The sequence below is a fragment of the Eutrigla gurnardus genome (genome assembly GCF_963514095.1).
Source record: "Eutrigla gurnardus genome assembly, chromosome: 10".
In the NCBI taxonomy this organism is placed as follows: domain Eukaryota; kingdom Metazoa; phylum Chordata; class Actinopteri; order Perciformes; family Triglidae; genus Eutrigla; species Eutrigla gurnardus.
This window is the reverse complement of record NC_139924.1, coordinates 16,343,958-16,632,315: the sequence shown is the minus strand read 5'-3', so window position 1 is coordinate 16,632,315 and position 288,358 is coordinate 16,343,958. Positions and strand designations below refer to the sequence as shown.

Sequence of the window (288,358 nt, the reverse complement as noted above, 5' to 3'; positions counted from 1 at the left end):
TATTAGGCATTCATTTTTCTAGATTAGTCAGGTTAATGTCAAGCTCTGATAAAAAAAAAATACACACACACACACAAGTAAAGACAATTTATGAATTTGCTTTCGTCAGCATGAATTTGTATTCATACATAATTAATTTGTGGTAAATTATGTTTTAACCTCAGTCTTTGTTCACCCAACATAACTTTGTTTCAAACAAGAGACATATTATACGACCATTTACAAATAGTGACAGCAGTAATATGGTCTACAGCAGAGGTTCCCAAACGTTTTTGTGCCAAGAACCAGCATATTCTTAAAAAAAATTCCAGGTTGATGAAGAGAAATTAGCTAAAAATTGATGAAAGTCCAGAAAGTGGCTCTGTGGCACAATGGACAGCGCATTGGACTTCTAGACTGGCATTTGATAAGTCATTGAAAATGAATTAAAAGCTCAAAGAGTCGACCTCTAAAGGATGAGTAGGTGCTAATTCACCCTCATATTTGGAAAACATATCCACCTCGTGACATATCTGGGTTATGAAGTTGCATGTCCTCATGCAACCAAAGACAACTACATTGGTCGTACTAAAACCAAGAACCTTCCAAACAACAAACCTGAACTGCTATCAAATGGGACAACAATCCACCTATTGCTTGTTCCTGACTTGATCGTTTTCACGAGCAAACTTGATTTGGAGAAATGATGTCAAAGAAAAAGACGAGTCTGCTGTCCAACAAAAGTCACAGGAATAATAATAAAAGGGAAACATAAATCTGAAAAAAGAAAATTTGCACTCTGTTTCAAAAAGGCCTAAATAATATGTAATAATTTTGTTTATGTTTCAAGGTATTTTGCAGCACGTTGTAGTTTCTTTTTTAAAATGCCTCTGTATGAATCTGTTTTTTTTTTCTACTGTGTCACACACACTTTGTCACAAATGTGGATATTACCGAATAGAATAGAAAATAATGAAAAATAAAATAGAGATTCCAACTATTATCGATATATACTTTATACTCAAATCATATTTTTACCAACATGCTGCCATTCCATACCACACTCATACACACGTACACACATACACACATGCACACACACACACACACACACACACACACACACACACACACACACACACATGCACTGACCCCTCACCTTTCCACCTCAATGCCCAAACAGCCTTTTGTTCTCTGAACTGACCAATGACAGAGCCATTGTCTGCCTGTCAGCCAATCTCAGCTCCTATTGTGATGCAAACTGGCCAATCAAAGCGTCGTATGTACACCCAAACGGACCAATCAGCATGCAGTAATGCTTACTATATTTTGACCACACCCACATCTTTCTTTATCACATAGACAGAAACACATACAGAAACACGCACGCACACACACACACGTAGCAGTAAAGGTCAGGTTATGCAGACATACACACACACACACACACACACACACACTGCATCACTGAAATCAATCACTCCTCCTTTCACTCTTCATTTGTTAAAATGTACACTTGTACATGAGCTGCATGCTGTGTAAGCTGTGTGTGTGTGTGTGTGTGTGTGTGTGTGTGTGTGTGTGTGTGTGTGTGTGTGTGTGTGTGTGTGTGTGTGCGCATGTCTGCATAACCTGACCTTTACTGTACATCAGTTCTGACCTTTTTAACGGCAGCGAGTGGGAGCGTTAGCCACTTTTATCCGACACACTTAAAAGAGAGAAATGACAAAACAGTGGCACCTAACTAGTGGTGGTAAGAGGAACTGCATCTTCAAAGCTCTTTCATAATCTATGTTATCTATCAAGCAAAAGCTGCATGGTGGTGTAGTGGGTAGCGCTGTCGCCTCACAGCGAGCGAGAGTGTCCCGGGTTCGATTCCCATTTCAGGTTCCTTCTGTGTGGAGTTTGCATGTTCTCCCCATGTAAGCGTGGGTTCTCGCCGGGTTCTCCGGCTTCCTCCCACAGTCCAAAGACATGCAGGATGGGGATAGGTTCATTGAGGACTCTAGGTCCCGTAGGTGTGAATGTGAGCGTGAATGGTTGTCTGTCTCTACATGTCAGCCCTGTGATAGACCGGCGACCTGTCCAGGGTGAACCCCGCCTTCACCCAATGTTAGCTGGGATCCAGCCTGAGACTCTGTAGCAGTTTGAGTCCAACCAGAGTCAACGTTTATAGTGTTCACCTTTACTGTGCATGTATCATGTTATAATGTGACAGCTTGTGATTGTTTGCACTGTTAGCTGCTAGCTTCTGGCTCAGGCCATCACCATGTTGAGAGTCATGTAGAGGTAACAGATATGATCTAAATTCCGTATACTGTATAACCTTGAAAAAAAAAAAATGTCTTTATTTCCAACAAAGGGATGTTGACTAGTGTGATAAACAATGATTAACAGCAAAATCACAAGCTGTTGCAGTTGTGTGTACTGTAAGGTGACTTAATAGTGTTATTTGTTCCTCCACAGCGGACCATAATCGCTCTACTATAAAATATGTAACTACATATTTGTGAGGTCATCTCACATCTTCAGTAGGAACCAATGGGATTGGAGCTGAAAGCTGCAGACAGGAAGTCAGGAAGTGAGGACCGATTATGTTGATTTTTGACCATTTATGGGATTAGTAAACAACAATACAACATACAATAACACCAGCCTTTTAAAAGATCAACAAATAACTAAAAACATATACATGCAATAAAAGCAGGTCTGTATCTGCTGTTGAATACTGATTGAAAAGACAGAAGTAATAGAAGAGTTGAGCATCCTCCCCTGTAAACCCGGGGGCGTGTTTCATTCATCAGGTGATGTAAAGGCAGGGGATCGATGTGCGGGAGGTAGAAAACCTGCAGAATTGAGTTAAATCAAGCGCGCCTGAAGTGATATCACATTATTCAGAGAGAGACTTCTGTTCCGCCTCAGGTGATGAGCAGCATGGCAGGAGGGAGACTGTGTGTGTGTGTGTGTGTGTGTGTGTGTGTGTGTGTGTGTGTGTGTGTGTGTGTGTGTGTGTGTGTGTGTGTGTGTGTGTGTGTGTGTGTGCGTGCGTGTGTGTGTCCTATGGGTATGTGGAGCATTGAAGGTCAGACAGTAGTCTAATGACCGTCTGGAGTGTGTATGTGTGTGTCAGACAAAGAGCCAGTTGCATGTGTTCACGTTGTACTCTATATTTATTTTATGAAGATATTACATGTTGAAACAGATGTGAAGAGTGAGAGGAAGGAAATGGGAGAGAGAGAGAGAGAGGCTGAATGAAAGATGTGTGGATGAAACAATAAAAGATAGCACACAGAGGACTGGGAGGACAGAGGTGTTACATAATGGTTTTACCCGCCGTCTGTCTGCCCTGCTGTCTGCAGCGCCTCTTGTTGCACAGACAGAGGAACTGCAGCTTAACCCCACAGCCGTGACTATCCAATCAGGCTCATTGTTAGGTAAATAGACTATCAAATAAGACACAAATATTGTTTCTGTGATTTTTTGGTATGAGAGGAATAAAGTCTATTTTCTCTCAGTACATATACATAAATATTCTGGAGGAAGGGTGCCAGGTTTCTAAAAAAACAACTCCATATTATAATAAATTGGCTATGAACCAAGCCAGCTTCCCTGTATTAAATTAATGAATTTAAACAATAACAGCACTTGTTACCTTATGTTAAACACAAAAAGCCTGTAAGTTATTAAATGCATATAATATGATGAAAATAAAACAAACCTTTTCTTAACTGCATGTTGACTATCCAGTTGTTTACTCCATAAAAGGAATCTCAGCGTGTTCACCTCATTTTAATACGAAGAGGTCTCGCTGCTGATGCATTTGTCTGCATCCCAAATATGATTTATTATCCTGAACCAGAGCAGGTTGTTAACTGGAGAATGTTGAGCTTTAAATCTGCACATAATTACATTTGAAAACCATTCAGCTCCATAAGAGTCAATATTTCCAACTCTCCTGATTTGTGACTGCAGGCTGCGAGATGAGTCATCCACCGAGCAGTTTTCAGTTGGATGCCAGCAGGCGTCTCATCAGACTGGAGGCGAGTCATTCACTAACTAAAATCCCAATAGGTTGAGAAGGCCAGACCAGAATAATCTAAAGTGTGTGTGCTGTTCTCTCTTTTCATTGACTGATCTTTATCAATAAATAATCATTATCACTCTTCATAGTATTTCCTCTGTCTGCTGTCCTCAGAGAGTCCATGTCACCGTTGGGTTACATCAGTCTGGATGAGACTCAAACCTCCAGCTCTTCCCGTTTCTCTCTTTTATTTATGCCTCATCACAACTACCATCCAACATTTCAACTTGTGCACATACACAACTTTGTGTTTATTCATGTATTTGTATTGTAATCGTGCCGCACACAAAAAAACGGCAGATTGTTTCAGTTGTTTCATACGCCTGCTTCACCACCAACCCATGTTCATGGGTCGACCTCGACGCTGAAGTCCTGGCGTTCCTTGATGATTCCGTTTCCCTGCAGTCAGCAGTCAACAAGGATGAAGAGTCTCATTTACGAGGTCGAGAAGCAACACATCAAATCGCAAAACATGTTTCTGGCTGAAACTCTGAATGATTAAAACATAAAGCCCAAATGAAACAGAAGTTAGAGCATCTTGTGTAATTATTCAAAAACATTAGAGAGGTTAACAGTGACAAGGGGGATTTAAAACAATTCCTTCACATTTGATTGGACCGCTAAAAAGTAGGTGGGCTCAGTGTTTAGCATGGCTCCACACACCTCTCTCACCTGTTGTTAGATCAGGAGGAGGACGACATGAAAGGGAAATGCCACCGCCCAATCTCCCCATTAACCTAGCCAAAACTCCCACCCAGCAGACATTAATCTGATGAATCTGAATGCACTTTAGTCAAACAGAAAATCAATTGACACCACCTTTCCTTCAGGGCTCAAGACAGGGGGACAACTGAACAGCCAGAGGCTCTCCTTTGACTTAATTTTGAGCGTTGTAAAACCAGCTGGAGTGAATTAAATAGAACAGCTTTCCACGTTATTCCTGCAACGGTTTGTGCTGCCAACCAACAACCAGCAGGATTTATTTAGTCATTTAGTTTATTTGCTTATTTTTATTGGAATCGTCTTTGGACACATTTCCTTAATATCCAAGTATTTGATTATTATTGAAGGGAGATTTTATTTCATTTTTTCATCATTATTAAAAATAATATTGTAAAGGCACTCGTGAGATTTGTTTCTCTGAGTAAATATGTCTGTATTATTTGGCTGGGAACAGGCTGAGATGTACCGCCACAGTTTCAATCACATTTGTGTGCCATAAAAGTCTTTTAATCTCTAATACTCTTGTCCAGGAGAATAAATGTGTATTTTATTGTGCAGTACAATTACCCATAAATATGTGGTCCAAAGACTTTAACTATCAATCGGTGTCGTTTAGGCCACGTGTCCACTTTGGGTGTCAAAGCTTATATGACATGATGATGTAATCTGACAAATTTGGAGAAAGATAATCAATAAAATATGACTTTGATCTTTCCAAACTCTCACACTGGCATTGCTTTCTGAAGCACCAGACATCATTCGTCTTGTGGAAGTTGACTGGAGCTCTGACACTACGTATTGAAACAGCACGCTTCACCGTCTGAAGGTTATCCAGAACAGTAATAAAACTACAGCAAAGGAAACTAAGGCTGCAACAGAAGGAAAACTCTTTGTCAGTGTATACAATATACACAAATACAATATGAAGGCGCCATTATTAGACGTTCAGAGCAACTTATGTCACATATAAAGAGCGAGAAAGACCCTGAGCCCTAGACGTCTTATCACCCTCTCCTCTGTGCTTTAGCTCTCACAGAGAACGATTCATCAGGCTACATAAAGCCTGGATTTATTCATTTTTTAAAACATCAATAAAAATGCATCGACGTCTACTAAACTTTCACTTTTCAACCCGAATAACCCAAATGTAATCTAGATGTCTACACACAGATATAAATCTAATATACAACTTGTGTCTAATTGCTCAGTGGGAATACAGGACTTTAACCCAGGAGACTGCTGTTCATGACCCATGTGAAACCAAGTCAACATTGACTTATTTTATTTTCCTTTTGTTATGTAACTTACGCCAGTTGCCTAAATATAACCAAGTCGTTGCCTAAACCGAGCCAAGTCAACCTGAAAACGACTTATGTTAGAAGTTTATTTTGAAAAGAGATTGTACGCATGTTGTTGTTATAACAAGCAGAAATAGACACGCCATCCCTGATGTCCACATTCACAATAGAGGGGAAACTAGAGCATCATAGTTTGACTGAGGCTTCGGTATTTGAAGAGTTGGGAGGGAGGACATGTCGACACCCAGCCAGTACGCTTGCAGAGTATTGAGACCCAGCCAGAAGCCAGTGAAACGTCTGGTGCAGATTAGACACATACTGGGATCCAGCCGACACAGTGAAAGGACCCGGAAAGTGAGAAAGTGAGATGACGGTCGCCAAAAGTCAGAGTGAAAGGAGGAGCAAGGCGGCCTGCGAGTGAACTCCTGTCGACAGGACAGAGAGAGACAGGGCTGATGTGTGAACACTCTGGAGATTCATTCTGGACATTCTGCTGATTCATGCTGAGAGAGACCAACTGAACGTCTGACAGAGACACATAGAGAGGGAATGTCAACAGCACAGCAAGACAAACAAGATGAACGCTGCTGCCTTGTGTCAAACAATCCTTCACTGGGATTGGCTGAACCAAATATTAAGGTCCAGTCAACCTATTTACGTCCCCATTAATTTCAGTGACAAACCCTTTTTTTAGGGTTTTTCCACCAAATGTTTTCTGAACTCATCACATTATTATTGTGTTGTTTAAAAATAATAAGTAACCAGTTGTCATTTTCTGAACATAAATGATGACAATATTTGTATTCTGATTTTGGAAGAATTGTTGTCAGTAGTTTATATAATGAAGCAAAATGGTTCATTTTACTTGAACAAATAGTAAAACCACAGAAAGTGATCATTTTGCAGTGAACTCTTAATTTTTTCCAGAGCTGTATATTAAATATAATTAGTAAAATTACTTCTGATCATCTAAGTAAAAATAATTCCTCAGATGAACGTATTGTATTTTAACTGTAATCTTATTGTTTAATGTTTGTATATTGTGAAGTTGTGTTCATTTTGATCCTCCCAGAAAAATAAAGTTGTAATATTTACATTCTCTTTGATCTTCAATCTGAGGATGATTGATAATCTACTGTCCTTTCCCTATGATTCCTTTCAAGGCTGTTAACAGTCGTTCAGATCATAGAGACTTCAAAGAAGGGACTCTGATTGATCTGCTATTGATCACTGATTGATCTCCCCTCAGAAGTCAGATTCAGTTAACATCCCATCTCACTCAAGAGAAGTGAGGGGAAACTGACTCAACACAAGATCACATTCATATAGAATGCCTTTGATTTTCACATTTAAATGTATTTAATAGTTTACATGTTAATGTTGAAGGATCAAACATAAGACTGTCCATGGGGCAAGTGGGGAATGTGTGTGGGTATATATATATATATATAGATATAACTTATCCTACTAAGAACTGCTGCAGATACTTAAATATCACTACAATCCCGTACTGTACTATTGCTATAATGGAGCCTTAAATACAACGTAGCTCCGTCTTCGTTTGTCTCATCATTAAATCAAGTTTCAAGCCTAGAACACTGACTTCTGTCATTCACAGCTCTGATCCTCTTCTGCAGATCAAAGCTGCTCCAGTGGACAAACACTTTGATTTCACTGCGTGCACTACCACCAGCGACATCTGCAGGCCACCCCAACTCATAGCAGAGTATATTTCTTCATGCCAGAAAGATTTCGAATGATCCCGAAGACAAACCTCAGGAGTATAAAGTTTAAAGTATAAAGTATAAAGTTTAAAGTATAAAGTATAAAGTTTAAAGTATAAAGTTTGTGTTTCACAGCACGAATCAAACAAAACGTCTGTTTATTTAGTCTATGGGTAATTGTTCCAACACTTTTCAAAGAAAGTTTCCATTTGCACTCCTTGTATTGTATTATGTAGTAAGTAAGTAACAGTACTGAAGACTTTTTTTTTTTTACAAACATTCAACAATACGCTTGAACTCTGTTAACAAGAATGACAAAAACTGGACATGTATTTCCGTGTTACTATATGTATTCTATGCATCCCATCTTATTTTTTATTTTATTTTATCGAGTGCTTTTTATTATCCCATATTTTATATTAACTAACACACTCTATCCCTATTTTATGTTGAGTTGTATCTCTATTTACCTTAACCTAAGTGGAACAAAATAACCGTGTTTTAAATAAATAACATCCACGTGCCCGTCGTGTAATCTTGAATCCTGCTCAGTTGTTTGAAGGAAAAGTGAAAGACAGGTGATTTGGAGATTAAATGAACTGATTTCAGTCTCAGTATCACATCATCCTTCACTTCAAATAATCAAAGAGTTCAGGAGCTCAAATCAAAGGCCAGATTTCTTCTAATGTTTGATAGAACTTCGGCTCTCAAAGGCTCATTATTAAGGGCTCATTAACATATTAAAGAGGCGTTCAGGTGTTTGGTGGACTTGATTTTCTGTTAAAACTGGACCATGGAGCCCTTCAGAGCTCAGAGGTCATGCAGCAACTTGTCGTTATGGACGGAAGCAGAGTGTCGGACTTCAGCATCGAGCGCATCCTCTCCCCGGAGCTTGGACACAAGCCGTCGGTGATGGACTTTTCATCGGATGGATATCTCCCGGGGATCCCCGCTGGATTCAGTCTGGACTCCGGGAACCTGAGGCCTCCTGCGCCGGTCCCGGTCCCGGTGCCAGGCTGGCTGCAGTACCGAGCGATGAGATCTGGAGAGGCATTTTACCCGAATGAAGCCGGTTTCCACCACACAGACTTCATCATTTATCCAAAACCCGGACTTTACGTGCGCTACAGCAGCCAGGACTCTGCAGGTATTTTCACGTTAAACTTGACCAAAACTTGACTTCAATGTGGAGTGTTTTAGTTTAAAAGGCTGACTTGTTGACCAATTCCTTGAGTTCAGAGATAACAGTGTTGTTTGTCGAATTCAATGTTTTTTTTCTCCCTTGTTTCACTTGACAAACTCGCAATGTTACTTTTTTTTTTACCAGATGCTCAGCAGTTGGCAGGTTACCCTGGTTACCATCGGCCTGCGGTTTCCGCGCAGTCGCAGCCTCGTCAGAAGGCCCGGATGAGGACGGTGTTCACCGACGCTCAGACCAAACGGCTCGAGGCGCTGTTCGAGCTCACTGATTACCCGGCGGTGGAGGCGCGCGCTGAGGTGGCGAGGAGCACCGGGCTGAGTGAGGAGACAGTCAGGGTGAGTCCCACGTGATGATGGGTAAAACCCCTCCAGGGCATGTTGCCCAAAATGTGTCCGAGTTCCCTTTACGGGTCAAATTTACCAATATGTTTTTTGTAATTGTATGTGGAAAATTATTGGACATGATATAATACATGCTAGTATACATATGCAACCCACTACGCACCGTCAGCCTGAGAAGTTACTTCCTGCTTTAATGTAAATGTATTTACCATCACGTAGCGTTTTCTTTAAATAAAGCTACAATCATCACCATTTCATTTGCTATCCCTAAAAAAGTACAAACTCAATTTGCAAGAAAAAAAACCCTCTTTCCTGGCTTTCATATGCAGTCCCACTGTCCCACTGAGACAAAAGTAGAGATCATGCATTTACAACTCTCCCCTCTCTCTCTTGTGTTTCCAGGTGTGGTTTAAGAACCGCAGAGCCAGGAGGAAGCGGCAGCGCAGCGGCTCAAAGATCAAATCTCCCTCCTCTTCCCCCAACACTGCGGCAGAGAAGTTCTTCACCTCTTTTCTCTAAACGCCATCGATTGTCCACCTGCTGCTCAGAGGTTAAAGGTCGTCTGGCTGCATCCTGCATCTCAGCAGTTGGATGCTTGACTTCAAAACAAACATTTGCTCTGATGTGACTGTTAGTGATCCAACGCAACATCTTAACTGAGTGAATGCATCATGCATTCAGAAGCTGCTGGGAAAGTCAGATACCAGAGAAGTCAAACCAGGGGGACAGTTAACCCTGGAATTATTGTTTGGTCTCAAAAGCAGTTTAGTTTGTATTTTTAAATTATTTTGTATTTTTATGTAATTTATTGAAAGATACCATGGGGAGGTTTTTTAAATACAATCGTCATCTGTAACCACGGGTGGTTTCATTGAAAAATAAATTGAGTTGAAATGAATTAAGTCTTGTGTTTTTATTTGGAGCTCTATAAATCAAGGCCGTAATTAAAATATTTTCTTTAAAAAGTCACATCATGTATCATATATATATACCGATATGCAGATGATGCAACGTTATCATCTAACGTTATTTTTTTCTGTGGTTGGAGGTATGTTTGAATAGTGAGGAAGAACTTCTAGATATGAATGAATGAATGAATGAATGAAGATATTTGGTTTAGTTTAAAGATTAATTGAGCTGAAGTGAAACAAATGATACATTCACACAGCAAACATATTAGACATTGATTTGTGTCTGAAATTAAATGTTTGGATTTTCTGAAATAATACACAATAACTGATGCTGGGAATCACATATAAATTATGTCAAAGGATAGAAAAGATCACACTATTGTACAGAATGATACCTGACTGACTGTGTCATTACTTATCAAACTAAATTGTTTTCTGTGAGTAAAAGCAATGGACAGGAGAGGTAGAAAAACAACATCAAATTCTTTATTATATTCATAGAGTCGTCACTGTTATTATTAGAAGCATTTCCATGCTGATGAGAAGAAGATACACATATTGAAAAAACTAAATGAGAAAATACACAGAGAGAGAGAGCATGCAGTGAGTATCTGTTCGGTTGAGGATGTCTGATGCTCCTTCTCCCCCGTTTCCCCTTTTACGTCTGTCAGCCTCACTCACTTTTAAAACAGGCTGTAACTGAGTACAAAGTAACACACACATACACTACAAAAAAACAAAAAAGTACACTTAGTGAAGTTATCAAAATATAGGCTATATACTGTATATATTAAGACATAATATTAATGTTAAAACAACCAGTGCTGAGTTAGTTTCTATGAGAATGAATTCAACATTATATTCTCTGACACATACACCGACCGATTAGAGGACAAAATTCTGAATATTTTAACCCTGCAACTACAAATCACAAATACTTTACATTCCTGCTGAACATATTTCAAAATCATCCTTCTTGGAATTTTAATGAATGTGACTTTATTTTGATAAAGATGCAAAATTTCTGCAGCAGGTTTCATATGGATTTATGTATAAATGAACAGGAATCAAACACGGAAATAAAGGCTTTGGAAGGCTTTGGAAATGAGTCAGCAGAAACTAAGTATATGTACAGTAGGTTGTGGTTAAAGCGCAAAAACAGGCAAAACCAGCATAGTCCTTTAAATGGAACAAATCTGTGACGGTGTATTAGGGCCATCATAAGCTAAAAAAAATAATAATCATGGAGCCATGGGAGGGGGGTAATATTCTAATTGAAAAAAATGTATATTACAAAAACTTGGATATACCATGTGATTATAAAATATGAGAAACAAATGTCTGAAAACTTAAATGCTAAGACATTGTTTATTTCTCAACTGATACCGTAAAAATAAGTGGACACAGGTGACATGTTTTTACTTCTTGTGAATATAATCCAAGTAAACTTATTTCGATATATGTATTCTGTGTATTTACCCTTCAATACCTTGTTTTGAAAAACGGATTTAGTTACGCATTTATCCTTCTGATAACTTTTTTAAGTTAGTCATTAGCTGTTGCCCCAGCTCGATCGACTGTTTGATTGCATTTACCATAAATGTCTGTACTATATAGTCAGTATATATGGGTGCAATCTTAGTGTCATCTGATCTGACCGCAGTGAAGCTATGTGGTTCCTTTCATAAAAATTCTAACTTTATAATCTCAGAGGATATTGAAGATTTTTGCTTGGACATTTGAGTTATTTCTCATATATTTTTTACATTTTTGAAGTTTTCTTCTTGAAATAACCCCCTCCCCATCTCTCTAATAATTATGATTATTATTTTTTACCCACAGTGGCCCTCGAACGCTGTCATACACATCAAATAGAGAAAATGTAATGAGTAAAGCTAGTGTATCTATTTGTCTTGAAATGATTAACCAGAGACTCATTAGTGAGACTTAGTGGCCAAACCAGAGAAAGCTCCACATTTACACAGCAGTAAGAACACTATGTTCAAACCAACAGAGGCTTCACTGTGACATATCGACTGTACTGCACGTTTACTGTACAAAAAAAACCTCACCATTACTGTGCTCCACTGACGTCTATGTTCACCTGTAATGACGTAGTAAAAACATCCCGCCTCTGTGGTGCTATAGCATTGAACTGTGTGCTGCAGCAGCGCATTCGTAGCAAAGCCGAAATTATAAAGAGACCTAAACTATGACACGTGGAGTTAGTTCATTGGGCTTTTTTGTTCAAGTTTGGACGGGGTGGCAGAGGCAAGCAACCAACGGGCATGAATGTAGGAAGGTAAAACTGTGAGTCATCTGCATATTGTGTTAACGGACATCAAGATTTTCACATTTTCAAGAACTTCAACATGTTAAGGAGTTTCAACAACCTGGGTTGATATTGTTCAGACTACACGCTATCAGTTCTAGCCTCGTCTGGCACACCTTCCACGACATGTTTCATCACAGCCGTCACTTTGACCAATAGGAGCACAGAGCGATCTGTAAAGACCTGCAAAAATTGGCAAAGCGAGAGAGGAACGGTATTGTTGTGAAACGGAGGAAACATTTATGTTGCTATGGCAACAACAGCCCTGCCTCTTGAAGAGAGACAACAGATGGAGAGAAATAGCTGTGGTACTACAGCAAGCCGGTGAGCATGACATCACACACCTGGTGGAAGACGACCTTCCATGATTGGTTGGGGACGGACGCGTAGTCTGTTATGCCTCTGAGCCAAGTCACGACAAGACTTGATGACTCTATAATCGCCTAATCTGACATAGTGACCATCGTACCGAGACTGATATCCTGTAGTCTGAACCAGGTTTGTCATTTACAGATTTAGATGGCAAACCGTTGGTTTAACATGCCATTCGGTTTGGTGTAAAGTTAACTGCTGCTGTCACTTTAGTGACATAAAATAAAAGGTGTTGATGAATTTCTTTTACGCATCTGTATGATGATTTGTAGTTTGAGCAGCCTCGGTCATCGGATCATGTGAGCGTGTTCACCTCTCTGGATTTGTGCGCTGACAGAGTGTAAAGAGACATTAACACAGGAACCATTTCCACACAGAGATAGGTACACTGTTTACATATTGCTGTTTTTAGTTACGCACACACTTTTAGAGAGATTTTAACATTAAGCAAACACACACAAGTTTAGATCAAGTGGTATTTTGGTCTTTTGGCAGACGCTCACGTTCACGAATGTAAGCAAAGTCTTATTTAGATCAAGAGAAATAGGGATGAGAGTAGAGGAGAGGAATAAATGTACAAATATTATGGCCTCTCTGGAGAGATTATCATGGGTTTGAATCTCTGTGTTGCAGAGTGATTGTTTTAAAGCTAACTTTAACTTTAAATGGAGCTTATTTTCAGACAGCAGCAACACAAACGTCGTTAATATCACATGAAGCAGGGCAGAAATTTGACTTTTAAGTTGCATCGAAGGAAGTCATCGTTTTGGGTCAGTTAGCACTTTTGGTTAATGACTGATTATGATTGTGGCTCCTTATAAGATTTCTATAATAAACTGTATTACCTCTAACTAGATGGCAACATACTGATTAATAATGGCAGTAGTTCTAAGATGTCTCACTACAGCTACGACTAAATTAACATTTTATTCTTTTTCCAAGTGATGAAGCAAAATTCAGCTGCTCAGATGCGAAAAGCAACATCAAATTCAACTTGCTGTAATACAATGTTGGCATCCACATTAACTACAGAGCAGGAGATGTTTTACAGAGACCAAGAACCACGGTTTAATTATGCCTGTTGCATACGTCTGAAAGATTTAAAAAAAATAGAACCGACTGTAACACTATGATGAAATACAATAAAGTCAGTAGCTGACTAACCCTGTTTTCAGTTTGACATCTGAGATTAAAGCATGCAGGTGATAACACACACACACACAGAGTCTAGAGTTAGAACGGTGTCTAGCGTTGAGTTCTTGGTCTCAGGTGAGGACTGAGGAAGCAGCAGCCAGATCTGGATCCAACATACCAACAACTGGATTTCCGACGCTTTGCAGAACCAATTTCACACATTGTTTGGAAACTGAAATTCTTCGTGTGACACACATGTGAGAAGCAGTTTCAAGCATCGCATATAAGAAGAAGATTAATGCTTCCAGTCGGAGGAGTCTCAGGACTCCGAATAAAAAGCGATCGTTTCACGAATGTCATTGTTCTTTGTGTTATGCAGAGTATATAACTGGATTTAGATGTGCGAGCTCCAAACCTTGGGTCAAATCATCAGCATTAATTCCTAACTTTAAGCTGAAGCTAGTGCCAACCTGTAAATCTGTTGAGATCCAAATGGAGCAGCAGCATAACCAAAGCATGCAGCAGCACAAGCTGATGTCATGTGGTTTCTGCTATTTCAAATAAAGACGTGGACAAAGCTGGGATAATGTGACGCGGACATGTTGAAACAAAACGATAGAAGAGAATATTTTCGGGGGATTGCTTTAGCTCTGTTTCATTAAAGGAATGCAGGACATTTTGATCAAATACAAGGCACTATAGATTTTGCTATAGAACGGCTAAATCAGAAGGATTTGGGTCGAGAGTGAGAGAGAAGAGGGATGGGGTTTCACTACGAGTTTGACTGTGAATGTCTAAAGAGACCAAGAGAGAGGAAATAAAAAGTAAGAGATGAAGACCGGAGGAGATCGGAGAGATCGGTCTGGTGGAGGAGCAGAGGAGGAAGAAGGAGAGCGTGGTTAGGACTGCATCTCAGCACGCAGCATCCACGGAAACCAACAGCAGAACAGCAACCTGGAGGAGAAGGAGAGGAGGAGGAGGAGCAGGAGGAGGAGGAGTTTGCTGTTAAAACACCTGATCTCACATGTGGGATGCTTCTCAGTCTCATTTAAACAGGGAAATGTAGCATTCATGTCACATTGAACTTACCGTAAATATTAATTTCTGTAATTACATTCGTGTGTCATGGTGTTGGGTTTTGGTTCAGTTCATTTCCTGTTTTGTTTTGAAGTTCCCTGCCTCTTGTGTCTGTTTGGCTTCCTGTCTCTTTTTTTCTGTGTATCACCTGTGTTGTATTAGCCTTTATTTCCACCAATCAGATGGATATAATACTGCAATAAATACTTCTACTACTGCTACTTAATCGAAAGTTAATATCAAAAGTACTCAGTAGAATTGTGTGTTGTGTTGTGAATGCAGCCTGACAGGTTTCTCATCAGCAGCGTGTGTGCGTTGTCACCTGGATATGGAGCTCTCAGACGTCAGGTCTTTAGGAGAACGCATCGTGTTGAAGTTTCGTTTTGGCTGTGACACTGCAAGACACGAACAAACACACAATTAGAGAATGATCGACATAAGGAGGACATCGCCGTTAATGGGGATTTTAGGGGTCACTATACAAGTCAGGAAGTGATGCTATGTCTATCTCCATGAATGTAAACCTCTGATGCTTATGTATTATTGTTCAAGGTGTGATTGTCCTATAATACAGAGCTTTAGCCGCCTTCATGCTACACACATATAATTACAATAGAATATGAGTCGCCAAGTCTGAGTAGCCCTCTTTATCTCTGCCTGCATCTTTCAACTAAAGACTTGTTTTTCACCTTATCTGCTAATGTAAATGCTAGTCCAGCCATGAAATGTGACAAAATGTTAGAATGTCTGACAGCTAAAAAGTTACTAAATATGTTTGTGAAAAAACTCTTCACTGCCGGTCAGTGTGAGCTACTTACTGGTGACTTGGTGGACCTTCTTCACCATGGAGGTGTCGTTCTGTGAGCCTTCTTTAGGGCCTCCGATTCTGACAGAACAACAATAAAAACAGTCAGTTAAACATTTATAGGGCCGTTACGCAGCACCAGAGACCGCACACATGGTTTTGACACAGCACAATAAGACAGTGAGAAACGTCCAGGTTTTGTGGCGTCCTACCTCTGGACCCGGGAGGGCGGAGCAAACACTCCATATTTGGGCAGACAGCTGAAGTAGCGGACTCCAAACACGGAGCCGTCGTGTTTTCCTGTCGCCTCATCCAGCTCGACACCGAACCAGTAACCTGCACAGAGGCACACAGAGGACGGTCACACGTCTAAGGTGCCAGAGGAAGGGAAGGATATATTTTTATACATAGTTTATACATATGTTACTTAGTTAGTTTTCATTTCTTCTTTGTGTTTTGTTACTTCAAACTCACCGAAACAACTGTTTTTCTGTGTATGTATTGAAAAAGTTCATAAAAACTTGAGTTTGACAATGATTGTACTCATCTAACAACATGGGCACTGTTAAATCACCATGAAAAACACAACGTGTGATGGTTTGTTTTCTGTGCGCGTCTATTGCCGCTTAGTTCACATACATACAGTTTATAAGGCTAAAGAAGTGTTCTAAAAATAAATATTTAAATTAAAAACAGAAACAGTAATAACAACACAAACAATAATCCAATAATAGCTTCAATATTCTCTTCTTTTTTTGTGTATTTTTCATGAATAATTCATGAATATTGTGTTAAAATTTCCATCGTGTATATATTTTAAATCAGACCAGCGTTGAATGATTAGTAAAATATCTGGTTATTGATTATAGACATAATGTCAGACCAAAGTATAGAATGTTGAATCTTTTGTGTTGTTAATCGACTAAAACAAACAAAAGTGCAGTGTTGAGTTCAGGGACTCATTTGAAGTCCGGCACACAGACCTGGAGCGAAGTCCGTCTTGCCGTAGAAGCGGACGATGCCGTGTTTCTGTCCGGCCACCAGAACCTGATCTCCAACTTCCACATTCATTCCCTCCGGATCCAGACTGGCTACAGACGACTTCTTCTTCTGGGCTGAGAACGCACAACAGACAGACATACTGGGCCAAAGAGACTCACACCTCATTCGTCACGAAACCATTAATTGAATGTTCCATGATCAAATCCTTCCTTCAGAGGATCACAGATCCTAAAACACCCAGAATCCTATGCACATGATGCATTTCCTGTCCCCCCATTTTGGAAACAGGTGTTAATTTCAGCACAGCAGGCAGCCCAAATCGGTTTCTGAACAAATTTGAGTCAAGAAGTTGCCGATCAGGTTGCTAATCTTCGCTTAAATTAGATCTACAAGGCGTAATTTAAAAGTTTGTTCCAGCGACAGACATGTTCAGTGAGCTGTAAATAGCACTGATGCAGAGAGAGGCCACATTTTTTACATCTAAGTTGGTGAATTAAGAGTTTATTTCAACAGAACTAGAGTTGGTGATTGTTGGAACAATGTAAAGAGGAAACCTAGACAGTTTTGATGAGTTGTATTTTGTTTCCCTCCAGTTTGTGAAAAGAGCGTATTAAATGTTCCTGTTTATTTGATTTATATTTTACGACGGCGTATCAGGGCTACTGTAGGAAAAAAAAAAGGAGCCGAGAGAGGTGGGCAATATTCTCAGAAAAAAAAGTTGCAAATTTGCTAGTTTAAAGTGGCAAATTTTCTAGTTTTAAAGATGAGAATTCGGCCTATATAAAATTAACCAACAATAACGATTAACAGCCATCACCCTAAGGACCTTAGCAAAGCGTTGTCACACGTTGTGATGTATTTATTAGAAAGATAAAAGCGACATTCATGGGAAGTTAGCTAGCATAAATGCCGGTTGTTAGCATCATGATAAACTAGCAAATTTGTGACTTTTAAACTAGCAAATTTGCCACTTTAAACTAGCAAATTTGTAACTTTTTTCTCAGAATATTTCCCACCTCTCTCTGCTCCTTTTCTTTTAATACGCCATCGTAATATTTTAATAGGCATTTATGTTTTGAGTAATGTAAAATCCTTATTGTACTGAATTATTTTAAATAAATCCATTTCTTCTGCACACCGTCACACTTGCTAGTGTGTCCTCTGAATGCTAGGAAGGAGTCTGTCCTCTGTAGGACCTGGAAGGACACATCCGCACTTTGAGAAACGCCTGCTGAGTCCAGTTTGAAGAACTTTGATATTTGACATCCACAGACAACATTTGAACTATTTTACCTTTCTCCCTCTCCTTCTCCTTCTTCTCTTTCTCCTTCTTGGTCTTCCCGGTGAGGCGGGAGGCCAGGTCCATGCGGGGGGTTCTTGGGGTGGAGGTGACGGAGGAGGGTGCCTGTTCCACGGCTTTGGAGATCTTTGACACTGGAGCAAAAATACCTGGAGGGCAGAAAAGGTCAAACCCGGTGAAACCTCAAAGCCAGAGGTGAATACTTGCTCACGGGCACCATGGCAGAAGCTGCTACCTAGTTTCGGAGGACAGATGAAGTATCGGACGCCGCCAACGCTGCCGTCGTTCTTTCCCTCTGGCTCGTCCAGCTCCACGCCGACCCACTGGCCGCTGGCGAACTCTGTCGTACCACAAAACCTCAGCGTGCCGGACTGTGAAGACACACAGAGACGAAGACCGGAATTTAGAGGTGGAGTCTCCCGGCTTGGAGACATGACTGCAGGGATCAATTGAGGCAGAGTCTGAGAGTTTGCTGCCGTATTTCATGAAGGGGAGAGGGAGGAGACATAACATCGGCGCTACAGTTGAAGTGGAGGTGGGAAGGAAGAGTTAGTCTACTTTCCAGACGGCGCCCAACCAACCAACCAACCTGTCTGAGGTTTGCAGCCGGGCTGTCGTCTCTGCTCTGGTCTCTCTGGAGCTACAGAGCGAGAACACATGGTTCAGACCTCATACAGCGTGAAGGACATACTGGACAGCCATCACACAAAACAACCCCGACTGCTGGAATGCATTCACTAGCAAGCGCAAAGAGATGTCATAGTGTGTCATCGATCTATTTTAGCAGCTAGGGGCTAAACCAGATTAGAGTCATTTAGAAGCAGTTCCACCAGAGAGCATTGACAAGTTGATGTCCCAGCTGTAAATAGTATGTAAATAAATACAAATCAAGCTTAAAGGATCCGAATCGAGATACTTGTTTGTGTCATGTGTTTCCCCAAATGTCGACACATTCAACTCATCAAATAGCGATGCTTGGTTGTTAGCCCTCGGCCCACGACACACCAAGCCACCCTTTATGGTCTTTGTGATTCATGGTCTAACAGTCCAAGAGACATCACACCATCGCACATGCCCCTTTGTGAGGGTTTGGTGCATCAGGTTTCTGTGGAAAGTATAACTGAGACTTTAGACACAGCAGACTTCATTCTAACTCAAATGCAAACCCATCCGTACCATTATTAGACACTCGGAGCAACTGATATAATATTAAGAGCGAGGGGGGAAGTCAGCCTGGACAGCCAGAGACAACACGTGTTGATCTTAAAAGGCCTTTTTACTTCTTACTGACTGGTTGCCCCTGAACAGCAAAGATTGCTGTTATTTAAACAATTAGTTCATCATAAAATTGAAAGAAGAATTTTTATATTTTCAACCCTTTCAGATCACATCCACCATCATATTGAGCAGATATTTAACAATACATTCAGAAAAAAAAATACAAGAAGTCAATTTCCTCATATTTTTATATCCATATCCAATATTTTTCTAACTAATTTCAACCAATAATATCATGACATCCATCCATCTGCACAGAGCTAGAGAAGGTCGTGAGCTAATTGCTTGAATAATCAAATCAAATTCGGAAATACGGAAGATATTCATGTATACTACGGACATTCTGTCTCAGCTTGACTTTAAGTGTGGCTCGATCCATGATGCACAAACTGGTTTGATCCGAGGAAGTCCAGTTAGCTTTGACTCAGCATATTGCTTTCCTTGTGGGAGCAGGGAGTCTTGGTTTTAACATCATTAGGCCTGATGATGGATGGTCCTGCTGCCACCTTGTACAGTAAACATTTCCTGTTCTTTTCCCAGTGGCACATTTAAACTTATAGTACATGTGGCTGTGAAGAATAGACATATTTGGAGGTTCTGCAACAAGCTCCATGTGCTGAGGCTCATGTGTTAGTCAGAATTTTTTTTTAAACATACATTATTGAGATTTGTATTCATTGTAGACATGAACTTAAAGTGTGATTTTTAATGTTCATGTCTTAGAACCACAGGGGAAACCTGATACTCTACTAATTTACTGCTGTGAGCCGAACATCAGTGACTGAAGGAGCAGCCAGTCCAGCTCTCCAGTCCAGTACGAGCACTTAAACCATGCAAAACTGACCTTCATGTCGTCCAGCATCACGCGCTCCCCCAGCTTCAGCCCCAGCGAGGTCAGCATCAGGTTTCCCGGGATGTTGTCATAGTTGGGCAGCGTGGCTCTGGGAAGGTTGCAGCTCAGGGGGACGGCGTCCAGCAGCAGCTGCGTCAGCTCTTTGGCCACCATGGCGGCCTCCGCCTTGTCCAGACTCATGTCCATCGGGTCAGGAACCACCTCACCTGGAACCTGGCCCTTATCATTCTGCAGAGAGACGGGTAGAAAAGAAGACAGTGGTGGACAGTATAAGGATTGACAAGAGCAAAACAAGTGAGCAAGAACAGAATCATGAGCAGAGCTGAGGGAAATATAGATAAAATTATGCACAGGGTTTATAGAAAATTATCTTCCCATACAATGAAACTGCATTGTGAATTACGATTCGTATCACAAATCAGTTTCAAATGAGTATATTAACTATATATATATATATCATTATTTGGATATATATTTTTATAATGATACCAATAAAATAAATCAAATATAAACTAAAATAAAATGCTCCTTGCAGCTTCTACCAGAGCCTCTGGGAAGACTGAAGATGGATACGTCATTCATAACCTCCTCTCCCAAACAGAAACCTGCTACAGGTTAAAAATGAAACCGAATATGTTTATTTTTACCCTGACGATGGGGTTGGCTCCGTGCTCCAGCAGACATTTGACTGCACCCAGACAGAGGTTGGAGGCAGCGATGTGGAGAGCTGTGCCATAGTGGAAATCACTGCAGGTGGAGTTCAACACTGTGGAGAACAGAAGAAGAAGAAGAAGAAGAAGAAGAGGTCTGGATGAACCTCCATTGCTGAGCATCAAACACTGTGTGTGTGTGTGTGTGTGTGTGTGTGTGTGTGTGTGTGTGTGTACCTCTAGGTTTAGTGGCTTTAAGCAGAACTCGGATCAGCTCTGGGACGTCGAAGTAAGCAGCGTAGTGCAAAGCGTTCATGTTGGTCCAGCGGCTCCTCAGACTCACGTCGGCGCCCAGAGCAATCAGCTGGCTGCTGAGACGCAACGCCGCTGCCGGGTCACCTGGACACGTAACGAGGACAAAGCTGAGAGGAGCAGAAATCTCCAGAAAACACCTTAGACTCCCTGAAATCACAGACTCAACTGATCTTGGCTCATTGGAGGCATTTCACTAAACCCTTTCTGGGATGAGATGTACTTCTACACTGCATTTATCCGACAGCTTTAGTTACTTTATATGCAGATGTTTGCATAAAAAACATGAAAATCGGCAATTACATTGAAGGTTTCAGTGGTTGTATCAGTAATCCGGCTTTTACATTCATGCTGACTTGCAGTTTTTTACGATTGCTAATCGACAGTGGGAAAAGTACAAAAACTCGAACACAGTCTGCACAGCAGCAGTTCATGTGGACCGAACTCTAGTTTGTCTTTCATTGTTTGAACACAGTTTTCAAAACTCTACACACTTCTCCCCTGACTTTAACCACAACCTGCACAACACTGTGGATTTACAGCACTTTGTTCAAATGTTAAACACACCGTTGCCAAAACTGTAAACCTCACATTCAACACAGGATGATTTGAGCCTGGTGACTTTCAGACACTGATGATTGCAATATTAGCTGAAAGCCTCAGCAGGTGTCTGTTTTAAACTTGTTAGTGAACACATGTAGAAATTTTACAATTGAACCCAAAAGCTGGAGGAAGAGGAAGGATATGTTCAGATGCAGGGAAATACTATTGTTGACATGGTTGTTGTCAACAATAGCATTAGTAAATGACTACAGACAGGAGCTTTTCTACTGTGTGGGATTACTTTTACTGGAACAAAACAATTGAAGTATCTTACCAACTCCATGTGCTCCAGCCTTACAGCTGTAGTGAAGCAGAGTCATGTCGGTCAAACCATCGCGGTCGTTCACATGGCAACCACGCTTCAGGATCTGAGACAGGAAAACAGAAAAGACAGAGACACCGGATAGTTCAAGTCATGTGTCTCTTCACCTCAGTGTTGGGTGCAGTGTTTATATGTTAGCTGCCATGTCAGTCCTGCACCTGTCCCAACAATAATACACTAAATTAAAAGCAATATTACATTGTTTTAAGGCTTTTCGAACTTCTGGAATAAAACCTCCAGCACTTCTCTACAGTGTAATTAACAACCTGCCAAATTCAAATATGATGCTTTAAAACAAATTTGTGGAGATTGTTGTTGCATGAGGTGAAACTCTGAATGGGACGGTTTCTGAGTCATGTCACTGTTCAGTTCCTCCAGGCTGAGTCAGCTTCGTGCTGAGTCATGGTAGAGCCTCAATGACTTTCCCTCTTGTCTCTCTCCCTCTCTGCACCACTTTCTCTCTCTCCTCAGGCCTGGAAGCCATTTTAACTGGGTCAGCATCACCCTGTTTGTGCTTCTACTTGTATTATTGACACTGTGGGGACTCAAATCCCATTTTGGACAAAATTATGGTACAAAATAGGGTTAAAATTGTAGCTTTTGGTAAAGGGTACATGGGGCCGGTATTAAGCAGGCTTTTAGGTAAAGTTAGTGTCTGTCTCCAGAGAAGAAATACGTTTTTTCTGTCAGTCAGGATGACATTACGCTCCAAAACAAAAGACAGGTTTAGACAACCTCTTAGGTAGTTTTGGGGAAACCGTCATGAACATGTCACTTCGCAACACTTTGGGACACGCTGTGTCACAGTGATACAACCTCACAGGCCTGACACAGAGAGACACAGGGAGAGCAGGCAGGCCACAGCAGGATGCTTTCATTCAAAATCCAGCACCTGAGAATGATCCCTAAATATCGATAGGGAGTGGATCCTCTTCGGGGAGTTGCACCACCATGTTCCTACAATAGCCCTGAACGCACAAACCAAACACTGGCTTAAAAGAGGGTGACTGTAAAGAGAGAGACTCTGCTGTCAGTGTATGTAGTGTAAAGTGCCTTGAGTAGTCGAAAAGTCTAGAAAAACGCTGTAGAAATGAAGGTTAATTATCGTTGTTGTTGTTATATTTATGCAACGCATTAAAGAGTTGCATGTTAAGTCCAGTATTCAGGCTGCACAGTGGTTTCATTGTTTTGTGTGTGTGTGTGTGTGTGTGTGTGTGTGTGTGTGTGTGTGTGTGTGTGTGTGTGTGTGTGTGTGTGTGTGTGTGTGTGTGTGTGTGTGTGAAATCTGGGTCAATGTAACAATGACTACTGAGTGTGTCTTCATGCTTCTTGCAGGAAGAAGGAAGAGATGCATTTAAACACAGCTGGTTAAAGATAGAGGTTAGCTGCTTAACTTTATCTTGTTATATATTGACTCAGGAATCAAATCAGCATTAATAGTGTGAATAGTGACAGAGACTTTTTATTTGTTGTGTGCTTTAGCCTCCAGTTAATAATCTTGTATTTGTGCTGTAACACACTTTGCACTCACCTGTATACAGAAGGTGCTGTACTGTACAAATAAAGTTAGATTAATTTGGCCAGATGCTGAAGAAGCTTAACCGAAGCATTCTTACAACATGTAAACATATAAATGAATTGTCTGGCTGTTTCAGGCTCCATTCTCATTTTAAGAAGTTGAAGAACAAACTGTCTCGTTTGTGTGTTCTCACCTCGTTGCCGATGATGTCAATCTTGTGCTGCACCTGGGGAACCCACTGACGCACGATGGCAAACAGCTCCGGGATGGTGGTCCGAGGATCCATGAGGATCTCCAAACACTCGGGGTCATTGGGGTCGAAAAAGGTGAAAGCTGAAAAATGTCAATAAAACCAGAAAATGAATAGTGTAGAGAATGCCAGGGAAATAATACATTGTGCTGATTCATTTTTAAGTTTGATCCAAATAGTTTTCTCTCCTGTGTTTATGAGAAGAACAAGTAAAAACAATGTATAATCTTTCTTCCTTATGTATTTGTTTTTCAATCTGTAAAAACAGGTGAAAAAAATAAGAAATTGATATCAGCTTGCAATGAAAAATCATCTCCAATTCAGCCAATCTAAACTGGGCATCTCTGGTCCAGTGGGCGTACTTCACAGGGTGATCGTTCTACCCAACACCACAGGGACACGTGCTCCTCTTCTCATTTCTTTAAGGTGAGACCGTACAGACAAAAACACTGCTTCAATCGGGAGATTCTGGGCACTTTAACTTCCATAACGTGTCTTCTTTCAGACTCGTGGGAAGAAAACATCCTAAAGTCTAACTTCATACAACTGCACTAAGTCTCAATTGTTTCTTATTGATGTGTTGTTAACTGGATTTCACCTTTTTCACTTTGGAAAAAATAATGTTAAATTAATAGATGTGGATGACTGTATAGTGTAGCGGACATAGAGACTGTATAATGGAGAGGACATGAAGACTTAATGGAGAGGACATGAAGACTTAATGGAGAGGACATGCAGACTTAATGGAGAGGACATGTAGACTGTATAATGGAGAGGACCTCATCTGATGAATACCAATGAGCTGATCATCATTCCAGAGATTTTGAAAGCTATTTATCGATCAACACTGTGAGTAATATAGACTCTGTGCTCTGACAGTCCATTGCGGTCTCTGATTCTGATAGTGTGTGGTGTGTAGCTTTGCGAAGCCACATGGATACTGCTGAAGTTTATTTCCTGGGGTTGTTTCCTTGTTGTTGTTGTTGTTGTTGTTGTTTGATGGGACTGCATCGACCCTGGTCTATTTATACATAACATACCTTTAACAAAACTCTGGACAACAGCACAGGAGTTAAAATTGCTTGGTTAGGGGTATGAGCATGTATTTAAGGTGGTATGACATACCGTAGTCTTTGGGTAGGGATTTGATTTAAGGTGGTATGATGTATCATGGCCCACGGGGCAGTAGTGCCTGGGTTGAGACTACGTAATTAAGGTGGTATAAACTACCATCACCTTTAGGTAAAGGGAGTATATTTCAGGTGGTATGACAGTGTACATTTAAGGTGGTAAGACCTACAGTCTCTAGTATGAGAGTATGTATTTCAGGTGGTATGACAGTGTATTTTTAAGGTAGTATGACAGTATATATTTAAGGTGGTATGACAGTATGGATCTGAGGTGGGAAGACAGTGTGTTTTTAAGGTATGTATTTAAGGCGATATCACAATATGAGAGTGGTATGATAGTATGTTTTTAAGGTGGTGTGACGTACTGTAGTCCTTGGGGAGCGGTGCCTGGGCGGACAGGTGCACCATGGGCCGGCGGCGCAGCTCATGAACTGGACTCTGGTACTCGGACACTGACAGCGGCTCTGGCTCAGCATCACGCTCCTGGTCGGCCAGAGGTTCTTCGTCTTCTCCCCTCTCCTCTCTCTCCTCCCGCTCCTCCTCCTCCTGCTCGTCCTCGTCCTCATCCTCTGCCCTTTCCTCCCCTTTCTTCGCATCTTCTAGCTCATATTCCTCCTCTTCTTCCTCTTCCTCCTCCTCGGTCAGTGCCTCCTCCTCTTTCTGGACCTTCCCCTCCTCTTGCTCCTCCCGGTCATGCCTGTCCTTTTCCTGCACTTCCAGGTTCTCCTCTTTAGTCATGGTGAGGGACGCTGCAGCTGGGCCTGTCAGAGAAGAGAGAGGAAAGTTTGACTAATGCAAACTATTTCATTTTTTTTTACGGATATAGTTTTTTTCCCACTTAGTCTCACCAACAAACAGGAGTATATATATTTATAAGGTCAACACATCTGTGCTGCTTGCATGTAACGCATCACAGGTCAGGTTTGTTGTCACAGCCTGTTGGTATGCGGTAGGCTAACACATTTTCATGAAAAGTATACGCATTTTTTGAAAGTGCTTATTTTATTGTAATGGCTTACTCTAGCTGAAGTGTACACAGTGCCAATGTATTGTGTTGAAACACATATATATAGGCTAATAACAATTTTAAAAAATAATTAAAAAAATAGTTTGTTGTCAGTAAAATATCACTTCACTCATGCAGCACTGTGTCGCCTCATCAGCCATCCAATCACAAAGCAACTCAGGTTGGGTCCAGTCCAGAAACCATGAACCGAGACCCAGTAATGGTGTGTTGAGGATTCATGGTGACTGGGTTCAGGATCTGGTCTGTGTTCTAGCCTCTATATATCTACTGAAGATATAACGTTTAGTGTCTGCTTTTGTGTGTGAGAGGAAACAAGGAGAAAGTCGGTTAATTGGCCCGATAAGGGCGGTAGCTTAAAAGGCTAATGCTAACGCTTGCTGTCCGTCATTAGCTGTTGACAGGCCTGACTGGATTAAATCTACTCTGCACTTAGCAAATGGAGGCTGAAATCCATCCAGCAGCCACTCCCTCCATCATCGAACCTCCATCACCACACATCCAAGGGAAGAGGAAGCAGAACAAATACAGATGAAGTTATAGACAGGATGCTGTGGTTAAGGGGTCTGGAACCATGTTGAGTCACTGTGCGTTATGGCATTGTGATGTGTGGGGAGCTAGGTCTTCGGGACAGCTGACGGCTGTCTTAGCTACATGCTAAGCTAACAGTCTATCGGTATCGGTTGCATCAGAGGGGGATTCTGTTTTGTAGAAAACAGTTGATCAAGATTAAATTTCATTTCATGCCTGCATCTTAAACATCTGTTTGCATTTCACTGAGTAAAAATCTTTTATCCTGATCTCAGTGCAGATATTTTGTGTTTCGTATCACAGGAAACTAAATGAATAGTAGGCTAACAGTGATCACATGAGAATAACACGTGTCTCTCTTCAGCTTCCTGCACACACCGTGGCGATGTTGGCTGATTTAGTACTTTGTCTCCGTATCTGTAATATGCTTTATGTGTTTGGCTCAGCTGGTTGATTCCTGTCTGAACACAACAATCATCGTCTGAAACAGCTGATGCCACAACGAAGGTTACGCAACACCAACGCCAACACGGACACACGGCAGCCTGAACACAGAGATGAGCATGACTACAGTCTGAGATGCAGGATTTCATGGCCAATACTCATATTTGACAGTTTGGATGTGTCCACTGATTTCCTGGTAACGAGGTTCCTAAAAAAGGACAGCATGTCGGCATCCCCACCATTGTAGTTGATGTGAATGGAAACACATCCAACATGCCAAATGGATTCTAATGCATTAGTTGCTTTTTTCCCCTGCTGTACCAAACTGTGACTCCTAAACCTGGTTATGAACCAAACTGTGATTCCTGTGTGACGTTACACTCCTAGTAGACTGGGGTGACATATGACACTGGTCCCTGGTCAGACTCAAATCCTGACACAGAGAAGTTGTGTCCCCAGATTTCAAGTCACACCTATTAATATCAACTTTGTGAGTTTTACACGTGTTCACCAGTTTTCTGTGAAATAAATGAGAACCTGCTGCTGTACATACGTTAAATATAAAGCTTATTGAAATTTGGATTGTTTACATCACAAAATTTGGGTCTCAGTTACTTTGATCATGTTTTTATAGTACAGCACTTTCTAATATTGCACTTGTATATGATTTATTTTATTTTAAAATGTGATATATAATTCAAGTTAGTATTATTTCCTCATTTCTTGTCATTATTTGACAATATGTGGTTACAGATGAGTTACTATTATTATTATTTTGAGTAGAAGAAAATAAAATAATGCGATGCTCATTGAACAAAACAACAAAACAAACCAGAGTATTAAAATAAGCATTATAAGAACATATAATATTATCGCCAAATTATAGGGTAGTAATATTACCGTTCTATTCAAATGTTGTATTAAATGTCTACACTATTATTATTATTATTATTATTATTATTATTATTATTATTATTATTGCATCAGTTGTTTTAAACGTTGTAATAAGATAGATAAATGTGCTTTGAATAAAATACATCAAAGAAGAGGGTGCAGATTTATACAATTATATTATCATATCCTGGGAGTTTATAATGACCTTGTACTAAATCAGTCCTGTGATTATAGAGACTGGAGCAGCGCCTCGGTCTTATAGTGGGCATACTGGCCGAGATGGAAACCACCGTAATAACCAACAAAACGCTCCTCTTAAACCCTGAGCCCCGCTGACACACCACACCGTATACAGTTACACAGTGGCATCAGAAACACGGTCGTTTAAAGGCTCTATCGGTTGTTTTGGGATGATATGAAGGAATCGCATGTGTTGTGTACCAGCAGGTTGCGAGAGGCGGAGGGAGGGAAGGAGGCCATGGCAGCATCCTCCTCCTCCTCCTCCTCCTCCTCCTCCAGCCTCCATTTTACAACAAACCCAACCGAAGGCACCAAATATCAAACAGAAACAGACGAGCAGGTGCAGCAGACAGCGTTTCCTGTAGGAGCCCGAAGCTATGGCGACGATTGGGATTCCCACGTATCCAAAACACGAGATACAACCCGGTTTGCGGGGTTTGTGCCAATGTGCGTAGTGAAGGGCAGGATGGGGAAAAACGCCCCACTGACAGACAATGAAAACACGCACACGCACAAAAAAAAAAAAAAATTTTAGAGTCAACTAAATACACAAGACACGCGTTTGGTTCAAAATGTCAGTGAACGTAACAGATGAAAGGCGGGTTTGTTTGTTCCAGTCGTGTTGTTATGAACACGTCCTCTCTCTTCAGCATCTCCGCCATCCAAGAAATAACACGAGACCCGGCAGACTGATAATAACCGATAATAATAATAATCATCCTCAACATTAAACACGTGACAGGCTGTACAAGCTGCAGCTGTGGGTGTTTTACCTGAAAACAAGCCGCTGGTTGTTGGTGATGAAGAGCTCCTCTCCTCTCTGATCCACAGCACAAACAACACTGATGCTCTGCTCTCTCTCTCTCTCTCTCTCTCTCTCTCTCTCTCTCTCTCTCTCTCTCTCTCTCTCTCTCTCTTTCTAGTCGTGTCACTGAAAATGTACTTTATTTACTGGCGTCACGTATTGATTTAAAAACAAACGGACCAGCAGCACTTTCTAAAATTAAATTCATTGATGTCTTACAAAATAATGATTAGCTACATGTAATAAAACAATGACAATTTTCCCGAACATATTTCTTGAAAATGAAATTGATTTATTAATGTGTTGTCCTGAATATTTTTTTTAATGTTACATTGTTTTTAATTTTCTACCTTTCCAAAAAAAAAAATAGAAATTGCTCTGAATGTGCCCCCCCCCCCAAAAAAAGACCTCCCTTTCAAAACAAAAAAACAAAAAAAAATTATATATAAATATATCACCGATCACTGTCCTCACTTTCCAAAAATCCCCTGTTTTTTTCTAAATAACCTCTCTTTCTACAATGTCTTCACTTTTCTGTGTTCTCATTATCAAAAGTGTCTGGATGAGGTGAATGCAGATGAGGCAGGCAGAAAGGATCAATTCTGTGATTTATTGAATGAAAACAGGCTGACTGGTAGGTACAGACTGACAGGTCCAGATCCAGGTCCAGATCCAGGTCCAGGTGCCAAAACCACACAGTGAGAAAGCAGCATAGCAACATTGATGGTCTGACAGAAAGTCAAGGAACTGGTGAGGCTAATGAGGGAGTAAAATGCATTTGGGACAGTCAGGTAATGTAAAATAATGTGTTAAAATGTCAAAAATGTCCTCACGCAAGCTCAAGGTCTAAAGGTCAAGTTAGACATCATGATAAACAAAGCAGGACAGGTGTGTCCTCTCTGCTGTCAGGAAATGATACTGAGACAGAAGATAAAACAATCCAAGAGTGTAACATGATCAATACTAAATGTCTTCCATTGTTCAGCGGTCAGAAATGATCCAGTCCATGTTTTCCTCTATGCCTTTACAAGTATGACTCTGCAGGTTCAGTAGCTTCTCTCAACTGAACAGATTTTAAGAGTGTGCCACAAACTTTAGAGTGTTTGTGTTTACTTGACCTTTATGAAGGGGAGCGTGTCGGCTGTTAGATATGAGACAGATGAGAGTCTCTGTTTGTTAGATTGTCCTAAAATATTTTAGCATCCCAAAAACAGCACATGTTAGATTCCTATGAACCCCTAGCCTGATGTATAACTGTCAGACACGTCTTCGCAGGGTGTGTCTTTAACGCAAGTGTACAATTTCTGACAAATTTATTAGCGTTCAGGGTTTCACCTGAGCAAAGACTGCGAGAGGAGGGTCATCCCCCCTGTCAGATGCACAAAAGCAGAGTACTCATCTATTAACTTTAGCTGGGTGTTAATCCTGATATTTGTTATAATAGCAGAAGTTGTACGTGCTTGAAGGCTTGACTTATATTTAGTAAGAACATATTTCTGTTGTCACAGTTATAATGTCAAGTTCTTGACCGTCAGAGTCAGAGTCTGCTGCTTTACATCGTAGATGTAATTTAATCATTACAGAAAATAAAAGTTGCAGTAGTTACTACAACCTTGAAAGTGTTCACTGGACCTGTTAGTGTGCTGCTCTAACACAGCGTTTTGACATATGAGCCTTGAGAATAGGGCGATTAATTGACTACAGAGTATACTGTCCTCTGTTGGTCACAAAGGGTAACTACACTACTGTATATTTTTAAACTTATGTTGTGTATATTGTCTCTGACTTGCCTTTACCGGTTGAACTTTGCACATTTGCACACAGTATTATTCTTTTTTTAAGAGCATACATCATGTAATTTTCATTCAAAATGGGGATATTGATATATCACATCCCCATTTTAAATAGGGATGTGATATATCAGCATCAAATCGAAAATTGTATTGAAATTTGCAAAAATATTCAGATAAATAGTCAACAAGTTGTCAAAATGTAGGCTTGTACACAAATAACGTAGGGGTGATGTAGATTGTAGATCCTTTTAACATGCTTGGCCATTAAAGCTGACTCTTGATTATTTGAAACATATGCTATTGCATTTTACAGTGTATTACTACAGAGTTTCAGTTGTTTTATTGATGCATGGGAAATGCAGTTGTTACAGCAGTGCAAGGGCAGCAAAACTGCAGAGAAATAAAGAAAAGTAAAGTGTATAGTGAAGTTTTTGATATATTTCTTGTAATACAAGTGATGTAATTGAGCAAACTTTGGGCATTTTCCATCAACCATCATGGAGTTTTGAGACGCAATCGAAGGTCAGACTCAAACTTGCTTCTGATTGGTTAGGACGCTGTACCGCCCGCCCTCCTCGCGCTCCACGTGGCCTATCGCTGCTGTGAGCGTTCCTCCTGCCTATCACTCAAATCCGCCCCAGCCAATCGGGTGCTTTTGTCCTTTTCACATTACGTTCGCCGGGCAGCGAGTGCTACTAACCAACATGTCGGCTACGTCTGTGTTCCCCATGTGTGTGCGAGCGAGCCGGGGCCTCCTCAGGTTCAGGTCCGCTACGATGGGTGTCTCCTCCCCGGCTGTGGTGGACATAGTCCGGACTCTCTCCACGGACAAGCCGCCGGGCGGAACGAGCAGTGCGACGGGCGGACTGGCTCAGGCTATCCTTCAGGAGAGACTCCAGCAACAGCAGCAGAGTCAGGTGGGACAGCTAGCCTGCTTATTTGCGCTCGATTTGTTTAACGTCCCAGCAGTGTTGGGCGGGAGAGCGTATGCAATGCAACTAGCGAACGTGAAAACCCCACCCACACGAATTGCCCGTGTAAAACAAATCGAAGCCACTCCTCTGACATTTCCAGCCTCAGGTTAAACTGAGAGCTAGTTTACGCCTAAATATTTAACTGTCAAACAGATAATGGCAGACTGTGTTGATTATATGTATTGTGTTGTTTGTCACGATAAATGTCAACTTAATACATATTAGATTTCAGCTCCACTTTGCGTGTCTGCTGAATGAATGGACCTGAGATTAGGGAAGCTAACAGGTTAGCTGGCTAATGTTAGCATGCGTTTTACTGTTGCTGGTAGACTGACTGTCTCTCTGTAATGCCTGGAAGAAACGCATTCGTTTAACAGTCATTGCCTGAGCTCAGTCGCTACCTTTCCTAACAAAATACTCATTTAAATCAGGTCTCACTCTGGTTAGTTGTGGCGGTTAGCACGTTGTTAGCATCAGTTTAAACTGTGCTTCATCTTTCTGGCTCGCTGATGTAATGTTGAGCTTTCTGCTCCTCGCAGACACCAACACTGAACTAGCGTTAACCGTCTCTGGCAAATCTCTAGTTTGATCTGTAGCAGCTGTTAGATAAACGGTTTGCGTTGACTAGCCAAGGTTTGTTTGGTTTGAAGGTCAGAACACACGCACGCACGCACGCACGCACACACACACACACACACACACACACACACACACACCATGTGTTACTGACATGTTGTTAAAACACATGCTTTTAAATAACTATTAAAACAGGAATGGAAACAATATTAAATGTATTTACATATGCAATAATGTTGTTGTGTACTAACTGATATCAGGAGTTCTATTCAATTAGGTACATCCCTAGTTATTACCAGTAATGACAATGTGATGATCTGATCTGTAATATTACTCATCTGCTCCTGTTCAGTCTTAGGTCTGTGATCTATATTTATCTTTGTTACAGATAGTCAAATTTTTATTTTTATATCTATGCAGGGGCAGCCTCCTCCTGAAGGAGGTGACGGCGAGAAGGAGGGAGAGCACACAGAGGACAAGAAGCAAAAGGATAACACTGCCTACGCTAAGAAGATAGTGCTACGGCTGGCAGGAGTCATGGGAGTTGGCGGAGCTGTTGGCATGGTCTACCTATTTGGTGAGTGTGGAAATTTAAACCAGTAATATATATCATTTATTTATTCAGGCAGGCCAGGGCTCTGACCAAAAATCTGTGAAGTGCAACTAAAAATTGTCCTCCTTCGCACCGTTGTACCTAACATATAGCAGATGTTTTTTCCCCACCAGCATGCAGCGAAGAAGAAATACCACGGTCTGAGCCAATCAGAGGCAGAGTAGGGGCGGGCCTTTGTCTCTTATTGGCTCTGACCCTGGTATTCTTCTTGCTGAATGTTGGTGGGAAAAAGAGGACCAGTCCTTCATAGTTTTAAGAACCAGTCGTTCTATTTGGTCTCTGGTTCACCTCAGGCGGAGCAACATTAAGCATTGCATTTACTGCAAGAGTATGGCCAGAGCATGTCATTCAGAATTGAAACATTAAAAAAAGCACAAGAAACACAACCAGTACCATGATAGGTGTGTGGTCGGCCCTGGTAGTCGGCCCTGGTGGCCCCCCCTCCCTGCAGCCTCTCAGCACCAGGCAGCCACAAACTGAAGCAGTGAGGAGTCAGAAGTGATAATAACATTCAACACTGCTTATAATATCACAAAAGAAGATCACTTTAAGTACATTTTTAAACGATTCAGGTTATTGGGATTTCTTGTTTGTGTTGACATGTATCAGCACCTTTTATTCCTGTTTATAGTGATTTACATAATGTGTTAAGAAATCAACAGTGTATATGGGAACTGTAAAGAAAAAGTATATTAATGTGATGCCATAAGGCACAGTGAAACATTTGGGGTGCATCTAAATTCTGTGCTTAGGCCTAAATGAAAAAGTTAGTCTGGAGCCCTGCAGGCTAATGTCAGGTGTACTCATTTTGTCCAGAGCCTAATGAGCTGTTTTACCCCAAAACATGCCGACTCTGAGACCATGAGGTTGTGTAAACAAAGGAGGCATTGGAGGTCAATGAAGTGCTTCACAATCACGCTGTCAGTTTATCTGTCCAGTCACTGCTGTGATACAGCATTTCTTGTGACCCTAGAGTGAAGCCACAAAAAAGTGAAACTGGTATTCTTTCTCATCCCGCACCATTCCAACAACGCATCATCACCTCATCACTTGATTTCATTTGGGACAGATCTTGAAATAATGTATTATCCAGTGTGAATACTAATGTTCACAAACTTAGGTTCATGTGTAGTTTCAGGCTCTGCCGAAGTTCTGAAATTATTTGTTAACTAATTGGCCAGACAACATACACAAATGTAAACTGTTATCCATTCTGTTAGTATGTTGTCAATGGTTTTTTTGTCAATCGCTCTGTTATAGTTCGCATTTTCCACATTTAGTGTAAAGGTAGTTGATCAGCAGGTTTATACTAATATAAAAAATGGAGAACCAGTGTCTTGTGTTGGGATTAAATGTGATTTTGGCTGAGCTGCCACCCTCTCCTTCAGTTAGGGGAAAGACTATGTTGTAAAAATGGGGTGTGATTGGTTTATCGCCCTCAGCTTCCTGTTTAGAGGGACAGCCTCCAGAGGGGTGGAGCTAGCAGCTGTCAGTCAGAGGCGGGGCAGCTTGTCTTCAGAGAAGAGTCAGACAGAGAAGAATAAAGAGGCTTAATTCATTGTTTCATCATTCATTCATTTGTCAGGTAGAAAATACACAAGTGAAGTATAAAGTCAGCGGTAAAAGTAGCAGCAAAGATTGTGGTCAAGAGGAAGCACATTTAGATGGGAACTTCCTGTTGAGGCAGAGCAGCTTCTAACTCAGATACTTGGAGTGAAGATGACTTGAAGGAGCTTTCTTGACGAGTCAGCAGTCAGTAAGTGATCAGCTTCTCTCAATTCACAGCACCGGAGTACTGCTGACAAACCCAACAGGGAATGAGTGCCTGACCGTTTCATTGGTCAAGTCACAGGAGCTTTTTTGATCATCAAGCTTTTTGGTGACCCTGATGTTTCTTTTTTTTTTTTTTTTTTTTTTCCTTCTGGGACAAACCACGTTTGGATCATGGAATAATTCTGTTGTGCATGTGGAATACTGAATCGGAATATGCTCTTTCATAATTTGGGATTTACTTGCGTCTCTGCTATGTGGATTAGCCCTTTGAGATTTTCTGGATTGTAACTGGAAAAACCTTTCTGTGTGGTCTCCCTGCGGTTAGGTTTGTGACATACTTTGTTTGTTTTACTGTCGACACAAGATTTAAGTGACATGCAGATCATTTTTACAAGTATAAGTGCTGACAATACCGTGATTAAAGTGCAGAAATTAAACCTGCAACTAAAACGGCTGCAAATATTTTGGTGATTTAATGTAAACGCATCCATTGTCTCCTGTGACTGCATATTTTTCTTGTTTTGTGAGGTTTGCAACTGACAATTAATTCATGAAACATTTGGATTATAAGATTTAAAAAAATAGTGAGAAATCTTATAGGTCATTAAATCTGGACCTATAAGATTGAATATTAATCAAGTAATTTAGCCTGATCAGAAAATTGATGACAGCTGTCGGTGCTTCACAGTTTGCGTAGACACTTTGATTGGTACCAAAAAGTATTGACCTTCAATACCCGTGAGATCTATCTGCTGTCTGACAAATTCAGTGAAAACAAATAAAAATGTGTTTCACCCTCAAGGCTGTATAATCATATGGCTCCAATATTTGCTCTACAGATAAATGTTCAGGTTTGAACGTACGTGTGTAAAACCTCAACATAACTTGAGATGATAAACTGTTGTTCTTTAAATTTTAGGCACCAATTCAACGGACGAACAAGGAAACCAGGTATGTCTCTCACACACACACACACACACACACACACACACACACACACACACACACACACACACACACACACACACACACACATTCCTCCAAGTGTGATTCTGCTAACATCACCACCAGTACCTGTCAGTGCCTGTGTTTAAGGCCCCGTCCATACGGAACGTTTTTTGGGGGTAAACGCACAACTCTTGTGCGTTTCGGCCGGCCGTCCATACGGATCCGGCGTTTTCGCTGCCTGAAAACGCACGTTTTTGAAACCAGCTCTCAGGGTGAAAAAGAAAAAAACGGCCCCCCATTTTTGTAGCAGAAACAGCGCCACATATAGGCCTGTACTACAGCGCACTGAGTCGTTTTCAGTGGATCCGTCTGGATGCAGATTTTCTTGAAATGACGCCAAGGCCAAACGGAGAAAAAAGGTTTGTTTTGCTACATGTGTTGACAGTACCTAAAGGTGATGGTGATTGAAAAGCTTGTGTCCACACAGTGAAGACACATTTAGCCATCTGTTCAGGCTCAAATGGGACGTTCATATGCACGTTGACCAGAGCCGAGCTGATGTGCTGGGTCGGCACACTTCTTCCCCCACTGCTTCCCTTTTTGATGTGTGGTGGTGATTTGCTCACCTCACAGGTAGGAGATCCTCTTCCTTTTGTGGACACACTTCACAGGCAGCTGTGATGTGTGTCCTGTCTGTCCAGAGGTGTAAATGTGGACTGACGACTGAGGGAGCCGTCGGTGTGGGAAAGGAAGGAGCACACTTATGTCACCTTTTGGTCATTGTTGCACTGTAATATGAGCACACTCGGCAGCTCACTGACACATTGTGTTCGTCTCGGCTGTGAGTGCAGAAAACATCAAACAGCCCAATTATCCCACTTCCACACACACTAATGACCATCACTTCCAGTCCTCTCATGTCTCACTGACTGATATCCCAGTGATGACCATCCAAACGCTGAATGATCATTTTAAAGACATCAAATCTAAGACTGAAATATTTATCAGTTGTCAGCTCTGCTCCATACGCAGTTTGATCCCAGTCGTCTAAACTAGTTTTGAAAACTCGAGGAATGGCTACAAAGATGTTGTTTGCGAAACTATCCCAATGGTTTCAATAGCCCCTTTTAGACTGCCTTTTCATTGCGGAGTATTCCGCCAATATTCCGCCTCGTTGTCAGTCTAAACGCCCCCCGTGGCGGAAAGGTGTAACAGATTATTACGCCTCTCAGACGGCAACGGAGGTAGTTACAGAGCCGCATCGGAGGCGAGACAGTTGATCTAAATGTCCGAGTACCCGAATCAGAGCCGCCAATGCTTTCGACAATCTTTTAAACTGAATGTTGTCAATCAAAAATAAAGACAGATTCAGCAACTGCATTGCTTATTTCTCACATAAAATGTTTTCAGAAACACCTTTCGGAGAACTATTTTCTATGAAATAAGAAATTTTGCGAGTGTTGGTGAGGCGGCGAGTAAAGCCGGGCGCCTCTGATTAGCATACAGTAGATTCAACTTCAACTTTATGCAAATGAGGAGCGGCCAACTCGGCGCGCCGTCTCTCGAAATTCGCCACAACGCTACCGGAATGCATTGCACTGCTTTTCAGATAGACGATGAATGGGAAGCGTGGAAACAACGCTGCCTGTGGACACGTACCTTGATTGTATGAAGGAGAGCACCTGTCAATCACCTCTAGTGGCAGCCCACCAAGCGTGCAATACTGGCAAGCGGCGCGTCAACTAGCGTTTAAAAACACCCCTGTGGACACGTGGCATTACGCTGCAAACAAAGTTTTATCTAAAGGCTCCGGTTTGAGGCATATTTTGACTTGTCTTTCTGCCATTATGGTGGAATCGTCTGTCTTAAAGGGACTATAGCGTTATTTTTTAATTAATTCAAGTAGCAGGAATAAATGCTACATACAATAACATGAAATATATTCATACTGGAGCACTCCGAGTTAAGAAGGCAAGTCAGTTTTATTTGTATGGCATGTTTCAGCAACAAGGCAATTGAAAGTGCTTTACATAAAACATCAAAGGACAATGAAACGCGTTATAAAAAAGACAATGAAATGCAATTTAAAGAAAGTAATTTAAGACCACAGAGAATAGAAAATTAAAACAAGCTAAAATAATATAAGACGGGTATAAAATACAAGTATAAAAGTTACAGTGAAATTATTTAATACAGGCAGAAGCAAACACTTGGAAGTTTCTGCTTGAACTTTGTTACACGTAAGGAAAAAAATCATCTTTAAGGTCACTCACAAGCCTTTTGAAGCTTTCATGCTAATCAATTATTATAATTAATATCAAACTCAATATTATATAATTTAATTTGTAATATCAACTACAAATTAAATCTGCTTATATCCAGATGACTTGAGGTCTCTGGTTTTCTATGGTCTGCTGTTGGAAGTGTTTTCCTGGGAACAAGGACCACTTCAAAGGGCACACTTCTCTCACATTAGGAACCTTTTGTTGGTACCAAAGAGCCAGAACGTGTCAGGATGGCTTCCTGCTAAGTGCTCTTTGTCATTGACTTTGAAGCTGTCGGCAGAGAAAAGTGGTTTACATTTTCTTTACTTGAACTCCTTCCGCAAAAAGCAAGAAGGATTAAACTTGACAGTCTTTTGCTGATCATAAAATACATGAAAAGGAGTGCTGTCCGCTTAGTTTTCTTATCCAGCTTAATCATATCGCGACACCAGAAAATGAGTCTCAGTATTCTTGATTGGCTGCAGAGGTCTCTGGGAAAATAACCCCACATGCAAAAAGCATAATGGGCACAAAGATCCAGATTTTAACATTTTACAGCACCCACTTCTTTGTAACTTGTCAGTTTTACATTTTTGTTAGTCTGTTGTTTTCCCACAAAGTTTGGGGCCAAACGAATCCAGCTGTGATGTGTGACGAGGTGTGGATGCGGGAACTATGGACTCTCTGCTCCGTTCACTTCCTTACAGCTCGGGAGGATTGCTTCCTTCTTCAAAGAGCACACTTATCTCACCTGGACATCCTGTTAGGAGCATCCAGCTCAGACGACACACTTCTTCATGTCGTGTTGGCCGTCCTTTGCACACTTATCTCACCTCCTCACCCTGAGAGACTCGTTCCCGTCTTCACAGAGGACATTTGCTAAACGGGGCTGAGACATGTGCCGTGTGCCTGTGCTGCTTGTGAAATTGAGTTGAGGGTGTGTTGGGTGTATGGATGGATGTGGGTGGATATGGGTGGGTGTATGGATGGGTGGGTGGTCTCGGGCATGTTGTCAAGCATCTGCTTTGGTAATTAAGTAAATCCACTTTTTATTTAGTATTTTTTTCCACAGTGAATTGGCATTTAATAGTTATTTTTGAATGCATCTTGAGAAGTAATGCACAACCAATGGTTACTAACCGAGTACTATATCCCATCATGCATTGCACTGAAGGAAAAATGACAGATAGATGAGAGTAGAGAGAGCACTGCGATTGAGACAAATCCATGAAAATAATTCCCTCGCAGCATTTAGATGAGATGCAGCTCAACGAAATCTCTTACAATATCCCTTTCCTACATGAAATGATGTCTGTATTTGTTATGGATGTGCCACCAACCACCGTTCATCCGGCACATTTTAATTGTGCAACAGCAGTGACATTAGACCCTTTCAGCTGAGTTATGGCTCTTAGGACTTGAATGGAGGCCACCAGGTGGCGACAGACAGCAACAAGTGTGATATCATTATCACATTTTCCTCATTCAGATGAATGTAATTCTGTTTGAGCCCTGTGAGCCATTGCATTCTCCATTTTTCAGTTTTAGAGCATGGAGCCCTTCTGCCATATATGAATATTTAACAATATTCATTGTGTTTATTACTATTACAATTGGGAGTTTGATGCTATTTGAAAAAACACATTTAAGGAAAATAATTCCCTGATGGGGACATGGCATTATGGAAATACATTTTGTAAAATACAACAGGAAACATCGCCAAAATATGCATATTGCCTCAGTTTAAAAATTGTCATCATTGTTGTATTTTACAGTCCCAGATGATAAAACAAATTCAGTTTCATAATTTTTTTAAATTCTTGGTTAAAATGGTGATGTTGCTGTTGAAATTTTTTTCTCCATTTACTCTGAAATGATAATATACCCTACTAACAATGAGCCTCATTGTTGAGAAGCTATTTCTCAATTAACAGTTAAATTTATTTGTTAATTAACTTGTTGATTAGGGCTGCAACTAATGATTGATTTCGCAAAATATCTAATGCCTCCGCAAGGCTCTCAACATGGTGACAGCTGAGCTGGGAGCTCACAGCTAATGGTGCTAACAGCTAAAAGGAACTGCAAAGTTGTTGACCAAACTAACAATGTTAACCTGAGGGCTGACTGGAGGTGGCGTTCTGTGGATAAAAGCAGAAGTGTTTCCGTACAGAGTGTCTTAAGAAAACCTGTCATTTTACTACAGCAGGTTCTGAAAGAATCCGCATGCTTTACATGCTTGAATTATTTACATGTTTACACAACCTCACCCCTGTTCAACAACCTGCAGATCAGTTGAAATTCCCCTGGTGGAGCTCAGAATTTGATGGGGTTTTTTTTTTTTTTTACATCTGGTAACTGCAAATTGTTTTATTTTTGAATGGTCATTTTAACATCAGACATGTAGAATAAATGATGAAATATCACAATTTTAAGCTTCGATTAGCTGGGTAGAAATTCTGGCTATGATAAATTGTGTGTTTTTGGCAATTGACCAATCAGTTAATCAAAATTTCACCATGAAAATAATTGAGCATGTGCTTGATCTACAGGGATAATGTCCTCCTTCTCAAACCCACTGACATACCTAGAGGTCAGAGGTCACTCTCAGCTACATAACAATAATACTCCCTTGTCAAGTTGCCTTGTGAAGTTTTGTGAAGATGCGGGAACCAGGACCCATCCCTCTCCTCCAAGCTGTGTTGTAAAGGTCTTTGGTTCCCGGTCTCACACATTATAAAGCTCTCTGGCTGTATCCTGTCTGGCCAACAGGCAGACTGGATCACTTCAAAGCCGATGAGGCACACTTCGTCCCCCCAACCCCACCCCCACCACCCCCCTCCGTCCCGTCCCGCTCATAGGGCACATGTCAGAGGGGACTCTATGGGAGGACATTCTTCAAAAGGACACACTTCTCATCAGCTTTGTCTTCAGACGTCTGATAGCATGAGGCAACGTCTCGGCCTCAGTACGGCCTTGACGCCATCGGAAGAGATTGAATTTCTTTGTTAGATTCTTTCATCGTTCGACATTATGCAACTTGAGATGGTTTCCAACAGCCTTTATGCTTACATGTGAATTATTCTGCTTATAATTGCCTTAATTGACAAGTCTGCTGCACGGTGGTGTAGTGGGTAGCACTGTCGCCTCACAGCGAGAGAGTCCTGGGTTTGATTCCCGGTTTGGGTTCGGGTTCTTTGTGTGTGGAGTTTGCATGTTCTCCCTGTGTGAGCGTGGGTTCTCTCCGGGTTCTCCGGCTTCCTCCCACAGTCCAAAGACATGCAGGATGGGGATGTCCCATAGGTGTGAATGTCTGTCTCTACATGTTGGCGACCTGTCCAGGTTGTACCCTGCCTTCGCCTAATATCAGCTGGGATGGATGGATGGATAAATTGTTTGCTCACCCCCAAAGTATTTCACTTACTGTAATGAGGAAAAGCAGCCAATCCTCTCGTTTGAGATGCTGGAATTGATTATCAAAATAGTTGCGGATGCACCTTTAAATGTGATTTACATGTGGAAATGGCCAATTTCATCCTGTCACAGTGTATTAGTATTTTATATTGTGACCATTGATATATTAAGTATCATAATATTGTACATTTCTGGAAAGTTATTTGACTATTTATATATAAAATAAGCAGATATGGTGCTCCTCTTTAGACTTGGATTAGTTTTAGTCATTGATCGGAAACATTGATCACAATGGGATAAAAAAAAAAAAATACAGAGATATATTAAAGCCACTGATGGAAAACTAGAAGCAAAAACAGCATCCGAAAACTCAAATCTGTGCAAAAATGTTTTTTCTAAAAAAAAAAAAAAAAAGAAGATTTTGGTCAGAGACGTTCTTCAAGGCAAGAACAGGTATCAATACCAGTATCACAAATACCTCTGATACAGCCTGAAATGCAGGATCAGGGTCATTTGTCATGCAATAAAAGCAAAGAATGCTTTTTCAGCCTGTCAAACATGCAGATGTCCAGCTTCTCTCTGTATTTATTACACATATTTATAATACATATCACTACTACTTTAGTCACAAGACTCCCTTTTAAGGGCATTGTTGAAACGGCACACTTATCTCACCTTCCTGTCCAAACATGGAGCCTTCTTTTTGATGTTAGTTTATGTGTGATGTTAGGGTCCCATAGGCTCTGAGTATTATATTGTAACATATTAAATAATGCAACTTGGCACAAAAGTGTCTTCTTCACTGCAGGCTTTATATTAGATGCTTTGGTTTTTAATATTCTATGAAATCAAATCGGTGAAATATGGTTCAGATTCTTTCCTGACTTAAAAGATATCTTATTCTAACAGTTTATCTTTCTTTGTCAGGGACATATATAATGACGATGATTATGGTTAGTCACGCATGTCAGAATGATTTGTCGTAGCTAACTTATTGTTGTGTGTCGGTGTATGGGAACCGGCTCCCCTCCTGCTCTCCCAGGCTGCAGCTCTGCAGTCGTTCCGAGGTGTCAACGAGGTCTAAGGGCCGGTTTCACACCTCCGTCCACACATCCCCTGACATCAATTCACCCCCATATGTTAGCATCTGGTTTAATGACTTCTGTTCACCGCTCTGTCAAGTTTCCCGAGAAGATGTTCATACAGCGCTCTCGCAGCTTCAACCTGCTGCATCTTTCTGTCCTGATACTTGCCGTTTTAAATTAATTTGGTTTGTTTGTGTTATTATGTGACTTTTGTGAATCTGTAATAACCATTGAAAACACCAAAGTCGCACAATAACACAAACTAACTAACTGATGGACGCTGCAGTAGACCAGTAACAATAGTTCCTTGAGGTAAAATGACTGGTTTTGTCAAAGGAGTCTTGTGCAGAGAGCATATAATCCATCTAGATGCACTGACCATGGAGAAGCATACAACCCCACTACTAACACCCTAACTATCCCTTTAAGACTGCAGATGTTAGTGCGCACCGTTCACTCACACAGCAGCAATGTTGTATAATCGGGATTTGAACTTGAGGTGTTATTTTTGTGGAAATATTCAATGATCACCATGTTGAGTCAGTCTGAGTCTCTGGCCACTAGGTGGAGTTGTACACTGGAGCTGTGAGCATTGCATAAGTTGTCTCCTCCTCCCTCTTTTCCGTCTCACCTCCCTGCATCATCTACTTATCTTACATTTTCTTCTTCTCCTCCTCTTCCTCCATCCATGTTTCTTCCTTTCAGTCACCTCCTCCCTCTTTTCCCCTCTTTATCTTGCTTCCGCTTCCTATTCTTACTCCTTCATACGTTCCTTTTACTACGTCTCATCCTCCTTGTTCATTTTATTTCTTCCTTATTCTCCAAATCTTCTCCCTTTTTGTTTTCTTCTCCTTCACTTTCTTCTTTTTGTCTTTTTGTCACCCCCTGATGTGATTATTATCTGATTAGTTTGTAGTAGAAATTAGCACCACGTGTCTGTCTAACACACAGATGCTGCAACATGCCGCCTCCCGCTGACAATTGATTTCTCTCGTCTGTCTGTTTCACCATCAATGGAAAAGTGATTGATTTTCTAGTTGTTTTTTTGTCGCCACAAACATAAACCCCGAGTCGCCACATCTCACGCACTGATCGTTCCTGTTGTGATGTCAACACCAAACACTGATTTATTCATGTCATTGATTATTGGCCAGCTGTTGTGTGTTCAGATATTTAATAACTTTTCTCCCCTCTCTGCCTTCCTGACAGATTCCAGATGAGTTCGACAGAGGTAAGTGTTGTCACAACTTTATCACAGCTGAATGAAACAGAATACTGACTAATGTGGATGTGTTGCTTTAGATTAATAGCCTAATTTTACGATTTTGTTTAGTTTATTTTCCATCTCAATATGGCCTTTCCTGGGTGAATTAAGTAAATAAATATAGCACTGGTTTTTATACTGCATAAAAGAGAAACTTTTTGTTTTTTCCTTTGTTTCTCCAAAAAAAAGGAGCTAAAACAACTAGAAAAATAATTCATAATTTGCATTTTCCACTGTTTATTTACATTCTGTTTACCAAACAACTGTCTGAAAACACCCGAACAAACAGCAGCAGCAGACAGACTGATAGATGCTTTTCTTCAGTCTGTGTTCTTTTTGTGGGTTGTTGTTGTCGTATTCAGTCTGCCTCAGTCCAGCTGAGTCCTCCTTCATCTTTGGGTGAACATGTGTGTTTTTATTGACACCCTGGCAGATTAAGGGGTGTGGGTGGGTGTGTGTGTCTGTGTCTCGGGGTTTGTTTGAATGATGGATCACTCCATAGATCCTCGATGGCAGTGCCAACGTGTGTGCGTGTGTGTGTGTGTGCCTGTGTGTGTGTGTGCGTGCGTGCGCGCCAACCATCCATATGTCCCATCAGTCATCCCCCCCAAAAGCACAAAACGCACACATGCATATTTACATCCCGGTTATTTATCCAGAGAAAAGAGACTTGGCAGCAGAATGAAGACGCCGATCAGAGGTCACTCTTAATAGAATGATTTATTTATTCTTTTTTTTTTCTTTTTTTAAATTATTTTACAATATCAAACGAAACTACCCAAAATATGTGACCAAATATCCATATTATATCGCTGATGGAAAAATAATGACAATAAAATGGAATTGGAAAATTAAAATGTTAACAATGTCTCCGTTTTCAGTGACGAAAAAAACAGTGCACTTTTCATAAACCCACACCAACAAAGCAGGTTAATGAGACAGGCCCCATGTTTTAAGATGGGTCGAGTGGGTTCAGGCCCCTCCCGCTTTTCATCAGAAATACTGGATTAGTCAAGGAAAATGAGAATCATGGGAGTTTTCCTTCGTATCGATCAGCAAAATGTTGATGCTGAAACAATCCTGTGGGCCTACTTCCTGTCAGTTGAAGGCTGCACAAGCTGCATTGTCGCACCTATAGCAACCTGTCGTTTTGTTGCAGCAGATGTTTTAGCCAAAAAATGGAATGTTAACCAGGAAGCAGTTTGCTAAAGTTGGATGAAAATGCTCATTCTTGGGCTTGGCTGAAACCTCTGTATGTCTGGAGTTTGTCAACTAAAGAAGTGTTAAGCTGATTAATATGACTTAAAGTCAAGTACATGTTTACTTTTGATTATTCTAGCCTACTCACAAACCACATATTTGCCTCAAAGGCTTTACAATGTGTACAAAGTAGGACCATCTCAATTCAGACGGGCGGGAAAAGGGAAGAAAGTTCAGGAAGGGCAGCTGAGGAGAGATTCCACCTCCTGGATAGACAGTCTGGAAATAGAAGTTTGTCTAAAATAGACTAAAAATGTGTGACAAAATTTGAACATCTACACAGATCATTGTGATGACGATAAGTTCAGATGATGTTAAACTGATGCTTCTGATCACCTGCTGCTACTAATAATAACTTTATCAATAACTATGTCTCCCAGAGGTCCAGTCTCTGTCTCCATTACCTTCCTCCTGACTCCTTCCTCCATCTAGCATAAAAGGCTCCCTGAGGTCCATTTTGTCCTCTTATGGCAACAAAACTCCATCTCGTCTTCCCTCCCACTGTGTCTGTAACTTTATTACTGTCTGTCCTCTCTGTTCCTGTCTGTCTCTATCCGTCTGTCCATCTGTCTCCATCTCTGTCCTGGTTTCTTGCTCCCTCGAGGTCCTCCGCTCATAAAGCTAATGTGTTGTGTGCAGCCAGCGAAGAAATCAGCGGTGTCGTGACCATTCAGGTTTCCGGGGCTATAGCCTGGAACATTTTTATTCTCACCCCGACTCTTTGTTTGAGGAAAAATCGAACCATAAAATGTAATAATTGAATTACCAAACACGCCAACCCTTGCTGCTGCCTGTATGTGGCTGTAGAGGGAGAGAGAGAGCTCACTGAGCAATTGGACATTTGGAAAAAAGTGAGATGGTCAAAAACACCGGATATTCCCGAAACAGTTTTTTTTATTTGTACAATACAAAGGTCCAAATATTACAGCAGTAAAATAAAACTAGGACTAAAAGAATAAACTGTGGTGCCGTAGGTTTGAAAATTGCTCACCTGCAATGTAATGTTTGCACTATTCATATAATGCAGTAACATTAAATGGGCAGAACAGCAGGGAACCACCCAAAAACCTACACACATACTGACCCCACCACACGACACGGTGAACATCGAGAAGCACCATTAAAACAATTGAAAGAGTCTCGTCAATACAGACAGACTTACAGGAGGAGAGGATGGGTGGATGTGTAGACGGACCAATTGATTTATGAACAGAAGGAGGGATGTGGGCGTGGGCAGGACTCGGCCTCCGGGAACACCGAGGTATTGGCGAAGCAATTATTGGTATCAGCAGGCGATCAGAATTCGTTTAACAGCAGAGAACTGTTCCGGCAGATCAACCTGATGTAAATCTCACAGCTGTCGCTCCCACACTGGAGTTTAGTTCAACTCATCCTCGCCAATACACACTAGAGCACCAAATGTGGATAAATCCACCGTTGAAAATAGTCCCCAGCAAATGCATGATTTCCTGTTTCAGTGAGTAGCTGGGAAATTACTGATGAAACTATTGTCTTTTCAATGGTATTCTTTTACGAGAAATGCAGAGGAACTCCTTTAAAAGGGCTTCCCAAGTACATTTTCTACGTTTCCTAAATAAAAGATTATTGTGACTTGTATTGTGAATTTACTAAAATATTGAGTTGGTTATATTTATAAGATTAATACTTTAAATCTGAGTTTTGATGATTATCTGATGACCGTTCCATCATCACATATTGATTTTACTAAAAGATTTTATTGATATATGATTATTACCTGCTGACTTGTACGTAGTTCAGCTCTAAATACCCCTCTGACATTTCCCATCAGCCCTCTTCAGAGGGCCAATCATGACCTCTGGGACCTCTTATGGACCTCAGGGGCCGGGGGCCAAATATCCTATGATGAGCTTAGGGACCAGGGTAAAAGTTTATGATCCCTCAGGGAGCAAAGATGAAGATAATCTCTTCTCCTTCATCCTCCTCTTATCTACAGCCCTCTCAATCCTCTCCTTTTTCATCTTCACCTATTAACACTTCTCCTCTATCTGGTCTTCTTCCACTCTCCTCCTCCACCCCCTCCATCCTCTCCTCCTCTGCCATTTCTTGCTTTCTTCTTCATTCCCCCCCATCGTCCTCCTCCCCTCTAACTTCTCTTCTTTTCATCCCCCTCTTCATCCCTAGTCTTCTCCTCCATCCTGTCTTCCTTCTCTCATCCTCATCCTCATCCTCTCCTCCATCCTGTCTTACTGCTCTCTCATCCTCTTCCTCCAGTATGCTTTCCTCCATCCTGTTTTACTCCTCTCTCATCCTCTTCCTCCAATATCCTGTCTTCCTCCTCTCTCACTCCAATATCCTCTCCTCCATCCTCCTCTCTCTTCCTCCAGTATTCCCTCTTCCATCCCACGCATCGTCCTGCTCCTCTGGGAGTAGCAGACGGTGGGCAGAGGGCTGGATGATGGAGGGATTGATGAATGAATGGGTCTAATGGGACGTGTTTGGCTAAGGACTCTGTTTGCATGCCAAGTGGCGGCATTCTGTGTGCGTGATGCAGAGAAGCGTCGGATACCATAGCAACCAGGCCATGTGACACCTCCTCCACACACAAAGCACTCCCCTTGGATTTCATGACATGTATACTGACCCTTGATCCACACAGGCCAACAGTTATCTAACCAGATCTGTGGCTGCTCTGTTTTGGATAAGTCCCCCCCCTACACATACAGCAAATACTGTTTTCAACATTTTCTATTTATTATATTATCTGTCCACAATATAATGCAAAAATAAAAGAGGCAAATCAATCTCCACACATTGTGCACTAATGGGTTTTCAGCACAGTGGACTTCCCCTGAAGTAAAAGACAATATCTTTTTTCTAACTGTTGTTTTTGTCGTGAGTACTTTCATACAGAACGTGAATGTTTTTTTTCTGGGAATTGGGTTGATTTTTCTGACCTTTCCACTGCGGATAAAGGTTTACTCCTTTTTAAACCTCGACAAGCCTAGACTATTTCATGTTTCATGTATCTACCTCGCCTCGGCCACCAGGTTGATGGTGTTCATCTCTTGCAAAGAATATTGTTTTAATTGATTTTCTTAAATATTGTACGGTTCTTGTGTCTTACTGCAACTTTGCATGCTACAGCTTAAGGAAATCGTTTTTTTTTTTTTTTTTGGATAAATAAGCCAGGAAAAGATGAACAATCTAACCTTTTCTGAGTTTTTTTTGTTTTTTTTATTCTGTGGAAATAGCCGCAACGTTTACAAATTCAAAACTAGAACAACACGATTAAGGGACATTCAGGTTTCCTTCTTATTAACGAAGCATTTATTCTGCATAAAAACAATTGATTGAAATCAATAATTTCTTGTCCATATTGAGCCCAAGAAGAACTTCTATGTGTCTTATAAATATCACTGGTCCGTCTGTTAAGAGTTTAGTCATTTTAAGTGTCTTTGCATGTGTTTATCATATTGTAATCTATATCAAAATGTAAATGTGGAACATGAAACCACACATGAAAAGCGCTGGGCCACGCTACTGTTTGTCACACGGAGAGAAAACAAACGATTGACGACATGGGGGGATGAGGAGGGGGAGGAGGGGGAGTTGTTGTGAAGCAGATGCTGAGCCTGACCACAGCTTTTGTTTGCGATGGAGGCCCCGCCATCCATCTCTCCACACCTCCATCTTTACCTCTTGATTTCATCCCTCATTTCTTCTACTTACCTCTCTCCTTTCATTACTTCCATCTCTTCATCCTCTTTATATTCCTTCTGCCCTGTTGTTGCTCAGCCTTCTTGTAATCTTAATGTTCTCCTCCTCCTTGCCTTTCATTTATACATTTTTCCCTTATATTTATACTTTCTTCTTTTCTCTTATTTTTGCTCAACCCCTCCCTCCCATTCTTTCTCTCTCCCTCCTTAACTGGCTTTTGTGAACTTGTTTATATCCAATCTCGTTTTCCCCCTCTCTTCTATACGGCTTTATTGCTGCTTTAAAAGGGAATATAATCCCACTTTTTTTCTTCACTTTTAAAGTATTTGGAGTTCCTTCCAAAAAGCTTCATAACAACTGTAAATGATTGAAGATTTAAAGACTGTAGCAGTTTCAGCATCTGCTTCTACTTCATTCTGAAATTTTATTTGATTCGCAGGAAAATTTTAATCCCTTATTCAAACTGTTTTTAGCTTTCTGGGCTCGTCTCTGTCAAAGCATTTCCCTTTGTGTTATTTTTAACTGTCAGTTTCAAAAGCTCTCTCTCTCTCTCTCTCTCTCTCTCTCTCTCTCTCTTTGATTCTGAAGGACTGACACCCAAATGACAAAACTGACAACAATGTCACCAAACACGTCGTAGAAATAGTCAGATGTGGTGAGAAAAGGCAACAGCAACAACAAATCTGTCACATTGGAGTCTTTTGGGGGACTGTCAGGCATCACATTTGAGCTTTTTTTATCCTCAATAAGCTCCTCATATTGGTTTTATGGCACATTTACTCTCTTATTCAGTGCCGGTGTTCCCAGCGGCAAAATAACAGATGTAGTTGGTGAAGAATGGGCAACATCCAGTTTATTATTCAGAGCTGAAGTGGGTATTTAACATCCGTATAGTTAAATCTGCACCTGCACTACCATACATAGCAGCCACCTCTGTATGATAACCTTATCGGGACACTTTTAGCTCAACTGGCCTCAGCATCACCCTGAGAGATCAGCTTCAGGCCAGGAGGGAAGTTGTTTTGGCCCGGATAGGCCCACCCAGGCCGGTTTTAGGAGGAAAACACCAACAGCCCTGATCTGACAGCTCGACGGAGCGAGGCCTCTCACACAAAGAGCCGACATTGACTATGAAAGGAAGACCGTTAGAGAGGGAGGGAAGTTGAAAGGAGAAAAACAAGAGAGGAGAAGAAAGAGGAGGTGGTGGTGGCCTCTCCTCCAAACTCCCAGAATATCATCAGGATGAAACGCACACACACACTCAGGAATCCCAGTCATTTTACATCCAAACAAACCGCATTTGATAAAGTAGCAGCTTAAAAAATAAAATTCTAAATATAACAAATTGAAGGTATTTTTGAATTGTGTAAAAGTTTATCTTCCATACTGGTACCAGAAAAATAATGTTTTTATTTCATATAACCTCAATGTTTGATTTTATTTTCCTTATTTAGAAAAGTGCAACCTACCTGACCAATCTTAATCGTTCACCTGCTTTGTGGATGTGGCATTTTTGCTGTCATCTTTACAAGCAATGATGTTTATGAATACATGAATTTACAATATATTTTGGATGTAAGCATGGAGTTAATGAGCGGGACGGACTATCAATTATATGTCATGTCCACGTTGGGTACCCGGGCTCATGCCTGAGTAACTGTACTGTGCTGATGCACACCTCACACCTTCCAACCGTGCCAGAGCCGAGGAAGTGTACCGTGTACGGTACGGAGCACTCACACTAGTCAAGCAAACTGGACTTTGGGGGGGTCGTGCGTGCGTGCGTGCGTGCGTGCGTGCGTGCGTGCGTGCGTGCGTGCGTGCGTGCGTGCGTGCGTGCGTGCGTGCGTGCGTGCGTGCGTGTGTGCGCGTGCCCCCGTCCGTCTGTCCGTCCGTCCAAGAGTATCACTAACTGGATCATATATTCCTGATCTGAATCCAAGCTGGTCCTACTTGAGACTATCTCGTCCATTCGATCTCATCGACTGATACCTGAACTTCTGCTGACTTTTTTCCAAGTCTGTCCAACGCTACACTCTTAGCTAGCACCTGCTCGATTGCTACTGAGCATAAGAAGATCTACCTTAAGTCATTTTCTAAGGGATAGTTGGTGAAACACAACTTAAAAGGTAAACAATTTACTAAAGCTCTACCTTAAAAGTCTTCGTAAAATGCTAAGAGAGACCATTATTGGGAACCCGACCCAATGTACTAGCCACGCTACACTACCATTCCTCTATTAATCATTTTCATGATCGGCATTACTGCAATGTAAACTTTCAGAGTGCGCAGAGATTCTCTCCAATCAAGGTCTCTTAGATTAATGATTTGTAATCCTCCATCCACTACAGGGAGTCACATAGGAAAAACCAGAATAAAACCCATTAGAAACCCTGGACAGGTTTCCTTCCTATTTAATGGCATTGTCAAAGTGATCAAAGGTGTGAAGTCATAAAGAGCATGCAAACAGTGCTGCTGTGTTAGACCTACGATACACGGAGATGAATTATTGTGTACCTTAATCATCATTCATCAACACTTATACCCACTGGTATGTATCCGGGTCGGGCTTAACTAGGTTTGCCTACTTCTTGTTTGAGTTTCAGTACATCCGTCTTCTCTGACCTTTGCTCCACCCCTGATCTTTAGGCACCTCCCCCATCTGCTAACACACACACACACATACATGGGCCTGTTTACACACAGACGCATCTACACACACGTGTGAATGCGTCAGCGCGTCATCACAGAAGGACTGTGGCAGATGGCTTCTGCTTCCTGCTTCAGCACGCTGCTATGAACTCTGGGGTATTGAGTCCCCTGGGACCAGAGTGTGCTAGCTTCAGTGTGTGTTTAGAGAGAGGTGGAAGGCTGGAGAGAAGCGTGTGAGTGTGAGTTGCTATTGTGCTCCTATTTGCAGTAATGATCCCGCTGCCCCATGGGAAACTGAGTCTTTATTATTATTAGTCATTAGCATGTTGACAGCTGGGGGTGTTATTAGCAGGACTCGGCTAGCTGGCTTATCCGTGTCGTCATCAGCAGGTCGTGTCTCAGCCTCATTGATCAGTTTGCAAGCCGCATGTCTGATCGCCACACTGATGATAAATCACTGATCAGCTGAGGGGCACTGGGAGGTTATTTGAAGGTGATTGTCCAACTTGTCCAAGAGGTCATGAACAATATCTTGAACTCTGCAGTTTTAAGTCCATAAGAATTTAGGTTTAGATCTTAAAAAGCTTCATTAGAAGGTTTTAATATTTGAGGAAGACATGAAATACAGGTTAAGTAAAAAGTCAGTGTGAATTATCAGCTGTCGGTCACATTAATGTTGATAATCAGTAGTTTCACCTTCAGTTCTGCTGCTCAGATGTTATGAGCTGGTAGTGACGGTGTCTCCTTAGGGAGGTGTAGTTTTTATTAAGACTACATCTGTGCTCATTCTGATTCACCTCCATCTGTCTTAACGGGGGATCTAACCACTTTTGTTGTTGAACTAGTCATCTTTGTATATGGTTTCTTAAATTCTCTTCAATTAAACCTGAAAATGCATCTGATTATTTTACTTAATGTATCGGTTTGATTTGTCCCAGATCGTCCATTTTCTGCTTTCTATCTTTTTGACTTGAACACTTTGTTTTATGTCTTTATGAATGAAGGACATTGAATAATCTAAAGCCTATTCCAAAGACTTCTAGACCTTTGTTGACCAGTTTTCTCCCTCTTGTTTTATTTTTTCTCCCAGATCCTCCTGTCGTCCAACAGTTGAAAAGAACCTTCAAATACTTCCAGGACTACAGACAGGTGAGTTAGACATCCTGACGTCCAACTTAGCTTAGTTAACTGGCGTTAACATCAAACATATCGATAAATATCAGGACTGTTGGGACCACTGAGAATACGTCTCCAAGATGGCCATCAGGGGGCGACTCCTCTTTGATTGTTCAGAAGTCTATGAGAAAATGTCCCTACTTCCCACTTGATTTATTGTCTCAGTAAACATTGTAATTATGGGTTTATGTTTCAATCTCTAGTTTCAATCTTCTTCAATACAGCCTGATGTCTATTTAGTATCATGCAAGTCAAAATATGTATACCTTGTTTTTATTGGAGTTACCAGTATGACTAAGGCATTACTGTCAAAACAAACAGACACTGAATGGGGGAAATGTAATTCCTAAGTAAAGCATACCCTCACACGCATCTCAGTCTGAAGGAGCTACATTTTGGAGTTTATAGTTTTGGGTTTTCCTGCCGCATGATAAAAACGTTCATGAATGTAAATTCTGATTGCACAACTTGATATGGGCATATACCAGCTTCCTGTTTTTCAGAGCAGTAATGTGATTGATGAACAGAAAATATCCACCATCGTCTGAATGATCTTGGAAAACACCCTTTTGAACAGTTGAATAAGAATAGAAGAAGGAAACCATAATCTTAGATTTATATAGGCTTCCTTTTTCAGTGTTAAGTGTTTGAAAATAATGCAGCCGTCTAGTGTTGAATTAACTCCCACAGAGTTTATATAGCTCACTAAATTAACACTTTCAAAATAGTTATTTATTTATACTTTTAACACCAAGCCAGAGTGACTTTTTTAACTCATAAAACAGAGTTAAAATAACACGACTCTGAGTTTGTTTATTTTACTATTTTGATGGTGTTAGTTTCACAGCATAAAGTGTTAAGCTATTAACACTGCTTATTAAAATTAACTTGTATAGTTAATAAAAAAAAATGCCAAAGTAATTTACAGAAACATGAATATTTAAACATCACAGGAACTGGCACCACACTCATCATCAGATCCACCTTTAAGAGACAGGGAATCAAACTACAGGAAACTTACCGATCATTTTGTATCCAAGAATCTTGGGGCGGTGATGAGGTCGCATCTTCCTGGGTCATTAACAAGTTTCTGAGAGTGCTGAAAGGTCTCTCATCTTCTGGAAAAGCAGGGCATTGTCTGAGCTATAGTTGAGCAAAGACCAGTATTTCACCTGGACTAGCATATTTACTGAGACATGGAAGGAATTTTGACAAAGTAAGCTTGGAGAGGAAAAAAGCGAATCCTGTTCAGTCCTGGCAACAAACAAGGCTTTGTGATCGTTTCCGATGTGTTTCATTGTACATGTTGTTTCAGTAAATTGGAATTAATTGAACTTACCCTGTGGAACTCCATAAGAGGAGAAAATGAAGCCACACATCTCGTCTTCAACCGTTAAGTGAAATGTGGGTGGAGTTTAATTACATCTCTGCAGAGTTGGTTTGACACTCAATTGATCTACTCTGTCAAATAACTCCAACATTGAACAACATTTACATAGGAAGGTGTTGAGTTACCCTTTGGGAGCTGAAATTAACTGTTTAATCCTGACATTTAAACACTGTTGAAACAGCTTTTGCTGAGTAGAACAAGCTGGAATTAACTTCAGCAAAGCTCTTCTTCAAAGTTCACAATACAAACGGAAGATCGGCACTATTAGAATATCAGATGGACATACTGTCACAGTTCAGTTTCTTTGCCACCAGATTGAACATTTTCCACCCTTCCATCTTTTCACATCTGTGACTGTGTCTTTGTTCTGTTTTTATCTATGTAAGAATAGTTTTTATTGAAGAAAAGTAGGTCAATCTAACAGCTTTTGAGCAGTATTGTAAATTCATGGTTAACGTTGATTCATGAAGGCACAGTGTGACCTGCTGTCTCTCCGTGTGTGTTGATGATGTCATGGTCAGATGATCATCGAGCCGACGAGCCCAAAGCTGCTTCCCGACCCTCTGAAGGAGCCGTACTACCAGCCTCCGTACACGCTGGTGCTGGAGCTCACCGACGTCCTGCTGCACCCGGAGTGGTCGGTACGTCACATTTTACAGCAGGAGATCCCACCATGTTTTATAAAGACATCATATGGTATTTTACATATTATTCTTAAAATTCCAGAATATGTGAATATGCTCCTTCTGCTCCTCTGGTAGCCCGATGAATAATTGGACCACGTCTACATGAAAGGACGAGGAAAAACTTTTCTCCTACCCCTAATATAAATAATACACCCCCAGTCAAGAAATATGATCAAGATGATCAGTTAAACTTAAGGTTATGTAGTGGCACGATTGTGTCATCATACAAAGGGAGGAAGAAGAAAACAGTTAAAGATGCAAAGAAGGAGAAAGGAGGTGGAGATGAAATTGGGGGTTAGTGGTTTCATGGGACAGGTGGGGGACATAGAGTGTGTCGGAGGTGTGTCCCACCACCTGTTGTGCACGCACACACACACACACACACACACACACCTACCTGACAGGTGTGCAGCAGCCGTAACTCGACACCTGCCGCCTGTTAAAACAGACAAACACACAAGTAGCTTCACCTGCCCCACCACTTACCAAACCTTCCTTCCTGACACACACACACACACACACACACACACACACACACACACACACACACACACACACAGTAATTGCCTCAACTGTCACCTATATTTTATAGCTGTAATCTCAGCTGCACATGATCAACCAGAGTCCTCAGTGTACGCTGTGTAATAGCATCAGTCCTGTGGTCCTGTAGTCCCCAGGTTGTCGTTAATGATGTGTGTGTTTAACGTGACCTGAGTGTAAAAGGTTATGACCCCTGAGCGACTGACCACAACTAAACAACGGCAGTCCTGCTGCTACAGACAGACAGACACACACACACACACACACACACACACACACACACAACTTGATTGCCGCTGTGATAACCTTCCAGATTTATAGAATATATCCTGAGTTAAATAAACCTCTGTAAGGTTTCTAACGTTTTGTTTTGCTACAGGGTTTTTTTTTTGCTAACGTCATTACTGCAGTGAGCTTTGACGGCTATAACTAACCTATGGTACAGTATTGTTTCTATCCAATACTGTACATGCTTAGCCCTTATTTGTGTTGCACCAACCAGCAGCATGTTCATATTCAATAGTAATTATCACAATTGGGGAGATCAACAGTTAACTGTTAATTAACCACAGAGGACATTTTTAACCAGTGACGCTAGTCGGTGTGTAGGATCAGTTATGTCTTTGTGAACCCACTGAGCTGGCTGACGTGGCTCAGAGCCCCACTGTGTCCAGCGACAGATTTGGAAACACACACACAAACAAATGCTCGGCGGCGCCGGGTGAACTACGGGGAGCTCCCTGACACAGAGCCTGGTGTGTGTGTGTGTAACGGTGCTGGTGTATGGCAACACTGAGCTCGCCATAGTGCGTCTGGCACTGCCAAGCATATGTAAGTGTCCATCTGTGTCGCTCTCAGAGCGAATTTAAGAGCAGGCTAGAAAGGAGCCAAATCAGAATTGATGCGTCATTCGATCGACAGTTCTGATATACGTAAACTTCACCTGTAACATGATCAAAATGCTGCAATGTACTTCAGCAAAGCCAACAGAAAATAAAATAGGCATTTCCAACACAAAACATGAAAACTATTTGGATGTAGCAGTAAAGCTCATTGAGTCAATGGAGCAAAGAAAGTGCCATTTACTATTATTTACATTTTTTCTTAGAAATTAACCAGTTAATTACCGGTTAATTTTATCAAAACTGAAATCCCTAATCACAATGCTGTGGTTCAGTTTGTATGTAATGTGCCACTCAAGTTGAAGAGAGAGTCGTCATCAGAAAGAATAGATTGTTCCTCCCATCTGTGTTTCCTCTGAGTCACTGACTTTTATGTTTGCAGTTGTCGACAGGCTGGCGGTTTAAGAAACGTCCAGGCATCGACTACCTGTTCCAGCAGCTCGCACCACTTTACGAGATCGTCATCTTCACTGCAGAGACTGGCATGGTGAGGCACACTAAAACGCACACTCGTCTGTCTATCATTGAGCTGTGTTTATCACTAAATAAAGCCTGAGAGGTTTCACTGTCATGCTGATGTGAGCTGATGGCTTGTTTGCTGTGTACATCAGCAGCGGATTCCCTGTCGTTTACTGTCCTCAGGAGCAGAAAGCTGCCCGAATAAACGTACCGTCTGTGTTCTCATTTAGTTTTCATTTAGAAAAGTTTGTGGAGTCTGATTTAAGTCCTAAAAAGGTCATTTTCATTACCGATTTCTAAAGGAATGAATCCCCCAGAGTTGTAATGTCTGTTATTAACATTAACACAGTCATAAAAGCAATAGCTCTCTCTACCACTCATGTCTGTTCATTCAATATGAAGCTGCAACCAGTTAGCTTAGCATAAACACTGGAAAGTGGGAGAAACAGCTAGCCAAACCAACATTTACCAGCACCCCTAAAACTTTTGGGGGTAGTTTCATTCCTACAAAGTGTCAGATTATCTGTAATGAGTGTAGTTAATCATTACTGTTTACATGTGAGTCACTTATATATACTTTTATTATATACTGGTTCTGCTCTGGTCTTTGAGATGCTAACGGGGTCGTCAGGCAGCTCTCTGCTCTGTTTGTGTGTCTACTTGTTGACAGTCGTCTGAAGGACACAAACACAAACAGACAGGCAGACACAGTCAGTAGCCCCTTTTACACTGACTTTTCATTGTTGGAGCATCACTCCTTTTTTTCGCTGCACTGTTGTTATTGTCAAAGGTACAGACGGAAAGGGGAGTCAGAGTCGTTCCGCTTTTGAGTCGGCAGTGAAAGTAAGCACAGAGCCATCACCGAGAAGAGAATAGAGCGAAACAAGGAGAGACAACCTCTTTGTGAAAGGACAGAGCCGGGAAGCCGGAACAGACACAAGACGTTTTGAAAAAGTGAAACGTGCCTGACCCGCCAGCGGGGGATTTAACAAGTTCAGAACGTTGATCCTGAGGGCGCACTCACACTAGGCCATCAGTTCAGTGCCTCGGCACGATTGAGCCTAAAGTCTGGTTTGTTTGACTAGTGTGAGTGCTCTGTTCGGTGCCACGGAACGGTAAGCTTCCTCGGCCCAGGCACGATTAGATGAGGCGGAATTCGGTACCGTGCTGTTCATGCCCGAGCACATGCATGGTATACACAACGTGGACATGACGTAGGCTTTAATCGATAGGCCGTCCCTCTCATTATCGCTAGGTGTTCAGCTCGGAACTGCAATCTCGAATTCTGCAACAAAAGGGCAGTGTAAAAGGGGTTACTGTCTCCCTTAGATGAAGGTGGCGTCTTAAAGACACACAAGCCCCTTTTAGACGGATGGCGAGTCAAAATATGCTGTGAACCGGAAGTTTAGTTTGCGCTGTAACACCAACGGTGTCTGCGTTTAGATAGCACTCCGGGTTTGCGGATCAAGTGAGGCGTCCCACAGCCGCGGTCTCTTCTATGGACTCGTCAGCCGTGTGACGTATTCAATGAGCGTCGGAAATCTGATTAGCTTGATGCATCAAAACAACTACGAGAGATGAACTTTTGCTCGTCTCGCATATTTACACGACTCTTCAATCGCAACTACTGGCGTTTTATCTTCTCCGGATCTACACTTTGAGTTCGATCCAATGGAGGCGTGTCGCCCTACGTCACGTCTTTTCCCCCTCGGGTGCTCGGAGCGTTTAGATAGAATGCCGTCTCGCCTCTGATGCGGCTCTGTGACGACCTCCGTTGCAGTCTCTGAGGTGTAATATTCTGTGCGTGTGTGTGTGTGTTTGTGTGTGTGTGTAGACGGCGTATCCTCTGATCGACAGCATCGATCCTCAAGGCTTCGTCATGTATCGTCTCTTCAGAGATGCAACACACTACATAGAGGGGCATCATGTTAAGGTACTGGCTTCATCTCAAAGTCGTCTTTAAAAATGTGTATTTGCTGTATGTTTGTTTGTTTACAATTCTGCACAGACACTTCTTCAGTGTGAAAGATTACACAGGTAAGTAGTGTCAGGTGAACATGCTTAAACATGAGTATAAAATTAAATAAATACCTATAATGTAGATTAGACCTGAGCACTCGACTCTGTCAGCATTGGCCTGCAAGGTTCAGGGCTGAATTCCAACACCAGCATGTCTGTCATCACAGTACAGTTGTATCATTTAGTTTACAGCTCAAAAAACATGTTTAAGTGCGATGTACCCCTTTAATAATAATAATATAAAAAGTGCATTAACATCTGATGAAAACAAACAGTTTAAGGTCAACTCTCGTTTCTACCCAACTCTGAGTTTAGAACAAAAAGTTCTTCATTACTAAACTTTTTCTGACTAAAGAATCATGTTTTGTTGTCTACATTTTTATAAATCATAAATACACTTTGATACAACACCTGTAAACACCAACAGGCTGCATTAACTGTTCTCCACTGCTGCCTTCTGCTGCTGCTGCCATTGATTTCTCCTCCTCACCACAATAGACCTCCCTCCTCCCCTCTGTCTCCCTCTCAGGCCTCATTAACCCTCCAGCCTCCTCCCCTCTTCCTCTTATCTCACCTCCCTCTCACCCTCCTTCCTTCCTTTCCTTACCTCCTCTCCCATTTCCTTTGCTCCATTTCTTTTACTCCCTCCTTCATGCTTCCCCTCCCTCCCTCTTCTCCCCCCTTCCTCCTTTCTTCCTCCCCCCCTCCTCCCGATCCTTCTGTCTCCCTCCAACTGTCATCTCTGGGTTTTTATTGACGAACAGTCTGGAGGCTCTAAGGAGCTGTTTAACCTACTTCCCAGTAAGAAGACACACTTATCAACTCATCTCCATAATGCCAAGACAGAGCCGAATGCAACAGATGCTAAGAGAGAGTTATTAATGCCCCATATGCCGAGGGAGAGTTAGAGATGCTACATATGTCAAGAGAAAGTCAGTAAATATTTGTTGGATGAGCATTTCCTGCCATCTACGATTATACAAACAAATACACTTTAACCTAAAGTCCATGGCATTCACACTCAAGCACACCGTTTGGGGGGTTTACTCTTGAGCAAAACGTCACAAATGTGATTTGTACACCCAGGAACATTTATTTTGAGTATTACATTGTACACCATATCCTATTCATAGTATAATACTATACTGTCTCTTATTGTATCTTACTGTACCGTATTGTATCAGATCGTACGTGTCATACTGTATTGTATTGTGCTGTAACATATATGATACTGTGTCGTAATGTATTATATCTGACCCTGCAATAACAATATTTTCTGCAGATTCCCACATTTATTCTTATATTCTCTCCACCTGTGGACTAAAAACTGTGAAGACACAATGCAACTCTCCCTGTGACCGTTTGGTTCAGAGATTGCCGTGTGCTGGCTATTTAGCAGCTAACGCAGCCGCCTCGAGCCTGCAGTAGAGATGAGCAGAAAACTCACTTCTTTTAACTCTGCAGAGACTGACTCAAGTGACATCACTTGAGTCAAGTGAGCTCCCTCTGACTAAAGGCTTTATACTATCAAAACATGTGCAGTATATCTACCTACACCTAGAAAGTCGACCATGTGTGTAGCATTTTGATTTGTTCTGTTGTCTGCTGTTTGGTATCGTTTAATGTTGTAATAACTGTGAACAGCTGGAATATTCCTTCCCTGTTCCTGAGCCACAGTGTGTTGACCCTTCCTCACCCTTTATATAAACCTGACCAACATGCAGCTATTGTTTGCTGCCCTGCATCTGAGCATCAGACATCTTATTGTTTGTTGGCTGTTGCACATAACAGTTGGATTAACTGTTTTACGTCTAACTTTGTGGTTTTTATTATTCCAGCATGCTGTCCATGCAGATAGTGAATGGTGACTTCATGCCTCTAAAACTGTGTTCATCATGACTAAAACATCACTTTTTATTAATTTATATATTTATTAATTGGGCTCAGCCCAAACAACACATGCAGCCTTTATATCAGGGCTATATTCATATTGTAGCTGCTTCATCAACACTCAACAATGTCATGTAATTAATGAATAGGGCCGTATTTTTATTTTCATTTAATATTGATACGATCTCCTCTATACAATCTCTGTATTGTAATTATGTACAGTGAGGCGTTATCGTAGAGCTGGCTGCCATTTCTCTTCCTTTTCTGATTCAACAACGTCTGTGATGTCCGGAGAATCTCTCAATTGAGTTGAAAAATGTGCCTCATTTGCATCGCACGCAAAAATGAGCTCTGCTTTTGAGCAGCAGTGATTTTCCTCTGGTGGTTGTGGATGAAGCGTCTGCTCCTCACAGCAGTAGACGTCATTTCCATTTCTAGCCTTGGAGCGGAGGCTGCAGCCACAGATGTCTCCTGCCAATAACATCATAGAGCAGATTTGATGAGTTGTTCTTTCATACAAAGTGCAGTTGTCAGGGCGCGACCTTTTATTGATGGTGTTTGTCCTGCAACAAAACTCCTGTTGTAATTTTTATTATTGATATAGAAATAATAATTATAATAATAATGAATGAATTAAAAAAAAAAGTGTCTGAAAGTTTGTGACAAACTTTTATTCTAAAGTTGTGTCAACATACCTTCACTGACACAATGTGGATGTTTTGACGGGAGTCATGTTGTGTTGGTCCATTTAGTCTGGTCTGATAATTTCCACTTTTCTTTTTAATTATGAAAACATCACTGATTAAAGGCCTTTAAGGCCATTTTTCATTGAATGTTCCCGGTTTACGTAAAGTTAAAGGCACATCTGAATGTTTCTTAGATGTTTTTATTGGAGAGCACTGTTGCCAGACATGCAAGTCACATGGCTTGTTGTGATTGGCTGAATCTTCATCAATTCCAAATGATGGGTGAAAATCTACCTCAGCTGGAATGAAGTGATTGAGAGTGAAATTTCACCTCGTCAACTCCGTTTACTCTCCAACAGTAAACACACAAAACACCTCCACTGATTCAATACAAATGCAGTATATTGTGTATTTGTGTTTGATGTCTAAACCAGCAATCTAAACTCCCTCCCTGCAGGTTGATTATATGTCCCCACCGGTCCAAACCAATTGAAGTGTTAAATACAGTGTGCTGATACGCGAGTTTAGTTTTACCCGACACACACACACACACACACACACACACACACACACACACACACACACACACACACACACACACACACGTGCGCTGAAGGAAGAAAGATGCCTTTTATTCATTGGCTGTGAAGAGGATGGACGAATGTGTCCACTGGGGTTTATAAACACACACACAGCAGTTTTGGGGGGCTGGGCACCAGATGAGCGTGGTGATGGAGACAGAGAAGCGTCCCTCTCCATCTGTCTCTCTCTCTCTCTCTCTCTCGCTCTCTCTCACACACACACACACACACACACACACACACACACACACACACACACACACTAATAGTCACCAGCTGGAGCTACTAGAGAGAGTGTGTTTTGTGGGTTTTAATTTGAATATTAAGGATCATCAAGATGATAAAGTTGCCTCTTGATTAGGTCTTTAAAGGGTCAACAGGATCTGACAGCTTGTGTTTAAGTGGAGGAGGGAGGAGTGCACAAAGAGTCCTTTTATTTATTCATTTTCTGTGATTTTCAAGAAGAATAAAGATGCATTTAAATCTGTGAATCATGACCATGTGTCACTTGTGTGTGCAGGACGTTTCATGTCTGAACCGGGACACCAGCAAAGTGATTGTGGTGGATTGTAAGCGGGAGGCCTTCAGCCTGCAGCCCTTCAACGGCATGGCTCTGAAGAAATGGGACGGAAACTCTGAGGACCGGACGCTTTACGACCTCGCCAACTTCCTCAAGAGTAAGACACCACAATAGATGTCTCCATCTGCTCTGTCTTTTCTCTCCTTTTGTAGTACTTGTGGCATTTTAGTTTAGTTTATTTTTTGTGATGCTGATTGAACAGATGCATGTTTAAGATACACAGACTATTTGTTCTTCTGTTTGACCTCCTCTTTCTTCCCCTTCTTTGCATCCTCCTCCTCTGTCAGCCATCGCTCTGAGCGGAGTGGACGACGTGCGCTCGGTGTTGGAGAACTACGCTCTGGAGGACGACCCCATCGACGCCTTCAAACGCAGACAGGCTCAGCTGGCACTGGTAAGAGGAGAAATGGAATGCACCTGTGGTTGGTTGTGTCTGGATGATGTTGGTTTTGATTGGCTGTCTGTTCTGTCTGTCAGGAGGAGGAGCAGCGTCTGGCCGAGCTCTCCCAGCAGAAGAAACAGGGACTTTCTCTCGGCTCCATCGCCTCGCGGTTCTGGCGCTCCAAACCGCAGTGAGCCCTGCGCCCGTCTCACACTTCCACCAATCACAGCCCAGCTTGCCATCTGGGTCGTGGGGAGGGACATGAGGATGGGAAGGGGGGAGGGGAGACCTGCATACTCTACCTGAGCGGTCTCTGCAGCCAATCTTGTCCAAGTGGGCGGGAACATTTGCCGTCCTCTGCACCAATGAGAGAGGCACTTCCTGCTCATATGGAGGCGGGGCGTCGCTGGCCCCCTCCCTTTGGTCATCTTGATGTCACCTGATGCGAACAAAGCTGCTGATTGGTTTAAAAAGAAAAAAAAACAAAGGGACCCAGGTCAGGATAAACTCTTGTTGTTGGCGGTTTGGAGGCTGGTCTGAGATCAGCGCTGCTATCGCCACTCCAGCTCTGGTCGGCCCCGCCGCTCACAGGATCTGACCTGAGATCACTCGGTCCCGTACCACACCTTCAGAATGTGTATTTAATTGTATTTTCTATTCCTCTGTGTGTGTCAGACTGTGCTGGCGGGCTGTTGGAGACGATGTTTATATAATGAATATGGTTTATAAGAAATAAAGAGGAACAGGTAATGGTCTTCTTAAGAGTTTATTCAGTATGTCAGACTGTCAGCGTTTCTGGTGCCGGTGGTGTGGACGGTAGTCGCCTCGGCTCGGGGCACAGTAAAGACTGGAATGGCAGCTGAGCCATTTAAAGTAAAGGAGCAGTGGGTTCTTAGTTTTTCCTGTTGTCAAGTGTGTGTATGTGTGTGAGAGAATGTGTCTCTCTCTGTCTCTCGCTCTCTCTCTCCTCGGAGAGAACAACCAATCCTGAACGAGAACATAAAGAAAGGAAGTGCTCAGCTGCCGTTCTTCTTCAGGTGCTTGTTAACAGATTGTATGACTCGTGTTGATGTGAATTCGCCATCGACATCCTCAATAAAGGAAAGAAACCAACATCTTCTTATTGCATATTTAATGTCAAACCGTGTTCAAATAACCACTTCACTCCTCTTTTTCAGAGAAACTGACTTGAACTTGTTTAACTTGGAAGATATACATAATATTTAACTAGTTTAATTATTATAATAATACAATAACCTGTGTATGGAGCAGAAGACAAAAGCTAAAGTTGATTTAAATGATTTTGTTTCGTTCAAACCACAGGTGTTAAAGACACTGAAATGTGTTCTGTATATTTCAGCAAAATTGACAGGAGAACAAAAGTTGAAACCCGACCACACCTCAGGAATCTTTAGAGTAGGAACCCTGCGGAGCCTTGAAACCTGTAAATCTGTTTTTCTCTCTCTGCTGGACTCCAGCTTCAACACCATCCATCTGTGAAGTTGTCAGGACAGTTATCACCTCCCTGAAATGCAGCGAAAGTCCCACCTGGCCTCATTAGCCCGGTACGGACACAAGTCTGTGTCCACAGTAATGAAGGGAAACGATGAATCTCCTGTTGGCACAAATATCTTTTCAACACAGCCACCTGCAACTCAGGATCAAAGTTTCTAAAGCACATTTCTGCCTGGTATTTTTTTATTTAAATAATTTCCACCTTTATCTCTTTTGTAGTTGCTGACTAAAGCTTCCCTATTAAAACTGTTTAGTTAAAGCAAACAGATTAAAGGCTTCTCACACAGTAAATCGTCTGCTTTTATTTATCCAAAGTGTCTGAAGAGAAGCAGCTCAGGAAGGTTTCCAGCTGTTTCTGTGGGATTCTCTGCGAACTGATCAGGATTAACAATGCAATGATGCTGTTTGCAGAAGATTCAGTGCTTTCACAGATGGGAAGACTCCAGGAGACCTCTAAACCCTCACATCTTTAAACTGCTTTAAACCTTTTACTGAACAAAATGTTTTTGATGGTTGTGAAACGTATTATGATGTCATTATGAATGTTTGTGATTGGAGAGTTAGATGACATCTAAATGCAGTAAAAACAATATTTGGGTTTAAGTCAAATTTGCTCTACAAACGAGACATGAAAATAAAATAATCCCATTAAAATAGGACATAAATACATGTAAATATATTAATATCACAGCTGGTGGATGAGGGTGTGAGACAAGTTTTACATGTTTAAAAAGTATGCTGAAGGACAAAAATGTAGCCTATACTCAATGTGAAAAGTTGAAAACTGGCTGTTGTTTCTTTTGTGCAAAGCTAACTGAATATCACATATTAAACTAAAGTAACGGGCCTTTTCCTGAAATGTAAGGAGTAGGCTTACTTACTTCTTAAGTAGAGTAACAAAGTATTTGTACTTCGTTACTTCCCACCTCGTATTATGATCCTAAATACAATGTTACCTTGAGGTTGTCTCTATGATTATATTGCCGGCTCGCTATTGTAGGGTTTTAGTTAGTGGTTTGGAATGGTACTTATTAATGAAGAGGACCCTCCACGTGAACGCGCAAACGAAGTGGAAGTGGGTAGGGAGAGGGTGAATCCGGATTCGGGTGTAGGAGCTGGTCTGGAAGAGGCCCGAGATGTTTGAGGGGAACAACACGTGTGGATTTGTAACCATGAAGCCACAGAGTCGCTCTTTGATGTGAACAGATGTTAATGTGCCTCCAGCGCGCATGCACATGTTAATACGGCGTGTATGCATGCGCGCGCGTGTCCTCGCGCCTTTTTCAGTCTTGTTAATGACACGGTTTGACAGCAGCGCGTGAAATGAGAGAACAAGGAGCGCGAGGAGGGGGGCGGGGCCTCATATCCACCTGCACCCCCCCAACAGACAGACGACCACGTGCCAAAATCCCTAACGATGCCTGCGGCTGTGTGTGTGTGTGTGTGTGTGTGTGTGTGTGTGTGTGTGTGTGTGTGTGTGTGTGTGTGTGTGTGTGTGTGTGTGTGTGTGTGTGTTTGAAGCCGTTTGGGAATTAACAAGAATTAAAAACATTATAATCTGAAATCCTTAACTGTTTATTATTTATAATCTATGTTGGCTGTTAAACTGCATGTTAACGGTTCTTGCAGAGCATGTGCTCTTTGTTCTATATTTGGTTTTATCACTAATTAAAAATGATGCCGCGAATGAGTGCTGCGTGAAATGTTTTAATAAAATAACCGTGGCTTCATGGCTTATATCAGCCTTCCCATTATTCTTATAATTGTTTTATATTTATTTCAGATGTGTTGGATTTCTAATTTTTGTAGATGGTTCGAGGTCGCAGCAAAATGTGGATCCCACATCTCAATGTGGTCTCCGTTGTGGTCCCAGTGAAGGTGTGAACCTGGGAACCGTGCGGTGGACTGGAGGTTTATGAGCCGGACCATTTGTCCTGCAGCAGCCCGGGTTGTTTAGGGATGCTGACAGACTGCGGGGACAGAAAACTGGCACCTTCATGACGCTGCTGCTGCAGATGGGCAACACAGCGGTGTCTTTAAAACCCAGATGGATCTAAATGCATGTTGATTTATAAAAACACGTGTCAAATCTGTCGTTTCTACGTGATGCGAAATCACTATTCAGCAATAAAAAAACAATAATTTATTTCTGTGAATCAACCTGAGCAGCCAATCATCTTCTTCCCTCGCGAGGGGGCGTGGTCGAGACAAGCAACGATTGACAGCTTCTACGTACGTTTGTGTTATTATGACATGATTATTATGTATCGATTGGCTACCGTCAGTCGGGAGTGCGACGACCCGTTTGTTTCGCAGCGGTCTGCGCATGTCCGCGGAGGTGTCGGGCTTGACACCGCGCGCACATGGATTGAGCTCTCACCTCCGGAGACTTTCCCACGAGTCCGTCTGTCTCACCTCCCTCCTCCTCCTCCTCCTCCATCCCAGGCACGCGCCGTGTGTTCTCTCACCTCAACAAAAGCTCGTGCGGCCCCTTTCCCGACCATTTGCACACGTGCGGAAGGACAAAAGGTGCTATAACACGGATCGATGGGAAACGTGAAAAACATGACCGTAAACTTAAAAACGTTGGTCGTTCTTAGTGAAGAGAATCAATCACATCTGCTTTCATCTCCAAACTTCTTCTTCTTCTTCTTCTTCTCGTGCCGGCGGTTTGACGCAGAGGAGCGCGTGACGGACCAAAGTGACGGAGTCCTTTGTGGAGCTGATAAAAATCTCGGTAGAGGGGCACGCGCACCTGCCCATCGGGAGAGGGGGGCGCGTGGCGTGTCTGCCTTTTGTGGAATGTGACGATCGGAGAGAGAGGGGATCGATGAGCAGATGGCACGCGATCGAATATGTGCATATTGTCGGCTGATGGCGACGATGCTTCCTGGTGTTGTATGCACGCGCCCCCCGTGCTCTCCGGGGACGAGCTGACGCAGGTAGCTTCTGCAGAGCTGTTTTTATTATTAGCAGTAGTATTAGTGACGCTCATTATTATAAAGCAGTGAGATTTATCTGAGAGTGGAAAGAGCAGACGAAGGGAAACATATCCGAGACACTCGTTTCTTACCTTTATGTCCATGAACACGTCACTTTCTACACATGTCGAGTCAGAGGAAAATACAATCTGTGGCTAATTTCTCTTGGACGGAGTATCGATCAGATAAATGCCTTTATTGATCTCAAGAGGGATCAATAAATGCATTTACATACATTAATAAATAATGAGTGTATGTTGAGCAATATGAGCAAAATAGTGAAATACAATATGAGGTGAATGTATTGATTTAGTACGTGTAGAGCGATTGAGAGAGTTTGTGTTGTCACGGCTGCTGTAATATTCTGACTCTTTAGAGCTTCCAAGTAAAGTCCTAATGAGGTTATTCATTCGTCTCCGGTTTATTGGAATTGGGACGGGATGTCTTGTGTGAGTCTCTTCTATCATTGTGAGGTCCGTATATGGCAGAAGGTAGTTGTTGTTGTTTAGATGCGCGGATGAGAAGGCGACTTAGATTCATTGTGTAAATCATTGTTTACACTCCGCTTCTATCGTATTATTCATCTGTGTGCTGCTGTTGTCTCGAGCCGCCACACACACACACACACACACACACACACACACACACACACACACGCGTCTGGATACATACACGGTGACAATAGGAGGCTTGTGTGTGTGTGTGTGTGTGTGTGTGTGTGTGTGTGTGTGTGTGTGTGTGTGTGTGAAGCGTGCCGTGGGTGGGGTTTTTTTTGGCGGGGGGGTTAAAGTCAGGGACAACGGAGGCACGCGCTGCCCTCATTAGAATGACAATGGAGGGCGAGGTGGGTCGCGAGCGCCAAAAGGAAGAAATAAAAAGAAAGGCAACAGTTTGTTGCATGTACACACACACACACGTACCTGTCTCACCTGTGTCCTTAAACACTGAGTGTGTCACGTGAAAGTTATTGGCTTTATTTAATCAGGAAACTACATTATTAGTTGTTATGGTATTATTATTGTTGTTAATATTATTATTCCATGTATTCCTCATTTGTTTTTATTGCTTTTACAACCTTACCAAGTGTTTTTGTTTTGTTCTCAGCCATCCAATATTCACACAGTGAAATCAAACTGAATAGAAACAAGTTCTATCAACTGCAGCTCCACCAATAAATCAGCTGAGATTACAGATATAAATGCATGTCAGCTGATACTGGCAACTTGGTTTCGTAATCAATAGGATCATAACATGATTGTTTGTGTATGATTTAAAACAGTTTATGGGACGATGTGCAGCTCAACCATCTACGTCCATAAACTCTGACCAGCCTCTTTTAATAGCCAATGTCTCAAGTAATTTTTTTTGTGTTATGATAGGCATCATTTTCACACCGTGGACTTATTAGATGATCAGGGAAAATGCTTCAGCTGTCAGGTGGTGTAAAGAGCAAAGTAGGAAGGAGGAGGAGTCCAACAAACACAGGACTTTCACCCAGGAGATGTTGCCCCGGAACCAGTGGCGGTTCTACACGGGGGCCTACAGGGGCCAGTGCCCCTGTAAAAATGTCCCAGGCCCCCCCTGTGGCCCCCCCAGAGCTGACTGAATAAGCTGACTGAATGATAAAATGAAAATGAAATAAATTGATCAAGTTATTACGATTTTATGCGCTAGCGCCAAAAGCGGAACTAATGTGACTCAGCGCTCTACACGGAATAATTAGAGCGACGCACCCAAACACTGCCTTGCCGGATGCGAGATGAGAGTGAGAACGGCAGCCACAAGTTTTGAAGAGAGGAGCTAATGTCTTGTTGCAAGAGGCGAAGGTAAGCAAAACGATTTCATCTCGTAAAGTGATTTATTGCACGTAACCGTGTTACTGTTGTTCCTCACTACGATAAGAAAATCAAGTTTGTAAATGTCTGATCTCGCTATGTTTAAATATCATTTGTTTCCATTTTTTAATGTGCCCCTCTGATCAAACATTGGCCCCACCTTGGCCCCCCCAGTAAAATTTGTCTAGAACCGCCACTGCCCGGAACCAAACGTCAGTGTTGTCTTCTTTATGTAAGAAATATCCTCAACATAACACAAACCCCGAAATGTTCCTGACCAATTACCAAGTAGTTTTGTTTGGATTCATAAATCTGTAAAACTGCGAGTGTGTGACGAGTTAAACGAAAAGCCTAAAATGAATATGACACATGATGGGAATTTAAACGTTGCCCTGTGAGATCGAGTTGGTTTTATCTACAGTTGGGAGGTTAGAGCACTTTTATTGATAAAGTGTGACTTTTACTTTTAGCATTCACTCTGTTTAATCTGAATTGTCTCATCTGTTTAGACGATACATTGAACTCAATAGTCGACGCACTTGGAGGGAGATGATAAAAAACAGTTAACAGTGATGACAAGCTGGAATGTGGTTTAGACAGGAGCCGTCCGTCTTCATAGTTCTACTGGATATTTTACATATTTGACTTTTGACTTGAGGAAAATGAAACGGGACTTTTCTCCATTATTACTGTTAGCACATGTATTACTGTAAATACATGTGTTACTGTAAGTAAATGTATGACTGTATCACTGTAAGTACATCACAGAGTCAAAAGTCTCACTCACGACTAAATACAACTGTAAATGTGGTGCAGCCATGATGTAATCTGATAAATCAATACACATTGTGCCCATGATGTTATTATGTGTTTCGTCAACCATCCCATTTAATAAATGCAGTGCAGCAAAAAAGTACGATATGCATGTCTGAAATGGCTAAATATGGTAAAAGTACAGTACAAATACCTCACAATTGTACTTACAATACATGAGGAGGTTGGTGGCAGTAACTTCATTAATGTGTTCACACTGAACAGTTTGAAAATGAGCTTCATGTTAATGACATGGGGGGGTGGGGTCTATTATCATACAGCTGGGACCTACTTAAAAATGTATCTGAAGTCTCCAGATCCAGATCCTGATCCTCCTCTCAGGCCCCCCCCCCCCCCCCTCTGCACGGCACGCGACACGAGGAGAAAAGTAGTTGGCTGACAGACTGTAGTTTCGTTTCGTTTCGTTTTTTTTATTGACTTAACAGTTGCTCAACCTTTAACATCTAGTAAACGTATCATGTTCCTTTTATATTCTGACTCACAATGTCTGACGCACGTTTATTATAAACTTTTCAATGATGTTTACAAGCAGTCAGCGACCTGTCTGCACTTTATTTGGGTCTTTATGGGACTTTATAGACTACTATAAATTATTATCCTCTTTAATATTTTATGTGTGTGTGTGTGTGTATGTGTGTGAGAGAGAGAGAGAGAGAGAGAGAGAGAGAGAGAGAGAGAGAGAGAGAGAGAGAGAGAGAGAGAGACCGGGGAAAGCAGTAAAAGGAGCGTTTGTCCCTCGCCTGACAGTTTGTTCTATTGCCCCCCGCTGTAATTGCAGCGCCCCCCCCCCCCCCCCCCACACACACACACACACACACGCACGCACACACACACACGCACACACTCCCTGCGTGCATACGCGAGACTCGGCCCTCCACACTGCAAGAAACACGCTGCATAGTTGCTTCAAACTGGCTCCAAAGTCACATATATTTTGGCGCGGTTCATGTCTGCGGAGAGTCAACCAACCGACGTGTCAACGAGAAGCTTTCCAGTCAGCGGAGGTGGGAATAGTACACGCTCAGGTGTAACCTGTGGCCGTACAAGTCGCTCCTCCCGTTCGACAGGAAGCTCTGTGACTGACTAAACTGAGGGAAAGTTCCAGTTTGAGTTCAGTCACCTCGCGGCGGAGGATTTGTTCTTCAGGTGGATATTTTTTGCAGCGCCCCCTTCCTCGCTCCCCCCTCCTCCTCCTCCTCGCCCCCGTTTCCCTCGGCGCTATAAAGCGGAGGTGTAACCGCAGCTGCCAGTCTTGAGTTCAGCAGCCGAGCGGATCTTTACCTTCGTCACTCCTCTTTCTCTCCATCCAGCCCGCTGAGAAACACACCGACTGCTCCTCTCACGTTTACCCTCATCTTCATTTTCTCCCCGGAGCGTTCTTTGGCTTGTTGTTTCTTCCGCTCTGTTTCATTTGGACCCGTGTGGATTTTACGCACTTCTTCACCGGGCTTGGACCTCCGGAGCTTTCTGCCCTGGACGCTCCGCACCAACACGCCATGGCGCGTTTGTTACTATCGTGTCTCCTGCTGTTTGTATCAGCGCAGACGGTGAGTATCCCCCGACAGCACACTCACGGGAAGTCAGATTCGGTGGTTTCTGGTGATGTCTGCACTTTTACGCGCCGAGTTGCTTTTACAGTTTTATTTCATTTCTGCGGGACCTGAACAACTTCCATTTTAATATCATATATTTGCAGATGTGTGACTCTTAAATGATGCATCACAGACAGTGTGAAGTCACAAGCATCGATGCCTGCAGAATTAAAACGACAGGAACATCAGTTTAATGCAGAAGCATGTGTGCGCGCATCTTTGTATTCTACGTTATCTTTGACATATGCTCGACATTAAATCCTTGTATGGGGAGATATTTAATCTGAACCTCCTCTCCCCCCCTCTGCCCGCCTCAGGCGCTGTCCTCCGGGGTCTTCGAGCTGAAGGTCGACTCCTTCAGCAGCGCCCGCGGCATCTGTCGCTACCAGTCCCGGGATTGCCAGATATTTTTCCGCGTGTGCCTCAAACACTCTCAGGACGTTATCAACCCGGAGCCGCCGTGCACGTACGGCACCGCGCTCACAGAGATCCTCGGCGCCGACTCCAACTCCATCTCCGGGAGCGCGCCCATCAGGGTGCCCTTTCACTTCAAGTGGCCGGTAGGTGACGAAAATCACACGGCTTGTCTTTAGAATTCGGAATGTTTAGTCCTCCAGTGACCGGCGTGTTTCACAGTATTCATCATAAAGCACATCTATATTCAACTATTTACATTCAGAGAGCGCAGAGCTCTTCTGAACTTTATTTTTTACATGATTTAGAAGAACGAAGTTGAACCACAGAAGCAATGAATGGATTTTCCAGCAGGACTTAACATGTGCAGTCAGTGATTCCAGGATGGATCATTAACGGATCCTCTCTCTCATTTCAGGGGACTTTCTCTCTGATCATTGAAGCCTGGAATGCGGAGTCTTCAGGACTCGAGTCTACAGGTAAACGACCACTGCAGCTTCACAGCCAGGCGGCGCTGTTTCCCGCTGAAAACACACACAGTAGCCTGTAGAGACAGGAGAGAGTTGATGTGGGGAGAAATACTGTTATATGTCTGATTTGATTTTATATCACAGAATATGTTAAATATATGTAAATATTGTAGAAAATTAAAGGTCTACCGGGTGACTTTGAACCCCATTACAGATTATTTTAACACATTCTCAGGTTGTTATTTCTTTTAGAATAAATCCTCAGTTATTAAATCTCTCTCCATCGTTTCCCTCCTTCCTCCAGAGAACCAGAACAACCTCATCAGCCGAATGGCGACCCGCCGCAGGCTGACTGTCGGGGAGGAATGGTCACAGGATGTTCACTTTGGCAACCAGAGTGAGCTGCGTTACTCCTACCACGTGATATGCAACGAGCACTACCACGGCGAGGCCTGCTCCGCCTACTGCCGGCCCCGCAATGACACCTTCGGCCACTACACCTGCGACACCGAGGGGAGCCGCCAGTGCCTGGAGGGCTGGGGGGGCGAGTACTGCTCTGATCGTAAGTCTTCATCTCCACAACAGCTTTAAGTTGGGCTTGTCTCAACATCTAACATCTCATGAAAGAGAGTAAAGAGAATAACGTCTTTTAATAAATGAGCTTTAAAGCATGATCATCGTGATCGTGAATATTATGTCAGTGGTTTCGATTTGTGTCATTCCTACTTATAAGTGAATTTAAAATTAAATATTTTATCTGCTACAGCATTTCTTTAATATTCTTAAACGGTCCTATAACATTCCTAGAGGAGTGTACAGTTTGCCTGCAGAGCTCAGCAATGAGTTTGTCGAGACTTTAACATGGATTATGGTGTTTTTAATTCTACTCTAGAGGAAGGTGTGATATTTGTACAGTATAACGTTTTTAGAAAGTGCATTTTAAATGTGTAAATAAAAAGTTCTGACCACAACCACATAAGTTATAGGATGAGTTCAGCGTTGCTTTAATACAGCACCAAAGTGTGACGCCCCCTCCTCCCCTCTCTCCATTTTTATCCTAACGTTTCTTTAGATTGGGGGGGGGGTTAAGAATAGGAGCCTTGGCGCTTAATTTTTTTGTCCAGCAGCCTTGAAATTGTTAAGTCAAGCAGTTGTCAATGCCGTCGCTGCTCCTGGTGGTTGTGGAGGACAAAAAAGATCTTAGAGCTTCTGTTGTTTCCAGTGTGTGTGTGTGTGTGTGTGTGTGTGTGTGAGAGTGTGTGTTGGCTCTGAGGTCTGCTCCTTTTGTCTTGAACAACAGTCGGCCCCTGGCCTGCCTGCCCGCTTTAACAGGGACACGCGCTGCAGCTTAATGTGCGCTGCCTTGCGTGAAAAGAGACAGCATGTGTTGCTTTTGTTGTGTGGGCCAGCTGCTTCGCTCAGTACTTAACAAGCCCTTGTAGGTGTGTGTGTGTGTGTGTGAGTGAGGCCCTGAGAGAGGAGGGAGGGTCGTTTTGTGAGTCGAACGAAGAACATGAGACACACATGCATTCACAGTAATATTCTCTCCTTCTTCCTCCCCCTTTCTCCCTTTCCCTCTCTTCCCTCGCTCCCTCCCTGCGTTCCCTCTCCTCCTCCCATAAGCCATCTGTGCGGCGGGGTGCAGCGAGGACCGCGGCTTCTGCGATTCTCCCGGGGAGTGTGTGTGCCGGCAGGGCTGGCAGGGCGAGCGCTGCGATGAGTGCGCCCGACACCCTGGCTGCCTCCATGGGACCTGCCAGCAGCCATGGCAGTGTAACTGCAAGGAGGGATGGGGAGGCCTGTACTGTGACCAAGGTGGGTTTCTGGCTCATCCAAAAACACATGCATGCTTTTGTCCATTTTAGGACACAAGAGAAGTATTTTGGTATGTAAGTGTCTGGTGAAAAACATATAGATAAGGACTAAAGATTGCAGTTAACTAAGCAGTCTTCAAAATACATGATGTTGTGTCTGTTTTTATAACTGGGCTTTGATTGACTTACAGTTGCAGATGGCATTAATGAAGATTCGTAACACTGTCAATCAGAAGGTTGATGACGGACTAAATGCTTCTGAGCATTATTCAAATAACGCCCATCATATTTTATAATCTTTGCCTGGTTATTTTCTGTTTATTTCTATGGCAGATGGATTCTCCATCATGTCTTCAGAGATATTTTGTATTATGACAATGTTGATGAACTGGTAGACTGTAGAGATGTAAAAGCTGTGTGGGAAAAGCTTTGTCAGACTTTTGTTATTCAAAAGTGATCCCAAATTCACATTGTCATTTTAACGCAGGTTTTTCTTGAATATAAAATTGTTAATCGTCTGCATACAGGCATTAAAAGGTTTCTCTAAATTAATATAATCTTCATTTGTTCATTAAGTTTGTATCACTTAGGGTCTGCTGCCTGTTAAATGTATAATTCTAGAATATCTTCATAGCAATATCTATCCTCAAAAGTAATAAAAATATACAAACTAATCCCCAGCTATACCTTTCTTGACATTCCAGTTCCAAATTTGTGAATGTGAGTTTGGCATCACATTCTGCAGCACCATATTCACACTTCAGAATGTTTGAATCTGTGATAATCTATCTAGAAACTTCTATCAATATGAGATGTTAAAATGCTACTAAAAATAGCCAAGAGCCATCACAGATACAACTTTTATTTAGCAATAAGCTTCCAACTAGACTCCACTGGAGGTGGGAGAAGAAAACACTAAAGAATTATTTTAAAAGTTGCTTTGGGTCCCCTTATTAGTTTGAGCTGGTGTGAAGCTGTCAACAGTGCAGATGTTATGTAATGTTTAAGGACATCTTGGAAACAAGAGCATCAAACTCACATCCTTTTCACACCAACATGTGTCCATCTAAGCAGTGGAAGTATAGTAGAACTTTGCATATTTGGATATTGTCAGAGTCTGAGCAGATAGGAACACGTAGCACAATATATGTGCAAAGTGTAAAGGTCAAAAGCTTTAGTAGTGGTCACCTGTCTGCTATTTAGCAGCTTTTATTTGGCAGTTCCTCACAAATCAATCTTATTTGACACTTTGTCAGGAAGGTTTTAATATTTAGATTATTCAAATCAGAGACGTCCATGCAAAAACACATAAACTCTTAATTCAACTTATTAAACGTTTACAAAAGCTGCAAACTATCGCCATTTAGGGATTAATGATCTACTGTTTGACCACCTGCTTTATTGACAAACAAAAGTCTTAATTCAGAGAGAATTTAAAAGGGGAATGAAGTCTCTCTGAAGTAGGTAGACTACAGAGGAATCCATATGCAGGTTTATCTTCACGAATGTCTTCAAAACATACAACCATAATGAAATATAAAAAGTCAGAGATTTGTGTCTCATGTTTCCAGAAACTTTATTAACCAAACCTTTCTGTTCCTCTGATCCTGTTTCTAAACTAAAAAAAACAGACCTGAACTACTGCACCAACCACAAGCCGTGCCAGAACGACGCTTCATGCACCAACACCGGCCAGGGAAGCTACACCTGCACCTGCCGGCCCGGGTTCACCGGCAAGAACTGCGAGATTGAGACCAACGAGTGCGACAGCAACCCATGCAAGAACGGCGGCAGCTGCAAAGTAAGTCAAAATGCCAGATCTGATGCCGTGGTCACTTTACACTCATCTTTACTGACTTCTAGATTGGCTCTTTTACAAATTCTTATAATTTAGCAAATAGCATTTTTTCCTAAAATCTTTGAAAAAAGATGAGCATCATGAGTTAAAGACTATCTGCGCAATACAGAAACATTAGGAAACAAAATAAAAGCAGTATACAAGAAAGCATAGAAATATTCTCCTCCTCACCGTGTCTTCCCACTTTCCTCCAGGATTTGGAGAACAATTATTCATGCGAGTGTCCTCAGGGATTCTACGGGAAGAACTGCGAGATCAGCGCTATGAAGTGCGCAGACGGGCCGTGTTTTCATGGAGGAACCTGTGTCGAGAACGTCGCTGGTGGGTACAGTTGCCACTGCCCACTCGGGTTCACAGGCTCCAACTGTGAGAAGAGGATCGACCGCTGCAGCAGCAACCCCTGCGCTAATGGTACGATCCATCTGTAAACTGCTTCATTTACTTTTCCTCACTGTGCATTGACTTTACAACCAAAACCGGCCAATAGCTCTCCATTAACACACTCAAATTCACAGTGGAATGAGCTTGATTTAGGTGATGCTTTGTTGCGTCTTTGTAGGTTTTTTTGTCTAGTCAAAGCATTTGCTGCAGCCATGTTGGTGGATTCAACATCTGTTTACCCTTTAACACCCCTTTCCCTCCCAGGATTTGCTGCGGTTTATTATTACAGTGATGGCAGAAAAATGTGGGTGTTTGTCAGTGAGGCCCTCATACAGTATCTGTTTGTGGGACTGATCCTGTGTGTTCTCAACTAACCTGTTCCTACTAAATGCTTAAGAAAAGAATATCAACATGGAGCAAATAATGTCTGAGGGATGTGATTTCAAAAACACCCAGATATTCATGTCAGTACTTGTCAGCTAAGTAAAGAAAAAAAAGTTTTAAAAAAATAAATAAAAAAAACAGCCACAAAATAAGCCAAACCTTTGATTGATGAGTGTTGAAATTAGAAAAGAAAGAAGCACAATGGAGACAACTGATCCAACTCGATGATAGTTAGGGATTTTCTAGAAGTTCGGACTTGCAAGCAGCCAGCTTTCATCAACTTCCTGTCTTCAGTTTCTGCTCAATTTCATGCGTGACAGCTCCAGATATTCATGCATACTAAGAATTCAAGCTGTTTTGACTTGAAGTTTTTGGTCCAAGGGCATGCTAAATAGATGTTTGAATTGTGTTTAAAGGTTCATGTACAACAGCAGGTAGAATTACAGCCCACAGGAGCAAGATATGAAGGTGATTCATTGTCTAGTCTGGCATGATTTTTTAGAAGCTGCAAGCTAATGATCTAATCATTAACCTGCTTGAACTACAACTGACAGTTTATTGTGCAGTTAAGTTAATGTTAATCAGTCAAGGCAAAAGCAAAAGATAGGCAGCAGCCTTTTTGGTGTTTGACTGCAGTCAATACACAAATGTTTCCAGGTGTTGAGACCTGCACAGCTTTCGTCTTTGTTTGTAGATCTTAACTGACCAAATCCACCTGCTGCAGGTTCAGGGACATTGTTTTCAGTTTGCCATGCGATCCAGTGTGTACACATCATGAGCATACATAATTGGCTTTCTTACTATCCGAAACTGCCCGATGCTTCAAAAACTCTTCAGTGCCGCATTATTGTTTTTGTTCTTCTTTATTTTTTTGCAGCTGTGTGATGTCCTTGGCTGAACGCCTGTATATCGTAGGAGGGTGGATTATCATTCAGTTAATCATCTATTTATATGCAGCAGTTCATCTGATAATAATCACTATCGAAGTATTTACAAGAAGAGGCTGGTTTTTGGATTTCATTGGGTTATATTCAAAGGGAACAGACAGGAGATACATATTTAAGGATCTAAATCTTCACAAACAACTTAATTACACTAAAACTTAACCTGTCATCTGGAGAAGTAAAGATGCACAGCTGTGTGTCATCTGCATAAAGATATATATATATATATATATATATATATATATATATATATATATATCCTGGTGACGTTATACAAGAGAAGTGGCTCAAGAATTGAGCCCTGTGGAACACCAGTGTTGGTACTGCAGGGACAGTAAACACAGGCGATAAGATGAGTTCAGGGCTGCCTTTGAAAAACTAACCCAGGTCTAAAAGTCAAAAATTGCTTGCATTAGTATAGAAGCTCTGAATGCAGAGTAATTTCAGTACTAACTTTAAGCTCTGGAAGCAAACTGAAACAACATCACACCAAAAATCTATTCTGATATGTTACTTTAAAAAAGTAGGTCATATGAAGAAATGTTCATATTTCAACTTCAACTTTTTTTTCCACCTGTTATTTTATAATTACCTCAGAGTACCTAACTTATGAACCACAAATCATCAAAATTATCTCCTGAAGGAGTTTCACTTAAGAATCGATTAAGGACATTTCTGTGTAAATTTCTTATTGCAGATTGCTGTCACAGCTAATAGGCACATCCCCTGTTGTATTAACTTGAAGCAGTATTCCATTTAATACCAGTAATGATCTGATAATAATATAAAAGGAGAGTAATTATCTCGGTTTAAAGGCCACTTGTAATAACAAGGACTAGTAAATTGGCACTAATCCATGTTAAATGACTCATTCGAGTCGATGACCTTTGTGTCAGTGTGAACACTCTGCTCCATAGATGTGTTATCTGCAAAACTGTGTGGCTTCCACCAATAATTTATGTGCATAAACTCAAACAGGCCTTTTAGTACATTTTCATTGCATGTTTCACGTGACTATAGATTTAGTTTTTTTTTTCTAGAGTGTGCTGCTTTTTGCTCACTTCTTTGCAATTCCTCAATAGTAACTTTGCAGTATGTCTGTATTGCTGAAGGCAGTATCGCTCATCCCAAACTTACAAAAACTGTAAATAGAATCGTTTCAAATGGTAATTCATACATTCATGAGAAAGTTTCTGAGCACAAACATTGACAGTGAGCATGCTGCAATATGATTAAGTGATTCACCATTTAATGTTCTGTGTTGCCAGATTTGAACTCAAAATGTGTTTAAGCTGATGAAGGATGGTGGACATTAATTATAGATGAGACAGGGCACAGACAGATCAGCTACATAAAATTGTAACTTTAATTCAGATTCAGATTCATCTTATTCAATTCTGATAGATGTGGTACTTATTTCAAATTTATACTACTAAATAAAGCACTGGATGTTTGGGTTTAAAGCTCACATCAGATATGTTTGTGTGTGTGTGTGTGTGTGTGTGTTTGTGTCAGAGGGCAGATAAACAACTCGATTGTCACGTAGGAGCCTCTCAACATGTCTTATCTCCTTCTGTCTGACTACAAAAACATGTTGGTCCTCACTGTTGGCATAAACAAGCCTGTTTTAGCAGTAGCCCTGGAGATTTTCAGACCTCTCACGTCTGTCTCCCTCTACCTGGATGCACTCGCCTCAGGCAGGAAGCCAACGCTGGCAGCGGTTCTCAGCCTGATATAGCTGTCAGCACCAGGTCGATCCTCGGCTCATTTCTCTCTGGAAATTCCTTTTTTGTGCCAAAAAAAGTTTTAGAAGATCACTTAAGCTCATTCCAACTCACTGTCGCGTGCAAAATGCAGGTCTGTTTCTGCACATTTATCTAATTTACTTCAACTTACATTCTCTATGTCATCGTTGAACATTTTCACATCGTTTTTAGATTGAGCTTCCTTCTTTGTGTTTAATCAACTTGCAAAGACATGAAGCTTTTGTCAGAGTAAGAATCTTTCACAGTCAACACAACATACCTAATGAACGCTCCTAGTTGTGTAGGGTGTCTGATTTTCTTACCAGCTCACAAATGCACCGCATAGATGGTATTTCAGATCAGTCCTATTGATTTTGGTCAAAAATAAAAATGTTTATTGTGATGAATTAGCAATCAGCAGCAAGCTTTGAGTCTCTGCAAGTTGATTTTCATAGCGTTGTGAAAGAGTTGTGGTCAACAGGACGTAAATTAGCAGAAGGTCATTGTAACAAAAAAACAAAACAGCCACATTCAGTTTTAGTAAAGAAAAAGGATACAGATTCTCAGACTTTGTTCAGCCACCTGTTGTTGTCAAACCGACAGATAGTCTGGTTCAGGCAGCTCCACTGACAGAACACATTACAAAATAAAACGTTATCACTGAATATCACAGTTAACATTGACTTATCATGTCCAAGGGTTCCAGTTCAGCTTCTGTCCTCCCTCAGGTCCTCGTTAGCATGTAGAAACTGCCGCCTGCTTATCTTGGATCTGCAATCATTCCTGGCTCTCAGCCTGACAGAGAGAGAGAAAAATGCCCTCATAACTGCTGAGTGGCTGGTTGTAGCTGCGCTCTGCACTGTTGCAACTCATCAGCTGCACAGAGCATCCAAATATGGAGCTGATTCAAGACAGACTTTTGACCCCACTGTGTCCTCAGGTCCATGCCTTTCCTCTCTCAGTAAATGTCAAACTGATTTGTTTGCAATGTTTAAGTAACTAACTCGTTAACATCATATAAAACCATAACAAAATAATCAGAACAATGAAAAAGAGTCAGTAAATCCACTGACGGTGGAAAACATTTTTGTTGTTTTTTCTAATCACTCACACATTTCTCTCCCATTTCTTCTTCTTCTTCTTCTTCTTCTTCTTCTTCTTCTTCTTCTTCTTCTTCTTCTTCTTCTTCTTCTTCTTCTTCTTTTTCTTCTTCTTGTGTATGAAAATGTGTAGAGGATTAAACGGTTTGGGAATCATATCATGGAAAAGTACAGAAGGAAAAGTAAAGTTGTAATACAACATTGCTTAGTTTAAGTCTTGTGTTAAGCTCATGAAACTTTGGTTTGTTTTGATGCAGTTGATTACAATATTCAGGACTACTGGCATAGTATTAAGTAGGTTCAGGTTGGCAGAGACCCACTGGCGTCCCACAAAGCTCCATTCTTGGTCCCCTGTTTTTTTTCTTCTTTAGTTTACATGCTGCTATGGTATAATCAGATTCAATTTACCACATAAACACTATTCTCCCTTTAAATGTTTCTGTCACTCAATAATGACACAATATTTCAACACCGCTAACAATTACATTACATCTTTTTGCTCTTTTTTTACTGCCTTCTCTGATCTTATTTATTTTATTCAACCTGTTGTTTAATTTTAATACAGTCTGTCAATTTATTTGGTGGATGTTGTCTTGTTTTCATTATTGTGTCTAGAATATTCTTGTGAAATGCTTGTATTGCACAATAAGCACTAAACAGATAATTTGTCTTGATTTGAATCTCCTGAACCAGATCAATGATAGATTATAACATAAAACATAAGCCATACATCTTTGTGTAATGTGATCAGATCTGTCCTTCTCATCCTGTATTTTGGCATCTCTCTGCACAATTCTGTGTAACAGCTGTGTGTTTTCAACTAAAACCTTCTGTTGTCTTTCTCTCTTCAGGTGCTCATTGTTTAGACCTTGGCAAGCGCATCATGTGCCGCTGTCAACCCGGCTTCACCGGCTCTCGCTGCGAGACAAACATTGACGACTGCGCTGGCAACCCCTGCCGCAATGCCGGCACCTGCGTTGATGGCATCAATGACTTCAGCTGCACGTGCACACTCGGCTTCACCAGTAAGGACTGCTCCATGCGCACCAGCCCCTGCGACCAGTTCCCCTGTGACAATGGCGGCACATGTTACACCCACTTCACCGGCCCCGTGTGCCAGTGTCCACCAGGCTTCATGGGTGCACGCTGCAAGTACACTGTCACCAAGCCCCCGACAAAACCGCTAGGGAATGACAGCGTCCCTCCTGTGCTTATTGCTGCCATTGCCTTCGGCCTGGTGACACTGACACTGTTGGTCTTGGCCGCCTTCCATATTCTGCGTCAGCTGCGCCGAGGCAGGGAACTAATGGCCATTACCACATCGGTGAAGAACGACCTGGAGGCGGTGAACAACCGTAATGCAGTGATTGGTGGGGGTGGACCCTATAACGGGAGCTTACCAGGAGCACCACTGGGCAGCCTGAGAGAGAAGGAAGCCTTCCTAATCCCGGGAGGACAGCTTAAAGTGTCCAATAAGGATGCAGCGCTGGTGGAGAACGGCGGTGACAACATGGCCATTTTTAAAAACAAAATGGCAGACTGTAACCTGGCGAAGGATGAGCAGCACCTGGCCAGGAACAAGTTTGACCTGTAAGGCCCTGATGATGGTTTGATGACTTTTTGTGTGTCTGTTGATGTTTTTTTTACTTTTCCTTCTCTGAAATCTCGTTATGTGAAGGCAGGTCGCAGCATGCTTGTCTTATGTTATCTGATCAGCCGAGCATTCACACACCTTCACAAAGTATTCCTGTTTAAATATGCGTTGTTGCCACAGTACCAACCCCTCCTCTCTCTCTTTCTCTTTCTCTCTCTTTCTCCCCCCTCTCTCTCTCTCTCTCTCTCTTTCTTACTCCCTAACAGTAAGAAGTGTGACTCATCCATCATCGTCCCTCCTCTCAGTTATGCGAAGGACAGTCTCTATCACCCAGTGTTCATTATCCCAGAGCAGATGGAGCAGTGTGTGTTTGCTACAGAGGTGAGGACACGCCTACCAATACCACCATGCAAATGTATTTCATATTTGATACATAAGAGACAAATCAAGTGTGACACAGTCTCCAGATTGTCTACAAACAAAACTGATTCAATAACAAATAATCACTATAATAATAAGAATATATTGAATTAAATAACTCACAATCTGCACACTGATTTATTATAATTTATGATCAAGTCAAGACTCCAGTGGTCTGATAATATTGCTAATACAGATTAATCTGATGATTAATTAATTCACTCACATTTTCTAATGTATCTTATGGATACTAAATAAATATTGTGTAAATATTTACACATTTGCTTGAAAGACAGATAGATTTCACATGGCGAGGAGTGACACTTTATCCGCAAAAAGTCTTACTGCAAATGCATAATCCTGTTTCATAAATAATAGCAATTTAAGAATCAAAGAAGTCCTCCCATACACCAATGACTAACTGCTGTTCTTCTGTTTCTTTCTCAGGTATAACCTCCAGTTTTCAGACCACCAGCGGAGGAACTTTTACGCTGAAGGCCTGAAATATTTTCACCAAGAGGATCTTTTCTACACACGTTATATTATTTAATATTTATTTCTGCTGCTCAACGGAAAGAAACAAAGAGAAAGGACTTGTTTTTTATTCCTTTCTGCTTCAATATTTACAAATTTCGGATGACAATGAATTCTGTAAAGAAAGAACAAACAGTGGGGGAGAGAAAAGAGGAAAGAGTGAATGTCTGGCATCGTTTGCACTATTTATCTTTTTTATACTTTAAATCTTAATATAATATTTCTGTCTGTATATAAGAATTTTCTTTGGATCAAACGTGAACCAGAGGCTGTAAAAAAATTTGAATTCTCTGCCAATCGGTGTCTCCCTAATCACCATGGCAACTGTTTACCTTACAATCTCACAATATATGTCAATCAGATCGTCAGAGAACCTGCTCATAGGAAGTGTTTTGCTCGAACAACCATAACTGATTCTGTCTGAAAGCTGAGCTGGACAGTTTGTGACCCTGTCCATTTTATTTTGTTTTTTGTCGAAGAATCAAATTGCGGCCTTTTAGAAGAACTCCAGCAGCCTTACAATCACATCCAAACTCTGAAGTGCCTCTTCTTATGAAAAACTGTAACAGGACTTAAACCCAGGACTTATAAAAGGGTTTTTATTAGTGCCTCATATTCAAATCATGTCTTATTCAAATCCACTGGAGACATTCATGCTGGTGATGTGTTGTTAAACTCATCACGTGTACTATTCCAGGCAGATCCCCACTCCCTGATTCTAATCCCAGTCCAAATAATATTTCAGGTGAATCAGGGAAGGTTTGTACCTAAGAACCAGCTACATGTTCCCTCATGTATGGATAATCTACCTTTGACAAAATATTAAGGAAACGTCAGCTCATCGTGGGCTGGATGAAGGTTCAGTCGAGCTGGATTCATCTTACAATTTAAATCAGTTTTTCCGTTTGTCTAACTGTTATAAATATTTGTTTTTTCCCCACTGTTGTAGGTTATTATAATATTTTTTTTTCTATGAATCAAAAAGAAAAAAACTAAACTTGTAAAACTGCCTTCATCAACCACTGCTGTCACAGCAAGGAAAACAAGAAAGACACCAGCTGTTCTCCAACATTTCCAGGACTCAGCCTATCATCAAACCTCCGGCTGTTTTGCTTTTATATTTTAAAGAAAGAAACTGTTACAACAGTGAAGGACTCCAAAGAGATTTCTTTTAATTCCTTTTTTTTAAATAATTTTGATACCAAAAATCTGTGTTGTTCCTGTGTAGTCATGTCTTTGTGCTATCTTCGTTAATTTAAGAAAACAATGCAATGTGTACATATCCTCCAGAAGATAGTTTTCCTATTTAATTTTACCTTTTGTAAACAATTTTGTATTTATGAAAGAGAATTGTATATATGTCTATGTAAATGTGGCTAATGTCTCAGTCAGAATCAAGAAATATATTTTTTCATAAATAAATTAGAAAAGTAACCTGTTATTCTGTGTTTGTCCTTCATGTTTAGTGTCTGTAAGGTCTTGTGGCATACAGTATATGGTGATTTTTGAATGCACCACATATGCAGCAGATAATAAACAATTGTATGTCCTGATATAAGAAAGTAGGAAATGAGCACCACAATGCTGTTATTTCCTATATCAGGACATGTAGAAATCCATTATTTCAATTAAATCCCTGGAACAAAATTTGGGTACCAGGTAGTACCAGGTAACTCATGTGTTGGTAGCAGTGCTGTCACTCGTGATTGGTCAAGCAAATATGACATCACATCACAGCAAGAATGACTACAACAAGCTTGTAGCGTCTGGCAGAAACAGAGATACAAAACACGGACTTAGGGAGTGGATAAAACATTTTCATAGAAGATACAAAATGAAAACAATGGGGTGGAGAACAAAAAAAATAAGATGTTTGGCACTGAGTGGAGGCAGGCTAATTATTTCCCTGTATCAAGTCTTTGTGCTAAGCTATGCTAACTGACTGCTTAATATCTAATATATGGACATGAGAGTCTGAACATCCACTTCACTCTTTGGTTTGTAGGCTACCGTTTTGAAGTTTGGCACCTTGGCCGTCAAAATATTGTTTTTTGGGCCTCACCTTCCTGGTTTTTGGCAGTTCCCATCTTGGTTTTGACCATGGCCATCTTATTATTTTGGCCATTGCCATCTTGTCTTTCTGGCCGTTGCTATCTTTGTTTTATGTTGTTGTCATCTTGGTGTTTTTGTTCATCGCCATCTTGGTTTTCGCCTGTCACAGTCTTGCTTTTTTGTCGTCACCATCTTTTGTTTCTGCAACCAGAAGTGACAGGAGAGGGTGGAGCAACCAAACGCTGAATTAACTTTTATGAAGTAAAAACACATTGTGCAAGCGTGAAAGTTGTAAGACGAAAACACGGACAATCCTCAGACCAGATAACGCTGTGGTAGCGACCTGTCTTATCACAACTCCCTAAAGCATACTCTGCTTTGTGGTCTACCAAGGGCACACTCACAAGACACCAGCCGTATCGCTATCAAGCCGATTTATGACTGAAAATACTGTTGATGACTGTAAGACACAGCGGGATTCTGGGTCGGGCTTGGGGCTTCAGACTCGTGGTGTGAGCGGTACCAGAGCGGAACCGGACCGGTACTTTTATAATAAAAATGTGTCTCCATCCAAAATCCGCTGCCTGCTCACGGCCGCTCGCTCAAATGCGCCGATTCTGGCCGAGTGTTTACTAGACATATATGCAGATGGGACTTGTCAGTCGCAGTCGTGTTCTCTGTGTTGTTCTCTCTTGTAATGGCTTGAGGCGGCGGTCCTTGAAAACATCAAGTCATGCGTGTCGTATTACGAGGTGATGACTTATGTACAAGAGGCAATTGAGCCTCGGCCCATTTTGGCTGAACAGTGTGAGTGCAAGCCTGCTGTGTGTACGGGTACGGCTTGAATGGCCCTGAGTGGGCCCTAAATGAACATCATGCTGTAGTGAATTTGAAGAAGACTTCAAACTAGAAATTGAGATAATATAAATTTAAACTCATGTTTACAATGTTTACCGAGATAATAAATCAAGTGAGAAATAGGGTCATTTTCTCATAGACTTCTCTGCAATAAGACTATTCATTATGCAACCAGAAGAGTCACCCCCTGATGGCCATTAGAAAGAGTGCAGGTTTAAGGCATTTTAACATTGGCTTCACTTTTCAGACCTGGAGGTTGAAGCCTGCTTTATTTCTTTTCTTTTCTGCTCTAACTTTGTGTCTTTTCTTTTACTAACCTAAGTTCCCATGTTTGTTAATTGATAGTCTCCTGGTTAATGAGTAGCTGCTGCCACGTGTCACATGGGCAAACAAACAGCAGGCGACTGGAGAGAACTTCAGACTCTGGCTCACCTTCTGTTCACCTGGTTGGCTTTGTTTCTGACACACACACACACACACACACACACACACACACACACACACACACACACACACACACACACACACTAATTTGTCCTCAGGTTAAACTGTGAACTCCTCTAAGTGTCACCTGAAAACGGTGAAACCAACGGACTTCGAAGTAGGAGGTCAAAGGTCCTGCTCTGCCAACAGCAGCCTGTTATTGAAGTCCTGATGCTGAGCAGGCAGAGCAAGGCACCAACGTTGCTGGGGTTGGTGGTTCAACCACCGCTGTAGTGCACATGAATAGAGGACATCAGTTACGTCCATGTGTCATGTTTCAGAGTCTTGAAGTCTGCATGGGAGGTGTCACAAAGAGCCTGATTAACGCAGATGTCCACCACATGTGTTCCAGAGCTTTTTCTCCTTCTCCTTCTTTTTCATCTTTCTCCTTTGTCTTCTTTTTCTCCTTCCTCTTGTTCTCCCTTTTCTTCTTTTTCTTCTTCTTCCTCTTCATTTTCCTTCTCTAATTACCAGCAGTTGCATTTATTTAGACCTGAATCTCTCACTTCAGAGACTCAAGCTTCTCCAGCCAAACTAGACCTTTTAGCCAGACAAACTTCACCACAGGGGTAACGTTACATTATGTATGTGATGTAAATTAAGTTCCTTACATTCCTTCCATTACTACATGGTTAGGTTTAGGAACACATCGTGGTTTGGGGATGAAATAGGTATGGCAGTTACATATATATGTTATGTGATTGAAAATACTGCACACAATACGTTGGACAAGGGACAGCAAAATTGGTCTCCTGGGTGAATGTCACCCATCCCTCCACCCTGACCTCCTCCCTATGTTGACATTGCCGGGCTTTATCACCTCCTTTAGTAAGTAAGTAAGTAAAATGAAATTATAAAGCACATTTATAAACAGTTCACACTGACTTAAGTGCCGTACATAGAGCTCCAATTAATTAAACATTTTAAATAAAAATAAAGATGTTAAAATAAAAAGAGACACATAAACACAAACATCCACATTCTAGAGTTGAGAGGCAGCAGGGTCAAACATATATGTGCAGAGGACGATTAAGGAGGAGAAAAGGCCAGGGTGTAAAGATGGGTTTTGAGCCTTGATTTAAAGGCAGCAATATCACATATATTTGGTGGCAGTTGGTTCCACAAGCGCAGACCAGCTACTGCAAAGGCCCTGTCGCCTTTCTGCTTCAGTCTGGAGTAGAGGATATGGAGAAGACCTTTATTTTAGAGATTATTCTTAGCTGGTAAAAGCTGTTCTTTACTACAGAGGAGATTTGCTTATTAAAGCAGAGCTCACGATCAAAGGTGACACCCAAATTGGAAAAGGTTTTGTGACTGGGGTTAGATTACCCAGGTCAGTTATGATGGGGTTTGTGAATTTGGAGGACCTAAAGATAATCACTTCTGTTATGTCGTTGTTAAGGTGGAGGAAGTGATTCCCCATCCAGACATTAATCTCCTTGAGGCACTCTAGGAGAGTCTGAAGGGAGTCCCCAGATCTCAGTGGGAGATACAGTTGAGAGTCATTAGCATAAAAGTGGAAGGAGATCTTATATATTCTGATTATATTGCCTAAAGGGGGAGGAGGTCATTAGACACACGTTAAGAAATGGCAGTATTTGAGAGAGGACTGCTTTTTCCAGAATCTTTTAGATAAATGGTCATTTGGATATGTGACGGTAATTTTTTGGACATTAAGCATCAAAGTTATGTTTTTTAAGCAACGGCTGGACGACTGCATGCTTAAAACATGAGGGAAAAGTGTTAACAATGAGCAAGTGTTAACAATGAACAGAATGCTTGGGCCAATAGTGTCAATGACATCTCTGCTGCCATCTTCAAGATGCATTTTAAGATCTGGAGGAGAGAGGAAACTTGCCAGAGGAGTCTTTTTTTTGTATACTTTAAGTACATTTGCTGATAATACAAGGACTTTCACTTGGAATGGACGCTAATATTACATGGAGTTCTACATGGAGTATATGTATGACTGGGTATTGCCTCCACATGGCGACCACTGAGAAGGATGCTATCTGATAACGGTACTAACAGCAGGAACAGCAGGAACCAGAGTGTGGGTGCTACACATTCACAATACGCAGTCAGTCCGGACGGCATTAGCAGAAGTAACAAAGTACAAATACTGTGTGTACATAGAATGTTCAGGTATCTGTACTTTCTTTTTTTTTGGACAAATTTTCCTTCATGCTCATACTTTTTACTTTTCATTTATGCTTTGAGTAAATGTTTGTCCCCCAAAGTGATACTTTTTAACTTTGAGTACATCCGAGAGCCTGTACTTTTTCACTTTTACTAATGTAAAGAATGTGAATCAGTACTTCTACTTTTACCCAAGTCTTTTTGAACACAAGTAAATGTACGTCTACTTAAGTATAGATTGTCTGTACTTTTGAGAGCAGTGCAGAGCTAGTCAGTGGGGCCTCGCCACATCAACAAGGCACAACAAAGCTCTAATAACAACACACACGGAGGGAGAGTGACTTCATTCTCTTCATTGTGTTCAAGTGTAATATGCCTCTAAGTACTAGGATGTGTTTTGGTACAAGCCAGATGGCCACAGCCAATTTAAGTTTATGCCGTCACAGATGTTGCTGACCCAAAAAAACGGTGTACTTCTTCCACAGCTAAACCTAATTAAAACTGATTCTGATTAAAATAAAAGTAAAGTACTATTGAAACCAAAGGTTAGTGTGAGAAATACAGTCTGAAAGCTGTTGTGAGAGTGAAGAATTCCAAGAGAGAATAACAGAGGGACAGACAGGTTTAACTGAGAGACACATGAAAGAAGACGGAGAGAGTGAACACACACCTGTCATCACTCCATCACCGTCCTCGACCCCCGACCTGTCTGCCTCCCCCTCTCTTTCCCAGCTTGTTTTGGGTACACACAGTCTGTCTGCCCTCAATCCTGCATGAAATGCACAGAGAGAGTGTGTGTGTGTGTGTGTGTGTGTGTGTGTGTGTGTGTGTGTGTGTGTGTGTGTGTGTGTGTGTGTGTGTGTGTGTGTGTGTGAGAAAGTTGTGAAGAGGAAGCAGGAACAGGAAGGATCAAGACGAGGACATGAATCAAGTCTTTTCGGTCGATTTCCTGCTCGTCCTCCACCTCTTTCTGTCACAATGAATATTTCACACACACACAAACACACACACACACACACACACACACACACACACACACACACACACACACACAATATATAACAGTTACACATAACGGCTCATGAACAACAGGTTTCTCTCCCTGTAGCTGTTTAAAATGTTCCCAGTAGGTCAAAACTTTGAGCAGGAAGTGGGACTGCAAAACTACCAAAATAAAGCCCAAGTTGTAGAAAAGAAAGTCGTGGCACAAAGAGAGAAAACTCCAGATACCACAGCACAGCAGGAGTGTGTCGTGATGGGGCTGCTGAAGAGGTTCAAAAGTCAGCTGCTGTGACCCTCAGAGGTCAGAGGTCGTCCAGGGAGGAAGTGATTAAGGCTCCAGAAATAGACAGACAGACAAACTTTTTAATTTAATAATACTTTAAATAAAAAAACCCCACTGAAAATCAAAAAGATAAAATACTTGTTGTAGTTGTGCACACACGTAAAATGAGAAGTAACATACTCCAAAATACCCCAGGTAAAAGTCCTGCAGAGTTATATTATTATATTTTATTGTGTTATTCTGTTTTTATCAACAACAATTACCTTTATGATCTAACTATAACCGCCAGATTAACGTAAAAAGTACAATGTTTCAAGTCGCAACCTCAAATGTATAATTAAATCAGCTGCAACTCTCACTTCTCTGCACCCAAACATTTGTCAGTTTTAGTTTGTTTTTATTTTCTATTCTCTCTGCTCTTGGCTGTTTTAAATTGCATTTACTTATTATTTTAAAATGTGTTTCATCTGTATTTGGCTTTTGATGTTTTATGTGAAGATATTTTATTAAAGTATAACTTGGAGTGAATACACTTCCAGATCAGCTCTATAAATAGAATGTAAATGATCTGAATATGAGCTGTGAGAGTGTGACTCTACTGTCTTTCTCTCTCCTCCTTCACTTCCTCCTCCTCTTCCTCACTTCCTGCAGCGTGGACAGTTTTACCTGCTGCTCTGAAGAACCTCTCAGCTTCCTCTTCACAGGATGGAAAGTGATTTTTGCTGCAGCGTGACACAGGAACTGCTTCTGAGAGCAGACGCCATATGTGGTCAGACAGACAGACACACACACACACACACACACACACACACACACACACACACACACACACACTACTTCTACTCCCCATATGACCCTGGTTTGTCTCAGCTGGATGTTTTAAGTGGCATAAATCTCGGAGGGCCACCCAGTCCTCTGCAGGTCACTGCCCGGGAAGCAGAGGCCACAGGAGAGTAAAAATACTGTTTATCCTTTGGAGTGTGTGTGTGTGTGTGTGTGTGTGTGTGTGTGTGTGTGTGTGTGTGTGTGTGTGTGTGTGTGTGTGTGTTTAGAAAAGCTAGGCTCCCGGTGTAGCTGGAACTCGTATTTCCTGCATTCCTAATATAAATGACGAATGAGTCCCACTGTATCAAGATGAAGACTTTGAACATTTGATCACAAAATAAAGTACAGCAGGATCCAGATCCAGATTTTTTATTTGTAAATACAACATATAATAAAAATGATATGTTCCTCTACAAGAACTAGTGCTGTGCAACCTTAATATTAATATTAGTAGATAAGATAAACATTATTCATCCACAGGGAATTGTCGAGCAGTGGGAAAGAGTGCAAATATATAGAATGCAAATCAAATATATATATTGTAATATATAGATTTAGCAAAATAAAATGCATTTGTATCATCTGACATTTAGACATGGCAAACAATAAGGCATGAAGGTGCAGAAGTCTAAAGAAACCTACAGTAGCGACAGTAACATCAGTGTTTTATGTTTCTCTCTCCTCCTCCTCCTCCTCCTTTTCCCTACATCCGTCTAGGAGCCGACCTTTGACCGCGCCCATCGTGGGAACTTCTTCAGGAGGATGAGTTGGCGTGACGACCGGGAGGACATTACCTCGGCGATGATGAGTCTAACAGAACCACAACACCTGTCTGAGCCCACTCCACACCCCACCCCCACTCCACACACACACACACACACACACACACACACACACACACACACACACACACACACACACACACACACACACACACACTAATGATGATGTTGTTTCCTGAACCTTTCAGAATAAAAGCCCACAGATCCAGTAAAAGGGGCCTCAGTTCTCCAACAAGGAGAGAACAAGTTAGGAACTGTCTGTACAAGATAAACAAGAGTTATTTAAAGTAATCAAACATGTGTGCTCCCACTTTCAGACGATAAACAACAGTGTGTATTTCATGTGACGTCACCAAACCAAATTTCTGCTGGCTGTAGTCCTCACTGTTGAAAGAAGCTCAGAGCGAGACGTAAAACATAGTATGTCACAGTTCAAATATGCTTTATTGATATTTTCATTTGCCAGAACATAGCTTTGCACATAGAGGCTGATGTAAATAATGGAAGTTAACATAAAATGAATGCAAACAAATAACAAGCACACTTTAGATGAGTTGGGGGGAATGTAGTAATAAAAAAAATATTAGAAATAGATATAACATTGAATAGTTCTCTTGAAAACAAATTAATTCAGTCCAATAACCTCATGTGTTGCGAAAGCAAAATTACAATGATAAAATACATTGAATAAAATGAAATAAACATGAACAAAACGACACAAAATGAAAAAAATACAGTGAATAAAAATATTGTAGTAAATCAAATGAAATATATCCTACTGCTTCCTCTCTGTCGCTGAGACTGTAACTCGACTCCTTCACTCCAGCAGGAGATGATGACGAGGAAAATTTACAAGCTGCAATCAATCACAACCTGTGGGAACTGAGCAGAGAGAGAGAGAGAGAGAGAGAGAGAGAGAGAGAGAGAGAGAGAGAGAGAGAGAGAGAGATGTAAGACATGCACTGTATAATACATGTTTTAGATATATACAAATATGTAGGATATATTAATTAAAATTAAAACTAAGAAAAAGTACGACAAAAATGTACAATATTTCTAAATTAAAAGGAAAGAGCTGTGTAAGTTGTAGTTTTGTGTCGTGTTGTGTGTTTATGTGAAGTATATTGAAAATGTTCACAGTATGATGTGTAACATCATAAAGATGTGTGTTAATGTATACTATTACAGAGGGATGGAAGTTATGGCATCAAATTCCAATGTTGTTGTGTTTTTAATCACAGATTGGCCTTAAGGAGTTTTTAATCCTTAGAAGGAGTTTCCATAAAACACACAACAGCCTCGAACTTTGTTGATGTAAAAAAATGAAAGCTTTAACAGGCCTTTCTGTGTCTTTACGAGCTGTCTGAGTTAATCACTTTAAGTGGTGGTCTTCTATAAATTACATCTTTGCGGTGTGAAATTCCTTCTTTGTTTCCCTGTTGAGCTGCAGAGACATGAAAATGTAAAACACTCAGAATCTCTGCTTTTCTACTAAACTTGAAGTTGGGATTTTAAGAGTTTCGTTTGTGTGGAATTCCTTGTTTCAGTGTGACTGTGGAGTCATTGCGCTGATTTGATTTGTTGTTTGTCCCTTCTTTTAAGACAGACAGTCACATGGTGCTTCACAACTTCAGGTCACACATCAATAAGTTCAGTAACGAGTCTGTTCAGTGCGACCGGTCGGCAGCTTTCGCCTTCTTTTAAAGCAGAAGTAATTCTAATGTTGTAAAGGTTTGTTGAACGTCTCTACAGTAGGCCGCTGCATGACTGACAGCTAATTCGTCAGCGATCGCATTAAGTCAGTCAGCTGTGAGGTGAGGATCTGATTTATGCATGTTTGTTTATCGTTTGGTGAGGAATGCCATGGGAAAGTGGCCGTTTACAGAGCAGGAAACAGCTGTTTCACGCTACCTGCCTGTCTGTCTCTCATTTACCCACACTCTGGTCTCCCACACTCTGGTGTCATCTCCCAGACTCAAACGCAGGAGGTTTGAGGTGGTGACCGCTCGGGTCTGTTAACTGTAGATGTCAGTGTTAAATTCAGCCATCAACTGTACGTTTCCAGGAATGTGAGCTCAGCAGAACGCCTGCCAGAGGAAGCCGCTCCTCCCTCGACTCGGCAGATAACCTCTCACCTGAACGCCGCCGTCATCACATTCGGACAAACCAGTAGCTGACACATGCACACGATGAATTTGGAAGCATGGCAAAGGTGTCTGGGAGAGAATTCAGAGGAAGTTTGTGCGGATGGAATTAGATAAGACGATGAGAGAGTGTATCAAAGAAGTTAAATGGTGGTTTCATTGTTGGAAATATGTGTTGTGCAATCTTGACTTTCTCAATTTGGCGTCTTATTGCATGCTGGTTGTGTAAAAGCGAACAACATTGAGAGTGTGCAAAAGTGACAAGTCCGTTTCAAAGAAAAAAACAATCAAAATTGATGCAGCAGAAGCAGAGATATTGTCTTTTTTATTCCAGATATTCCTTCTTCTTCCGTGTGTCTCCTACATTACCCACTGTGCACCTCTCTTGTTATGCTAGTTAGTAGCTAAGTCTGCAGCTAGAGACTTCTCACTTCTAACTCCACAGCTCCACAATTCATCTTTACTTGGACATTTATCCTCAGTTGATTGCTTAATTAATTAATTCCTTTTACTTTTTAAACAAAACACCAACAAATGAATCAGTTCCAGCTTCTCCAAGAGTGAATATTTCCTGGTTTACCTTTCAGCCAATGTGGCCGTACTGTGTGAGTTCATTCATGAAACATGATGTCATCATGATGTCATCCTGATGTTGTCCACCTCTTCCTTCACCAGTTCTTCTAAAGAATAAAGACTCAGGAAGACGACTGCTTCGATAAGATACCTATTAAGTATTCTGGAAGCTCAAAGCAGCGTCGTTTGTCAAGCGAGTCGTTTTGGAGCGAGTGACAGGCGAGCTACGAGCACAATGGCCGAAGTGCTGGGAGAAAAGAGGAAGAGGAAGAGGAAGAGAGCTGTTGTTGTGTTGAGGGCCGATAAAGATCGGTTGCGACCAATCAGGGGCTTTTCCCAGGAGGAGTGTGTGTGTGTGTGTGTGTGTGTGTGTGTGTATTTGTACTTCACGAGTTGGACTTTAACAAATAAACCCAAAGTAGAATGTTTCCCTCTGAAGCGTCTGCACCAACTTATACGATGATGACGATGATGAGGATAATAATGATAATAAAAATAATGCAAATAATAGCTAAGCTATGGAACTAAAGTGCATCATTGTGACTGGGGATCCATCCACATTTTTGGAGTGACTTTAGATCTAGATCCTCACAGTAGTTGATGAAATTGTCACAAAATTAAAATCAATTAATTTCTGTAGAAACAAATGATTCCATTTTTTTGTGTGAAGCTCAGCATGACTTTCAAACTAACGTTTTTACGTTGGAAGTATCATTTATACCTGCACCATCAGTCGGGAAGACGTGCCACAAAAACGAAAGTTAGGTTGCTGTGCCTGACTTTAAGAATAACATACAATAAACATGCTACAACAAAGGAAATATAAACAACAAATACTCTAAATAATCTAACCTCATACGTTCAAATATTAAATATTGGATCATCATTGTATCATAACATTCTTTATTTATATATTTTAAATAACATATTGTGTATTTTTATATATGTATTCTCATTTCCTTGTTTTGTGACACCACACAGCAGTAAATAATAATAAATTAGTCCTCATGTCTGGTTCCTGTTCGTCTTTACTGGTTTTGACACCAGGAAGTTTCAGGAAAAATTCCAAACCAGAAACAGTTTGCGGTTTCCCAGCAGGGCACAGTGGTTTCCCAGTCTCTACTGCATTTGAATGCAGCACCAGTTTTGAACCCTAATTGGCTGCCTGTGGTCAGGTGTGTGTCTGTTAAAGCTGATCAGTGCAGCCATGTTGGATTGTAGGTGTTTTGCAGCTGCTGAATGAAAACAGAAGATCAGTCAACTTTCTATGACTTTAACAGAATCAGGTATGAATGAAGAAACACCTGAACAGTCATGGTAATTCTGTAATTCAACCGTTTCCCAGAATGCCTTTTAGGATGATTGTTTTATAGTTATTTTTCCAGTTCAACAAACAATCTCAACAAAGAGATGAAGACAGTCAGAGTAAAGGAACAATGTGATTGATTAGAACATCATGTCTTCAGTCTTCTGCATACATATAGCCTAAATTAACACACTGGGTAACATCCAAAACCGTTTCAACATGTTGTATTGCTGATTTTGAAAGAGCTTTTTATTATTATTATTATTGTGCAGGTGACATTCTTCTTTCACACGTTATTGGCCTCTAAGAAGATTTCCTACCAGGTGAGTTTGTAGCTTCAACTTTCTAACAAACAACAGTGAGAAGCCGTTTTGGGAAAACCTTTTTTTAAAAAGTGAAAGAGTATTTAGGTTTAGATGAACATCTTCAGTTGGAACCAATCAGCAACAAACAGGAAGTCAGACAGAAAAATATAAACCGCCTTAAAGGAGTCATCACCTGGTTTTATACGTATCCAGCCCCCCTTGGATCGCTTTGGATCAATTCGTAAAACTTATTAGAAAAAAAAAAAAAAATTTAATCAAACATTGAGCTTGTTCTGACCCTTTTTCGTACCGCGATTTTATCACGCGAGATTACGCGCGAGGTTTTGACTGGTCCGGATGTGCATTGTATAATATGTAATGAGGCGCGCGTTGATTCGCCGCAGGAAGGACAGAGCCGGGGGGGCTTGCCTGCATGCAGACTCCAAAACATAATGGCGGCGCTTCGGCGATTTCAGGTAGCGGACGGGGCGGGGTTGGGTGGTGAAAGAGGGGTGGGCTTATGCAAGTAGCCGCCACGGTGACGTCACCGAAGGCGCAGAATCAAAATCTCGTGCTTTAGGAATGCACACCCTTGTGTGCTATTCCTGTTCGGAAAAAGAGCAGAAGCGAAAAAAACGGCGCCACTTTCAAACTCCAGCCTTTCAGGCAAGTTTCAACTGAGGTCAAACACAGATATGCATGTTTTAACAAGAGAAATTGCGATTTCCAGGTGATGACTCCTTTAAGTATCTTTTAATGTATTCATGATCATTACATTAATATAAATATATCAACACAATGGTTGGTATAAATGTACCAGTCAGCCAACCAGACTCATTTTCATCCTTCACTGACTTCAGTTGTTTCTGTGGACGATTTCTTCTGTGTGATTGTCGAACTCCAAAACAAGTCACCTGAGCCAGTTGGTCTGAATCAGTTTAAGTGTTTCCTGTTTGAATCCTGCACATAGGCCATGTGACAGGAAGTAGAAATAATAGTGTGTTGAAGATTGGCTGACCTCTTTGTATCCTCTATGTGTGCGTCCTGTCAAACAGCAGCTTTCTCTTCCTCAGACTTTAACCTTTTGTTCTGCAGCGTCATACTTTGTTATGAATACTTTCTTTCTGCCTCTGCTGCATTCCAGGGATAACATTATTGCTTTCTATTAATGAACTTCCAGAGAAACTACTAGAAACCTGCCAGAGTTTGATCTGTCAAAGTGAAACTTTTATTTAGTTGAAATCATAAAAAAGAGCCTTTTTTCCGTTTGCATTCATGCTGCCAAAAGGAACTTTGTGTTATCAACCTTCAGACAAGCTTCAATGTCTGTCTTGTTATCTATATAAAACATCACACCAGGGCAATTCGATCCATACCGTGCCTCAGCACGATTGCCCCCCCACAGGGTGACCCCAGCCAGTTTGCACGCACACTGCTCCAGCCCAAACGGGCCTCGTTTGGGCTGATGTTGTTTTCAAGAAGCGCCGTCTCAAGTCATTGCAAGAGAGAACAACACAGAGAACATGAGGAAGCGTACCGTTCTTAAGAATGGAGCGCTCACACTGGCCAAACAATCCGGACTTTCGCCTCAAGCGTGCCTGCGCGGTACGGTTGGTGTAGCGTGAGTGTGCCATTAGTCATCCAGGTGTTGTGGCGCCTCACTAACATGCCTGGGTGGGCTGTTAGTGGACTGTTGCCCAACACACAGGCAGCGTAGCCTCCAGAGAGAGACCCCACTTACACACTGTTGGGTGTGAAGTTTTTCTAATTAATTAATTATTTAATCTAAAAATATTCGGATACTGATTTGTTGACACATATTTTGCACTTCAGAAAATATAAATGAACAATTAAAAGAGATATGTGTTAAAAACGGAGAAAAAATATTTTTCAGGCTTTACAGGTTGAAATATTCTTATAAAACTTTATTTGCTTCTTTATAAATTAAATATGCTTTTAAATGCTCATTCATGAGCATGACACTGTGTAAACGCAGACTACAGGAAATCTGAACCAGAAAGAGCTTGCTGTTAATCAGAATCCAGCTGTTTGTTGTCTGAAGTATTTTCCAACTACGTTGAACTCTGACCTTTATGTTTTTCTAATAAGGATTTTCCCCAGAACCCCCTGCGCGCTCACTGCCAATGTTTCTAACCTCCGGTTAAAGGCAGCACCTTGACATCACCACAGGTTCATTTCTGTAATTTAGGGTATCATTGTAATGAGGTGTTGCTTTGCTTCCGTATTGACACGGCCGGACCTTCTGAAGGGTTTGTGAGGCTTTATAAATACCAGCAAGAGTGCAGGTTGTTCCAAGTGGACGTTCAGAGTGGAAGTAATGCTCGTAATGTTTCATGTTACTTAATGTTCTGTTTCACTGAACATCCAACATGCTGCCACCAGTTTTACTTGAATGCTTAATCTGCAGACTTTGTTTGCATGCAAGTACAATAATAATGCTAAACCTTTTCTGTATAGCCTTTTAAAACATAGGTTCAAACGTGTTTTGTATTAATATTAGCAGAGATAACAAGAAAACGCATGAAGAAAAAATGAAATACAGTGTCCGAAGACTTGTTGATTTCATTCTTCTATCTTGAGCACAGCACTTTCACCAGGTTCTAGTGTCCTGTGTGAACCAAATACTAGTGGAGATAGTGTTGGTAAAAAGTGAACTGAAGTGACTGAACCAGGTTGTCTATTTTGGGATGGTCAAGTCACCGACGTGCACATTATCTTACATTTACCATTTATCATTTATCCAAAGCAACTTACAATAAGTACATTTGTTGGAAGAAAGTGCAACAGTATATCGCTATCATCATTATCTGCTGTCATGTCATGTTACGGTGTCAAACGTTTTGGTCTCAAGTCCAGTTGTTATTTTTTAGTCTTCCTGCTGTCAGAAGTTGTGCAGGTCAAAGCAAGGAGGCTATGTTTGTCTGACATTCTGTTCACCGAATTGCAGTAAAATACCACTCCAAGTTTCATGACATTTGGTGGAAGGTTGTAGCATGTGCCAAGAAAGAATCCATGAAGTTTTGGAGCAGATCTGAATCACACATCGCTTTTTACTTGTGTGCTATCTGAGTGCCCTTCTTGATGAATCATGTAGTTTTATGCAGAAATATGTGGAAAGATAAGAAACTTTCATTCAACTTAAATTGCAACACTGTGCAAGAAGATGTTATCTATAATATACATCTTTCTCTGTGTTGGAATCACGACCGCAAATGATGCATTTTGGCAGATTTCCATAATTGCCTGTTCCGACTGATTCATCACAGCTGACTCACTTTAAACATGTATTCCTAGCAATAATGAATGGAAACATTGATGGTCTCCGTATTTTCTCAATCTACAAACACTGTGGACTCAGACTGGACTTTATTGTCTTCAGCCCTGATGTTTATTATTCACATTAATATTTTTGTATCACAAGTTTTCCGAAAACATTTTTTAAATGCAAATGAAGCATAATCGTGCCAGTAGGTGCTAATTTTAATATATTTTCAGAACATAAGTCTGAACATTGTATAAAGCCAGGTCAAAAATTATAGTTCCACTTTGTGGAGTCAAAGGTTTCTACAGGTGAAGATTTGGATATCTCGATACATAAAAAAATATAGATGAAAGAAAAAAATTAGAACACATCCAATAATAACTTTTATGGGAATGCATTTTATGGGAAAGCATTTTATGTTTTATGTTGTTAGCAACAAAAAGCATTCCCATAAAAGTGCTGTCAATGTTAAAACTACTGAACTTTATGCGCTGGTGTGCTTTCCTGTCGATGACTGTTATAACGAGATAATCAATATTCATCTACTTGGGTTTGGCGACTTTGATATCTAAAAAGAATTACTTTTACAGACACCAGTCAGTCTACAAGGCCACAGTCAGGGTCACGGCAATCTTCACAGTGTGCCACCCACATGCTGTCTTTGTGTATATGCTGTGTCGGTGTATAAAACAAATTAGAGGAGAAAGGACAAACCCCTTTGGTATCGTCTGTGGTCGTGGATGCTCTTTAAACTTTGTGCTAAATTATGCTGCTGGATACGGTTAAACACAGAGGGGGGAACATGTTGGTGCCAGAATCAAATTCATTAAGGTGCCCATGACATCGTCAACACCCCGATATGACCTACAGGCAAACTGGAGTGGGTCCCAATTAGTGTTCAGAAGCCCATCCTGGAGTCGTTTAGCAGCTTAGGAGCGTTCATTTTCAACACAGGGTCAATTATAGTGTTACTCCAGAGGCAAAGGGACCCTGTGGAGTTAGTGACCACTTACAGAATATGCCAGCCAGCTGTGCGGCAGCCATACATCAGGCTGTTTGATCTATGAACAAAACTTTAGAACATAGATAGGAATGAAACTGGAAAGTTTGCTGTATTTTGGTGAAAAACTGATGTGAATTGCATGAGGGAAATGAATAAGTTCATACAAAACAGGTTGGAATACTGAATTAAAAGAAGAGTGTACTAAAGGTGTAATGCCTTACATTGTATTAAAAGGACTACAGTTCTTATAACATGCCTTTCTAACAACAATGCCTTTGCGGTGATAGTTTAGCGACGGTGTTGGTTAGCTCTTCTTGTTGTTAGCAGCTTAGTGGATTAACCTTCAATATCAGAAGCTTATAACTGCATTATTTAATTTACAAGAGGACACGTCTCACTGAGTTTCCTCTTGCCATTTTAAAATCTGAGAAAAAACAAATTTAGAGATAACAACCTTCAAAGATATGGAATGTTAGTGATGGGGTAAAAAAAATACTTGCAGATATCACCATGAAACTTCCAGTTGATTAATCATAGTTTTCTGAAATGTTTAATATGCAAATAACGCATCATCTAATGGTACTTTTTGGTGAATTTACAAGAAACCTACAGACACAAATAGACAAAGTAGCAAAATAAACAACTACATGTGCACTTTGCATGTTTTCTTTCCACTAGTCTGAAAGAAGATGTGTTACTAATAGCACAAGATCTGTAAATTAACCAGAACGTGAATGTTTCTTGTTGAATCTCAGTAAAGGGAGAGGAATTCCTGCTCCATCACCTCAGTTTACAGTAAAAGATGATTCCAATTTGAATCGAATGTGTTTCACACATTTTTTTTTGCGAACTGGTGATCCAATCCACATTAAATGTAGTTTCGGTGTTTCTGCTATTACATCATGCTGTGTATGATGTTGGAAGCTCTGACCACAGACAGTAAATCGAGGTTATACACTAAACCACACGAAACGAAGCAGCTGCTGTGGGTGAAACTCGAAAGAAAAACTGTGGCTTATAGAAACCTCGTGTCTGAAATGACAAATAAAAAGTTTGTGTTTTTTTCATTCATATCTTCTTCAGCTTCAGAGCTTGGCACTCTCTGTTTCCTTCTAGAGAAATGAGTAACGCTGCGTTGCAGGTGGGAAGAAGGGCAGGGCTTTGACAAAGGCCGTGTGTGTGTGTGTGTGTGTGTGCATGTGGATACCTTTCATCAGTTTGCAGCCTGCAGCATGTGTCCTGCGGGTGTTGCTCAATCAGAGGTTGAGCAACTGCATCTTTTCCAAGCGTTCCTACACTGTTATCCAGAGTTACAATACACATTTCTCGTGAGTTTACACACACGAGAAATGGATCTGCAGCAGTGCAGACTTTATTCCATAAACTGATATTTCTGCAGGGAGATAGATGTTTGGATCAATGATTGATTTGTAGTTATGGATTAACGGACAAAAAAGAAAAAAGAAAAAGTGAACTCATATTTCCAACATTCCCAAGACATTGAACATTAAACAAAAATGTAAAAATAAATAATAGTAAATTAACTCATAGCACAGAATGAGGGCAGCTAAAATTACAATATCATTGAGAAAATCATTGTACAATCACTACAAATCAGTTGTTTCATATAATGCCATAACCTGACTTCCATAAACCCATTTCACATTTAAAGACTAAGGGCGGGCTCACACTAGGGCCAGGTGATCGGTACTGAAGCACGATGCCCGACCTCCCCTGTCCTACGCTGGCCTGCTCTCACGTTGCTCAAGGCCCAACTGGGCCTGTGCACCATTATGTCTTGTACGTCATCACGCCGTAATACAACGCGCATGGTTTTGCTTAGTTTCCAAGTAACGCCGTCTCAGCGGTGAACAACAAAGAGAACATGACTGCAACTTTACTCACAAGTTGTGTCTGCACATATTTCTAGTAAACACAGATGTTGGACAGATCACAGGATGGAGCATCACAGGACAGAGCATCCCACTACGTCCCGGTCCAGTTTGATTGCCTTGTGTGAGTGTGCCCTTAATGTGTGGAACTATTTGCTATCAACCACTGTCTTGATTCTGTTGTAACTCTTCTCTCAGATTAACTAACATTAAAAAACTGTTCCATGACATGCGCATTAGAAAAGCTTGTCTTTGTGGTATTTTATTGTATTTACTGATTAATATGTTATTGTTCTAAGATTTTCTATTAAAATAAAGTCAGTAATGACATTTTTTGCGTTCTCTTTTTATTTGAAAGAGTATCGAAAAGTATCGAAAAGTACCGAAACACATGTTGGTACCGGTACCGTTACCAAAATGTTGGTATCGTGACAACACTAGTTGAGGGAACATAGGGCTGAGTGGACATAGGGCTGAGGGAACAAAGAGCTGAGGGAACATAGGACTGAGGGAATATAGGGATGGCCCTGTTATGCGTTAGATACAGGTTGTCCTACATCCTGACAGCAGTCTGCTTCTCTCTTTTTTGCTGTGTTGCTGACTTTTCGATTAACTTGACCTCCTTGAATAGAGTTAAACAACTAACTGTCAACAAGGAACACAGAGGAATCAACGTATCACCTCAAGAAACAAAGAGCATTTATATATAGTTATAGTAATTATAACACTATCTGGATCATTGTATGTGGTTATGGAATGTCAAAATGTCAAATACAATGTGAATTAAATAGGAAAGAGAAAGAAAGAACTCTTTGAATCTGAGAAAATATCTGGCTAACAGATGTAGTGATGATGTAAAACAAAGCAGAACAACAGCTTAAAGTGATTTGTCTCCTGATGAAGAGACTTTTCCTCATCTTCAAATCTTTTAACTTCTAAATGTAAATTATTCTCGTAATAACCCAGTCTTTATACATTGTCCATGAACAACACACTCTCACATCAGTTAATGAGATTGTAGTCGACTGATTCATGTCCATGGACGAGAATTTTCCATTTTCAGTTGTATCAATTCCACAAAAGGAGCAAAAGCAAAAGCAACCCCATGCAATATCCTACAACAAACAGCTTTATTGAAATGTATCAATCTCTATGAATTTTTGTTTGACTTTATGAGTATGAATATGATCAAGAAAGAAATGTGTGTGAGTCACAATAGTAGTGACAACTATACTCTAAGTGTTACAACCCACCCCTGTCAGCTATTGTTTAGTTAGCTGTAGCAGCATAGTGGTTTGAAATTAGCAGGGGAAAAATGCATCACATTTTGCCTGAGAAACTACTTTAATCTAATATAAGTCATATTATTTTATCTACAATAGTATAAGTATGAACAAAATATAGTCTTCGTCAAAAATGTTTCCTCAAAATCAGTTTTTTTCTCAATAAATTCCGTATGGAGCCATTAAACAGCCACCATGTGGGATCGAAGAAAGATCTGTCAGTCGTGGTGAGAAATACTGGTCTCATGGTTGAAAGTGTCCCTGTTGCAGCCCGCATCCAATTCAAGACGAGGGCACTGGCCTTCAGGGCCATCAATGGAACGGCACCCATCTACCTTCAAACTGGTCAAACCACACGCCCCGACGCGAGCACTTCGCTCCTCTACTTCAGCTGGCCGGCTGCCGCTGGTACCACCATCGCTGAAATCAAACAAATGTTGCTCAGCAAAGTCCAAACTCTTCTCTGTTCTGGTCCTCAGTGGTGGAACGAACTCCCGACCAATGTCAGGACAGCAGAGTCACTTGCCATCTTCCGAAAAAGACTCACCTGTTCAGACTTCACCTCGACTCTGCATAGCATGACCCACTAACACCCCCCCCCCCACCCCCCCCCCCCCCCAAAAAAAGCACTTCTATGTTCTTACCTATAGCACTTTGATCATAGCACTGTTGTACTTAAGGTATCCTTGCTGAACAGCCACTACTTTACTCAGACGAGGATCTAACACTTGTCTCTATTTTTTAGCTCTTAATTTATCAGCAATGATATGTTGTGGTTTCTTTCTTTTGACAAATGTACTTATTGTAAGTCGCTTTGGACAAAAGCTAAATGCCCTAAATATAAATGTCAAAGTAAAGTCCTGTTGAAGTTCCTCAAACACCTCCCAAATTAAATTTTCAAGTTGAAAGAAAAAAATTGATTAACAAGTGCATCAACTGGAATGTTTTCACTGAAGACTGTTGATTGATACAACATGCCCGTGAATCTCAGCTGGTCCTGAGGGGATTCAACCAGGAAAAGATGCTTTTTATTGTTGTCTTTTTCTGTCATGTTACTCCCCAACTCTCCTACTTCCTCTCACCCGTGATGTCCTGTTGTAATGATTGCAAGCCTCGCAGATAGTTCCATTATTTTGTATGGTGTAATTTGTCTGTTGATCTGTTGTAGCTTTAATCTTTGGACCAGATTCCAACCCTCCAGCAGGAACAATAAATATTTCAATTCCAACTTTCAGAAAACACAGTCAAGCTCGTTTTGAGTGCTGTCGGTATAGTGTGTGTGAAAACTGTCCTTTCTCTGGCATGATGTAATTAGTTACTGTCAAGCGGTGCTTTTCAATGTTTTTACTGACATTTGTAAAATGTTAAATGAGACTAAATACTCCCAGAATGTACTGCCCAACAGTTATATTTTCTAAAAAGTACATAAGTTGAGAGTATTCACATCCGTATGTAAGAAGTCAACCCTGAAAAATATGTAACATTGAAAGTGTAATGCTGTGGTTTTATTGGCTACATTATATATATTATATATTTCATGCATAAATTGGTTGCAAGAATGCATAAAAACAATGTGCATCTTCAGGGTCATAATGCAACAATATTGTAGGAATAAAATAGAAACATTATTCTCTGTTGTCGTTTTGTCCTGACCAGAGTCAGACAAGTGTGGAGGCAGGTGAGAATCTTAAAGTGACTCACAAGTAGGGGTGTAACGGTTCACCAAAACCACGATTCGGTTCGACTTCGGTTTTTGACTCAAGGTTCGGTTCAAACCTCGGTTTTTAAAAACATACTGAAAAACCTTTTGGAAAACTTCCAGAAAAAAATGTCTGGATTTTATTAAAGGATATATCAAGAACATGAACATTAATTATATTAACAAGTATAACACTTCTCTTTAAACAAGTCCACAACAAAATTTTTTTTTTTTAAAAACACTTCTATTAATCTCTTAAGGAATACAAAAAATAAACATTTGTCTTAAGACCAGTCTACATTGTCTAAATAAAGTTATTATATAGTAGTAATTATAGTAATTATAATAGTTAAGTTATTGTGATGAAGCTCTCCGTTGCGTCGGGGTGATGTCTCCGCATATGCGCGTGCATATTTGAAGTGTTGCCGGCCCCTCCGACAACAAGTTTCAGAAAGCACAGACGACAAATTACGTGCGTTTTGATAACTACGCGACTGCCATCCTCATTAATATCCACTGGATATCCAAAATGTTTCCACACGGCTGACCGTAATGTGGCCGGGGGATCTGCTAGCTCAGGTTTATTAGCCATCTTGCAGAAATGAAACTAACCTGAGTGACCTGACACACGTGTGCGGTCGGGGCGGGGATGAACCGAGGTTCGGGAAGATAGAATGAGTTTCTGAACCTAAGTCCTCTGAACCAAGGTTTTCCGTTTCGGTTCAGAACCGTTACACCCCTACTCACAAGAGGAAGCTGAAGCTGCAGCTTCACCTGAACCTGCATTCAACTGTGTGATGAAGCAGCTCAGACTGATTATCTTTTATTATCAGCTCAGACTGATTGTCTTTTATTATCAGCTCAGGCAGATTTATGTGATCGTCCACCATCAACATGACTTACAAATGAAAAAAAAACCATGAAAAACATTCTTTATCAATCTTATGCATCCTGTATGGATAATAATTTAACTGGGATTATTATTATTAAGTTATAATAATAATATGTATTTTTAGGTGGCTCGTCAAAGGCATCTCCCTGATGGGACGGTTCACTTTTAATGTGAAGAGCCTTCCGTTTGGTATTCATACTTGCTGCTGAGTTGCAAAGGTGGTTTCCTATTTGTGGCCTTGTTTAGCACTATTCACAGTTCCACTTAACATTTGAATTGAATGCAATGTTCACCGTATATGAGTTTTTCTGTGATTCTTGTGGTCATTCATAAAAAACCTACAGTGCAGCAATACATTTCAGAATGTTTTTTATGTTCACTTTGATATTCCTTCTATTCTTTAACCAGGAACATGTCCACATAAATAAATAAATGAAGCTGTTTATAGTCTTCCCAAAAGTAAATCAGATAATCTATGAGTCTGCAAGCAAAGTACTGTGATTGTTGTAAACAGTATGCACTTTGTATTTCCTCTACAGCTGTATTTGGTTTGATTAGATAGTAGTGTGTTTCCCCACATTCAAACGACTCCACTGTCTGTTCTTCCAGAAGGTGGCCGTTAGAGTTAAATTGCCTTTAATTTCTAGAGAATTGACCAACTTCTTACGGTTTTTTCCTGTGAAATCATTGAGACACTGAAACCAGAAAACTGAATGACTAGTAAAAAACATATTTGTAAAGTAGTGCATCATTAAGTATATTGTTGTCCAGTTTACAGATCTACTCTGATTTTATCACTTCATATTTCAGATTCAGGTATTTGTACAATGTGTAAAATGTCTGCATGAGTACCAAAAAGTTTACTTTCAGTCAAGTGCAGTGGTTAGATTGAGGAGGTTTGAAATGTGATGTGTCAAAACCAGATGGCAACCTCCCAGGTCTAAAGAGTGAAGATAAGGCTGAAGTGCCTAAAACCTGCATTCTCTAAACTGGCCATCAGGGGGCGACTCCTCTGTTTGCAAAAAGAAGTCTGAGTGTATAGAAGTCTATGAGAAAATTAGCCTTCTTGTCACATTTATAATCTAAGTAAACATTGTAAACATGGGTTTATGGTTTAGATCGCTAGTTTCAAGTCTTCTTCAATCCAGCATGATGTTCATTTAGTAAATCACGGTCTCATTTAGAGTAAAATAGACCATAAAGTAGGGTATGCTTTAGGGTGTGGCTACCTTGTGTTTTACATGTCGGTACTGCAGCGTTGTCCAGTCTGGGAGTTGTCTAACTTTTACCCTTTGACAGTGTTTTCACTTCATGAAAGTTACTTGTAACATTTTCCACCACCTAAAGATGCCTTATTCACTATTCGGTTGAACTCCCTCTCATGTCACTTCTCGTTGCAAAACACAAGATGGTGATGGCCACAAACCAAGATGGCGACGGCCACAAGCTCTCGAGGCTGACGGCCAAGAGATCAAGAAAGCTACAGTGAAATAAAAAAACAAAATTGAGATGGAATAAAATCTTTAAGTGTTGATTTTGCATCCAGTGGTGCTGACATAACTTAAACTTAGTTAAATTGTGCATTAGTCATTTTTTTATTTTAAATGATCACTGCCTGAAATTTCCTTTTTTTTTTTGTCAGTTGGGCTTTTTAATAAGGCTATTATTGATTACTTTTATAAGTCATTTTATATTGCAGACAAGGCATTTAAATTTCTAGTAAGATGAATAAAACAAAAACAAAACTCTCATGGCTTCTTACCGTCTGTGACAGGACACTAAAGCAAACATGCTGATGGTATTTGGATGTTTATTCTTCCCTCGATTCCTTTGTCTTCTCTGTTTATCTCATATCTTTACTTTCTCTCCTGTTGAGAAGAATTATTACATTTCTTCTCTCCATATCAGTGACCTCTGACTTTACATCCTGTTTGTGTGTTGCATTGTTATGAAACAACATAGCTGCATGTTTTTTCGAGGGTGACAGGAAGAAGGAGGGCGAAGTCTCTTTAGAAACCTGACCCTTTAGTTTCTCCTACTTTCTGTATCACATTAAAAAGTCTTTGTTTCCCAGCTCACTTTGGACAGACTGTGACGGATATAACATCTGCTGTGTGGGTGTGAATGCTATTACATGATAATTCGAGGTGAAGTATTTGTGACCACAAAGTACGAGACGGAAGTATGGTTGAACTCATTTACACAGTGTGAGTAATTATAAAACTGGATGATGTTTCAATAATCAAATCCTCATTAATGGAACCATCATGTGGGAACCAGATCTCTCCTACATGCTTGGTGACGTTACTAATACTGACTAATTCACATCTCTGTGAGACATCAGTGGTGTATGAATACTACTGAAGTAATAATCTTTTCAATCCAAATCTAATACTATTTATGAAACGTAAGAAACCAGTTTTCTCCAGTAAACTGACTTCATTTAACAAAACGAGGGGAACACTTCGTCATCCCAGTCTAACACCAAGTCAGTTAAACTTCAGGTTGGTCAATCTGTCCATTTAGGAAGCTCAAGTGATTGTGATGCAATTTAAGCTGCTTTGTTTCAAATTAAAGTGACAACAGGAGAAACGGAGGCAAAAGCAACACAACCTCTAAAAAGGGAATGGTTTTGATGTGGAGGCCACAGCCAGCTGCTCTCTCCTCCTTCCTGACTGGTTCTTCTCTAGTTCTGGGTTCTGCTCGTGTCCTTGTCACTACTTGTAGCATGAGGTGGAAGTAGGCTCAGCCTACGGAGGAAGCTCATTTCAGCTGATCAAAGCTCTTGGCCATAGGTGAGGTTTGGAACGTAGATAGACTGGTAAATCAAGTCGGCGTTGGCACGAACCTTGTCTCTGACAAAATAAAAGTGGCAGTCGGCAAAATCTGTTTGATCATATTCACTGAAGCCGACACTATGCTCCGATAGAACAACATAAATCATCTGGTTTTAGGACAAAAAAACGCGCCTCTACGTGATGCACCTTGTTTGTTTTGCAAAAAAACACTGCGCCCGTATCATCCTGTCCACTCAGTTCACAGTTTGTGCACACGCCACAGATCCCACCTCCACCCTCACGCATGTTACAATATCACAGGCACACGCCTCAAGCTAGGCATACGCTAAATGACGTTAGCAGTTGCTATCTATGAGTTAGTTAGCCAGCCTACCTCTGTGTAGCGTGTACTCTATGCCGTTTATCGATGAAAGAAGACACGGGCGCGTTCACAGGAATCTGGTGCACGCGCACTGACGAGCACTCGATGGGAGGGAGCGGAGGAGCTCGGTGGTAGAGGGGGAGGGGCTAACACTAACACACTAACTAACATGGAAGCCATGTGTTTTTTGACCCCTCCACCACACAGACACCTCCACATGTGGACTTCCACAGACTAATTTGAAATTAATTTGGGATACATTAAAACAAACATGATCCACAACAGAATACATTTCCCTTGAAACGTAATTCAGAAAGCAGTTTCGTTGTGTGAGAGCATCTTTTTTAGGAGACCAGGTTTCTGCTGCTGCGAGCTAAAGGCTACAGTAGCTGCTTATAGCATAACGCACCACAAGTGTCAGCAGTTGAGCTGCATCATGGATATTGTAGGCGACAGGTTTCGATGGAGAGGAATGCATGGCGTAACAATGATGAGCTCTCTGGTTCTACTGCAGATTGTCAGTAAACATTGGTTTCATTTTGTCTCTTTTTAAACTTTATATAAACAGATGATCTGCTGCTGCCTAAATATTTTCAGTCTTTCCCAGAAGTCATCCTCCCACTTCACATATGACTCTGTTATCAGCTGCACCATTTAATAGAGTACGAAAGACGTGGGAGGGAAGCTGGATGGGTCAAACAAACACAGGACTTTAGTACAATAAGTGAACATTGACATTTTGTCACATTAGCAGTTGGTGATGTGAATTGTTAGTGTCGATGGTCAGTTGCTAGTCATGTGAGTCATTAGTCAAGTTAACATCAGCCACAATCTTTTCCTGAACGTGTTCAGTGTTTTGTTTTTTTTTAGATTATTTTTCCGGCTAGAGCGCCGTTCAAGCCTTTTTTTTATTATTTTATACAGACAGTGTGGAAACGGGGAGAGAGAGGGAGAAGACATTGCGGGAAACTGATCCTGGGCCAGGAGTCAAACCCAGGATCGCCACGTCGAGGATGTTGAGCCTCTGTACATGGGGCGGCTGCCCTAACCACTGCGCCACCGGCCGCCCCACGTTGGCGTTTTTTGCCGAAACCTAAATTCTTGCTGAGATGGAAGTTTATTTTGAGAAGATACTACGCATCTATTGACTGTATATTGACAGAAGCAAGGCATAAGCAAACTACACGGCTGCTTAAGGCCTGTGTGGCCACTAGGGGGCCCCAAGAACGGTTGAAATGTAGCAATGTTTTTTTGCTTTTTTTTAAATAATATTTCATCAAGAGTATTGCTAATCATAGAACATTGTATGTGCTACTAAGAAATATTATATGTCTGATTTTAATAAGAGCAGAGAAGAGGAAAAGCAAGAAATCAGAAGATGAAAAAAAAGACTTGTGTCTGCATGACTACAGTATCAGTATAACTGACAAAATTTTCTGTCAGATATCTTACAGTGATGTCATGAAGAAATGTGCCTCCAGCCAAGAAACATGGATTCTGAGTGGAAAGTGTAAATGTGAGGTCATTTCTGAGTAGAAATAAGAAGTCATTATTTAAGTTTTAATTTAATGTTTTAATTGTTTTTTTTACTTTGTATGTATTGTTAAAGAATAAAGGGGTGGTACTGTCAAAAGTTATTTGATTTGAAACATTGATGTTGTTTTTATGAACCAAAAGCATTTCTTTTTACATTTGTATTTATTTCCATTGAAGAATAAGTGCCTGTTTCATTGACAATGGTCAATATTATTATCAAAGCTGAGTTGATGGGGAGGCCCCATGTTAAATCCTGCCTAGGGCCCCGTGAAGGCTTAGGCCGGCCCTGTATATTGACACGCTGCCACTGACTGTAGAGGGAAACGTAGAGCATCATCACGTGAAGCTTTGGAGCGCTGACCACGCTGCTGCGAGGCATCGGAGTGAGAATGTGTTGAGCTGACTCGACTAAACTAAACCATCTGATAACATGAAGTTTGAAGTTGGTTTGAATTTCTTTGCCGCGGCTCTGAGACTGTGTGTGTGTGTGTGTGTGTGCGTGTGTGAGTGTGGCAGCAAGGTGCAGATGAGGATGCAGATAGGTGAGGATGTTTTGACTGCCACTCTGACACACTGAGATATTGACCTCGTAGATTTACAGCCTGCTGATGTCTTTACCATGTGTTCTTCCTGTTATGACTGCAAACACACACACACACACACACACACACACACACTGTATAGGTGGCAGTAGTTATAATCTGATCTTGTACTGATTCTTCTGAATCCTCAATATTTAACTTTTACCTTCTTGGTAACAATGGACAAGACTTTCTGACCGCTAGGATGCGTTTTACAAGTTGCTGCTGATGCAAACGAGGGCGCACGTTTCCCTCATTAACGGGCAGAGTTCGTAACAAGTCATCTATGACTGGGTGGTTGCTCTGTAGCAGCCTGCTTTCATCTGCATGTGATTTAATGACGTTAAATACAGTGGACAGCTGTGTGTTATGGCACTGTGCTCTGAGGCTGCAGATTCATCAACTCCTGCTGCCTTCATGTGTCTGCAGGGACTCAATGAACTGGGGGAGAAGCTTTTCACGCAGTATGAAGCAGCCGAGGATGACAGATATAACGAGATACACATAAATACATGCTGATTTACAGACGCTCCTTAAAATGTAAATTTTTGGGCATCTCTTGCTTAATTAAAAAAGTTTCCTCACATTTTAAGCATTATTCTGTCTTTGTAACAGAAGTATTTGCTGATGTTGATGACATCATCAGACTGGTCCTACTTCTATTTACGTCATATTTGGCAAATATGGATATATATTTTCTATTATAAGTTGTACACCAGTTCATGTATATGTTGATCAGTGTATATTATTTGCTGTTTAGTACAGGTGATATTATCATAATGCCGTATGCAGATTGACCTGCTGTGATGTTGTAATCTATAAAAAAACCCACCAAACAAATATGAAGTTCATCTTAATTAAAAACCACTAATATCAGCCTTTAGTCTGCATTTGCCGCTGCACCTTTCTATCACATCTACAGGCATCAAACCAGAGCCGCTAAATAGTCAAGCCTGCCTCTTGATCGATGTGGTTGACTGCCTCGGCCAAGTAACAAATGATGGAAATGGTGCTGAAAAGTTGAGAATATCTTCACTTTAATGCTCATCTAAATAGGACAAGTGTAACGGGACACACGGTGCAAGAGAGGAGTGCACGCCATCACCACCAGCTCGGTGTTTTTGAGTGTCTTTTACCTTCAGTAGTTCTAAAATAGTTTCCCACTACACTAAAAACATACTCTATATCTACTTGCATACATAATGAAATTAAAGAAAATAGAAACAATTAGTGAAAGTGCAGGGAAGCGGTTATTATGTATGTCTGAAATATTTGTATAGGAATTAAAACATTGTGCAGACGCATGCTGGTGGAGCTTCCTGTTCCTGTAAGGTAAAGAGGAGCCTGGATGTGTGAGAGAGCGCTGGATGAATGTCAGTGTGAGTGTTTTATAGCGACACAGGAGGAGGTGATGATTGGACATGGTCACGCCGCTCAGCGCAGCAGCTTCCTCTGCACGAAGTAATGCGACTCACCTGTTCACCTGTCCGTCAAACCGCCAATAAACTGAGACGAATACAGTAGCGACACGGACGTCATTTCAGAAAGGTCAGAGGTCCAATCATGCTGATGGACACGTGTTGAGACATTCGGCCACTGGGTCCAGTATATAAGAGGCCACTCTACAGGAGCAAGACACCGAGGCTTCGTTCAGACTGCAGGAGAATCAGATTTGTTCCTCAGATCTTCAAAACCAGATTGAGACGATAAATCCGATTGGAATCTCATGTCAAACCTCCTCCAAATGGGGTTTGGATCCAATTATCATGTTCTTTCAAAATCAGTCTGGATACAATCTGGATATTCCACGAAAACAGATTTGAGCTGGCAGTGTGAACAAGGCCAAAACGACCACAAATGATGTGTCCTTCAGTGACATTTTCTTTGACAAACTGCAGCTGAACTTCAGTATGTACTTCACGCTGGTGGGGGGTAGAAGCTTCCTGCTGCAGCAGATCCACCCTGACATTATACTCAATCATCAACACACTATATAACACGTTATTGTAGAAAACTGTCAAAGAAAGAGATGCAGTTGACATGTTATTGAAGCAGAGCCGTTCTCTTTCTAAACATATTTGTAATAGGATTTTGTAACGAGTTGAAATCAGACTAGAGAGATGCACTACTTATACTTTACAGTTGGATCTGATACCAGTGTTACCAGTGTGTAATAAATATGCCTCACTGTGTAGAAGTTATGGGATCATTTACTTTCTTAACTTTGTAAAACAAAATTTAACACAAATCATGGCAGTTTGTGAAATAGTCACGGAAATGAAATTAGTGATTTGTCTTTCAAATGAATGTATTTCAATTGGAAGTATTGGCCGTGCCTTCACCACTTTTCTTGTTTTCCTATCAGCAGAAATAACATTGTGCTCATAATGAACGTTGTTTTTATGCTGAGTGAAAAAAACAGACAATTCATGTCCCTGCATGAACCCAAAAGAATGCAGGGACACAAAAAAGCGGTCATGTGACTGTCTCAAGACCTGCCACTGGTTGAATAAACACAGATATAGAAACTTACTGAATTATTAATATTAAAATAATAAATCATACAGCAGCAACTTGGTTTTTCAAAATTGATAGGAATTACAGTGTAAAACTTTTAATGCAGCAGCAATTAGTCAAAACTGGTAACATCGATACCAACTATTTGAGTTTGTATCGATGCATCTCTATATATTTTTAATACAGCTTTGCTCTTATTTATTTATGGAATTGTTTTTTTAATGCAATTTCAAAATAAAAAAGGCCGATTAATTTGATGATAAATAGATTTTTTCATTGTTTTTTAATGTTACCAAAAGAAAAAAAAAAAAAAAGAAAAAAATCAAACACAGAAAGACGAACAAAATCGTATTAAAACGGAACAAACAGAAAGTTGTTCTTAAGGTATGTTTGCTGAACAGCTACTACTTTACTCAGACGAGGACCTAAATCAAAATGATTTCTAAATATTTAATCAGCGCTGTGTCGCCAGGAGGAGGAGATGGCCTGACTGCTTGTAATACAGGATAGCAACACCCCATTAACCTCCCATTAGATAACTGCAGAACACAACGTGAATAACTAATATTCTCCTTAATTACTGTGTATATATCACCAACACAATTATAAATACAACCATTAAGCTAATAACAGGACGCAAGAATCCATGAGGGTGTTATGCGCCATTTGTTAGGTAGATTTAACTGAATCTTTTATTAATTGGGCAATTTCTTGCATTACTTCTCTTGTTCGCCGTAGGCCGTAGCTCATTTGCAACGTTGTTTATTTTGCTGATGGTGTCTCGCTAGAGTTGCAGGACGGCATCCGTGAGCACCCGACCGCTTCCTGGTGTGCCATGCTCGCCCGGCTTAGAGCCGGACGCTGTGCCGAGATTCTTCTTGAGTTCTGCCACTGTCCGCTCATGTTGGTCCGCTCTGTCCCACTGACAGCGTTGACTGCGGCAGCAATTTTCTTTATGTTGCCACTCGCACTGAATAAAATGGTTTTCTGGGCCTCCACTTCCCCAACAAGTGTCTCCATCTCATTTTTGGAGAAGTTTTTTTTTTTGCTCTTTTCATGACCGCACCGATGAAAATTGCATGCCGGCTCATTAATATAGGGATCAGCATGCATGAGGTGCTTTGCATTGACCATTGTGGTTAAAAATGGGCGTGTAGCCTACAGGGTGAGATAAGAGGCGAATTCAGGTACGCACTTGTAGGTGATCTGTGATTTATAAAGGGAAAATTGCGTACAGTTTGCGTACGCACGGTTTTATAAATCAGATTATTTTTGGCATACGCCAACTTTGGCTTTTGGCCGTACGTACACTTTTAGTAAGGATTCTACACACAGTTTTATAAATGAGGCCCCTGGTCTGTAAGAGGCCTTTAAGGATTTCTTCGCACTGTCAGATGAGGCAAACAATGAGAGGATTGTAGCGTTGGCAGAGAGGGCAACTTACATCTAAATATAAAGGTGAAAACTCAGACTCATGTTCTTCTTTGTGATCGGTTTGGGATTACCAACATGCTACAACAACCAGCCTGTACATTCAGTGTTTTCAGGGACACAGGAAGAGCTGGAGTAAAAATAGAGGGATGAAGAGGAGAACGGAGGCGCACACACATACATATACACACACACACACACACGCGCGTTTCCTCTTGTCTTGTTTGTGCGTCCAATCAAAGCAATACCAGGAAATGATGACGGACCAATCAGCAGTGTGTAAACACACACTTTGAGAGATGGTAAACAAAGCAACAGAGAGTGGAGGCGATGAGGAAAGGCCCTTAATGAGCCGACAAAAACAACCGGCAACACAAACACAGAAGAAGAGCTATTTCTCCATCTCGCCCTGGTTTCCTGTTGATTCCTCCGCTGTGTTCAGTAGTTTACTGGATAAACCTACAGATGAGGTCACTCACTACATATATAAATGCTCTCTTGTTTATATAAAAAAAAAATAAAAGCTGCTCCAACAAAGAAATCCATTTCCTGTCAGCTCATATCCTCTTCCTGTTGGTGAGAGGTCACATCCTGTCTCAGAGGGCCGCTGATCTGTATCCAACACACTGCTGCTGCATCTAAATCATTCATATGTTACCTTTCGTTTTTGGCCATTTTGGCTTTATAAGATCGCTGGGGCCCAGTGGAAAGGAAGGAGGGAGAGAGAGCCGTGGTGGATCTAATTGTTGTGGATGTGAAGACTGGTTCATGTGGATGTAGAAAGTACATGTTTTGTATATAGTGGAGAAATGAGCTGTCATTATAGAAACATAGTTGATCTACTTATTAAGCTATTGTCATGATATTTTTGTTAGTTTGCTTTCCCCTGTTTTGTAGTTTCTGTATCTTGTGATGTTGGTTCCCTGTTTCATTTTGTAGTCCTTCTGTCTTGTGTTGTCTTGGTTTACTTTCTGGGGTGTAATCCAGAAAGCAGGCTCAACCGACTCTGAACCTAACCCTGAACTCTGAGTTGACCAACTCTGAGTTTTCGGTTCCAGAAAAGCTGGGGCCCGTTTCAGAAAGCAGGTTTAGTTAGTTAACCCTGAGTGTTCTTCGGTTTCACAAAGCCCGTTCAGCAAAACTCTGAGTCAGTTACCTGGGCAACATACATCCCGACGTAAAGCTGGTAGAATCACTTTTACTTACATATCGATTAGGTTGACGAGAAAAGGACAGTACATTTTTCCAGAGTTGGTTCAGATTCAGGAAAAGGGCTGAGACAGATCGGGAGAAATTTAGGGTTACCATGGTGACTGACCTAAAGATTAAGTTCACTCTCATTACAGAAAACTCTTCTCAGGGTTAACAAACTCAGAGTTTAAGCAAAACCTGCTTTCTGGAATACACCCCGGTTCATTCCCCTCCCCCCAATCGGTCTCATTTCCTTATCTGCCAGTCCTGAATACTGTGGCCTCCCTAAGTTTGGACTGTGTTTTTATTAGTTTCCCCTTTTCTAACAAACCTTAAATCTGCACTTGGGTCTTGGGTACTTACTCTGCAAAACCGTGACAGCTATAAGGTTTTTATTCACGCAAAGTGTCAAATAAAAGATTGCCGTGGTATCGGTATTCAAGGTATCGAAATTGATACTGGAGATTTTTGAACGAAACCCAGCACTGGTAAGGACTCGGCCTTGGTGCACAGGACGCCCTCTCTAACAAAGTGTCAATTAGGGCTACTGGGGCAAAGGTCAAAGTTTTTGAAAATGAAAGCAGACGGCACTAATTTAATGCCATGTGGGGCCGATTGCCTGTTGCTCTGCTGCTGCTGTTTGCTTGGCTCTTTGCCACGACTGCTGTCATCATGGTTTCTTAGTTGTTCGTATCTAGTTAGTGTATAGATTGTAACTGCAGGGACTGTATTCAAGAACCTTGTGTGTGCAAGAATCAATAAAGACACTGAGAACTGGAAATATTTGTGTTGAGAACCCCTGGTGGCTGCAGCATATTTATTACTAATAATTACTTTTGTGAGCTTTATTTTCCTGTTTGTCTCTATAAATAGCCACAGCTGTGTGCAGGATGAACAACATTACTGGTGAACTTGTGAAACAGATGGTGAAATTGTCTGTTGCCTTTATGGGCCAAAATACGGGGGAATTTATCGACGTAAGTAGTTCACATATTCTCAGCCCAACCATGATGTTTTTCCTAATCAAATTAATACTTTTGTTCCTAATTATAGCCATGGCTGTTTGACAGTAACAATGTGGTGTAATTAACACGCACAAATTATTTCTATTACACACAGAATGTCCTTCAAAGTGGCTTGCAATTTATCGGCCTTCCATGAGATCATGTTGAGACAGGAGTATTGATATGAAACAGCATGGAGGCGAATGTGGAAGTGAAAAATCAGACTTGTGCTTGTTAGCATGTCTTCTACTAAACCGTGTTTGCATGTCTCTTACAGAAATGTGGTTGTAACTTCTTTGACAGTGTTTTGCATCAGACATCTTCGACAGAAGGAGATGGGTATTGAGGACATTTTTGCATTCCTGAATCATTAAGTTAATCCAGATTTGGTAACACTTTATATTAAGGTATTTATAATATGTTAGTTAATAGGCAATAAGGCCCTAATAAGTCTTTTAAAAGATGTGTATTAATATTATTATGTGTTACATTTACATTTAAAGGTCCCCTATTATACTGATTTTCATCAATTTCACACAGCTGTCAGAGGTCCAACAACACTGTATTCGATATGCATTGCCCCAAACCCATCCGTGGTCCTGAATTTCAGCTGTCTAAAAGTTGCTCAAATGAACTTTCAGGCTGTTTCTGTGCCTGCACCTTTAAATGCTAATGAGCTCCGTCTGTCAATGCCTACTTCGAGAGCCACGAAGACGATGCTGCTTACGCTAGCGGTACCATGCACCAGTTTACGGTGGATGTATCGCTATGGCTCGCCTATGTGGCTCAGGTGAAGTTGCTGGGTCCCGTATGGTTGGGAAAGATCTTTTTACGAGGGTCAGTGTCGAGGCAAAGCCAGCTTTGTACTGACCCACATTACTGAAGCAGTCCGATGTGAAGTAGTTAGCACACACATACAAGCTAACACGATATCATTGTTAAAGCTTTACTAATCTTTTTGTTGTTGTTTATTAGTACGATAAATACATACTTTATTGTACATTTATTAGCAGCGGTGTATTATTAACAGTTAACTATGCTTTTTTGCAGCTAATGGATGTAAAGCAAGAACAATGTCTCATTAAGGTTAATAAATCCTTGATTATACAGTTATTAACAGGTAACTGTGTTTGCCGATAACCACGGCTGTAGTGGTTAAATCAGAGGTGGGTAAACTATGAATTCTGTGATCGGATGGACCATGATGCAGTAAGGCGGACCTGGATATCCCGCGCGGCGTGCGTTTACGTACGTTTACGTACGTTTAGCCTCCACTACAGCCCTGCCGATAACGGATCAAACAGTATTGTGTTTGTAATCAAACATAAGAATAAAACACATAAGAGACACAAGGCTCATAAGAAACTACCTATAAACAGCTAACAACTGTTAATGTCTTATAACAATAAACATGTTTTCATGCTGTTATTAACACATATATTGTTATTAACACATAATAATAATAATAACTAGCTTGTAAGGATGTCTTCCCTACTAATTAATGCTTAGTAGAAGGGCCTTAATACAAAACCTGACCCCACACACTGAAGGAGGCTGTTTATTGAATATTGACGACAACATAACCGGGTGTATGTCCAGCAGAAGGCGTTGGGCAAGCTGAAGTCTGAAAATCAGTGCTGTTTCTGGGAGTCTGGAAGTGACCCAAATAAACCTGCGGTGTGTTCAGGTGCTGTGTGTCTCATCACGCCTCAGCTGATCTCAGCTATGTGGCCCTGTAGGCCTCCACCTGAGCCCTGCTGCAGTCACAGAACCTGAATGACTGCAGACCAGCAGCTTGTGTTTCCTGAAGCTCAGCATTGTTTTCAGAAGTGTGTGTTAGAAGTTGTGCCTGCGGGTGACAGCAGCGATTGAAATGTTAAATCCAAACATGATGAATTCATCTTCGCTCTTTAGAAAGAAATCAAACCAATAATTCATGACAGAAAAAAATGTAAAACACAAGATGTGTAGTGAATTGATGATCTAAACACTGAAAGAAGTTTCTAAAATGTGGGATTTTGAGAAAACTGTTAGATTTGCTGTTAGACGTATAGTTTTATTGAGTTAAGTATGTGGTATATTGATATGTGTTGATATGGTTGTCACATTTGTTACATCGGACGTTCACATTTCTCTACATGCTTCATATTCAGCATTAGGGAAATATTAACACTGCACTGAAATGTATGATGTTTTGAACAGCAGTTACTCCGTGTCAATAATCTAAATTACTCGGTAACTTCACAAACAACAGCAGCTGTAGAAAAACAAGCATCATAACAACTGTTCAAACCTCACCTGCAGCATAATTCAGTTCATCTGTTCATTTGAAGGTCTGGTTGTTCCAAACTTGGATTTGTTTCCCCAGTTTTTGCCTAAACATGTTCACATTGGTCACATTTGAACTTGATAAGAATGCAGAAAAGTCAAATGAGAAAGTATTTTTTTTTCTTTCAAAATATAATGAGGATTATTGAAATGTAATGGACTATCGTAACAAATCGTACTAGTAAATTGTTGCATTTTTGTTTTGTTTCAATTTTAATTTTAAGCCAAACCATGATTAGGACCCCTAACCAAGTAGGTTTGTTGCCTACACTGAACTATTTTGTAGGATGTTTTGTTTATTAACCACATGTTTCAAACTGATTAATACTGTGACCGCTTAGTTCAGCAAAAAATGTCCCCGGAAAGGTAATTGACGGTGCTAGTTGTGTTTAGTTGTGTGGCAACATAATGTTGCAGTGACGGAGTTGTGGTTTCAGAGCGTCTCCTAGGTGAAAGTCCTGTTTCTCCTCCCTAACGTACTCTCTCTCTCTCTCTCTCTCTCTCTCTGTCTCATACCATGCCAGTTGCTCTGACCATCTAATAATGACACGGGTGGGTTTCCATCGGAGTTAGTTGAGAAACCTTAGTGTGCATTAGAGCATCTGTATCAGATGCTAAGGGACACTGGATCGGTACTTGATGAGATGGAGTGAGAATAGGTTGGACCTGCAGAGACTCTCCTGAAACCTGGCAACTTCCTTGTTGCAACAAGTGGAAGCTGCACACAGCCACAACACCAAATAGTTCGTGCTAAGTCAGGCTAACCACACCCTGACTGATCTCCATTGACAATTATTTCCCAACATATGAAGGAATAAGTTCCGCTATGTAATCAGCTGTCAGTGAGTTTACTGAAACAAGCTGCTGCCTGTGAGGAGAGACAACAAGCAGCAGTGTGACATGAGGAGACGTTGTGTTGGTGAAACTGAGTTCATACTCTTTGACATGTGTTCGACCTCCGTCTGCTGCCCTCCTGCTGGCCCACTGTGCAGCATTCCTCCACGTTACTCAGCATCTTTATTGTCACTCTGTGATCCAAAGTGACAACTCCATCACTCTCGATGAGTTTCTACCAGAGCTGAGTCCAGGGGACAACTTTCCCAAATTTAACTAGAGGGACAGCAGGGAGGGGAATACTTCTGTCTCCTCGTATTTCCCCACGTTGGACCGGATTATTCAGGTTCAAAACCCGAAGGGGCAGAAACAGGAAACTAAGTCCAATAACTGGAAACGATGTGCAACCGTTTCCCAAGAAATATAACTCCGATCGGCCACATGCTGCAGCTGTATAGAGCTGTATTTACGGTAGAGAGCCTCTCAGCAAGGTTAAAGTCCTGAAAGATATGAGTTTGATCCAACCTTGCAAAGCTAAACGTGGTTCCTTGAAGGAAAAAAACAATTATTTATTCTCTCAAAGGATTTATGATGTCAGAGAATATTATGAGTTTTTCCTTTAATTTTTTATCTCTGAATAATACCTCCCTCCCCTGACTCTTATTAATGAAATGTTGTCCACAATTGCCTAATACTTGTTCAACCACTAACTGTGTGTAATAGACACCAGGTATTGACAAGCAAGAAGAATGTGTGGAATGAAAAAAAAAAAACAATGTTCATATAGTTATAGTGAGTTATATTTTATAAGTGTTTTGGCACTCAGTTGACTTGACAGACGTGTTTGGAGTTTACCGATCTCTCTGTCACATACCACACAGATAGTCACTGCAGGTAAACAGCTGACGTCAGCGTGTCTCTGAGTCATGTCCCTGACTGCTGATTTCGTCACATCGTTAAAACGAAAACCCGAAATTCAGGAAGTGACTGATACAAACAGTCAAATCCAAACAAAAACAGTACCTCATGAAGGTTTTTTTTTTTTTGCAACATTTGACCCCAGCAGTGTCGTATTGAAACTGTACATTCCTAAATGTGATAAACACGCAGTCACCACAAACAAACAGGAAGCACTCATCATCAAGTGTTTCCTCAGTATCTTCTCCTCAAACTTGAGAGTAAATAACTGCAGCTCACTGATTTTTTAGCTGTTTCTCTTGTCAGACGGGACTTTTATCGAGTCTGGGTATTTTAGGACTAGTGGAGTGGAAATAATAAAAGCAACACACACTGGTGCCATCTTGATCATCATGTGTTGACAGATATTATCAGTTCCATACAAATTATATTTATACACTACAAATATACAAGAGAAAATATGTTGGAGAAACTAAATGTCCTTCACATGTTTTTAATGTTTTGGGAACATTTAGTCAAGTCATATCTGCAAAACATTCCTTGACAACATATTCAATCATCATCAGCTCATTGCAACTAAAGTCTAGTTGGGACACAACTGGTTAATTTTTAAGGGGAGCCTAATGATAACAAAATCCACGGTTGATTAATTACATTAAAGCAATTATTTAGGTGCAAGTTTTCTTGTACCATTGAACAGAGCATGTAAAACGATGTCTTGCATTCAGTAAAAGTCGTAATGCCATAGTGTAAAAATACTGTGTTAGTCCTAAAAGTAAGTGCAGAATCCAAGGTCAAAGGAGGCTATGAAGGTCACTGTGGCTTATCATCGTTAGTGTGAAGGTAGCCAGTGGAAGAGCTTGCTAGCATCAATGCTAATTGAACCCTGACTGCTGTCTCTCAAGACTCCCTTGCTTTGAAGAGGAAGGATTCCAGTCTGGTTTCTTTCATACTTTAATCTTTATTTGAAGCAGATTAGTCATCATCCCATTAGGAATTTCTCCCTCGGGGGAAACCTTAGCAGCACCATCAGTAAATTCAAAATTAGGAGCAGAGATAGACAAGGAGTCAGGAAGTTTCCCTGCAATTTTGATTCGGAGTGTTGCGGTCAACTCGGTGGAGTGAGATTGAAACCGATGTCCAAATGACTCAGCAGTCTTGTTTTACATTCAGGACTTTCGCATCTGCCATAACCCTTGACGCCACAGAGCATCATTCTCTTCTTAAATACATGTTTTACTAATGATGTTCATAAAGCACTCTATGTCGTGTTACTGTGATGTTGTGTGATAACAATGAGCTGGAATAAAAACCAAGCACTCCCCTCCTCCATCAGTCAGTTCCAGTTTCACTCCAGACTACAGGATTCAATCTGTAGTGAATGCGACTAAAACAATCCCAAAAAGGGACCTAACCTTCAGTTAGTGGTTAGCCTTAGCAACTTGCCTTCAGTCACTGCAAACCCAACTGTCTGCATTCACAGGGGGTTGGTGGAGCGCTGGTTCTAACTGGCAGCAGCATACATTTTGCTGATCAGGCGAGGAGTCTTGGCGATCCCCTGGGATCAAGTCCATCACATGGACCTGCCACCTGCTCTCCTCCTGACGAATCCATTAAACAAACGATCGCAACGTATACAGACCCTGTACCTTCAACATAATCTCTGTCTGCAATATTGGTATAGTCAGCATTCTCCATAACCAGTCTCCATGGAGAGCCAATGAGATGGAACTCATTGGCCAAAATGCATTCTGATAACCTGTCGTATGATTTTTATTTTTATTTTATTTGTCTAAAATAAGCTTCTAAACAGGCTACTTCTCCCAACTTGACTCTACCTCCAGTCTGTAATGTACCTCCATGTAAACATGGAAAAAGGTATGTCTTGACCCGTATATAATGGGTGGACATAATGTAAAATATCCACCAGATACACTGGTAGCTTGACTCCAGAGGCTTATCATCATCCCACCTGGTCTCATGGCAGGTCCCAAACTATGTGTGAATTAATGTCAATAAAACAACTATGTAGCCTACACGTGTGTGAATAAAATGTTAAACGTGTACCGAAACCGAAATGTAAATTCCATTTATTTGTGTTTCTTTGGCCCTCCATCAACTTAGGGGACTTGTTATCAGGTGATTGGCCTGATTGGGTAATGAGCCTGTGGCATACAAGCATTATCGCTAACCTTTCTAAGTACTTACAGTAAATCAGATGCTTCAGCTTGAAGTTGAAAAAAAGCGAATCAAAAACCCGTTCAGCAATCAACGTTACTGGAAACTCCCATGAATGAGCAGGAGGAAGAGGAAGAGGTGGCAACGGAGACCTCGGGGCTTTCGGCCGGGAAAGCAAAGTCAGATCAGAAATAAGATATTTTCCTCAGGAGATGATTATCTGTTTTAATTTCACAACAGGCCAATCGTACCTCAATGATTCTGTGGAGAACAATCTCCCAAAAGGATCTGAGGCCTTGCATGTATCCAACAGGAAAGGTTTTGTTTAGTAAGTTTGACTAGAAGCAGGAAGTAGTTTGTTATTAAAGCTGGTTCGTGAAAGTGCAAGTAGCCTTTATTTCAAACAAAGCAATAGCACTTGCACAGAAATGCTACTTTCTGTTACTACTTTCTCTCCTTAGTTTCCGACTACACTTCTGTTTTTACGCTCATATTAAGATCCATAAAGTTACATTTGTGTCATTAACACTGAAGAAAAAAGTGAGTGGTAGTATCTGCAGAGCATGATCAACCATTCTGCTGTTGTTTAGCCAATTTTGGGTTCTAGTTTTGGACCAGAGTTGAGGTTTGGGTTATTGCCATTGTACAAGTTTAGTCCCATTTTTGGTTTACTGATTGATGATAGGTCTGGTGATACGTCAGCTGATACTTCTATATCTCTTGCCAGATGGCAGCAGGGTGAACAAGATGTGGCTGGATGGCCTGGTGTGCAGGTACCACCAGTCAGAGATGTGCAATACCCTATTTCAATTAAATGCTTTTAAACTACATAGATAAATATTCAGGGCCCTAGAATCGTCTTCTATTGATGAGTTTCGTATTGTGTTTACTGATTGGGAGGCACTTTGTTTGCTGTTTGTCCCTTGCCATGGTTTAATGTTAAAGTGTAAGTTTGGCGGAAATTGAAAATAAAGCTATTTTCTGAATGAAAATACATCAACTAAGCCGTGGAGGAAGTAATTATCGCTCATCACGCAGTTCAGAGCTAGCACGGGTCGGAGCTAGAGTCCAAAATCGCAAACAGTGGGTTAGCATGGGGCAGACAGCCACACGCTTTCAAAATCGCATTTTTAAACCACTAACATTGCTCAAAACAGCGCCAAACCTCGTCAGCAGCTTGCTCTGGGTGTCTACACATAAAACGAAGCACCAACAACTCAGTTCATGAACCCGAAGTTTATAACAGAAGACAGTTAAGAACACTCACCAATTCTACCCCTGCCAGCTCCTCGCGAAGGATAGTCCGTAAGTGTCGATTACCGAACGCAATGCAAAAGTGAAAGTGAAACTGAAGATTTCGCCCAGAATAAAACGAGTATACTTTTAAATTAGTGGCAGTTTGGCCAAATATAAGTTAATAACGGTGGGTAAAAACGTCGGGATAGTTTGTATACACTTCCAATCAGTTCAAGACAGCAGCCTTATCTGAAGCACATACATGTCACGCGAGATCTCACACGGGAACTCGTTCGGTAATCGACACTTACGGACTATCCTTCGCGAGGAGCTGGCAGGGGTAGAATTGGTGAGTGTTCTTAACTGTCTTCTGTTATAAACTTCGGGTTCATGAACTGAGTTGTTGGTGCTTCGTTTTATGTGTAGACACCCAGAGCAAGCTGCTGACGAGGTTTGGCGCTGTTTTGAGCAATGTTAGTGGTTTAAAAATGCGATTTTGAAAGCGTGTGGCTGTCTGCCCCATGCTAACCCACTGTTTGCGATTTTGGACTCTAGCTCCGACCCGTGCTAGCTCTGAACTGCGTGATGAGCGATAATTACTTCCTCCACGGCTTAGTTGATGTATTTTCATTTAGAAAATAGCTTTATTTTCAATTTCCGCCAAACTTACACTTTAAGGGAGAGAATTAACGCGTATGTGGTTGTTGGCCAGTGATCTCCCAATACTCTATCCCATCAACATGCTAATGTAAGCATGCCAGCATGCTAACATGCTCACAATTACGATGCCAATGTTCAGCAGGTATAATGTTCACCATCTTAGTTTAATGTGTTAGCATGCTTATAATGACTAAACAAAGTAAAGCTAAGGCTGATGGGAATGTCATTAGCTCTGCAGGTATTTGATCATATTAACATTAGCATGAAAAGTCAGAGGATCCACACATGTGGGCAGTTCATACGGGGAACCTGAGAAATTCCCCCCTGAACAATAGACAATTTTAATGTCACTATTCATACCTCTGGAACAACCATGTGTGAGCCAAATATCAATGGTAATCTATCCAACAGACCGGCAGATGGACATCATTCTCTACAGATGGCTATAAACTTCAAACAATTGGAAAATTGGGCAACAACCAGTCTAAGTCTCACATTCAGCCTGTGTTTCTGGTATAAAGATGTTGTGTTAAAGTTTGATGTCTGTTGAAGGACGGTGACCAAACATTGCATTTTAATTAGGCTGCTGACATGATCTGACAGTGTGCAGGAATTCATTACTTCCTTTGGCAAGGGCTTCAATTTAGGCCACATTTGTCATTCTGCAACCAAACCCTGGAAGCTGAAGTTAGTGTTTCTTCCGCAGTTAAACGGAACGTTTTTCCCAGAAATACCGTTGCATAATCTACAGGTGTGTGTGTGTGTGTGTGTGTGTGTGTGTGTGTGTGTGTGTGTGTGTGTGTGTGTGCGTGCATGCGTGCACAGGTGACACGGGGAATACCTGTCACTTCAACAATTATGAAAGTGAATGGGCGTCGCTGAGTCCCAAACTTCATTGTTGTCATTTGGTGTTAAACAAAACAGGCAATGAATCAGTTTCCTGTGCAGCTGGAGAATCACAAACAAACATGAGACAATCATCTCTGACCTGGTCAGCGGAGTCTGCATTTGAAGACCGAATGCCTCACAACGGCAGCGACAAGGCTGTCCCATTTCAGATTCCTTCAAATGGAGCCTTATTATCCTGGATGTGGACGGCCCAACAGAGACAGAATACACTCTCTCAGTCTGAAATAGATCATGAAGCATATCCTCCATTTGAATATGAAATAAAAAGAAAAGAAAGATGATCTCTGGCTCAATTTTAATCCTTAAGTTAGCTCATCTATACTCTTTCTTGTCAATTGCAACTGGTTGCTAGTTGAAGGAAGTGGTGGGGGCGGAAACAGCTGTGGTCTATGAATAAGGATACAACATATGTGTTGCTGCCTGATCATTCATTCTTTTTATGTCTCTGTGACGGCAAACAGCCGTGGCTGGAGGCATTATGTTTTTGGCTTGTCCGTCCATATTCTGTTTGCCTGGTCTGTTCTTGTAAATGCCATACCACAGAACGCCAGGAAGGAATTTCTTCAACCTTGACAGAAACACCCACCAGGACTCAAAGATGGAGTAATTAGATGTTTTGTCAAATGTCAAGGTCACTGTGACATTCATATGCATGTCATTCTCATATCTCAGCAACACCTTGAGCAAATGTCATCAAAATTTGAACAAAAATCCACTTGGACTCAAGAATGAACTGATTTAGAATTGGTGGTCAAAGATGAAGTTCATTAAACCCATTTTTGACCATTTCTCTCTCTCGCTTAAGGACAGAATGCTGCTGGAATCTATTAGTATCTCTTGAAAAACAAGTGTCCTTGTTTTTGTGCCTTTCTTTGAACCAAAGCCAGTGATTTTGCCACATTGAATGGCTCTAAGGATGCCAGTGTCGGTCTGTCTTTGTCCACCACTTTGATCTGAAATATTTCAATAACTAGGAGAAATGGCCAAATAATTTGTGCAGACTTTCTTGCTGCCCAAATGATGAATCCTTATGACTTTGGTGATCCCGACTTTTGCTGTAGCACCACCAACAGCTTCACATTTGTGTTTTTGGATAGATTGCCGTCAAATTTGGTTTTCCTCTTTTAGAACATGTTGACCTGATGAAAAATCTGCAGAACTAATGACATTCAATCAGCCTCAGCTGGATTCAGTGTTTCTTGATTATTAGCTAATGTTAGCATGCTAACACGCTACACTAAGATGGCATCATGGTAAACAATAAACCTGTTATTAAAAAATAAATATGTTAGCTTTTTCATTGTGAGTATTTTATCATTGGCATTTATCTCAAAGCACTTCTGTATCAGCCTGGTTTTCACCAACATTTAAGACTTATGAGACTCTTACCAGTTTGTCCTGAGGGTGGTGCTAGAGGAAAGATCAGTCTTCAAGCTAGAATATGAATGAAAATTCTATTCTAGAATTCCACAAGTCTCCCTTTACAAATGAAAACATGCACTTTATTGCATGCAGTATAAATGGCATTTCCATCCATCCATCCATTTTCTACCACTTATCCTGTATTTAGGGTCACGGGGGGGCTGGAGCCGATCCCAGCTATCATTGGGCGAAGGCAAGGTACACCCTGGACAGGACGCCAGTCTATCACAGGGCCGACATGGAGAGACAGACAACCATTCACAGTTACATTCACACCTACGGGCAATTTAGAGTCATCAATTAACCTATCCCCATCCTGCATGTCTTTGGACTGTGGGAGGAAGCCGGAGAACCCGGAGAGAACCCACGCTTACACGGGGAGAACATGCAAACTCCACACAGAAGGAACCCGGGCCGACCCGGGAATCGAACCCAGGACCCTCTTGCTGTGAGGCGAGAGTGCTACCCACTACACCACCGTGCAGTAGATGGCATTTCACCTATGCTAAAAATGGTGTATTTGAATATTTCTGCATACTCCTAAACAGTCTTGATTTGTATAAATTGGGTCTGACTGAAAAGCTGAGACTCTTGTTGATCTGCCCAATTGCATTCTTGTGTGATGGTGTTAGTCCACATAGTAGCCATTTCAATGTCGTGAAAACATTTTTGATACCTGGCTTCACTGTATAAAACGACCTGTTATGACCTCTAGCATATTCACATCTTCGTGAAACTTCTAAACCAAAAACTAGAGACCGAAAGCATTCAGAGAATACATATGTAGATATTATCTACAGTAAGGGGGTTACTGAGTAGCTTCCAGAACACTAAGTACTTGCCATCCAAAAAATGTAATTCTTGTAGAAATCTCCAAATATAGATAATAGATCGTTTGATAATTTTTGATTAATTTCCAAGTGGTAAACACTTTTATTTTACTTTTATTTTTATTTTAGCGGCCAGCATATATTTCGGTCATGAAGTCTATATATACCTTCAAAGTTTATTTTATTTAAAAAAAATTATTTTTTTTATTTATTAAAAAAATGTTTTTATTTCTGTTTCATGACTAAAACAACTTGTCACACACTGCTGCAATCCTGCCTCTCTAAAATGCCATTCTTAATTCTTTGGAGGCAGGGCTGACTGCTGAGCTGCATCTCAAATCAATCTTCAGATTCCCAACTTTCAGATGATGTACCACTTCTATGTGGCAGAGTTCATCCTCTGGAGAGCAGGAGTGATTTTGAGATTTGCAAGTGTACAAGAGGGTATTTTGGCCAGATGGTGTTGCCTCAGGAAAGCTCATCACTATTAATATGCATCAAACTTCTTCACGGTCTGACCAGTCGATATTTTTGGAGGGAAATCTGTCGCTCATGCAATCGTTTCTCTGCATTTATTTGTCTTCTGGTTTGAACAGGAATGTTTCTCTCTCATTACCAGCCGGGGTGGACTCAGTGGGATGTTCCTCCTCCTCTCTGGGTCTCTCCTGTTACAAGCTGGACTGCAGAGTGTCACCTCTCATTTGTCTCGGGAAACAATGGCACAGTTATATAACCACATTTTCTGCATACTTTCACTAAAAATAAGTTTTAACCAACCTTTTTATTTTCTTGTACGCTAACAAGGATGCAGTGAATCAACCACACCAGCTGCACCCAGAGCCATGCTAATGCTAGCTAAAACTGAGGTAGCTAACCTTATCTTGATACACAGTTAACACTAGCTCTGTAGCACTCTGCTGGTTTGTGTGGGTGGAGGTCTGGGTGCCGCGATATATAACGTTATGATTGTGAGTGACAGCCGCTCGGCTTCCTGCTGGTTTTAACATACATCACATCACCCCAATCAATCCTGCCTTCTCTCCATTGGCTCCCTGTTCATTTTAGAATTGATTTGAGGACTTTGCTGATCACTTTTAAAGCACATCTTGGTCCGGGTCCAAGCTTAATAGCAAAGAATTTGACCCCATATGAACCAGCTCAGGTCAGCCCTTCTGGCCGCTCGGCTCAAAACTAATAGTAATGGTGGTTTTTGGCTTTGGAATGAGGTGATCAGGCATCAGTAATCTCTTTCTAATCACTCCTCAAAACCCTTCATTGGTCAACACTACACCTAACATTCTATTGGTAGTGCATTCAAGGTTATTGGAAATATATATATCTAGAAAATAAATCTGACAGCTAGCACACAGAAACTCAGGAAATCTAGGAAATCAAGTTCATGTATTTGTATACATATGTTCCATTCTACAATATTTATGTCATTGGTCTCTAAATCAACAATTATATTTGCTGCATTACCGTTGCTTTCACAATATATTCTGAGTACTTTTTGTTGCACTCGGTTAAGTCTCCATTGTGTGCTTACAGTGAGAATCATGTTGTATTATATCAGAGCCAGGAGGGGGGTCAAAGTTCACTCAGCCAGGAAAACTTCATTCATTTCCTATTGGCTCTCAGCCAACACACACACACACACACACACACACACACACACACACACACACACACACACACACACACACTGACATTCTCTCATTTTTATTGGTTGTGACAGTCGGGACAAAAACCCAGCAAGTTTGAAGGATAGTGGAGTTGTGTCTGTTGGCCTGTGATTCATAAATCCATCAACACCGATCACCTGTCAATCAATCAGCCTGTCAATCAACCACAGTAGAATGTTATTTGGCACACAGATGAGAGTAAACGTCAACATTTAAAACAGAAACTCTCTTGCACACTTATGTGCCGTTGGCTAAGTTGGCCAAAGGTGGCCAAAGGTTGCCTCCCCCTGCTTCAGAGGCGGCATTTGAAAACCGAAAGTTTCACAGCGGCTGCACAATGGCTGTACAGTTTCAAAGAATCCTTCAAATACGGCCTTCTTTTGCCAGATTCGGAGGATCCAACTGATCCCATTATGTGGCGGTGATTGACGATCCTCTAGCAGATCTACAGAGGGAGATCATGAAGCATATCCTCCATCATAACATAAAATAAAAAGAATAAAATATGATCTCTGGCTCCATTTTAATCATATAACGTTACCTCATCTATGCACTTTCTTGTCAACCACAGCTGGTTGCTAGGCGATGGAAGCAACAAAGGGTTGGTCATGAACAGCTGTTGACGCAAACAAGAAATTGTCTATAGACTAGACAGCCTCATTTCTGTTGGTCCTCACGATCTTCAAAGGACGCAGTCGACATAGACCACAAAGGTTTCATATCTCTGACTCGCAGCTTTTATTTGATTGGTTTTCATTATAAATGTATATATAATTTATATCAGCTGATTGTCATCACATTGAGTCAGTGATGATGTACTGAGCGGCTCCATCTTTATTACACTCTGTTTGGTCCAGACGTCTTCAGGTTTTTCTCTCCTCCCCTGTTCAGCTCAGGGAGATTACTGTTCCACGTGGCTCATTGTTGAATTTGTCACCTTTGTACCCGCCCACATGTCACCTGCCACCTGCTAACACATACCGGACATACTTTCACTTCCAACAGATCGAGACGGAGAAAGCGAAAAAGGGGTGTGAATTCTCGGAAACGGAGAGAGAAAGCAGGACAACCATGATGGATGAAAGAAACCACAGATGCATTCAGATCAGGACGATTTAAACGTCGTATGACACACTCTCGTGGAATTACAAACGGATGTGTTTTATAATACTGTTTCTCTTCATTATCATGTGTCCAGTGAAACATTGAGCTTCAAAAGGGTCTCGAGAAGAGAGCTCGAAACTGTCATATTTAATCAGTATGTATGACCAATCAGTCAACAAACAGCTGAACAAACTCTCCCACTTTGTACCAAAGAGTTCAGATGTGCACGACTAAATCTCATCTCTGAACCAAACACCAACTCTGGTGTAGAGCAAACAACCATAAAAGAATGAGGCACTCAGACTGGTTGATAAATCAGCACCAAACAACCAAGTTTGAGAGGCTTCGCTGTGTTCACAACTACGCTACCAATGCAATTAGCCGCTAATCATACTGTCGCACTTAGCTGTAAAGTTTAGCTTGAATTATGGATACTAACTTTGTTAATACGAAAGTCATTTCACTTCATCAATTTTGAGTATTTTGCGCAGGTCCGTTCCAGAAAAAGCTGGATGCTCCTGATGCCCTCCTGCACTATAAATACTGTGTACTGTTCATTGAGTGATGGAGACTAAAGACAAGAAGGAAAAATGCAGGCGGTAAATTCTGCTTTATTCAGATAAACAGAGCTGATAATAAGTCAGATGTTCGCAGAGAGGAATGCACACTGACAGTCAGCCAACTCCACACTGACGCTGTTTGGACTAAAATTCAACTGGGTCAAAGTCCAGAGGGGGAAGCTGAAACAACAACAACAAAAAAGCTGGTGACACTTCCACTACTGCTGATACCCCCCAAAAAGACAAACAACTTAAAGCTGCATTCATTTATTCAATTTATTTTATTCAAAGTTTAAAATTGAACAAGAACTACACTCCACAAATGAAACCCCAAGTCCTGGTACTCACACTTGGAGGTTTTTCAGTACTTCTGAGGACATTGGACAGTGTGCATTTATGTGGAAGTGTCTCCATCTGGTGTCCATACTGTCCATTCACCTTGTGTTACCTTGAATTATTGAAGAAAACTTTAACTTTGTGTTTTAAATAGTTTAATGATGATGTTTGAGAAATAATGAACATATGACTGGATAAATGAGACTTGAATATAATCGTATTGTATTTTGCCCGTTTTTTTATTCTTCGGTCACTGTAGAGATAGTTTAACATTAAAACTCCTTAGAAAAAGGTAAAAGATGAAAACTCAGAGCATTCCCATAATAAGTGTGCCTTTAGAATGTAAAATATTTACAGTGCATCTGTCTAGGATGCTCATTGGTCAGCGAATGCCTGCGAGTTGTGATTGGCTCAGTGACATGTCTATCATGTCTGCGGTGGGGCTGCAGATAAAGATATGGCTAGAAGCCTGAAGGAAACGAAAACCAGAAGTCAGGTCTTTGCTTCAGCAGCAGGATGGGCTCCAACAGCTCCAGCATGAACCACATCCCAAATGCCCAGCAGCTCATGCAGGAAACCGGCTGTGAGTTCGCATCTGTTGGGCTTTAGTTGCTTTGTTTTTTTTTTAATGCAAAACCTTTGACAGTTAATGGAAAAACTAAAAGGTTACACAGATTAGAGAGATTAGGTTAAACAGTCAGAGTCTTATTAAGTGTTATTAAGCTCTTTGATTCTGGAGTTCAGTCACTTTGTCTTTTTTATGTCTATTTTATCTATGCACCATCACATCAACATTTAGCTGTTGTTGCATTGAAGGACGGTGACAGCTGGGAAACATGAAGCCACAGCTGACAGACAGGAGGTTCCCTGTTGCAATGAATCTCCTTTAATAAAACCAACAGACAACAAGTGCTTCCTGTGCTCGGTGAGGCTGGACGTGTTGCACATATTTACAGATAGACTTACAGATTTAATGGGCAAAAACACTAAAGGGTGTCTCTAAATGTATTGTTCTCTGCTCATATAAACATGGTGAATGTTGTTAAACTCAGTGTTGATTCATCTGCTGTTTATCTCAGTTTGTGTGAACGCCCAGAACTGTAACCGCACTGATACACGGTGGGAGAAACTCAACAGATAAGTGCAGCTGTCTGTCTTCAGTGGTGTGGAAATTATCTTCAGGTTTTCTGAAAATGTGTGTTTACATATTCAAATGAAGCGTTCATTTATCAAATATGTGCTAATTTCCAGAACAGAATTCTGACTGGATGAAGCCAGGTCAAAGTTCCTGTTTAATTTTGTAAACACATTTGAGTCTTTTACAGAGGGAATTAATTTGTGATATTTCTTGTTATCACTCGACAGATCAAAATATTGTCAACAGCCATAAAAAAAATTCAATGTTTGGAATAAGTAAATGTTGTATCCTCTAGGAATGATACATGAACAAACCCCTCTGTAAAACTAATGTAGATGGAAGGAATGAAAGGAATGAAACTGGAAAGTTGTGTGGATGTAAGAGCTACTAAAATGGAGATTTCTGGTTCAGAGTCTGAGAAAAAAACTTTAAAGATATGGATTGTTAAATGACATAGATTTAGAAGACACTAAAGGTGAATAGGGTAAAAAAAAGAGTAATGCATACACATCACCATGAAACTTCCTTGATTTCTTACATTAAGCCTATATTTTTTGTATTACAAGTTTTGATAATGCAGTTATTAAATATGCAAATGAGGCATTATCTAATAATAACTTTTGTCAGATTTACCAAGCTACATTATTTGATGAATTGGGTTGACGCACCACCAAGAAATATTTTCAAAATGAGCCCTGCTCATAAAACACCACAGTGAGAACTAATTTAAACACATAAACTAAAAACTTAGAGATATTTTTTCTTTTTCCTTCTTTTCACCTTGTGTGTGTACACATACTTGGCCAAATAAAGCTGATGCTGTTGCTGATTTTCCATTCAATCGAACTCTCCTGCAGCAAAAGGAATTCTAGAGCGGATGGGAATTCTGAGCTGCTGCTGTATGGACCAGTCAAGCTTTTGATTTCAAAACATGTTTCGATCCACACTTACGCTGCCAACATTGTGTGTGTTCCAGTCTCTGCTGCCCACATCCTTCGTCTATACGAGAGGTTTGAGTTTCTGGACAGAGACCAGAGAGGAGAGCTCAGGTCGGTGAAATATCCATGTGGACACCGACTGTTTGGACAGTGTTAGTCTCATCATGATGTGTCTAGTCGTTGCAGCAAAATAGTTGTAACGTGACGTGTTTGACTTAATTTGCCAAAATCGCACGTCCTGCGATGTCGCAATGTCGATGCTGAAACAAAATACCCTGCATCCCTAAATAACATGTGAACTAATCCTCTGAGTAACATATTTATTTTCAGCCCTGTGATACTGAATTATTTCAGTCTTTTTTATTTCTGTGGTGGTTATGTAATATTCTCTCTGTGTGTCTCAGGCCGGAGGATTTTGGAGCAGTTCGTCAGTTGGCCATGAACCCCATCGGAGACAGAATCATTGCGGCCTTTTTCTCTCCAGGGTGCACCAACCTATTAATAATATTGATCTGATGATTAAATGTCATTAATGCTCTTTTTATTCCAGTTTTTGGACCATTACCTACATCGCCCACACAGATACTTTACATCAACTCTGACTGTGCTGCATAGTGTTTTTAAGTTTTTATCTTTTTCTGCTCTCCTTTGGTTTCAGTTTTGTACAGAAAACACTATTTATTTATTGTTGTTTTTTATTATTATTATTATTATTTATATTTTTGAATCACAGAGCAGTCTGAACTAGATAAGAGTAGAATCAAATGATGAAAAGATGGCAGCAGAAGATGGAGAAAGTCAGTCCTTTTGTGAACACACATGAAATCCTTCATATTTGACTGTAACTGTAACACAGCTGGAGTTATGAGGGTTGGTCTTGACAGCAGCAGTATTTTTGAGCAGTTTCTCCTGTGTTTATTAGTTAGCCACTGAACAGGAAACAGGAAACATTTCCCTTTCCTCTCCCTCTCCAGACAGGAAACGGTGGACTTTTCCTCCTTCGTTAGGATTCTGGCTCATTTCCGTCCCACAGAAATGAAACGAACCAGGGACGGAGCACCGGAGCTGTTCAACTGCAGGGCCAGGAAACTCAAATGTCAGTCCGCTTTGTTTGTTTGTTCTGCTTTAACTTTTTATTTGTAGTTGGTGACCTTAGATCGACTGATGACAGAAACTTCTGTCTGTGTGTTCAGTTGCTTTTCAGTTATATGATCAGGACAGAGATGGAAAGATTTCCAGAGAGGAGCTTCTTCAGGTCTGTAACTGTTAATTTTATCTGCACCACCCTCTGAAGTATGCAAGCCCACTTCTGTCATTCTGTTCTGACTTGCTTTATATAATGAAACTCAAACTCCTTCATAATAATTAGTGAGAGAGTATTTCAGTATTTTGACTCACTATCTCAAAATAATGTAATGTAATCAATACTACATCAAAGGCCAAAACTATACTTGCTCTACTTTTGTGGTGGAAGGTCTAAGTCAAAGTGTCTCAACATTTTCTACATTAAATATAAGATATACGTGTGTGTCATCTGCATAGATAGGTAATGAATGACATGTCAGATATAGAGAAATGAATAGGCCCCAGAATTGAGCCTTGAGGTACACCACATGTATAGAAAAATAGAAAAAAGGAAATTAAGCGTAGTTCCAAGAGTTATGATTATATCTAGGATATGAACAGTTTACCTGCCAAGTTGTCTCCGGACATGATTACTGATTGGTAGCTAACTGTGACTGACAGGTGCTGCGGGAGATGCTGGGCATGCAGGTTTCCGAAGACCAGCTGCAGAGTATCGCTGAGAGAGCCATCCAGGAGGCCGACCTGGATCAAGACAACGCCATCTCCTTCGACGAGTTCAGAAAGGTGAGATGATCAACTGAAGTAGGGTCCAAAAAATGAACTTTCATCCTCAGAAATTTCTGTTTTGATCCTGATAATAGATTCAGATGCATGTTTTTTTTCTAAGTAAATGTGTGCTGTAATAAAACATGAACTTGCACCTATAGTAATTGAAGTAATAGAAATACGCTTTTTGTTCAGAATAATGACATCCATGTTTTTCATGTGATGCTACTGTCCTAAAAGATCATCAAACGTAATCATTAATGAGAATGAAAATCTATTTGCATGGTAAGGTATGTAGGTTATTTTAAATTAAATGATTAAACATATTCAATTTATTTTCAGTCACTGGAGAAAGTGGACATCGATCACAAAATGAGTATTCGCTTCCTGATATGAAAACACAACAATTTGGGGATTTTCCATAATGAAAAGACGACTTAGTAGAACTGGAGCTGGATGACTGGATGAACCTCCCACTGTCTATGTACTTAGCAGGGTTTTTGTATTATTACTGGAGGAGTACAGAATCAGCAGGTGGACTGACTTCAGTTCCTCTCATCACTTTTAAATGAAGTAAATTAGAAAGGGCAGTCTGAAGTGTCTTAGAACAATTAATAAAAGTAATATCTGCAATATCTGTGGGAGTTTGGTTGGTCCATCCATATTCAGCCGAAAAACAGTATATGACCACATGGTCTACATAGACACCCAATAGTTAAACATGAGTTTATCCCTCTGTTTTTTTGATGGATGAAGCATAGTTTTGGACAAATTTAAATTTTGACATAAAGGAGGTTTTAGAGAAGAAGTTACAGAAGTGAAAGTCAGTAGGAGTCATTCTCTGCGGGCCATGAATGTCTGTACAATATTTAATGACAATCCATTCAATAGTTGCTGAGCTGTTTCAGACATTTGCACCACTCCGCCAGAAAATGATTAAGCATATAACGACTACAATCACATTACATATTGGGTGGTGCCCACCAAAGCAAAGCAACCAGTTGTGCACGTACATTTGTGTATCTGTAGGCTACTAACTGAAAACAGTGCACATCCGTTTTTTGTGGGTAAATGTGATTCTTTCCTTTGTCACATGCTGGCTCATGGTGTTTTTTTTTGTTTGTTTGTTTTTTGCTGCCTTCGCCAGCTTAACCTTACTACCCATAAAATTCTCCAAAAAATGGGAAAACCATTTATTTATGAAGCTGGAGTTATTGTGAATCAGGAAAGGTCCAAAAACAAACTGTTGGCTCAAAGTTGGAAATAAAATATTATTGTATGTGTAAGATTTCCCTTCATTGGCCCTAACAAAGTTTACAAAAGTAAAGTTGTTTTTGTTTTAGCCTGAGACACAATGGAGCATTGGTCTGCTTCCTGTTTGAAACCACCAGATGGAGCAATTGCTAAATATTTTCTCTTCCTCTGGCAGCCAGCTGGAAAAGATTAGAAACATTCACTTGGCATCACAACATATACCAATAGTGAAACATTCCTCTTTGAGCCACATCTGTCATAACAGGCATCCTGCTCTATGTTCTTCTTCTGTGCTTCTTCTTGTTACTGCTCTTTGCAGGATGTTGTAAAAGTTCCTGACTGTGTGGAGTCCTGACAAACAAAAGCTAATTTAATGCACTCGCAGGAGCAACAGGTGCATGCTGGGTCCGGCTATAATGTGACATGTTTGTACACCTGTTTTGGCTGATGTTTTATTCTGTTGTTAAAGTTGCAGGTTATTTAATTGATACATATACAGCTCTGGAAAAAATAAAGAGTCCTCAGCAAAATGATCACTTTCTCTGGTTTTACTATTTATAGGTATGTGTTCGAGTAAAATGAAAGTTTTGGCTTCATTCTATAAACTACTGACAACAAGTCTTCCAAAATCCAAATGACATTTACAGCATTTATTTTGAGAAAATGACAACTGACAAAAAATTAAAAAAAACATGCTTGCAGACTTTGAATAATGCAAAGAAAACAAGTTCATAATCATTTTTAAACAATAACAAATGTGAAGAGTTCAGAAATCAATATTTAATGGAATAACCCAGATTTTTAATAATAGCTTTCATGCATCTTGGCATCTCTCCACCAGTCTCTGATATTGCTCTTGGGAAACTTTATGCCACTTCCCATGAAAACATTAAATCAGCCTGGCTTTGTTTGATGGCTTATGACAATCCATCTTCCTCTTGATCACATTCCAGAGGCTTTCAATGGGATTCAGGTCTGGAGATTGGGCTGGCCATGACAGGGTCTTGATCTGGTGGTCCTCCATCCACACCTTGATTGACCTTGGCAGTGTGGCATGGAGCATTGTCCTGCTGGAAGAACCAATCTTGAGTGTTGGGGAACATTTTCAGAGCAGAGGAAAGCAGCTTTTCTTCCAGGATGACCTTGTATGTGGCTTGATTCAAACATCCTTCACAAAGACAAACCTGCCTGATTCTAGCCTTCCTGAGGACCCCCACATCATCTCGATCCTTCACCAAATAACACAGTGGGTGCGAGACACTGTGGCGTTTAGGCCTCTCCAGGTCTCCGTCAACATTAGACCAGGTGTTGGGTAAAGCTGAAATTTGGACTCATCAGAGAACGTCCTCTACGCTCCAATCCTCATGGTCCATAGCAAACCTCTGCCTGGCTCGTCTTTTCTTCTCATTTATGAAAGGCTTTTTTTCTGGCTTTGCACGACTTCAGTCCTGCCTCTAGGAGTCCTCCTTATGCACTTCACCCCAGCTGCCATTTCCATCCTTTTTGTAGGTCACTTGATGTCCTTGATGTTTTTATACTTTTGGTTTGGGTGATCACCATTCAGTACCTTATTAACTAGAATGAGGTGTGCCTATGTTGGAATTCAACAGATACTGGAATTTAATATCTGCCTTACATGTAGAGGTGCTGATATAACAAAAACAATGGAGTGGTTTCCAGAGCTGTATATAAATCACACGCAAATGAAAACTCTGCAAGCATTGAGTGTAACATTTTTTACACTTTTTACATAGTCATCGTTGCCTCAATGAAATCAGTATGGCCTGAGATAAAAATCAAATAGAATTGTACACAACAAACATTAGTATTAGACGGAGAGGAGCATTTTCCCCATGTAATGCATCGACTCCAGGGGCGTTTCTTCTCTATTCTTTCTTCTGAGGCATCGATGCAAAGAGCAGCCAGTACAGAGAGTAGCAGGCTCCTGTAGAGGAGAAACAAAACTCATCAACCAGGAGGTGAGTACAGACTAGTGAATAATAATGCCTAGATCTTCTCCAGAATTGAACGGGTTCTTTTTTTGGCCAATGCAACACCCTTACACAGAGTTTCATGTAAATTGGGCCGGTAGTTTCTTTAGTCCTGTTGACAAAACTGCACAAAAAAACAACAGATAGGCCTACTTTGGTTGTGACAGAGATTCACCGATGGTTAATAAGAAACAACTCAGTGTATGAGTACACATGAGTTGTGTTTTTCAGCCGAAGGTATATAATCGTAACATTATTACTTCCTTCAGCTCCAACACCTATTTGGGACTCTATCAAATATGTTTTACCTTTTTTAGAAACTAAAACTGGGGATTTTATTCCTGTAAGTTCTGTAGAAGTTACCTCCAAGAGTCAGTGTCATAGTCGCCCGGTAGAGCAGGACGTCAAAGGTCCCCCCCTTGATGTGGACTGGCAACCCGTTGTCCGCCTGTAAACACATGAGACTACTATGGTGAAAGCTGTGTGCACTGTGTTAGCATGGATGATGCTCAGCTGACACCAATGACAGGGATGAGCTGTAGGTGATGAAACAGGATCAATAAAAGCAGGAATATAACCCACTGTTTGTTATCGGTGCATTTTCCAGTGGAATTTGGCTGAGGGGTTGTGTAAAAAGGATTCTCCGTAAGTCATGTCATGTTTTTTTTTATTTTTATGTCTCGACATGTTGGTGATGTCAAGGTGTAATAATCACGACCAAACTCCTGAAAAGGTTGTGAGATCGATGTGTGTAGATGTTGTTTTGAAGGCGTTACAAACGGTAACAAATTAATCCAGGGATGGCAAAAACGTTGTTGTACATTGTTTTTAAAGAGCAACTTATGACGCTGTTTTAGCTTGAACAATGACACACAACAATGTTGTGTTACCTGGAAGAGCTTCTGGGCCTCGGGGACTTTGTTCCTCAGCTGTCTGGCAGAGCTGCTGAAGGCACGGTTGGCCAGAACTGGAATTTTCTAGAAACACATAGACATGGGAAACCGATTAGTGCAGCTACAGGACAGAGCATTTAGATTAATACCCTTCAAAACTCTGTGCCAGAGAGTTTTCGGTCTCCTGGTTGCATGCAGTCGAGATTTCAAAAGCATTTACGCCCATTGTTGATTTTCCAGTTTACCGGCTTGAACCACCAAGGGTTCATGTGATCTATGATCTAATCACGGTTTATGGTTCAAAATGAGTAAATCCATATGTGAAACTAAGCGGAGGTCTGATGCACAATTCAAAACAAATCTCCGTCAATGCAGTCTCACGATGGCTCTTGAAATAGTCACAAAATGCAATCTACTGGTTTCATGGACAGGGACACAAATTGTCCATTTCTTGTGTCTCTTAACAAAAATCATTTTCATGATGAACACAAATTAAAACGCATCCACGTCAATAAAACGGTGAGCGCTAGTGACGTAGTATTGAATATGGAGAAAGACTATGGGGGGTGGTTGTGTCCAAAACGGGACTTTCAACCAGGAGGCCGGTGTTGGACACCCAGAACCCAAGGTGTTGTTGTGAAGTGATGAGTTGTGATGGTTTGCCTCAATCTAACTAAGTGATTTTGTAGCATAATGTCGTTCCGATTGACACAAACAATTCTTCCGACTAAGATGCATTAGTTTGAATGTCGTGCTGAGCGACAAGATAAAAGAAAAATGTGTGTCCATGTCCACAAATATGTAGATTTAATTTTCGTGTCTCAGTTTAGTAAATCCTGTAAGTTAGTAAGTAGTTTCGTAAAACATAATTAAATAGCAGTTGCTTGCTTAAATAAATAAAAAAAATACTTTTCTGGGCTGTCGGGATGGTAATAAGGCTATAGAGAGAGAGGCTGCTCTGTATTCTTTAGTTAGCCTTTGGTTAGCCTGTAGTAATGATGGCTCTGGAAAATCGACTCCAGAACAGTTTCCTTGCTAAACCAGTATCTGGAGAGAAATTCAGTAGCAGCATCATTAAACTGAACTGGGTTAATCAACTTTATTATTCTTTCAAAAGAAAGACATTTTTAAAGTTAAACCTCTTTGAGTGCAAGTTTAAAGTTAATTCAACTTAGTTAGTTATTAGTTAACGTTTTAAATGAGGTAATTTACCATTTTTTATGCAGGACTTACTTTACTTGGACTAAAGGATCTTGAGTCAAAACTGACAATACTTTTATTACCACTTCTTTACATGGGTATATTTTGCCTCCTATTTATTCACCTTTGTATTATTTTTCTGGAGGTGTAACACCTATTGAAATAAAGAAAATGAACTAGGACTTTCAGAAAACATAAATTATAACACCATCACTTCACATGACCAAAACTGTTTTCTAATGAATTCCGACAATTATCTTCCAGTTCATTCTTGAATCTGTGACGCTATAATAGTAACGATGGAAAACAACCTGTGTTTTGTGACACTGCAGTGAGACACAGTGAAAGGGGAAGTGACTTGTATCATTTCTGTTTTCCAGATCAGAGGAGGCTGCTTGGACAGCTGTCACACTGCTGTCTTGCCTCATTGTTGTCCAGCATGTTATTTTTAGTATTTCAGTCGTCCATTACCGTTTGCCGTTATTACCTTGATTGCAGACTCTTTGTTAAATACTTTTGTGGCAGAAGGGTTAAGTTTGTATGAGTTCAGCACCATTATTGCCGCTTGTGAGCAAATGCTTTTAATGAACGTATCTGTTAAAGGGAAAAAAATGACCAAAGCTGGTGTGGAAGGTGGAGCAGTAGACTTCCAACTGGGCTCATCTTCGCGCATAGCACTGGCCCTGTTATTTTATTTCATTTTATTATTGTATTATATTATTGTTTCTTTGCTTTTATTATTTTTTATTTCATTATTTTATTATGATTCTTTTATTTTGTGCTGAAAAACAGTTGTGATGTTTCAACATGCAGCTGCAGTCTGGCTCTTTAAGAAAGCTGGGTGACCTTTTAACCGTCTACCAAGGTCACGTCGGGTAACTGCGTGCATGACTGATGCGACTCAGAGCCAATCACAGCCTCCGAACCTGACACTTCAACCAATCAGGAAGCAGGGAGAGGGAAGGCGTGTATGTTTGATATTCCTCTGTGTAGTCTGTTTTCACTCATGGGGTGTTTGATCGACTAATGAAAGGTTGTCTCCTTAATATAAATAACTGAGGCTAAAGATAAACTACAGTTATTTGCAGCCTGAACATGTTGTACACCAGACAAATTAACATTATGTGAACAAACTGTTAAGTAGGAGCTTGTTTTTGTATTTTTAGCTTCACTGCCTGTGAACTTGAACCAAGCACTTATCAGGTTTTCCTCGGTACAGCATATGAAGCGTATATTTCTAGGAGAGAAGCTTGTAACATGTCGTTGGTTAAGTAAATTATTTATTTGCTGACCAACAGACACAAGCATCCTGAGAAGACGTCAGGTCTGAATGACATTGTATTTGTGTGTCTGCGCTGTGAGTTCAACATGTTGCTCTGTGTCAGTGAACACGTCCCGCTACCTTCAGGTCACTGGTGTGACTGGGAGAGGTGAAAACGGTTTGACCCTGCAGCAGGTCATGTGAGGCGATCCTATATATAGATCACATGTTCAACTTGTATGACACCAGCAGGTGCACAATCAGAAAACACAGCTTCAGAGAGTCTGACACAGTGAAAGTGTAGCACTTCTATCCTACACAGTACAAAGGTCAGGCCTGATCACTTTCCTCCTTCAAATAGGCTGTTTGTTCTGCCTTTTTATATATCTGATCTCTTTCTCCGCTTGAAATGATTCCTGAAGCGTCAGAGACACAAACAGAGAGACATAAGACAGAAAAAGTTTGAAGAAAAGTAATAGTTACCAGTAGGTGAATCATGGCTGTGGCTGTGTGTGTCGAGCTGAGCTACCTCTCTTCACCCTGACAAGGACATGCACGCACACACACACACACACACACACACAGTATCAGTGTTTCTGAATCTCGGCCAAACTACGATCTGCTGTAGAGGCCAAACTGTGTGCGCTCTGCACACAGGAAGCAGACATTATTCATGCTGCAGCTTTAAAACAGATGTATTAGTGATTAAAGCTGTACGCACATTTTATTTTTTACTTTATATTTTATTTATTTGTGTTGTCTTTTTAGTTTATTAACTGCAGGAAGCCTAAAGATTTTTAAAGTGTTGCTGTGTTCACATGTCCTCTTGTTATTGTTTTATGTCACTGCAGTTGTTTTGCGTCTCCTTGTGTTGCGGCTGCTTCTGGCTCCTTCCCTTGTGCTTATCCCTTCTGTGATGGTGTATGTGAATATGAGTATAGGATAAGTAGGATGTGTGGTTCCCAGTCGGGGATTGGTCCAGCTAGCTCTGGTCCCTCCCACTTCCTGCTTGGAGCTTGGAGGATGCAGATTGGAGAGGCAGCCAGCGCCATCCTCCAATCCGGGAAGAGCAATTAAACTCACCTGTGTTCATATTCATAGTGGGTCAAATTGTCAATCAAGCAGCGGCTGTCATTTCTCTTGATCAGCTGGCCGATTGCCGCTTGTGCTCTGCTTTGTCCACGTGGAATACTAGTTGTTTGCAGGAATGGAGGGACTGTTAAGACTGGGAGGCTGAGCCAGGCTCCAGATCCAATATGTAGACAGTCACATCCATTGATTTTTCATTGTTTAGACACACTAGGTTCAGGGGAGCTCGTTTTTCCTTGTTTGTGTAGTTTTGTTAAACCTACTTTACGTTTACTGAAAACACCTGGATTCATGTTGTCTCCCTTTCCGCTTACTCATTATTATAATATAGTCATAACACATTGTAGCTGTCTTGTGTCTCTTTGCAGTTGATTTGAGTTTTTGTTGTTGTGTCTTGTTGTCATTTAACATCCCTCTGTAGTCATTCTGTTTCTCTTTGTAGTTGTTTTGGTTTCTTTCTGTCTTGTTTCCCTCTCCATGTTGTCCTTTGTAGGTGAAGACCTGACTCTTTGGGCTCCTGGACCTGTGCCTGTACCCATTCAGTAAGCCATCCATGTGGGAGGATCTGAGTGAACCTGTTTAAATTATTATGTTATTAAATACACTCTATTATACCAGTTATGGTTTAGGTTTTTTATAGTTTACTTTAGTCAAAGAGATGTACTGTACCAGCTTACATGTCCCTCTGCATGTGTCAATAAGTGAAAAACCATTCATGTCCAGTAAATCTGAAACTACTAATGCCACACCCAAGTTGTATCCCATCTTGTTATAGTTTCACTCTTTTCATGTGACTGATTTAATGCTTCTGTTTCTTGGAAATTAGATGTCCCTCCACCTGCCAGATGTGAGAAGAGCTCACTTCCTCTAAATACAAACACAGGCATACAAACATTAAACCACCAAATCTCAACCTGAGCTTTACTTCCTGTTTTTGTGATTGGTGTCAGAAAGAAGCTTCAGCAGCAGTTTATTGCTGCAGCAGCACCTGTCTGGTAAGTTTCTCTAATTTTCGCACCAACTCGGACAAAAAGTCACACTGATCATCGGAGACAGATCTCAGGCTAATATTATGTTTTGTTTAATTTCCCTTTATTCATTTTGATGTGTCACTGTCTTTTCCTTTCCTGTCCAGAAGTGTCCATAAATACGTTTTATTTTGACATCTTTAAAATGTTTAATCTTGAATCCACTGTTTTACAAGTCTTTCATGAACAAACAACACTGAATATCACATGAAAGTGCTCTATACTGAATATGTTTTTGTCTTTTTAATGGTGTATAAATAATTTATTTCACATTCATACATTTAACAATGAATAAAAAACTAAACCAATACTTTTGTGTGTAAATATGTACAATACATTTAAATATTATGTCCAAAAAGTAGTAGGTAACAGTGATGAGGTCTTACTGCTTTCTTTATTAACTTAATGAGCATAAATAACCATCTTAACATCAAATATGTTCTCAACCCAACAATCCCTTCCTTATCTCCGGACCTCTCAAAAACTATTTTTTATACAATTTAATAAAACGTTTTGATCCTTGAGATTCCATCTTAACTAAGTAGGAAAACACTGGATCTACAGGAGAAGAAACCCTGTAAATTCTGCATAAATGTTGAATGATCAGATCACATGTGGCCTTTCCCTGTTTTCCATAATTACTTTTTTTAGTTTGACTGTTAAAAGCGAAGAAATATGCTGTTTGATCAAATGTATTAACATCTTTTAGACTTTATACACAAAAGCATACACTTAAACAGAAACTGTTCATATATTTATTTTTTTAGAGATTATTTTTTAAATAAACTATATTTCTACTGATTCACTGCAGCAGTAATATCCAATAATAATAATAATAATAATAATAATAATAATAATAATCATAATAATCATAATAATAATAATAATCCATGATAACGGCTGTCAGATAAATGAAGGAGCTCATTAGCATATGATGCATTACTCAAATAAAGGTTCATGTACAGTGTACTTGAGTAAATGTTCTATTTTCCTGTCTGTTACGTTCTCTGGAGGATATTTTATTGTGTAGAAGTTTTTGGAAAAGTAGAGACGAACAACTTCTTCCTTTGACTGCACCAGTCAGTTTTTATTACAACACATCCAACTCCAAGAAAACGCTGCTACTGAATGTTACCACGGTTACCGACTGTCGCTTTAAAAGGGGACCATGCCCAACTGCCTGACACAGAAAAGGCAGATGAAATACTGCTCATGTTGAACGCAGATTATGGTGGTTTATGTCTGTACAGTCCGCTAATTGATTAATTGATTTCTGTCTGTTGTTCGATCGTGATCCAGAGGAGATGTGGAGCTCCTTGCTGCCCCTGCTGGTCCGTCTGAGTCCTATGGTTCTGTTCCTGCTGCAGCTTCCTGACTACGCCAGCACACAGGAAGGACTCTGTCAGGACTACAAACATGGCCACCAAAGCTCTGAGCTGTATGACAAGCATTTCTGCTCCTGGAAGTGTCTCCTGTTCACCCTGCAGTGGCCCGGAGCGTTCTGTCAGGTGAACTTCATCATCATCACCCCCATCTTCATCAGACTAATGAGTCAGGGTCAGACAAGACGGGGCCATCGAGTTTAGTTTCTGAGTGACAAGAAGGGAGAGGGAGAGAAGGAAAGGATGCAAGAATGAAGAGAAGGAGGACAAGAGAAGGAAAGGAGGAAGCGAGAAAGACATGAGGAGTTAATGAAGGAAAGCAGGGGTTAGTGTGTGAAAAAGGACAGGACAGAGGAGATGAAGGATAGAAGGAGGTGAGGTCTGAAAAATGGATAGGGTAACACAGTGAAGCTGCTGAATTAGATTGCTTTGCGTCTGCCTCCTTTTGTGTATTTAATTCTGGTTATGTTGTCTGTCTGTCTTTGTGTCTGCCTTTGTGTCTTCCCTGCAGTCTTTGGACGAAGAGACTCTCTGCAAGATTCCTCCGAACATCAACGACTGGACCATCCATGGTCTGTGGTAAATATCTGCAGAGCATTCACAATCTCTGTGTGGCTGTGCTTTCATAATCCCAACATGTTTCAAATGTAGAGTAAATAAAGACATGTGGTCATCACCCAAAAGTAACAAAAGAGTCTTTCACTCTGCAGCGTTAGGGAACCAATTAAAGTCAAGATGAGAAGAAAAAAAATGTTTTTAAAAGTTCGCCGCATCCTCTGAAGGATGTTTAGTTTGGATTCAGCCTTTATTTAAAAATGGGGTCATATGAGACCAAGGCCTCCATCTATTCTTGTCTTGAAAGACAACGGGGGGGGAAAAGGGTTGAAGTTTGAATGACTGTGGCTTGTCTTCCATTATCGCCGCATAAATATAACATAGATAATGTTTCCTTGAAATGCCAGAAAACTAAATGAGCTCTTTCATTTTCCCTGGTGTCATCGTGGGCCGCCGTGTTGGTGCCTGCAGGCCTCTTGGGGCGTGGAATTGCTGCAGCTGCTGGCCTATGTTCCAGTCCGACGTCCAGGTGAGTCCCGGTCCGGATCAGCTCACCTGTTCACCTGAACCGACACACTGATGACAGTGTCTGTGTTCCAGGAGCTGGAGGCGGAGCTGACTGAACACTGGCCGTCCTTACTGAAGACTCAACCCAGCTTCAAATTCTGGTACAAAACATCCAGTCACACACCAGAGAGCCTCACTGTTGCTGCACTCAGCTGACATGTTCCTCCATCACTATCAATACAAACAGCTGATTTTGACTTAAAGTCAGAGGAATGTAACTAAGTACATTTACTCAAGTACTGTACAAATTGAAGGTGCTGTACCATCCTCTGCTACTTTCTATACATCTCACTCCACGACAGCTATAGTTAGGCTACTTTACAGATTATAATTGTTCATCTCCCTTTCTGTCAAGTGAAAAAAAAACAGCAAATATGGTGATTTTAAATGAGATCTGTAATGTTACTGAGCAGCAGCTTAAACTATAGCACAACCTTGAAGAGTAACTAAACCCCCCAAACCACTTTTTTTAGTACCAATATACCCTACCTGAGTATTTAGCAGTTGTTGAGTGCAAAGTATTTTAATTCTACATAATGTAATTTAAATATACATAGCAACTGCCCCACTATTGGTTATCAGCATTAATGTGAGTGGGTTTGTTTGTGTATCACAGGAGAAACGAGTGGCGGAAACACGGAGTGTGTGCCGCGTGTGTTGAAGGAATCAACTCTCCACTCAGATACTTCAGCATCTGCCTGAAACTACGAGGACAGTTTGATATCCACAAGTTAGTTCGCACACACACACACACACACACACACATACACACAGGTTAGATAGATAGATAAAGAGGCACATGACACGCTGGTGAAACAGCGGGAACGTGCCATGATGCCATAAATATGACAAATGTTTGTCTTGTATTATTTTGTTGAGTTCACATCTTCAAACTTAGAAGATGTGACCTTTGGTTGCCGTTGTCTTTCTACATGCAGTGTTGGCTTCACTGAAGGAATGTTTGTTTGTGTCTTCTCTGCAGGTTTCTGGAGGACGCTGGAATCACTCCGTCCTATGAGCGGGCCTACAAGGTAACAACTATACTGACTTTATAGTATAGGCTACTATGACTTTTAACGAGTGTTTTTGACAAGCATGCTGTAATGTGTCTATCACTTTTACTTGACATAATATGCTATGATTATCTTTCTTTTTTGGACACACTTTAATATGATTTGTTTTGACTCTATACAATTACCTATAACGTTTTTTAACATATTGTATTGGGACTACTCAACATTTACATTTACATTTACATTTAGGTCATTTAGCAGACGCTTTTGTCCAAAGCGACTTACAATAAGTACATTTGTCAAAAGAAGGAAACAAAGAAACCACAACGTATCATTGCTGATAAAGTAAGAGCTAAAAATAGAACAAGTGTCAGGTCCTCATCTGAGTAAACTAGTACTTCAAGAGCAACAGTGCTACGATCTGAGTGCTATAAGTTTTTTTTTTTTTTTTTTTGGGGGGGGGGGGGGGGGGGGTGTTAGTATACTATTACTTTTTTTGGACACATAATTTGCTTGAATTTTTTCGACATACTACACTAGGACTTTGATACTGTGTCACAGCCTTTCCTTTCAGATGCATTTTCAATAAATATTTTTCAACTTAGCACTATGGCATTTTTTAACATACTATATGTATGTATAGTCTTATTTCTGTTGCCCTATATATGTCAATGTGTTTCCTGTGTTTGTGGTAGGTTGGGGAAGTTCATCAGGTCCTGGCTCCGCACCTGGGAGACAAACATGAGATCCAGTGTGTTACGGATGACAAGGTCAGATATTCTGTCCTGTCTGATTACAGCTTTTAAAGCTGAAAATATTTGCAACCATTTCAATAATAATTGTACCTACTGTAGAAATATGCTGCACATCCACTTATTCCATATTATTTAATGTGAGGATTCACAGCTTCACTCTTTTATATTTGACAGTAAACTGAATATCTTTGTGACATTGAAATCCAAACAACATAGAAAGCCCAAAGAGGTTCAAATTAACAGGATCAGACAAGTTGAAAGTTTACCAAACATTGCACAATTCGTATTTCTACAGCCACTACTGCTGTTGGGCCTCCAGGGGCATCTGCTCATGAAATATATTAACCATCAACACTTTTATCCAGATATCTCAACCACTTCTAACATCCTTTTAGAATGAACATTACGATTCTCCAGAAATTGAATCCTCATGATTTTTGTCAATAAAAAGGGGAATCAAGCTCATTCCAATCAAGCTCATTCCACTCAAGGCTTTGTTTTATTTTCGTTTGCGTCATTGGGGTCATTTCTGTAGGTGAATTTGTGATTATTTCACATCTTTTTGCAGATGTCTTGTTTTGCATCAGTTTGTGGTAGTTTTGACTTTTGCTTTTAGTATAAATACAAATTCCCACGTGACAACAGGTCCAGGTGAACAGTTCAGTAGTTAAGACGTCTCACTCTGGATCAAAGTGTTGGACAGCTACACAAGTGATGACTACAAAAGTTGACCTGTGTGAAAATCTGGGCCCTAATTTATCAACAGTGGGTAGAAAATGTTCTAAATATTGTCTTACGAATGGAATTCAGGATGTGCATAAGTACAAACACATCTGTATTTATCAAACATGCGCAGGCCACTCGTACGCACGCCAGCAGTGATACATCCCACATGTTCTAATCCACCATGCGCGTGCACATTTTGCCTCATTTGCATTCGGATCGCCCCCAAAATAACCATATATGGTAACAAAACATCCGTTTAAGAACCACGTGAAAATGTCTATTTTCCCCTCACCAGCGTAACGGAGAGTGAAGAAAAGAAACTTTTCCGCAACAGAACTTCAGGTGCTGTTGTTCAGTTGGTGCAGGTGTATTATTATATTATTAGTACATTGATGGAATGAAACCCCTTTCTGTTGACATTATTACATGCGTTTGTTTATCGCTATATTGGCGCAGTCTATCGCTCCTATTATATTTGGAAACCCAGCGTGAAATCCTCGTTTGATCCCGGCTTGTTGTGGATTCCTGTAAGGGAAGTGGATGTAGTTCGGGCCCAGGGACATTTCTATCTCGGGCATTCGAGATAGATCGGCGCGCTGGAACGTGCCGGTGGCCAAAAACGCACGGTGGACCGGACTTGGATGTGTACAGGGAGGGCTTTCGTTCGGCTCGTTTCTCTCCAACATCGGTCCCAAAATCACGGCATAAATCGAGCAACGTCTGTTTGGGGAAGCGGAACACCAGACGGATACATTCCACGCGCACGGCTGATAAATGAGGGCCCTGGAGTTTAGACTGAACTCGGACTGGATAACAGAAAAGAGTAATTGCAGTTCCTTTGCAACTCTGTTAGTATGAGCAGTATTATCAGTCATGGCAACACAGGCAGCACTGATGGTAAATAAATAGTTGTTTACGTCTTTATACGTCTTATCCCTCTCATCCCTCAGGGCAGAGAGCTTTGGTTTCAGGTGAAGATCCCTCTCTCTCACAACCTAACTGTCGGTTGTGATCACCATGGCAACGCCGACGCCGGCAGGGAGCCAGCATCCACTTTTGTCCCAGGTCCAGGTCGAAACTCCTCCCACGGTCATCCCTGCCCCAGTCAGCTTCCGTTCTACTACCTCCCCATAGACCACCAGGAGCCCCTGCAGCCCTGCGGCTAACGGAGCCATTCTCAATCACTTTGAATGGTTATGAATAATTAATTACAGCGGGTATTGCTGAACATTTCAGATAGTTAAATGGTTGGATTGTGTATAGAGAATGTTGAAGATGTGTATATCTAACACCAGTCTACCTAGATTTAAAGTGTAACTGAACAACTGACAATTGACAACTGACTAATTTCCTTTACCGCCCAATAAAACGATTAAATGCATTTTATACGTTATTGTTTCTCTCTCTACCTGATGCATGTTTTCACAGACACACAGCTAAAACATGTAGACAAATGGATGAACTGGTTCACATTTTATTGACATGAAACCTCCTCCACCAAGAAAGCAAAAAGTACTGACATAACATTCATAATGTACTAAAAACAGATTTAGACCACTAGTAAGAATACAGAAGAATTTAAAAATAAAATGACCAAAGGACAAATCGGGGGAGAGACCTGCTGCCAATGATGGCTTTGGAAAAAAAGTTGGACACAGAGACTCGTTTCCAGAGAGGGAGAGGAATGTTGGTCGGTCGGTCAGCCTGATGTCAAACATGGGTCCTCCTATGCATGAAATGGATTTCACTGTAGGTTCTGATCTGCTGTGTAAGAGTGTGGTTTTGGCTCCAAATAATAAAAACTGAATACCCATCATGTCCACCTTTGCCAACAACACTTCATAATAAAGTCTATGCTGGGTATTTCTGTCCCCCACCTCCCTCTGAGTGTGTCTCTGTGCCGTGTTTGAGCTTCCCTCCTGGTCTCAGTGCTCCAGGCGTCCCAGGAACCTCAGGTTCAAGATCTTCAGCTGGTCGTCCAGCTCCATGCGGACGATGCCGTCGTCTCCGTCTATGCTCAGCAGGATCCCCGTCGCCTCGCGGTCCTCTCCCAGGATCACCTTCACCTGGAACAAGTGGCACGCTTCATGTAATTTATCGTAATTTACGTATTGTGTGACAGAACAAAGTATGACTTTCACCCTCATTATGTAGTTACTACGGCATCCTTTTTATCAGTTTATTCCATTTAAATCAATGATAAAACAAATGTATTGGTCCCTTGTCAAAACCAGTGGCGGAAGAAGTACTCAGATATTTTATTTAAATAAAATTAGCATTACTACAGAGTAGAAAAGTAGAGCTCTATTATTAATGCATTAATAACTTTAATGTTAGCTGGTCAAGCAAACGCTATATACTGCTGGTAGTTTAATCTATAACTATACATCATCATATATTAGTCAGTTTAATTGTTTTATTATAAATACGTTCATTTAATTTAAGCTTTTAAATAAATGTAGTGGAAAAGTAAAATATTTCTCTTTGAGAGTAGAAATAGAAAGTAACACACTGAAAATAATCAACTAAAGTACAAGTACTACAAAATTAGAGTACAGTACAGTGTAGTACACAGGTAATACATCACCTGGTTATAAACCACTCATAAATGTTTATTTTTTTCTGGTTATTACTTTAATAATTTTCAGTCAGAGGTCTAACTTTCAGCCAATCTTTATACTTTGGTTCCACCCTCTGAGCTGCCAATCACAACAGAGCCAAGACAGTCGTCGGGCCAAATGTCATTACGCCTAGAAAAGTAGTTCCTTACAAGAACTGAATTTCTAACTGGAATTTGAGCTAGAAGGAAGATATAAAGGAGGAGGTGAGTTTTAATTAACTTTGACAAACATTTTCATGTATGTTCTAAAATGTTAATTGAATATGGACAAAATGTAAACAAACCATCTCAGAAATAAAGCAATTAGAAAAATAAAGTAAACATAGTAGAGGTTAATGTAAACTAGGTGGCCGATGATGTTGATGGACTATGACATGTAGCAACATGGTACGGTCCTTTAATTTGTAATTTTACAGCCGTTTAGAGGAAAACCGCATCTTCCGTCACATTGTTTTGGAAGTGATGATGATGATAATGACAGTTACCTTGTTGTTCTTGGTGGGAGTGACAGGCTCCAGGTGATCACTACTGATACTGACCACCTTTTCCGACTCCTGCATGAACACTGAACACATCCCTCCCTGCAGAAACACACACAATACAAACTCCTCAGTATTACATATTATACCACATTGGAGCTTTCAGGCCGATACCGACATCAGTATCATTATCAGGTTTTTGAACTCTTAAATACTGATGTTGATTTTAGTCAATATTCATTTTTAACACACACATCCCGTTAACATTTTTGATAAAGAAGCACTCCAAAGTTGGTTCTTAAAGAGAAATCATCACTAGAACACAAGACACATGTAAGCAACCGCCTTTTTAAGAAACTAAAAAACGTAAAAATTCACCAGAGGGGTATGTATATACATCATTAAATAAAACACAAAAATCTGTTAAGCTTGTGTTCACCACAGACCTCATTCCAGGCATCAAACCAAAAAAAACACATCTACAGGAAGTATACAAATGCTTATCATTCCTGCAAAATATTTTTTTGAAAGTCTAAACGCCAAATTTGATAAATTACTGAACTGGGTTCAACATATCTCAGTAAGAGCAGTTTGCCTTGATAGGGTTGCACAAAGGCCAAACCAGGATAAACAGCTGCAACTAATTCAAGCCAGGTGCACCTAATCCCTTATCTAGGCTTTGTGCAATAGCCCCCTGACTATCGCCAAAACTTATTTTTCAAAAACTAGTCCAGGCATGGAAATTGATATCTTCAAATTCCATAACTTTTGTAGTAAGGGTTGCACAATTATCTGTGCCGATAATCATCATGTTTATGGTAATCAGTACCAGTCAGCAGTACCACATGGAAACTCATCTTCTTCTTCTTGGATGACAAATACAGAAATGTTAGTTATTGTCTTGCTGCAGCCGCTTTCATGTTGTGGCAAAGCTTTATTTAATTTAGAGTCCATCCAAAGTTCCCATACTTATCGCAGCTGTTCAGTAAAACCAGACCAAGACTTGAGATTTCAAATGCAGTTTTAAGAAAAGATTAAAAAAAGACAAACACGCCTGGTATGCCCGGATGGATCAAAGAAATATCTGACTGAAGCAAAAACAGATCTGCACACCAAGAGGCTCCTGTTAGGAGTTTAAGCAGACAAATTTGCAAATTTGCACTCGGTGTTCATCATCCTTTTCTGTCTAAACACACTCCTTGTGATGATAGTAGATTGTGTGTGTGCACGTTTGTTACCGTGACGCTCCTGATGACCCCGGTCTGACCCATCAGGTCCATGAAAGAGTCCTTCACCCGGACCAGGATGTCGGTGGTCACCCAGTCGCTGCCGCCCTGCTCGATGTTGGAGCCCGGGGTGTGAGGGTTGTAGCCTCCAGGAGAGGGCGCTCCGGGGGTCATGGGACTGTAGCCCACCGGACTGGGACTAGGACTGGCCTGTGGAAACAGCACAAAGAAATTTGATGCACCATTTCCCCTGAGGGATCTCTGGCTGACTGGTTTTTGATAAATGTGATGTGAGTACTTGGATCTGTCGAATGCATCACATTCACTGGAAAAAATTGGAAGAAGAGTCGCTCTGTTTTTCTCATACATAGACAGTCATTGAATTGAATTTTCAGAAAACTGACTATTGACACTTTTGCCACAGTGTCTTTTCTGACACCACCACTACCCATATAAAACAATGAGTTATGCTAATACCTTACTTTATACATGTACAACACAAAACACACGTTTTGCTTTCACTCATCATTTTGATATAAATATTAAATAATGACCGCCTTAACATTTAGATTGGTTCTCAAAAAGCCTTTGCAATTCTGTCTGCCGTCTGATCTCTTGGGGAAATAAAGGCTCATTTACAGAACAAAGGATCCAGACAATAGCAAACATCCAAGTACAAACAGCTCGGTGGTTTATTGCAATGGCAACTGCGATTTAAGTACTTGTTTGCACTCCAACACAGCACCCTGGTATGCAGATAAGTGCCTCATCTGATCAGTTAAAGGCAAGCTGAAACATTTCCAGAGTGTCCATCTTCGTTTGGTTATATATTTCCCATCCAGATTTGCTTTGATGGTTGAAAAGCTTAGCTCACAGCCTTCTTTAGCTCTGTGCCAGTAAAAGTAGCAGATCGTTTGATGGATGGATATCATGGGTGATATTAGTTTGTAATAGCTGATGTAAACATGCTTAATATTTTGTTTTCCAGGATTATGATATAAAAATAAGAAGAAATCAATTTTCTTGTCACTTTGGCAAATGTTGTTTGACATGAGCATAAAATAACTGGGAATGTGATCAACTTTAACAGTTAGTGATCGGTTAGGAAGGGTGGGCTTAATGGTCAGAAAGTTTCTTTTTTTTCCTTTCACAAGAAATATTGCTTACATTTATTTACTACAGCAGCTAGATGTGTAGTGTTTGGGTCATTTTACACTGACATCGAATTATGACATTTCTGTCCTGACATTGATTTGTACTTCTTGAGCGACATGAAACACAGAAAATTAGCAATAAATTGCCTGCCTGTCCAGCTGGGCTTGAGTCTGGTTTCAAAACTCACGGATACAATTACAAAGAGTAGCACAAATAATCTACACTTTTACTACAACATATCAAGATAATTAATATGATGCCACGAGTAAAAACGCGACCATCTGCTACCTGATAAGCCATCGGGGAAGGTGTTGGATGGTAGCTGGCTGGAGAGTGTGTGTTCTGGTAGCCGACCGGTGAAGGCGCCACCTGGTGGTAGCTCTGAGGACTGGGACTGGGCTGGTAGGATCCCTGCGGGGATGGGGCCGCATAGGGAGAGTACTGCTCTGTGTTATACCTACACACACACAGACACACACACACAAGTTATTTACCTTTTTTGGTGATGAAGTCATAGACTACTAAAAACTTTCTGTGAGAAAAGGGAAACATCTTAAGCACAATGAGGACTGAGGGATTTAAAGTGATTACAAATATCTATGTATTAATAACCTCAAAGTAAACAACAAAGATCGAGTTTCCAACGACATTTAGCCCATCATGGAGAATAACTCACAACATTTAAAAACACTGTTTTTGTGTTTTGCTATGTGATACTCACATAGCAGGTGTACCAGGCGTCTGAGGGTTGTACTGAGGGTTGACCTGGGGAGAGGGGACTTCTGGGTAACCTGGGGTCTGGGGGTTTGGGGTCCCCCCATAGCCCTGAGGGGACGGGGAGGGCTCATCGTCATAGCCAAAGTCGTACTCCTCTTCGTTTCTGGAGAGAGAGGACACGTAAAGTTATCAAAAAAATAAAGAACACAGGTCAAATAAACACAGGAACACAAGGAGCTGTGTGTGTGTGTGTGTGTGTTACCTGGAAGGTGTGTTGGGATTGCTGGGGTCCCAGGCTCCACTCTGACCCGGCGTCCTACTCCCATCATGCAATGGGGTCTGAGAGCCGTAGTGAGGCGTACGGCTTCCTGCTGGAGGGCCAAAGATCGAGTGATGAGCAACTAGAAACAGTCTTAAGTTTAACAACAATGATAACAAAACAAATGATGGTTAATGATTTAAGTAAAGTAATAATTTTGGACCTTAAAAAGAGTCACATTTATCCATGAATAACAAAAACTTCCAATAAAAACAGACGCTTGCCTCTCCATTCTCTCTTTTGTTCCGACTACTTCAAAAAACTACTACAAACTTCTTTAAATCAGCTGCCGTCTCTTTATGAATCATACTGAACATTTTATTATGAGTTTATGAGGCCATGAATGATTTTGCACCTCAATAAAAGTACCAGCAATGAAGCCAAGGAAGTCTGCGAACAGTCAGCCCATACATATTTGACAAGCAACAAGAAACGTATTCAGATTTATCTTTAAATGTTGCTTTGAAGTTGGTTTGTTACCTAGCTACTGTTTTATTATTATTATTATTATTATTATAATTAGGAGGTGATTAACCTCCTAATTATGTTCTATATCAATAAATTGATAATTTTATCAGAAAAAAAGTTTAAATGTCTAATGTTACTCAGTTTACTTGTTTTATCCAACAATCAGTTCAAAGTTAAAAATATGAATTTTACCATCATATGTGACAAAGAAAAGCAGCAAATCCATATATGCTTAATTGGTTATCAAAACTGTTGATTGATGGTTTAATTGACGAAATATTTCAGCATTAATGCAGTACAAATAAAGTTATATTGTGACCTCTTTATAGACATTTTATTAACTTATTTATACTATCCTAACTTTTACTTCTATTTCTGTGACAGATGCAACGAACCGGAGTGAAATTCCTTGTATGTGTGTATTACATATTGTCCGAAACTGATTAAACAAAGAAGAAAATAATAAGTATCAGGCCCAGAAATTCCACAAACATCCTGGCAGTTATATAAAACAATGTTTTCCGTCCAGTAAGGCCTTGAAGTATCTCTGTGGTGGTTATGTGGAAGTCATTACATTCCTACCACTCATTAAGCAACTCCCAGGATGAAGGCGGAAGGCTTAGCAGGGTACAAAAGCCCCCATCAATCACCCTGGCATCGTTTTCCAGCTCCTCCTGGGACCCTGAGGCTTTCCCAGGCCAGACGATGTATGTGTTTTATGGGTCTACCATGGAATTACGTCTCTTGCATTCAACACCATCAAATAATTGATTTTGCTCCCAAGAAGGAGAGATCCAATGTTTTCCAAGAGAATGAGTTTCACACACAGTGAGTCATGTTTTACTCTCTTCAACAACAAGTTTTAGTAGATCCAATCTTCAAAAGAAAAGTAACTATGACCATAAATGGGGGAAACAAACAGTTGGGGAAAAAAAAAAATAATAATATATTTTTCCACTTTTTCCACTGGCCTCTCCCCAGCGAGACCCTAACCCTGTAGACCTATATTAGGTCGGCTTGGAAAGGCCCGGGTTGAAGGTGGCTAACGGATCTGACCGTGAGATGTTGGGCTCCCGGGCAAACTGTCAAGAGTGAGAGGGGCCAGAACCCACCGGAACCATCTTAAACACAGAGTCCGTCTTGTTAACCATGCCTTGTGGGTGTTGCTATTTTGCTCTCATATCTATACAACCAGTGAGGTTTTGAATACATTTTTTCCTAGAGCGCAAAATTAATTTAGCTTGAGATGTATGTAAAAAATTACATTTTTTCAAACTGCAATATATATATTGCAATAAAAAGAAAAGTTGCATTTCACAATATCCATGCAGCCCTATCACAAATCCAAAACTAATTTAAAATACACACTAGAATATGACAAAAAAACATACTGATGGTGTCTTACCTTCATGTATCGGTGTCTGAGAGCCATACATGGGTGTTCTGGATCCGGTACCGTACATGGGAGTCTGGGAGCCGTACATGGGGGTACGCCCGTAGGTGGAGGTCATTCCACTGTGTCTCTTAGCTCCCCTGGAGGGAAGGAGGAGGGTCAGTGTGAGATTATACATGGTTAAAAAAAAAACTGGATCACATGAGAAGACAAATGATTCCACTGAAAGTAGATTCACAGTGGAGGAAACAGTGGAAGTTCTTCTAAGAACATACATGGTAGTTAAGCGCTGTCTGTCTACAGAGATGGTCTGACAGGTGGAGTGCAGCTCTACTCTGGCTGTAGATTCTGTTGCATCCTTCACCACACCAATGTAACCTAGGACATGGAGTAAAATTCATTAGCACCATTTAAAAAAAAAAAACAAAAAAAACAACCAAACTCAACACTTCCTTTAATCGGCCACTGTTAACACGTGGTCAGCGTCTTACCTTTGTAAGGACCCTGGGAGATACGAACTGTCTGACCAATCAGCTCATTGTCTCTTCTTCCTCTGCCCCGACCCATTCCTCCTCCTCCTCCTCCTCCTCCCCCACCACCACCACCACCTCCTCCTCCTGCTCCTCCTCCTCTCTGTGGCGCTCCTGCAGGATGCCAAAAACATTATTTACACAAAGACAATGTTTGATTGTCTTCTTCAGTGTACCAGCTCGCTGGGGTTCTGGGCTACGTAATTGCCAGACACCTTATGCTGTGTTCAGACCACCAAAGCAAGAAGGAGGGGCTTTCCTCCATGTAGGTACTACCAACACTTATTTCAACCATTGACGAAATAACCTGCTGAGGTGTACTTGTTGTTGAAGTCCCAGATAGGTTGTAAAATATTCTGTATTTCACGAATCACGTGATGGCTGAATAAATCTGGTTCACTACAACTGTATGAACCCAAAATAAAGATTTTGCTGTAATTAAGGTTCAATAAACAGATCAAAAGGATGCAGAAATAACTAACTTGTGTTGGCGATTAGTAAAAAGTCTTTAGTCATGCTTTGTTAGGCCTTGTTTTCTGAATGGGGTTTGGGCTACTATAATGCTAACATTGTAGCTGCTCAGTCAACACTCAAAATAACGTTATCTAGACATAAATATGGCAGCGACGTTATCGTTTATAATCATAGATTTTCGTCTGGTACAAACATATATGGAGGTATTATTATAGAGCACTGGATGAAAACATGCAGATACAATAACTTTTCAACAATTTCTGAATAAACATCCATCCATCCATCCATCCATCGTCTACCGCTTATCCTGTATTCAGGGTCACGGGGGGGGGCTGGAGCCGATCCCAGCTATTCTGAATAAACAGCGTCGGTAAAATAATACTTCGGTGTACTACCCAGAGACGTGTCTGTGGGACACACAACAAGGTCTCTGCCATATTTACCAAGATGACATCATTTTGAGTGTTGAAGGAGAAGCTACAATGCTACCATAGCCTAGCAGCACCCATTAATCCAGACTCCATTCAGAAAACAAGCATTTTAGAAGTTCATTGCTTGATGTCTTGCAGACGGACCTGACAGAGCATGACTTCCGGTGTATCTGGGACTTCCAAACATGTACAAAGCAGCAAGAGTGGTTATTTCTGACATGATTGAAACATTGTCTACATGGAGGTAAGCCCCGCCTACTCTCCGGTGCATCCAGCACGAGTGATGGGAATAAACACAAATAATCCCGCGGTTAAACTCATGCAAGTAACATGAGGCAAAAATTCACTTCACGTTTGGTGTGAGCAGGTCATTACTCTTTTCTAACAAACCTGCTTCACCACATAACCTCACATAACCCCACATCAACCATGAGCTTGGAGCTAGCCTTCATGTTCCTCCTCCTGCAGATGTGTATTTAGTTTCCGATTCTCACCTCCTCCTCCGTGGTGCATGGGGCTGCTGATGCGAGGGCTCATTGGAGCAAATCCTCCCACTGTGAAATTGGTCACGTCTCTGGGCTGAAAGAGGCAAAAAGCACTCAAGAGTTACAGAAAGAACAGTATTTAATTCAAAATGTCATTCTATATTTTAAAGAGTGCACTGTTTTATTAATAATCACAGTATGGATATTAAGTTATGCTTTTCAGGGATAGCAAAGGCTGCAAATACAACATGCTTCTCACACCTCACACAGGCTGCAGGTGTGACTGTCTGGAGAAGTTACAACTTCATGGCTTCAAGGCCACAACGTAACATCAAGCACTACTTGAAATGATTTAGTCCTCATGGTGAGTGCTACCAAAAACACTCCAAACGGATGTCTTTGAATTAATCTGTCATCATGCATTAAATGTGCAGTAAAAATGTGCCCATGGTGACATGGGACACTGACCTTGGATCCACCAGCCAAGACCAGGTGTCTGGTCTTGCAGACGAACATGCCTCCATTCTCCACCAACTTTTTACAGTGGAGGAAGGCGAAGCCCCGGAACAGGTGACGGATCTCTCCTTCGCGGCCCTGTGGAGGAAAACAAACACTTGCTTTTAAATGCTGTGTACATGATGGCTCCACTGCTTACTCTGCATGAGTCTGAAAAAAACAAAAAAAACAAAGCGCAGATAAGTACATGAGGGGTGCGGCGTCTAAATGAAGCACAACAAAAGTTATGGACAGTTATTTGACCCTTCTGAAACAGAGTAACAAATTTCCACGACCACAGGATACGTCTTCCGACGTGGTTGTTTAAGGAATGAGAGGCTTAAATGACCCGTTGCCAAGTCAAACATATTAATCACTGCAGTAACTATCCAGTGGAAGGCTCTTACCTATTTGCCTAGTTAAATCCAGGGGGTGACTTTTTTTTAGCCCGGCAGTGTATATATTTACTTATCCTTACCGAATGAGGCCCGTCGATGACTTTGACGATGTCCTTGACGTGGATGTTGTTCTGCTCAGAGTCCAGAGCCACGGCGAAGCGGTTGTCCTTCCTGCGGTTCACCGCCTGGTGACGCACCGTCATGACCTTCCCGTGCATGTTCAACACCTGAGAGGCATTCACTAAATGTTTACCTTTGCTTTATTGTTTGGGAATGTCCCTACACGATGCTGCAGATATGCTCTCATGTCCGTCCTGGAGCGGACTATTACCTGGAACGTCTCTCTCTCCAGTCTGACTATGACTCCAACGGTCTGTGGATCCAGCTGAACCAGCTCACCCCACTCGTGCTGCCCTCCTGCATCGACGCCGGACGCCGTCTCCGAGCAGAGCTGCAGGTCTCTGGGCAACACCTTCAACTGCAGGAACACAGGGAGGGAGGAGACATTTGATTTCAAAGAAAGAAAATGAAGTTTAAGAGTGGCCTAGTTAAAATCCTGACTTAAATGCCATAGAAATGCTGTGGCATGAGCTTAAACGGGCAGTCCATGTTCAGAAAACCTGCAATGTGGCTGAATTACAACAATTCTGCAAAGAGGAATGCGTCAAAATTCCTCCACAGCAATGTAAAAGACTCATTGCCAGTTATCGCAAATGTATGGTTACAGTTGTGGCTGCCAAGGGTGGCACAACAAGCTATTAGGCTTTAGGGGGGCATTTATTTTCATTCATTTTTAAATAGCTGATATAGGTTTTGAGTGACTCCTAATCTTCAATAAATGGAATGATCATATAAAAGCTCTATGCTCATGTTGACTTTGTCATGTGTTAAAATTAGTTTGATGGTCTGAAACATTTAAATGTAACAAATAAGCAAAAACATAAGAAATCAGGAAGGGGGCAAATACTTTTTCACAGGACGGTTACTTCAGCATGCCACGATATGAAGGGCCCATTAATGCTCTGCATTGGTTCTGCTATTCAGGTTTAAAACTCCAATTGTTTACACTCAGTTTTAGCAACAAACCAGTGAGATCGTCGTCAGTCTCTTATGAGCGAAGTGTTTATAGACCGACTTGTGAGTCTGGAGGAGTACAATTGTAAGACAAGTAACAAAGCAATTTCATATTGATCATTAAATGAATGGGGAGAGCTGGTACCTCGTGCATGGTGAGGTCGGAGAAGAGGATGACGAAGTTCTCCTCCACTCTGACGATGAGGCCGGTGTCGCCCTCATATCGCCCAGCGATTACCTTCACGTGGTCGCCCATTCGGAAATACTTCCTCAACTCGTGAGCAGGGAACTCCAAAGGATCCTGGGAGAAAAGAAACCCACAACTGATTTCAGTATTAAAGCACCACAGGGAGACACAGTCAGTGCTCATTATTTCTTATGACTGTAAACTAAAGGCACACTGTTGACACACTGACATCCAGCTAATGTTTTTTTTTTTTTTTAATCTCCATACCTTCCCTGGGTGGTGTCACAGCTCATATATTGAGACTTTCTTTTCTATTGTTTTGTATGTTACCTAATGATTTGAGCTACTGTGTAGTGCCTACAAGTGTCATATAATGGTTGTCTGTCTCTTAGTCCCTAAATCACTTTAAATGTTTTCATGTCTTATTTCAAGAAAATCCTATTAAAGATGACGGCCTCATTGCCTGTGCTGCTGGTGGGACACTAATAAAAGCTTGCTAGAAAGAATTTTTATTTATTCAGTGAGCATAGGCTATTTAATGTTTAGGGTCTATGTTAGCAGTGTACCTATTTATGCAGAAAGACGTAGGAACTATAGACAAGATGCACGATTCAATATTTGTTTATCGCATATCGTCATTGCAATATTAAACAATGTTATTGCACATCGTAGATTTTACTCATGGTGTGCAGGCCTACCCCGGAGGCTGTGCCATCAGTGTGTGAATGTGTGTGAATGAGTAAATGTAGATTGAATGTAGTGTTAAGTGCCTTGAATGGTCGAAAAGACTAGAAAAGTGCTATAGAAATGCAGGTCCATTTATTATTTACTGCAAATGGTTCATATGGAGCGAAGATGTGATGAATATTTTGTTCATCACACATGATGGGTTCAAGGACCGCGGGAAAGTTTTGCAGCTTCTTGTTACAACTGTGTTTTTTGGGCGATTTTCTTAAAGAATTTGGGGTTTTGGTTCTGGTAAGGGGCTAAGGAATGTATTGTGTTAATGAGGGTTATAGAAAGACAATGTGTTTACCTTCAGATCTTCATGCTTGGGCATGATAGTGATCTTGTTGCCATCCACACTGAGGATTTTTCCCTGCAGGTTGATCAACTCTCCCTCACAAACCTCCACATTGTCACCGGCCTGCAGGTTGTGTTCACGCTCCTTACCTGCACACACACACACACACACACGTACACACACGCACTTTTAAATTAATATTTGCTCATTTGCACTTTATTCCACATCCTCCTAACTCTTTAAAAAGCAGTTTAACTACTGCAGCATGTCAGCATTCAAATCAAATAATCCAAATGAATGTTTTTAGGAATTTAACAATCAAAACTTTAGTTTCAAATCAAAGTTTAAAAGTCAAATACCTGACTCAGTGACCACCTCAAGGTCAATTCCTTCAGGCTGGTCCTCAAACTTCTCCAGCTCTGACAGGGTGGGCTTCACTCCGTCTGTGATCTGTTGGAGAGAAACCAAGCAAACATCTGCAGAGAAGAACTTTTCTACAGAAAAACTTAAGCCGATTTCCCATGTAACGACTTTAAAGTAGTCAGTTGGCTGCGCTGTTCACAACAAGCTGTCTTGTATGAGTCTTGAAATCCAAACTACTTTTCATAAAAACACATGTGAGAAATGACACAGGAAATTATGCAATGCCATGTGGGACAAGATTTGTTCCAAAAATGGATGGAAGTTGTTTTTGCACTTATTTGCTGCGATAAAACAAACAAAATGAAAATGGGTGAAAGAATGGATTTGATCCACGCAACACAGAGTAAAGTTCCTATTGTCTTGCTCTCTCACATGCTGTAGCTCCAATTATTTAGCCTGCTAGATTTCTAGGAAGCGTAATTGAACAGTTGACAAGTATCGGGTCTGGTGTGAACTCGGGACAACAGGGATCCGAACAAAGAAAACCAATGTGCCAGTGCCAACATCCACACACAGAGTTTTAGGAGCGTTCATGCCAAGTCTGTGAAGGTATTGGGTGCTTGAAAGCTTACAGATGTTTTGAGCCTGAGGGAATTGCCCACAAATCACAGCGTTGTGATGTTAAACTTGGGGTTACACACTTGCTCTATTTATAAACTAGCGATTTTAATTGTATTTATTTAAGCTGTTTTTACAAAATTAAAATAATTATTTGACAATTACCTATCGTCGAGTAAGGCCAGAGCCTGGATGACGTTCAAATCAGGCAGTAAAAAATGTCGCAACACTAAGTGCTGTCCAATTTATGTTTCTGCCCTTTAAAGTCCAGACTCGTAGACTCAATCGTTTACCAGCTGATGTCAGTTAAGTCCCTCAGGGTTTAGGGTTGGTCAGTTTATTACAAGTGTGTATCCTGAAATGAAAGACCCTCCTTACCACAGCAGACATTGCAAAGCTCTTGAACAGGAATCCCTTGCGGCTGTAACGGTTCCCCTCAAATATCATGAAGTCACCGTCGTGGCTGACCTCCCCTCCGAGAGACCTGCCAAGCACATCAATCATCATTCGTCAGTCAGAAGTTCCAGACTTCTTCCAAAAACACAGCGAAAAAGCTCATGGTTCAGCTTCTTCAGGAGCGAGTTTGGAGAAGAGATGAGACTCATTGTACACAGCAGATAATTCAGCGCAATGATTTCACCTGATCTTTTCAGCATCAAACAGCCTCTGAGCCGGTCTCTTAAACTTCTTCCTCTTAGCAAACCAGTCTTTCTACGGGACACACAGACAGATAGAGGTGTGAGTTTATATCATTAACACAGATAACCGTGTGTTGACGTGGGTTCGTCCTACCAGGCTCATCTTGGCCTTGATGCGGTCCAGGTCTATACGAGGGATCATCTTCAGGGAGATGGTGTTCTGACTCGGCTCCACGTAGTCCACCTGGACAGTGAGGAAGACATGAAGACAACATCAAAAACGAGCTCATTACTTTCACTATCAATTAATCTATTATGCGTACAGGTTCGGTCAACTGCTTGCAGTCAATGCAGTCATTTGCTTCTCATATATGAAATGCTATGATGACACCATGATATGATGAAAAGAGAAATAATACAAATGTTTCTCATACTTCACATATGAATGTTTTAGAGCTGCTGACATAGTTTGTGTCTGTACCTGAGCGATGTCATCCTTGTATAGGCCTCTCTTCAGCCGGACCCAGGACTTGGGCTTCAGGTTGGTGACCTCTTTGACCACCTTGAGGACATCAGTCATCTCCTTGATGGGAACCATCTGCTGGTTCCAGAGGCCCATCCTCAGGTTCCCGATGCCTTCGATGGCCGACTTGACGTGCGTCTGCTTGTATGACTCCACGTAGATGTAACCTTTGACGTGGTCCGGGGCGACTACGGACTTGATCTGTAGAGGCTGCGGGGTCAGACAGTTACGACAGTGTTTACATTCATATCGTAAAAAGCAGGGCAGGTCAAAGACGCATACACAATGCTGGTATTTGTGCATCCCTACTATTTTATATCAGGTAATATTAATCCTGTTTGTGGTCTTAAAAGGAAGAGTGATCAAGTAAAAAGAGTAAAATATATAGAGTTCATCATGAAACTGTGGCGGGCTGACCAAGCCGCAGGTTCTCTGGAGACGGATGTGATAGGGTTTGCGGCGGCTGAATTTGAGTTGCTTCAGCCAAAACAGTCAGTCTCTAAAGTTGTAAGAGCTCTCTTCCCAGCAAAGTAGATTTCCAGTGGCACGGAGTGATGCAGAGGGACCGTGGGGTGTTATTCTTGGCTATTTCCTGCTCTGATAAACGGTAAATCCATACACATCGCTGCTTTTCAAGATACAGTTGCTTTCATGATTGCCAGCACTGCATCAAGTGTGCTTGGTTTCATCCATCATTCCCTTGTCCACTTACTTGCAAGAGGTGTGCTTCTGCACGGTACAGTTGCTCATGCACTCATGCAATGCGGTTTGGCTCATTAACGCTCAGTGCTTAACTCAGATCCCCCCCCCCCCTTATTGAGCTGATTTCTGACTGAAAATACTGTTGATGAGTGTGCAAGACACAGATGGATTCTAGGTCGGGCTTGGACATGTAATATTCCACTTTAAAAATTCCGCTCTGTGTTCTGTCCACAATCTGCTCGAGAACTCCGCCCTCTGATTCAGAGGTTGCGTGTTTCCTCAAAATATGTGAAGACACGACATGTTCTCCGTGTTGTTGTGTCCACTGCGATGACTCTGAGACGGTGCCTCTTGGAAACTACATGAAGCCACATGTGTGTTCATTTTCAAATAAATGATGTGAAAAAATAAAACTTGTTGTCTTACTGTGTCAGTGAACTGGTAGGCGATGAATTTCCTCATCAGAGCAATGGCGGTCACTCGCTCCTCTCCGATCTATAAAGACAGGATATGTTAAGGAAAGTGTGTGTGTGTGTGTGTGTGTGTGTGTGTGTATGTGAGAATGAGTCACAGAGGAAACTCACCTTGCACTTGACTGTCCACAGATTGGGATCTCTGATGACAACATACACATTTAAACATTAAGACAACTTCATGATCTACACGTGCAGGTGTCTGGATTGGTGGATACGTGTTCAAACATACTTGACCCCAGGAAGTAGTTGCTGCTGGGTGATGTCATCAGAGAGCTCCTCGGACCCTCCAGAGTAACTGCACACCACAAAGTAGATGAACAAGAAAAGTTTGTGATCACAAGCATCATTTTAGATGAAGCTTAATAGAAGGACAAGACAAACCTTTGTTTTCACACACTAATTATTTCCAATCACTGTTAAGCTAACATTGATCAAACGCACCACATCCTGCCGATGTTTCACACTAAATGCCTGCCAGGAAACAGCAAATATTCACTTTGATCGACAGGAAGGTTTTTAAATGTGAAAAGGCCACAGGAAGTGTTCAATTACATGGGCTGTCGCTAAATAGCGATCAATATTAATTACCAAATAATAATGGTAATTGTGTTCACAAGAAATGCACATTTGCAATGTACATTGATTTAAATTAAATTAATCTAGAGATGGTTATAGGGTGGGTTATAGTAGTTTAAATAAAATAATGAAATATTCTGGAAAAAAATACTTGACCAAGATTAAAGTCATAAACTAACGAGACAAACTTGCAAATTTACAAGAAACAAGCTTGAATATACCCTTATATACATTTGGAAGATTTTTTATTGTTTTTGTCAAGGTACCACATCGTTTCACTTGGCATGTTTGGATTAACCTCATCACACCGCATCACTGCTTGCTGTGTATAAATCCCACAGTAGATGACCTAATCAAATGACATGTTGAATTCTTTGAAACGATAGTCTGGCTCCAGCCTCCCCGAAGAGGATAAGCGGTGATTGATGTGGATGGTTATAACCCACTTACCTAGCAAACGATATTTTAGGTGTTTATGGAGCAGCTAGTCTTAGCATAGCCTAGCTCTGATCGATCCAAACTCCATTCAGAAAGCAAGCATTTTAAAAGTGATTTGTTTGTCATATTACAGACAGACCTAACAAACCATCACTTCAAACCAGATCAATTTATTGTAATTAAATCACAACAAAATTGTACCATACTGTAGTAAACCAGCCGACGTATGTCTTGCTATTCACAGTGAATACAGCTCAGTTAAATTCACAGAGCACCTCTGGGTGATGTTATGAACTCAGACAGGACTCTGCAGCAACAGTGGTTATTTCAGCCATGATTGGTGAAACACCATCAGTGTCTACATTGAGGTAACGCTTTGTGTTACTCACACACATTTAGATTTCATAGAGGAACTGACTGAGCTATTCATTTGTTGTTAATAAAGAGTGTTTTCACATGGCCATGGAACAAAGATACTCACTGCTCGCCTCCTGAAGACTTGGCATACTTCCTCATGTAATATTCACCCAGAGCCTCCTCTCTGGAGTCTCTGCAACGCAAAAGAATACATAGCCAATGACGCACACAGACAGCCAATGATACACACAGACAGCCAATGATACATACAGGGATGATAAGCAACAGAAATTTAGACAAGGAAAGAAGACTTTTTTTGTTATGGATCCATTGATTTCTCAGCCCAACATTGGTATTAGCAAGTTGTTGCCTTGTTGACCGTCATCGTCCTGACGGCAAATAAGATGACATTAACCGATGGCAGTGGCTGATGTTTATCTTGCATACATTTTGCACTTGTTAAATGTTGCATTGGGTATTTGGGTTTAATCAAACAACAGTCTAATGTTAGCTAATAGTATGCTTCTACATTGTATTTGTGTGAAATGTAATTACATTGTATTTATGTTTTGCAAAAATAATACAGAACGACTCAGTTGAGTTTTAAATGAAGATGGCTCTGTTTCCTTGCACTAAAAGGGGAATAATTAAAAAAAGAATTATACAATATATAACAAAAATATCGCCATTGGCCGAGCATTTCACAAGCAATGCATATTTAGTTAAGTTCAGTCTGATACCTGGTGTCAGGAGAGGAACTAAATCTAGACCCTGATTCCTGCAACTGAAACGTGTTATAAGAAGTTCCTGGAGTGGAAAAAGAAAGCTTTCTGACTTCTACTGCCAAAGGACTGTGTGTGTGGGATGTTGACAGATGGAGACATCTGTTACCTCCAAAGGTTCTGCAGCCTTCTGGATCCTGAGTGGTCTTCATCCAGAACCACATGGTCGATGTTAGACACTGTAATGGAGAGGGGAGGAGGTTTTATTCATGTTTAATCTAAAAATAACTTAAATCAAATGATCAGGTTTAGAAGAGACTTACCTTCAGCCTCTTCTGTTCAGGATTGACGAGTGTGAGAGAAAGGGAGGAAGGGGAGTATAAAAGAGGAGGAGCAGGAGCAGAGATAAACGCAATATAAGATCAAGGAAAGTGAGGAAGGACAGTTAAGTGAAAGAGCATAAAGGGACGGAGTTAAGAAAACAAAGGGGAAGGGACGAGGTGTGGAGGAGCAGCAGAGGAGATGAAGAAAGAAGGAAGAGAAACAATGCAAGGAAACAAAAGATTGGAGAGAAGGAAGTAAAGAAAGTATGAAGAGAGACACGGAGGTATGGAGATATAAGGGTTGGATGAAGAAGATGGATGATAAGAAAGATGATAAGAAAGAGGCGACAGGAGAAGAGAAAAAGAAAACAAGGATGAGCCAAGAGGATGAAGATGAGGATGAAGAAGATGATGCAGAGGAGGAGAGGATAAAAGCCAAAAGACATTTTCATCAGTGTAGAGCACACAGGAGAAGAGTCAGGCAGCAGCAACACAAAGCATGATGGGAGAAAAAAAAAAAACAGAAAAACAAACAGATTAATGGTGAGCACAGAGATGCACGAGGCCAGTGAAGGTTAAAAGGTCAAACTACAGTAGAAACAAAACACCCACACACTGACGCAGACGTCACATCTGTAAATTATTTATCCAGTCCACTATAGATTTGACACATTTTTAATTAATGCCAAAAAGTATTACACTTTACTTTCACGTTTTTAAGTGCATCTTGGAAGTGTACATAGGAAGTGTTTGCAGCTGGAATAATCTTGCTAATGTAACTGTTTTTAGTTTTTTTTAGTTTTTTTTTAACCTATCTATCCCAGCCACTTCGATTTTTTGGACTAGATTATCTTAAATAGGGATATCAATGGTTAAAACAACCAAGAACATTTTGATCCCTTGAGCTGGTTAGTCTGTAGGTTCATTTACAGTCTATATTAGGGCTGCACGATGTGTAGTTCCATCAATGACAATGCAATGTGAGCATGCACATTAGTCACACTGCAGGATGTCGGCAAAATAACACGTCATGCTACAACTATTTTGCTGTTTGATACAAAGGGGAAACTCACACAGTTCTCATTAGCTATGACTAATCCAGATTTTCCCATGAATTATCTAGAAGGGGGCAGCCCGCCGCAGTTTCATGATAAAGCAAACATCTGTTTACATTTCTTGTATGCCTGGCTTATTCAACTCGGTGGGTCAGAGCCATGGCCGGCTCTAGGTCGTCTTGAAAAGGCCCAGGGTGAAGTTGAGTTTGGATTTTGTTTCTACTGTACTTCTGCCATTGGTGATTTTATGTATTATATAATGTGCCACATAAAAAGCTTCAACCACATCTGTTAGTCCAAAAAACTGAAAATGAAATAAGGCAGCCTTCTATCAGGTAGCAAGGTCAGGCAAATGATCACACTTGGTTCTCTGAAGGTTAAATTACTTTACAACATAACCAGATTAACTCTGAGTGAGTGAAATATGCTGTACAACTCTTCTGCTTCACATCAAACCTCTAGATGCAGTAATAAACAGGACATTATTCCTTAGGTTTTACGCTATGACGTTCCATCTGGTTTCATCAAACATTTGATGTGTACAATCATTTGTTAGGTAGGCCTTATGTGCAGAATTTAATAGCCAATTAAATATCAAGAAGAGTAACTGTTTGAGTGGTAAGTTGTTGCTGTTCTAGGAGCCAATAATGGATTTGCCCTCGGTGCTTCCTCGCGTTGTGCTACACACCCACAAATACAGCTGTGCTGAGATGAGGTGAGGTTAATACATTCTGAGAACATGGGACTTTATCAAATGGATGAAACTGATGTTCCTTTTGCTTCAGATACGAATCAATCGATATAAACATGGAAACATCAGAACAGGAGAGGATCTGGAGCAGAATTACCGTTAACTGAAGAGGACATGCATGACAAGAGAGGGACACCGATAAGACAGAGAGAGTTCAGTCAGACAACACTCATCTGTTCACATTTTTTCCAGATTCCGTTTTATTTATTTCCCAAATTCTGTGTTTTCCGTCAATTTTTCTAAATTCTGTGTTTTTCGTTTTATTTTTTTCTAAATTCTGTGTTTTCCATTTTACAGATTTTCCACCCATCAAATAGTGTCTAATTGTGTGGTTGTTAAAATTTACTGAAGAAACATTCTAATTAAAAAGGGGGGCATTAGCTCAGGAGGGTTGGCTGGTAACTGCAAGATTGCTGGTTCGATCCCCGGCTCCTCCTAGCTGAGTGTCTGGCGTCCCTGAGCAAGACGCCTCACCCTAATTGCTCCTGACGAGCTGGCTGTCGCCCTGCGTGGTTGACTCCGCCGTCGGTGTGTGAATGTGTGTATGAATGGGTGAATGTCAGTCAACACTGTAAAGCGCTATGGATAAAAGCGCTATATAAATGACGACCATTTAATTCCTTGTCATGTAGAGACCATACAGATGTGCATTATTATGTAAGTGTATGTGCAATCATTTATGGTGGAGTCACAATATACCACCCACTTTTTCAAAACCCCCCCCCACACCTTTCACCATGTCTAAAGTCAACGTATCACCCGCCGCTCTTTAAGTTTCACTTTCATTGTGAATCCGTTCATTGAATGTTTTTGATTTGAGATGCTATTTGTTTGTTTGCACATCACACGGATTCTTGCAGGCTGAGTCATTCTTGCTGAAAAGTTAGAATAAACGTCTTCGACATGACTTGACGTGACAAACACTTGTGTTAGAGAAACATAGATTTTTATAAATTGCATCCAGAGTTTGACTAATTCCACAGAATTATGGGTTTTACAGTCGATTTGATTTTCATTGTCAGATTCTGCGATTCCATCCACGATCATAGCTAAACCCTGACGGCTCAACACTTTCTAAATACACTGACATTTAGCAGCTTTTTTAACCTCAACGTCCAAACCAGGGTTTACGATGGTCTTACATTGTGACATTTGATCCTGTTCCTTTTGGAACCACATTGCAATGATCCAAGTGCACTAAAGAACTCTACATGACATACCATCACTGTTGCCTAAATCCCTCCTTTGCACCTCTCATTCTACCACTGTAGCCTAAATTCCTCCCTCGCTCCCTATGACCAGTCGTCATCACCTCAATCCCTCCCTCACTTCCTATGACCCGTCATTACGACCTAAATCCCTTTTTGCTCTCTGTTGCCTCAAATCCTCCCTCGCTCCCTTCGTCCCATTGTTGTTGCCTACATCCCATCATCACTCCCTACGTCCCTTCATCACCATCTACCTCCTGTCGTCGAAATCAGCATCCTGTCGTCACTCCCTACATACCGTCTTTGCTCCCTATGTCCTGTCTTTATAAAGTCATCAGACCAAATATCAGTAAAACATTTAGTCATTTACTTGTTCCCTTCTCCAGTTCTGATGACAGCCTGCCAGAACTTCATTAATAGTCAGAAAGTCCAAACTATCCCAAAAAATGATTTTCACATGACAAACGAGCACAACCATGGTTCAGTTTGATGTGGACCGGGACCACCTCCTTTTAGTTGGCTGCTTGTCCAGAACAAACGAGGTATTAAAGGGCCTGGAGCGCATTTCAGTAGAGTTTTAACTGCCTTGAGTTCACTTCAGAGCAACATGAAAACATGCTTAGAGAGATCCAAACACTGCAGTAACGGATAAACAAATCTTCTAAACAAATATTGTGAAAGCCATTTATGTATGCATATGTGGTTTGAGAATGATTAAAATAAGATACTTTTGCACAAAGTGTTGCCATACACGTAACTTGTTTCAGCGAAAAGACATGTTTTCAGAGATGTGTTGGGTTTTTGAAACACCAAATACCAGAAATGATCACAATATGAAATGATCACTATACAATATTTTCACGATATGGTATTATCTAGATATGGTATTATCATGATATGAAATTATATTATCACATTATGATATTATCACAATACTTAAGTCTCTACACAATCGTATTGCGATTTTGTAATGTGCCAAGTATTGCGATAACATATATTGCCGATTTTTAAACAGCAATTTATGCAGTTTGTCAACATCTGTTTTATCTAAGAAGATAAAGTTTTGATTGGATTATTCTCAGTTCAAATCATTTTTGTTGTAGTCAGTCAAGCAAACAGACTGACCAACACATATAAACGGATCATAAATGTTTCATCAAGCACCTGAAGAGCTGATTATTATGAAAAGAACCGGTAATTACATTCTACATAGTACAATCCCACTGACTTTAGGTGCGGTGGATAATAAAAACCCTAACTAAATTATTAGAATTGTCATACATCATTATGTTAAGTATAATAATTAGTCCAGTTCTTTTGGTTACATTTTCACTGCATACCCTTGTGACGGCTCGTTTATTTATTTGAAATCATATGGCTATGTGCAGTTGCGCTTTGTAATACTTTGAGTCTGTGGTAACCGTTTAGGTCTAAGTTTGTTTATAATAAATTTAGGCTACCAGAGGCCTGTACTACGAAGCGAGTTCAACATACCCGGGGTATTTTTCTGTTATCTGGCTTCACTAACCCTAAAAATGCAATCAAGATAAGCGGTCCCACAACGGTGGTTATCAACACGGTAAATTAACTCAGGGTTTCCCAATTCAGCTAAGCGCGCACACATAAAAGAGGTGGTGTTTGCAGAATTTGAACAATCGCAAACATGGATCAGTCTATGGGCAGCAGAGTGGCATATTTCTTTGCTTTACTACAGCGCCAGTTGGTCCTAGCGTCCTAAAGTGGGAAAAGACGGTCAACATCCGCTGAGAGTAAAATATGACAGAGTTCTCTTCATGCCCTCTGAACTGGCTCAGTTCCTCACCTTTCTCCAGAATGTCTTCAGCTCCTTCCTCCCACTGATCTTCCTCGTCCTCATACTCATCGTCCACATCTAGACAGAGAGCACAGCAACAGAAGGACAAGTTTTAAACATCCATTAAAACTTGGTTTGTCGCTGCAAACTTGTCAACAGACGCCTCAAGAAAAAGTTGAGGGAGATAAAGACTATTCAAGATAAACCATTTTAAAAGGAGGTGACATTGGATAAAGACTGAAAGAGTAGTCAAATCGTACCGGCTTCGTCCAGGATGAACCCTCCATGTCTTGGTTTTTTTCTGGGACGGTCATCATCGTCCTCCTCCTCCTCTTCATCATACTCCTCCTCATCTTCCAGGTCCTCACCCTCCTCCTCTGCTACCTTGTCACTTCCAACAGGGCTACCCGTCTCCTCCTGGTGATAAAACAAACTATCAGTGGTGGAGAACGTTCCACAGATCCTTTACTCAGGTAAAAGTAGTAACAGCACACAGCAAAAATGCTCTTCTACTGTAAAATGTTCCCTCATTAAAAGTATGCCAGTATAATCAGTTAAATAGAGTTCAAGTGTGTCAAACTGTGACTGAATGAAAAAGCAGGATTTTACTGTTGTTGTTGGTTGAGGTCATTTGAACTATGATTTATTATGGCTTAATATGCTGTTTATTGTCTCTGTTTAATGATTGACGTTGATTAGATATATTAGATTAAACTTTATTGTCATTGCACAAGTAAGGACAACCAGTACAACGAAATGCAGTTTAGCATCTAACCAGTAGTGCAATCAATAAAACGTTTCTGTTAAAGCAGCGCTATAAGAATAATAATAATAATAATACATAAGACACAGATTGATGACTAAATAGTGGGTCACAATGGCCCACAGCTCAATGTGAGACCTTCACAATGTTTGTTTTGTCCTAACCTCAAGCATTAACACTGTTATTAATACATTAATATCAATAGATAGATAGATAGATAGATAGATAGATAGATAGATAGATAGATAGATAGATAGATAGATAGATAGTTTACAGGAAATATGACTTCAACCAACAAAAGTTGGGCGTATATTATATATCTTAATATGTAATGTAACTAAAGCCACAAGTCTGTGTATTGTATTAAATGCTGCCAACTAAATTACGCAACGTGTCATAAAAAACACAAAATAGACGCATTTTTACTTCCACATGTGATGTCATCTTTTAACAGATGATTCCACTATGAGCGCCATATTAAATCACAACGTTTACCTGAACATACTGGCAGTTAGCATCACTTCACTTAGCGGTTAGCATACCTCATTCTCCACTTCCTCGGCCTCTCCGTCGCTGCTACGCTCACTCTGGTTGTCGGAGAAGTCGCTGTCCTCGCTGTCAGACATCTTGTAGCTCAGGAGCAGACTGTGGCAGCCCAAATAAATACGCTTCACTTACAGTTTGAATTAAAAGACAATGATGAGCAGCTAACGGTCATGCTAGTAGCCCCAAAGCATCCGGTCATAACAATCAGGGTGGCCTAGCAAAGCATGCTAATGTAGTTTACATGAATATCTCTATAACAGCTACAATCAAATGCTAGCTGATGAGCTCTGCGACTATTACTTACCCCTTTCAACCACTGCTCCTGGGTTTATAACTCTAAGTTGGTAAATCAAGATAGATATTAGTTTATTTCGATTAGTCTGACGCCTCTAACGTCTCCTTAGATGCACGAGATCTTGGGAAGCTGCATGATCTCTCGCGGGTTTTTGGATGGTGGTTGAGTCAAAATAGGAGGAGGTCTCACTCTGCTCTCTATTTAGGAAAATTAAAGACCAGTAGTAATTACATGAATAGTTAATGGTGAAAGAAATAGGCCTACTCAGATATTAAAGTAGTACTACCTCAAAGTAGAAAAGTACCAAAACTAAAAAAAAAACCTCACTATTCAAAATGACGTAATTCAGATATTATATTCCATCCATTCATCCTTTATCAATCACCACTTATCCTGTTCAGGGCCACAGGTTCGGTTTGGAGTGATCCCAGTTTACATTGGGCGGAGGCAGGGTACACCCTGTCCCCAGTCTATCACAGGGCTGAAATGTAGAGACAGACAACCATTCACACGCACATTCACACCTACGGACAATTTAGAGTCCTATCTCCAGATATTATCATTCATCATTGTATCTAATTATGAATGCACTAATGAGTTCATGTATATTAACACATTAATGCATATATATATACACACACACACACACACACACACACACAAACACACATTCACACTAATGTAAAATAGAATTGGATTAGATTAACTTCAATAATATTTAATACATGAATTAACTGTAATGAGAAAAAAACATTTAAAAAAGTTACTTTCATATAAAAACCTAGTGAAATTGGGTGTGAATATGGTTATTTTGCATGTATGTAATATTTACCATACATAATCAATATATTTATTCATTTATCAATTTATTCAATGTTATTTTTCATGTTCAAATAGTTCAGAAAATTGTCCAATTACTTAAAAATAATGCATTTCATTAGAGTAAAAAAACTGAAAGGCTACAATGGTAAATATATTTTTGAATGTTAATAGTAAAACATGCACTTGTTCTCAATATCTAAGATTTTGGAGATTTATCGGGGGTTCCACGAAGTGATTCCTCTCTTGATATAACATCTCTGATACGTCCTGACGCCATTACGTTCGACGGCGCTCTTAAACCAGCCAATTACATCGTGCGGTTCAAGGAGAGTCACTGCGAGTTGGTGTTGACGCTGCTGCTTGATTTGAGAAACCGTTGAAGAGAGTAACCTCCATATTGTTCGTTTCCTCGTCGTGTCTGCGGAGTTAACCGTCGGAGATGAACAGCGTCGGGGAGGCCTGCACCGACCTGAAGCGGGAGTACGACCAGTGCTTTAACCGCTGGTTCGCCGAGAAGTTCTTGAAGGGGGACCGCAGCGGCGATCCGTGCACCGAGACCTTCCGGAAGTACCAGCGCTGCGTGCAGAAAGCCATCAAGGAGAAGGACATTCCGATCGACGGAGTAGAGTTCATGGGCCCCAACAAGGACAAACCCGAGAGCTGATGAAGGGGAAACAGACGACTGATCAATCAAGAGTGATGAGATCAATACTGATCGTACGGGCCGGGGAGTGTGTCCGTGAGGCCCTCTGAGCATGCGCAGAAGCAGAGACGCTGCTGAACACACCGCCAGCGGGACAGGGAGCCTGAACAGTGTCTGCTGATCTAAACACACAAAAACTGATCCCAAAACGGTTTTGTTTTGTTTATTGTATCTTTTCCAACCTGCTGCGTGGGTTGAGTCAACATGAATGCGGGCTACTTTCGTTACAGGACGGTCGTTGGTAGAGCTGAAACAAGTAGTCGATTAATCAGAAAATAAAACTCATAATTGAATGATTGTTGTTCTTCATTCAGCTGCATCTCCTCCACTGTTGTTTTTCTCTGTTTATTTGAAAACGTCACATTGGATTTTTTTTTCTCATTTCATAAATAAAGTTTAAAAAAAATGAAAAAGATAACTACACTAATCAATAATGCACCTGCTTTTCTCGTGTTTCTGACCACTCCATGCGCTTGTTCATGTCCACATTCATACACTGATGGGTGAGGCTGCCCTGTGAGATACAAGCTGTTGTCATGTCCTAGTTGGAAAATCTTACTTCCCACTAGTGAAGTCGGGATAACGAGTGTCATTTTTAAGTGCTTTGTTGTCGGGACAAATTGGAAAAAAATGTCCGTAAGGTTTTCTGTTACCTGTGGGAAAAATCCTTTTTTTTATTTTATCAATAGCATCAAGTAGAGATTCAAATTATTTACGCAAGCAGGAGCTCACTTGTTGCACTGTTAACGATAAAGAATTGCAGAATCCTATTCTCTGCCATGTTGAAAGGTACTGGTCACCTCAACTCAGGTATCAAAATTAGATAATGGCAGCATCTGACTCATTCATGGACATTCACACGACGACTGCTCAGCCAGGACACGTCGGCATGCGGACTGAAGGAGCTCGGAATGGAACCACCATTTTATTAATTGTGACGGCCAATCATTGAAGTTACATTTCCTCTATACATTTGACTTAATTCATTTTAATTTTGTATTGGAAGATTAAAAAATATATGTTGCAGTTTGCATTTTTGTCTTTTAAACTTCAGCTTCTAATGTGGAACACCATTCCTCGTCTCAACCATCTGGAAGTCACATGTGAAAGTTCAAAGTGATAAAGATCCTGAAGGAGGGTCCTGCTGTAGCAGATCTTGTGGATCCTGGTTTCAATTAAAGGAGTCATAACCTGGTTTTATACGTATCCAGCCCCCCTTGGATCGCTTTGGATCAATTCGTAAAACTTATTAGAAAAAAAAAAAAAAAATTAATCAAACATTGAGCTTGTTCTGACCCTTTTTCGTACCGCGATTTTATCACGCGAGATTACGCGCGAGGTTTTGACTGGTCCGGATGTGCATTGTATAATATGTAATGAGGCGCGCGTTGATTCGCCGCAGGAAGGACAGAGCCGGGGGGGGGGGCTTGCCTGCATGCAGACTCCAAAACATAAACAGCCCCCTGTCATGGCGCACACACTAAATGACGAACCTTACGGAATTCAGGCATTTATGTACGAACCAGAGTCGGAACCCGAACCGGAGAGTGAAGAGCCAGAGACGGTTGAAGAGACACGTTTACAGCAGGACGTCAGGTAGCGGACGGGGGGGGGGGGGGTTGGGTGGTGAAAGAGGGGTGGGCTTATGCAAGTAGCCTCCACGGTGACGTCACCGTAGGCGCAGAATCAAAATCTCGTGCTTTAGGAATGCACACCCTTGTGTGCTATTCCTGTTCGGAAAAAGAGCAGAAGCGAAAAAACGGCGCCACTTTCAAACTCCAGCCTTTCAGGCAAGTTTCAACTGAGGTCAAACACAGATATGCATGTTTTAACAAGAGAAATTGCGATTTCCTGGTGATGACTCCTTTAAGACCAATATTTCAGTTTTATACTTACATATTCAGTGGTCACCAAATAAAACTTAAAAGTTGGTTAAATAAAATCGCTGTATTGGTACGACCGGGGAAAGCACATGTAAAAGCTGACGTAAACGAAACATCGAGGGAAAGGTTAAGGTCCCTGTGGCAGTTTCCCCTGCCATTGGTAATAAACTACACCAGCACACCACACCATCATTCATTACACAGACCACATGTTAGCCAGGTAGCATGCTATTGTTAGTTTGGTGGGTGCACACACTGAGCTACATTTAAGTAGTACGTTTCCGGTGCTATTTATTCCCATAACGTTTTCCAGAATCACACACTGTTACGACCCAGCTCGCAGAAGGGGAAGAGACGTAACATACACCAGGTGTTTTGGGTGATTTAAAAGGTATTTAATAAACAACGGAAAGAAAAGGGTACAACAACAAAATAGACAGGTGGAGACAACTCCAAAATAAAAAGAACCTAAGAGTGCTGGTTACTTACAGAACGCAATAAACCAAAAGAGGACCCACAAACGGCGGACTACTCAACCCACATTCTGTTAATTCCCAAATGAAAGTATCCCAATCCACTCACTCCTGGAACCTATGGGGCTAACAACAACACAAGGTAACTGACTGACTAATATATTTTCTGTGGCATTTTTGCATTATTGTTTTGCATTTGTGTGTAGTGTGAATGTGGCCTGAGAGAGATGAGGTCCCAGAGGCTCGCCTGTAGTTCTATCTACCACCAAAGAGGCCGCTAGAAGCAAAGTACCTCAAATCTTACGGACTGCCACTTTGAATAAATTAATGATAAATCCCACTGTGAAGTCTGTATTACGCTACATACTAAGCCTAGCCCGCCCACTTTTAATGGTCTTATCAAATGTGAAGGATTTGATTTACAGTAAATCATCTTGTAACTGTACACTGCTTATATATTCTGTTTCACTGGGACTTTTCAAGTTAAGGTTCACTTACTTTCTCCGGAGCTTTCATCCAACCATGGAGGACGTTTACAATTAGTGCCACAAACCACGTAAAGATGGTTCACATGATGGTAGAAAACCTGAAAAAAGGCATTTATTTTCATTAATGTATCCATATATTATCCCCTTAAAGTCCCATTACGGGTTCATCAATTATATCATGACTGAATGAAGTCACTATTAAATATTTCACTCTTCACACAATGTGAAAATGTTAAATGCAAATCCTCTTTGAGAAATGCAGCATCATTGGAACAAAGGTTGACACACACACACACACTCAGAATACTTACTTGTGTCATTGTTGTCCACTGGTTTGGTGCCTGAAGCATAAGTGTGTGGGCGGATACTTATTTCTTTGATCATCATAAGCTACAATCGGGAGCCTTCACTGTCAAGACTAAAGCATCACCAGATGTATTTAATTGATTTATTACGTCCAATAAGCCACATGTGCCCCAGAGAGCTTTCTATTCTGTACAACATAAAACATCCTCTGTCCCAGGAATCTCGAATTGGATAAGGAAAAAGGCCTTAAAAACAATTTGCGGTTCTCTATAGGGAAGATTTAGATGTTGGACCTTCACTGCCCCATTTCGTTGCATACTTGCGTAGTCCAGAAGTTGGATTTCCACAAGTGCTGTTAAATAGTCTGTTAGAGTCTGTGGTGGATTGAGACGAGTACATGTCAACAAGATTTCTTGATAATGCAGCTGAAGCTAACGAGGCTTTCCTCCTTTGTATAAGGCTTCTTGCCAGTCCCTGTTGAGCTGCATCTACAATATGAAAATGTATATGGCCTTTTATTGTACCAGCAGGGGATCCAGAAATGTTTGGTTGGTTCTTGAGATAAAGTCATTGAGCATTCAAATCTATTGGGTTCATCCTCTGGGAGCAGGATGTTTGATAGAAATAGATTTTGAACCATCTTGTGTATAAGTATGAACCCGATGGTGACTGTCAAGGAAACGGCATGTGTTGAAGTTGTGCTGAAGTTAATGAAAGTTGCAGATGTATTTTGTTCCACAGCAGCTGGTATAATGGTCCAAAGTGTTCCATCCTGTAAATGAGGCTTATGCAGAGTTCAAATAGAAGCCAAAAAAAGTATTGTATAAGTCAATGCAGAAGCCAAGTGGCTTATGAATGACGCAAAAGGAATGAGGCAACTCAGACGAGAAATTAGCATGAAACTATCCTCCTGCCGTCTGACGTTACTGATTCAGAAATGGAGGAAACAAATCTTGTATCCGATTGTGGTCGCCCAGAGCCCAGATAGTAGCTCATGTTAGTCCAGAGACCAGACCAGCAGAAACCAGAGACTGTCTGTGGTACAGAAAACAAGGTCTCTGCTGTATTTATGTCTAGATTGCCTTATTTGGAGTGTTGATGGAGCAGCTACAATCTTAGCATAGCTTAGCATTATCAACCAGACTCCATTCAGAAGACAAGCATTTTAAAAGTTGTTTGCTTGTCGTCTTGCAGACAGACCTAACAAAGCATGACTTCAGACTTTTTACTGATCACCATCATTATGGAGTCATTTCAGCATCCTTTGTATCCATTTTTTGCAATGGACCTGAGTGTGTCTTGCTATTCACAGTTGAGGTATCTGTTCATTTACACATTCTGAGATATGATTTACCAAGGAATGATTGTTTCTCTCAATGAAGCTGTAAGGCATGTGAATTGTTTAGGTTAAACTATCTGCAGGCTGCCTTAGTCATAAACCAGCCCTGTGTGTGCATTAAAGCTGGCTACAGGATGTTTAGGCCCTATTAGGTGCTGAACCAGTTCTGCCCCAATGGCAAGAGGGTCAGAGCTTACTTAATGTATACATTTCCATATAAGTACAGATAGATGGTCTTCCTAGCTTTAGGCTTGCAGGTCCCAAGGGTGACAGCAGAAGATTTAGATAACGTATAGAAGGTAAACTATCCCAGCCTATTAGGATGGTTTGGAGGCTCCTCGATCCCTTGTTGGATGGATGGACTCTCAATCCATCCAAGATGACCAATAAGGAGAAGTAGGTAGGTCCAGGCGAAAGGACTTCAAAAAGGCACGCGCATGCAGAAAGTGAGGGTGGTTTTCGTGTGGATTTCCTAATCGGATGCTCAGTAGGATTTCCAGGTAGAGCAGGCATAAGTTCATTAGGAACTCTGCCCGAGTTTGGAGAAACTAGGTGTTGGCCAACCTGGTCTGATGCAGGCTTGAGAATTCTGTTTCAATAAAGGTTGCTCTATCAATCCCACCCAGCCTGTCTCAGCGGATTCATTTATCAATCAAACTTCACACCGATCATTGAGGAAGAGAGCCCAGAAACAACACAGTGAACACAGGTCGGTTAAATTCACCGAGCACCTCTGGGTGCAACCGTGGTTATTTCAGCCATGACGGATGAAACCTTGTTGGTGTCTACATAGAGTCAAGCCCCGCGTCCTCTCCAGAGCATTTAGCATGAGTGATGCAAATGAACGCTAATGATCCTGCAGTCAAACATGCATGATTAATGACTTGCATTAAGCTGCAAGTAAGTCACATACCGATTCCAATAACCTCTAAGTTAATTAAAACTCTGCTGGGAATTTGTATTTAATTTCTGTTCCAACAAACATCCTCGATGTCTCTCTAACTATTAGAAAATATGTTTTTGTGGCCCGTTTCTGCAGCATTCTCAAAACCTGAGGCGCATTTGTCAAAATAGCCTCTATGGTCCGACACCAAAGCTCACCTGCAATAGGTCAGAACTCACTCAAAACATTTAACTCGTGCTTTAAAACGGTCTCATAAAAACATTTTTTCATTACTGTACTAGAATGTTATTTTTGTCCAGGGAACTGAATGTTATTGTGTATCAAACTGACTACTATCTAGATGCTGATTTTAACAGTATTACAGATTGCACTTACATTTCCATGGAAACTGTTATTGTATTTTTATTCACGTAAAGCAACTGTTTTCCCCTGGCGACATCATCAGGGTCTTTCCTCTTCTTCCTCTTCCTCCAGCAGGCTGTTGCCCCTGTTCATCTTCTACTGACCAGGTTGCTCCATGTTCAGACATTGTGGTTATTTTAGTCGATCTCTATAAATAGGTTTGGTAACAGCCGTACTCATGAATAGCACATGTCAGCTAACTTGAGATAATGTGCGATTGGTTGATGAAGATTGAAGAAACTCCTCATTCATTAGTGAAGTTCAAGTTTCACCAATTAGTTTAGCCAATTTAGTGGCCGTTACAAACAAATCAATAGTACATAATGATATGCATATGTGTCTGACACATTTTGACTATTGAATGAGCTATTGTTCATGTGATGACTTACACAATGAAAGAATCCACACATTTAGAAGAGTAACATCCACTGGGGAGCAACATTATCAGTTCAGCAAGATATATTCAAACAGTAACTGTGCAATATGCTATAATGCTATAACAGGAAGTAGTTTGCATGTATGCTGATTATATAGCTCCATTTATTTACACTGCATTTGTCGGATGTACATATTTACATTTACATTTGTCCAAAGCGACTTACAATAAGTACATTTGTCAAAAGAAAGAAACCACAACATATCATTGCCGATAAAGTAAAAGCTAGTTTTAGGTCCTCGTCTGAGTAAAGTAGTAGCTGTTCAGCAAACATACCTTAAGAACAACAGTGCTATGATCAAAGTGCTATAGGTAAGAACATAGAAGTGCTTTTTTGGGGGGGGGGGGTTCTTGAGCCTTTTTTTTAGCCTTTTTCGGAAGATGGCAAATGACTCTGCCGTCCTGACATTGGTCGGGAGTTCGTTCCACCACTGAGGCGCCAGAACATAGAAGAGTCTGGACTTAGCTGAGTGACATCTCTTTTATTTCAGCAATGGTGGTACCAGCCGGCCAGCTGAAGTAGAGGAGCGAAGTGCTCGCTTCGGGGCGTGTGGTTTGACCAGTGTTTGTCCATTGTCCATTGTCCATTGATGGCCTTGAAGGCCAGTGCCATCGTCTTGGAATTGGATGCGGCAACAGGGAGCCAGTGGAGGTCATGGAGGTCACATGGGAGAATTTTTGTAGATTGAAGACAAGGCGCGCTGCAGCGTTCTGGATACGCTGCAATGGTTTAGTCGCCGAGGCCGGGAGTCCAGCCAGGAGAGAGTTGCAGTAGTCAAGGCGTCTTGCATTTCTCATTACTTGTTCTTGTTATTTACTTGTATTCTCTGCATAATTGTCGAGTCCCGGTTCGGGTTCCTTCTGTGTTGAGTTTGTATGTTCTCCCCGTGTTAGCTCCGGTTCTTCCTGGTTCTCCGGCTTCCTCCCACAGTCCAAAGACATGCAGGATGGAGATAACTAACCACAGAGGTATCACTCATCATCATCTAGAACGTACCATTTAAAAACCTAGCTAGCACGTCTTACACTGTTTAGTTTCCCCTGGCAATAAAGAGACACAGAGGGTGTGTTTGGAATTTACTTTTGTTGTGCAAGCTACCTATCACAAGTCTTGACAAAACATCTTATGATTTGTGAATTCCAAAGGTATAAATTAAATACCACTGAGAGGCTCAGATGTCATGCATGGAGCACTTTCAGTTGACATGAAGAGTTCATGAAAAGGTAAACAGGTCATGAAGTGTCTTTTGAAAGTCCTAATTTGGAGCTTGTGTTACTGTTGATCGCGTTAATGGTCGATTTAAGTTCTTCGAGGAACTTTTCTGCTCCTTCCTCTGTGAGGAGTTCACACTGAAGACACTCTGACTCGGTCTGGAAAACACAGAGATACATTATTAGTCAATGGAAATCGGGTGACACAAACAAGACCTTAAGAGCAGTTCGAACAGTTAGTTTTATCATCATCATCGTCAACCACTTATCCGGGGTTGAGTCGCGGGGGCAACAGCTCAAGCAGGGGACCCCAAACGTCCCTTTCCCGGGCCACATCAGCCAACTCTGACTGGGGGATCCCGAGGCATTCCCAGGCCAGTGTGGAGATATAATCTCTCCACCTTTTATTTCTATTACAATATTTATTACTTCTGGATATGTTTTGAGGTTTCATCTGCCACCAATAATGTGTTCTTAATAGTCTTAGATGCTGCTTTTGCAAGTTATAACATGATGGACAGGTGAGGGTGTGTTGTATCTGCAAAATATGGATCAGAGCTTCAGGATTCACAGTGAGTCTTGTATTCCCGTAATATTCCATTAAAAAAAAAAATGCTTTTCTGAAAAAAAGTCAGCATCAACACATGTGCTATGACTACAAGATGGTGGTCAAAAGCAAGTGCCAAGTAACTAAAATAGAGGGACAGTGATCTAACCAAGCAGCAATCAGTCCATCTGTCGCAAAAACGACGGCAAGACACATTTTTTTTACCCCCTTTTGAATTGTGCCATGAATTACACATGTGGTGTTTGTCAATTTACTATCCCAGGTCATAAGAACTGTATGGAGTTTTTATATAACTCATCCATGTCATGTCCTTTTTCCGCTGTCATGACAATACATCAGTGTTCATTCTCACTCTCTAAAAAACATCATCCTGCTCAACTTCTACAACCAGATTGGTCCTCACAGAGGCCCTCACAGAGCATAAACACTGCTCCAGAGTGTGAGGGTGTACTTTGTTGGCTCTGCATCTGCTTCATCTGGTTCTCATCAAGCAATGAGTCAACATATCCAATACATTTACAACTACAGTGTAGTTTTTTTTCCTGAAGCCCAAGCTGAGGTCAAATGCCTCGTTTTGTCCGACGAACAGTGGAAAATCCAAAGAGATTAAACTGACAATGATATAAAGCAGATATAAAACATGAAAATGAAAAACAAAACAAAAAAATTTCAAACTTTGAGTGGATCCACACATTAACATACTTTGCCACGTTTGCCACCTTTGTTCCCCATTTTCTGAGGTTCAATACTACTGCGTTTTGGCCTGTGTATAAAAACTATGTATAAAAACAATCTATCTGGTGTTATGGGCAAATTAGTCGAAAAATAAGACCCTAATATATCTGTACCAGCTACGGGCTATTCACTAAGATATAAACCACAGCTAAATATAATAGATACATTTGGATGGTTGTGTTCAGGTCACCATATTTTTGCTAAGATATTGATTTGAGCCTACCTGAGAGGACTGCTTCTGGACAACACAAAAAGATGGATATTATTTGAAAATATAATGATCCGCAATCCTTGCAGATGGTTTCCTCCCCTGTGATTTGTTTCCCTCTCCCTGCTGTTGCCTGGAGATTGTGGCCAAACTGCTAGAGTGGAGTGTATATTTTACCTGGTGTGTCTCTTCAGGTGTTGCTGAGTAGAGGGAGTGTGGCCACGCTCACCAGGCAACAGCAGGGAGAGGGAAACAAAGGAAAACTATTTCAAAAGAGTAAGGTAAATGGAAGTCTCAACCTACTAAGTTTAACTGCTTTGCTAGGGTTTCAATCTTCAAGTTCAACTGTAAACGGGAGATTTTAGGGAAACCAGCGGCCTCCAACTCTTCGAGGAGGACTTTAATCTCCTCGGCAAAGCATTTCAGGGTGGAGCCGGGGCAATTCTGCTGGAGAGACAGGAGAAAGAGTGACAGGTGTGAGATAAAATGCAAACTGCAAATACAAGCAAATTGAGATAAATTATTATGAGAAGAAATGGTACAACATAGAGAAACAACAGGCCAAAATCATCTGTACTATTATTAGCGTGTATAGGCTGCATGTTTGGATGTGGGGTGTGAAGGTTATACAAATTGTATAGTCTTTGTTGTTGTTTTTATCAATAATTAACTGCAAACATAAATGTTATTTGCTGGAGACGGTGATAGCAAAAAAACACCAGATGAATATGTCTCTAAAATAAAGCGTTTAATGAGTTGTGTGTCTCTCTGTGAGCTACTGTATTGGTTTATAAAAGTTTTTCCTCAAATCTAATCTGATCTAATTGAATGCAATTTAATTTTGAAACCTATTTTATTAACTTTTATTCATTCTTTTTCAATTTGACCAGCAGTATGAAGCCGTTCATACCTTATAGTCTTTCCTGGTTGGCGTGTACAGTCTGCAGTCCAGCCCTCTCTGCAGAAAGACAAATTATATGTTACTTAAACACATTAAATATATACACACACACACACACATATATATATATATATATATATATATATATATATATATATATATATATATGTGTGTGTGTGTGTGTGTGTGTGTGTGTGTCATCATGTCTTACATTGTACATTCAAAGCTTTACAACAGAGTACAAGAGGGAAAATCAGTAAAACCAAGTGAACTCTCAACAAGTTATAAACATTGTGGTGTTTTTTAGACTCTGAACAGCTGAGAATGTTCAAACAGTTGGATGTTTTTAAGAACATGGAGTCTTACCAGTGCCATTCATTCTAAAAAATGGAATCTAAAAGCAATTTGCTGACTCAAAAAAACAAATAAAACTAAATTCCAACTCAACAATTGCAGCTGTTGTCATGTAAACGTGTCCTGCTTCTGTCTGATGTTGTTATCACTGCTGCTGCATCCATATGTTCTGCTGAGTGAAATGTTAGAGACAGTCCACAACCTTTACATATGAACTTCAGATAGATATTCATGTAAAATGTCAGGGAGGATCTCATGTAAGATCCAGTTGAGTTGCATTAGGGGAAATGTAGGCTCCAGTGTTTTTGGAGCATATTAGGGACTAAAAGTCAGGAAACCCCTCTGCTTCCCCTGCCTCCCTCCTGTTACTCTGCTCTCCTTTTTTCATTCATGTATGAAAGTAATTGTTAAATATGCAAGCTCGGCATATTGTCAGTTTTCATGAACGGCCGAGTTGTGCGATACTTTTCAGCCCTGGTCAAATAAAACGTTTAATATACATGGACAAAAATCATCACTAACTGAAGACATACAGAAACACAACAAGAATCATGGTGAAGGATGAAACTAGTTAAAAGAAACAACATTCTATTTTAAAGTAGTAGCAGGAAAGGCCTGTATAGATGAGTTTCAATACCAAGTTTTACTGGAATCACAACTTACATTTTGAGAAGAGACAAATATTCAAATAGTTCATTGTCTCATGATGCATATCGTTTCCAGTAAAACACAAGCAAACATAAATCATAAAGTCCCCCATCATTCATCATCAAATGAAAGATACATTCATATTAAAACTAGAAACAATGTGTGAGTCGCTTCTTTTTTAAATGATCATTCCAGGATCTTTTAAAACCTGGCTCAATATTTCACATCTCTTTCATGTCACTCATGACGATATTCACTTATTCAATTATCCCGATACTGGAAATTCACCACAATCAACTTATTGTGAGATCCACACCAAAATCCTATATTGTCCCTAATTATGTTAGTCCCATTTGCATAGTGGAACTCTCTGTGATCTTATGGATTTGAGTGTTTCTCTTTGTAAAAGATTGTTACATGGAATGAATGTGCGTATAAACGGTTTGACAGTTTGTGTATTGTATAAGTTAATTGCAACGTCTTGTTTATCAATGTTGTGTATTTGTGTTGTGATTTAAGGCCTGCTGCTGCCCTAAATATGTCTAAGTCTTGTTAAGATTGTTTTGTTTGTTTGGTTGTGTGTTGTTTTCTTACTGTGAGAAATTATTGCTGGAATTGAGTAGTTGTTCGGGATGTTACAATTAAACACGACATTCCAGCTCTAATTCCTTATCCATTAAGCTAATAACCTTTTGTTCATCGTGATTCACGACTGCTGGTTTGTGATTAACCACGTCATTAAGTGTACTATCTTATTCATTTGATTATTTTATTTTTTTCTTCACTGTTCCTTTGCTATTTAGCATTATCCCTTAGTTTGTTTGTCTGTCTGTTTTAATGAATTTTCCCCAACCTACCTGTTGTTATTTAAGTCTTTTTGTAAATAAATTATTTTTCAATTTTTATTATTTCATGTTTCACATACTGTTAGTACTTTGTCCTTTTAGTGTTATTGTTTGTCTTTAACTAGTTTGTTGTTTTGTCTGTATTAATTAGCCTAATTTACCCTCTAAATTCTGTTTTCCATGTTAATTTTTCTAAATTCTGTTTTCCGTTTTATTTTCTCTAAATTCCGTGCTTTCTATTTTAATTTTTCTGAATTCTGTTTTCCGTTTTAATTTTTCTAAATTCTGTTTTCCATTTTAATTTTTCGAAATTCTGCGTTTTCCAATTTTATAGCAGTTTTTTCGTGTTGTCTAATCATGTAGGTGATAAATTAAAACAATAAAATAAAATAAAATAAAAAATTTACTGAAGGAACATTCTAGCAGTCCCCCGCGACTTTCACCGTGTCTAAAATCAGCATATCTGTCGATCCACTCGCCGCTATTTAAGTTTCACTTTTCAGAGATGCTGGATGAGGCGGTTGGTAATTTGTATCCAGATTTTGACAAATTCCACGGAAATTCCGCGTTTTACAGTTGATTCCATGTGCATTGTCAGATTCCACGATTCCGTCCACGTTTTGCGCAAGTGTACACTTGTCTCAGGTTATGCAATTGGTTCCCTATTTGAGACCCTAGAATCTGAATCAAATTGTCACTTCGTGCCTCCTTCCGGTATACCAACAAGGACTTTAATAATTTGGACTTCAACCTGGCCTTCGCCTCCCGCCTACAGCTTTAGACAATATTTTAGCATCCCAGGGTGGTACCTGTGCAGTGATTGGGGTTGAATGTTGTGCTTATGTGTCAAATTATCATTGCATGCATTCAACACAATACTGATGAGGTGCACACCAGCAATATATATCAGCAAAATTTTTGAATGATTTGAATATAGTCTAGTATTTTTTTTAATTATCTGTTTTAGCCAGTAGTAGCCCAGCTGCCCCGAGTGCAGCCACACCTTTGCCTTCTCAGGAAGTCTCTTCCTCTCGGAAGCAGACATGTGTTGAGTCAATGCAAATCCACTCATCACACCTTCCTCCATCTTCTCTGTACACTCTGTATAAAAGCTAGCCCCACACTCGTCAGAAAGGATTTTAGGACAACGCTGTGACTTCCTTTTACCACTGTCAGTGATTAATCCTCTGAACCAGCCATAGAATTGGACCTGAAGAGTTTTCCTTTCACACGACCAAGCGTCAGGATGTGAAGCTCATTCCTGCATTTTTTTTAAGATAAAACATCATGCCAACTGTGAAGCTCAAGTTTCAACTTGAGAACTGATTTCTTGTTAACATATAGACTCAGCTGCTACTAAAGTCTGACGCTGCATCTTGAATACATAATATGAGCGGGGTTTGATATGAAGTATTGATTAATATGTTGTGAAAGTGAAAAGTGTATTTTCTGATGTTTGAGAAAGAAGCTCGTACCACGTTGGAGACCTTGCTGATGAGGAGATCGACCTTTTTGATGATGTCTCTGGAGTAGGATATGGCAGTTCTTTGCTGTGAAGCATCAGGCAGACAGACGAGACACAGACAGACGCTCACGAGAGCTAACCTTACTCTCGGCATGGCACCATCATCACATCACCACGACAACCTCGTTGGACAATACAACAGCCACATTCCACACTCCACATTCCCAAATCTCCAAGTACAAATCTGTTTGATCAGATGTTGTGCGAACAGAGGTCCATGTTAGAAGCTCCACTGAACAACAAACAAATCTTCCTGTAATCCACCAGTTTGAATCCCAGACTAGTCGAAGAAACAGCTTTTTCAGACTCCGCCGACTGTTGGGGTGCCCTCAAGCAAGACTGCAGCTGGATGTCAGAGAACAGAGTAGTTGGGAAAGGTTGTGGCTTTAAAAGATGACAGATGAGCTCTTAAAGGAATATACCAAAACACTTAATCCAGATTTACATCTTGATTTACATCCTTCAGTAAATCCTTCCACCAGATGGTCCACAGCACACAATAAACTAAAATAAAAAATGCATGAAGCTACATGAGAAAAAACTGTGATCTCAGTTATTCTACCAGAGAACTTCTCTCAGCCTCCCTTCCCTCTCCTGTTACTCTGCTGTCTGCAACTCCTCTTTTCACTCTTTCACTCCTCCCAGCGTTTACACAAGGGTGGGGCCATGGCTGGACTCAGGGTTTCAGAAATACCAAGGTACCAAGGGAGCTGAACTAACTAGAGAGTTTTTTGTTGGCTGCACAAACATACACAGATGTCTATTTCACCCCCTATGTCTGAGGATATGAAGACCCAATGGATTCATTTTATTATTGATGGAAATGTACCCAGAGCGATTACCAAAGTGGTGTATGTGTGTGCTAATATAAAGTCTGGTTTCATCAATGTATGGCGCGACTCGCCGTGTCAGTAGAGCCTGAAATGAGTTCAGGCTGAGATGAACTGCGCCTTAGAACGTAGACGACAGCAGGCGGCGGAAGAACGAGGCGGAAACAAAAAGCTGCGGACACTTTCCATCAGTCTTTGAATAATTGACAGGGAGTCAGAAAAAATTACATCAAAGTTTTCATCTGTAGGTGAACGCATTCATTTATATGCAGGGCTGGAGTGGGACCTATTTTCAGCCCGGGAGTTTTTGGCCCCACTATTATTCAGTGGTGGAAGTAATACATAAATAGCCTAAAGGCGACACAAAACTCTATCCTCTCACTATTTCTATTGGATATTGGCACCAGGAAAAAAGTCACTTAACCATGTAGCATAAACATGAAATAAGATGAAAATGAAAATAAGTTAACAAATACTGGAATTTGAAAAAAAATCTACAGCATCAAAAGTCATCTGAGCAGGGCACTGGTTCCTGCGACTTTGTTTATCACTGTTTCATTCTCTATGGACATTAGTATTTCTTTCTCAGTGCATGCAAGCATGAAGGCCAAATGCTCCTGTGACAGTGAGCTTCGTAGCCTATTCTTCACAAATGTCAAGGTTGAGAAGCTCCTCTCAAAACCAACCTGAGTGGTTGAGAGAGTCAAAAGGAACTAGCAGCATCAGACAGGCTGCACTGCTGCTCTGAGGCTACAAAATATTTCATTATGGGGTTATTTTAGCTACTGCATAACATGCATTGCTTCTGTTATCTGTACCGCAGCTATCTCTGAAGAAAAAGAAGAACCATGGACCCAACCAACTCAAATATTAAGGAGGGGAGAACTACCTTAGATTGTAGTACCTTAGTCAGACTGCAGTGCTGGGGCTGGAATGCTTTAGGAAATGATAATTTAATGGTCACAGTTATTTCAAGAAAGGAATGCGGGGGGCGGGTCGGTCCTAGGCCGGGCCAGTCCAGGGAAGCCCCCCCCCCCCCAACCTCAAAGGTGGACCGGCCCACCGGGAAATCTCCCGAACTTCCCGATGGCCACCCCGGGCATGTTTATACGTTTGTAACACATATCACATATCTGTGAAAATCAGAATTAGAATACTTGTAATTGCTGGGGAAAGAAAGAAAGAAAGAAAGAAAGAAAGAAAGAAAGAAAGAAAGAAAGAAAGAAAGAAAGAAAGAAAGAAAGAAAGATGTGCTCATGAATAGATAAAGGGCTCATAGCAATGTGACCTAGACACATAAGTAAAGTCAAATAATGACACCAAATATATGTAATGTATGAACATAATGTATGTATAAAAAAATAATATACAGTATAGTGGTGTATCTGCTGTTGAGGTGGTAGAAGTATGTAGTATAGAGGTAGTGGTATCATAGAACATATTGCAAATACATATTATTATAGTATTATTGTATAATTGACAGTTATACATGTGTGTGTGTATCTGGCATTGTGTTCTATCTTTTCTACTTTTATGTCTGCCTCGTAATGCAGCTGTAGGCTAATTGCTTGTTTTGATAAGAGCTATATAAATAACCTATATTATCATCATCATCAACCACACAAAATACAGTAGGCCTATGCTTGTTAACAGATTGAACTTTAATTGCACAACATGAGACTAATAAACCACACTGTAGTGATAAATATTAGAATCTAAGGAAATTAGCATTTTCTACTTAACGTGGTTGTCAAAACAAAGCCAATCAGCTCTTAGATGAGGTGACAGCTAGGCATTTCCCATCATGCCCCGGGTCTTGCAGTCAGTGGAGAGCAACTGCGGCACCTGGCTCCATAAACTGTGGCCGCCTTGATCTCATGAGATTATCGTTGCCCACGTGTTCATGAAGTCAGAGCAAGTCGGGATCAAGACGGACACAAAACTAACCGGCATGCATTGTGTGACGATCGCCGGCGATCGATTCAGTGCAGGCATGGCTCATCTCCAACGATCCTATTCACACAAGCCCGAAGTGTAACTTTCAGCCAATCGTTGACCTTCTTTGGTCCCGCCCTCTGAGCTGTCAATCACAACAGAGCCAAGACAGCTTTTGGGTCGAATGTCATTACGCCTGGAAAAGTAATTCCTTATAAGAACTCAATTTTGAACTCCAATTTGAGCTACAAGGAGGATTTTAACAACGAGGTAAGTTTTAACGAGTATTGACAAATTTCCCAGTACATTCTGTAACATATGGACAAAACGTAGACAAACAAACTTTCTCAAAAATAACACAACTTTGGTAAACATGGTAGAGGTCTATGTGAGCTAGGTGGTCGATGTTGTCGATGAATAATGACATGTAGTAATACTGGTATGGTCCTTTAATTGTTGTGAAACAATCGTAAAATATCATTTCATTTATATGATTAAATATGTTTTCACTACCACCACTCCCTTCCCTCCGGTCATTGTCTACGTTAATGTCGAAGTGGTGCACGTGAGTGGACAGGGAATATGTGAAAGGGGATAGAATTGATTTTTTTTGCAATTTGTAATTTTCAATTTGCACATGTAGCAATTATGGCATTTGCATCTGCTATGTTACAGCACAATTTACGCTGGAAGTGAAATATTCTGTGTAACCCATGTATTTTTAAAATTGAGAGAATTTGTTGTCATCATTTTTGCACTGCCTGTTGCCATAACATATTTGAGAAGCTGTTGGTGTAACTCCTGTTTCATTTATACAGGCCAGCACATCAACTGCATCTCTTAACAAGGGGTGTTGCGTGTCAGACGGACACACTGGAGACACAGTCATCCTTGAAGACTCTTCAGGCCCACATCAGAATTACAGGTGTGTAGTCACCTTTAGTAAATCTACTTTTGATTAAGTTTGGTCAATCGTGGCACGAGCAGTATTGGCTGTTCACAAAGAGCATTTCTCCGTGCTGGTCAATAAACAGTTCAAAAGAGGTGCCCGGTGTATTTAATTGTTTACTACAGCTGTATGAACCGGATTTTATTTCAAAGCTCTTACCTTGAGAGAGCGCCAGCGAAGCAGCTGCAGAGTACAGATCAGCAATAAAACCAAAACTGAACACATATGGCAAGGTTCAAATACTGTCAGAACACGACTTGACTGATAAGATTATGGAACACAGTAGTTCATTCACCTGCTGATATTCAAACACTGAAGCCTGATATGTCTTTATATGTGTAGAGGCATGCAGCTGAACAAATCAAAGTCATGAGTGAAACAACAAAGTCAACAGAGTCAACAGAAAAAAAAGCAGACAGAAAAAAACCGAAAAGCAGAAAAAAAAATGCAGACATGGTTTGGATTTTGCACCACATACTTTTATTTTCCATATATCTCACTGACTTTGAGGGTTACCGAATGAAATGAAATTTAGTTAATATTTCCCTTTTCACCAGTTCATAAAAAATATTATCTTCTCTCCATTTTATCACCATTGCTCTGCAGAAACCACAAATCTAGATCTTCACGGCCTCAAGTTTTGCACTAATATTATTTTCTGTGTTCATTTAAAGAAAGTTAATATTGAATTTAGGAATTTGAAAGGAAAATCTGACTTCAAACAATCCACATTCAAAAATGTGGTGAATACCATTTCAATCTTCAACACTAGTTTAATTTTTTGTTCAATATTTCTCTCCCTATTTCTCTCAAATTTTCCATCAGTGGAAAAGTGCACATTGCAACCACCTGAGTGAGTGTATATCCTTCTTACACAACAAACATTGCGCACTATGAACTTGCATTAGTCATAAAACCTTTCATCCTGTGCAGAGTTCAGGGATGATTTTCCGCCTAATTTACTTTCTGTTTTTACTTTTGAAAACCAAGCAGTGAAGCTCAAGATACAAGGTTTCTGAAGGGCACTGCCAACAGTAGAGAGTAAACAGTCAATGAACCAACTGAGTACATTAATATGGGAACAAACACAGCGTTAAAAACACACAGATATTGGCCTGGTCTGAAGTTAAAAGGAGAATTTACCAGACGCGTCATTTTTCAGACACTCACACACACACACACACACACACACACACACACACACACACACACACACACACACACACACACACACACACACACACACACACACACACTTGATGCATGCACCCAAGAGCTGAGGACACTGTGCAAAATATCAACATTACTTTAAGGATAATAAGTGCCAAAGAAAATAAGACTAACTTCATAAATAAACAATAAAATAAAGGAATAATAAAAATGGTTAAAAGTATAAAGATTATTAAAAAAAACTTATCACCAAACCTTAAGCACTGGCATCAGATAGCCTGACATGACATGATGTTTGTTCAACAGAATATAAAAGAAAAGTATAAAAACAACACACAAACACATCAAAACAGTAATACATTAAGTGACTGTGATTGCATACAGCACTGGTTAGACACCTTCAACGCTTTTGTGTTTGCAAAGATTAGCAAAAACTCCAGCTCATTAAATGCTAAAAATGAACAGTCTTTTACAAAAGCATGTCATGAATTGTTCCTCAAAGTTTTTCCATCACATCCACAAAAACTGAACATTGAAGCTGATGTTGCATAGCATTGCAACATCAGCAGGGTTCAATCTGCCATATGGATCTTAATGCAATTCCATATGCATCCATTCAAAGTCATTAGTCCAGATTAAAAAATATGAGCCATGTGCAGGTAGAGTTTCCATTCTTGAAAGGGCATCTGTTCAATACTAGGGTATGAAGCTTTTCCAGAAGCTACCAGGACTCAAAGTGTAGTCTGCATTACATCTGACCCCAAATGCATCCCTTCACGGAAATCAGTGTGGGTTGACATTCATAATATCCCATTACTCCCCAAATCAAAATACCCAATGCTTTGCCATTTGAAAGAGATCATTTTCAACATGGTGAACTCATGGAGTTACAGGGTTTCATTGTCAACAACAACCCAGGGAATAGCTCTTGGCCCGTCTCTTTTTTCTTTCATTACCTTTTCTTTAGATTTTTCTTGTCTTGTAAGGCCATGAAAGCAAGACTCCCATCTTTTTTTCATAGCCTGTTGAGGTTCGGAGATAAAGGGGAAGGAAGGTGTGAAAGTCCATTGATGCTTACTCTCCTCATCATCTGCCCCTGTCCTGCTCCTCCAACTCCGGCTCCACCCTGCAGGGTTTGGGTCAGGCTAACTTGGGCGGTGCTGAAAGAGGTTATTCGGCCACTTCCAGCGATCTGGAGGTTGACCGTGGTGGCATAACTGGTCTTCTGGTTCCCCTGTTTGGTAGGAGATGAATGGGCAAATGGTAGTGGTGATGGGGGGGATGGGTCTGAGGGTACAAAAGGTGCTGTGGATTGGTAGTTGGGGTGCTGGTATGGGGAAGGTGGAGGGGAGGTCATGCGTGAAGAGGAGAGGTTTTGTTCACAGGAGGGGCGGGCAACGTATGCACAGATCAGCTGGCTACGACAATTACCCTCTTCTATCTCTGAGTCTCCCCACTCTGTCTGGCTGTCTGATGGAAAAGGAGAGAGAGCGCAGGAGAGAGGGGAGAGAGGAGGAGGAGAGGAGGTAATGATGGTGGATGTAGCACTTGCATCGATGCTATCAGTTCCTTTATATTTGTTTGAAAGCTCTCGTACATCAGGCCAGGGCACGCTGATGAAATGCTGCCCACCAAGGGTGCCCTTCCCTGGGGTAAGCCTGCTAGGTGAGAGTGGAGATTGAAGCCCAGCTCGAGGGCTGAGGCAGGATGGTGAGTTGCCGAGCGAGGACCACCCACTCCTGGGACTGGTTGGACAGGACTCCTGCTGTTCAAAGGATCCTCGGCTACTACTGCTAAAACCAAGCGACCTACGGCTGCTCTCTGCCCAAGAGCGGCGTACTCCACTATTGTTGCTTCGGGCTGGACTAGGGGGTCTGTCCACCAGGTTGGAGGAGTAAGACCTAAAGAGGGTTTGGCAGGTTGCAGGAGGACAGGCTGCAGAAGGGGAGGAGGATCTGGAATTACGCAGTGGGGCCAAAGAAGAAGAGGGAGTGGGGAAAGAGGCATTTTCCAGTGTTGGTGAGCCCAATGAGGAAGAAATGGAAGGATTGGGAGTGGAAGGAATATATTTAGGGTTTCTAGGTTGAGGTGCAGCAACAGTATTTGTCCAAACATCCACTGACACACCAATAGGAGGCGGAGAGAGGATCCGAGGGCTTAGACATGAGGAAGACCCAAATGCTGAACTTGCTGAAGAGGTCCTGGGTAGCTCCAAAGTGAGGCCTAGTGAGTTATGGGAACTTGCACTTCCTACCCGTGTGCTCCGAGGGTGGGGAGGTTTGTTCGCCACGCGGGAGGTGTAATTATGTTGGGGGGGTGGGGAGCAAAGGCGAGTAAATGAGGCAGGGGTTGGAGAGGGAGATGGTGACTGAACTCGTGAGCTTGGTTCGGACACAGAAAATGGCCGAGCTACACGATTGTGTGACCCTGACCAGAGAGGATCAGGGGTTTGTTGCATTGCTGTGGCATTGGTGCTACCATTAGCTATAGGTGCCTTCTGTGGACTTACTGACCAAACTCCACTACTGTTGGCACAGTTGTTGTTGTTAAAGTTGTTGGTGTTACTTACATTGCTAATCGCTGTGTTTATGCCAGCTAAGCTAATGTTGTTGTTGTTGTTTACATTCTGTGATAAGTCTGTCTTGGAGTGAAGGAATGAGGGACGAGGGGAAGGAGCAGAAGGCTGGTGATGGGTCATAGAGGGGGAAGGGGTGCATTGGGAAAGACAAGGAGGAGTTGACTGCATGAGAGACGGAGAAGGGCAAGATGACCAGAGAGAGGACACTGGACCTCTCGGATGTTGGTACCCATCTTTAGTGCACCCTAGCTGGGCATGCACAGGTGTACTGGGGCTCTGGTGACCAGGAGGGAGTTTAGGTAAAGGGGAGTGGCGTCGTGGATAAGAGGATGGTAAGGAAGACATGGATGAGGGGCTTTGATTTACCATGTTTATGGGTGGTGCTTGTTGCAGGATATTGTTCTTTTTTGCCATACTCTGACTAATGGACTGGCTAATACAGGAGGCAGCTAAGGATCTGGTGAATGCAGAGGAAGAAGCAATGGGAGAGGAGCATGGTGGAGAGCAGAGAGAAGAAGATGGTGTAGGGGAGAAAGGAGGACCTGCTCTTGCGGATGAAGACCTCCCGGAAGAAGAGGAAGAGGGAGTGAAAGCTGAGGAGGGTGTAGGAGAGGAGGCAGGGGGAGCTCGCATCGAGAAACCCCTCCCAGAAGGGGGAGTAGGAGACAAACAGGGGAGAGCCCTGGAGACAGTGTTCAGGGAGGTATCTTCAGCAGAATCAGGAGTGGGAGAAGATACTGGAACAACCCTGAATGGTGAGGAGCAAGGAGGCACTCTAACTGAGGAAGGGAAAGCTCTAACAGGGGAAGGGGACCGGTGCCTGAGGCTGGGTCTGAAGGCTGAGGGGGCTGTGGTGAGATCTGTGTCCAGGCCAGGAGTGGCATTGCCTGGGTAAGGTCTCTCCACCAGTTTGGGTGTCTCTAAGGAGGATCTGGAGGACGGGTGGCTGCCTGTAGTGAGGCTGATGGGGGATTGTGTGATTGGTTCCCTGTAACTGACAAAGAAACACAGATTAACAAACAGAATTAGAAGGTAGGTATTTTTGCTGGAGGCATATTCCCTACTAATAAAAATCTATCATGACATACCTGTATAATTAATCAGAAGAGCCCTTGGACCCATTTTTACCCAATTTCACCAGTAGAGGTTTGTTTTCATTACAAAACCTATCAAACCACATTCGGATTAAATGGTTTTTAAACATGTCAAGGGTTAATCTTTGGTCAGGAAAGGGTTGAGGGAGAATTATGCAGTTATGCACAGGATCAGGTTTATGTTGACTGAGGAGCTTCTGCAAATCGTACCTCCAATAGTAAACATCTGTTAAGAGGTTGGTAGTTGCAATTTGTTATTTTTCCAAACATTGTGATTTAATCTACCACAGACATACCTGGTGTTAGACAGAGCCCGTTTTCCCATTGTAGTGGGCAGGTCCTGCGGCCTCTGGCTGGTGAATGTTGGTAGACAGTCTATAGACGGCACAGATGAAGGGCGTGGTCGGGTAAGATTCGATTCTGACCATGGACTTGGTGCTCTTCCTCTGTGACCCTCTGGGGTTTCAGTGAGACTAGAAGCCTGTGAGGGGTCAAACGTCATGTGCAAAGGCTGACTCAGGTGTGGAGGAGCAGTAAGTTCTCCTGAGGATCCGAAATAAGGTGTCTTTCCTGGAAAGACCACTGCTGAACCTTGTAGAAGCATCCCGGTTTGTGATGAAGGATCACGGGTTGTCTCATTTAATTTAATCTGCTTTGGCCCTTCAGTGATCCCCGGTGTATCGGCACCTCCGTCCACAAGGTTAAGTGTTTCCTTCTGGGATAGCTCTGCAGCCAGTCCTGGGTGAGGCATCGTGGATCTGTTGTACTCCATTGGAGCCTGATTCTGTCTCGAGGCTACCATTAGTACCAGCTCAGGTCCTGTGCAAACCAAGTAGTCAGGCCCTGCATTAACACTCTGCACGTCTTTGGTTAACATATCTTTGCCAGCAAGTCCTGTGGAAATGTTGTATTCTGGCCACTGTTTATCTTCTTGGGCAGCTGTTATATCACACTTGTTATGCTCATATCCATTTTTGGAAAAGTCCCACTTTGGCATGCCGTGAGTAGAGAGATTTGGCTCGGAGCATACTGGCTGGTTTGTGTTTACAGATGTTGAGTCTTCTCTGACTGAGCATCCATCACTCAGCTCCAACCTGCAGACAACCAGGAGGATTATGAAACAGAACAGAATTAAATCTACAATGGTATATAATGGGTAACTAAACCCCAATACAACTTTTTCAGCTGAAAAACAATGAAAATGGGTTACTAGCCTACTACTATTTAGTAGTGTTGCTGATTGATTCGGTTCCATAAAACTCTGAGAACAGGAAACCTGACATTTGGTCTTGTTGACATTTTCTAACACAGAGTTGGGGTTTCTCGTGCCAATTATACCACTTCATTAAAGATTCAAATGCTAGAAAGTTGTAAAGAATTCGATTGTATTCAACCAAATTGACCCTCATGATTACTTAGATATACAGCATTGACTGGTAAGAAATGGACATTCATTTTGAAGCCTTGTGTTTGGCTCATTTTTTTCTTGGATATTGACCATTGCCATATTGGAATTTTTGCAAAAAGTGGACACCCTAAAACATATACGTACATGTAACTCTAAATTGATGAAAGACTCTAGTGGTTGAGATCATGAACTTATATTTACAATGTTTACTGAGATAATTAAATTGAGAAGTAGGGTCATTTCCTTATAGACTTCCATGCAATTGGACTTTAAAGAGTAGTACATTCCAGCAGCAATGAAAAAATGTATCTGGGCAGATTACAGCTAACATTTAAATATGACAGGGAAACATTGTCCAATTGTTGATGGTGTATTCTGTCATACGCCCTAATGAGTCCAATAATAAACATGAAAGAAACCCCCAAAATTGAGACAAGAATGTAGCAAAATACATGGGGGCTCCTGGATGTAATAAATGTAAACAGGAATCGCCACCATTCAGCCCTCCACAGCTTCACCTGTTCATCAGTATTAAATACAGGTCACTGTAGTGTAGGAGGTAGGTCACAGCATTTCCAGTCCTACTCTTTATTTGCATACGTGCATTATTTACACTTGCCAACAACAGACACCACTACTTGGGCTCATCTTGATGTTTGATCATTTACAGCCCTGTAAATTAAGTATTGTACAGTAATTCTGTAAATGTTATCCACTCACCTCTCTCTTTTCACTCTCTCTTCAGTATATGAGTAGACTGTGTTTTTATTCAGGACTTCACCTCTCCCTTTGGAAGAGGTAGAGAAATAGTCCCTGAACTCGGTGACCCTACAATCCAAGTTCATGGTTGACGCCAAGGGGCTGCTACTGGCAGAGTAGCACAAACTGGAACTCTGATCTTCAGGTTGTGTTCTGAGGTGATGCTTGGATGCTGTAGAAGCATCAGTGGAGGTGTACCCAGGGTTGTAGCTCTTTGCCTGGTCCTGACTGGATAACTGGTCACTCAGCAAAGTGGGTGGATTTTCCCCAAGTGTGGGGGATGTCTGGGAGTTGTCACCTGACTGACAGCGCACACTGGAGTCTCCTTCTTTGGTCAAGGCAGAGATAAAGTCCCTGGGCCTGGAGAGGGTACATCCATTGGTCTCATGAGGACAGGCTGGGGTCAGTTCTTTGATAAACCCATGACTAAACAGCAGAGGCTCGCAGGTTGCTTTCATTGTCTCCTGGAAATCTAGAAGGGAACGACAGAGAACAAACCTGTGAGTAATGAATGATAATTGACCATAAATTAATAGTTTTTGCCTTTTAGCAGCATGGCTCTAAAGATGGCAATATTGGCCACTCTGATGGTCCAACACTTTGTTCCAGCGTGAAATTCCTTGAGGCCCAAACTAGTTCATCTACAATAAAACCCAAGTCATTGAATCTTTGGTTTTAAGATACATTTTTAAAATATCAACGTACCATTTGTCAGGCTCTCTGCTCTCTTTATAATCCTTTCCTCCTCGATCGTTTGGTCCTCCCGGCTCATGGGCTGGTGCTGGCTGTAATTCTTGGTCTGGTTATGGCTTTGGTAATGTGTCTGACTCCAGATCTGGCTTTTAGTTAAGATCTGTGACTGCTGTCTAGTTTGTGTTGTGGTCTGGCTCTGAACTTTGTTCTCTGAGATAGTTTTGGTTCCATATATGGTCTCCAATTGATTATCTGATTGAGTGACTTCCACTTGGTATTGTGTTTGCTGCCGGTACTTCATTGGGGTCTGTGTTTCAGTCTGAACCTTTGACTGGCTGTCAGTTTGGTTCTGAGTTGGGTGTCCAGACAGTCTATTCAAGCACCATGATTGGTTCAATACAGCGCTAGCCCGTTTCTGATGCAGTGGGACCTTCATGGTGCTGGCTTTGGCACTGTACATCCGGGCCAATGTTTGGACCTTGCTCAAAATACGCTCTGAGTTTTCCATCAGCATGGGGTCAGCCACAGGGCTGGCCTCAAATAACCCAATACTGGCTACGTCTGATCCCATGCCCTCAAACAAGACACGGTTAGCGGTGACAATCCTGGAGTGGCGGGACCATCGACCCACTTTTATCTGACTGGGAAGACCTTCAAGGTTACAGCGAGTCCCGGCTAGGTCTCTGTGTTTGTTTCCAGTCCAAATAGACTCAGTTTTGGTCTCAGTTTTTTTACATTGTTCTGCGGGTGGCAGAGGTGGCAGCTGCACTTTGTGGCTTCCATTTGGTTCTGCTGGGATGGCTGGGTTGGGTTCGTGCCCATTCCTTACCGATTGGTTTCCAGCATTGGCTTTGATTGTTTCTTTTCTGCACTTGTACTGTTCAGTAATAGATGTTCTAATTTCTTCCTCAGTAGCCACACTTGTCAACCCCTCTTTCTGGTCCTCCATTCCTTCCTCCAATGGTCCTTTGCAGACTTTTATTTTGTTGTCCTGTATCTCTGCCTCTTCTCCAACAGACTTGTTTGGGCTCAACTGTAAATTCCAACCAACTTGGTTTGGGGTCTCCTTGTCTTGAAGCATGTTAGATATTGGGTCCTCTCCATCAAAATCCATGGAGGTGATTGGTTTATCTGCTTGTTCAACATACTCTGTATCTGTTGAGAGTGGAGCAGGGAAAGAGATTGCACCATTTGAGGACCCATCCATCTCTCTAGCAGTCCCTCCATCGATTGGTTCAGTTTTTTCATATGTGGATTGTCCACTCTCTGACTCCTCCTGGTGTCCACTCACATCAAAGCGTGATACCGACTCCTTCACCAAACCAGACGGGATTTGTGAGAAACTGTTTCTCCTTCTTGGCACCACTCCTTCTCCCTGTTCATCTTCTTCCTCTGCTCTGTCCTCTTCGGCCTCGGCTGCTGCCTCGTAGTAACTCCTGATCTTTTCAATGATCTTCTTGTCACGCTTAGTGAGGTGGGAGCCTCTTGTTGGTTGCTGGCATCTCTGGATGGGGTCATGAGGAAGATCTGGATTTGGAGAGAAAGTGGTGGTATCAGTGTCCACCTCTTTCCTCTGTGAAAGACAACAGCTGCTGTTCTCTTGTTCTTCCTCTGCTGATATGGAAGGTTGAAGTTCTGATGTTGTTGCAGGGATGATGCTCTCTTCTTCATCCATCTTCAACGCTTCTCCTTCTGTCTCTCCAGGCCCCTCCACTGCCTTCATCACTTCACTTGTTGCGTCTGAAATTTCAGTTGCAATCCTCTCATTTTCAAGTCCGTTTTCCTCTCCAGAGCCTCCAGTCTGACTTTGGAGGATGCTGCCGTTCTCCATCTCTGCTTTTTCCTGCTCCTGTTGCATTATGGGTGTTTGTTCTGGAGTTGAGGGGCAAGCCATTGGGGGCAGTGGGCAGGTGAAGTTGGACTGGTTGGAAGGAGGCTTACTTTCTTCTGGTTCATCCGGAATGTGCTCCTGGAAGAACAGTAAGACAACAGCATTTTAAAAAATGACCGTGAACTCCAATAAAAATGGAAGTAGTAGTAGTATACATCCAAAATATTATAAACATGTAAAATGTATTATTGCTTTATTATTCCAGTGTGGCACAGCTTCAAGGAATCACCAGAATGCAGTAAAAATTATTTTTGTGTTGGTTGATCTGTTGGTCTGTCCAGTAATGGCCAGTTTGTTAAGTTTGTTTGCCTAAGTGGATGAATCCTAATCGTTTTAGCAGGCACGAACGGCACTTCCAAATACATTAGCTTTATCTTTGTACTTTTTTTTTACATATTTACATGAATCACTAGATTTATTTATTGTTTCTCAAACTGCGGTGAGACTGTTGTAGAAGACAGCCTCTAATTGCTATTAGCCAGACTTAAAACAGTTTGTTGCTGACTGCTAAAGAAATTTTGTTCAGCAGATCACTGTGGAATACATACAGTACAATTGATTCCAGTACATTAAGTCTGATTTAGAGTATTGGTCAATCAGGTGGCAAAATGAGTCCTCTTATAAACTGGTTGAAATACATGTATAGTGTATTCTAACCGTTGTGTCAGTGTGGATGGCGGTGAGTCCCTCCCTGGCTCTACTCTGGTTGATGAACTCCAGGATCTCTTCGGTGATGGATAGGGTGGGAGGAGGGCTGAGGGCGGTCAACTCCTCTTCCTCCTCGAACTCCTCATTCAAACAGAATAGAAAAGGATACATTTTACAATAGGGTAAGATTATTACAAGCATGAGGGTTTTTATATATTATGTAAGTTGATTAAGTCAAATAAATGTACAATGCAGTCTTGGAACTTATTGACAACATTTACACAAAACTCAATATTTAAATAGCAAATAAGGGAATACTTTGTCACATCACATTTGTAGGGCACTTTGCATATGGGAATTAGCATTTATTTTGCGGGAAACTGTGTTGAATCATAAATCTGGACTCCAGGAAGACTAGCTGTGCTTTAGGGCACAGCTAACAGGGATCCTATAATAACCCAAACTAAATGAAACTCTATCCCTGGCATGGTAAAATACCTCTTCCTCTTGGTTCGGTCTTAGCTGTGTCGTCAGGTGTGATTCGTTCCTCTCGGTCTCCACCTCGATGACGGAGGATGCCAGCGTGCTGCTGCTGCCGGCTGAGCACAGACTGTCTGCCTGGCAGAGCTCGCCATCACTGCCCGCCTGCTGCAAAAACACCATCAAACCACACGGTCAGCATTTCACCTTCCGGATGTTTACGTCATTATAAACATATGATGTATACTTCCAGTTTTCCTTTTTTAACGGCATCATTACATTTGAACAAAACCCACATTGGGACTTGGGAGTCAAAATAAAAATTACATCACATGCTTAACTATTTCTATTATCACTTATTGAAAATAATTTTCACAACTTCTTGTATTCACAATTTGATTATACAATCGGTTCTTGGTGTAAAAGATACAGAAAATCATATTTTTTCTGCTGAAAGACACTATTTACTTAAACAATTATATTCAAGTTTAGGTTATTCATATTGAAAGTTAGTGATGAGTTGATTGTGAGAACCAAGACACTATAGTCTGTGTTTGACAATAGAATTTGAAATATTATTTTAAGTACATATTGATTGTATTTGTGGTTGTGATCTGGGAGAAAAAACATTTAGCTTAAAACATAAATTAAGTTTAGTTGAATGGAAACATCATTTTGTCGGAGACAGGGTTGATATGAAACTCTCTTACCTTCAAAGCTGAAGGATTCCCCGGATGAAGAGAGGAAGAAGTTGAAGGAGAAGAACATGACATCAATATTTCACATAGTTTAACAGCCACTTAAATCGCACGCAACAACTGTAAGCCAGTGTTAATATAATGTCTCTGATTTCTTGTTTCAACAGGCTACGCCAAACTATCAAACCCTGCGGTCACACTGCCAGGAATATTGAAAAATAAATCAACAAGTCCATAAACTACACAGCTGACAGGCTATCATTTCCTGTAACATTCCCAACACATTAAATTTAATACTATCTTTTTCTTTACATTTACACGTGGGGTAAACTTCACATTTACTGCGTAAAATAAATGAGTCTAACTATTACAATCAAGTCCCTTTTTCATCATCAGGCTGTCAGTTTATTTTTTCAGCAGAAGAAGAAATATAACATAAAATGTTTTGCAAAGTCAATGATAGCCCTGATGTGGTGAATACTTTCAATACAATTTCTGCACATTGACACCAACGATTTTGTTTAATAAACAACTAGCGTTTGTTATTTAAACCTGAAACATTCGTTTTAGGAATCTCACCGTTGGGATGAAACGCTGCTTCAATGTCTTTGGCCGGAGCTGGAAAAGAAACAAAGACTTTATATAACCTGCTGGCTCAACAATGTGGCAGTTTATAACATCAAGCCACCCTTAGGCAGTGATAAATGTTATTGATAAGTCGTGAAGCACATTAAGAAGTGACATTAATGCTGCGTCATGCCACGAGTGTCAAACTTTTATTTGTCGTACGTGATCTGGTTTCCTTCAGTCACAGGAAGTAAAATATTCATAATCTCACGACTTTGTATCATCAGCTAAACATCTAGGCATCAAAATAATAAAAACTGAGGTCTTGTCCAATGTAGTAGATAATGTGGACTCTTTAAATGAACCCCCTCTGTCTACCTGACTGTCTCCTGGAGCGTCTGTATGGCAGGTTTCCGTCCAGCAGCAGTGGCAGACTCTTCCTGGACTTCTCAGGCGTGTACATTTGCAGCTCTGGAGGCTCTGGAGAGACAAACAGAGTGAAGAGTTAGTTTAAAAAAACCTGCTGTTTAACTGGAAAGAGCTGAGTCTCTGGTTCTAGTCACAGACTAGCGGACGTCGTCACCGTAACGTAACCCATTTGTTTGTTTGAGAATGGTTTTGATGCCATGTTGCTTTTTGGGCGTCACCATGTTGGCCGTCACCATCACCATGTTGGTTTTTGGTGGTTGCCATCTTGGTTTTTGGCCGTTGTCATTTTTCCTTTTGGACCATTTTAAAGTGTGGTCAAACTATGTAGTGAGAATTATTATACTCTGTATACTCGACTCCAAGTTACCCATAATTCATTGCAAATTATTAGTGTAGTCACTAACGTAGCACTTTATACCATCTGAAGGAAAAATAGACAGATATAGACAGGACAGATGGAAGAGTATGTAAACACAAACGCCCACAAAGTACTTTGATTTGTTTATTTATTTGATAAAATATGTTTATTGCTCCACAGGAGCAAACAGGAGGAATGCTTGCTTTTGTTGGGGACTATTTTCAGCAAATTAATCCACATTATCACTTGGAGGTAGAATAAAAATCAATTTTTTTTTAATCTGCAGCAGGAAGTAAAAGAAAAACTAACCCTGACCTGACTGACGTCTGCCTCTGTGATAGCCGTGGATATCGTCCGATCGTGGTGATGCGGAGGACTTCTTCAGGTTGTCCTGGTCGAAGTGAGGAGCTGAAATACAGGTGATGTCAGCCCGCCTGCTCATGTTAGAACCACCTATTCAGAGTCTGTTTGTGTATTTATGCATTCATGGTGAAGAACAATCTATCTGATGAAACGCTGGCAGGAATGTAATAAGTGTGTGTGTGTGTGTGTGTGTGTGTGTGTGTGTGTGTGTGTGTGTGTGTGTGTGTGTGTGTGTGTGTGTGTGTGCGTGTGAACTCACATTGACAGAAGTTGTCTCCCAGGACCTGCCTCGCCTGGAAAGAATGTTAAAACATCTCAGTGAGACACTGATCCAGACAATATTCATAACATAAGCTAAACTCAAGGAGGACTTGATAAGAGACAGAAGATAAACGTCTCGCTTCATAAGGGGGATAAGAAGATGGCTGCTGCTTCACAGACTGTCTGGGAACTTTATGTCACATTTTTGTTGACAGAGGAAAACTTTAACTAACAATATATAACTCATCTAACTCATCTTACTTTTACTCATCAATATTATTATATGTGCACATACCTCAGGTCTCAGCTTTTCACACCCAGTATGAACGTATGCCACACTAACACAACTCACTTTCATACATAAACACAGACACTTACATAATACTCCCTTTAAGAAAAAAGAAAACCTGTACCATATTCTAATCACACATAACACCTGTTTCACACGTCCTATTTAATTTTCCATGTATTTCATATTACATCTTTTGTCTGTAAACGTTTTTAATGTTTTGATGAACATTCAGGTGCAGCTCTGATGGATCGGCTTCAGTGAAGAGTCTGTGTGACGACCAGCAGGGGGCAGCAAAGACCAACAGAAGACTACAAGTAAGACTACCAGACTACCATTAGGAATGCCGTACCCAAGCACGCTTGACCCACAAAGTCCGGTTTGTTTCACGAGTGTGAGTGCTCCGTACTGTACGCTTCCTCGGCCCTGGCTCATTAGAAGAGGTGTGCTTCGGGACGGTACAGTTGCTCATGCACGAGCCCAAGCACGGTACACGCAACATGGACATAAGGTATAATCGATTGGCCATTCCACTCGTTATCGCTCAGCGCTCAACTCAGAACTTCCCCGCTATCGACACGATTTCTGACTGAAAATACTGTTGATGAGTCATAGGACCCCCCACCCCCTTACTCTTCCTCCCTTCTTACCTTCCATATCCCGCCTCTCTCCCTCCCTTCTTCCTTCCTTCCCTTCAAACCTTTTTCCCTCCTCCATCTTTACCTTCCATCCTCCCTCCCTCCCTCCTTCCTTCCTTCCTCCCCTCCTCCCTTCTTACCTTCTGTGGGAGAGAAGCAGGATGGTTTTCAACGATCAGTCTCTTAAGGTAATGAACCCACAGTCTCTTCTCCTCCTGGTTCTTTGTCTGCAGTGATAATACACAATTATTCAATATTGAGATCAGGAGCAACAGGAAGTACATCTTAATTATTAGTTGTAATTATGTTAATAAAATGTCTTAGACTTGGACCCAGACTTGGACTCTGAGGTGACTTGACTGTGACTTGACTCACCTGGACGACATGCTGCAGTTTGGGAATTGTCTGATCGGACACTTTGAAGCAGAGAGGATCCTTCAGAGTCTCAACCAGCAGCAGATTACAACACTGCGGCAGAGAGACAGGGGCATGAAGACAGACGCTTGTCCACACGTTTCACAAAGACACTAATGTTTCTGCACCAAACTGTAGCTACAATTTAAATCAAATTACAAATATGTGCGTGCTGTAGACGAACTGCTCCAGCCTCTTCTTGGCGATAAGCAGCATCGTATCGAACAGGAAGAAAGCTCTCTCCTTCTTCACTCTGTGGACCTTGAAGGAACCTTCCAGAACCAGCTCTCCAAACCCTCTGAGGTCCGGCCCGCTCCAGTTCACCAGCAGTGACTCGATTTCCTGTCAGGAGGAAGGTGAAAGGTCATACAGAGGTTGTGGTGAATGCAATAGTTCTGCAGAAAACATTCAAAGAACCTGCATCAGCATCAGTCATTATTGTACAGGTAGTAAAATAATGCTTGTTCCACTTCATTTGTGCCCAAGTTACAAATTGTCAGCTGTGCTAGAAAATATTGAGGGTTAAGTTAGGTGTAAAAAAAAAAAAACCCGCAGAGATGCATGAATGAAAGTTGACAGGAAACAGTGAAAAAAAAAAAAAAAAAAAACCAATCTCTGAAGGAAATGTCCTCCATCTGAGCCGGCGTGAACGTTTCACAACCGGTCTCAGCTGCTCGGAGGTCAAAGGTCAACACCTGGATGCTTCCTGAGGTTCAAACTTTTGAAAGTGCTAAACTATTCCTAAACATAGAAAAGAGTCACAACTGTGTGTTAATGAGTCAGCTCCACTGCTGAGTCACCCAGCTGTGGAGACAACCTTTGACCTTTCACAACCAAGAGTCACACGTGTATAGGAAGCTAAAGAGTTTGAGCCAATCTGTTTGAGAGCTCCGGACCACTCGTTGCTGAGATTCTGTTGGTCCAGGAGGCTCGGCAGGACCAGGAGTAGAGCTTCAACTGGGTCGTTAGCTTAACGTGCAATGTTCAATATAACCCAACCAACCCCAAAGTGCCAGAGTTTACTTATAAATGTTTTAAATAAAAAAAGCAATATTTTAAATAAAAGACACAGAAGAGGAGGGTGGAGTACAGTAATGTTGACTCATGCAGAAGTAACATTAAAAAATGAGAAACGCTTATGAACAGGAGAATAAATAAATAATTTCCACCATAAATTGATGCATAAAAATTCCCCCTAATTTCCTGGCAGAGACCCCCATACTTAGAACTGCTGCTTGTGATCACAATGACACAATAAAGAAAGCACTCAAACACTGATTAAGTGGCAGCGGTGTCTAGTTTAGGGATGTTTGAACTGAATCTTTACTGACTTAATGGAAAGTGAAACAGATGAGATAAAAAAAAAATGTTGCCACGTGTGTCATGATGTGAACACGTGTCGGAGGAAGTTCCGTAATTATGCTGCTGTAGAGCTTGACACCTAAAGGTGAACCAGCTGCCGTCCCGTCTCTGCAGGCCTGAAGTCCAAAAGCTGCTTGCAGGAGTTTTAAAGTGTTAATTCAATTTCTTATGTTTGAATTACATAAAATATAAATGCGAAAGTTGTGACGGTATTAAATCGCAGCGTATAACCTCTCACCTGTAGTCGTACGGCATGCTCCTGCTTCCTCTTCATGTCGTTGATGTACCAGGCTACCGCTGTCATGGTGATGATGGCGTCCTCGATGACCTCATAGCCGGGGTCGCTCTTATCAAAGTGCTTGGCAAGTTCCTGAGAAGACATTTGATGAGTTTATCGCCAACACACTTCTGGAAACATTTGTTCTGAAACATTGAATGACGAGAAGAATTCAACAGAAGGAAACAATCCAAACGGGCTGATGCAGCAGACACCACTGAAGCAGGACCAGCTGAGGATTGTGGGAAAAACCCAGCGCAGCTCCAAACACATGTTTGACCAGTGTTTATGCTGGCCGGTGTAGACAGAGCAACAACAACACACAGAGAACAAAGACCAAGCTTTAAAATGGCTGCTCTCAGAGGTGGGCTTGGACTGGAACCAGTGAAGAGACGCAACACGTTTACTGGGAAAAGCTACATGTGTGTGTGTCCTGTTTTATGTTTTATGGATGACACCATCAGCTGGATATCTTTAGAGACACATTTGTAGAGGTCGGGACTGGAGACTGGAGTGAAACCTGGAATTTATTAGAGAAATAAACATATCTAAGAGTTAGGGTCTAAAGTTGGGACGTCCCAGTCCTTTAATATTGGGTAAGGATGCCTGATTCCTACTTCACTGTGTAAATTTAGTGCAGTTTAATTCAAGTCTCATGAATCCAGTCGCATCGCATCACATGATGCACTAAAACCTAACTACTGTTTTAAATATAAGTGTGGTTCATAGATGTAGAAATGGTCATTTTGGGAGTGGAGTGAATTTTCTGTAATATTTTGTGCTTATAGTGATCAACGGCCTATATGGATCAAAAGGTTGCTGAAACTGTCCTTGAGCAAGACACTGAACCCACGTTGCTCCCACTGCTGCTAATGCTTAGGGCGGGTTAAATGCAGGGGTCAGATTTCCTGCGTGTATGTGACGATTGAAATAAAGTTGAAGTTTGAGTTTCCAATCCTTCTAAAATCTAAATCAAGCTTTTATGCTCGGGTTTGAATGCACTTGTTGTTTATTGCTTTGGACAAAAATGTCCCTGGAAAGTAATGTGGTTTACCAGCAAAAATAGAAATATATGCCTGTCCCACTACGGGATCAATATCCACATACAAATCATCACATGGTGATGTCATTGTCTTGTGCTTATTTTATTGGTGCCGACCTCTGATGACAGTTAAACGGTGCAGATGTGAGCTGATAATGATGTACAACAAGAATCCACATGTGGGACACGCACTGCAGCTGTTCATCTTTAAAATCAAAGAGGAGACACCCTGTGTCCTCAGCCGTCCTCTGTCTCTCTGTCTCTCTCTCGCCATGTGTCTCACTGAGGGGAAGAAAACTTTATTGCTGTGTAATTTTACTCAAAAATACTGTGTTTACTGACAGGAGGCAGACTCCTTGGCTCCTTCACATATTTAACACACAGCTAAAAGTATTCAATTTTAAAGATCAGTGTTAAAAATACTGAGGAAGTCTGTTTGTTTGAATGCCGTAGTCCTTTGGTGGACCGAACCAAGTATTTGAAGTGTTACAGGTTGTCGCAGGTGATATTTCATGCACTTAGTGTAGCATTTGGAGTATTACCTGTAGCAGGTGACATTTAACGGAATTTTAGTATTGAAAGTAGTAGCAGGTGGTATTAAACGGAATATTGGATAATTATCTACAGTATCAAATGATATTTGAGGTACTAAGTGTAGTATTCAAAGTATTACCTGAAATTAGCTAGTGGTATTTGAGATACTGAGTGCAGTATTTGTAGTGTTACCTGTAGTAGCAGGTGGTATTTGAGATACTGAGTGCAGTATTTGTAGTATTACCTGTAGTAGCAGGTGGTATTTGAGTTACTGGGTGCAGTATTTGTAGTATTACCTGTAGTAGCAGGTGGTATTTGAGGTACTGGATGCAGTATTTTTAGTATTACCTATTGTAGCAGTTGGTATTTGAGATACTGAGTGCAGTATTTGTAGTATTACCTGTAGTAGCAGGTGGTATTTGAGATACTGAGTGCAGTATTTGTAGTATTACCTGTAGTAGCAGGTGGTATTCAAGTTACTGGGTGCAGTATTTGTAGTACTACCTGTAGTAGCAGGTGGGATTTGAGGTACTGGATGCAGTATTTGTAGTATTACCTGTAGTAGCAGGTGGTATTTGAGATACTGAGTGCAGTATTTGTAGTATTACCTGTAGTAGCAGGGGGTATTTGAGATACTGAGTGCAGTATTTGTAGTATTACCTGTAGTAGCAGGTGGTATTTCAGAATCCTCTGGACTGGTTTGAGTAGGTAGGTCTCCAGAGGTAAAGAATGATTCAGAGTCGTTTGTCTCTCATGGAAGAAAGAGACGAGACTTTTGTTTTTCATACAGTCCCTCAGGACCGCCACCGAACTGTGGAGACAGACAGAGAGACAGACAGAGAGACAGACAGAGAGACAGACAGACAGACAGAGGAGGAGAGAAAACAAGGGACATTATTGTTTGTTGCAGCTGGTGTAAATCTGGTGTAAATCAAGCTTCATCTCAGTTTGGTTCCTTTTCCCACTCAAATAATCCAACAAGATTATGGTTCAAGACTCAATGAGAACTCGATAAACGGAACCAGAACCAGAACCAGAATCTGACGTGGCTGATGGATGTCCAGCTAAGATTACATGCTGTTGACTCCTCTGATGAAAATCTGTCACAACATGAAGGAGAGAGAAATGTAGTAAGAAGGAGGGATGGAAGAGGAGGTGAAGAAATGATGGAGGAGGAGGGAGAGAAGGACAGATGGAGAAGATTATGAAGGAGGACTCCACCGCCATTTGGAGCTTTGACAAATATTCATTACAAGTTGAGGGAAGAAGAAGAGGATCTGTAGAAAGAGTCTAAATGATGTAGGGAGGTCTATGGGATTACAAAGGATAGCAGAAAAGGTTTATTCACCACAATCTGAACAAAGAGGGAGGAATCAAAGACAAAGACTTCATCAAGTTGAACGAAGAAACTGCAGAGTTCGAGGGCGCCCCGATGAGATGATGGAGGAGACTGTTCAAAGTCCTTCCACACATTAAGAAGGAAAGGGACTAAGTTAACGACAAGTTGTCCAGATGATTTGAGGAGACACGAGGGGGGGAAGTAGGAGACTCCTCAGCTGTTGAGTCTTCTGACAAACATCCATCACAGCAGGAAGCCAAAGAATCTTGGACACCAGCGGTGAGATGGGACGGAGGGAAGAGACAGCAACAAGAACAGGAAGTCTGAACAACGAGGGGTGAAGGAAGAGGAGGGAGGTCAAGGTTATGGCGGGGATCCAGATGACATCACTGGATAGGGTCCAGGAGTTCACAGCAGCAGTAATATCTTCTACAGACAGGAAGTCTGAAGCTTTTGAGCAGAAACAAACCACTTCGATTGCAGATTTCTTTCTAAATTACCTTTTAAAACGTGAAACAGTAGATATGTTTATCTCATGACACACATTTAAAACGCTTTGGTAAACACACAACATTGCACAAAAACGGCACGTATGACAAATACACCAGAGACATTGGTAGAAATCATGCTTGGAAAGATTCCCATCAAATCAGTGGCAGAAGATTGTTTCATTCATTCATAAACTCTTCACCTTGTGTTGTTTTCATTCCCTAGAGAGGAATCAGGGCCGGTCTCTGCTCGTCAGATTCTTACAGAGTAATTAGATGATTAGAGCTGCTCCCAGGAGTTTGGGTTCATCTCCACCAATCAGAAGTAAGATGACACCAACCTAGAATACTATTAACCTCCTCGACTCTCTCCTTCTCCTTCAATCTGCCTTTAAGTTTTATCAACACAAGTCTCACGGCAGTTCATGAAGTAGTCACGGAATGTTAATAGTTGTGTGCATGGACATGGAATTGTCTATTTATTTCATGTGCACGAAAACATGTCAATGGAAAGTTAATTAGGGTCTTTTTTCAAAGTGGACACATGAATTAAACACATCCATGTGACTATTCAATGTCCTGGAGCTGACGTAGTGTTACATACTGAGAACGACTACTTATGGTGGGGTGGATGTGAAATGGAAAGTATCAATGCGTTAGAATGATTTCAGCATGTTTTCCAGAAATGAGTGTGAGTTCAGGGATCAGATTATTCTCTCTGTATGATCGGCATGCCTCTTGGAAAGATAAACGCATTCAGACAGCCTTTGTAACATCTGGTGAGAATGAGTCTCAAACCTTGAAATTGTTTCAGATTTCAATCTCGATCAAATGCATGAAGACGCTGCGTTAAACGGACCACCAGTACAACCAGAGACAGCACGAGGACGTCAGCAGACCTGCTGGGAACTAAATATTGAGCTTTTATTTCAACGCAGTTGCCAGGAAAAATGTGGCCATTGTACATTTTGGATACGATGAGTGTCCAGAAACATCGATGTCACGTGGTTGTGAATTGAGAAAAAAAACTACTGGGTTAATGGTAGAAAAAGGATCATGCTGTGTTATAATAATCTAACAATCTAAGGTAACTGTTAATAACTACACTAACAATTCAAAACGATTCATCTGAAGGTCATTTTCTCAACATATCAATTAGTTGTCAATAAAATGTCAGGAAATTAGTCTGTTTTTTGTCTCAAATATATTCAGTTCACTGTTTTAGAATAAAAAAAATCAGAAAATATTCAGAATTTTATTTTTATCAAAATAATTGGGGATTATTTTAATAGTTGACAACTAATCGATAGATCTTTGCAGCTCTACAACCAATAAGAGACAACCGTTACCCTTTGAAATGCACTCGAACGGATGTGAATCAGGATCAGGGTTGAGCTGTCTCGATCCAAAATTACATTTTTAATTCATGGAAATGTTGTTTTACTGGCACTAGATACCGTATTTGCATACCGGTATTTATTTACTTTGCACAGCAACCGCTGCACATCAGTTTGACTCAGAACAGAAAAAGTTATATCTGGTCTTCAACATCCTCCTAAAGAACTCTAAACTCAATAACCTGCACTCTCAGCTACACTTTCACTTCCATGTGTTTTACCATTACGGGAATGTTTCCCTCCTCCGAAGCCTCTCTAGCTCTACAGCTCATCAATTTACAGTATTAAAAACAGCATCCAGGTGGAGTTTAGCAGCACAAACGATCCCACCATCTGTCTGGGTCCTCCCTCTGGATCGACCTACTGAGGTTACATCCACGTCTGTTAATGTCATTTTAATAGCAGCCCATTTCATGAAACATGACACTGATACATAGCCTTGAGAAATATTTCTGAGAAACAGAGACCTCCTTAAAGGACTTTAATTCTGCTGGAGGTAGTTTTGTTATTTCTCTTTTCACGCAGGATAGCTAACCAAACAAAGACTCATCTTGTTCTCCCGGTGGGGCGACACGCGACTTCAGAAACCTGCAATCCAGCAGATTTCCGTCCAAATGTGACCCAGTAGATCACAGTGGAATCATGTCTTCTGTTCTGGTGATCTCATCACTGTCTCTATGTCACTTTAGAATAACACACATTTATACATGTGCATCTGGTGGCTGTTGACCTAATAATTAATGAGGTTGTGACACAAAACTCACCAAATATAATCGATTGAACCAGTCGGTCCGTCCATATCGATAATGACTCGCCAATTCATGGTGTTGGTGTCCCTCTGACCTTGCAATACCATCAGGAACTTACACACACAGAATCATCACCACCTAACGGACAGATTTTCATGAAATCTGCTGGGACACATTCACGCCTCGTGTCCGTGTTCACAAATCAGTATGACAAACTGTGAGAATGTGCTGCGTATCTTTGCACAGTTTGTTTAAAGATGCCACATGCCTGAGGTATGACATGACGTCCTGAAATGTACCCAACATGCAGCAGCAGAACAAGTGAGAAACGATCCAGCAGGCGAAGCAGCAGTGAGAGCTGTTTTTTTTTTTTTTTAGTTTGGTGGTCTGAAAGCGATTGACCTACTTATTTTTGCTGGAGTTTAATGTAGCTTTAAGGAGGCGAGAGGCAGAGAGCGGAGTGATGTGAAGGAGGGGTCGACGTTTACACTGAAGGGATTTAAACACACACAAATGCTTTTCTGTACGTGTGGAGGTCCATGAAGGCGTTTACTGTGTATACATGCAAAGTGTATTAACATGCAGACACACGCAAAGAGAGCTGGGCAGTGATCCAGTCCGAGCAAACATCTGTCTGTCATGATGGCGGCGTGAGACGAGATGATGCTCATAAGAACGCACTGAATGAGACAAAGACTGGTGGACATCTGCACAGTAAACACTAAATACTTATAAAGAGACTATCACTCCATTTTCCCGAAAGTCGTTCCTCCTCTGAGCAGCAACGGAGCTCGTCTCAGAGGAGAAAGGAGAAGAAGACAGGAAGACAGTAGCCCATAGTTGCTCGAGCGAAGCAGCCATTGTTTGCATCAACATGCTGTATATGATGCAAACACAGTTGTGTAAATATGCATGAAGAGCAAAAGAAACTCAACTCTTAGTCCACCTACCATTGTGGTTTTGGTGTAATCGTATTTCAGATGCCTATTTGTCACATCACACTACAGCCTTGCTCACACCAAACGCGATGCACATTACGTATGAAATGTAAGATACCATCGTAGAGAAACTCAATGCTGATTGGCTTCGCGTCAGAGCATCACATGCAAACCAATCTCCAGTATAAACAGTGCAATTCCTGAGCATCACTACACTAAACATTAAAACATGAAGGTTTGTAACGACAACACTACAAACACGCGTTCTGCTTTGTGCTTGTTTGGGATTCGACAACACACTTCTTACGAAACACTACGTTTCCGACATCAGACACAAGTTCAAGAATGAAATCTCTTGGAAACATTTTGGAAAACACTTCTATTCAAAATGCAAAGCAGATCTGGAATTGGCAACGGACACTGATGATAACTGTCCTGTATTTCTACTTTTCTTTGTGCTTTTTTTTTGTTGTAAACAAAAAAAAACAGCTGGTTATATTTATTGTGAAGCCTTTCTGTTTTTGTGTTGATTGAAATGAGAGGAGATGTACTGAAACAGTCTTTCACAGAAGCCTGGATGAGAACTTTAGTATGAGTATGTTAGTATGTCATTCAAACGGTTCAGGTCTGCAGCATTCTGTTGCAAAAATACCATTTAAAAGAAGATTCTTAGGTTTTGATTTAAGAGTTTCATTTTGACATAAACAATGTTTACTGTCACCATAACACACAACTGCATTAGTGCCTCCTGTCTTCTGTTAGAAGCTGCATTCAGCAGCAGAACAATATATTAATAACACGTAAAGACGGAGCTACAGTTCAGACGTAGTATTTGTTTTTGTGTATTAGATTTATTGTTTCTTTCATGATAATTAAGATCATGTTCGAGAACAATATGAATATGTGGGGAATGAACTGGGGTCTGACTGTTTTTCATTTTGTTGCAAAAATTTTAGAGTTGAATTCATGACTTTGTGTCAGAATCAAAACCAAAATGTTGGTTTTGTGACAAACACACACAAACAGACACACACACACATGTTTGGCTTAAGGGTGTATGTCTTCTTCAGCTCCACAAATCAAACCTCTCTGCTCCCCCCCCCCCCCCCTTCCTTTTCCACTGAAACACATTTGTGTTTTATGCTCTCGTCATAAAACAAGTCGCTCCACAAACATCATTGTTCGTTGTCAGAACAAAACTCATCTATTTTATCAGGAACGTTTTTTCCAAAGAAAAATGTAGATTTTCCTGGTTTACGTCGTGTGTCGACATGTTTCAGCATCAAACTCACTCAGAACAGAAAATAACTCATGCTGGCACCCAATACAGGCTGCAGAACAAACATCATACTGATAATGCATCGACTGGTACCATTTGTCCTGACGGTGGCGCTACAGGAAACGTTACTAAAACCTACAGGATTCATCTTCTGGGGAGCAGGAATATTCACGGAAAATGTTGGAAGTCGAAGTAAATCTTTTTACTATTATTCTCATTCTGCATCTCATCTATTGTTCTTGTTTCATCTTTCACACTGGAATTATTATCATAACTTTCATCCAGATTTCTTTTCACAATAATCATTTATTCTCATGGCGGCACATTTGTTCCTCATTGACTTGTTTTGTAATATTTTATAATTGTACACATACACACACACACACACACACACACACACACCTCGGGACCAGTGACGTTGCAGTCACATGATATGCATGTTAACCATAGGCCACCAGTTGTCCAGCACCGTCATCATTTCTGATCTATTTCAAAGTAAAGGCACTTATTTACTGCAAAACATGATGTTGTGTGTGTGTAATCTTTTTTAAAATGCTCAAGATTACCCTGAAGAGAAAGGAATAAGAACCGAGCTCAGATGTATGAAACACATGTTGACCACACAGTCAACAGACTGAGATGAATCCACTTACTTTGGGTAGTTCATGCAGTAGAGAGTGTAGATATCAAAGGCTTCACTCTAAAAAGGATGAGAGAACAAACATCACGTCAGAGGTCGGAAAACTGTGTCAAACTCTTTTTTTTTTCTCCGTGTGAATGAACCCAGGGGTCAGCAATGACTCACATTCTCTGCTTCCTCTTAAACATCACATACCAGAAACAAAGTGAGCTAAACTCTTTTCCCACGTCTCTCATCCAGCCAACATATTAAGCTGATGAGACACCTCCCATCAGGGTTCTTACACGGTGGACGTGAATCACAATCCCTCCCCTCCACTTATATGTGGCGCCGCGTTTGTCTATGAATTTGATTTGCATAAATGCGATTCACGTACGCATTGACACGTATCTGCTTTCTAAGTTCAGGATCTCCAGAGAAACGAGGTCATGTTTCAACAGAAGGATTTGGGACACAGAGAAAGACATCTCTGTTTTAGACGCTCGAAGCATCTTAAAATAACCGTGGTCCTCTCTAACAGTTTAATCTAATGTCCACCAGTCTGAAACAAACAGGAAGTTGTCAGCTTTCGGATTCATTCAAGTAAATCTAAAGTGCGATGTGATTATGAAACATGATACTTTAGTACAACAACCTGCACAACAGAACAGTAAAGTGGGCCAGACAGCAAAACAAATTTGTTATTTTGATATATATATATATATATATATATATATGACTCTTACTCCTGAATCCAAACCTTCACCCTTAAAGCCGAACACTTTGTCCTGAAGGTGGCGCTAGAGTAAACCTCTTTGTGTATCCTCTGGAGTGCAGGCATGGGATTAGAACCATGGATGGATTAACAAGGGGCCCCTGAACACAGACATGACTAAGGTCCCACCACTTTGAAGTTTGTGTTTTGTGTCTCTTTCTTGTCATTTTCCATCTTTTTTGGTCATTTGTGTTTCTTTGTTGTCGTTTCATGTTTTTTTTGTCTCTTGTCATTTTCCTGTACATTGTTTTGGGATGTTATATTATTTTTTTGTGTCTTTGACATCGTTTTATGTCTTTGTCAGTTGTTCTTTGTCTCCGCGTTCATCCTTTAGTGTCTTTTTTGGTCGTTTGTCAGCGGGGGGCCCTTGACACATTTTTCCTGTTCAATCATCTCTCTATGATCAGGACATTTCAACTCAATCTGCAGGTTTTGGTCTTTTTTTGTGTATAAGTTTGAATTCTTATGGTGGCACAGTGGGGAAAAAGTGCTTTGGGTTCTTGATCTGGGGATCATGAAAATCTACAGTATATGTAATGGAGACCGAATCAGTAGTCTGGCTCTGGACTAAAGTGTTCAGATAGACCTGGTGCCTGCAGGCAGCTGCTCAGGAGACATTTTCACGGCGTCCGTCGATGTAACATGTGACACTATGACTGCTGTCCCACACAGAGGACGTGTGTCCGCTGGGCGTCGGTCCGACCAGCAGCTGGTTTCTGGACTGACGTGTGTGTGCTGCACTCAATGGAGGGTCCAGTTCTACTGGTGGTTTACTGGGTGTTTGGGGTTCACTCTGTCATGTTTTCTGTCAACAGCCTCACACACACACACACACACACACACACACACACACACACACACACACACACACACACACACACACACACACACACACACACACACACACACACACACACACACACAGCTGTCGTGTACTCACCCTCTCTACAAAGCACTCGGCGATGGCTGCAGCGTGAGGACTCCTCTCTAAATCTTCCAGGAGATCACTGAAGAGACAGACAGACAGACAGTGAGACATGTTGGAGTTTTCCTTTGCATCAACATTTGTTCACCAACATCACACATCCTGTGATGCGGTGTGGCTACTGAGCATGTGCACATCCCAGTGACACCACCACATCCCAAAGTTTTGTTTTGTTCAAAGTCGCCAAAGAACTGAACATTGTAGATTAAAGCTTTGCCTGGAAAGGAACTTTATCACAGTGCTTATCAATAACTCATGCTGAACTGATGATGATGCTGAGGACCTCCTCCGGCCTTCGTGACAGTCCAGGACATACCGGTATTTTTAAATATACTGCACTGCATGGTGTGATGTTTTAAGGCAAAGTGAAAATAGAAAAAAATAGATTTTTGTTATTGTTGTGTATTTAACCTTATCAAAGGCTCAGGTTTACAAACATTTAACATAATATGCTTTATTAGTAATGCAATAATAATCAGTAATAATCAGTAATATAATGATTTTACACTGACCAAACAATACTTTCATTGATTACATTTTTCTGACAATGTCTTTGTCCTTCACGACGACTCCAGACCCGCTCTCCTGCTGCCAAAAGGAAAATAATCTCAGAATGTTCCTCTGACGTAGAGTTGACGCGGTGGAGATGTTTTGTAAAACAGCGATCGTTTGGATTTTTTTTTTCTTTTTTTTTAAACGTGTAGAGAAGACCTGAACTGGTGTTTTCTATTGTCACAACAACAATCCCTGCGATCAGATAGTTGAGTTTGTGGGTGGTTCCAGTAAACACACCCTGCACCTTCTCTGCTGGGTCTTGCAGGACCTGCAGGACCACACTGACAACAACGGATAGAAAACACTATAAACTGGTCTTTATTCTCTCACAGTAAAGTTCTTGTTCACAGACAGTTTGAGTTGTTGGGAGCAACGGAAAACATGCAACACTGTAGGAAGTAACAATCCTGTTGTAGTTACTGTACAGTTCAGTCACAGTGTTTCAGCTGGCTGACGTTCATCCTGAAAACTCTGCCTCCGTTCCCACAATCAATCCTCATCGACATCCATCCATCCTGCCAAAAGCTTATGCATGCACACACACACACACACACGCACACACACACACACACACACTCACACACACAACTCCCACAAATCATTTCTTTATCTCTCCATCTTAAATCTCTGTATCCATCCAACCATCAGCCAAGACGTTAACAACTCTGCTAACACACACACACACACACAAAGACACACACACACAAACACACACACACACACAAAGACACACACACACAAACACACACACACACAAAGACACACACACACACACACACACAAAGACACACACACAAACACAGACATACACATATACACACACACATACACACACACACACACACACACACACACACAAAGACACACACACACAAACACACAAACACAGACACACACATATACACACACACAGACACACACATACACACACACACACGCACACACAGACAGACACACACACACACACACCAAAAAACACACACACATACACGATCACACACACACACACACACACACTCACACACACACACACACACACACACACACCGCCTAAGTTGTGGAACCTGAACCCTCTGACTGTGGAGGAAGTGTCGGGCATGAAGGCCTCAAACAACACTGACTCAGACTGTTCAGACGCCGTATTCAACGCTTCATTGAGAGTCTTGTTTCGGACTCGTTTTAGTGGGAAGATGTTCACACACTGGTGACAGTAACATTGACCTCTGGAGGGCTCATGGTCACACTACAAAACTACACTGAAATAACCTGTAAATGCACATTATTCTGTGGAATGAGTGAGCATGAGTGAAGGGCCTGGTTGGTCCTGTACAGAAAACAATCCTGCCTTGTTTGGCCCTAAAGTTGAAACAAATCTAGTCCTGTTTAGGAACCACAGTAGCCTTGTTTGGCCCTCTCGCTAAACTAAACTAGTCTCTTTGTTGACTTGTTTTTGGCAACGCCTTAGTGCTCCTGTGAGAGTAAAGTTGTATTCATCAACTCTATTCGGTCATTCAATATTTCTGCACCACTTCACTTCTGGAGGAAACGCACATGAACACAGCTCTGGAGTTTGTCTCTTTGGATGCCTACTATGAAGTTTTCGAGTGCTCAGCAGACAGAAAGCAGCTGCAGCAGCCACCTCTACTCATCATCGTCCTACTTTCCAGGAGAAATTCAGCAGAAAATGAATATTTATTTACAGTTCGGCTTGACCTCAGAGTGGTTTCCCATTTCTGGATTTCTGCTCGCAAAGCTTTGTCTTGTTTCAGTCTCAGACTCATGATGAGTGATTTTCTCTTAAACACCACATGGTCTCATTTCTGAAACGAGGCCATGGGGGAAGAGTGGTAATATAAGTTTGGCTCAGGCCTCCAGCCATTTATTTAGTTTATTCTCTACACATGTGATCTACAGTGTGTTGTCATATCTCATAGGAGGCTGAGTCATTTTCATGACTTATAGATAGGCTACTTCAAATATTTTGGCAACCAATTTGTAATTTCAAAATCTATAAGAGAGAAAATATTAAGACATTATTTAAAAGAAGAGAAAATATATTATTTCAGTGGATGGAGTGAGACAGACTGGTGTTGTTATCCCAGACACATTAATAACATACGTATATGAAGAGCACATCATATAATATTACAGAATTCACAGGAGGCAGACGTCATGGTGATAACAGTGATTTTTCAGGTGTGAACGTTTAGAAAGATTTTAGCTCTAAATTCAAACTCTCGTTTTATAAACCAGAAAGCAGAACTATTGATATGGAATGTATTTGGGGTTCAGACACCTTTTCTGTCTCCGAAGTCCGAACCAAGATGGCAAACTTTATTACTTCTTTACCAATCTGTCACGCCGCCAGTATGTAAAGGACTTTACATGTACTTTTGCTCAAAAATAAACGTAATATTTGTAGCCAATTATTCTCCCGATAATGAAATCAGTATACGACTTGATACCTTATATTTGGGAGTGTTAATATTCCAACTCAACTGTATCTGCATCATGAACACTTGTTATTTTACTTGGAAAAATAAAGCATGAAAAGTGAAGCATATGGAGCCTTAAGTGTTTGACTTGGCAGCCGTTTAACATTTCTTCCTTTATGGTAATCATGTACCTTGAAGATTTGCCTGTGAATGCATGTGTTGAGGACATTTAAAGAGCTCTGTGCAGCAGAAACTTTCCCCATTGTACAGTTAAAAGATAACACACGACTCCTGAGAACTTGAGCAGTAAAATGAACTGTTGCAGGAAAACTTCTGGAACAATCTGACACGTTTTGTTTTCACTTCCTGGAACAGAGTTTTGTTGCTAGGCAGTATGGTGGGCCAAACGTCTGACGACTATGTGAACAATATATCAGGAAACACCGGAGGAGCCTGACTGGATTCAATGGAGACTCTTTACTGCTAAATATATTTTACATGACATCATATGAACTCGGACACAAAGGAGGGAGACGTTAAAATGAACTGATGGTTCTGAACGAGGCAGGAGGACATCCAAAAATCTGACAAGAGCTTAAACTAGAGCATACATCTGGAGAGGAGGGGAGGCTTGGAGGGGAGGCAAGGAGGGGAGGAAAGGAGGGGAGACAAGGAGAGGACACAAGGAGAAGAGGCAAGGAGGGGAGAGGAGGCAAGGAGGGGAGGCAAGGAGGGGAAGCAAGGAGGGGAGAGGAGGCAAGGAGAGGAGACAAGGAGGGGAGAGGAGGCAAGGGGGGAATGCAAGGAGGGGAGAGGAGGCGAGGAGAGGAGGCAAGGAGGGAATGCAAGGAGAGGAGGCAAGGAGGGGAGACAAGGAGAGGACACAAGGAGAGGAGGCAAGGAGGGGAGGCGAGGAGGGGAGGTAAGCAGAGGATAAAAGCAGGGCAAGCAAGGAGGGGAGAGGAGAGTGGTGGAAACTAGGTGAGGAGGCAAGAGGAGGAGACAAGGAGAGGAGGCAAGGAGGGCAAGCAAGGAGAGGAGGCAAGCAGAGGATAAAAGGAGGGCAAGCAAGGAGGGGGAGAGGAGAGGGGTGGAAACTAGGAGAGGAGGCAAGGGGAGGAGACAAGGAGAGGAGGAGAGGAGGCAAGGAGAGGAGAGGAAACAAAGGGTGGAGAGGAGACAAGGAGGGGAGGAGAAGAGGCAAGGAGAGGAGAGGAAACAAAGGGTGGAGAGGAGACAAGGAGGTAAGTAACTTTCATCTCATGTGTATTCTGGTTCCCTGGTGAAACTGTTGCTGTGTTGCTGCAGAAACATGAAGGCACACCAAACAGCACAGGTGTGGAATAATTCATTATCCTTTTCACAACGGGGTGTATGTAGGCCAATTAGGGCCTCGCCCTAAAAGCCTCATGGGAGCTGTAGTTGTTAAATGCTTTTCAAATAAATCCTTGTTTCAGAGTATAAAAGTTTACAAGGTGCTCAGATTTACAACCAGTAAGTTCATCTCTTAAAATACTGGACTTCAGTTAATGGACTTTAGGTACTTTACTTCAGCATGTGGACTTTATGCTGGTACTTTTTACACTACATTTTTGACTCCTTTGAATAATCAGAAATGGTGATGTATTATTATAATATATTATGAGGTTACACCACAGAACTCTCACTGAAGTCTTGGTTAACAAGCTGAAATCAAGTCTTTCATTATCACACACAAACTCACACACACACACACACACACACACACACTCTCTCTCTATCCTCTGGCGTCAGGCCTCATTTTGTGGCCAGCGTAAATCATTAGTGGGTGATTGTGGGAGAAGAAGAGGGGATTCTGGGTGTTTTTTTAATTGTTTTTTTTTTTTAATGGAGAGACCACATTGTGAAGTTGGTAGAGAGACCATGACGGACAGAGAGAGAGAGAGAGAGAGAGAGAGAAACTATGCCACAATAAAAGCGGTTTAATCAGGCCAACAGAAAATATAGAGACAGACAGACAGACAGACAGACAGACAGACAGACAGACAGACAGACAGACAGACAGACAGACAGACAGAGGACAGAGGGTCAGAAGGAAGACATCAGTACACAGAGAGAGAAATATATGTCTGATAATTAGAGACAGAGAGAAAACATGTTTATTGTGGGAGTAAAGTCGAACAAAGGAGAGATAATAAGAGAATAAAAGCCTCCATAATATTTTCATCTATTTAATTGTCAAGTTACTATATATCAAAGAGTGAGTTAAAATGGTCATTGATCAGATGACCCTCTAATTAAAGTGCTTGTACTTGCTGCTTAGCCCAGAAATAGGATCTCCGTGGCGACATTCCCGCGCAAAATTCAAAATTAGTGAGGCTTTTTACGTCAGTCAGCAGCGGTTGGTCTGCCCAGGTGGAGCTACTCACGGAAGTATGTATGCTGTAATCGGAAATCGGTAACTTCCAACTGCTGAGTCAGGCTCCCTCTAGTCTAAAGTTTAACCGGCACAGCAGGTACATTTCATTACTGCTGACTCACGATGGAGGATCAACAGCCAGAGAAACAAGACCATTCAACTTCCAGTCCAGAGAGAAAGAAACAACAAACTAATGGAAGTGAAGAAGGGCAAGTAATCAAGAAGCAAAGTGACCGCCAACGAGGGAAAACGACGGACCTCCTTTCAGTGTGGAGCATTTGAAGGCATCACGCAGATGAGAGACACTGTTGGGTGAGGGAGATGAGGTCCCAGAGGCTCACCTGCAGTTCCATCTACCACCAAAGAGGCCGCTAGACGCAACCATATCAGTTTTTGTTTCATGTTAAACCAAAATATTTTCCACTCAAATCTCTGCATGTGTCGAAGACTCAATCCAGAGTTTCTGATCCAATAAATGAGAGGATAATTTACTGAGTTGGATGAAAGATGATAATTCTTATTATTGTGTGTTATTCATTAGTGTGTGTTCACATTGTAACGCAGATGACGTTGCTGAAACACATGTCATAAAGGCATTTATAGAGATATGGTTTGTTGTCAATCTCACCATACACAACACAACAAAACAAAAAATGTTACAAAACAACATCATATGGTTTCGTAAAAAACATTTTAGTTTGGAGTATGAAATTGAGGAAAATCAAAACACACAAAAGTACTTGGTTGTGTTGAGGCAACATAGGTATTTGGTTCACATGGGAACCTAACAGGGTCTCCTGGGCCTTCTGGTTCAGCCTGGCCTCCGAAGAGGTAAGTAAGTAAGAAATTAAGTTCCCACACAACAAAAATTGTGAATTAAGGGACAAAGTTGTCATGGATCATATTTGCTTTTGACACATCACAGTCTGTCATCATAAGTCTGGGTGGTGGACGGTTACAAAAACACAAGACTATCCCCAGGAGACTGGTGATGATAATCATGACCAATGGTGTTGGTTTGTTTCAATTTCAGTATTTTAAGACAAGCCATGCTGTTTGTTTTACTAAACCCAAACATGTAGTTTTACTGCCTCAACCTAACTTTGTAGTTTTGAGCGTTTTTTGCTGTTTTGTTTGTAAGCCACGTGTTTCAAACTGTTTCAAACTGTGAGCATTCTCAGTTCTGTCCCTGGAAACGTAACTGAGTGTGCAGGTTAGCTGTAAGGGAACATCATTTTGGAGAAGAAGGTTTTGCCTGGTGGAAGCCCTCTGTTTTTTGACCCGTCCACCACCCAGACCTCCTCCCTGAAACTGAAAGTTATTTGTGATACTAGTAGGGATGAGCAGGGGAGTATGAGAGTCCCCTAACTCTGGCTCCCGATAACGTCTTCATTTAAGATGTATCCAGCATTAGTTAAGTTAGTCAACATTATTTAGTGTTGTTTCTTTACGTTTATTAAAGTAATTTAACATTTGGATTTAGCGTTTCACAGTAAACCCTGCTGAGCCTTCGCTCCCCTCACATTTAATCATGTCACTTCCCTTCAGGGGTTTTAACTGCTAGATACACAAACCAAACCCTAACCCAACGCGACCCCGGGACCCCCGTGACCTCTGAACGCCCGAGCCGGGCCCTCCTATTGCAGGCCGGGGCCAAACCAAACATAACAGGGGCCGATGTGTCTGGTTTTCATCGTCACACAGAACCAGCCGAGTCTTTAACAGAGTGATAAACAGCAGATGACGGTGAGGCATCTGAGTTATGCTGCTTCCCTGAACTGACTGTTTACGGAGGAGGAGGAGAGTTATATAAGAAAAGAGTGATAAAAGGAGAGGAACATGTGAAGAAATACATAAAAGCATTTTAGTTTAGGTGAGTCAGTTTGACGAGGGACATAATTCAAATTTAAATTATTTCTTTGGGTATTTTTACAATCAGAGAAAGATGTTATCACAGCTTAGTTGTGTTCACATACTATCAAGTTAAATCCACAACAAATACGATAATTACATTTAAGTTAAAATGAATTGCTGAATAAGTTACATGTTAACTTTTCAATAAGTTATATCTTAATGTACTGAGATCAATTTCCAAATAACGTCTGATACATTGCAGCTAATCATTTTTCATTTATTTGGCATAACAAGCACACTTTTCTATTTAAATGCTATAAATTATGGATTTCTCACTTCATGTCAACATGTTGTGACTATATTTACAGAAACTAGATTTCAATGAAATGACAGTGTAAAACTACTGTATTTGGATTTACGTTTCTATTTTTAAACTGTATTTCTTCAGTCGCATTATTTCCGCACTTACAGAGCTTTATTTAATTTTATATAAAAACAGCCTACCTGATATCAATATTGTGCAAAATGACTTTTATATAGCAAAGATATTCAGTCTTGTTCATTAATTGTTTTATTTGGGGGGAAAGCACACTGGTGTTGAAAAAAACTTGAACTTAAACTCAAATCTGTATCAGAAAACTGGACTGAAAGAAAGTATCTCGTACTTGAGTAAACTTTCAGACTTCAGACTCTTTTGTCAAGACCAACCTGTAATTAGAGGCGGCAGCAGCAGCAATATCAACCTGTCGCTGCTGCTTCAGGTGTGTTTTATTTACGACCTGTCTCATGTTCATCACTTATCTCCTTTAATTATCTTAAATAATCCACACACACACAGACAGTTGGTACTCATTCATAGCCGTAAAATGTGATTTTACTATCAGGAAAAGTGAAAGAATGCATCAGGAGCAGTGAGATGTTTATAATTTTTTGTTTCACTGGGAGTTCTGTACTGGAAATATTATCACTAGTTATAGACTGGAAATCTAAACAGCCCAAAGTGGGGTTTACATGGAGTCTAACTCGCTAATACCCGACTCTAATTCTGGTTTAAGTTTGATTAATTTGTTGTTGTTTATTTGGAGGTAACATAAACTCAACGCATCCTCGGTTCGCATTGCATCTTACAAAAAGTGATGTTTTTTGTGTTTTTTTCTGTGTATTTTCCTACAAATGTCCCGCAGAAACCCCTGCAGTGTTTAGGCATCAACACTACTTGATTAGGTTTAGTTGGTTTGGGCTCAAATAACTACAGAAGAGGCGTTGCTTAAGTATGGAGGTTATGTGACAAATAAGTCAACGTTCTGGTTTGACGTGGGACATGAACAATGGTCTTCTGGGTGAAAGTGTTTGTTGCTCTTTATACTACCTCACCTGGCATAATTATTAAGTGGATTATACAAATTGATTACGTGGGTTGTATTCAAATGATATTCTAGTACATTACATTTCGTAGGTAAAGCTGAGAACAGTGAGAACTGCTAGAAAGTATAAATCTGGGTGGAGTGAAGACTTTTCTACTTTAGTCTCCATACTTCAGAGATGACTTAATCACTTTCAAACTTATCCTTAAAGCTACCATAACAGAGAGAGAGAGAGAACTTCACTGTTGAGGGATAATTTTAAAGGATTACGTTTGGATTTGTTCGCTCGCATGAACAATATGAACATTGAAACCAGTTGGGTTTTTTTTGTACATCTCCCTCCTGTCCTCAGTCAAACACACTGTAAAAGATGGAGGAAGAATGACTACTATGCGGCTTCAACAAGTCAAGTGTGTTTCCTTCTACATGAAATATATCCTCAGCTTCTTTACAGTAATTATACCTGTCGAGATTGTACAAACCACTATCGAATTAACCAAGTCTCACGACGGGAGCAGCAGACCACCCTGCAGAGACACAAAGTCACTGATCACACAGTATTTATGGTTGGTTGTCTTGTATTTGATGCTTTTTTAATTCATGGTGTGGAACTATAAAAACATACCTGAGTGCAAAAGTTGAACAAATCCCTCAGAGTTGTGTTTGAATTATGGCTCTCAGTACTGTAATCATACAACTATCAGCGAGAGTTTCACATGAAAGAGCAAGAGCTTCACGTCGACCCTGAAGACAAAATGACTGACATTTAACCAAGAACTTTACCTTCTCAACACATCTATTCTACCGTTCGTCTGACTGCAGCAGCTGTTTGCTGTACAGACTTCAGGCCACCGTCTGTTTGATTCAATACAACACGATACAATGTTTGACTTCTAGGTTACAATATACATCAGTCAGCAATGGAAATGCATTATGGTCCATGTTTACCAAGTATGTCACTTTACCGAGACAAAGCAAATAAAATATAAACTCTAAAAAATGACCAATAAGGGGAGAAAACAAATGTACACAACACCAGAATCACCAACAGGTGAATGGCGAGGTGCAAAACAGAGCTCAACATATACTGTATTATAAGATTTATAATAGTATATGTTGAGCACTGTTTTGCAGCCCCAACCGGCCCACCAAAGGGCCCACTGATGACTTTACAAAGTGTGGACGTTGCAGTCATTAATCCCAATGTTTTTATAAAATGTGGTGGTTGTGGTGTCCTAACAAGAGCTAACGCTGATCCAGGATCTGCCAGTAAAACATGCCTCTGTCTTAAAGAGAAAAGCAGACACATAGTCGGGTTTTCTGAATGTACTTCTTTGCACTAAAAGAAAAGCAAACATGTGTTGCTGTTGTTGTTGTTGTTGTTTATAGTTTATTATGCAATGGTTTAACTGCTCTATCCCACCTTGGAGCAAATTCCACTGATACATATGTTCTATTTTTTATGTAATGCTTGTGGGGCTATTATGTTTTCATATTCTTATGGTGTATTTTTCCATAGACTGCATGATTAATTATTTCCTCTGCTGTAAATTCATAAACAGGGGGTTTGGCTGGAAGAGGAACTTAACAGTATCAGAGAATATTGTGCTTTCTCCATAGAAATGTGGCTGGTTAGCCTGCTACCAATCCAGCTGGGGCCTTTTTCCTTTATTTATTTTGTATTTTTTTTGGCATTTCTGCCTTTTGGATACTGAAAGAGACGGACAAAGATGCCTCATCACAAGCTCTTCCTGTGGTTTGAACTTATATACACTTCCTGTCTCCTAAATGATGCTCGTATTGATATAAGTATCAATACGAGCATCATTGAGGGCCTCTGATACAGATGCTCAGATCTTATATCATGTTATAATATTATTTACCAGTTCATTCCCGCTACGCAGGAACAATAACAGTAACACACTTAAGTTGTTTGATTTTACTCGTTTAGTCTGCCTCTTTATGCTTTGTGACGTTAAGACTCCATGGCTAGTGCAAAGCCTCACCTTAGTGAGTCAGAGACTTGCCATAAGTCACTTTACTTTATAAGGAAGTGACCCGCTGCAGCAGAGAAATGGCCAGCGCTCTGACCTTCCTGCTGCGCTGATTTGAATGGGAATGACTCCTCTAGTCCTATTTGATTTCTACGGGAGCGTGTGCATATAGAACTACAACTATCAGTAAAACAACTAATGACAACATTTTCTTACCAATAAAAACACAAAATTCGTTTCCTGATTATTTGATTTGCATGTTTTTTTTTATCCAAATAACCACCATAAATAACAAAGGCATTAAAAATAGTATTGGAATGTCTATTTTGAGGCAATTTTTTCACATATATGTTCCATACTTTATCCATGCTTTAGCACATCCACATGAAACCTACAGTATAACATTTAATCCCCATTAGTTATGGACGTTCTCGCTGCCTCCCAAGAGTCGTTCTTCTTCTGCTCCATAAATAACTTTCTCCGGTACGACCGGTTTTGGTGTTAACTTTCACCAGGGTTCCCAGGAGGGATTCAGAGAAACGAAGACATGAGATATTACAAGGAGGAACCCACACACAGTTACACACTAGAGGAAGTTAAGACCAGTTAGAAACGTAGACGTTGAGAGTGAAGACATTATCTCTGGTGGTCTCCACTTCAAAGGGCTGTGTGAGGGTTCAGGTCTAAGGTTAGAATCAGGTTTAGCTTAACAGGCTGAGGAATGTATTATGTCATCGAGGGTCCTCACAAGGATAGCAGCACACATGTCTTTGTGACCCCTGGTTAGCGTGGAGGGGCGAGAGCTCAGATCTTAAACCACAGCGGAGAGAAACGTGAGAACGCGCAGAGAAAATTAATTTAACATGAGAATGTTTCGACGAAATAAAATCACACAGTTCATCAATACATGTGACATCACCCATCCCAGCTCATCAATCAGCGGGCTGACTCAGCTGCTGGGTCCTGGCCCAGTGCATCATGGGAAAACAATGCGGTTCGAGTTTGTCTGTTACTTCAGCAAAAGTATTAATAACACAATGTTGAAGTAGAGCATTCATCACACTCAAGCATCCAAATAAACTTAGTCCCAAAAGTAAAAGCATGGGCGTCGGACCCATAGTATGAGGGTGGGACAAGTCCCATTACTTTGGACCCGCCCACTTCTACCACGTCAATAAGGCGTTTGTCTGTCCACTCGCCGCCTTTTTCAGTTTCAGTTGATGTCAGCGTAACAGCTGATCCGTTGTAACGAGGTTCCTGTTCTGAACAGCTGACTGGTCCACAACATGTATTGTAGTTAATTACCAGGATGTCGGTTTCTGTCACTTGTGAAAATGAGCTCGAAATAGAAGCTCAGCTCACGTTATTATTAATGGGAAAGAATGTAATAAATAAGGATAAATCCACCACAGGATGTAGTTTATTGGAGAGAGTACTTTGACTACAGATGTTCTCCACTTAACTCATTGTTTTGATTACATCAACAAAAATGTATTTAACAGAAATTGCAATTGCATGCAAGCATAAATAGATCCCCTTAATTAGTCGTGGAATCAATTTATGTACTTTTACTTTGATCTGACAGGAGCCGACCACTTTACAAATGTACCCATATTTCTTTTTTCTCGTTATAGCAGATAAGAAGTATCAAAACATGTTCATATGCATCAGAATACAAATAACATACTCTGTGAAAAAAGCTCCCTGAACAAATGAATTTCCCCACGTCATTCATGAGAGAATATGCAATATTTCATATTTGTTCCAGTGTTAGATAACGAGCGTTTGATCCTTCTTGTTAGATGTAAAACAGCATGTCGTTGTCTTCATCAGTCAAATGAATCGACTCTAATTAGTCTCATCAGTAGATGGTCAGTATTAAGTACAACCAGCGGTTCATTCATCCTCACTTTAGTTATTGGTGCTAATTAACTTCATTGTGCACACATGGCCTGATTCAATCCTGTAACACACACACGCACACACACACCTACACACACACCTACACACACACACACACACACACACACACACACACACACACACACACACACACACACACACACACACACACACACACACACACACACACTGCTGTATGTTGTCATGTTGAAGCTATGTTGGATGATGTAGCCTCTCTGGGCTTGTTATGACTATCCATCTGGTACCGTGTGTGTGCCTGTGTGTGTGTGTGTGTGTGTGTGTGTGTGTGTGTGTGTGTGTGTGTGTGTGTGTGACTCAGGATGAGGGGGTTTTTCTTATTTTCTCTCCTTTCTCGGACAAAGAAAAAAGAGAGTAACCAGGTCAGAAACTCTGCATGACCCTGAGAGAGAGAGACAGACAAACAGACAGACAGACAGACAGACAGACAGACAGACAGACAGACAGACAGACGACGGCGATGAAGAAGGTTTGAGGGGATTTCCCAGAGCTTTAATTACCTCATTAAGAACAATTAACGTAATGGACTTAAATCAAATTAATTGCAGAGAGAGAGGGGAAGGAACTCTCTGTCGCTCTCTGTCACTCTATCACTCTGTCTGTCTGTCTGTCTGTCTGTCTCTCTCTCTCTCTGTCTGTCTGTCTCTCACTCTGTCTGTCTCAGTCTTTGTCTCTCATACACATTTCCCATGAGAACTTGGGACAGGAAGCCTGGAAGAAATGAAAACTATGTGTGTGTGTGTGTGTGTGTGTGTGTGTGTGTGTGTGTGTGTGTGTGTGTGTGTGTGTGTGTGTGAGTGTGTGTGTGTGTGTGTGTGTGTGAGTGTGTTGGGTCAAACACAAAGAAAGTGAGGTGTGAAAACACGACGATCAGCAGGGTGGAGGGTTATGTGTATGTGACATATTTTAACAGCTTCCTTGCCAGCCCCCAGTCCCCCCCCCCATACACCCACCCACACACACACACACACACACACACCCCAATGAAGCCCAGGGCTCCTCCTGAAAGCCCCGGTGTAACTCAAACCCTGCAAACCATGAAGACGTGTCTCACTGGGACGTTAGCAGCAGAGCATTCAGCAGTAAGAGAGTATGTCAGCTGCAGAGGCATCACTTATCCTCCGGCTGCAGACTAACTCTCTCCTCTCTGCGGACGTCTGTAAAATTGACCACAATGCACTGCAGCAGAGGCCGTTTGGCTGAACATACCAGGAGGGACGGCTGCTCAAACTAGCGTGACACAGACACATTCCTACTCCATGAAACCTGAAGTCATATGAGCTCAACAGCTGCTGCATGCTTTCATCCCCCCAAAACCCCAACAGAGCACGATTTTATGGTGGGAATCAAACCCGCAGCCTCGTCCGTGCCTTGCTCTCTTCACGTCTACCTCTGAATGTTTTCCACAAGCAGCGTATCTCCGTCTGTATGTGTGTTAGCCACGCGATATTTTCCCGGAACTCAAAGCCACGAATGATTTTCTTGTTTTCTCAGTTTTTTTCACAGTTACATGAAACGCTGGCTAACGCACCACGTCAAACGCATGCACTTCCTGTTCACACCACCGTGATGAAACGGCGTCACGAAGCAGATTCACTGTTTTCAGATGCAAACGGCTCATTCAGCCTCACTTCACGGCGTTTAGTCAAGCACTGTACAGTATGTACAACTTCAAAGTACTTCACTTCTATTTCCTGCTGCTTTATACTTCACTGCATCTCAGAGCCAATGTTCTACTTTTCACTGCACTTCATGTCTCTGACAGCTTTAGTTACTTTACAGATTTAGATAATTAAACTAAACAAATGATGATGTATTATTAAATACTCAACTACCAGCAGTATATAAAGTCATTAGAAATATGCATTTATTTATATCTGTTTTTATTTCAGCATGATGTTTTACGTTTTTATGCTCGCATTCATGCATTTACTTTTTCATTTCATCTATTTATGCATTTGTTTATTTATTTATGACAGCAACAGCATAAAACATAGGACAGTATGTTACAAAAGGTGCACAGATTGCAGGTAGTTGGACATGTTTCCTGTTTTGTGTTCAGTGTTTGCTGCTTATCAGAATGTGTGTGTGTGTGTGTGTGTGTGTGTGTGTGTGTGTGTGTGTGTGTGTGTGTGTGTGTGCGTGTGTGTTACCTGTTGAACTCATAGATGTCCTCTATGTTGCAGAACAGCGTGCTGACCTGCTCTGGTTTCAGCGGCAGAGAGCCACAGTCGATGATACAGCCGAGATAATCCTGCAGACACACAGAAACGAGTTTATCAGGATGGAAATATGTTTCAATAACTTTGGTTTTCAGTGAATGATTGAAATTCATTCATAATCTTATGTTACATAGCAGTGTTTAAAAGTTAAAATGACTCATCACCAAAGCACCGTGTAGACTGTTGAGTCAACACACACACGTTTCCCTAATTAGACCTATCCAAGGGAAAGAAACTAGGTTAATAACAGATTTCTATTAAATTTTATAATGATGGCGTGATTATTTATATGAAAACTTTTTTAGATAGGTGGTACCTTCTGTCACAACATCTCCTCACTACCAGAACACGCATCATTACACAACCTGTAAGAAATCACCTGCACTTTCAGACATGCTGGCATCAGACAGGAAGTCAAACAGGAAACAACAAAGGAGAAAAACAGGAAGTTCATGAGCACCAGAGTGATCAGCGTCTGATCCTAGTCTGATCTGAGCAGATCTCATCTCAAGTTATAAATGTGATGAACTGCAGATGGGCAAAGTGGAAACAAACGTGTCCTCAAAATCACAAATAACTAATGAGACATTCTTGTGTGGCCTAGCTAACTGAATACAACCCTCTTAATTAACTTATAAAAAAGAAGATAAAATATTATAGAGGAGAGTCATTGTGGGAGTCACGATTCAAACCCTCAATTCTATTTGATGTCATTGTTATATTATGGAGTGTTGATGCCTGAACTGCATATTCATATTCTTTTTTAAAAAGATAAATGGTATCAAGGGTGATATTTCTTTTGGAAAGACCACAATAAGACTATACGGTAAAATTTAAATAATATATTTAATATGTTCCAGTAGATGGCAGGAGGGTTTTCGTTTTTCAGAACTTACGCGGTCATCTAAATGCATCACGAAGTTCATGTTTCACAAACTCACAATGTGCAGCTGCAGCCAGAAAGACACAGTTTCGTCTTTCAAGTGTTTTTTTTTTCTTTGCTGATGGAGGTAAAACAAATATTGGGAGAATCACAGATGCTGCTTTTGACTTCAAAGGTCGAAATCGAATCCAAGCGACACCATTTAGGCAACAGGGTTTGGAATTGTTCCTAATTGATAATTATAACGAATAACTTTGCCCTCTCTTAAAATATTTCAACATTTAATAATCACTGTGCTCTGTCTGTCATGTTGTAATGGAAACTTTCACAGACTGAAATCCATCATCCAATCCTGTCACATGAGCTCATTTCCTGTAGTAGCTTTACTAAGATTACAGTGGAGGGGAGAGAGATGAGATAATAGCAGACGGAGAGACAGTTTTTAAAAGTCCAGAAACCACAAAGACGTTTCACATCATCACACAGATTTATTAGTAACCCGTCACCAAACCCACTGACACACTGAAGCAAACAGAAGTCCGCACGCTAAAACACTCGGACTGACTGCCAAGCTGAAGATTTGGACAAAAAGACGGAGAAATTTGTCCAAGGAGGAAGAGAAATTTGGCAAAAGAGGAAATATTCTGGGAGTGAAGTCAGCTCGCCTGCTAAAGTCAAACTGGGATCCATGACGTCTCTCTACAGGGTCACTGAAAAGAAAATCCTCCGATTATATTATAATCCAATTCACTACAATAAAAAAGACCTTTCTTCAGCCAAAATGAAATAATCTGTTTCTGTTTAACATGAAAGCAGCGCTGCATCTACACCTACAACTCATTACACCTGCATTTAGTTATTGGTGCTGCTGGTCTCTTAGTGTCCCAAATCAAACACTTATTTTCCTGCTTTTATGTATGATTTATTTGATTTGCTCTTATTGCCTTTTCTTTCTCTTCGTATGTATTGTATTCTCTGGAGATGTTCAGATGGCCATAAAACTGAAAACCCATCTTGGTTGCACAAAAGTATTTGATCACCACAGCAACTTTTTTGCCAGCTTTTGTGTTTGAACCCCTGGACTGGGGTCAGTTATTGATGCATCCATGGAGCATTGCCATTGGTTATTAGATGAAACGGCTCTCTGATTGGTCAGAAAATGTGCTGTGGAAGATATTCCGAATGGAAACCAATGAAAGCAAACTATATTTACCAGGATTGTCAAATATGCAGACAATGTTTCTGGATAAAATAGTGTGTGTGTGTGTGTGTGTGTGTGTGTGTGTGTGTGTGTGTGTGTGTGTGTGTGTGTGTGTGTGAGTGTGTGCGTGTATGCATATATGTGTGTGTGTGTGTGTTCTGAAATACCTTATGCTGTGTATTTGATATACAAACACACAATGTGGCTTCAAACAAACAATCATTCTCTCGTTCCTTCTGTTTCTGGTTTTTGCCTAAATTGGCTACAATAACAAGCACTCTGTGTGTGTGTGTGTGTGTGTGTGTGTGTGAGTGTGTGTGTGTGTGCGTGTGCATGTGTGTGTGTGTGCATGTGTGTGTTGTGTGTGTTTATAATGAGGCATATAATGAGAGGCCTTGGCCACATTCATCACCTTTTAAAGGCAACAGGAAACACACAGACTGGAGGGCATGGAGTTAGAGAGAGGGAGAGTAACAGAGAGAAAAAACAGAGAGAGAGCGACAGAGAGAGATGAGGGAAAATGAGAGAGCTCAAGAAGAAGAAGACGGAGAAGAAGACAGGAGGAATGAGGAAGAGATGAGGAACAAAACAAATGAAGGAGAAGAATGGAGAGGAGGGAAGTAGAGCGAAAAAACAATGGATGAAAGAAAGAGAAGAAGGAAGGAGTGATGTCTTTGTGTGGAAGTGGGTCAACCATTCAAACACAATAAAAATTTTAATGTAGATATATTTTATATGTATGAATGGGGAAAGTCCTTCAAAGTATATGAAACATTTTGTTTGTCTTAGATGAACCTTTATGCAGATGACACCATTACCACCATGATGATGATGATGGTGATGAAAGAAGAGTGCAGCACTCAGTGACGTGAACATTAGACCAACAGAGCAACGATGCAGCACAGAGGCCTCTTTCCTATTAACATAGCCTATTAAAAACGTTCCATTATATGATAAATGATATGCCTTTTACAACATCTACAACACTACTATTATTATTTTAGATATTATTACACACCAGACATCAGGCAAGGATTCATTCATTTAAATAGATTAATCCAAAGGATCTGAGTATGTTAGATATATTTTAATTTCAAATTTCATTTTAAAATCTCCCTATTGGGAGTGTTTTTCAATGCGATGGATGAAATCCTACATCATTCCATCACTGCTGTGTTAGTAACTGCACTACTTTCTGGCAATGTGTACATTACATTCATCATCTTTATGGTTTACATTTTGTTGCACAGTTTCCCTGCAACTGCTGCACGATGTGGCTTTTATCTTATCGTAATCTAACTGTTGGATCTGCTGCTCACTGAAGATGAAACTAGAAACTGGAGGAGACGTCTCTTGGTTGAGACGTGATTTTCTTTCCCCTTCTCGTTCCCCAAATCTGCGACCCAACGTTCACCTCCTTTTTCCCTCTACATTTTTCTCTGTCGTCATGTCCTTTTTTCCGTTACTTCTTTCGCTCCTTTTCTCCTTTCTTTTGCTGCTTCTGCTCTTTCCCTTTAACTGTTTTCTCCTTCCCCCCTTTCTTGTCCCCCAATCTCAACACTGAACCCCCCCCCCCCCCCCATCTTTTCCCTACTTCTTCTTACCCCCCCTCCGATCTGTCCCTCCCCCATCTCTCTGTGTCCCCGTCTCTCCTCCTCCCCCTTGGTTTCCTGTCCCACTTGGCTGCAGGTCAACAGCAGGATCTCATCTCATGTTCACTCCACAACGTTTCTCTCTCTTAGAAAACTCACATTAAAAAAAACTGAATCAGATGAAAGCATTACACTTCTTTCTAATTCACTTATTGCAGTGATTTCTCTCTTGAAAAGAGCCAGGAAGAACAAAAATAATTTATTGGTATAAAAAAAAATGAATGAAAGGCGTTGAACCAGGTGGAGTGATCTCAGCCGGCTTTATGACAAATGATTATTAAAAAGTTTATAGACAATGAGTTTAGAAGTCAGTGACGAGTGAAGCTGGTTTCACTCTTTTCCTCTTTCTGAGTTGTTATTGTTCCCTCACACAAACACACACACACACACACACTCACACACACACAAGCCTATTATGGTAGTTGGTTCAGATTCCCAGTGAGCGTGACATCATACAGCCTCAATCAAAACCAGACTTCAGCAAAAAACCTCAAATGCAGAGAGCAGCAGGAATGAAGGCTTACATTAGACACACACACACACACACACACACACACCACTATCATTTATCAGATCTCCTTTCCATCACGAGAAAGGAATTCTGGGATTGCACTGAGTTCACTGAAGTTGCTCAAGTTAAAAGCCTTTCTATCGTCTGACTAGAAGTGACTAACGATCTGCCGGTAGACTCCTTTAGTGCTGACAGCAGGACGATGGTACTCGGCGTGTGTGTTTGACGGAGACCTCTGAGTGTTCGATGAAGTCCAACAAGAGTGTAACAGAAACAGAGAGTCAGGAGGGATTAACCAACGAAGAAGAAAAATGTGGTGATGAGAGAGACAGTTCGTCCTCTGTGGAAGGTCGGAGAAGAAGAAACCAACAGACAGCTGATGAACCTGATGACAGCCGAGGCACGAGTGAGTGAGTGTGTGTGTGTGTGTGTGTGTGTCATGGCAGAGGATGAAAGTAGCAGTAAATTCTCTCTTTTACTTCAAAAGGGTTTCACACTCCAATCTGACAGAGGGAGGCTAACACACAGAGACACACAAACACGCACACACACGCACACACACGCACACACACACACACACACACACACACAAACACACACACACACACACACACACACACACACACACACACACACACACACACACAACACTGCCTGGCTGACTCATGGAGCACCTGGACCAATGATAGATGAGACACACACACAAGCAACCCACCAAGTCAGCAAATTCTCACAAATCCGTTTTTTTTTGTTTTTTTTTCATTCAAAACTCCTTTTTTAAAAAAAGGTAATTTTTTATTCATGAAGAACTTTCTTCCAGACGTTTGTCAACTGCATTCCTCATGTGAAACGCTGGTTGATTTCCTGCAGTGCAACAGGAAAAACAGCAGTAAATCTCTCTGTTTCGATGTCGATCCAAACTGTTTGGAAGTAACTTTGAAGGCTCACATTTAACACACAACATTTAAATCAGATTTTCCAAAGCAGCACTTGTACAACAAAGACAGATATGGTCAACACAGGGAGAGGGAGGGGAGGTAGATGGGTCAAACAAAGACTACTGTTAGTGTCCCGTGTCAAACTAAAGGTAAACGTTGACATCTTGTCTTGTAAGTCATTAGTAACATAAATCGTTAGTGTCGTTAGTCACGTGAGTTGTTAGTCAGTCAAGTTAACATCAACCACACTCTTGTCCTAAAGTGGTTTTGTTGCCTAAACCTAACTTCCGGTAAAGACGGACATTTATTTTGAAAAGTCAGCCACTGACGCATGAAAAAGTGACAAGCTGCGTTATTTTACAGAACGTGTTGAAGATTAACTTTGAGCCAACAGTCTGTCAGCTGCTGCAAACAACGCAGAATATATTAAGTGTAAAGACAAGATCAGTCTGAAGAAGACAAGACGAGGAAGACGAGGAGGATGGAGACGGGCAGATAAAAAAATGTGTGTGGAGGCCAGCTGCAGGTAAACTGGCCCCGAGGCATTCACACCTGGCCAGTAAATCTAGACTACAGCAAGCTCCTCCCACACACACACACACACACACACACACACACTCACAGCTGTACTGTACTGTACTGTGTACAGTTTGGTTACCACGCCAACCAGTCAGTGGTTTTGTCTGCTGACTGCTGATAACCTGATCTTGTAGTGTACGTGTTGCCACGGCGCTGAGATTGACAGTAACATCACGCTGCGCATCAGCGCTTGCAGATGGTGCCGACGTCTCATACGTCTCTATTTGAAGGAGAGACTGTCATTCAAATTGTTGGCGTTCTTCTCTGCAGTGAGAGTAGCGGCAGCGACCCACGATAATAAATAATGTAATAAAAGCTACCCAGCGAGGCTCGTTGGCTCCAGCAGGCCGAGTAAGAAAACATCTCTAAAGATCACACTGACATTTTAAAAACATTACTATAGAATCACAGCTACAGCATAACTTTACTTTGCATTACTCCATATGTCATATGTCATAGAGAGATAGTTAAATCAAGTCAATTGTATTTATGTAACGCCATATCACAACAGAAGAAAGAACAGAGAAGGAGCCACGTTGGTCCACAGAAAAAACGTTTTTAGTTTCACAATAACAGCTCTGAGATTGTAGATGCGTTTTCTTGGGGGGTCGGATCTCTTGACCTGCGTCCATGTCACATGACAGCCAAGTTCAACAACAACAGATATTCAGAACTGATGGTCTCAACATTAAACCATCATATTGTTGAGTTATCGAGGACATTTTCATGTTGTTTGTTGAGATTCAAGCGGCTGCATTCAATGACTCTCTGGCGAGACCTGAAGGCATCTTTGTAATAACTAAAGAAGAGCACGTGCATTCAGATGTATTTAATGCTGAAACCATCTTAAAATATTGTCTTTTCCACTGACATTTGTCGTGTACCAATTCAGTGGTCGATGACGAACTAAAGACTGCGAAGGTCGAAATGAAGTGTTGTGACATTCAGTGACGAGATATTATGAGCAAACATAAGTTGACATATGATCACTAGAGATAATGTGAAGTTGGACTGTTTATTTCATAACTGTGTTCTGAGACACTTCAGTAATCTGGTGTCTTTTGGAGTTCAGCAGTTACCCGATGTCTTCCACATCACAGGGAACCTTTCTGGAATCAGCTACTCTGATGTTCGCTGTCGGCCGGACAGAACAACTCGATTGATGACGTCACCATTCTAAACCGTTGGAAAATGTCAAATATATGAGTAATCATAAGTTGGCGCTCTGGTTCTTACCTCCACGATGCTCTTCAGATCTCTGACGTACGCTTGTTCTGTCTCCACGATCTCCAGAAGGACTCGCTCCAACCGTGAAAACTGTCTGGGTGTGGCCGCCACCGCCGCCGGATTGGCTGCATGTCCATTATTGGGGTTACCTCCACCTGTCGCGTTGGCAACACAGACTCCTCCTCCAGGAACTCCTCCCCCATGTGGCGTACCGAGGGGAGTCAGGTCCAGGCTGATGTCCGAGCCGTTCCTCTTCGGCGTGGAGGATGAGGAGGCGTTGTAGGTCGGCACGGCGCCGTACGGCAGAGAGGAAGAGGAGGAGGAAGAGGAGGAGTGGGATGTGTCCTGCAGGGAGACGGAGGACGCAGAGGAGGAGAGGGAGGCAGGACGCTCACCATCCGAGCAGACGGTGTTGACAGAGGTGCAGGAGGAAGATGAGGCTCCTCGCTCACCGGACGACATCATCCTACCCACAATCCCACTCAGAGACGATACTGAGGAGGGACGCTTGGCGGCTGCAGAGAGACAGACCGAAAGAGACGATCAGTTCATTATTTCTATAATATATATTCAACAGAAGCAAGTCAGAACATGGATAAAATAAAAAAAAAGGTACTATCCATTTCAACTTGAAACATGGAGATCAGAAAAAAATAAATGGAAATACAAATATTTACTCATGTCATATTAAACGAAGACATTCATGTGTCAAGTGTTTTTGCATCAGTCAGTTCTGCACAAAAATAAAACATTAGTGAAATGAGTCCGCAATTTTGCACTTCCTGTTCCCTCGTCTCTAAGTCAGAGTGTTTTCTTGAATGTGTTGTTGTTTCGATGCCTTAAATAAGGTCTGTGTTTAACAAAAGCTGAGGAGATTTTAACGTTTAGTTCTGCAATATAAAATACGTCAGTAAATACCCCTCTGGTGAATTCTGAGGCTTTTACGGTTGCTAACAAATGGCTAAATGAGTCTACTAAGGCTGTTTTCACATATAGTCCTCTGTAAAGGAACCAAACTCAGTCCTCTTAAAGTGGACCAACAGAAAAAAGCCTCAGCTATCTTTGTGATTATGTTGTCACATTATTGACACTATAGTTACCTTCATCAGTCTGCAGGTCAATGACATGTTTCCAGTTACTTCCACTCAGAAATAAAGTGCTGTTTCTCATTCACTCCCTCTAAAATAGCTGTTATATATTCATGTGAAAACATCTCCTTCAAACAAGTGGATTCATTCAATTGTCATATTAGAAGATTACATTTGAACACATCATGACGATGCTATCATTTACTCAATACTATTTGTTACTGAATAGAGCATGAACGCATCATAATAAGCCAATCAGGACTGAGCTCTCCACCAGCAGCTCCTGATGACTTAAATGTGGATTTGCTGTTCATAATGTCGATCGGTGACCAGAAATCGTTAAAGCCGATCTTCGGATCGCCTATTTCACGATCGGCAAACCTCGAGGGCTAAAAAAACAACGGCAGAGGAATCATATTTGTCATACATCAAAAGTAAACATAATCCACAACCAAATACATTCGACACTTCTGAAACAAAGGCGTCATCCCTGCAGCTGCTCTATTGACACCAAATATATTCACCTGTGGTCACATGTAAACACAAATTTGTGAGAGACAAGTCAAAGTAAAAGAAAGTCTCCATCATTTTATCCAGAGTTTGAACCAAACAAAACTAGAACCGATCTTCATCAGCCAACATGCTACCTGCCAAAGGAGCCGGTCAATCAAACCTTCAGTCGATCCAAATGTGCTCAGCAGACTTTCCTCCTCACTTTAACTGACAGTCGTGTTGCATCTGTAAATCAAGCCTGATGGCGGGGTTACCTTGTTTCCTGTTCTGCTGACTGACACAATGGAGGATGTGTGTGTTGGCATCAGACACCTGCACCGTCAAGCCACTTCCCTCCACTGGGCAGCAGCCAGTCAAATGGCTTCGCTCTCGATCTGTGACCAGACAGAAACTAGCAACGCGAATGTGTCCAGTCTATCAAATGATTATTTCTGATTATTCAAATAGAGCAGCTCAGGGTTGGAGAGCAACACTGCAGCTGTCTTCCTCTGTGTGAACAGGAAGTGTTTGTGCAACAGAGCATCACCCCACACTGATGCTCTCTTCTCTTTTTGTCCAAATTACAGTCGCTGAATGTGAAACGAGCAACACATCTTTAAAGGAGATGTCATGAAAGATAAAAACTTCCCGTTTTGAAACGATCATGTATTTTTTCTTCCTTTTTCAAAGAACAAATGCATTTCTTTATCTCATATAGTTCCTCAAATCGTCGGCGTTCGCTTTAATGAAGCTGCAGCAGATGAAACCTTTTAGGAAATGCAATTATTCAGCGTCTTTCTGAGGATAAGATGTGAAGACAGGAGTCAGGATGTGGTTGGCCTTAATTAGCATAAAGACTGAAAACAACAGCTAACCCCTGGTGGCAGATACAACCTCTTTAGCTGATACCATCTCCCACATGTGAATCCTACACAAACAGAAATCATGCTTATCAATAATGCTTCCCAATTAGGTTCTCTATGGACCATTTCAGGCTGTTCCTGCTCTCTGTAGAGGGATGACATTACCAAACCTGGCAACCTGTCTTTAAAGACCATAAGGAGACTTTTGATTGACAGTTTCCCTCATTTTTTTTTCTCCTCTCATAAAACACATTTCCTCATATTTAAAAATGTAATGATATGTCTTTTCCTTTCGTCACAACTTCACGGGACCCTGTAATCATTTCATTTTTGGTTTCCACCCAGACAGCAGCACACCTGTCCTGCATGCTAGCACAAAGATGGAGAAGCATTTAAAGATCATTAGCGTTTAAATTCCAGACATCCCGGCAGGAGGAATTTCCGAGCAGAGAGTGTTAAATGAGAACATTTTCCTATATGCACTCATAAGGTTTTTTTTCTTTCCCTCCGAGGTGAGACCCCGGCTTCATAAAGAACACAGGTTCTTACAGGAATTACTGTAACAGCTGCCAACAGTGTTGTAAAGCTGTTAACCTCCTTGTCCATGTGGTGAATGTGGTGCACACTCCTGTGCTTTAAAGAGCTGTAGTTGTTCCATATGAGGAGGTGATGTTTCACCTGGAAAAACACTACCATAGCTAATAAAACCTGTCGGACTTCACTGAGAGATCAAACCCACAATTGTTTAACTAGTGTTGGAGGGTGTATTCAGAACATTTACTCCAATAAAAGTGCTAATACCACAACGGGAAAGTAAAACTCCTGCATTAAAAAACTTGTTTGGATGAGCGGCTCTTTAGAAAGTTGCGAGCAGCAACGACAAGACCAAGATGTAAAACTCTTGCGAGGTCTCTCTGCTTCTTCCCGACTTCAGACCCCCTCCTTCCTCCCTCCCCCTTCCCTTTCTCTTATCAGCTCTGGCTCTGCACCAACACAAAAAAACATGACTTCAACCTCCTCTTATAACCAGTGCTAACACAGGCATCACCGTCATCGACATCAACACCATCATCAAAGCGCCTCAGTGAGAAATGAGTGTGTTCAGAAACGGCAAACCGACAAACAGAAGAACAAAGAGAGAAAGACAAAACAACCAACTACCAATAATGACAGTTTGACGCTGCAGTTTCACATTAAAATTCATCCTCCACTTTAAAATGCCAAATTCCTTATTAGATGTTTCATGTCACTGCAATGCAAACACACGCACAAGAATAATCTTTAGATACAGGAAATTTTACTGTTTTATTCATTGCTCACAATAACAGAAAACAAGCAAAAGCTTGGATAATATAAACAAGAAAAATGAAATAAGAAGATATAAAATGTCTATCTACTAAGTGTTCGGTATGTTATGGACAAACTAATAGAGCAAAGAAATGCTACATTTATGAAAAATAAAGATTGTAAGTTGTTCTGCAGCTTCTCAACGAGTTTGATTTCCTGTTGTTGGCTCTGTGAGGGTGTGTGTTTGTGTGTGCTTTTGTTCTTCTATCGTTATGAGGACCACTCTGAGTTTTAGATATATTTGAGTGAAAACAATTGCTGCATTTAGGGTTCAGACTTGGTTTCATGGAGCAGTTAGAATCAGGTTCAGGTTTGCACCCACAACCATGTGTGTGTGTGTGTTGGGGGGCTGATGCAAAGTTGAAAGCTGTGCACCTGACTTAAAATACAGGATGTGGTTTGGTGAATGTCACTTGATCTCTATCTTTGTCATTAACACCTCCCTGGAAAGACGGTGCAAAAATGATGCCAAAATAACAGCTGTCAATCGGGGTGTCGGCAGGCCTTTCTCCATCTTATGGGTTTTGATTGGTAATGCAGAAGATTTATCCTAAAATTTATTTAAAAGGCCGCAGTGACCTTTGAACACTAATCAGTCCATCCTTCAGTCAAGGTGGATGTTTGTTAGGAATGTGGAAGACCCACCACCAAGATCCTGTTCAAACTAAATATGTCAGATTACTAATAGCCCTGCATGCTGTCAGTGATGTTGGATGAGTTGATCAGACTAAAATTTAGGGAACCACAGATCGTTCCTTGAGGAATTCCTTCCTCATTTCTTCAGTCTTTGATGGGCCTCCAATGTTCCACCTCGAACACGTGGGTAGTCGTCAAACATGACACCGCCTGCTCATTTTCGTGTTCCAGTGTTGTTAAGTCTGACAGGAACATGAACCCTTAACTCCACATCAGGAGGAACTCTGATACATAAGAGTTAGTGGGCTGACATCCACCCTAAAACACAATCCACACAGAGGGAGGGATCGCCTGGAGCTAGCACATATACAGAGACTAGTGCACAATTAAAAGGTGTTCTGGTCGTTTTTAAATGGTTACTTATAATGTGTCATTGGTTAACACATCCGCATATCCTGTAATGGTATGGAAACGGTATAGAAAACATGAGCATGTGTTTTAATTTTATTTTGGTAGCATAAATAATTTCTTTATATTTAGCGTTGTAAATATGTCTAAACTTTCAATTTTTTATTACATAAAATGACAAGATCAGAACAATTGGAATTAAGACAATATTAAGAAAAGAGATCAAGATTTATATTACTTCACACACTCATAATATCGTGCTATAATAATGCTGCTCACAGTTCAATATTGTTGGCATCTTTCTTTCTTGAACTGGAATTGTATTTTGTTATGTTATCTTCTACAAAACTAAAAAACAACTATTAAAAGTACTAATTAGAAAAAATGTCTGAGTCTACGTTGATTCTCTTTGTTGCAAATTGTAAAAGAGACACAATTTTACCTTTCAGCTGTCAGTGCTAGTTTAAGGTGGAATTCCCCTTTAAATACATGCTGTGAAACTATACGGTGGAGTGGATTCCAGCGTGTGTTATTACGGTAATAAGAGAGCAGCTCCTCGCTGTCATTATGTGTTCAACAGTGATGCAACAACGTTTCTTAGAAAAGAACAAATCACACCTGCTTTACAACTCAGTGCAACACGTGAAGCTACCAAGAAAGGATGTGTTTATAGGTTTCATTTGTTTCTACTAAGGTAGGCCTAGCGAGAGTAAGGACATACAGATGAACTCATTAACCATCATTTATATTAGACGACATTTTAGAGATCCTCAATTTGGTGGAAGTCAAATAAAAAGAAGTGTGTCTCAGACTTGTGGTAATCTGATGTGAACAGGACAGTGGAGAGATGGCCCGAAGAGGTTGGAGTTTCACGATCAGTCCACATGTTCCTCTTCTGATGGAGCTAATTTAATTCCAGCTTATCTAAAATAATTGAATTTCCCAAAATGTCGTACCGGATCAACCTAAATTGAACACAGAAATAAAACCTGGGAGATAAAGCTGTGTGTTTTCTTTGTTCCGTGCGTGTGCGTTTGTGTGTGTCTGTGTGTCCGCACACTGCAGCAGAGACAACGCAACATGTTAAACCGAGACAGAGACAGGAAGTGAGTCCAAGTGAGACAAGAGGACTGATGTGAGCAGCCCGTCCACTTGACCTTTGACCCAAACACACGTGCATCCTCACAGCTTCCTTGTGTTTACATTCAATCCTCCACATAAGAGTGAACTCCCTTAAACAATCTGCTAATTTTACCCCAATGTTATTGTCTTTATGTTTTTTAATATGAGCTTCACTTGACTTGAATTCTTCTTCTCTGGTATTTCTACTTTAACTCAACACATTGCCAGTTAACAATCTTGATAATGATGTCTATAGATTTGCTTTAAGTTCACTTTCCTTCTGCCTGTTTTCATGTATCTTCATCTTCTTTGTTTCTTTGTTGAGCTGTTTGAATAACAGCAGGGAGGCTTTACAAACCAGCCAATCACATACGAGACGGAGTTGTTCTCCTCCCTCTTCTACACTGCTTTCTCCTCCTCCTTTCTCTTTCTATTCTATCCTTCATTTTTCTGCAGCCTTATCTTGGGCGTTCTCTATTTTCTGCTTCGTTCCTTTCTATGGTTATAATCAACAGATCGGCTGTGGCATTTTATTGTGTGTGTGTGTGTGTGTGTGTGTGTGTGTGTGTGTGTGTGTGTGTGTGTGTGTGTGTGTGTGTGTGTGTGTGTGTGTGTGAATGCCACGGCAGAAACATTGTTCAGGGCTACACTTTATCGCCACAAACCATACAACTTCCTACACACAGAGCATATTGGTGTGTGTGTGTGTGTGTGTGTGTGTGTGTGTGTGTGTGTGTGTGTGTGTGTGTGTGTGTGTGTGTGCATGTGTGCGTATTTGTTTACCTACATGCCAAGTAACAATCGGTGCATGGATTGTATGTGTGTGCATGTATGTGTGTTTGAATGCTAACTATGGAAGCCAATATAACAGTTAAGCAACTAAACAGCATGGTGGCTGTGTGTAATTACACGTCATTACTGAGCCTCTGTGTGTGTGTGTGTGTGTGTGTGTGTGTGTGTGTGTGTGTGTGTGTGTGTGTGTGTGTGTGTGTGTGTGTGTGTGTGTGTGTGTAATAGCAGTCCACTCTGCTCGGCCTCTGTCTGGTTTGGTGACAGGAAGTCACAGCTCAGAGGGAAAGTTGATGGAAACACTGAAATAAATCTGTTTATATGTCAACAAACACAAACAAACTGAGTAACTATGCACATTCTTTATATTCACACTTAATCAAAGGTTTTAATCGTGTATCTGCAGGTCTTTCACAAATAAACCAAAAAGTTAACGACTCTGGTGGGACTCGAACCCACAACCTTTGAATCACTTCTCCTGTGTTTAACTAGAAGTCCAATGCGCTATCCATTGCGCCACAGAGCCTCATGGTATTTACAGGGTTTAATTTAGCTGCAGTTGGTATGTGCAGCTGTGTTATAAATAGAGGCAACAGAGTGGTGAGAACAACTGTGTCGGACTGAAGGAATCTGCAGAAATTAAGATTATGTTGAATTTACAGCGTAAAATGCTGGATACAAGAAATGTTTATACTTTTGGCCACATTACTAGTTTTTATGCAGATGTCCCGTTGCCCACATGCTGTCATCGTCACCGTTGTCCTGTCATCGTCACGTTGTCCTGTCATCGTCACCGTTGTCCTGTCATCGTCACCGTTGTCCTGTCATCGTCACCGTTGTCCTGTCATCGTCACAACTCATTGTTGCCGATATCTTGTTGCTGTTGTTGTTGCCAATGACCTGTCCTCTACAGCCTGTGGCCGTCCCTACGTCCTGTCGTCGTCAACTAAGTCCTATCGCCGTCCCTACGTCCTGTCGTCGTCAACTAAGTCCTATCGCCGTCCCTACGTCCTGTCGTCGTCAACTAAGTCCTATCGCCGTCCCTACGTCCTGTCATCGTCAACAAAGTCCTATCGCCGTCCCTACATCCTGTCTTCATCAACGAAGTCCTATCGTCGTCCCTACATCCTGTCGTCGTCAACTAAGTCCTATCGCCGTCCCTACGTCCTGTCGTAAACAAAGTCCTATTGCCGCCCCTACGGCTTGCTGTTATCCCTACAACGTCCTTCTTAGTAGTCGTCGCTAACATAAAGTCGCCTTCGTCCTGTCAACTACGTCCTGACTGTGTCACCTACATATTGTCATTTTTGTCTACGTCCTGCCACCTACATACAATTGTGAGGAATTGTCATTGTGATTTGTGATATTGGACTGTTTAAATAAATTTGATGAAATTATCATTTGGCAAAAGATTTTTTATGTTTTGTGATGAAATCAGCAATCAACAATCATAGCAAATATGCTATACAACAAATTTGATGCAATTTGACTTGTCATATAAAATGTCATATCCACCACTAAAGAAAAAGAAAAAAAATATCCACCACTAATTAATTATTACAAGAATTACAAGATGAACAAAAACCTGGATTAAAATCATCTCATCTGCTACCAACAGTCAAATTCCTTCATAGCAGCTTAAAAGTCCCTTTGTTGTTTTAAAATGTGCTATACATATAAAGTTGACATACGTATTACACATTTTCGCAGCTTCATCTACTGCTTTAAAAACTTGCAGTGGCAGATGGGACCGGTTCTTATTATGGTCTAAATCACCACAGGACTCGGTCGGCAGGTGAGTGCGTCGTGAGCGACGGTTCGTGAGACCAGTTGTTAGTCTATAGCCAGAAGAGGCGCTAGTGGACCACTTTCTATGTTAAACACCATAGAACAAGACGGTCTTCCTGCTGCCAAGCCCGTAAGAATTTGTGGCCAATGGGACAGACAGCGAAAGGAAAATATATATTTTAATAAGAACCGACTAATTTGCTGCCAACACCCAATTCCACCAGCTCAGTGATTTAACTACTGTCTCTACAACCAAGCCCTGCCCCGTACCTGTGTTGCTAGGCGATCTCTGGCTGCCACGCCGTGACCCCTCAGGCATGGTGCGATGATGTCACAGGAAGTAGAAACCTGGAGAGAAGAAGACCCTGGTTAGCTTCAACACTGACTCTCTGTCCCAGTGCAGCCTCTCTCTTTCTTCTACGACATAAAAGCACAGCAGAAACACAAAGAGACTTAACACACACAAAGAAGCAGGAGGTAAAAAAACCTCTTCACTCGTCTTTCTTTAAGAGAAGAAGAGGAGGTCTGTATGAAAGAATTCTCTCTTTTCTCGTGAGGACGTATGTAATGTTTGGCTGGAGGACAAGAATGTGGTCTCTTCTGTGTGTGTGTGTGTGTGTGTGTGTGTGTGTGTGTGTGTGTGTGTGTGTGTGTGTGTGTGTGTGTGTGTGTGTGTGTGTCCACTGCAGGATTACAGCGTCCTACAAAGTCATTGATACAGTAACACAGATTGACCCAATTAGTCCATCGTACGTAAACGGGTGTTTCTGCGGCAGCTGTCTGCTGGATGACTGAGGGATGTGGGTCACATGTGGGGGGGTTGAGAGGGTTTAGGGGGGTCAGTAACACAAAACAGATACAGAGCAGGTCTGCAGGTTGCTGGTTGAAATCCCTGTGTGGAAACACCAGTAGATTGTCCTTTATTTGCTCACTGGAGACGAAACTAAAAGTGAATTCACTAGAACGCCAGACAATAAGGTTTACTGGATTACATCAATGCATTTCAACATTTGTACACTTTCTTCAGTATGTTGTGAAAATATGACGGTGAACATTAGTGAAACGTGGCGATACAGATAAACTACGGATGGTTAGGTTTTGGCAACACTTGGTTAAGGTTAGGAAAGATCTGGCTGCTGTTTACAAAAAAGGTAAGCTTCATTTTTAAGCTCTGGTTCTTGCATTATTCACATGACTGTTAACTCAGCACATTTTCACTCTCCACCTCTCTACGTCTGCCTGCATTGGCATGAAATGTTGTGAGGTGTGGAATTGTGCAATATGGACGTAATTCCTGGAATTTGGACAGAATATTTACAGTCCCCTGTGATACAAATGATCATTAGACTTCTATTTTAGGAGGAGAATTTCAAGGGTTGTGGGTGCGAGTCCCACCTGAGTCGGGAATTATGATATTACAGAAGTTTAAAAGAACCTCATACCTGCAGGATTGTATTTTTTTGCGTTCAATGGAAAATAATGTATGTGTGTGTGTGTGTGTGTGTGTGTGTGTGTGTGTGTGTGTGTGTGTGTGTGTGTGTGTGTGTGTGTGTGTGTAATTTGGCCAAACTCGTCATCACCTACCAAGGTATTTCCAGGTGCATCCGCCTCAGACACACCTCATGACACACACACACACAGACACATGCCCCTGTGAGCGACGATGGCAGCAGGCCAACACTCTCACTTACAGCAGCATCAGTGCATGTGTGTATGTGTGCGTGTGTTTATGTTATTGAAGCCCTATCTCGTTGCTAAGGCAACTGGAGAGACTTGTAGACAGCTACATTCAATTTAAACTGAGCCGTCAAACACAACTTCAGTTTCTCCACTTTGGGCCCTTTATCTGAGCTCCACAATGGAAGCAGCTTTAGAAAACTTGATCCCTGTTTTCTCAGCCTTTAATATGTTTCCATCAACCTTACAAGTAGCCGAATCATCTCTGACCACCTCCTGTCTGCATGTACACATGGATGAACAGACAGCCATCACTGGATTACCATGATACTGAGGTAAATCTTAAATATGATGGTCATAAATCATAAGGTCCCTGCTTTAAATTAAAAATAAATATGACTATCCAGATGGAAATGGAAATTCACCACAATCAACGTATCGTTTTTTAACATGGATATAATCTTTATTGTCCTATCCCAAGATATGATTGACACAAATCTTAATCTAGTGGTCATGATTTTTAAGTAACTTAATATCCTCCACATTCAAAAAGAACCAAACATTTTCAGGGTAATTTGAATTTGTCAATGTTCCAGTGTGAAAGTACAGCAGTTCATATGTATATACAGGTGACATCACACACATGGATTCCTCTGTTATTTATTGTTTTTGAGTTAAAAAACAAACGACTTAGAAAATAGAGATTAATGACAGTGATTAGAGACCAAATTGGAGAAATAATTAGATTGATTAGTCATACTTGTGCCTTAATGAGCCTTTTACTGTAGGTCTGCTGGCCTAAACTATCACAATGAGAACACACAGATATAGCTATACTATCACTGTGTGTGTGTGTGTGTGTGTGTGTGTGTGTGTGTGTGTGTGTGTGTGTGTGTGTGTGTGTGTGTGTGTGTGTGTGTGTGTGTGTGCGTGCATGCGTTTACATTTCCCCTTGCCTCGACATTGCCTCTATGGGGTTCATGTTTATATGAGATCACTGACAGAACGAGGCCTCCTGGGTTTCAGCCCTCAGCGTTGCCTCCCAGGCTGCTCACAGCCAGCTCTACCAACCAAATTGTAACTGTGTTTGGCAAGTCCATTCAAGTTAAAATAATCGACTTACTAGTTAAACTAAAAGGCTGTGGGTTTGAGTCAAACCAACACACTAACATTGTACATGCAGCAGTGATTTAATGGAAGGGCTTGAGTGTTTACATGAATAAAACTGCTGTTTATCATTTCAGGGACATGTAATACATGCAATTAATAACCTTCAGTGGTGAATTTTCAAACTTAAGGTTTGTGCTAATATGCTAATATCATATTTATTTTTGGCATAAAATAAAGCATCACATTGAAAGCATCCACAATCCAGAAGGATTGACAAAGATGGACCAGAAGGCTCTTTGGTGCAACGGATAATGTGTTGGCCTTTGAGCTAAAGACTCTAAAAGTAATTCAAAGGTTGTGGGTTTGAGTCCCACGTGAGTCAATGTTATTGTTTACATGAAAGCTCAGTGATTGCACAAGAAAACATTCACATTAACAAACTACTCAAAACAATCAAGACTAACATTCTTCTCATGTCCCCCTGAGTGAGATGGATCCAATGAAATCGTTGTGTTGGACTGACTGATACTGGACCAGTTCTGAGTGCTGTGAGAAGATCATACAATCTAGTTGACCAATAGATTTAATCTGAGTTTTTCTCCAATTATAACATCATGATGTGTTCAAATGGAATCTTGTAAAATGAAACTTGAAAATGAATCCAGTTGTTTTTTATAACGCGGAGCAAAACATTACTGTACTATAACGTATATATGTGGACTATAACACCCTTATCTGATGGAGAAATGTTCTTTGACGTTGGGTCAAAAGATAACCGAGTGACTCATAATCTGAAATAACAATTTGAAGCCATAAAGTCCAATAAAAATGTCACAAAGAGACGTATCACTAAATTATATTCATGCCATCCATAGAAGGTCACGCACACACAATGGCTGCTGTTGCTCGCTGTTTCTGTCTGAGACAATGTGAGGAGGCCACACTGACCCAGAGAGGGAAACGCAGACACACACACACACACACACACACACACACACACACAAAGTGGTCCAAGGCTAAACAGACACAGCGACAGATCTGCTGTAAAGAGAAGAGACACTCGTCTTTTATTTGCACTTTTTTTGCTATATTTCGCATTTTCTTCATATTTTTTGCATCTTATCTGAAATCTATTCTTTGTGCATGACCATAATGTCAATTCAAATGTCACCATATGTTTGTAGAAGATAACAGAACGTTGTTGAACAGTGTGATGATGTGAGGAGGTTTCATGGGAACATACATTTTTGGCTGAAAATTGTAACATAAAGCAAGCTGCAGTCTTAGTATTGTTGCCGGGAGCGCTACAACATGAACCAACAAGAGGAAGCTGACTCAAAATAACCACAGCTGACTGGTTGTAGGTGAAAAAGTTTGTATGAATCAGCATATTTTCTTGATAGTTTGTCACATCTTCATTCAGACGTCACTGTGTTATATGTTAAACACAGGTTTGATATTTAAATACTTGTTTTTAAAAATGTGTTTATGGTCAATCGGCTGTCTTTCTGTGTTGAACCAGTGAAGGGGAACTATGTGGACACTATGTAGGCCGGTGTGACACTGTGTGTGGTCTCACTGTGTGTGTGTGTGTGTGTGTGTGTGTGTGTGTGTGTGTGTGTGTGTGTGTCTGTCTGTCTTTGTATGCACACAAAACACTATTTTTCTTTCATGCTCACTCTCACACACACAAACACACAATAGGTCCACTCTGTTGTCCTGCTGTTTCCATTGTACTCACAGCGTCGACGAGCTCCTCACACACATACACACACACACACAGTGATGGCACTGTGACTGACAGTTGGTTACGTTCACACACACACACACACACACACACACACACTGAAGTGAGTTTACACGCTTTCTGTTGACAGTGAACGAGATACATGACAGTAACATCAAATAAATATTTGTCCTCGAAATGTATAATATATATATGATACAAATAATAAAATGCTGAATTCTCTAAGTTATTCAAAGGTTGTGGGTTCAAGTTTTGGGTTCGAGTCCTCATCATTGTTTTGATGTGGAGACCACAGACAGCTGCTCTGTCTTCCTTTCCTGACTGGTTCTTCTCTAGTTCTGGGTTCTGCTCATGTCCTTGTCACTACATGAAGGTGGAACCTGCAGCCCAATCAGGTTCACAGGTAGTCCAACTCCTACAGGATGTGAGGTCACAAGAAGGTTTGCTGTGTCTCCCAGCACAGTCTCAAGAGCCTGGAGGAGATACCAGGAGAGCTGGACAGGACCGTAGGAGGGCATCAACCCAGCACCAGGACCGGTATCTGTTCCTTTGTGGAGGAGGACCAGGAGGAGCACTGACCTCCAGCAGGCTGCTGGTGTTCATGTTTCTGACCAAACTGTCAAAAACAGACTCCATGAGGGTGGCATGAGGGCCAGACCTCCTCTAGTGGGACCTGGTCTCACAGTCCAGCACTGTGCAGCTCCATTGGCATTCACTGGAGAACCCCAGAATGGGCAGGTCCGCCATTTGAGACGCTGTGGTGAGCGTGATGCTGCCTGTAACATCCTCCAGCATGGCCGTTTTGGTGGTGGGTCAGTGATGGTCTCGGGAGGCACATCCTTGGAAGGTCACTGACCTCCATGCCGCCAAGTACCGCCGCATGATTTTCGAATCACGCTACCAAAGAAAAAGAAATGAAAAGTCTTTGTTTTCTAACATCTTTCTGAAGCTGTTTCATCACCATCTTTTACAGCTGTGAGCAGCATCTTTGGTTCCTTTGTGCGTTGCTTTGTGGGACAATGGTCGAGTCAACAATGGGCTGCATTCACTCAGTGACCGTTGGCATTATACTTCATTTTGTTTTCCAGTGTGAACATACTTCAAAGTCTAAGGCTGCTCAGAATGTGTCCCTGACTAGCTCTAAAATGCAAACTATAAACATAAGCCTGGGAACATTAAGGCTGCAAACTTCTTCAAAAGCAAGAAAAGACAAGATAAGATACGCCTGCACACAGCTGCAACCAGCTTACAACAATGCAACCAGGCCGGTGTAGTTGTGTCATGTGGTAAATTAAGGCAAAACATCAGTAAACACACACTAGAGCTAAGGCTGATGAATGTCTTTATTAAAAACTAAAAAAATTTTTTAAAGAAAAGGCAAATATTCAGGCGTACCATTATACATGTCATAACAGTAAAGGGCAAATATATTCTGTTGTGTTTATTTATTTTATTCTACTCCATTGTCAAGTGTTGTATTGTGGGAAGCAGAGACCTCTCAGTGGGCATTTGAACCATCGCTGGGAAACTACGTTAATCTGTCGTCGTCTGCTGAGGAGAAAAGACTGTTCTGGCTCAGTGTGTGTGTGTGTGTGTGTGTGTGTGTGTGTGTGTGTGTGTGTGTGTGTGTGTGTGTGTGTGTGTGTGTGTGTCTCAAATTAGTGGAAAGAAACAAAATGACAGAGAATTTTTATGGTAAGAATGGAATGATAAAGCAAGAGAGAGGGGGGGCAGTGATTCATGATGGGAATGTACAGACACCAGTCACCAGGAGGCATCAAACAGACAGACAGACACACACACACACTTGAACCCAATCATACCTGCAAACACCTGGTGAAAACCATAACCACAATGAACACAGGAGTATTCTTTCTACAGAGCTCAACAATGAAGCTGCTCTTCAAAGCCCCTTTGTCTTCAGTTGTCATCACATCGTTCAAATCAGCTGAACATTCTTTAGCTTTGTTTGGTTCATATTTGCCAAACATTTCAAATAAAGCTAGAGAGAACACTATTACTTTACCACAAGGTGATTTATTCAACAATGAACTCCTCCTAACAGCAATAAAGGACAGATTTTAATATTGACTCTGGGTCTCAAACCCGCAACTTTGATTAATTTCTTCTGTATTAAAACAACAACAAAACATGCATTCATACTTCTGTTATTATTTTTCTTCTCCAGAACAAAGGAGGGATCCATTAAAACAAAAATAACTCAAACGTCTCTCTCTTCAGTATATTTACTGTATGTATCCTTCTATTTATGTGTGTGTGTGTGTGTGTGTGTGTGTGTGTGTGTGTGTGTGTGTGTGTGTGTGTGTGTATGTAATGTACATGTACTATATGTATACATGTATTTATGTGTGTGTGCTGTCTATGTTGTTTACTACGTAGCTCTGAGGTCAGAAACTGCGGTATACATCTGTCGCCTGAGCACCACACACACACACACACACACACGCACACACACACACACACACACACGTCACAGTAGATCCTCTGTCCAACCTCAGATGATGCTAAATTGTGGGACTAATTATTATAAACGACAAACACCGGTCGCTGAGGAAACGATCCTCCCACATCCCATAATTATCCTGCATGGGCTCGATATTAAAACTGCTTCCACATACTTTGAAATCAATGGCTCCTTGTGCTCAGTCTCCCTGTTGAAGAGAGTCGAGACTGGATGGCTCAAAGTGATGATAAAAAAAAAAAAAATCCCATATGCATGTCCATGTAGTAATCGTGTTACATACATACGCAGTTAGTTTGGAAGTTCACAAGTGCTCATGACTGTGGTGGGACTCGAACCCCCGTACCCCCACACCCAATACCCAATGCTTCACAGAGCCACTGTGACCACAAAAAAGCCCACACATCACAAAGGGGTTCATTAAATCTGGAATCCTTGAGTTTGTTGGTTCACTTTTGCTTTTGTCATCATGGTAAACCAACTTGCATTAGCTTTAACTTGAGGTGCAATGCACTGTCCAATTTGTCATTCAGCGAAACATCTAAAGGTCAACTCTGGTGGGATTCGACCCACAAGTGTCCAGTATGCAAAGAACCTTAACATTCCTGCACCAGAATGTTTCATTTACATACTAATGAACGTGTAAACTGCAGTTTTCCATTAAATCACACTGCTGCAGGTGAAGCTCGAGTGTACATAGCAGTATATTCATATAATTCAAGTAGAAATCCCACAGCTCGAATGTTCAACAGTGTAGTTTGTCTTTGAGAGGAATATCTAAAGGTCGACTCTGGTGGGACTCGAACCCACAACCTTTGAATGCCTTCTTTACAAGCATACTAGAAGTCCAATGCGCTATCCATTGCGCCACAGAGCCACACATTCTACAGGCAGGCAAATTGGTGTGGAACCAAGAATAGAAGTGTGTTTTGAAGGTCAGTTTGTTTGGACTGATGGAGGGAGAGAGGAGAACGGATGTGAAAGTGTGAAAGAAGAAGAGGAGGAGGCGGAGGCTTCAGTGTGTCCAAATAAACTGAGTCCATATTGAAAATCGTGCCTCATGTTTATTATTCTGACAAACTTTCTCTGAGTCCCCCTCTCTGAGCTTTTTATAAGACACAACAATAATCAGTCATTATTAAAGATATGAGAAAGCAAAAAAAACGAGGGAAGTTAACGCAGATGCCGTATGGACGACTGAGCATTTGAGCAACTTGCAAAGGATTATGGGATATTGGAGACACACTAGCTGTATGGAAGCTGCATCTCTTGGACAAATCAACAAACTGATGCATTTGTCTTTGTAAAAGCACGCACACACACGCACACACACACACACACGCACGCACGCACGCACACACACAATACACCAGTAAGAAGTCAGTTTGACCCAATTTAGACAATGACGTGTGAGTTGAAGTGTGTTATTAGTGAAATCGATGCCCAGAAGGACACACACACACACACACACACAATTATCATTCCATTAGAGTTTTTCTTAGGCTGTAATCGAAGGGCCGCATTGGCTAAGGATTCAGCCTTGACACACACGGTACATAGCCAAGACGCACACACACGCACACACACGCATAAAAACACACACCCACACACACACACACACACCATTGAGTTAAAGGTTGAGTAGGTGGTTCTATTCAGAAAAAAATATGTTATATATTACTTGAAATCTTCGTAGCATACCAATAGCAATGAATAAATGAAATGCTCTGACTCTAAAATGTAAAAATGCTCTAAAATCTTTAAATGTCCTCTGTGGCCGTGGCAGGACTCTAAAAACCCCAAGTCCAATTAAAAAAGTTGGGCCGGACAAAATAATTGGACGAGCTGCCTGTCTGTAAATGCTTACTTCCTGATTGCACTCTGCCGATCTCGAGCACACCTTTGGTGTTCTGGGGAAGTGGCTTTGAACAGAGGTCTGAACGAAGGGGGCGGGACTTTTTTAGTTCGGCAATGCGTTTAAAGTCAAAGTCTCTGGTTTTTCCAAATGACCTACTCAACCTTTAAGTGGTGTGTGTGATTAGTCATGGCTGATATCAGCCAATGAGAAAAGATGTTCCCTCCGTGTTTGTAGACACATTGAGAAAAATAATATTTTAGGCACAACGTTCCTGTTTTTTCAGGAGACTTGAACTCATCACTACATTTTTAATAACCTGTCATGTGTGTCTTCTATAAAATACGAGATGTGTTCAAGTGACATTGCTTGTCCTGGTGGTGCCTTCACCGATAACGGGAACACACACTTTCAGAATGTCTGGTTTCAATTCAAACATTAGTATGGTGTCATTCTATATGTTTCTGATTGTTTCTTATTTGCAAAACCAACAATGTGTTAGTCAAACTAGTTCCTGTCCGTGTCTCTCTTCAGGTTTGAAGCCCATGGGTTCCTACTGAATCCTTGAATCTTTAAAAACACAAATATATCGTTTAATGAGTAAATCACTGTAGTTTTTATCAAACAAACAGGGGTAAAGTGACTTTGTTGTGGCCTAGTTTTTGTTGTCAAAGGCTTATTGTGACAGATCTGTTATAATCAGTGTCATCTGTCGCTCTACATCACGCTGACATTTTTGTGTGGGAAGGTTGCTTAAAAGAAGTGTTTGAAAGATGAGACAGAGCATACAGATTCATGTTGTCTCTCCCTTTAGAGTTAAAAACATCTACTAGTCTTTGACCTCAGTGACAAAAGCCGTGAACGTGTATCAGTACAACTCAATGGGGCACTTTTACTTATTCAGAAAATAACAATCTAAAACCAGCAGGGGAAGAAGTACTGTTTACTCTTTTACATAAGTAAAAATACTGTGTAAATGTATTCTGTTAAAAGAAAAAATGTATAGAAATATACGTAAACTACCAATATACTCATTGTGCAGACTAATATATATTTTGAATGTATTCATTGCTTTAATGTTGCAGCTGGATATGGTGAAGCTCATTTTACTATTTAATTACATCATTATTTATTTGTTGATTAAAGTAACACAAGTAAAACAACATTTCCCAGATGCAGTGAAGTAGACATTTTGAGTACAAGTAGGCCTACTTCAAAACATTACTTAATTACAGTACTTGTAAATGGTCATTCATGTGTTGCTAAATAACGGGAGTTTTGCAGTTTTAGTAACTGATGAGTAAAATATGTTTGAAAGATTACTTCCCTGTGATTCAACTGGGATTTAAACTGTTTGTAAGTCCTCACAGCGCCCCCTACAGGCTGCAATGTCCACCACGGCCTCCAGCAGCGCCTGGAGCGAACACACTGGTGAGTTGTCTCTAAGGGAAAGGTCGATTAAATCAAAGGGTTCATCCTCTGGGGGACAGGAGAACAGTGGATATAATGCACACTGAATAGACGAGCGTTGATATAAAGATGATGTAGGGCAAAAGACACGTGCACGCGGACAGTCTCCAAACTTGAACAAGAAACAGGCACGCGCGCACAGCTACATGTCTGAGAGAAAATCTTGAACGAAGCTTTCAAATGATCGATACTGTGATCGATTGGAGGGAAGGTTAGTGCGTTTATTGTGAAAGTTTCTTTTTTTAGTCAATGTGATTAATGCCAGCTGATCGATGCTTTTATTTATATTTCTGTACGTTATGTGTTTCTAAATACTTTTCGTGTCATTTTGGAGGGATGCTACTTTAAACCGCAGACCTCGGCCGCCACATGTATCTAATCTCATACTGTTTGTACAATTGCAACATAAAAAACAACCAGAGTAAAAAGTGAGCGTACCTCGGTGCCGCCGGGCAGCGGAGACATGTACGTCCAGCAGCCGGTGAGTCCTGCAGACCCCGCCAGTCTCGGCTCCGGTCTCCTCCCCTCTCACGGTCTTTCTCCGGTCTTCCAGCTGTGTGTACGCGGCCGGGTAGCAATGCATCTGATCAAACCGCGTCCCTCAACTGCGCTCTCTCACGCTCAAACACGAAGAGTATTTCCAAAGAAACGTTCAGTCCTCCCGAAGGTCCACTAACCTACTTGGCGAAGCTTTTACGCACCAAAAGCAAAAAGCAAAAAGAAAAGCACACCCATCCAACATGTGTCCGGTCAGGTCTTCATGTGAACTCTGAATCCGCTTGAAAATGAAGTGAAGAAAAGAGGAATAAAAGTTTACTGGCTGACAGTTTGGAGTCAATGTCCCGGTGAAAGATGTGATTTGGTGGTTTGGAGATGAGCTCCAGTCGACTCGACCCCGTCTGCTGCTGCAGGGAGTGAGGGGGGGGGAGAGGAGGGGAGGGAGGTCCAAGAACCACCAGGGGAGGGGGGAGACCTGCCAGCTGTTTACAAGAGAACAAACTTTCTATGAAACAGTTTCACTCTGCGGTGCAGAAAAGGTAATCAGAGTATGAGACACAGCTGTGACTCATTACATTGATTGAGTTTCATTAGTTTCACCTCTCAGCAGGTGAGAGAAGCGGAGAATGAACTGTTATTGAGGTCACCGATTACTGCAACATGTTATATCTGCCTGACCCTGGCTCCTCTGGACAGCAGTATTCATATTATTTACTGCAGTAGTAAAATTATTCATACCACACTGTGGAAATACCCCAATGTAAGTAACAGTACTGCATCCAAAGCCTAAGTGAAGTAAAAGTGCAGTAAAATCTTCCCTGCCAGTTTTACTTAAGACATCTGTGTCAAATTACAGAAACTACTCAACTTAACTGTTTATTGCCACTAATTGTATCTAATTTTAGACATTTATCTACAGTATATTTTGAAATGTTGAAGTGAATATTTGAGAAATTTGCAAATATATTTCAACATATTTATGGGGGTAAATTCTTCAAACTAATTTGTTCTACTATGTTCTTACCTATAATACTTTGATCATAGCACTGTTGTACTTAAGGTACTACAATAAACACACAGCTCTACTTTTCTTGTATTTTACTAATGTCTAGCCTTCTAGTGCTTAGAGCGGATTAGAAACACATTCAACAAAAACATGCATTCATCACTGTTTATCTGTCTGTGCTAACTGAAGAAAAGTAGCAGGATAAGGTGAGGACACTGACCTCTGACTTGAATAAAAATCAGATGCAGACCTTTAAGTAATAAGTTTGAGGACCCAGAACATAAGAGAATATACATTCCATAACATTGCTGTAGTTTATTACAAACAAACAAGTATTTTGCATGTGAACAATGAATAGTGAAGAGTGAATAAAATATAAAAATAAGAAAGACTAAGGGATTGTAGGTCCTCCCTCAGTCCCTTTAGTAAATCCTCCCGTCCCTTCACGTTTGTAGTTGCACAGTCAGCTCTATAAAAGCACAAGTTAACACAAGTTAGTTATATCTTCACAAAATTGCCGATTAACTTTAATAACGTAACAATCTCTAAGTCTCTGTTCATTTCAATAAATGCCTGTTCCAAGTTAAACTCTCGCCAAAAAGCAATCTAGACTTCTTTTGTGAACGTATACGAGTCAAACCTTCGTGTAAATGCATAATTACAACAAAAGAGTCACTTTTAAGATTTAAGCTTTCAATTGAGTGCAAGGGCACTCTTATGCTAGCATCAAAATCGCTAGAAAACACTAAGAAGGCTCGACACAACATGAAATGAGTTTACTAAAAAGAAGGTTTTTTAAACTACTCACGTTAGCAGTAGCATCTCCGGTGCGCCGCCATCATGCCTTTGCACTCCATTGAAAATTAGCTCGCCCGAAAATGAAACTACTGAAAATCTTAAAAGTGACTCTTTTGTCGTACCCCGGAGGTTTCACTCATAGCTCTTAGCCACTGTATTAGAGATTATCGTCTTTACTGCTTGACCCTTTTTGCTGACTTCAAATGAGTCAAAGGGTGCCCACCTATATTTACAGAACTATTTACTGAAAGGCTGGAAAACTAGTGTGGAGTTAATTACATTAAATTAATAAATGATAAGATAATGACACATAATTGTACAATAAAACAACTTTATGAAGGTCAGCAACACCTATGGCTAATTGAGCTCAAGCTAGCTACAGAGCTTGCTTCACTTAGCCTTATTTAGTAACCTGAACTAATGACACATCTGAAATGTCAACAGTTCAATAATCAGGCAGATAAAATACTGGACACTATCATTTTTGGGAGATAAGCATAACTTTACTTGACCTGCTCTGTTGAAAACATGGACTGGACTTGAGAAGGGCACATCTCCGTGACGGAAAATACTGTTTCATGCTGTTAAATCACAGTTTCTTATTGTTAACTGAGCATTAACTGTTAATTTACATGTAAGCATGAATATTTAACAGTATTTTACAATTATTTTAAAATACAGAAAGATACTGTTGTAATCCACCTAAATTAGCTGCAATTCATTATAAATACTGTAATACATGAATATGTTACCGTCTGTGCTTGTTGAGATTCCATGCAGCTCTTTCCATGTAATATCAGTGAATATAGCTTTAATTACAGTCAGGTTTAATTTTACACCTCTACACACACACACGCACACACACACACACACACACACAAACACACACACAAACACACACACAAACACAGAGGGACATTCCTGACCACATCTGCTCCTTCTAAGCAACCAGTTTACCAGTTTGGACCAGTCTGAGCTTTATACTGGACAAACACAACCTGAGGTAAATGCACACACACACACACACACACACACACACACACACACACACACACACACACTCACACACTCACACACACACACACACTGATGGAATGCATACACAAACAGCAGCAGATGTAAGGACACTAATGTATGGACACTAAAAAATATGGACACACACACACACACACGCACATGCACACACATGCACACACACACACACACACACAGAGGGTAAACAGTGGTTGTGAGCTGGCACCGTTCCTGACAGTGTTATTCCAAACTCAGACATTCCTAAACTCACTTTCCTCCCGACAATTACCCTCCGAACTCTGTGTGTGTGTGTGTGTTTACCTCAGGTTGTGTTTGTCCAGTATAAAACTCAGACTGGTAAACTGGTTGCTTAGAAGGTGTGTGTGAATTGTTTGACTCCAGTCAGTGTGTCACATTCTTGCTACGTTACCAGAATCAAACTGGTAATGGTGGTTTGTTGGCTGCGGACTGACTAACTTATACTGGAATAGTTGCACACTATTGGCTCAGTTTCTCTTCAACACATACTTGCAGCAGCAAAAGCATTTTGAGAGACTCATAATGCCCCTCCAGTCTCCATGTGTTTGGTGGACTTGGAGAGGCGTTAAGGAGCAGTCCGTGGGTACAGTAGGTACCAGGTCGGCGTCCGTGTTGGCCTCGGCCAGGGTTGTCCCTTGCCACTGATCCTGTCTGTGATTTTCATGGACAGGATGTCAAGGTGCAGCCGGGGGCAGGAGAGTGTCATGTTTGGGGACCTCAGAAGGTCATCTCTGCTCTTTGCAGAAGATGTGGTTCTGTTGGATCCTTCAGAACGTGACCCTAATGACACTGATGCTAATGTTGCATTCTGTTAGGACCAAGCGGCAACCTCTGGATTTGAAAAATGAAGCCACTGCTGAAGTGCCTTGAAGCCGCATTCTTTCTAATGACCATCAGGGGGAAACTCTTCTCTGATTGCATTGAAATCTATGAATGAATGATTCTACTTTCATTTGATTTAGTATCTCAATAAACATTGTAATAACAAGTTTATGGTCTCAATCTCTAGTTTTAAGTCTTCTTCATTTTGTAAATTATGGTCCATTTAGAGTCAAAATAGACCATAAAGTAGGGTACGCTTTAGGGCGGGGCTACTTGTGATGGACAGCTCGCTACCACGGCGGTGTCTTGGTTGGGAGTTGTCCGTGTTTTGGCTGGACCATAGAGGACCAGCCCTATAAGTGGGTCTGTGGCTGAGTATGTAAGTTAGTAACTGACAAATAAAGTTCCACTAGTGGTCAGTCCAGTGAGGTAGACCTAGAGGTCAACAAGGGGCATTGCTCATGAAGCTGCGTGCACAGTCGTCAGAGCAGCAGATACAGACGCATTCACGCCTCGATACGGAGACGCACATCACTGCTGCAGTGCTTAATGTGAAATGCACAGCTGGATTGACAAGCTAAAGGGTTCACCATTTACCAGAGCCTGAAAGTTCCCCCACAGTAGACATAGCTAGCGTTAGCACAGCACACATAACTAGAGTTAGCACAGCAGCCGTAGCTAGCGTTATCACGTCTGCAGCCAGCGTCTGAACAATCTCACTTCACCCCAGTAAAACAGAAGCATCACAAACTTCATCATCATCTTCAGGTGATTAATCGGCTCGTTGGATACGTTGTTGTTGGAGATACTAGAGAGAGACTTATGAAACCGGTTTTCGTGAATTACGGACTATTAACGGGGAAATATCACAGTATGGCATCCAGTGGTGCTGCTAATACCACAATAACAAAGACAGGAAGGAAATGACGATTTGTCCGTGTCATCAACAACAGTGTCGCCCTGGTGACTGACTAAAAGGCTGCAGGTTGTAAAGACGGTTTGAGTTGAAAGACAGTTTGAGAAGTTAAGCTTATCTGCAATTAAGCACATGGACCACACATGGTCCAGCCAGGTTTCACCTAGTCTTGTTCACGGTCGGTTTTCAATCCATGATGGTCCTAAAAATGTCTTATTCAGCATTCGGTTGTACTTACCTCCATGTCATTTCTGGTTGCAACAAAACAAGATGGCAACAGCCAAAAGAATGTGACGATAAATGTTTTTATGGTTGTGTTCATGGACTCACAACACTTCATTGAGGGCAGAAAGAGATCAGTTTATATTGTATATCATAAGAGATCAGTCTATATTGTATATTATATCATATTTTGTTGACCCTCATTAATATAAACATGGTGGACAAAATACCAGACACACTTCTTCTAAAATGCCTCCAAAATTATCATAATATTGCATCAACACAAAATTGTTGGATTAGTCACCTTAAGGTGTATGTATTTAGTACTGAATATCCATCCATCGTCTACCCCTTATCCTGTATTCAGGGTCATGGGGGGCTGGAGCAATCCCAGCAATCATTGGGCGAAGGCAGGGTTCACCCTGGACAGGTCGCCAGTCTATCACAAGGCCGACATGTAGAGACAAACAACCTACGACAACAACGCTCACATTCACACCTACGAATGTGAATGATTTAGATTCATCAATTAACCTATCCCCATCTTGCATGTCTTTGGACTGTGGGAGGAAGCCGGAGAACCCGGAGAGAACCCCACGCTAACACGGGGAGAACATGCAAAATCCACACAGAAGGAACATGGGCCGACCCAGGAATTGAACCCGGGACCCTTTTGCTGTGAGGCAAGAGTGCTACCCACTACATCACCGTGCAGCTGGTACTGAATATAAACAATCCAAATATACAATGTACAAGTATCTTGGTATTATTGTGTGCTGTAATTCCACGATGAACATTAATAGATGAGGTCATAAACAGTGTTAAGATAAGATAAAAGTGACGTTGGCTTTGAATTTAAATGATTATAAAATGTTTGTGTTTGCTTAGCTGTGAACAGAGAAAGATGAAGATACAGGATGGATTTGAACCAGATACCACATGTATCTGGTTCAAATCACCAGCGGGACTCAGAATGAGAATGCAGCCTCCTTATCAAATAAAACACCCGTCCACTGTGAGGACTTTCTGGCTCTTTCTTCTCCTTCTTCTTCTTCTTCTTCTTCTTCTTCTTCTTCTTCTTCTTCTTCTTCTTCTTCTTCTTCATGGTATCTGGGTTTCCGTGTCTCGGCCGCTTCCTGTGTGGTGGATCAGCTAACAGCCCCTGCATGAAGTCACCGGAGCTCGTATTGATATTCCATCTCTAATAAGCGACCACATTTCCACTGCTAATGACACGGTGGCGGCCATCTTGGCTCTGTGTGCTGTCTCATTACAGGCATTTGAGAAACTGACAGCCGAGTGGTGGCACGATGCGCCCAAAACCTCCAAACCTGATGGAATGTAATTAAGTACATTAACTCAAGTACAAATCTGAGGTACTTGTACTTTACTTGAGTTTTTTCCATTTTGTGTAACTTCCTACACTACATCAGTTTTAGTTACTTTACAAATATATTAAGTACTTTTACTTGCAGTGGAATATTTTCACAGTGTGGTCTGAGTTTTACTGTAGTAAAGCATCAGAATACTTCCTCCACCACTGGTTTTTATATTTGTTTTTATAGTTTACGTGAAAAATGTGAGAAAAGAACAAACACATAGAGGAAGTCAGAGGTCAGAGGTCATCAGCTGGAGGAAAATGTGAGTGTGTGTGTGTGGGTGTTTAAAGAAGGAAGAAGACAGGTGGCTTTTAAAAGTTGGACAGACGTGTTGAGGTGAGTCACAGTGAATAGACTCCTGTAAAGAGTATTTATATTTATAAAAATGAAAAAGCTGCTTCCATCCATTAAACAAGGCTTTGATTCCCAACCTTAACAGTTAGTTTTTGAATCTGTTAATTTATCTGTTACATTATGTAAATAATAATAGTTATTATATATAGAAATAGTTTTTAGGTTGTGCAGATTTATTTTCAACTTACTGTAGTTTGTTTTTCAAAATGTTTTACGCTGTTGAATCAGTGAACGTGAAGACAGGTGTGCATCATCAGGTCCTCTGCAGCCTCTGATCAACTCCAGTCAATGTTTTTTTAACGTCTCATTCTTGTTGTTGAAGCAGCAGATTTTGTTAATTAAATCAGAATTCTGCTCAGATCGTTTTATGGTCTTTAATTAGCAGAAGAGAGGAGAAGCTTTCCAGCCCTGTTACTGATTACAGACTTATGGAGTATGTGTGTGTGTGTGTGTGTGTGTGTGTGTGTGTGCGCGCGCGTGCGTGTGTGTGTGCACGTGCGTGTGTGCGTGTGTGGGTTTTGAGCCATTTTGGCCTAATCTCCCCTCATATTTGCCAAGAAGCACTTACAGCTGTGGTGGATGTGACCTAGATGTTGGTTGTGGTCTCTGGACCTGGACCGGACTGCCGAGACTCAACACCACACATGAAACATCTGGGTGTGTTCTGAGGGGAACACGGATTCCAGCTTGATGTTGCAGAAACTGGTTTAATATTTGAGGAAATCAGCTTCTTTGCTTCGTTTTCTGGGCGTCGATGTCAAAGATGCTCGATGACAAAGGTCAGCATATGCAGCTGCATTCGGCCACCTCCAGTAAAAGCGATGCATCAGCATCTTTTCTTTCTATTTTGTGCGGCCGCAGAGCTTCAAAGCGTTAAAAATCTGCTCATTTAAAAGCATTGGTTACAGTATTAGACTGCGAAAATCCGTCATTAGAAAAACGACACACCCAAAAGTGTGCTGAGTGATGCCTCTCTCTGAAGCTACTATGACTGTGTTGAATCAATAATTATATTACACCAATGCATGTTTCCCACACATACACTTTACTTGGGTGGGCCGCCTTGATCTCGGGAGACTATCATTGCCCAGTCGGGTGCCAAGTTGGGATCAAGTTGGACACAGAATAAACATTTGACTGGTAGAACACGCTGACATCGTGAGTCACATCAACACAAGAACACTGTTACACTTGTGCTTTATATAAAGACATTTCCACTATAAATTGATGCATAAAATGTCACTTGAATGCAGAATTGTCCTCCATCCAGATGAACACATCTGCAGTGCGTGTAATGGAGGTTTGTAAATGTGGTCTGCTTATCTCCGGCAGAGTAAACACTGGCGACATGTTGACTTCAGTGCATTTATAATATGATTTGTGGATTGAGAAATGTAATAAATTATTTTAAATGCCTCTTTTAAAATACACGTTTTACTTTATAGATGAAACTGAGCTCAAGGAAAATCACATGACAGTAATCTCACTGAAACATGGAATACTTTTTACTTCATTAACAAATATTTGGTAAAAACATTTTACATTTCTGATAAACACTGACTGCTAATCCCAAATAATCCCATAATGATTCATATTGGTAATAGATCAATACCAGATGAACACACGTGATGTGTGAACATTCCCTGCAGACATGTCAGCATGACGTGGCTCCCAATGGTCTGATAACACAGGCATGTTAACTGCTGTGTGTCTGAAAAAGTCAAGACTGTTTATGATTATCCTGTGTGTGTTCACGATGTCTTTATTCATGTCTACTGTTTCAGCCTGAGGGCAACACACACACACACACATGCACACACACACTCACACACACATACACACCATCACAGGAACAAGTCATCACACTCACACATTAATACGCCCACACTCTCTGCAGCCTCTTACACACAGTCTGACCCCTGAGGCCAGTCATCTGTAACCACAAGTGATTCAACACAATAACACTAACACACATACACACACACACACACATGCACACTGTCATTGTTCTGGCTGTGTGGGAAACTGGAGGGCAGTCCACACCCTCAGACTTTGATAAGCATTTTGAGACATAATGAAATAGATCATCATTTTTAAGAAATTGTTTAAAATGTATAAATGGACAAAGAAACTCACATTCTATGTTATGAATTGTTCTTTTATAATGTTTTTGTGGTGTTTCTTTTTTTTAATTTGTATCTTTTATGTCACATCAACCTACAATATCTTGTATATCCAAACTTATTTTCTGTTCTTCCTAGTTTCATATTTTTGTAAGACCAACTTGTACGACTACTGAATGCAGCCTTTGTCCTAAAGCCACAGTTAATATTTTTATTAATTCTTTAATATTATCCTGAGCCTGAAAAGACCTCAGAGCTTCTCACAAACCAATTATAAACTTTATTTAGAGCTATTTTTTATAGAGAGAATTCATTGTCGTAGCACCTTTTCATCTACACATTCAACAACATTAGATGAAGTTTTCTATAATTCGCATCATACTTTGATATATATTTTTCTCAAGCAGACTTTCTGCAGACCTCACCAGAATACACTCAGAAAATGTCAACATGGATGTGCCAATGAAGAAGAGAGACATAGTACTAAAACAAGTATTTTCAATGTGAGACTAAAGTTTAGTGTAACTAAAACCAAAAAAATGACACTTTGCTGAGCTCAGCCCAACGTGACGGAGTAGCATCAGGGGACACAAGTGAGACATCATGTCCTCTCTCCTCCTCTACGTGTAGCTGCCGGTGGCAACCAGGTGAACTGGAAATGTTTGGTCCGTAGCTTCTAATCACATCCAAATTACAGAGAAGCATGAGACGTGACTGTGTGTGTGTGTGTGTGTGTGTGTGTGTGTGTGTGTGTGTGTGTGTGTGTGTGTGTGTGTGTGTGTGTGTGTGTGTGTGTGTGTGTGTGTGTGTGTGTGTGTGGGTGTGTGTGTGAGTGTTTGTTGATGCTAACATGTTCATAATGTTTGGATGATCACAAAGCTGACTAAACAATCAGCTGTGTCATAATTTTACACTAACATGAGGCGCCTGTGAAGAACAATTCTGGTGGCATTCAAATCCACATCCTTTGATTACATCCTCTTGTATAATATTTAATATACTATTTTGGTGTTTTGTCTTTAACATGACTAGTATTAGTAGTTTAGACCACACACAGAGGCGTTTAAAAGTATTTAATAACGTATTTATAAGTTATTCATATAAAATGTAATTTGTATGCACTTCCCTTCACCTGAGATGCACCACATTTGTTCAAACCAGCCTCTAATTTACATAATGACATTACAGTAGCCTACAGGCTGAATGGAGATAACAAGAACACTTCCTGCAGTGTAAGTAAACCCAACATTTCCTGCATCACCACCAGCAAACAGAAGGATGCTTTTATTGTGAAGGAGCTGCAGCGGAAGCTCTTCATCAAAAACATACTGAACTAGATATTGGATGTGTCGGTCAGGCAGCTGAAAACCAGCGTGAAGCTTGAAACAGACGTCTCAGTATCATCTGCTGAATGAGACCAGCAGCTATCTGTCTGTGATTTCCTCTGAGCTTCAGTTAGACGGTAAAGAGGTCAGACGGCTCAAGACACACAACCGTCTAAAGTATTTTCCATCTCAGGACTTTAATATTTCTCAGGCTCTTTATAGAAACAACTTCTGAGTCACTGTGAACCTCTCTTTCTTTCTCTCTCTCTCTTCTGTCATCTTCCATCATTCCCTCTCTCTCTCCATCTTTAGCTCCGTTGGATTTGTCATGCGGGGTTATTTTAAGGATTTAAATAACTAAAGTTACGTTTATTTAGTTAACATTTTAATACTGTCTGGAGCAATATAAAATATTTTTCACCCCTGACCCTGCTGATAATTACAACCAAACTTGATTTCTGTTCCTTATTATTATTATTATTTGTCTGGATATTAGTACTTTTACTGTTAAAGAGTATTCGTACTCTGTGGTATTAGTACTTCTACTGCAGTAAAGGATCTGAATGCTTCCGTCATTAAAGGGTGTGTTGGAGCAGGAAGGACTGAAATGTGACTGACCTTGAGTCAGAAATTGAAAGCACTTGTGAAGCAACTGTGTACAATGTATGTGTGTGTGTGTGTGTGTGTGTGTGTGTGTGTGTGTGTGTGTGTGTGTGTGTGTGTGTGTGTGTGTGTGTGTGTGTGTGTGTGTGTGTGTTGTATTTTTTTTTAGAGCTGTTCCCACGACACCAAACGACCTCCATCTCTTCCCCTCTCTCTCTATAAATGGCTCGTCTGGTAGCAGTTTGGTGACCAGTCAGACTGAAAAAGGACAGGAAGAAAAGAAAGACGGAGGCAAGAAAGAAGGCTAGAATAAAACATGTCTAGAGAGAGATGGACAGATTCAAAGAAATAGATTTATAGAGATAGAATATGATATTAACCTCATGCTTAGCAAAACACTGGAAACAAGGGGAAACAGCTAGCCTGGCAGTCCAAAATACACTCAAAGTGAGCAAATTCACTCGTCGCCGTCTAAAAACACAGTCTGAAAAACTCTAAATATGGGCAAAGAGTTGGCGTCTGGAAGGAGCCGAGGAAGCTTAACCGAAACCTGGTTGCCACCCGCCTCAAAGGTAGCTACGGCTAGCTAACAGGCTAACAAGCTAGGCTAAGAAACTTGGTGACAAGCTACATCTCAATTTTGAGAATTGCAGCCTGCTTTACCCAGATTTGGAGGATCGAGCTGATGGATCCTTCACCGCCAAACGTATCGCAAGATTCAATGCGTAACTGTGATGATTAGATTTTAATCAATGTGGCGTTTACGAGGGGCTGGGCAGCAGGAGATGCAGAATAAACTCTCTCATGAAGCATATCCTCCGTCGTAATATAAAATAAAAAGAATGAAATATGATCTCTGGCTCCATTTTGATCATATAATGTTAGATACCACTTCCATGCTCTTTGTTGTTGACCACGGCTGGTTGCTAGGCGAGGGGAGCGGCAAAGGGTGGGGAGTGAGAACAGGAAATCATCTGTAGACCAGATCATCTCATTTCGGAGAAAAGGTTCGGCCTTTGCAGTCTTGAAAGGATGCGGCTACTTGGGACACAAGTCTAACTCTAATCTGTGCAAAGAGGGTTGATGCAGCTGAGGCGGCCCATCTAGCTGGACGCTACCAAGCTAGCTAAGAATTACCAGCTCACAAGCGTGCTCTTTAATTACAAACAAAGGTTTAGGATTCGCAAGCAAAGCTCTTGTGCATTTTAGCATGGAGCTCTATGGGGATTGGTTATTTGTGAAGCCTTGCATTATTATTATCAAATTATTTGTATTGTGTCTACATTATGTATGACTACTTGTTCTTGTGTTCTCCTCCCGGAGATCAATTATAGATAATGGTTTGAAATATGTTGCTGTGAGGGAAAAAAAGGTAACTGATTGAGGACTCAGTATCTAAACCCTTAATCACTGCTGCCACCTGCTGTTCCAAACACAAGATGACGTGCTGAACTTTATTTTATTTATTTACATTTCACATCTAAATATTTTAGAAGAATGTGAGTCATACATGTGTCTGAACTCATCATAATTCAGTAGGTCAGTTTTTCTACAAATATTATAAATGCAATACTTAACAGCATCAGAAAACATCATTACGGTTAGATAGATGTTGTTTATGTCCCTGTTTTCGCAGAGCTATCAAACAATGTACATTAAATAACATTCATAGGCCTATAAAGATTATTAGACTCAGAACAGAAATCAAACAGGCAGTTACATATTTTAATAACGATTGTATTAAAAGTAAAGGAGTTAAAACGACTATATTTCAGGTTTCATGACATTCATTAGGTGCGTAAAAGAACCTTTCAATGATAGATGTATTTAAGGCTAGCAGTCTTTGAGCTAAGCTAGGGTAAATCTGTTTGCATAGTTCTTTATTTGTCTGTGGTTAGATGGCGTCCTCCTGATGTACAGACGTTGCAGGATCCATCAATCCCCCTGCAGCCTCGACCATCTGGTTCCTGCAGCAGGGGAACATCTTTTGGAGCGTCTGTCTGAATGGTGTGTAGAGGTAGAAGAAGAGCAGTGGGTCGAAGCAAAGGTGGAGCACGCTTAGCATCAGCGTTGACTCCTTCCCCAGAAACAGCTGCCTCTTTATGTAGCAGTCTGTGATGACTTTGGTCTGCGTCAACGTGTACGGCGTCCGGACCACGTGGTAGGGCACAAAGCTCAGTATGTAGGCCAACGCCACGGCCGACAAGTTCCCCGCTGCCCGCCGGGCGTCCACCCAGAGTTCAGGGTCTCTGCGGCTGCCCAGGAGTCTTTTGAGGGCCAGACCGCTGGAGATGAGTACGGCAGCGGAGGCATTGATGAACAAAGCTGTGCAGAGAAAGATGGTGAGGGCATGCCAGTGAAGGCTGGTGTCCTTCTTCAGAGACGAACAGCTGAGGTATTGCTGCTCCTGCAGGGACAATTGTGCATCTTTTAATCCGTCCTAACACCAGTTTAGTTACAAATGGACACAATGATGAGAAACAGCTGCTGCAGTTGTAGTAGAATAAGGAGTCACTGTTGTAGGAGCAGCAGTTTATTATTCGGGTTGCAACTAGGGGGTCACGTTGGATCCCCTCAGGTATTCAACATATAAACACGGATCTGAGACCTGCACCAATACAACAGGGGCCTACTGGACCCGACCTGCCCTGGGTCAGGTTTCAGTTAGGAACATGGACAGATTATGAGACACTGAACCCCAGAGAACAGACATGGAAACATGTCCTGAATAAGAACATTAACTACAGATTAAAAGAGATGCATTTATGATCCTTTAGCATCTCTTTGTAGTTGATTTGTTTCTTTTTGCAGTTGTTTTATCTGTTTGTAGTCATTTTGCATCTCTGCAGTTGTTCTGGATCTCTTTGTAGATTTTTTTGTGTATCATGTTGTCATTTTCTGTCTCTTTAGTCAACTCTTTGTAGATGCTTTGTTTGTTTTGCTTTTCTTTGTGATTATTTTGTGTCTCTTTTGTGTCGTTTTGTGTCTTAGTAGTCGTTTGAGTGTCTTTTGGGGTTGTTTTGTGTCTTAGTAGTCAAACAAGGAGACACAAAGCTGCTGTGTCTCTGTAGTTGGTTTGTCTATCATTGTAGTCGTTTTCCATCTCTTTGTATGCATTTTGTCTCTTTTTGGTTGTTTTGTGTATATTTGTAGCTGTTTTGTGATTCTTTTTGCTCGTTCTGCTGGTTTTGTCTATAAATTATTAGCATTAACTTCAAACAGATGCTCTGGGCTCTCTAACCATGAACAAGCAGCACTAGAAGAGGTAAAAGTATAGTGGCAGTATTTGCAGTATTGCAGTCGGTAGTACTACACTACCTGTAGATGCTGTATGGGTAAAGCCATGTTGGGCACCATGATGAGCAGCAGCAGCATCCAGACCACCAGCGACAGCAGCCGGGCGAAGCCTACTTCCTGCAGCAGCAGAGAGTGTGGACTGTGGCTGTCCTGCAGGAGATGAGACCAATCAGCCACCAGGATCAACATCACAATTAACACTCTGCGTAACTTTAGCTCAGAAAGATCCTATGTTACACATAAATGTGTGCCCCTATCACCAATGTGGGAACAGGTATGATTCATACAGAAAGTTGTGATGTAGCTCTACCTGCAGGTAGCGGTCGGTGATGATGAAGGCGAGGAAGGCAATGGATGCGTAGAGGCTGATGTAGATGACGACAGCGCTGGCCTGGCAGTGAAACACCATGAGGCTCCAGGGGGCCGCCCCGATGTCCTTCAGGATCTTAAAGGGCAGAGCGAGCAGCAGCAGCAGGTCGGCCACCAGCAGGTTGACCAGGTAGACGCTGGTGCTCCGCTGCTCCTGAAACCACCACAAACTCTTTTAAACACACATGTTATAATATCTCAGGTTGACTTATTTTATTATATTTATTATAATCTGAATCCCGAGCAAAATTCTCTTATTTTAGCACAAATACACTCACCTAACTCTTATATGGCAAGGTAGGGCAAGGGCATTTTATTTTTATAGCACCTTTCAACAACAAGCAATTCAGTTTGGTTCTGACTCTGGGGACACAGAGCAGACCTGTCCCAGACCATCTGAGAGGTCTGGATGACTATAATATGATGACATTTTATTTCAGGTTTCATCTGACCTCCTATTTCATTTCATGAAATCATGTCACATCATATTTCCTTAATTTCTATTCTTTCTAATTCAATTCAATTTTATTTACAGTACATATTACAACCGAAGTTACCTCAGGACATGAGTTTCAGAATCAATGATTGTCCAAATTCCCAACATTACACACATCATGAGTTCATTAACGCTGTTACCTCTCGTCTGATATCAAATCTATTTTTATTTTGGCCAGTCAGCAGCGGACCTACCTCCACTCTGGGACTGCGAATGAAGGTCCACACAGACAGCAGGTTTCCAGGCAGACTGATGATGAAGATGAGGATGTAGAGGACGATGAAGGGTCCCATTTGGTCGTTGACGATGCAATTCTCCCCCTCCTCGCCTCCTCCTGTGCTGAAGTTGGAGGAAGGAGGCATCATGATGAGCTCCACCTGCAGCAGAGTAAAAAACAAGCACCTGTCACCTGCTTGTTTTGCTGTCAAATGATTTCTGAATCAAATCAATACCACTGATTTTCAGGAGAAACTAAGATAGAAGTTTACTGTTAATGTCTGAATTAGTGTTTTTGGACTTGTTGAACCAGGAAGAAGCTTTTTATCTGATTCAGCTTCTGAGTAAAAGGTTTCCACATGAACACAAGATTTCTTGTGATATGAGGGGAGGGGAGGAAGAGACACCAGGAGATAGTAAGTATTTATTTTATTTTATTTTTTTTCACAGACATTAGTCACAAAGTGCTTAACAAGGCATAATAAATTAGAAGACGAAATCAAGATAGTAGAAGTGACCACAAAAGGGCACAAAGCACAATACATATAACATAACAACACAGTACACAATAATGTGCACAATAATGGCATATAGTGCAGACCTGGTCCATCCAGCTTACCCGAACATTTGCATTCAAATCAAAAGCGATTCAGAGGCTGCACTATTTGTGGCGCCATTGATGTGCAGATTAAACTCACCTACTAAATAACACCATCTCCAGCCTGATAATAGAAGTCTGAAAATGAGTGAAGGTAGATTAAAACAGCAAATTTAAACTCAATAAAACGGCTTTAGTTGACCAACTTTAGTCAGTTGTAGTAGCTCAAAAGTGGTAAGAGGATCTGTGCTCAACAAATGGCAAGTAAACGGATTCATCCAGACCACTGCGAGACCTCCACCGCGGTCTGGAAGACATGGAGTCCCAATAAATGCACAGTTTATAGGCCACAGTTCATTTCAATGGATAAAGTCCATACATTAATAAGAAAAACTAATTTTCACGTTAAAACAAAAGATTCAGTGTGTGAACCTTGTTCGCCACAGAGCGTCGTTAATCCGACACATTAAGATCGGAGTCGAAGGCAACGGGCATTTTGAGACGTTGCTTCAGTCGTCATTTTAAACCAATATCAATGGTCACATATATGCATGTACTTGTTGGAGAAACCAACAAGAAGCTCAGAGAAGCTCTGATAACAACACACACACAGACAGTGACTTCATTCTCTCCTCACGTAAAACTTTTCTCCTTTATCTTTACATAACTAGTAGTTGTTTGCTGATATATTAACACTGAATGTTAAATGCAGCTCCTTTAACAAATGTTAGTGACTCACCCGAATGCTTCCAACCATTACAACTGTTTATGACCACCGACACACCAGGGAAGGATGTGACATATTCACACTTTTGTTACTTTTATTAAAGGGAACTAAATATGAGAAGCTAATGGAAGTTTCTATTATTCTGCAGCTGCACGGTTGTCAGAATAGGAGCTGTCCTAATGTTCGTGTTCTAACAGAGCAGGAGGTGACAGACGTGAGGGCGAACTGAGCTGCGGATACGTCTGCGGTCAAACCTGCCTGCAGCAGGAAGTCGTATATCAGGAAACTTTCAGTAACGTCACTCAAAAAACACAACGGAACCACGATTCAACTGTACAAACATGATTCACTGAGACACAGCGAAGCATCTGGTTCTCTGGAGACAACAGTTTAATGACGATGAAATTGATTAATTAAGAGGAGAACAAAGCTGCTCATAGACCAAAGCACCCAAATTCTTTAATGCAGTAAAAGTACTACTACAGCGCTAAACAAATACATAAATTACTATTTTCATACCTCATTTATCATATATCTCATGGGCTTTCTGGTAATTTCGATGAATAAATGGTCTATGCCAAATAAACACATGGTTTTATTCTTTCATCTTGTAAAGTATTTTCTTGTTTATTTCAGAAGTTAAGTGAAAAATAAACTGATTTTCTGGGAAATGTTAGTTAGTATGTGCTTGTTATTATCAATTTCTATTATTTATTTGATACACAATTTCATCAGAATGATTCCACTGAAAGATGATAGGCTAAATCATAAGGAGCTAAATGTTACAGTGTTGAGGAAACAGATTTTATAATGTGAGGTTTATTTACTTTTTACGGCTGTGATTTGGATGAATTCAGCGACCACTGTAAAACATTCAAACTGTCGCTCCTCTGTGTTTTTTGTTTTAATACTTATTTCAGTTACTGTCAGTCAAACTGAGTGAAGGATGAACCTGCTTCACGTCTGATATATTTAACATCATCAGTCTGTGAAAGTTTAAGAAAATAATCCTGAATGAGCCCTTACCGTCCTGTGTCCACTTACACGGTCCTCTAACAGGTCCTCACACCACGTGTTGGATCCCTGAGGACTGGCCAGGTTCCCCCTTCGGGTCCTCGAGGTGTTTGATTCCGGGCTGCAGAAGCTGCAAACGGATGGAAGCTATTTTCCTGTCTGTTGCTGTTGTCAGTCTGAGCATTGGCCACGCCACGTCACCCCCGCAACACACACACACACACACACACACACACACACACACACAAAGATAAAAATAAAAGATATATATCAGTGTGTGGGGGGAGGAAATGACGGCAGTGTAGATGGTGAAGATGTGAAATATGAGTCAACAGTTATTTCCGATTGCTAAATAACATTATAGTCACAACTGCAGCAGTCTGTCACCTGAACAAAGTGTGAACAATCGTCATGGCGACAACACACACTGTCACTCAGAATGCACTGAGAGGGATAACACTACCATCAAACGCCAATACACAAGTTAAAGACTTTTAATTACAGATCATATCATATGACTTCACACAAATCAATATTTTCTTTAAAGAAAAGAGTGGAATTCTTTCACATGGGCACCCTGATCGGTCTGTGGACAGGGGTCAGGGTCAGCATAACTTCATCTGTCAGTGGTCTTAATGTTATGGATGATCGGTGTATTCGTGTTCACTAACTCGTCTAAAACAAGATGCCGACTGAGGCTTTCAGCTAATATTGCAATCATCAGTGTGTTTGAAAGTCACCAGGCTGAAATCATCCTGTGTTGAATATGAGGTTTGCGGTGTGCTTAGCATTTGAACAAAGTGCTGTAAATCCACAGTATCGTGCAGGTTGTGGTTAAAGCCAGGAGGAAGTGTGTAGATTTATGAAAACTGTTCAAACAATGAAAAACAAGCTAGAGTTTGGTCCACATGAACTGCTGCTAACGAGGCCTGGTCGCTGCTGAGCTAGGTGGCTCACACACTCAGTGCGGTCAAATTGGTTTGACCTGCCGACTCCGCTTCGTTAGATGGCGCTGTAGCCCTTTCTACAAGACGGTGTTAGAACTACTTCCGGTACGCGGCTACTTTAAAAACAAAAACAAACTATCTGGCGGCATACAGACAAATATGGCGTTCGAGGAGTTAGACAGAGTAGTGTTGGCGTACACGTTGGACATTTTGCTGTGTTTGGAAGACCATATGAACAAACAGACCGAGTTTTTGGTTTCGGTGATACGACACGAACTGTGCCGTCGGCGGTTGATATTACAAGCTATCGCGGAAAACGAGAGTTACTTGCTAAGAGCAGGAGCTCTGCTACAACAAGGAAAGCCTCGACGTTCTGTATGGATGAAGGTCAGGGACAGAAGCTTCTGGGATCGAGTTGTCTTAAAAGAATATACTGACGAGGACTGGAGGAGCAACTTTCGCATGACCCGCAGGACCTTTGATAAGTTGTGTGGGTTGATGTCGGACGTTATGAAGCCTGACGACGCGACCATTCGGGCACCTATCCCGCTTCCAATGAGAGTTGCCATTGTCTTATACAAACTGGCTAATTGTGCAGCGTACCGGGTTGTGGCAAACCAGTTCGGCATAGGCAAGGCCACGGTGAAAAAGCTTGTTTACTTGTTCTGCCGTGGGATGGTGTCATCGGTCATCAGTAGTATCATCAGAATGCCCACTGCAGAGGAAGCAATCGCAATAGCAAGCCGATTCGAGCAGAAGATCCACATCCCCCACATCATCGGTTGCATCGACAGCACCCACATCCCCATATTACCACCAACAGATGGCTACAGAGATTTTGTTAATCGCAAAGGATGGCCTTCGTATGTCCTCCAAGCTGTGGTGGACGACAAGTATCGGTGAGTTGAACTTCTTAAAAGTTAAAACAATACAAAATGCTACCTACCCCTCACCCCGGTCCCTGTCTGTGGTGCAATGAACTATCTGTGTGTCATGAATGTTATTATTATTCATAGGTTTTGGAGCCTGAGCTGCAAACAGCCTGGAAGTGCCCACGACGCAAACGTCCTCAGGCAGTCGCAGTTGTTTAGTCAAGCACATCTGCTTCCAAAAGTAAGTCCATTGGCATTGTACTTTTTCATGCAACATTTTCTGAAACTGTAGTACTGACACCCCATCTTGTCTTTTTCCTTCAGGGCCCAAGAGAAATCAACGGCGTCACCATCAACCATTTTCTTCTGGGAGATTCAGCCTATCCACTCATGGACTGGCTGATCAAAGAGTACACTCATTCCCCATGCATCACCCCTGAGCAAGAGTCATTCAACGTCTACCTTAGCTCTGCAAGGACCACCGTCGAGATCGCCTTTGGGAGACTGAAGTCACGTTGGAGGGTGCTGATGAAGCAAAGAGACTTTCATTTTACATTCAGCCCATATATGATCGCTACATGCTGTGCGTTGCATAACTTGTGTGAAGATGAGAAGGAGAGTGTGAATCCCACCTGGACAGCTGATGCCGCTGTGTTAGAATCTGCCATACCACAGCCAGGTGTCTGTGCCTACAACGCCCCCGACTCCAATGCAGCTGGACAGAGGGTCAGAGATGCACTCGCGGACTATTTAAGTGCTAACTTTCCTCTGCGCACACCATTGTTTTAGCCGTGGCTTGGCATTTTTTTTGTTGCTTGAATCTTTTATACCACAAATAAAGTCATTACATTTGTATCTATGGGTTTGTCATTTATGTAAGGTTTGAGGTTACAAGGTATGACAACATGGTTGTGTAATACATTGCTTACACATTTTTTTTTTTGTCTCCTCTTTCCTCTGTCTGGGTGGACTAATTCAAAGTAAATGTCCACACTTGTTTCTTGCTAAACATGACCAGTACTTTCTGCCATACCTTTGGGATTCCATGCAAATTGCCCTGGCTTCAATCATGTGTCATGATAATTGAGTTAACCTGCCTGCCAGGTTACAGTTGGCACACCTTTATCTTCTTGATGCAAACATATCACTCAAGTCAGCAGGATTGGTTTCTTACATTTATTACACACACCAAGCAATACAAAATCAAAAGAGTATACAAAATCAAAAAATATTTATAAAACTTTCAAAACACACACTTTTTCTAAAACTACAGATTAAATACTCAAATGTTTGTAAAGTGCACAAAAGGTGCCTTGTACAGTCGGTGTATGTGTGAGCACAAGCTGGGGGTTTATCTAGATGTCGTCATCTGTCGGCTTGCCGCTTACAGCCTTGTTTTGGTTCTCTTCCAAAGTCTCTGACTGACAGCAACCTCGCTGTTTGCTTAGAAAAGCATTAACACGAGCTAACATCAGCCTAATAATGGAAAGATAAGGAGGAAGACTAGAAGCCTATGTAAGTGTGCTGATCTATATACGGTACATTTACATTTACATTTAGGTCATTTAGCAGACGCTTTTGTCCAAAGCGACTTACAATAACTACATTTGTCAAAAGAAGGAAACGAAGAAACCACAACGTATCATTGCCGATAAAGTAAGAGCTAAAAATAGAACAAGTGTTAGGTCCTCATCTATATATATATATATATATATATATATATATATATATATCTTGGACAGAAACATGGACATAAGGACTTTTTTCGAGGAAAGTAAGTCATCACTGTAGTAACGTGAATCAGGACATTTCAGTGTAACAGCTGAGTCCCCGATTTGACAAATAAAAGCATGACTGGTCCTCAACATGTATTTTATTTTACATAGTTTTTATAATAATAAAGTGCATTTCAGCTGCTGTACCATACACAAAACATCCATAATCCACTGTTGACCTTATCAGGGCCCTATATATAATATACATCAGCGCTTGTTTGTCAGCTCCCCATTCTTACCCAATACTTTTTGGACTCTTAGAAAATACTATACAGAAAAACATTCAGGAATATAATCTTCTTATTATAATGGAAAAATACCATATCCATAAATGCAAATTCGAATCCATGTTTCCATGTTTTATTGCTTTTACTAATGAGTCCAAGCAATACATTCTTTCAATCCAACACTCGATTAACTATAAAGCAATTAAAACAGCTTTTACTGCACTAAAGGTTTTTGCTTACACTTTATCCCCCCCTAGTGTTGGTCTTTACTTTTTCCTTTTCCTTTTGTTGTGTATTGTTATTAATATTACTTTTTATTATTTTATTTTTATTTTACTCTCTCTCTCTCTCTCTCTCTCTCTCTCTCTCTCTCTGTCTCGTGTTCATTGTTTTTACTGTATATTCAGCACAGATGTGTTTTGGGGGGTCCCATTAGTTTGTATTTTGTATTGAATAAATAAAGTTTTTTTTTTTTTACATTTTTTTTACGCTGTCCTTCGATACAACTTATCGCGATATTTCACGAATGAGAGTTCGTTGCTGACAAGTACCATCACAAGCTTGAACAACACATTGCTAACGTTTGTGTGTGTGTGTGTTTTAATACTTCACACCGACTGTCTGAAACGCAGTCCGGTTTTGTTAATCCCGGAGAAGAAGCGGAGTCTCTCGGTTTATCCTCCTCCCGCGTTTGTTTCCTGAGAAGTTATTCAGGGTTAAATTAGCAAGCTTTGTAGCACGAATTAGGTCACACAGCTTCGTGTTGATCGGAGTGCTCGCCTTCTGTCCTCCTCCAGCGGGTCTGCAGACGTTCACGGTCGCCCGGACGATGGTTCTCATGAAAGACCTCCGTCCGCCTACCGAGGGAGTGCGGCACGAGCAAGCCGAGACCACCGCGGTGATGGACGGACAGAAGCTGGGCTGTGGCACGCTGTACGTCGCCGAAACGTAAGTGATGCACGTGGCGCTTGTTTTTGTCCTCAAAACACACTTTTACGTTTCAGATTAGTGTTTAATTTATAAGCTCAGTGTTTAATGCAGATATTGTGTTAGATAACAACAATACACAGGATAGAACGTGTTATAATAACGGATGCGCCATTAAACCGCCACTCCTCGTGCTAACCACTTCCGGAACAGTCCATTTCAAAATAATACTGAATTTGATTTGGAAAAAATAAAATAATAATTTGACCAAATACAGTGTTGGAAGAACTATTCAGGTCGTTTTCTTGAGTAGAAGTACTAATACAACTTAAAAGTATAAGTTAAAAGTAAAAATCCTGCAAAATAATCATTAACAGTCATTAAATGGTCTGTCAATCGACTGATTGTTTCAGCTGTTATTATAGTAGTTTAATTTATAACACAACATATTAATAAACTCGTCATTTGTAAAGGAACTACAGCTGTCAGATAAATGCTGTGAAGTAAGAAGGACAGTATTTCCCTGTAGATGTAGCAACTGTCAGCTTTGTGTGTTTTCCTTTCTGCAGACGTCTTTCGTGGTTCGACGGCTCTGGGATGGGTTTCTTTCTGGAGTATCCTGCCATCGGCCTGCACGCCATCTCCAGAGACGTCAGCACTTACCCACAGGAGCACCTGTATGTCATGGTCAACGGCAAACTCACAGGTGAGAGTCACACACATTATTATTATTTCTATTAAAGGATCAATTGAGCGTTTTTTTTTACTGTGGTTCTTTCGAAACCTGCTCCTTATTGTTGACAGTAATCTAAACGAGAACATCTGTTTCTGAACCTTTTGTACAGAAAAATGTCGTATCTGTGTCATTCAGGTTTTACTGCAACGTTTTAATGAGCAGGTCACAGCTTTGTTTGGTATTTTTACAATCAGTGTGTTCGGTGGCTCATTCTCAACACTGTATGATGATGCATCACGATTCATGTAAAACAGGAGTGACGTTTGTAACCGGGTGTGTCACCATGTTTTTCCCCTCCATTGTTGTAGGTGAGAATGAGGCTGAGGTGGCGGAGAAAGCAGCTGATGACGAAGAAGACGACGGTAGTAACAGCAGTGGTGATCAGGGTGACGATGAAGAAGGGACGATCACAGAGATTCGATTCGTGCCCAGTGACAAGGTGGCATGTGAGTGAGGATGAGGGTCACACGGATTCTGGTCCTTTTTTACCTTTTCTTTTTTCCCCCTGTCTGAGCCAAGGTCGTATTTTCAGTTCTGATAACAGATTTTAAACTGCATTAACCATATTATGAAAACCAAAGATGTTCTTCTCAAAAAAGGAAGTTAAGTTATGTGGAACATAACAATTGTGTGTGTGTGTTGCAGTGGAGCCCATGTTCTCAGCGATGTGCGAGTGCCAGGCGCTGCACCCCGACCCAGAGGACGACGACTCCGACAATGAATTTGAAGGAGAGGAGTACGACGTGGAGGAGGCCGGTGAGGAGAAACGCATTCTCTCACACACACACACACACACACACACACACACACACACACACACACACACACACACACACACACACACACAGTGGACAGTGTCAGGGTTCTTTTTCCCCCACAGAAAACAGATTTACAGTAAAGAAATAAACATCTGTCAAAGGATGAGATCAAGTCTTGATTTAATCTTTTCAAAAGGTAAACTTAATTTTATATTTTTAATTATGAAGTATCGACACTGCAGGTCAATTTTCATCGGGATAACATAAATGTTCCCTTCAAACACAGAGGTAATCACAGAGAGCAGGAGACTGAACAGAGGTCTGTGCCAGATAATATAACACGCTGTGGACTGAATATAATAATATAAAATGTAATATGAAACATTCTCTTTCTGTCCCTGTTTGTCTGCCTGGATGTCCGGATTCTTTGGTTGCAGAAGCAGGTAAGATCCAGCACTCATCGCTGCACAACCCAGACCTAGTTGAACCTTTTACAGAACAAACTGTGTTTACTGAGAATCAGAACCAAGTTGGCACTGACTGTTATTTCATGCCTCTAGTTTTCCTCAAGGCTCTTTCTAAGTCTACATATCTTCAATAATGTTTTTAGAAATCATTACTAGTTTCTAAAAAAAAATATACATATCACTTATTTATTCTTTATTTATATATTTTAGATTTATTGATACTGTGGGTTATTTATATTGTTCTTTAGGAAGACTAGCAACCACGTCTGCTAAATGACCTAAATGTAAATGTAAATGTAAACCACTTTGTGAAAGCTAGTGGGGATCTGAATAAAAAGATATTTGGTATTCATTAACCAGGGCTGCACGGTGGTGTAGTACTTAATGCACCGGTTTGGGTTCCTTCTGTGTGGAGTTTGCATGTTCTCCCCGTGTAAGCGTGGGTTCTCTCCGGGTTCTCCGGCTTCCTCTCACAGTCCAAAGACATGCAGGATGGGGATAGGTTAAAGGAAAACACCACCGCATTTCCATACTGAACTATGTTCTGCTCTGATGTTAGACGAGGTGATACATACCTCCCTCTCCTCTGTGCGTGCACTCAATGGCTCTTGCGCGCACTCCGCGCAGTGCTAATTTGCTAGCATGTAGCTTGTCCCAGTATATTCCTTAGGATCCAAAGGGGGGTGAAGTTAGAAGCGACCAAGCACTTCCACATTGTCCCTATTTAAATACGGTTACGTGAGTAGTTACACGACCCAAGTTTGGTTACACAAAATGAAACATGCCAATTTTTCTAAGCGGATAACAAGGATAACTATATAGTATGGCGGCATAACAACTGGAAGCACTTCGACGTCGGCGCAGTAATATCATCACTCAAAACATGACGGGACTATATACCTTCTGCTTGTTTTCACAACCCTGTACGATGCACGTTATAACCATGATGTTTGATTGTTCACAAACTATCTTACTACAACCTGATGCTTCCTCAACTGTGCACAAACTACTACAGGTAGTGCAGGCGACGGCGTGCAGTCACGTAGGTTCTATTGACGGAAGTAAGAGGGGGAGCGGAGTGATGATATTACTGTGCCGACGTCGAAGTGCTTCCAGTTGTTATTCCGCCATACTATATAGTTATCCTTGTTATCCGCTTAGAAAAATTGGCATGTTTCATTTTGTGTAACCAAACTTGGGTCGTGTAACTACTCACGTAACCGTATTTAAATACGGACAACGTGGAAGTGCTTGGTCGCTTCTAACTTCACCCCCCTTTGGATCCTAAGGACAAGCTACATGCTAGCAAATTAGTGCTGCGCGGAGTGCGCGCAAGAGCCATTGAGTGCACGCACAGAGGAGAGGGAGGTATGTATCACCTCGTCTAACATCAGAGCAGAACATAGTTCAGTATGGAAATGCGGTGGTGTTTTCCTTTTAATTGATGACTCTAAATGTCCCGTAGGTGTGAATGTGAGTGTGAATGGTTGTCTGTCTCTATATGTTGGCCCTGTGATAAACTGGTTACCTGTCCAGGGTGAACCCTGCCTTCACCAATGACAGTTGGGATTAGCGGATAAGCGGTAGACGATGGTTGGATGGATGGATGGATTAACCAGCCTATAATATTTATAAGCTTATATGAACATTTAATGAATGCCTTTTTATTTATAAGACATTACAATGGAGGCAATGTAGACATAAAGCAGATTTGTTTATTATGTTTTTGTTGACAACAAAAGCAACTCCACCTGTGAGCAACCATTACTGGAGGCTGCTGTATAAACAGATAACATGAAAATATAGTAAAACACACAAGTTATTATTGTTGACAAATACTGTTGCTATTGAGACACGCTTAAAATATATTACTAGCTGCGTACAGCTACATTCAAGTGTGTAATAAACATTTATTAAATGTTAATATGCTGCGTATGAAAGTAAAGTTTGACTTTATTCTATGTCTCCTTGTCCACCAGAGCACGGCCATGCTGACATCCCCACCTTCTACACCTGTGATGAGGGTCTGTCGGCGCTCACGCAGGAGGGCCAGGCCACGCTGGAGAGACTGGAGGGGATGTTAGCCCAGTCAGTTGCTCAGCAGTACCACATGGCCGGGGTCCGAACCGAAGAAACCAACGCCGAATTTCAAGGTTCGAGGCAAACGCACAAAGCAGCTAAATGATAAGCTCGTATTGATAATAAATACAAATGATATTTTACACTATTCATTCATCTTGAGCGGAAAAGTGATTACAATACAGCTGAAGACGAGTATAAAACAGAAGAGTAGGAGAACAGATACAACACACTCAACAATACGAAACAAAAAACCATCACTCAGACGAGAGCAAACTGTGTGTGTTAGTGATGGTAGTAAGAAGTACACCTAAAGACTGTACATGAACACAAATATATATATATATACACATAGCTCTTTCTTTTTATGAGCAGATGCTGCAGGGAGATGAGACCAGTTTCATTCAAGTGTGATGCTGTTGGTCTCAAAGAAGCCGTTTTATTGTGGCGAGAACATTCTCGGAACTTGAGATCAGTGGATA

The 288,358-nt window shown here is 41.1% G+C and overlaps 13 protein-coding genes across 26 annotated transcripts in view; 7 read left to right on the top strand and 6 right to left on the bottom strand.

Moving 5' to 3' along the window:
- Positions 1 to 10,726: 10,726 nt before the first annotated feature.
- clip3 (CAP-GLY domain containing linker protein 3) lies at positions 10,727 to 29,194 on the bottom strand (the record flags this gene model as incomplete). 5 transcript variants are annotated; one of them, XM_084018787.1, is made up of 15 exons in its annotated part: positions 29,104 to 29,194; positions 25,563 to 25,958; positions 24,011 to 24,150; positions 22,251 to 22,344; positions 21,299 to 21,460; positions 21,059 to 21,177; positions 20,403 to 20,639; positions 18,870 to 18,920; positions 18,516 to 18,651; positions 18,274 to 18,429; positions 16,962 to 17,093; positions 16,191 to 16,314; positions 15,992 to 16,059; positions 15,496 to 15,568; positions 10,727 to 15,050 (listed from the first exon to the last, which is right to left on the bottom strand). In XM_084018787.1, the coding sequence occupies exons 2-15, from the start codon at positions 25,933 to 25,935 to the stop codon at positions 14,996 to 14,998; spliced, it is 1,920 nt and encodes a 639-aa protein (XP_083874913.1). In that variant the 5' UTR covers positions 25,936 to 25,958; positions 29,104 to 29,194. The 5 variants fall into 5 exon arrangements, with proteins under 5 accessions (XP_083874913.1, XP_083874912.1, XP_083874916.1 ...); XM_084018786.1 differs by having other exon boundaries at positions 25,563 to 25,952; positions 29,104 to 29,176; XM_084018790.1 differs by lacking the exon at positions 18,870 to 18,920.
- Positions 29,195 to 31,590: 2,396 nt separating this feature from the next.
- timm50 (translocase of inner mitochondrial membrane 50 homolog) lies at positions 31,591 to 63,852 on the top strand. Its single transcript, XM_084018845.1, has 11 exons — positions 31,591 to 31,845; positions 32,899 to 33,055; positions 35,784 to 35,815; positions 43,782 to 43,803; positions 52,538 to 52,596; positions 54,535 to 54,654; positions 56,524 to 56,628; positions 58,435 to 58,533; positions 62,297 to 62,453; positions 62,644 to 62,750; positions 62,834 to 63,852. The coding sequence occupies exons 1-11, from the start codon at positions 31,633 to 31,635 to the stop codon at positions 62,930 to 62,932; spliced, it is 1,170 nt and encodes a 389-aa protein (XP_083874971.1). The 5' UTR covers positions 31,591 to 31,632; the 3' UTR covers positions 62,933 to 63,852.
- Positions 63,853 to 71,143: 7,291 nt separating this feature from the next.
- Positions 71,144 to 84,594, top strand: dlc (deltaC). The gene is made up of 10 exons (XM_084020419.1): positions 71,144 to 71,450; positions 71,813 to 72,055; positions 72,328 to 72,388; positions 72,684 to 72,941; positions 74,003 to 74,194; positions 75,825 to 75,994; positions 76,246 to 76,462; positions 81,457 to 82,195; positions 82,466 to 82,580; positions 83,067 to 84,594. Exons 1-10 carry the CDS (start codon positions 71,400 to 71,402, stop codon positions 83,070 to 83,072), a joined length of 2,052 nt encoding a protein of 683 aa, XP_083876545.1. The 5' UTR covers positions 71,144 to 71,399; the 3' UTR covers positions 83,073 to 84,594.
- A 48,265-nt stretch (positions 84,595 to 132,859) lies between these two features.
- On the top strand, positions 132,860 to 138,001 carry chp2 (calcineurin-like EF-hand protein 2). Its single transcript, XM_084019683.1, has 7 exons — positions 132,860 to 132,956; positions 134,488 to 134,560; positions 134,854 to 134,934; positions 135,424 to 135,545; positions 135,643 to 135,704; positions 136,196 to 136,318; positions 136,643 to 138,001. The coding sequence occupies exons 1-7, from the start codon at positions 132,890 to 132,892 to the stop codon at positions 136,694 to 136,696; spliced, it is 582 nt and encodes a 193-aa protein (XP_083875809.1). The 5' UTR covers positions 132,860 to 132,889; the 3' UTR covers positions 136,697 to 138,001.
- Positions 138,002 to 138,314: 313 nt separating this feature from the next.
- On the bottom strand, positions 138,315 to 143,531 carry cox7a1 (cytochrome c oxidase subunit 7A1). Its single transcript, XM_084019684.1, has 4 exons — positions 143,383 to 143,531; positions 140,436 to 140,522; positions 139,909 to 139,993; positions 138,315 to 139,499 (listed from the first exon to the last, which is right to left on the bottom strand). The coding sequence occupies exons 1-4, from the start codon at positions 143,395 to 143,397 to the stop codon at positions 139,441 to 139,443; spliced, it is 246 nt and encodes an 81-aa protein (XP_083875810.1). The 5' UTR covers positions 143,398 to 143,531; the 3' UTR covers positions 138,315 to 139,440.
- Positions 143,532 to 144,869: 1,338 nt separating this feature from the next.
- On the top strand, positions 144,870 to 151,816 carry rnaset2l (ribonuclease T2, like). 2 transcript variants are annotated; one of them, XM_084020401.1, is made up of 9 exons: positions 144,870 to 144,983; positions 146,316 to 146,524; positions 146,910 to 146,977; positions 147,425 to 147,482; positions 147,554 to 147,621; positions 148,137 to 148,250; positions 148,503 to 148,551; positions 149,229 to 149,303; positions 150,965 to 151,816. In XM_084020401.1, exons 2-9 carry the CDS (start codon positions 146,321 to 146,323, stop codon positions 151,178 to 151,180), a joined length of 852 nt encoding a protein of 283 aa, XP_083876527.1. In that variant the 5' UTR covers positions 144,870 to 144,983; positions 146,316 to 146,320; the 3' UTR covers positions 151,181 to 151,816. The 2 variants fall into 2 exon arrangements, with proteins under 2 accessions (XP_083876527.1, XP_083876528.1); XM_084020402.1 differs by having other exon boundaries at positions 144,945 to 144,983; positions 146,319 to 146,524.
- Positions 151,473 to 175,795, bottom strand: supt5h (SPT5 homolog, DSIF elongation factor subunit). 4 transcript variants are annotated; one of them, XM_084020396.1, is made up of 30 exons: positions 175,666 to 175,795; positions 175,358 to 175,460; positions 174,313 to 174,469; positions 174,062 to 174,130; positions 169,226 to 169,237; positions 169,072 to 169,141; positions 168,305 to 168,373; positions 167,039 to 167,104; positions 166,918 to 166,948; positions 166,760 to 166,828; positions 165,590 to 165,841; positions 165,263 to 165,352; positions 165,111 to 165,181; positions 164,849 to 164,954; positions 163,849 to 163,939; positions 163,502 to 163,638; positions 162,424 to 162,579; positions 161,536 to 161,682; positions 161,285 to 161,431; positions 160,780 to 160,905; positions 160,321 to 160,405; positions 158,883 to 159,035; positions 158,667 to 158,769; positions 158,404 to 158,531; positions 156,474 to 156,582; positions 156,216 to 156,374; positions 155,783 to 155,951; positions 154,352 to 154,549; positions 153,120 to 153,215; positions 151,473 to 152,080 (listed from the first exon to the last, which is right to left on the bottom strand). In XM_084020396.1, exons 2-30 carry the CDS (start codon positions 175,439 to 175,441, stop codon positions 151,940 to 151,942), a joined length of 3,291 nt encoding a protein of 1,096 aa, XP_083876522.1. In that variant the 5' UTR covers positions 175,442 to 175,460; positions 175,666 to 175,795; the 3' UTR covers positions 151,473 to 151,939. The 4 variants fall into 4 exon arrangements, with proteins under 4 accessions (XP_083876522.1, XP_083876523.1, XP_083876524.1 ...); XM_084020397.1 differs by having other exon boundaries at positions 156,474 to 156,579; XM_084020398.1 differs by lacking the exon at positions 169,226 to 169,237.
- Positions 175,796 to 176,808: 1,013 nt separating this feature from the next.
- On the top strand, positions 176,809 to 177,474 carry triap1 (TP53 regulated inhibitor of apoptosis 1). The gene has a single exon (XM_084019113.1). The coding sequence runs from the start codon at positions 176,918 to 176,920 to the stop codon at positions 177,140 to 177,142; it is 225 nt and encodes a 74-aa protein (XP_083875239.1). The 5' UTR covers positions 176,809 to 176,917; the 3' UTR covers positions 177,143 to 177,474.
- Positions 177,475 to 183,496: 6,022 nt separating this feature from the next.
- On the bottom strand, positions 183,497 to 191,027 carry il15l (interleukin 15, like). Of its 4 annotated transcripts, none has more exons than XM_084019825.1 (5): positions 190,831 to 191,027; positions 190,359 to 190,753; positions 187,046 to 187,093; positions 186,439 to 186,582; positions 183,497 to 184,783 (listed from the first exon to the last, which is right to left on the bottom strand). In XM_084019825.1, the coding sequence occupies exons 2-5, from the start codon at positions 190,500 to 190,502 to the stop codon at positions 184,646 to 184,648; spliced, it is 474 nt and encodes a 157-aa protein (XP_083875951.1). In that variant the 5' UTR covers positions 190,503 to 190,753; positions 190,831 to 191,027; the 3' UTR covers positions 183,497 to 184,645. The 4 variants fall into 4 exon arrangements, with proteins under 4 accessions (XP_083875951.1, XP_083875952.1, XP_083875950.1 ...); XM_084019826.1 differs by having other exon boundaries at positions 190,854 to 191,027; XM_084019824.1 differs by having other exon boundaries at positions 190,359 to 190,813; positions 190,866 to 191,024.
- A 4,079-nt stretch (positions 191,028 to 195,106) lies between these two features.
- Positions 195,107 to 262,135, bottom strand: plekhg2 (pleckstrin homology domain containing, family G (with RhoGef domain) member 2). The gene is made up of 21 exons (XM_084020449.1): positions 261,711 to 262,135; positions 251,202 to 251,279; positions 242,408 to 242,913; positions 235,339 to 235,439; positions 220,600 to 220,666; positions 218,919 to 218,965; positions 212,736 to 212,886; positions 210,461 to 210,592; positions 209,020 to 209,202; positions 208,822 to 208,914; positions 208,587 to 208,673; positions 207,518 to 207,551; positions 207,205 to 207,303; positions 206,487 to 206,588; positions 206,121 to 206,159; positions 204,862 to 205,040; positions 204,373 to 204,504; positions 201,837 to 203,793; positions 201,093 to 201,603; positions 199,261 to 200,058; positions 195,107 to 198,864 (listed from the first exon to the last, which is right to left on the bottom strand). Exons 2-21 carry the CDS (start codon positions 251,248 to 251,250, stop codon positions 196,308 to 196,310), a joined length of 7,824 nt encoding a protein of 2,607 aa, XP_083876575.1. The 5' UTR covers positions 251,251 to 251,279; positions 261,711 to 262,135; the 3' UTR covers positions 195,107 to 196,307.
- An 11,703-nt stretch (positions 262,136 to 273,838) lies between these two features.
- gpr171 (G protein-coupled receptor 171) lies at positions 273,839 to 279,231 on the bottom strand. Of its 2 annotated transcripts, none has more exons than XM_084019437.1 (5): positions 279,101 to 279,231; positions 276,728 to 276,910; positions 275,979 to 276,191; positions 275,690 to 275,818; positions 273,839 to 274,778 (listed from the first exon to the last, which is right to left on the bottom strand). In XM_084019437.1, exons 2-5 carry the CDS (start codon positions 276,896 to 276,898, stop codon positions 274,266 to 274,268), a joined length of 1,026 nt encoding a protein of 341 aa, XP_083875563.1. In that variant the 5' UTR covers positions 276,899 to 276,910; positions 279,101 to 279,231; the 3' UTR covers positions 273,839 to 274,265. The 2 variants fall into 2 exon arrangements, with proteins under 2 accessions (XP_083875563.1, XP_083875564.1); XM_084019438.1 differs by having other exon boundaries at positions 275,979 to 276,188.
- An 873-nt stretch (positions 279,232 to 280,104) lies between these two features.
- Positions 280,105 to 281,742, top strand: LOC311019663 (uncharacterized protein). The gene is made up of 3 exons (XM_084019259.1): positions 280,105 to 280,934; positions 281,052 to 281,148; positions 281,232 to 281,742. Exons 1-3 carry the CDS (start codon positions 280,195 to 280,197, stop codon positions 281,694 to 281,696), a joined length of 1,302 nt encoding a protein of 433 aa, XP_083875385.1. The 5' UTR covers positions 280,105 to 280,194; the 3' UTR covers positions 281,697 to 281,742.
- A 1,699-nt stretch (positions 281,743 to 283,441) lies between these two features.
- The window catches only part of clns1a (chloride channel, nucleotide-sensitive, 1A), a gene marked incomplete at its 3' end in the record, with an annotated part of 5,458 nt that continues 541 nt past the window's right edge, over positions 283,442 to 288,358 (top strand). Inside the window, exons 1-5 of one of the 2 annotated variants that reach the window (XM_084018731.1) lie at positions 283,442 to 283,857; positions 284,406 to 284,542; positions 284,881 to 285,018; positions 285,218 to 285,328; positions 285,768 to 285,946. In XM_084018731.1, the coding sequence (XP_083874857.1) occupies positions 283,739 to 283,857; positions 284,406 to 284,542; positions 284,881 to 285,018; positions 285,218 to 285,328; positions 285,768 to 285,931 (669 nt within the window). In that variant the 5' untranslated portion in view covers positions 283,442 to 283,738. Of the gene's footprint in view, positions 283,858 to 284,405; positions 284,543 to 284,880; positions 285,019 to 285,217; positions 285,329 to 285,767; positions 285,947 to 287,776; positions 287,951 to 288,358 lie in introns of those variants that run through there. The other variant, XM_084018732.1, reaches the window with a different exon arrangement.

Excerpts from the sequence above, each read along its gene's own strand:
- timm50 (XM_084018845.1), top strand. The coding sequence starts at position 31,633 with ATGTCGGCTACGTCTGTGTTCCCCATGTGTGTGCGAGCGAGCCGGGGC. Across the intron at positions 54,655-56,523 it reads TGCTGCACCCGGAGTGGTCG|TTGTCGACAGGCTGGCGGTT; the intron begins GTACGTCACATT and ends TTATGTTTGCAG. Across the intron at positions 62,751-62,833 it reads GACAGGCTCAGCTGGCACTG|GAGGAGGAGCAGCGTCTGGC; the intron begins GTAAGAGGAGAA and ends TCTGTCTGTCAG.
- dlc (XM_084020419.1), top strand. The coding sequence starts at position 71,400 with ATGGCGCGTTTGTTACTATCGTGTCTCCTGCTGTTTGTATCAGCGCAG. Across the intron at positions 72,389-72,683 it reads TTCAGGACTCGAGTCTACAG|AGAACCAGAACAACCTCATC; the intron begins GTAAACGACCAC and ends TCCTTCCTCCAG. Across the intron at positions 82,196-82,465 it reads GCCAGGAACAAGTTTGACCT|TAAGAAGTGTGACTCATCCA; the intron begins GTAAGGCCCTGA and ends ACTCCCTAACAG.
- chp2 (XM_084019683.1), top strand. The coding sequence starts at position 132,890 with ATGGGCTCCAACAGCTCCAGCATGAACCACATCCCAAATGCCCAGCAG. Across the intron at positions 135,546-135,642 it reads CAGGGCCAGGAAACTCAAAT|TTGCTTTTCAGTTATATGAT; the intron begins GTCAGTCCGCTT and ends CTGTGTGTTCAG. Across the intron at positions 135,705-136,195 it reads CCAGAGAGGAGCTTCTTCAG|GTGCTGCGGGAGATGCTGGG; the intron begins GTCTGTAACTGT and ends TGTGACTGACAG.
- cox7a1 (XM_084019684.1), bottom strand. Across the intron at positions 139,994-140,435 it reads AGGCCCAGAAGCTCTTCCAG|GCGGACAACGGGTTGCCAGT; the intron begins GTAACACAACAT and ends ATGTGTTTACAG. Across the intron at positions 139,500-139,908 it reads TATGACACTGACTCTTGGAG|GAGCCTGCTACTCTCTGTAC; the intron begins GTAACTTCTACA and ends TCTCCTCTACAG.
- rnaset2l (XM_084020401.1), top strand. The coding sequence starts at position 146,321 with ATGTGGAGCTCCTTGCTGCCCCTGCTGGTCCGTCTGAGTCCTATGGTT. Across the intron at positions 148,552-149,228 it reads CCTATGAGCGGGCCTACAAG|GTTGGGGAAGTTCATCAGGT; the intron begins GTAACAACTATA and ends TGTTTGTGGTAG. Across the intron at positions 149,304-150,964 it reads AGTGTGTTACGGATGACAAG|GGCAGAGAGCTTTGGTTTCA; the intron begins GTCAGATATTCT and ends CTCATCCCTCAG.
- supt5h (XM_084020396.1), bottom strand. The coding sequence starts at position 175,441 with ATGTCTGACAGCGAGGACAGCGACTTCTCCGACAACCAGAGTGAGCGT. Across the intron at positions 165,353-165,589 it reads ACAAGGATGACATCGCTCAG|GTGGACTACGTGGAGCCGAG; the intron begins GTACAGACACAA and ends CTCACTGTCCAG. Across the intron at positions 153,216-154,351 it reads GGGTCATCAGGAGCGTCACG|GGAGGGATGTGTTCAGTGTT; the intron begins GTAACAAACGTG and ends GTGTTTCTGCAG.
- triap1 (XM_084019113.1), top strand. The coding sequence starts at position 176,918 with ATGAACAGCGTCGGGGAGGCCTGCACCGACCTGAAGCGGGAGTACGAC.
- il15l (XM_084019825.1), bottom strand. The coding sequence starts at position 190,502 with ATGCCGAGAGTAAGGTTAGCTCTCGTGAGCGTCTGTCTGTGTCTCGTC. Across the intron at positions 186,583-187,045 it reads CAACCAGGAAAGACTATAAG|CAGAATTGCCCCGGCTCCAC; the intron begins GTATGAACGGCT and ends CTGTCTCTCCAG. Across the intron at positions 184,784-186,438 it reads TAGCAAAGCAGTTAAACTTA|ACCGAGTCAGAGTGTCTTCA; the intron begins GTAGGTTGAGAC and ends TGTGTTTTCCAG.
- plekhg2 (XM_084020449.1), bottom strand. The coding sequence starts at position 251,250 with ATGCCTGAGGGGTCACGGCGTGGCAGCCAGAGATCGCCTAGCAACACA. Across the intron at positions 212,887-218,918 it reads TACTGCATGAACTACCCAAA|TTCGGTGGCGGTCCTGAGGG; the intron begins GTAAGTGGATTC and ends CTGTCTCCACAG. Across the intron at positions 206,589-207,204 it reads CAGACGTCAGTCAGGTCAGG|AGCCTCCAGAGCTGCAAATG; the intron begins GTTAGTTTTTCT and ends TTGTCTCTCCAG.
- gpr171 (XM_084019437.1), bottom strand. The coding sequence starts at position 276,898 with ATGATGCCTCCTTCCTCCAACTTCAGCACAGGAGGAGGCGAGGAGGGG. Across the intron at positions 275,819-275,978 it reads TCACCGACCGCTACCTGCAG|GACAGCCACAGTCCACACTC; the intron begins GTAGAGCTACAT and ends CATCTCCTGCAG. Across the intron at positions 274,779-275,689 it reads TACCCATACAGCATCTACAG|GAGCAGCAATACCTCAGCTG; the intron begins GTAGTGTAGTAC and ends TTGTCCCTGCAG.
- LOC311019663 (XM_084019259.1), top strand. The coding sequence starts at position 280,195 with ATGGCGTTCGAGGAGTTAGACAGAGTAGTGTTGGCGTACACGTTGGAC. Across the intron at positions 280,935-281,051 it reads GTGGTGGACGACAAGTATCG|GTTTTGGAGCCTGAGCTGCA; the intron begins GTGAGTTGAACT and ends TATTATTCATAG. Across the intron at positions 281,149-281,231 it reads AAGCACATCTGCTTCCAAAA|GGCCCAAGAGAAATCAACGG; the intron begins GTAAGTCCATTG and ends TTTTTCCTTCAG.